The 288,358-nt window shown below is 34.5% G+C and overlaps 1 protein-coding gene across 1 annotated transcript; it reads right to left on the bottom strand.

The window, feature by feature from the left end:
* Positions 1 to 83,117: 83,117 nt before the first annotated feature.
* On the bottom strand, positions 83,118 to 282,385 carry LOC145661731 (chymotrypsinogen B-like). Its single transcript, XM_081727066.1, has 8 exons — positions 282,306 to 282,385; positions 239,936 to 239,969; positions 211,188 to 211,247; positions 185,730 to 185,869; positions 152,882 to 153,018; positions 101,250 to 101,368; positions 92,420 to 92,595; positions 83,118 to 83,288 (listed from the first exon to the last, which is right to left on the bottom strand). Exons 1-8 carry the CDS (start codon positions 282,357 to 282,359, stop codon positions 83,118 to 83,120), a joined length of 891 nt encoding a protein of 296 aa, XP_081583192.1. The 5' UTR covers positions 282,360 to 282,385.
* Positions 282,386 to 288,358: the final 5,973 nt, after the last annotated feature.

Here is a 288,358-nt window from a genome sequence, read left to right as displayed (position 1 = left end):
TGCTGAATTAGTGCTGACGATACCGCATAGAATGAAAATTAGTGGTATGTATAGTATGATAAAAATGAGGATCGATTGTTTTCCTTGATGATGCCGCTATATTATATTTTCGAATATATTTGGCCTACTGATAATGGCACTAATTTTCTTTTTATGAGGAATCGACAGCACTAATTTAACACTCACATTCTGCATAGGATTCATCTCAATCGGTTGAGTGGGTGGGACTATGTTCACGCTAGCCCCACCCACATATACTTGGTTTTTTGACTTTGTGTAACCGCACTAATTTTGAAAACTATGCCAAAAATTAGTGCTGACGATACCGCATGGAAAGAAAATTACTGCTATGTATAGTATGATAAAAATGAGGATCGATTGTCTTCCTTGATGATGCCGCCATATTAGATTTTCGAATATATTTGGCCTACTGATAATGGCACTAATTTTCTTTTTATGCAGTATCTACAGCGCTAATTTAACACTAGCTTTGTGTATAGGTTTAATCTCAATCGGTTGAGTGGGTGGGACTATGTTCACGCTAGCCACACCCCCATATTTTTGTTTTTTTGACGTTTGTCTAACAGCACTAATTTTGAAAACTATGCCAAAAGTTACTGCTGAATTAGTGCTGACGATACCGCCTAGAAAAAAATTATTGCTATGCATGGTATGATAAAGATGAAGATCGATTGTATTCTTTGATGTCACCGCCATATTAGATTTTCGAATATATTTGGCCTACTGATAATGGCACTAATCACTAATGGCCTACTGATACTGATGATGGACGGTAGGTTGGGAGAGTAACAGGTGCGAGTGAGTACACAGTTCGGGTAAGCGGTCGTTCGGTTGACCGACGTTCGGATAATCGACGCTCTACTGTACTCTCAACATCGTCAACTAAAATTTCGGCACTCTGTAATGCTCCGTCTTACAGTTTTTTGTTTCCAGTGATTCAGATATATTATATTCGTTTCTGTAATTTAACGATTTCCTTGCCACCTTGATTTTGCAACATTCAGCCTTTTGCAACAAGCTAGCTACATCTAGCGGAAACCAAGCATACTGCAAAAAATGACGGGCCAAGACTCTATGCCACCAGCGTAGAGGTCTGCACAGCCCATAATTTTTATCCTGGGCCCTACCCAGCACGTTAATTTATAATGTTAGGCCCGACCCGAGTCCGAAATATGATTTCTCCTTTAAACCAAACCCAAATCCGAGCAAAAATTACCGAAATAAGCAAAAATTACAGAAACGTAATAATTAACTTAAAATTGTATTTTTAATTACAACAATTAGAGGTTTAATCTTGCAGTTTAAAAGCTTATATGATTCAGAGAGAATAACGAAATAAAGCTTATCATTTACACTTGCTAAATATACGAATTCTCTAAAGACGATGGTCATTTATATAAATTCCTTCCTTAGCCTCGGTGCATAATCGTCGGATGTTATACTAAATATTTCATTTCATTTATATAAAACGCCCAACTTGAAATTAATACTTCAAATATATAAAACAAATGATCAATGTGTGAAAATTCTTATGCAAATGTATGTGTACTGAAGTAACTCTGATAGTCCTCAAAGCAGTCATTGCCCATTGTCCTGAAGAAAAGAAATGGAATCAACAGTCCATCTGCTAACTTACAGATAAGCTAATATGTGTTTATTTCTGTCACTTTTAGTTTTGCTCCCACTACTACACAGCATTACTCTCAATTACAAAATGATAATCAGACTTTCAGTGTGGGTATCTTAAGTTAAAAACTTCATGTGCTTTTAAAGTTCTCAACAACGAATGGTCCCGTAACTACCGTTGTACAATATACTTACAAATGTAGACCTAATAAAGCCCGAGACATATGGTTATATATTTAAAAATTTACAACCGAGGCCCGGAGAGACCGAAGTGATCTACGCTTCCTAGGCCTGGGCCTGAGGCCGTAGAGACCTCAACACCTGAGTTTAAAAGCTCTATACTTGTGAACCACCTTAAAGAGAATGTCATGAATGAGAACTACCTCTTGACGCCCCTTAACAGAAATAAGTATGAATGACGCCATGTGGCTTTAAGTGTCTCCGGACGAGTTAATACTTCTTCTACTTTTTTGAGAGTTCATTTCCAGTGAAACATAGCATAACCTTGTACTACGTGTTGAAAAATTATTTTGCTGTTAAACAAAAAGTAACAGAAAATTTTTATCTGTACCCTCATGCGGAAGAAAATTGCACGTATACTGTAACTCAAGATTTTCAGCAATTATTTAATTTTCTTTACGTTTATGGGCAAAATTTAGTTATCAGTAAGTGGAGATATTAGAAAGCAATTGATCTAAGGAGATATTTCCAAAAAATATAATAAAATAATAAAAATGTAAGCAAACAATAAAATTATGTTCTGTTTTGTGTCTACTGGCAATAATGTTTTAGAGGGATTTTTTTGCAGTAGCAGAGCATGATTGTAGAGGGAATAACGGGATTGGTAGGGGTAGAGTTGAATCAAGGAACTGGAAAGTGGAGTAAAATATTGCATTTGTTGGCTTAAATCTAAGGTGTAAATTGTCTGCCAAATATAAATTAGCTTCTATAACCAAGATGTTGTACGGAAATATAGAAACAAAGAGAAAAAGTATTGTCTTAAGTTTGGAAGAGACATGCTCTGCATAATAGTAATGAGCATTTATTTCTTAAGAAAAAAACAGACAACAAAATATAGTCAGTTTGGTCAAGTGGGTAGAGTGGCAAACTGATAATTCCTATACTATTTTGATACCACATAGAATCCCATCCGATCAAATCCATATTTTTACAAAACATTAGAGAAAGTGTATAATATTGATGTTAATAAGAACCGAAACAATAAAGTAAGGAATTACATTTTTTCTGATGACTTATTTATACAGAATTAGTTTACTATAAGTAATAGCGACTCCGATTTTACCCAGCAGAAGTAACTTCAACTCACTTCGAGTGTGTATGTGAGTCAGGAACAGAAAAAAAAAACATGCAGCCTTACCCACAGTATGACGAAAGTACAATAGCTCTTTGTCATGAAGAAAAAGAAAAAAGCTGATGTAAAATTACTGTTCTAGTGTTTCTCTCTGTGTGTGTGTGTTTCTTTTTAGAGTATTGACTCTCTCTCTCTCTCCATTTTTTTATATCCACAAGTGCAAGAAATGCAATCATAAGTCTGCGTAAGGAACAAAGAATGCTTTCTCTAATCAAAACTAAATTTTACAGCTGTATTTGTGAGGAACATGAATGCTTCTAAAAGGTGCAATGGGTATTAACTGTAATCATACCATTCTTCCAATTATGCAGTAGCGTGAAAATTGATAATAAAATTATAGAACGTGCATAATTTTTTTCTAGCGTGACAACACCTTAAACAAAACAAATTATATTTTTCGTGTTACAAATTATCACTTTACGTGTCGGTGTAGGCCTATTCGTTTTCACATTCGAGCGACGAAGAAAGAAAGTCTGGTGATAGTTATGAAAATCGAATATGATATTTCAATGAATTCAAGTTACATGGATCCTGCAGATAGAGAAAAATGATTTTCCAATGCCTGTCCATCTACTCGTCTCTCGGTTTGTCACCCTTTTTATGCACTCAAATACAGGGCATACTGTTCACCGTATCTGGACCAATTCTAGACATAACAATTTAATAACAGACTATCGTTTCCAATTTTATATCTTTCGACACCTAAAAGTAATGGTAGTTTACTGAAGGATTAAAATTTCAAATAAGTCATTTTTCTAAAAAAAAAAAAAACAACGGTTGTGACGACTTTATTTACTTTTTATAAATACATATTTTATTAACAAATCTCCACCGTATATGAATATTTCTTTTTTGAAAAATATATATGGTGTCATTTACTGTATGGTATGCGTTCTTTTTGAACAATTTTCTCAAACAAATTTCATAAATAAACCTATTATTAATAACCTAACAATATGACAACTTGCTCGAAGGAGTAGTTTACTCTTAGGGTGTGCTTTCCCCCGATGGTTTTCCCATTAGCGCCTCAGGCAATTTGGTTCGTATTTCGTTAAGAAATGTTTCACTAATAAACTAACATACATCATAAATCGTTTATTCCAATAACATACAGAAGTGGTTTTCTCAAGGGTTGATTTGTTTTGACAATTTTCTCAGTAATAACTGAGACAAATTTATTATAATTTCAGTAAAAATATTTTGTGTAGTAATCTTACAATATGGTATAACTCGCTTCTTCCGAAAAGAAAAATCCAAAAGAGATAGTTTACTTTGACAGTGAAATTTTCCCGACAATTTGCTTAAAAATTACTCGATATAGTGTCAGAATTACAGATAAAAGAGTTTACCTTTGATTATAAGCTTTTCCCGATGACCTTCCAAAAATCAACTCAGGAGATGTTTGTTGTTCATATTTCATAAATAAATGTTGCATAAATAAATAAGCTAGCTATATGGCATAATTCCCTCATCATGAAAATCTAGAAGTGGTATATTAATTTTGACAGTAAGTTTTACCCTGCGATTTTCTCAAGAAAGACTCATGCGATTGTGTTTGTATTTCACAAATAAATTATGTTTTATGAAAACACTAACAATATAGCATAGATCGTTTGTCCTGAAAAGATCAACAAGGGATAATTTATTCTTAGGAGTGACTTTTTCCATGATCTTCTCAGAAATTACTCAGACGCTTTTGCTTATAATTCACACACAGTTATATCGTTAATAATTTTAATATATGACATAAGTTATTTCTAACGGAAATGTGACCAATGCGTACTTTACTTTTGGGCCTAAAGTTTCTGCTAGCAAAGTTTCCGAAAACGTTATTTTATTCGCAATTTCCCAAATAAATGTTTCAATAATACCCGAAGCCTAACATGAGTCAGTGTAAGAAATTCGAGCGAGAAAGTACAGTGCGTTTGCTCCGTAAATTTCTTAAATATATTTTTAAATGTTACACCTAGTCACAATTTTCCGTACAAAATTGAAACTGCCTTTTAAATATGCCATGTTGTGGTCAAATGGTACAACTGCATTGGTTCTGGATTTTATTTCCGGTGAGAGCTAGTGTATTTTCGTCCAAAAGATGTGACACGTCGGTGCAAAGAAAAAAGTGTTTAAATAAGCCTAACCAAGGTAATCAACAAAGAAATAATACAATGTTACGAAATTATGGAAGAAACGTTTTAATATTAGGTAGGTGAGACTGAAATGTCCAAATGATTGTCAATTCCAAAGGTAAAAAGTGAAAAATACCATGCCAGGTTGATCAGTGGCCTGTAGATAAAGGTATCCTTCTAAGAACTGATTGATACCTATAGATGTTGTAATCGCTGGGAGACATGTTAGAAGAATGCAGAGGGTGTGAGAGAGTTTAATACTGCAAATCATGGATAGTCTGCACCTTCGTTTGGGGGTAAATATTGAAGTCCGTAGGCTTACATAGGTTTGCATTGAAATGGATATTAGAACACAATATCTGTTTAATATTGATAGGGGCTTGCTGACTGGTTTGCAGTGGTGTATTTGAAGGGTCTGGATATCGTAGCGATCCTAGCGAACTCCTGAGCCTTCCCCACTGTACTCTCTAAGTTAAATTCATGCTTTATTAAAACTATATTTGTTAAAATTTAAAAATGTTAACCGTTATTGCCTGTGCATCACGGACAGCAAACCGCCAGCTATTCTTTGTTTTCCCCCAGCTGGAGCTCATGTCGTTCGCATTCCATGTGAATCAGTAGGCCGACGTCTCATATAGCTTCGTTGCTGATTGAGACGTTTAACTCAAACTCAATGTCTTTGTTCATAAATATCTGTATTAAGAAGTGATATAGGTCTGTAATGACAAATATTTGAAGGTTGAGCAGTTTTGGGTATAAATACCGTGGTAGCTGTATTAGGGCGCTTTATAGTCTTTGAAGGAGAGAACCTGTCATTGACAATCACTGTTAGTGTATCGCCCATTTTGTACCAAAATTTAACATACAAACGGTCAGAGATACAGTCGCGGCCAGGAGATTTCGCTTGTTTCGCAGCATTAACAGCGCTTTGTACTTCATCTTTAGTAAATGGAGCACATAAAATTTTATTTTCTTCGGCATTTATCACTTTAGGCACACTGTCAAGTAATTTATTGTCGCAGCTGGTAGCAGCCTAAATCCCAAATAACTGGTAGTAATAATCATACAGGGTGTTGCAAAAATTGTCCTGAGTAGTTTGCAAAGAGCCTTGAGTATCTGTTAGGGATGTGATTAGTTTCCTCCTTCCACGTTTGGCTTCTTTTAACACATGTGCAAGAGAGCATTGTTCTTCTTCTGGAAATCCTGGAACTTTACTACGTAACTTTATCCTTTAAATTTTCTCTTTATGGAATTGTAATAATTTTGCTTTGTATTTACGTACAAGGGTGAGGGCGGAGCGATTTGTCATAGCCTCAGTTTGTGCCTCTAAGAGACATCTGTAATAAAAATTATAAAGTTTTCGCTTATCGGCATGAGTGTCCGAGGAATACCACCTACAAAAGCTTCGGATTTTATCCTTACAGTATTGATTGCACCACTCCAAATATGTTTAAACTACTTCTTTCTTTAAGCCAATAATCCCACTTTAGAGAAAAGAGCTGACAAAATGTCTCATCGTTAAGCAGACTTACATTCATCTGATAATACCTGCGTCCTCGAACAAGCTTCTTGTCCTTAATTTTAAGATAATCAGTGAAACACGTTGAAATATCGATATACAGAAACAACTTGAGGTTTTAATGTATCGTTGACATAGAGCTTGTCTATCCTTGAGATTGAATTTTGGGTAATAAATGTGTCCTCCTGTAAGTCTGGGTGTTTAAAGTCCTACACATTACCAGGAACAAATTCTTTACTAATTCATGCAATGTAGGACAATAATTATAAGTCGTTTCTGTTTTCTGAGTTATGATTGAATTATGATCATCTCCAAATATAACATTATTTGTGCCACTAAAATATGGTGCTACCTCATTTGCATAAAAATATTCCTTTCTTTTCTATTATTACTTCCACTGGGAGCATAAACATTGATTGGTGTGGTACCGTTAACTTGGCCTTTTATAATTCTACCATTAGAATGCAATTCTACATGTGAGAGGGGATGCCTTCTTTAATCAAAATTGCAGTGCCAAGGCTATTATATATACACTTATTATATACAATGTATGATGGATGTACCTTTACAATTGTTGGACCAACTTTTTGAAGAAAAGCTGCATCTATTTCAGATTGAAGTAAATAGTCATTGAGAGCTTAAAATTTTACTGGTGATTGGATGCCCTTAATATTTATGGTTGCTAGTTTTAAGATAGTACACATAAGTAGTAGTAAAAAGGTGTCGAATTTTAGTAACGCACTTCATAATAAAGTACCACTATTTGTCTGCAAGAAGTGATCGTCTGAATGTTTAGGTAGGAGTAGAGACTGTTGGTGACTCACCTGAAGTAGGAACTTCGGTATCAGGTATGTATTCCATACTCACTAATTTAACTACATACGACCGGGTGATTCTAGGTGATGCTTCTGAAGTTTTCTGATCCGTATTTTTAGGTTCTTTGACTTGAGATATAGCCGTTCCTGCTTTCTTCCGTTCCTTGTCTTGGGAGACTTCCTCAGAATTCCAGGAACCGGGTCCTTTTTCCTCACTAGGACACCTCACAGGGGATAATATGGGATATTTATCCTTTGACTGAAATGGGAACATGGGACTTCGAGAGAAAACATCTGATACACCTGAGATGCACTCTGGATTCTGATTACCATGAACAAAACTAGGGGAGGAGGAAGCACTTTCTAGCAAGACCTTCTTTATATCCTGCTCAATGATCACGTGAGGTTTCTGTGGAAGATCAGACTCAGCCAGTGGGAAAGTACCATGTAAAGCTGGAGGGGCTGAAGATGAGTCCCTGTTCTGATTGTCACTAAGATCGTGGGCATAATTTTCAAAAATGTCTGACAATTATGGTTGGATAAGTTCACTATCATTGGTTGGTTAGGAACACTATCATTAAGCACTATCGGAACAGTGGCTACAGGATGGCTCTTATCAATGTGGTAGCAAGTTCAGTCATTAACTTTAGCAAGTTCAGTCAGTACACATCTGAAGTCAAAGTAGGCAAATTAGTAGGTTTAACCACAGTAATCTCTGGGTGTGTGAATATCGAGAGCGTTCCTTAGCACTTTCAGTGTGTTCTAAGGTTGTTGTTGAAACTACGGCCCGTTTTTGACGCTGATAACATTAGCCTTGTAAATGATCGCGTGATTGGCAGTAATAATAAGTACGGTCCTGACCGTAATAAGTAACGAGGAACGTTTGGTTACGAATATCAATGAATGACGGTATAGGCTTTAAGTAGTACATAGTCACAATCTTTCGTCCAGATCTAACTTTATAAATATGTGTATCGTCATAAATTTCATCTTTGATACTTTTAAATTCTCGATAGACAGACAAAGCACGGGTGACATCAGTATCACTATATTCCGTGGGATGTACTCACACATGGGTTAAAGACAGATCACCTAATTCTAAGGTTACTGGGTATGTTCCACTATCGTCTTGAAAATTAACACTATCACCATGTGCTCTTAACACACAACAAGTCAGACAATGACTTAAGATATACACATTTACGATAAATATCCAACTCGAGACTTAGTATTTGTTATTCCATTAACTGAAACGTATTTTGAATAATCTCATAGATTTTGATTGTGGAGGGACAGTTAGGAATCGCACGGAATCCTAATTTTAATGTATTGACACGTTTGATATGCATATTGTAATTCTAAATAAATTTCAAAAGGCACCACAAGCTGAAAAATAATAAAACAAGTAAAGCGTAAACTCCAATCAAACACAGAGTACACTAGGCGCATTCAATGCCACTCGCACGGTAAGACACTGGACGGAGCACAAGCGACAGACCTGCAACCTCGTGGGCAGCAAACACGGAAATCCCTTGACCAAACTGACTAACATTTGTTGTCTGTCTTTTTGTTAACAAATAAATGCTCATGGCTATAGAGCATGTCACTTCCAAGCTTAAGTCAACGCTTTTTCTCTTTGTCTCTATGTTTCCGTACAACATCTTGGTTAGAGAAGCTAATTTATATTTGGCAGACAATTTACAAACTAGAGTTAAGCCAATAAATGCAATATCTTACTCCACTTTCCAGTTCCTTGATTCAACTCTCCCCCTATCAATCCTGTTACTCTCACTGCAATCGTGTTCTGCTACTGCAAAAACTCCCTCTAAACATTAATGGCAGTATCCAAAAAACCGAATATAATTTTGTTTTTTTGCTTATATTTGTTACTATTTTATTATACTTTTTATAAATATCTCTTAGATTTATTGCTTTCTATTATTCCAGTTACTAATAATTGAATTTTACCCATAAACGTAAGAAAAATTGAATAATTGCAAAAAATAGTGAGTTACGGTATACGCGCATTTCTTTGCGGATGAGTGTACATTAAAAGATGAAAAATGGAAATAGGAAAAATAAAAGTATCATTGATTTCCAAGAAAATAAGATTTCATGTCCAATATAGAATTTGCATTCGCAAAACAAAAGAAACGTTTCTAAAGTAATGTAATACAAAAATGTATTTTCGTTAAAACATATCTTTTAAAAAAATTGTGTTCTAAAGTTTATTTCCTATGGAGAAAATGTGTTTCCGAATGATTACAAACATTTTCAAATTACAAAATTTAGTGAACGCCACCTTAAAAAAATTAATGAATTAGAAAATATCACTTGAAATGAGTAAGTATACTATATATATATATATAAGGGTGGTTCTTAATTTTCGATTTCCGAATTTCTTTGCTCTTCCCAACACCCTAAATTGGTTTCATGGCGGACCAAAATGAATCTGAAAAAAAATGGGCTGAATCGAAGAATATTTAACCGACCCCCAGGCGACCTAAACATCTGAATGCATTTACAATATAGTGTATGGAAAAAGTTTGTAAAAATAAGCTCTGGTAACATAAAAATGGCTGACGGAAAGGAATCATATCTTGGATCTTGGTTTTAGAAGTAGATCCATACCTGATATTGAGTAGTGACCGAGATGAGGCATATCTTTACGTCCACCATCTTGAATTCGAGCACAAAATTTTAAATAGAAATGACCTCGTATGATATATCATTTTGAGGTAGCATTTGACGACAAACAGACGGCTGCCTTTATTTTCCACTTATCTCTGAACATGTAATATTTATCAACTATGGAAAATAAAAGTTCCGAAGTAATAAAACTTAATATTCTGTGAGTTTATATATCTTTACGGGCTGCATATTTATAAGATTGTTGAATAGTTTAACTTATTTGAATTAAACCATAAAGTAAAGAAAGAAATGCATATTCGTTTCTCTAAAGTGCAAGAAAAAGTAAATATGATTCTTTCTTAATCAATAATTTAAACAATATGTTCCTATTTCTCACTAAAAAAAATATTCAGAATGGTTATTTATCTCTTAGAAAGTGGACTAATAAAATGCATATCTGGCAACAGTGAAACGATAACAGCAATGCATAGCGCAGTCAGTTTATTTGAAGGCTTCGAGAAAGGACGATTGTTTTCCTATGTGATTGTTTGTTTTGGTTTCTTCGCACGCAGTGCTGTTGAATTTTTAGTTTTTTACGAAGTGTAAACAATTTATACAACGCAATAGCATTATCGCCGAAGTCAGCTTCGCTCTGTTTACGCAAAGACTACAAATGCGCCCTCATTGTACCTACTAGGAACCAAATTGTAGGAACAAAACTGCCTTCAAAACGAGAAGTACTTAGTGTTTTATTTTTCAGTGTGCGTGTAGTTAAGTTTGACCATAAAAGAAAGTGCGACTTTAATTGTGAAGGAAGTTCTTGTATTTTGGGAAAAGGCACTAATTCCTATAAACGAAGTGATCACTGTATTGAGAAAGTTCTAGTACTATAGAATGAATGGCAAGATTTACAGAAAAGTTTACACAGAAAAACTGATGTGGAAGAAACTAAAAGAACGACATTTATTTCCCAACTAGATGATTTGTTTGATATTGCCCACGAAAATGCGTTAGATATGATCAAGAAGGAAGAGGATAAACAATTTTTAGTAATGCAGCGCATGAAAGGACGACAAGTTTATATGGGTGGCATTGACCGTAAACTTAAAGAATCTAAAGAAAGAATAAAGGAACGTAGGAAAAAGGAAGAAGATAGTAGAAAACGAACTTACGAAAAAATTTAAGGGAAAGCCACAGTTTCCTCAGCAACATTTTCTGGCAGTGATAATGAAGATACAGATTCCAATTCCTGTGGTTCCGATTCCACTCCACCTACCCAATCATGTTTAGGAGATCCAATGTTGGTGAGTGAACCAAGTACCTCGGGTACAAGAGGTACTCGTGATGTTTTAACTCCACGTCTGTGCGAAATACTGGACAGATGCAAAATTACCGACCGCAATGCAGTTCATCCTTTGGTGGCAGCAGCAGAAGCTTTTCACTGTAATATTGAAAACTTAATTATTAATCGCTTTTCCATTCGACTTCTCAGGAAATAAATGCAGGAGAAAAGGCAAGGAGAAATTAAAGGGAGATGTCCGTGTCAATATGTTGGAATTCATACAACAACAGATACATAGAGATGTCTCCGATTCTGATGCTTTGGTGCTTCACTGGGATGGCAAACTAGTTCCAGCTACAAGTAATATAGGGAAAGTTGACAGACTTGCGATATTTGTAACTTTTAAGGGCAAAGAACGATTATTAAGCATCCCAGAAATATCGTCATCTACAGGAGAAGCACAAGCCACAGCTCGTTACGAAGCGGTGGAGAAATAAACATAGAGCACAAAATACAGGCGTTGTGCTTCGATATAACTGTAAGCAATACCGGCAGAATAAAAGGTGCGTGTGCAAACCTTGAGAAGAAATTTGATCGCAATTTGCTCTACCTATCGTGTCGACCTCACCTGTTTGAATTACTTCTTCAAAGTAGCATTCACGAAGTAATGGATGGTGCTACAGCTTCCAGTACAAACTCCGGGTCTGATGTGATTTTGTTTAAGGGATTTGGGCAATCCTGGTCGTCAACAGATTAAAGCAATTACCGAACTGGGATAGATGATGTCCCGGAAAATGTCCGTGTCAATATGTTGGAATTCATACAACAACAGATACATCAAAAACATCATAGAGATGACTATCGCGAATTATTAGAATTGGCCATGATATTTCTAGGCAGCACCCCTCCACAGGGAGTTTCATTTCGCATGTCTGGAGGTGTGAGCCATGCTCGGTGGATGGCAAAGGCTATATATGCGTTGAAGATATATTTATTCCAAGACCAATTTGAACTGACGAAAAAAGAAAATAATTTAATCAAGAGCCTATGCATTTTCCTCGTCAGAATCTATTTACAAGCTTCGTTCCTTGCAGCATTGGCTATGAAAGCTCCGTATCACGATTATATTTTTTTACAGAAATTAATCGAATACAGGGAAGTAGATCCAGAAATTAGCAATTGTACTGTGAAAAATTCCTAACCACATATGGTATCTGTCACCAGAAACTGCGGCATTTGCATTCTTTGATGATGAAGTGCCACAACATGTGAAAGAAAAAATGGTTCTTAATATAAAAGGGAGTACAGAAGAATGTGATGCACAAAACCAAATAAAGCGATACTCTATAAATAGTGCAGAACTCAACAACTTCAGAGGAAAATAATTCTAAGACTTCGTTTACGCAGATTCGAAGACATGTTTCTCAAGATTTTCGATAAATACCTATTTTCTGCAAACATACCCATCTACTTGGAAAGATGTGAACTTTCAACGTGGGTTGAATATATTGAATAACATTGTGGTGATGAATGATGTTGCAGAGACAGGTGTGAAACTGATACAAGAATACCAGAACATTTTAACAAAGGTCGAAAAAGAGAAATAATACATATTGATGATAGTCACTGAACACAGAAAAAAGTATCCAGATGCTACGAAAATTGACTTAATGATGCAGTAGAATTTGACTAGTTATCCACAGCCTTCAGCTTTCTTTTATTATGATTTCAAACCTTCATTATTTATTATTTATGTAATGTAATTATTTATGTAATTTCATCCCATATAAATACATTCAATATAGGCTAGTGTGTATTTCTACGGGATGTAATTATATAACAACATCTATAACTATTTCCTTGCTACATGTATGTAATATTTATTAACATTTCAGTGACCTATAAAAAAACAATATTGAAAGATAATAAAGTATTATTTCAAAGCTGAAAAGAATTAAATGACCAGAGATAAGTTGAAAATATAGGAAGATATGTTTTTATAATGAAAAGTTACCCAAAAACGATGTCACAAAACATTATTTCCATTTATAATTTTGAGTCCGAATACAAAATTGCGAACTTCAAAATGACCGCCATCATGCTATTTATCAGGGTCAGATGTGGATTACTTCCTATCACTGTATCCAAGATTTAGTCCCTTTCCCTTCAGCCGCTTTAAAGTAAGAAGGGTTTATTCCAGACTTTTCCTATATATTAACATATTGGACAAGCATTCAAATTTTAGGTCGCTTGAGGGTCGGTTAAATAGTCTTCGATTGAGCCCATTTTTTTCATGGATAAATTGGGTCCGACATGGAACCAATTTAGGGGTTGGGAGCAAAGAAATTCAGAAAAAATTCCCCATGAAATTAAGGACCACCCTAATATATATATATATATATATAACACAAAACTAAAATGTGCCATTGATTGCCGGATTTCCTAACTAATCATTGTTCAATAAGTGCCTAAAATTTCAAAAAACTTGCCAGGAAAATTTATCCCCTAAAATTTAATACAAAAGAATTATTGGGTGCAAAAGTTTTGAAATTATTTTGTTTAAAGTGTCATGAATTCATGGAAAAATGTTCCTTGAAACTTAACTACCTTAAAATTTCAGCTCGAGATTTTTCAGGTTGAAGATACCTACACTAATCACGGGGAGGGTTAGTTTCCGTAGTAGCTTATATGAAATATATCTAGAATCTTAAGCATTAAAGTCTACCAGGACGGTAATGTATATGCTATACATAAAGAATGTACAGTTTTTAGTTCCTAGCCGATTTGAGACGATTGACTAACCTTAATACTTATTCCCAGTCATTTGAATTTCAATCGAGAGTCGAGCCCGTGTGTCTCGTTAGAAATATTTTAGAAGGGTGTTTGACGGTTATTTAGTGTTCTATACGAATCCTTCTCTCAAACTTGCGATCTTGTGTGTGAATAACATATCCTAAAAGTCTTATACAAAACTTTTGACCTAAAGATGTGAATGATATTGAACCTTGAAAACAAAAATCATTTACCACACTGGTATTTATAGTACTTTCAGCATAAGAAAAAAAACATAATAATGTATTATGGGCTCATAGCTTTTCATAAATAGATATATCTGTGGTACCTTACCTTTAATCCAGAAAGAAAATTGTCCTATAAATCAAGAAGGATCAGGCTTAGGAATCATGTCTCCCGGGAATGAGGAGAGCAGGGATAAGAGATATATATTTAAGGATTCCCAGTTTAAAAAATTTATATATATATATATATATATATATATATATATATATATATATATATTATCCTTTACTTCAGAACGAACTATTCTACCGCTGTCCTATACATAAGATTATTTCCTTATATTGATCCATACGATCTATGTACTAATAAAGCATCATCTTAAAGCACAAAGCTCCCAATAGCAAGGTAAGTCATCCAACCATAAAGGCGTACGTACTCTGGCCACTATATATATATATATATATTTATATATATAAGGGTGGTCCATAAATATCAATTTTCAGATCGAGCTGGTCTTACCCCCTAAAATGGTTCCGTATGGGACTAAATTAAGCCAAGAGAAAAATTAGCTTCATTGAATAATATTAAATGGTGCCCCAAGTGACCTAAAATTTTGAATCCGATTACAGTACATAGTATATGGGAAAAATCAGAAACAAACTCATGTAATTTAGAAACAGCTAAAGGTAATGCAAAGATACCCCGGATATTAGAAATAGAGGAAAAACATATCTAATTTTGTATAGTAATGCCATTGCGGCCATCTTGAAATCCGCCATCTTGGATTCAGATTAAAATTTTTAAATATAAAGAGGGTCATGTGACATATCGTTTTGAGATATCGTTTTACCAGAAACACAAATATGGCACAATTTTAAAAATAGTCATGAAAGAATTATTACCTGTGAAAAGATTTCTCCTTTTCAGATTAATAATTCTTACACGACTAAAAGTAAAGACATGAGTTTGGCGTGAAAGAACGAAAGGGATATGCACGGCTTCAAACGAAAGAGGAACGCGAAAGAAAATGCACTTTTGAAAATGATTTGTTTGAACTTTATACGCCAAAAGACATGGAGCAGTGCAAGTAATTAAGAGGAAAACAGAGTTGAGAATGTTAAAGAAAATGTAAATACAAATGCGTGTGTGCCCGGATCGTCCAAGAGATGTAAAAGGGGGGGAAACTAATTTTATTACTCAAAGACTGGTGTTGCTCTTAATCGATAAAAGATCACTCATAGAGCAGCAATACATATTGTGACAGCGACGACAGAGGCATTAGACCATAATGTAGAGGAACTAGCAATAAATGGGTCTTCCATTCACCGATGCTGAGAGGAAACCTGTAATGAAGTTGACCAGAACTACAAGAAACAATTTCAGAGTGCATCAAATGCGTTAATTAGACATTGGAACGGAAAACTACTGCTGAATTTGACTGGCAGAGAGAGACTGCCAGCAGGTAATCAACAATTATTACAAGAGATGGTCATGAGAGTCTACTTGGTGTTCTCATTTTGTCGTCATCAAGAGAAGAATATATTGATTCTACTATAGTACATTCGCCTGAAGAATGGAACTTGGTAAAGTTCGTGCCGCCAGTTTATTGTGACACTACTCCTTGCAATATAGATGTTGTCAACGGTGCTTGCATTCTGCTAGAGTAGTAGCTCCAATATAACCTTCTATACTTTCTTTGTAGACACCACATTTATGAATTAGTTTTAAAATGTGTACTTGATAACTGTTGTGTTTCGTTTGCATCTGGACCGGACGTTCTCCTATTGAAGTGTTTTCAGAACGAGTGGTCTAGAATAGAATGCACTAACTTTTTTCCAGGGATTGATGATGATAATATAACAAACAACATTTCCGATGTAAGAAATGAAGTGTTGAATTTTGCTATCAAACTTGTAGAAGCAGGACAGTGCAGAGAAGATTACAGGGAATTTTTAGAACTGAACATCATATTCTTGGGTGGCACACCTCCTTGAGGAGTTTTCCTTCGTTTGCCTGGAGCAATTCACCATGTAAGGTGGATGGGAAAAGCAAGCTACTATTTAAAATATTTCTCTTTCGCCAACAATTTCGCTTAACGAAGCAAATAGAAACGGTCTTCGGAGAGTATGCACTTTCTGATCCGACTATATTTTCACAGTTGGATTAAATGTGATCAAACATCCCATTCACCATTACAAGATCTACAATTTTTGAAAGATTTGTACAGTTAAAGACAAATAGATACTGAATTATCTGAAGTGGTTCTTTCTAAATTTTCACTCTGGTATTTGACGGAGCATTGGGGTTTTCTGATGATAGAGTTACCATAATGCGAAAGCAAAAAATGGTTGAAAGAATTAAAACTATAAGGGAAAACCGTGAAGTAGCAAAGAGGCTTGACGCAAGAGATGATACCATAAAAATTCTTGTGAAAAGAGAAATCAGTGATTTGTTACAACAAATAAACTTTCCTCGAGAGACTTAAAATACCCAAAGGGTTTCTTCAGTGTGATCCGACTTCATGGCCAAATAACAATGACTAACTACAAGGAAAGACAATAGTTTAATTCATCCACGTAACAAACGGTTGCAGAAAGCGAAGTGTAACAAATAGAAGATTACAACAACGTTCTTACGAAAAATGAGGAGCACAAACAGTTTCTTTCGCAGATAATAAAGGCACATAGAAAATCTTTTCCTATATGCGACCAAGTGAACTATGTAGGAAATAAGATTCATAACTTACCAAAAAGATACTAGATAAATAAGGTATATTTCAATTTCTTTCAAGTTATATTTTTTCTTTTTCCTCATAATGGTCTATGAATCATCTTCATGGAAAAAAACTTATTTGTAGTTCAAAGCGAAACAAGCAGTTTGTTTTAGTTTATGTAAAAGACTTCCAAAATTCCTACATATTTGTGTTCCATAACTGCAATAAAATAACATTAAATGAAGCATTTTGTTTTTCACACGTAATAACTCTTATATGAATATAGGTAACTTGATAATAATTCCAGATTTTTGTATCTGGTGAAATGCTACCTCAAAAAGATATGTCACATGACCCTCTTCCTATTTAAAAATTTTGACCTGAATTTAAGATGGCGAACTTCAAGACGGCCGCCATAATAACGTATACAAGATTAGGTTTGCCTCTTTCTCTAGTTACATTATCCAAGTTATCTTTTTATTCCCTTGAGCCGTTTCTAAATTACGAGAGTTTATTCCAGCTTTTCCCCATACCCTATGTATTGTAAACACATTCAAAATTTTAGGTCGTTTGGGGCACCCTTTAAAATTATTCAATGGATCTAATTTTTCTCCTGGCTTAATTTGGTTCCATATGGAACCATTTTAGGGGGTGAGTCCAAAGAAATTACTAAATTTATTTCTCCCCATATAAATTTGGACCACCCTAATATATATATATAAAATTTTGTAATTTCCAAAATCTAAGGCTGGAGTTACACGCCCCTTTCTCAAAATTGAGAAATAAGTCAACATACTCAACTCGAAAATTTAAAACGTTTCTCCAATGCACGAGAGATCAGTGGCTTCTGAAAGAGTGACTCACAAAATAACATCTCGCTCTATGAACACTCTTCCAGGAAGAGTCGTAAATAAACATGAAGACATTACGGACAGTATCCAACAGATACAAAATTAATTTTTTTGTTTTTCCTTATGATAGAGAAATAAAGCAAACATCCTTACATGTTTACTAAAATATATATATAATATTACTCAATCAAAGTTTCCTAAATTTCTATATTAGGATGATATTTTTGCATAAACTTCGAAACCTTTCTTTACTTTTAAAGTGCATTTAGAGATATTAGAAAGAAAAGTTCCATTTTTGTTATACTTCATTTCAAAAGGGTTCTAGTGCATTCTCTTTATTTTGTCAGCAAAACAAACATTTTCCTTTATTATGTGAAAACCTGAATGCATTAAAGTTTCTCACTGCAAAATATGATGCAATTTATATTGATGACGTAATTTTACTAACATCCCCTAATGTCACTAGCATATACACGTAGTAAGAATTAGAACGTATTCCAGAAGGATTCATTTAGATTTTGTAAAAGTCTTGGTTAATGTCTAATTTGAAAGTATTATAACCGTGTCATCAATCAAGAAAAAAGACTTACTAGGGCGTTATTTACAAAGATTTTTTTATAGTAGTTACTAACAAGGTGAGAGAATAAGATTATGCTTAATGCAAAAGAGACCACGTGATTATAAATAATTCCTAAAATGTATATTTTTGTTTAACATTGTTCGTTGATAAGACATACTAATAGATGATCATCATCATAGGTAGGTATTCTGCCTTTATTGGCAGGTCACTTACCGCAGCTGAGAAGCTTCCATGCTCCACGGTCCTCCGCTAAACTTTTCGTCTTCGCGTATGATCTTTCTGTTTTAATATCATCCATTAATTGTAGTCTCCTTCGCCCCCTCCCTCTCTTTCCCGCCACCATACCCTCTAGGACGTCCCCCATGATACAATCTCTTCTTAGGCAATGTCCCAACCAGCTTCTCTTCCTCTTCCTAATAATATCTAAAAGTATTCTTTTCTCACCCACCATTTCTAACACTCTCTCATTCGTTTTCCGCTCGACCCAGCTAACTCTTTCCATTCTTCTCCACACCCACATTTCGAAGGCTTCCAGTCGATTTTCGTCACCCTTACGCAATGTCCACGTTTCCGCCCCATACAGCACAACACTCCACACAAAGCATTTTATGAGTCTTTTTCTCAACTCTTTGTTCAAGGTCCCACAAAACAGACTTTTCTTTCTTTTAAAGGCTTCTTTCGCCATTCCTATCCTTGCTTTTATTTCACGTTCGCATGTCATTACTAAGAACACTATCGAAAACTATTCACTTGTTCTATTTTCTCCCCTCCTACTTTTATATTTGACACAGACCCCTTTGTTCCAATCACCATGGCTTTTGTCTTTCTAACATTTATTTTCATCCCATATTCTTCAAAGCCCGTTCTCATTTTTTCTAACATTTTATTGATTTTCTTTTCAGATTCTGCAACAAGGGCCATATCGTCTGCAAATCTTATGCATCTAATCATTCTACCTCCTACCGAAATGCCATCATCATCATGTAGGCTCTTTTTCACTATCTCTTCTAGGTAGACATTAAATAGTGTTGGCGAGAGGCCAACTAATAGATGAAGAAACAAAAAAAAGTAGTAAAAATTCTGATGCATAATTTTCGACAAAATTGAAAAATATAATGCGGAAACGTATAATGTTGGGACTGCCAATTTCTTGTTTCAAATAAATAACACGCTTTACTGTAATCGTCAGTACTTATTTGACTATGTAATTCTTAAAATAAAATTTTCACCAAATAGCAGACTGAACCTCTTGATGTCTTTTTTACCTTATTATTGATAAACGTACTTCTAAGAATAAGACAGGCACAGCTACTGACAAAAAATTGAAATTTAATAACTAAAATTTTAAAGAGAATTTCAAGATTAGGATTAGTAAATATTCGATTCAACTAAAAGAAAATGTTCAATGTTGGAACCCAATTCTAAATGTTTTAAGATTGTATTAATACATTCCTCAAAACGACTGTGCCAAATATTCGTAAGTAGTAGAAAATGGATCGATCTGGCTCATACTAGACCAACATCGCTCAACTCACGAGCCCCTGTGAAATTGAGCACCTTACAGCGTGAACCCACGGTCTTTTACGACCTGCATTTTAGGGGTGTATTTGTTCCCTTTTATGAGTAATTTTAGGGGGTGTATTCGTTCTCTTTTATGGCCACTTTTTAAGGGGTGAACTCGTTCCCTTTTATGAGCATATTTTCCAACCCCTACGAACACATAACAGAAGATCAGATAACACATAAGAGTACGTAACACACAGCAAAGCAGATAACACATAAGAGTACGTAACATAACAAGGGTGTACTTGTTCTCTTTTATGAGCATATTTTTCAACCCCTATTTTAACATAGCAGATAACACATAAGATTACGAACACATAGAAGAGCAGATAACACATAGCAGAGACTAAGTAACATAGCAAGGGTGGACTCGTTTCCTTTTATGAGCATATTTTTCAACCCCTATTTGAACATAGCAGAAATTACACTGAGACTATGAACACACAGCAGAGCAGATAATACATAGCACAGCTAATAAAAGAGTATTTCTTATTTTCCAACCCTTATTTTAACATAGCAGAGAATACATAATATTCATTCCCTTTTATGATCACTTTTTCAACCCTTATTGGAACATAGCAGATAATAGGGGTGAACTCGTTCCCTTTTATGAGCAATTTTTCAACCCTTATTTTAACATAGTAGATAACACATAAGACTACGTAACATAGCAGGGGTGTACTCGCTCTCTTTTATGAGCACTTTTTAGGGGGTGTACTCGTTCTCTTTTATGAGCACTTTTTCAACCTCTATTTTAACATAACAGAAATGACATAAGAATACGTAACATAGCAGAGCTAATAGAAGACTATGGCTTATTTTCAACCCTTATAAGACTATGTAACATAGCAGGGGCGTACTCATTACAACCCTTATTTTAACATAACAGAAATAGCAGACAATGAGCAAAGATTACAATCGAACACCCACGGTCTATAAATAGTCATTTTAGAGGGTGTATTCATTCATTCTCTTTGATGACCATTTTTTCCACCCCTAATTGAAATTACATAGCAGAGCAGATAATACATAAGATTCGTTTCCTTTTATGAGCACTTTTAGGGGTGTATCCGTTATCTTTTATGATTACTTTTTCAACCCCTATTTGAGCATTTTAACAAAGCAGAAATTTATGAACACATTCTCCACCCCTATTTTAACGTAACACTGATTTCGTTCCCAACCCCTAATTTAACATAACAGAAATGACATAAGCATGTCCCCAAACTACTGACCATCGTGAACAAAGGTCAAACTCAAAAACGAAACAACATATCGAGGTGCTGTTTCCACATTTAGTAATTGGTCATCAACTACTGACCATCGAGGTCAAAGGTCATAGCTCTGAAGATGATGCCGCTGTATGGTAACGAAAACTCAGCACAGCAACACTCACTCTGTCTGCAATCCCGAGAACATTGGATTGATAGTAGACGCCAGCAAAGCTTTAAGATTACATATCACTTATGTTCAGCACGAGAATTGATGCATACTTATCTGATTGTTTATAACACATTTTGTTTTCATTACATGCCGTTTCTTAATTGGTTAAGTTATATGTCTGTTTTATAAACCTGTATTTCTATGAAAATAGAAAATCTGACGAGTGACTCGTTTCTTTCCAGATAAAGTTTGAAGTTAGTGTACTAAATACGGAATTTAATTTATTCCATGATTATTTCTATCTTAAGCAAACATCCCTGTCTGATACCAAAAAAATTAATAGGACTTGAGAACAAATAAGCAACAATCATTATTATGAAGGATTTATATTCGTTTATGTAGAAAATGGACACAAATACACCAAAGTAAAATATTTTACCTCACAAATAACGAAACCTAACACCCGTCTGACGTGGCAATGGAAATCAAAATTGTCGTCCAGTATAGTGCAAGGATGCAGGCAGACTGTAATTTCATTATTGTATTATCATATACTTATACAATTTATTCAGCAGAAGGTGCAACAATGTTCTCAGTGGAAGAGTGAAACGCTAGCGCAGGTAATTTAGAACTGTTTGTCGGGAAATTTGGCACTCTGCAATAGCCTCTAGTGGTTGCGTAAGTTTGTAGAATTCGGCGGTTCAAGACGCTAGGAAATGTGAATTGACGTGGTGGTTTGGATACGGTCTGTCACTGTGCAGTTCCTCCATACATTCAAATACACTGTACCTTGGCCGCATTTTCATCACTACGTCTACTAATGACATGGAGGGATAAAGCCATACTCATGATATGCAACTATTCGCCCGCAAACAAATACTGAAATCTGCTGGAAGGACTGTTGCATTTGATGATGACGTATCTTTTCACCATACGCACACATTCACGTCACAGCAAGCTTCATCCACCACTTAAATATGGCTCTTACTCTGCTTGCAATTGTGTCATTCATGGTATACCTCCTCTTATTGCTTCACAAGGCTGTCGCGATAATAAAGTGTGTGTCTATTTATACGCAACATTTTCTTCAAGTTAAGATATCCTACGATGTTCCCTTTATCATTTTGCATGTTTGATATCGAATGATATATTCCTTTTCCTAAATCGGACTCATGGCGTATATTGAATCAATATAACCCTAGAAAGGCAAACTTCACTATCAACCCATTAAAGGTAAACATACGTAATATTTACGTACACAGTAAATAATGATCTATAAATATACGATTCATATACAAACTATTAGTGTTGCTTTGTTGAAGGTTGCAAAATTGAAGTTTTATTGTCTAGATAGTATTACAGCACAACTATTACCCAGGGCCGTAATTTGTGGGGGCAGGGGGACAACTGCAAACTAGAGAAGCTCCCCGCTGTTCGAGGGGTCCCATTTTAACAGAAATGTTCCTACTCCATATACGATAGGAACATAAAACTATAAATGAAGCATCAAACAGGTTCCCTACATTACATAAACGAAACACTATACAAAATGTAAATAAAACAAAGATGAGTCGTGAGCCCATTTCCGTAAAAAAAAAAATCTACTATTAGGGGCCCTAGAAAAAATATTTATTCGTATGGCTTTGAGATTTGTCATAATTGTTCCCTTAATTAATTTGTCAAGTATGGAACAGGCCCAGGGGCGTCAATAACCGCCTTGCAGAACTTGCCGTGTGGGAGCGCCCACAGGCTTTTGGGGGCTTATAAAGAGTAAGAGAAAAAGGAAAGAGAAGGTGCCCAAGAATTACAAAACTACTTTTTCGAGGGGGCCCAAATACGCGTATGAATGCTCCCCCCAGAAAAAAATCTAAGTTACGGTGCTGCTATTATCTTAAATCTTTTAGAAGTACATAGAAGAAGAGCAAAATAAATATTATTAACACTTAAGAACAAACGTTTGAGAAAGTCTGGATATACACCCTCCATTCCGAAAGAAACCGAACTTTTGAAAACAAATAGTACCACTAGTGCCATCTGTTGTAATATTTTACCGGTAGATAGCGTAGTCCCTCATTGACAACTGGTATAAATGTCATGACATTTGGATGCACGGCAACAAAGTTATTGCGTTTCAACTGTCAGTGTGTTGTGTACATCGGTCGGAAAATGAGTTTCAAACAACGAGCTGCAATTGAGTTTTGTGTTAAACTGGGTAAAACTTTTAGTGAAACGCACCAAATGTTACAAAATGCATATGGTGATGAGTGTCTATCCCGTACGCAAGTTTACGAGTGGTTCAGGCGATTCAAATCGGGTACAGAGACGCTGGATGATGACGAAAGATCAGGCCGTCCCAGAACCGGATTATCGGAAGAAAACATCGAAAAAGTGCGTGAATTCATCAAACATAACAAAAAATCGTCGGTAAAAGTTATTGAAATGGAATTAGGCATTCCTCAAACAACCGCATACCGCATTTTGACCGAAGTTTTGGGCCTTAAGAAGGTTAATTCGCGGTTTGTACCACACAAACTCACCGAACACCAAAAAGTTGATCGAATTGCGCATTGCAAAGACATCGTTAAAAGTGCTCGGCAGGATCGAAACTTCTTGAAATCGATTGTAACTGGTGACGAGACGTGGTGTTTTGAATATGAGCCCGAAACAAAGCGGCAAAGTGCCGAATGGAGAGCGCCGGATGAAGGAACACCCAAAAAAAGTCGCTTGGTGAAGTCAAAAGTTAAGGTGATGCTGATTTGTTTTTACGATTCAAAAGGAATTATCCACAAAGAATTTGTTACGCCCGGCCAGACAGACACTGGAGAGTTTTACTTAGGCGTCATGAAGCGTTTGCTGGCAAGAATTCGTCGTATTCGGCCCGAATATCGCGAAATCGGCAGTTGGACTCTTTTGGACGATAATGCACCATCAAATCGTTCGCGACTTGTAACTGAATTTTTGGTCAAAAATCACATTATTCGGTTGCATCATCCGCCCTATTCACCAGATCTCGCTCCGTGCGATTTCTATCTGTTCCCGAAACTGCATTTGGCGTTGAAAGGAAAGTGGCACGCATCGATTGATGCCATTGAGAAGGCGACGACCGCCGTTTTAAAGACCATTCCAATAAAGGACATGGGGAAGTCGTTTGACAACTTGTTGGAGCGTGCAAATATGTGTATCGATGCAGAAGGGGAAAACATTGATTAATAAAAATGATTTGTTCCAAAATGTACATTGTTTTTTTGTTTTTTTTAAACGTTCGATTTCTTTTGGAATGGAGGGTGTAGCTATATCAATGATTTTTTTTTTTGTTACTAGGAAATATTGAATTCATATTGAATAGTCCTTTCACATTACATGTGATATTGATTCGTAAAATCACACACAGTTATCTCACATTTTGATCTGATGTTCACCACATACTGGCTTATTACAGTCACGGCAATGTTCCTTCTTGGGATCTTCCCACTTGAATTTGTCATTGGATTTGTCTTCCAGGAAAACCCTTCTTTCCTAGCAATTCAGTAACACAATTAACTTTCACTTGCCTTTCGTCAAATGGAATTTCATTTGCTTTCTCATCTCTAAAATATACTGCCCTCTCTGTCTAATGTTATCCAGATTCTTCTCTTGAATGCATGGCGAGACTGCTATTTTTGTTTTTACTACATTTGGAAACTTTCGGCTTCTTTGGTTGGATTTGTGGTTTCACATTCAACAGTTCAAATTACTGACACAAAATGTTGTTCAATATAATTTTTACTGGGATAGTAATCTGGATCTTTGTCAGAGTCATCTCCTTCTTCTTCTGATCTCACATCAAATTCTACGTTATCTTCCTCAATTTCTGAATCTGAGATCTCTAATATTCCTAAAATAGCTTCCTCGCTATTTATTGAACCAAACCCCTTCATTTTTGTAGTAATAATCAATTCTTTACGAATGATAATTGCCCATTAATATTAAACATACGTAAAAAATGCCTGCAAGAAAACTAACGCTAAAGGCAAACACACGCCAAATTTACGTATAAGGTTCTACACTCAATCGTTTGGTACAGAGAACATAGCATCTACACAAGTAATTAACGTCGGAACATCAAGCCAACTAACCAGCGATAGCATATCTTGAAGTTTGTATTCCTACACTCAGTTCCTGCTACGTCACATCAGTGTTTCCAACTGATACACGTAAAATTTACGTAGTTTACCTTTCTCGGGATAAATAAGAGAGATAGAAATCAGGTTCCTTGTTTCGAAATTTTAAAATTTACACCTTTAAAATTATATTATTGCATACCTTAATAAAGGTTCTCCGAGGAAATTTGTTTGATTATGCTAAGTAATTTTCAAATAGGCCCTACACTTTTAAGATTTCGTTTATTTCCAAATAAAATCATACAATGTTAATTTTGTCACTGACTTATGTTTCCAGGTTACATATAATTCATCTTTAACTTTTCAAGACTTTTAGTGTTAATTGAATGATTTCTTTGTATTAAGCTTGTAAGTACTTTATAGTTTTACTCATTTTTCTGATGTATGTAGTAATGGCTTATGTAAATGTGTACTTTATGTTACTTGCTCTTACCTGAAGCAATACGTACGTAGCTTATCAAAGCCTAATTAATAGTTAATTTGTTCATTTAGTTTTAATATGTATTGGATTAAATATTTATTTGATACATTGTAGTTCAAAACGATTTAAATATACTTTATAATACAAATAATATTATTCAGATAATAATGTAATATAATCAAAATATCAAATTCTTCTTACCAGTGTAACTACAAGTAAGAAACACAGGATTCCGAGCATCTTGTAAGTGATATATTTGGCTTCACAATGCTATATTTTTATATTGTATCAGTAATATATATTACATGTAATAATCCAAACATATTATATTCATTTGATTTAATATTTTACTCACACACTTGTGGCACCGTATGTTCTCAAGTGACACAGTATTTGCTATCTTAGAACTATGTAATTTCATAAATGAATAATGTGTTTGCTCTAATTCATTTAGTAAATACATATTTTCTTCTAGAGAAGATATATTCTGACGTTAAAAATAGAATGTTTGTATCAAAATAGTGTAAAGTTCCACATAAATTGTATTTTTTATTATTGTTGTAAACTAAACGGTGGAATATAACTTTGAGATTCTTAGTAAAAATACTTATAATGTGGATCGATATTAAGATTGAAAATCATAGTGTTATTTTATACGTATTGTGATATTGCATTTGGTTCTTCATTTAGTGTTTGTAATTACACTGTTCGTAATTTATCTATTCTTATTAATAAAACGTGAATTTGATAAAAAATTAATGCAATAGGTCTTCCGTAGGGGGTTGAATGAAACTTTCGGATGTTCTACATGTATTATTCATTACGTCACTGTTTAATCTTCATGTTTTAGATGTCTTCTCCGCTTTGATCACAATAGTTTTCCTCTCATAGGTTCAGATATATTGATGATGTTATCAGTAAATATCTTCCTCTTACTGCATTGAACATACCATATTCAGACTTATTTGAACACACGTCGAGGCTTTGTCTATCTTGTCTAGTAAACAATACAAGTAATGGAAATGTAAAACGTTGAATAACCAACTTCTTTGTTTTTGTGGTTGATGAAGTTCAGAAAATGTATGCAATAGCTTGTAAAGATATAGGGAAAATATTAATGGCATCAGATGCTTATTGTTTAGTTTCAAAAATTCAGCTCGCTTCTGACATAATCAATAGCCGTGTTCATTTCCAACTACATATTTGTGTGAATTGTGCTTCTCGACCCTGGCTAAAATTAAAATAGCTAGATGACTGAATTCGATCAACGACGAAAAAAACTGTCAACGATTCTTCCGAAAATCAGCACCTACGTGCAGTTTAACAGACAGAACTATTACATTGAATATATAGCGGGAAGTATTTTCTTTAACAAAAATATATAAGTGTATTGCCTACGGTGGAATAAGTTTTACAACTTAAATTCATTACTTTTATCTGTCACAATATTTATGACAACCAATAATGTGATTTTGCATATCTGTCAAACAAATGAATATTCAGATTTTTTAAATATGTTAGATATCCGCTTTTTTGAATTTCCTTCCTCTTCCGTTGGGATATGCATTAACAAATTTTACATAATCTTTACCTTTTCTAGTATGTAATCTCTTCGTTCAATCTACATAACACTATATCAAGCAGCCGGCTAGAATTAGTATAATAGACCAAGTTTCATTTTTATCCATAAAACTATAATTGTATTTGTTGTTTCTGCTCATAGCATAATTCAATGTATATCTTTGAAAGAATTGACTCTATGAAAAAAATACAATATTTTTATAACCTACAATTCTTCTCTTAACAATTTTCTTCAAATAATTGTAAAATGTGGATATCATTGCACAAAACAAGAACCTCCTTTTAACTTCAGAAAACAAATAAATATACTGGCCACTGAACCAAACGTTCTGACAGCAGTTTTTTTAAAACTAAATAGTGTTGCGCTTCAGATGTTAATGGAATATTTTCTAAAGAAATACAAAAAAAATATTATAATGTGTTTTCTAAGAACTTCAGACAAAAGATACTCATTCCCAGAAAGTAAACCACCTCATGTAAATATTTGTTATAAGAACCAGCTTACATCCATATTTTAGGGTTATTAATAAAGCAATTGTTAACAAAATAACAACAAAATACCATTTGTGGTATTTTATCAAATTATCGAAAAAGAGATAACGCCAAGAGTAAACTGCTCTTTGTTTGCATTTTCGTGAACCGATTTATGGAACAATAATGATATATTTATTTACCATCAACATTGTGACATTGTCAATGTTCAATGTTTTGAAATACTAACACCATTGTTTGAGTCGCTCATGAGAAAGTAGTTTGATAGAACCTCGTCCCTTGTGACTTTCTTAAAAAATAATTTAAACAATATTATAGATTTAACATTAACATATTTACTTAAGAAATACGAAGAAAATCGCGTACGTCGCGATGTTGACAAAATCATCAAAACGAAAACAGACCAGAGACTAAACTACCTCTTCTCGACTGTTCCCAGAGAAATTGCTTATATCACACGATTGAGTTTTTTTTAAAAGAAAATAGCTTTATGAAACAGAAAGGAAACCGTTGGAGCGATTTTTGAGAAATACACTTAAGTAGAAATAACATATGAAAACTCCCCTGCAGGATGACACTGAAACTTTATTTATTTATTTATTTATAATACGTTTCAGATATAGCACTGGGCTATTTTACACAGAAACATTATAACATTTAGATAACATAACAATTGAATAACAATTTGAGCTCAAGATGGTACAGCACAACAGTAACATTACAAAAATAGTTTATTTATAGACGATCTAAAAGTAGATCATTTGTTGTAAATGCATTTCACAACGGTAACTTTGTAAGTAACATATTGATGTTGAAAAATTACCTTTATGGTGTCTATAGACAATAAAACGTATATATCTGTTACAATCTCAAATTCGGTCTTTTTACTACCGGCATGCCTTCTTCTCTAATTTTGTCACTCGAAAGTAAAAACGTGGGACTCACATATGGGTACCTTTCAGTATAGGGAGATGGGATTAAAACAAAAATCGAGCGTGTTCGGATATGTTTTAATCTTCAAGTTATATTTAGAGGACTAAATTTGTATTACATATTTTTAATTCAATATTCAGATATCAGAATATTGCAGGTAATGCCTTAATAATTTCATAATTTTATAAAATTAGAGAAGTCGTGATAAAATATTTCATTCTTGGGTCTAAACCCGTGGTAACTATTCTCTTTGGAGCAAAGTTTAAAGTTTTAGCATCTTTGACCATGGTTTTGTTCTACATGTTTAGGTAAAAGTGTTGAAAATAGAGAAATGCCAGCAAATATGTAAGTTGTTTATTTCTCACTGAATTATTTTATCCTATTCATGTATGAAAATATTGAAAACATAAGTGTTAGTACTGTTTCTTCCTACCTATACCCTCGGGGGGCGCGGTGGCTCAGTGGTAGAGCGTTCACCTCTGGTGCTTGGGGTCCCGGGTTCGATCCCAGCCTCCGCCAAGTGAACTTTGTGGTGGACAAACACCGTGCTCGTGGGTTTTCTCGGGGTTCTCCCGTTTCCTCCCACTTTCTTCATTCCACCATTTGACTCATCTCTCATTATCACCGTCTCCTTTAGCCTGACCGGCATAACCGTGGGACGTAAAACTCAAAGATTTTTCATTTACCTATACCCTCAAACTTGAACATATGAAGAAAATTCAATAGCTCTTCCAAACAACATTGCAAGAGACAATCTCTGTCACATTGAGATTTTAATGTAGCAACGATACAGTAATAGCAGTTACAATTCAATGTAACATCATTTGATATATGGGCATAGTTTGAAACTGAAAAAGTAAATTTAAAGCCTATACATAATCAACATACTTTTTGGGAGATTTCTGTAAACTTGGATTGTTATCACTTACAATGTTGCTCGCCGGAACCATTGAATTTTTCTTATCATCTGACGTTAGCCTTGTCTACATTAGCTCGAATTGCATAGCAAATCTAAAGGTTTGTAAGCACTCACTGTAAGGTTAAATACATTAAGTGAAACTTAGAGGATTCTTATTTATTTTCAAGAACAGTACATCTTACAAATCTCGGAATTAAAAACATAATGCTTGATATACATCATAATTGAAATAAGTTTGCATATCTTTCAGTGTTTTGAAGATTGCACAAATAAAAGTAGAAGCAAACAGATCATATGATATGGATACACTACGCACTTTAAAAATAATATATTCTTAGTTCAAAATATATTTACTGTTGTAAATTTTAATGATCAATAGTTGTAAGTAGTAGGTATTTAAGAATGATTTTCAATGTACCATTTATACAGAAATAAAAAAAAACATAATTTTGGAAATTTAAGTAATAATAAAATTTGGTTAAATACAAAAAGTATTCTATATGCATGAGAAATTAATATTTTGCTTTTATGACAAATATTCTGCGGGTGTGAGTTGTTTCCTTATTTACCTGACATATCTTCAGAGGAAAAGGAAGTTTACATTTCTTGCAATGGTTATTGATTGCAGTCAGTGAAGTCTATTTCTTGTAGTTATCGATGGATCCGATTTGGTTTTCTTTTCACTCACTCAAGTAAATATCTTAAGTATGAAGGAAATATTTTTTTCGTTTTCACATATTTTCACTTTTCCAGCTGTTTCCGTTCTACTTCCACTTTCACCACTTTGTACAAATGGATATTTAACTGACCTTTGACGTTATTCAATTTACATTTGAAAGACAAAAAGTAGTAGTCATCTAAGCAACCACGTGATTATAATTATATAGTGATATAGCTAATAACGTTCATTTGTGAGAATTACATGACCATTCATTATAATCACTGCACAGTATTTACAACAAAGTTACCATGTAAATGGTTTCTTTATGTTGGTCTCCGAAGAAAATATATTTGAAACTTCTTTGTAATAATAGTTGCTAGTCTCGTGATACTAGAATTAGAAGTTCCTAGATACTAGATTAGAATCAATCCAAACACATAATATAATTTCTCAGGATCGTTTGTACATTTCCAAAGTATTTTCAAACATACAGAGTGTCCCAGTCGAAAGAGACCCCACTAACATGAGTAGTAATTCCGCTGAAATCGTATAGTTTGTGCCGTTTGACGTGGCCACACTGCGCTGTGCAATATCGTTTGACGCAGAAGTGTGTTTCCACGCGTCCTGCGGCTGGAGTTCAGTGTTCAGTGTTTAGTGACAATGTATCGCTATTCTGTCAAAGAGCGCGAGATTTTGGGAAAAAATATTGGATTATTGGTTCCATTAAGACGTGTCAGCGAATGCTGTTAGACAGTTTGGTGACCAGCATATACCGTCTAAATGATGCATACAAAATTAGTAAACAAGATAGAGAGCAATTAAACGGTGTTGGATCTTCACGGCCATCATTATCGAAAAATGGTGACTGATGCGAAACGAGTGTTAGCCTCTTCTGCAAAGTCTGTTCCATGTTTATCTCAGGAATCTGCAATGTCATGAAGTACACATCACAGAACTGCGAAGAAATCTTGCAGGCTTATAGTTGTTCAGGATCTGAATGTCAATGACGAAGACATTACAGTTTACCCTTGGTTTCTGCAATTTATTGGTCAGAGGCCAGGAATACTAAAATATACATGGTTCAATGATGAGGCGTGGTTTCACTTCTCAGAATACATGTTTGTGGTGTGAACAAGAACCACATGCACGGATAAAGCAATCCCTGCATTCACAAAAGATTTGCATTTTCTGTGCTATATCACAGCGTCGCATCGTAAGACCAATTTTCTTTCGAGTCTACTATTGCAAATGCAGATTACATCCAAATGTTTCGAGAATGTTTGAACCAGTTGGAAGATGAAGAATTTACCATCGACTGGTACCAACATGATGGTGCCACATACCACACGTCTTGAATGACGATGGCTGAGTTTCTAATCATTTTCCCACTACAAAGGGATGATGGACTGTGATCCCCAAGGTTACCTGATTTAACACCACCTGACTTTTTCCTCTGGACTGGCCTAAAAGTGAAGGTGTACAGAAACAAACCTCACAATTGAAAGATTTACGAGAGAACATCACCCGAGAAATCAAGGCAATGACACCAGATGTAATGATAGCAATATTCGAGAAACTGCTGCGTCCTGTTCAACTGTGTTTACAAGTAGATGGGGATCACCTTCAGCCCATTTTGTGATTCACTTTTTTTTCCCATGAACAACGTATGAAATGTTCATTTCATTTCCTGATTTTTATGAAGAACTTCTGAGTGCAATTCAAGCAAATGTTTGTGCAGTCTTTCTAGAGTGGGATATCCTGTATAACATTGCATATTCACCACATGAAAGAACGTTTGTTAAATCTTTATTTCTTCTAGTGAAACATCAACTGGTTAATGTGACCCAATAATATAACGTTCAATGTTGTCTGTCTTCTATAGTGCATTAGTTCAGCACCGGAATGAAATTCGCCATTCGGATAATAAATAAGCTAAACCTGAATTAGTTATAGTCAATTATTTCTGCGTTGTCATGTAAACCACGTATGTAATTTTCCCTCTGATGTTCACTTTTTCCTTCCTTAGGTCAAGAAATATTTATCCTTTTGTCAGAAACGAGTAGGAAAAATAATTTATTTTATATTAATTAAGGCTTTTGTATAATGTTTTGAATTATATGAAAAATGGTTCTAATATTATTATAATGTTAACCTTCTAAAATTATTTTTCCAAGCCGGTTCCAGAAAATTGCAAACTTCATACATTTATGGTGGTTCAAAAAATTAAGAAATAATAAAGAAAAAACTAATATTTTCAAATTTATTAGAGAAAAATCTTTCAGGATCTTGGCATATTTATATCCTCAACAATCATTTTACCTATGTGTTATATCGTGGATAAGGTTTGAACTTGACTTTACTTCATTGAACATGGAAATTAGAATTATTATTATTGTATACTGATTATAATGAAGATAACGCCTGCTGTCTTGACGCTAATTTCAGCCAGAGGCTATAAAGTAAGTGTCAAGGAACAAAATACATTACATTTCATAAAATAGACAGCTCTTAGCAATGCTTTCAGAAGATATTTATATTTCAAATTATAACTTCCTTATTAGTACCAAGTTTAAATTTCAAGCATAAGAGAAAGTGCAGAGTTCGTAGAAAAAAAATCGGGATGTTACAATAAAATCATAAGAAGATAACTTCGAGACCAAAGTTTTTGCACATACTCACTTTTTATGTGTCTAAGCAGGTCGAATACTGAATCTTACTGCCTGATACTGTGCATGTAACATGAAAATCATCTCTGATCCAACTCAAAACAATGTTCCGTATATAGTTGAATAGCCACGAAATGACTTGTAGCGGAGTTCTACCACGAGACTGATATGTATTGCAGCAGATCTGTACTAGCAACGGATGAAACACATTTCAACAAAGGAGGCCAGCATTAGTTAATGGCAAATATTTGCGATTGCTTGTCATAAAAGGACGATGAATATTCTCAGTGACTTGGATAGCAGATAGTTTGAAATGGAATCTCTAAATTTTACGTCCCAGCATTATGCTAGCTAGGCTAAAGGAGACGAGATAGCAGATACTGTGCTACTTACCATATCGCACGAACCAAACACAAATGGATTACAAGTTACACTATTTCTTGAAAATAAATTTGGTGTGAAGTCCTTCCACAATGCGGCATATGAACGACAGGCACTCGTGAACATCTCTCCGTAGTAGTCCATCCGCGTTTTATAGAAATGAATTTACCCAGCTTCAAGAACATTGGTAGATGTAATCACTAATGAATATTTTATCAGGGCGTAAGCTTTAATACAATTCGGTGTATATCTCTCGGATCTCGAGCATAAGGAAGAGCAAATACTTTTTCCATTTACTTTGTGCAGCAATCTTGAACCTAAAATATCAGTAAAGCAAGAAAATTCTTTGTCAAGTTAGATGGCAACATCTTTTCTTTTAGAAAGATTAATATTTCCCGATGACCTAGCGTAACAGAAGATATTATAAGTTGGTCTGGACTCTTAGAATTATTTCCAGGGAATTGCCTAATCTCTTGCAATTTTAAATGGGACAAGTTTTATTTTCATTTTCACAGTCATATATATCTAATTACTAATAATGGTGATATTCCTACATCTAAGAATATACTGATATTATCAATTAATTTACTAGAAGAAATAATATGAGTGACGTAGAGATAATGTTAGAGGTAAAAATACGCTAAATGTGAAATTATTACCAAAAATTCGAATTCTTAAATTATAAAAAAGGATCTAATAGAAATATAAAGACCAAAATTAAGTCGGCGAAGAAAGGAAAGAATGAAAAATAAGTATGTAATTAATCTTCGATGAAAACATTCTAGGAAAAAAACGTTTTAGCATAGAGTGTATGTTGTTTATTAAAATATATGTACGATATAAGCTAAGGTACAATTTAAGTATAGCAATTACTAAATACTGTTTATAAGTAACGTTGTATTATCTGTACCTCCTCACACCCTCTGCCAAATCAACGTTTTCTTTTCATATCAGGAAAGAGAGTGAGATGTGGTTTTGTTTTATGTTTTGAAATTCACTGAACTACTGCATCCGATTTACAGAAGAATCCCTTGTTGAAAGAAGTATCGTTCACTTAATGAAAATCATAAAATATTACATAGCAAAGACGAAAATACCGAAATAAATTGATTTTCTTAAATATGAAATTATTGTACAGTACTAACAAGGTACATTTGCGAAGCTTCCCCTCTGAATTCGTGTAAAATTTCTTCAAACGCAAAGTTTTCGGTGGCCCAATGTCTCTTGCCCTAATTTTAGTGATTCATACCGGCAACTTGCATATTTATGGGCCTTCATATATACAGAATTCAATAATACATTACTACAAAGCTCGGCTACAAAATTGTCTTTAGTTTCTTTACATGTAACTGGATATGAATGTGGGCATATGCAAAAAAAAAAAAAAAAAAAAAAAAACGAAGTTTTGCTTCTTCGACACATGTTTTCCACACCATCCGCCATGTTGGCTCCTACATATTGGATTTAACTTTCGGTTTTTCAAATGGGAATAAGAGCAAGTGATAAATCAAATTCATGTACATTTTTTTAGGAAATTTAATGGTGTAGTGAATTTTACTGTAGCTTGCGCCTTTAAATGCTATTAACGCACTCCTGCATCATGGTTTTAAACCTTAATTTCTCGACCCCTAATTATGGCATAATGATAATTTTGGTATCAATTGTTCATGAAAGACGAACTGATTCAAGAATATGCATTGTATATATGTGGGGATATCACGGCGTAGGGAGGAAAGAGAAAAATTAATGTTTTTTAACAGTTTTTTTGGATATCCCCCTCTCTCTTTGAAGGGACAGTCATAATAATTGGTATTTGAAAAAATGAAGTACACCATTACATGCTAAAACCACACAAAGGTACTTGCTGGTTATGTGTGTGGAAAAGAACAGGGGCAAAGTTGACCCATTTTATATTCTTCTCTTTTTTCTTTCTTTCTCTTTTTTTTTTTTTTTTTTTTTTTTTTTTTTACGAAAATTACATTTACTTTCTGGGTGGTTTCGTATGAAATAAAATATATTTTCACCGAATTGGTGCAAAGTCATAATGCCGTAAAATCATGATTTGTTCTAAGCACAATACTGAAGAAAATTGTATGCATATAACGTGATATTGGGGTAAGGGGCAATGTAAAATTCAATGAATCCATCTTCTACGAACGCTTTTTTTTTATTTTTGCAACACAAAACTAATTCTTTATTCTTTTCTTCTCAGTTTAACACAATACTTCCATTTTCTTGTATATATATATATATATATATATATATATATATATATATATATATATATATATATATATATACAATAATTTCTAGTACGAAGAAATATGTCACATTATTTATTTCTCCGCAAAATTTATCCCTTCTCCTTCAATTCCAAAACTACCAACTAAGTTGTTTTTATTGGAGTCTGAGTCATTGCTGACAAGTGGAAAACAACAAATGTTACTTTGCCGGCCACGCCTTCTGAATAACTAAGCAGAAAAGTATTGGCTAGCATTTTTGCATATTATTGTAAACAAGTATGTTGCCTACACATGAACTTCATTTTGTTAACGTAAGGGTAATAGTAAGGGTTGCCACTGCCTCCCAAATTATATTTTTCCGGATTGTTTTGTCTTTGACCCGATTTGGTCAAAATCCCTCGCTGGCGTTTAAAGGAAAGGTTTGAAAAGTTTAGTTCCTGCTGTTTAAGACATTCTTGGTCTTTGTTTAATTAAAAAGAGTTTTAGCTAGTAATATAAATCCTTTCTTACAATTCTTCTCGTCTGTAAATCTTAATAAACAGTATGAACTTCCTTTAATTTGTATCAGTAGTATTAAATTCCATACGCATATTAATAGTGAATTTTATTTTTATTTCATATTTTGCACCTCTTTCTTGGTATTTCTATTTAAAGCTCATTTAAAACACTGATATCAATTACTTGTTACAAACATATGCAAACTGTAAATCATTTGATATCGTAGTATTCAGACACCCCTTTGCGTGGCAGATACATTGCACAATTGCATCTTCCACCTGCCTATTTATTATTTAATATTATCTTATTAAATACTATCATACGAACACAGCTTGAACATACACTATGGCTTTTGTAATACAACAGTTTTATCACAGTTAATTAAGTGTACATGGGATCATTGGGTGTTAAATGTAAAATAAATTATCGATAGCATTTCTTAACAGACACAACATGTGACAACTATTCATATAAACTAAAGGAATTCATTCATGAGGGACACAAGGAATATATAACATCCTTGGAAAGTTGTGAAATTTACTTTGGATGTTCCATCGACTACAAGTGTATAATGGAGCGAATATCAATACTGTCCATATTGACAGTAACTTTAATATTACGCCTACTGCAGTATTCTTTACAAGAGGCAAATCTCAATTCCTTTCAATAACATACAAGCATAAAATAGAGTATATTGTTCTTAAACTAAAGTTCTTAACAGGCTGCTTGAAAAATGAAGACTAAGTGAAATCGTTAAGTTTTACGTCCCACGAATATGCCAACTACGCTAAAGGAGACGGTAACGGTGAGAAATAAATGAAATGCTGGAATGAACAAAATGTGAGGAAACGGGAGAACATCAACAAAACAAACGCACACTCCAAACAGTGGACTTGAGTTTCAGATTAACGATATGGTGTTAAATGAATATTCATAGTGTGATTTTAAAGTTTTAAGACAGTTGGAAACACGTTGGAAACACTGCTCAGCAGGAGTAGATATAATCGCCCGTTAGCATTGAAGCGGTGGCTTGGTTTGTCGTTGAGACATGTTGAAACATGCACCGAGACATCTTTATTCAGTGCGGCGTTGCAACCAGTTGCATGCGACCGTGTATGTGTCTTCTCGGATTTTTAAGTATGCAAAATAGATGAAAAATTGGAACAACTCGTTTGTGTGAAATTTTGTTTTAAAACTGGGAAATCTGCTTCGGAGACTTTCGGTAGGTCTTGAGCATCAACAAGTAACGAAAATATTGCGAAACGTGGCGATTTCGTGCACACGAAACGTAGACCTACAATTAGGGAGATGACTGAAGACCTGAATTTAAGTTTCTTGCGGTTCAGTCAATTTTAACTGATTATTTTAACATGCATCACGTGTCCGTGAAATTCATTTCAAAACCGTCGTCACACAAGCAGAAACAACACACACTTGAAGTGTCCCAAGAACTGTTTAATTGCGCTGAAATTGACTCAGATTTCATGAATAGGGTAATAACAGGTGATGAATCATGGGCTTATGGATATAACCCAGAAACAGACCCAAACTTCTTAGTGGAAGATCCCAGATTCACCAAGACCAAAGAAACCGCTACAAACTCGGTCGAATGTGAAGACAATGTTGATGTTTCTTTTCGATTCTAAGGGTTCTGGCATCATGAATTTGCCCCTACGGAGCAGAGTCAATGAGGAATACTACAAAAGTGTTCTTCAGCATCTGGGTAAAAATGTGCGGCCAAAATGGCCAGCCCTCTTAAACAAAAAAGGATTCGGATTCTCCACCACGACAATGCACTAGCGTATTGTGCGTTGTCAATCCAGGAATTTTTGGCCAAATGCAACATTCCTGTGCTTGCGCAACCTCTCAGTTGAGGACATTGAGGACTTAATTGAGGACGTTCAAGCAAATACGTTGAGAGTGCTTCACACCATCACGGAAAGTAATTTTCAGGAATGCTTCGAGAAGTGGAAACACCGTTTGAGTCGGTGTGTTCATTCAGCAGGGGACTATTTTGAATGACATCCGTCACAATAACCTGCAAATACTGTCATTTGTAAATTGCAAGCCCAGTCTTAAAACTTTCCAATCACACCTCGTATATATTTCTATGTAAATAGTATACTGAAATGTTGAAAGTCTAAATTATTATCTTTTCTTATATTCTTATTTATCATAAAGGTTTCAGTTTCATTTCCTTTTACCATCTGGAAGGATGACTCAGTCTGGCTTTAAGATCAGGCATAGATGGTAGTCTTGATAAATGATCTTGTTCAATGATTCTGTTGATAATCGTAGACAAGAATTTATTTTATTATTCTGAGGGACCCGGTGGCTCATTGGTACAGCTGTTGTCGGGGAGGGTGGTGCGGTCGCTGAGTGCTGGAGCGTTCACCTCCGGTGCTTGTGTTCCCTGATACGATCCCAGCTCGCGCCGTGTGGGCTTTGTGGTGAACAAACACCGTGCTCCTGGGTTTTTTCTGAGTTCTACCGTTTTCTCCCACTTTCAGCCTTATTCAGTATTCAAATTCTTGAAGCCTTATTCCATATAAGATTCATTCCGAATCATAAAAAGTAAAATAATCCGGATATAATATGATGATTGTGTACTAAAGAATACATCATATCACGATATCATATATTAATTATCTTAAAAATCTTAAATTAGTGCACCTATCATACATGTATATTTTTCCAAGATAAAGTATGATAGGGAACCGGTCAAAACCCCCACAGCCAAAACACCCACACTCAAGAAATGTCAAAACGCCCACACAAACGGTCATAACCCCCACACAAATGGACAAATCTCCCAAACACACGAACGGTCATAACCCCCACAGCCAAAACCCCCACACTCAAGAAATGTCAAAACGCCCACACGATCGGTCATAACCCCCACACAAATGGACAAATCTCCCAAATACACGAACGGTCATAACCCCCACAGCCAAAACCCCCACACTGGTAATCGGTCATAACCTCCAACGGTCATAACTCCCACACAAATGGACAAAACAGCCACACATAGCAAGGGTCACAATCCCCACATAAATGGACAAAACCCCCACACAAATGGACAAAACTCCCACACAATCGGTCAAATCTCCCACACTCTGAAATGATCCTGGTTGTATGTCTTGCCCTTGTACTTTTTAATAACATTTTTTATTCCACTTAAACCGATGTTGCAACTATTCTTCTTGCACTGTTTTGTAATGACAGAAACACTAAAGTGGGCGTCGTAAAGAGCCGCAACAAAGACGTGTAATCACGATATTTTCAGAGTGTGGGGGATTTGTCCGATTGTGTGGGGGTTTTGTCCATTTGTGTGGGGGTTTTGTCCATTTATGTGGAGATTGTGACCGTTGCTATGTGTGGGAGTTTTGTCCATTTGTGTGGGGGTTATGACCGATCGTGTGGGCGTTTTGACATTTCTTGAGTGTGGGGGTTTTGGCTGTGGGGGTTTTGACCGTTCGTGCGTTTGGGGGATTTGTCCATTTGTGTAGGGGTTATGACCGATCGTGTGGGCGTTTTGACATTTCTTGAGTGTGGGGGTTTTGGCTGTGGGGGAAATTTTAGTGTTAAGTCAAGTTCGAATAATGATTCTTTATACTAATTTTTTTAGACTTCTAAATTTGTGGATGAATTTCCTACAGTCTCTCCTCTTAGAATTGTTATAAAAATATTTTATTTTATTTTGGTACATTTCAGTTTGATATTCACGAAACGTATTTCGCGATAACTGAAAATCTATGATATTTATTGAAATCACATAAATAAGGCTACCCTAGAAAGGATAAAGATTTTTTGCTAAGATTGACAGCATGGTATAAATATAGTATCAATTATGCCTTTGCAAATTTCTAAACATTGGAAGTACACCTATATAATAATGCTCAACTATTAATAATTTCTAGGCTTAACATAGAAAAATATATTAAGTTGTACTCCTATTTCTAATCCTAAAATGCAGAATTTGTTAGTTCTCTTATTATAGATAGATCAAAGTACTGGTTCAAAAAATCAACACCATGAAGTAGGTAGTATGGTATGATATATATTAAAGGTTTTGTGAAAGAAATAACTTCTTAAGATTTCAAAGAGCGGTATGAGCTCTTCTAATCCGATTTCATATCACTATTTCCCAAAAGCCAAATATGTTTCGAAAATCTGATCTGAAAGCTAATATCATCCCATAATTAGTCGCTAAGGTATGATAATATCTAACTAATTTGTTGCATGTCTCGTGTTTTCATCGACCACGCTATTTTTCAAATCAAATTGTAATAAGTAAATTCGCAAATCTCCTCCAATTTCAATTAAATCCCACGAGGTGAAAGAAAACTGATGAATAACGAGCTGAGGGTATTTGTATCACGAAGCAAGGTTCAAATTAAACGTTTTAGTTAAGCAGAACATGTTGCTTTCTGATTGCGGGTCTGCTTTCGTAATTACTTTCATTAATTTAACTATTTAGGCTGCGAGCACATACTAGGTAATATCTATTTCCACTAAACTCGATAGTCAACGGTGTAATATTCTTATCTCATTACAGGGTCATCAAGTCTTATTATATGGATACTATATACTTGTTACTGGCGATGCACTTATTTTTCGATTTTCTGCAGTTGAGATGATAATTTTGTTCCCTCTACCGATGGTAAATAATACATATTATATTAATGGTTCTAAAAAGTCTAAAGCAACTAGATCTTGATTTACTATAAACTTCTTTTTCCCGCTTTTAATGTTTTACATAAACCTTAACTTTATTATGTTCCTGATTTACTTTTCCTTGGCACTTTAATCAATTCTTTTGTTTTTACATTATCTCACTTTAGGATAATTTTTGTGAGAGGCTTTGCCCTTTTATTACGGAACAAACATACTTCGTTCTTACGTTCAAATTCAAATAACTAACATATATTTTAATACTAGTATTAGTAGTAGTATGAATATAATAATAATAATAATAATGATAAATTATTATTAAAGTTTGTATTTGTTTAATAATTTTATCATTAGAAATCTTAATAAATATTCATTCAATATTTGTGACGCTATGTTACTAAATTTATTTGATGCCATAAAAATTGAAATTATTTGAAATATTTGTTCATTATAAATGAATTTTCTCTATTTATATAGCCATGATAATGTTAGATAAACTAGTGTATTCTTAATCATTTAGAAGTTAAAAATATTCTAAATCAAACAATATACCGAGAGGAGTATATTGTTCTGGATTTGGTTGAATTCATATTTCTATGTTAATCTATTCACCCGAATAAAATAAAAATCAATGTCAAAACATTCTTATAGACCAGCTCCTAGAGTACGTTCTTAAGCAATCATGCTGTTCCGGTGAATTGTAATCTGTAGGTCAGTTTCACTTACCGCTAATGCTGACTTTCTAGACTACAGTTTACCATTCTTTCCTAAACCAGTTCGTAAATTTTTCTCGCGAAGTTTACTGGGTGCCGCAGTACCAACACAATCTTAAGAGCGCAAGATCAACAAGAATTTCTCTGAAAGGACTATGTTCACATAAAAGTGTAGATACATATATTTATTGCAAAAAATTAACATTTCAAGTCTAATTTGTACTATTTTTGTTCAAGGCAATATGTTATAATCTATAAGAACGATGGACAAGTGATGTGAATCTTCAGTATAAACAAATATGAATAATATTTCATTAGAGATACAACACTATTTTACTAATTTTACTCTTATTCGAGATTAATTACGAAAGTGTAAAGTGTCTCTAGACTAAAAACTTAGACTGCTGCTGCTTTCGGAATGTCATGCACAGAAAGAGGTTTGAAGAAATAATGAGACTAATAAGGTTTGATCTCAAAACTCCGAGAAACGAAAAAAGGAAAACTGAAAAGTTTTACTTATTTTCTGAGATTTGATACAAGTTTATTGACAATTCCCAATGATATTACAATCTTGATACTTGTCGCACTATTGATGAGCAGCTCTTTCCAATGAAATCCTGTTCATTTAATTAGTTCATGGTTAGCATGCCGGACAAATAAGGGGTCAAATTTTGGATGCTCGTTGCAGTGAAGAACAAATGTATAGTAAATAGTTTCCCATATCTAGAAAAAGTTGAAAAGAGACCAAAAACAACTCTCTTCCTGAACGTGTAGTTGTACTTTGTAAAACCCTTCTTACACAAGGGATTGCATGTAACGTATGAAAAGTTATTTACGTCTCTACATTTTGCAAGTGAACTAAAGAATACCGAAATAAGTTTGATTGATACTATCCGAATAACAGGAGAGAAATTCTAGCTTCAGAACTTTCCCATAATAAAGAATTTTATACCACAGACGTACTCAAAACCAATGACGATAACGCAATCACTGCATAGCAATGTTAGAAGAACAAAAATAACTGATATTGAGCACCCTTTACAGTGATGAACAAGTAATGAGTGGTGGTGATGAAAAGAAGAAACTGAAACGATTTTGTTTTACAACCAGCAGAAAGTCTGTGTAGACATTGTAGACATCGTTTCCGCCCACTTTCTTCATTCCACCATTTAATTCATTACTCATCATCACAGTCTCCTTTAGCCTAACCGGCATATCCGTGGGACGTAAAACTCAAAGATTTCATTTCATTTGAACATACTTGATTAGACCGCCATACACTCTCATGTCATGTACAAATGTACTACCAATAAGAATATTAGTAGACAGAACTTTCTTCTGAAGTTGGCTAAGGAACTTCCTGAGAAAGTAAGACAAAAGCATGTTTCAATGAAAGATTTGCCAGTAGCATCAACAACTTCTACCTGAAAAAAAAAAAGAAGTGCTAAATCGTGAACTGTAGGGGAACCAGAACTGTCGATCAGTGTTTCTGATAGCAGACATTTGCCTGTGGATCATGCACTCATGTGTTTTCAAAGTACATCGTGTGCAGCACATGCCCTGAATGAAGAAAAGCACCACTTCGAGTAAAGCACTAAAGCTGCAAGAATGTCTTTCATGATCTTGATTAAAAATCTTATTTTAGGGACAAATTGGGTGTGTTTGTTTAAATGTTGTATTATTCGCAAACGCATTGAACTTTATACGTATATACTTACAGATTTATGCCTATAGGCGTCAAGATAATACTATGACGAGAACCTTGATTTGCTCTTGTAAATTGTATACGTTTATTTCCTCTTAGCTTGTATATTTAAATAAATATGAAATCCATTGGTATAATAAATATACCGGAACTTATCATTATAAAGAATTCAACTGCACATTTATACACACATAGTTCAACCGCCTTTGTGGGATGGATGTGGGGGGGGTGATATCTGGTTGAAAGCAGTGCCGTGTCTAGAAGAGTAGAAACAAGATATATTATGACTACCTATGTCTGTGACAGATAAGAGGTTACTAAAAAATTGCAAATATAAAATAATAGATTAAATTAGTTTGGAGGGAGCCTAAGCCCTCCACCTTTGGGCTATATCCGCCACTGGTTGAAGCTAATGTGGATTTTAAAGCATATTAATATTTATATCCAGTCACATCAAACCTTAGCTTCCAAATGATCACTAAATTCCAAACTTAAACACCTTTAAATAATAAGGGCTCAAAATGACCCCTTTGGTAGTTCTTGTATAATTAATTTCTGGTAGTTCTAGTGTTAAGAACAATCATTTCAAATATCAGGAATTCACCCTCTAACTTGTAAAAACTTGTTCTAGAAAATTATGTTACTGACACGCAAATTAAATAATAATTAAAAAAGCAACATTTTTTACCTATGTTACTGAAAGTATGTTCTACAAATCTACGGCGCATTGGGAATAGATCTTTTCGAGAAATTGTCACTTTTTGTGACTTTCAAAAAAAAAATTCTGAATAACTGCAACTGCAATTGCTGAATTGCTGAATATTTTCCATTGTTTGTATTTGTGAAACATTGCAAAAATTGATACATCTGTAATTCCCTTAAGACAGTATATATATATAATTGTCATTGAACAGTAAACCCCACAGTGCAATCCTATTTATTAATTTTCCTATTTCTGATACACCTTTAAATGTTGTTAATTTCAGATATTTTAAGACATATAAAGTATTTTTGAATTGTCCTAAATATACCATTTGTCAATAAATACCTCAATAATACATTATAAATATATATTCTAGAAGTTTTGAATTATTTTATACGTGTAAGAATAAATATATTGTTACGAATCCCTTTGGATTACATTGCAATTAATATCTACATAGAGCCTATAAAACCTTCACTAGCCAAATAACGATGTCCAAGTCACATTTTGATGTAGCAAACACGTTACTATACATAATTTTGTGTCTCACGGAGTCTCCTTCTTTTCCGGAAATGTGATGACAGGCGCATATTTACTTCCAAATTGGGGTGATTCATTATTAATACATTTCAGCTTCTAGCAATTAAAAGTTTTCAAAGACAAAGTTAGGAAATGTTTTTTGAATCAAAGCCACATATGTCAAATATAAAAGTACGGTGAGGGAAAATGAAACAGGTGATTATTTTCGAAACATTGCTTCTACTAGTAACAGAGTCATAAAGTGGGGACGATATACAAAAGCAGGGAAAGCAGAGACAGAATACGAAGCAGAGTATATAGAATTAACTTTGCATTCCGGGGCCCATGATATGTAATATGAATCCATTTCTCGTCTAACTTATTATCCTATCATCTCGCTCAACGATTACGAGTTCCTCTATTTTAGCTGGAGCCAATGATTTAGTACCTGGCGCGAGATACTACGGTTTGAATTTCATACTAATCTATAGTGCCTTTGGCAGGCAATAACTTCTCTTATATGTAAGCTCTACAACGCTACCTTAACAATTTCTTTGCATTGTGGACTATAGACGTTTTTCGTCATAGAGTGTAGTAGTAATTCAAAGATGTCTAAGGCCTGTTGAATTAGCCTAATGCTATTGAGTATCGTGATATTGTAGTTTTAACTCTTATTTTTGAAACTACCATAAATCATTGAACATTTTAGTCGCAAGAACACATATAAATAAAACACAGTAGTATAATGGAACCGAACAATACAATAGTACATTCCTACTTTTCTCTTTTAGTGTGACTGATTAGTTTTGTTGGGTTCATTTAGAAACTTTTCTCGCAGATGAGACATTTACACCACCAAACTTGACAAGCATACATAGGTACATTACTTGCCAGCGGGAATCGTATCTACAACCATGCACTTTAATCAGTTGATCTGAAAGAGATACAGGGGATTTTCAGTACCAACCCCCTTAAGAAAATTGCAGAATTGACTAACCATTAAAATTTAATTAAACAAGGACAACGTAGTGACAACGTTCGAAGAAAATAGTTTACAGTATTTATTGAAATATTATTAATGTGTTGCTCTGCATATAGAAACATTTACTTTCGACATTTTTGAAGCGTTCTATTATCAGCATTTACTCGTAACACTGTTATACGTTTCCTGTTTCATACTTATATTATGCTTATGTGTGAGTCACGCACCTAAACACACACACATTTATATATAATTAGTTTCCTCCCTTAACAAAACTTCTGGTTATGATCACACTCTTTTCTTTGTATGATTTTCCGAAAGTTCCTTGAACATGTTGAAAATCATAGAAGCTCAACCTCAGTAATTTTCGGATTGTTTTAAAATGACAAAAAATTATTTGTTTCATTGATTGTATAAATGTTTGGTTATTGAGATTGGAAACTATCTTATATAGTGATTTACGTCTGTGCTTGCAACTGACTATTTCCCCTTCTTTGATTACGTTAATTTGAAATTAGAACAAGAAAAAGGAGAAGGGACTAACTAGCGTTAAAAAGCTGTTTCCGGTAGATACGTAAACGGAAGAAATAATTCAACTAATACTATTTTCATACTATCTTCTTTCAGATTTAATTATTATGAACATCTTACAAGCTTTCTACCTCATCACTAAGGAAAATTAAAAGGAAAGAAAAGGAGAGGAAAGGTTGACAAGAAATTGGGATTCGATAAAGTGTAAAAATGCAGTACAATATTGTGTGAAAATGTAGTATTTCATTCTACTTACTCACCCATTCATTAAGACTCTGATGGATGATGGTTCTATCTTTTACATTAAGGCTTTCTAACCGTAGTACGCGTCTTCGAGCGTCAAGAGAACAGATTTTTCTATTTGTTTCCATACTTAATCAAATAAAAATCTGCCGACCTTTTTTTTATAAATTTGACTTCTGTAATATGTTATAAAATATCATAACCACTCATATGATCAAAACTGTTATTTTTAAACGTAATTAATTTGAAAAGGTTGTATGTAACTTAAAAATAATATTATATATATTTTTATATGGAAAACCACCTGGAAAGGATATATCACATAAATCTCTTTTAATTAAACATTTTGGACTTCTTCGCGTATAGTGGATTTCAAAATGGACAAAATGATGGTACTGTCCAGTAGTAAACACTATTCTAATTCCAATACCTGTATCCCAAAGATAGTCTTACTTTCTTTTTTAGACATTCTCAGCTTAGAAGTTTCGACTAGTCTCGATTAGTTAGAAGTCTCAGCTTACAGACATTTGCTTCATATCATGCAGCGTTAAATAATCAAAATTTAGATCGCTTAAGGTAACATGTACTATCATTAAGATGAGCTAAATTCTCTCACGGTTTATAATTTTAGAGGTGAAGTTCAAAAAACCTCTGAAGCTGATTGCTAAGTACCACACTAGCTCCTAAGACTATAAACTAATACGTAGATAGCAATAAGTTATAGAGTTCATTAAATTACAGTGTATAATATCTTACGCTTTAAATACATTTATTATATGTAGGTTTGACACCTATGTGAAGTATACACTTTTCAATGGAACCCATGCTGACAAGCCAATTCGATTTTCACTATACTGTGAACGATCTAGTTATGATGCATTTCCTTTCTACGATCCAAACAACCTTTGAATAATATTTAGGTTAACTGCTATTTGAAAACAAACAACTCGATTACTGCACTAAAAGAAACAAATATCTAAAAGAAACGTGGGATATAGTATACGTGAAGCCGCGTCAGTTCCCGAAGGAGCTGGACGCTCATACTTTTAGGGATTATTCATTGAGTATCTACGAACTTACCAAGGGGGTAACAAAGAGACTTTGATTTACTTCTCGACTGATACGAAAAAAGAACGTACCTGTTTGTTGTTCTTCTTACATTATTTATGTTGACGAGTACTGATGTTCAAATGTCTGAGGTGTATCGAGTAGTACCAGGTCAAGCGTGATTGCTTAGCGGTGTTTGCAGACAGAATGGGAGGTTTGGGGGTCATTTCGTATAGATTTTCGTGAAGAGAATGCAACGCGAAGTTTGCTTTTTTATGTTTACTTTTAGTTTCTGGTAATTTCCATGCGAACTATAATGCTTAGAATTAAGTATATAAATTGAGGAAAATTCCTCGCTGATCGTATTACCTCTTGTAACTCTAAGTATAGGTGTGTTTTCCGTGCAGATGCCATTCCTAGAGTGCCCTTGTACTTTATCTGTGACTGTGTGTGGGGGAAGGGGGATTTAACGCATATCGCAAGTCTTGTGCACATGAATACTTCATACTATTTCACTACGTAGAAAATTAATGGTATTTCATGTCGACGTGGTAATATAACACAGAAGAAACGCAGATCAGGGTGTATTCACACTTTATATTGGAGTGTGAATACAACATGAGCTCAGTTTCCTCTGTGTTCTGTTACCACTTGCACATGAAATAACATCATTTCCCTAGGTAATGGAAGAGTAAGAAGTATCCTGGAGCACCCAAAACAAGGGCGTTCTCTTGTACACTATTACCGAAACGTGAAATAATATCGTGCTATTTAAAAAGTAAGAAGTTTGGAAACTGTTAGCACAAACCCTTTTAGCATGATGTCAATTTGTGTACTTTAACTTACTTCTACCGTAAGCTACCAAAAACCATTAATTCATCCATATTCTTTGATCTATTTATTCTTAATCTGTGCAGTACTTTCTATTCACCAGGCTCACGTTAGTATCCTAATCATCGTAAAGCGTAGATCTCATTTTAATCATAACTGTTATTGTAATATTCAAATCCTAAAGTATTTCTATTCAAAATTATCATTAATCTATATCTTATTATTCGCACATAATCATAACCATTTCCCTTAGAAACAGCTAGTGTCACATTTTTGAACATTTTTCACCTATGTACACATATATTCCAACAGAAACTAATGATGATTCTCTATATTACATTCCGGTACAGTCCAGTACATGCCATTCTATTCTTTTTTTAGAGAGTTCTATATCAAGTATACATTATATTACTATGTTCTTTTATGCAGCGCACTCTGTTCTAAAAGTGCAATCGAAGCCTAGCACGGAGGTCACACATTGCAAATAAACTAGTAGTTCAACTGCTGTAAAAAAAAAGCGTAAGTACCTGATTCTAACTATAGAGCAAAAGTTCAAAAATCAATCGTCTCGGAAAATAAGAAAACATGAACTTATAGAACCATGATTTAGATATTTGATCTTTGATACTTAATTACATAAAAAAGCATAACATATGCATATCATACAGTTTAGTACTTGTAAGTTCTACATAGGTTCATAGTGTGTTTATGGAAATAGAACACATGTTTTAATCATTTACATTTTTATCTAGATTCATTTATCTTTGATGTTTCGTTAAAATTCTATTCACGTTTTACAATCTAATCTTTTGAAAACTCAGATTTATATCTATCTATCTATCTATCTATCTATCTATCTATCTATATATATATATATATATATATATATAGATAGATAGATAGATAGATAGATATAGATAGATAGATAGATAGATAGATAGATAGATAGATAGATAGATAGATAGATAGATAGATAGATAATATACTTACTGAAAGGAAAAATGTATGACCTAACAATTCATAACCGACTGCAGAACTGGATTCTCCAGGAAACATTCAGGAGAGCAAATGACCCTTAGTTTATTTAGGGAGGTCCTGTTCATACTAATAGGAAATAACTGGATGTTTTTTTCTGAAAATTAGTAATAATAATCATAATGGTTTACTAGTTTAAAATTCGGTTTTCGTATTAAAGAAAAGGCGGTTGAATGTATAGACACATTTGGACCTAAAACTCGTTATCTATAGTTTATAATACATTTTTGTAATATTAACAATTTATTTGAAGATATACTACACAACTCATTTGAAATTTCTTTTGACAGAGCAGTTTACGCACAGATTTTACCGGGTTCTTTAGTCTCATTCCAGTACATTCATTTCAAAGAATATTGTTTCCCTAAGCAACACAACATAAACGAGGTACGTTAAACTAAAAACACTATACGTTTTCTTTAATTAAAATACAAAATTAAATTGGTTTGAATAACGAGCTCATGTAACATCAAATATTTTGTGATTGGTTAACTTAATTAAAACTAGACAACATGTTGTTAGAAGTGTTCCAAACATGTCGCCGAAGGAGTATACTCTCCAAGACGAAGCAGTTGTAGGATAGGAACGAGCCAATGTGTGTTAGTCGTAAAGCTGTTAAAATGCGTTGTTACTCTGTTACTCATATGAACATGGCTCGGAGACAGCTTTTGGGTGACTTTAAATAGAGAATAATTATCGATGAACTAGAAAAATGCCAAGGTGTGATATTGAATGAGGATTTTTTCCAAATTGGTTTCGAAGTAGACGACCGCAACATTTTGCATAACCGACCCAAAGAAAGCATGCAAAAGAAAACATTGAATGCATTACAAAGCTCTAGTCTCACGCCTTATAGTAGCACTTCGACTGCATAAGAAAGATCATTTACCACAACTGATAATACGTTATATTTCGTTAGAACTGAGCATGGATGGAACCTTTCTCGATAGTGCCAAATCATAAGAACTGGACTAAGAAGTAGTGAAATTGCGAAGGAAGGAAAATTTAGTATGAGTAGTGCTTTTAAAGGTACACTCATCTGACGAGAGTTGGGAAAAATTTATGAAGCCAGAAACTTATTGAACATTGTCATTTTGGTTCTTATGGTGCACTTGAGTGGAGAGCTGTTGTGTTCCAAGAGCGTACTAATCTTTACATTTTTGATCAGTAATGTACATTAACTGGTCCACATTATTTTGATATTGCATGTCTTTTCCACGAGTGTCTTTCAGACGTGCAATCATCTGTGACATATCTATGGAAGATGATGCGGAATCATATTGAAAATAAAGCTGGCGAAGATTTTGAATCGAGACTATTCTCAGACAAGTGTCACGTCAAAAGGGACCGGACAGAAGGGTGAGGACATAAAAGCTCAGGTAAAAATGGACCCGTTCCAAGAGAATGCCAGTCATAAGGGCCGGAGTCAAAAAGGCCCCGTGCCAAAAGAACCCCATTGTAAAAGGTCCCAGTTTCACAAGGGCCTCGGCCAACAGGGCCCAACGTCAAAGTGCCTGAGATATAACCTGAGAAGAATCAGAAGTATAATGAAGTAAAATAATTCAATTGAAGTAAAATATTTATGAATTATTTCACCTCATGGCAATTCATTATATTCTTTTGTAACCTTGAAGATTTTAAGCGATGGTTCATCTTTTATTTCATTTTATACAATCATCGTAGTTGATGAGTACAGAATCCAGTTCAGCTTCTACGACTTGAAACATAGCTTAAGAAATTCATTTTCTAATGCTGATACTATTCTGTCATAAACTTGGTAATTTTTCATTGGTTTCCATCACGTATCCTTTCCTTAATGGATTCAACAATTTAAATATAGAGAACAATAGTCAGGATGCTCCGAGCTATCAAACAGTTGATATGCAGTTATAGTTCTATTTATTGAAATAATTATTTGCCAATGCAAATTTTAAAATCGTAGAAGAATCTTCGACTACATATGCTTGATTCATACATTCATACACTGTTACAAAGATATATATAAACTGAGTCATATTGCAACGGTAAATAGCTTTATTTGTTCTTTTAGAAAAAATATTCATATATTTCATTATTATTCAAGTAAGCACCCAAACATAATATTTTCAACACAACAGTTTCCTATCCACTGACAGCCAGATATACCAGCATCTTAGAGTACTAGTTAAACAGTATTTTCCAGTACTAACTAAACACATCTCTGCCTGTCGCTTAGAAAGATTATATTATCAGTTCGAAACAATGATTTTAATGAAGAAGAAGTTAGTGTTGACAAAGGACGAATATTACATACTCTTTTTGTCAATGTTTCATCTAGAATCTTAATCACTAAATGTTTCATGATTTCAAAATTATATAACTTCATAAGAAATTATGCGGAACTGCGCGACTGACAAGTGTGTCGTGACATATAGGTTATGAGTAGTCTGCCTCTGCAGCTAAAATTCCCTCTGATATCGAAGAATCTGAATAAAGTACTGCACAAGACTCGTGATTGCTCAGAAAGTTCAAGAGACTTCTCAGATGTCGTCCCTAGTTTTACGATACTGCGGAAATTTCTAAATACAAAAAAGGACCAAAAGTTTATCTTTGTACTAGATAATTAATGCCATCTACTACTTGTTACGTATTTCTGATTTAAGAGAATGGTCTCCTGCCATAAGTTATTTTAATGTTAGAATAGACTAAAACACTTTTTAGTGTTTCCAAGAAAGTATTTCAAGCAAAGGGACTTAATAATTTTGTATAGATCCCAACCTTATACCGACTGAACTAAGAATTATATTATTTCTGTCCACATTACAATCATTAAAATGGGAGTCACATCTACAGATATGTAATTGAAATGACAGTACTAACAGTACTGACAGTGACAGTATGACAGTACTGACAGTGACAGTACTGAATTATATAAAAAGCAACCAGTATTGTCTTATCCAAACAAGCCATTCGATTAATTCAAGTAACAGTCAATACTCTAGCACTTGAGCACAAAGAATTTTGTGTCCCTCAATATTAGGTGTTCAGTTCTTTGCGTTTGTACAAAATTTAAAGCATATAATGTGCACTTCTAAATTTTTTTTAAAAAAAATCGCAAGTGTGCCGGTGCTGTGCCATCAGTTGTAGCTCAGAATACGTAATAAATAAATGCAACCAAATGGGGATGGAACTGATGCACAACACTGTACTTAATAACTAAATTATGATTGAATTTAAATAAAATTCAAATGCTTCTAATTTTGAAAAATGACTAGTAGGGAAAAGGTGAAAGAGAGAGAAAGGCTATGATTAAAAGATAAAGAATGAGCATTAGCTGATAGATCTAATGGAGCTGGTGTCGTCCTAGTCATCTGAAACGATGAATGTCTTCCCATGGAAGAGCCTGGATAAGCTGGAGACAGTCAACATCTGGATCTCTATCCTGTTGATCTGCAAGGGGCGGCGATAATGCGCCTTACGATGATGTCCTCCTACACCTTCGTTCTACTAGTCTGCTGAAGCTTAATGAGTCTGCGGTGATAAACCAACAGAATGGTACTCTTGACTCAGGAGCTGTTTATTCTCCAATGGTGCGATCCGCTTCTCTCGTCGATCCTGCACCTCTTTTGATCGTGTGTCGAATACCCCTTGTTGTCCTGTTCCTCTTGGTTTTGTGTCGCTGAAGAATGATGACTTTGGAGTTCAATGAATCGGGAAGTATCAGGCTGTGCTTGAAGGTATGCGGAAAGGCAATGAGGAAACTAGTCGTGTTTATTAACAAATATGCGTTTACAAAAGCTGTCTGAGAATGTACAATCTTGATCAAAGTTTCCTTCCGATGAATTTTCAAAAGTTCATGATTCTGTCGTAGATAATGCAATTTAATAAAATAATACAAATTAGCGAATTAAATTCACAGTTACTTCTAATACACAGTCACTTCACACAAGTATTTTTTCCGATGTTCCTTAAGATTGTAACTTTGGCATCAAAACATTCCGAGTACAGAAACGTCTAAAACACACATAATACTCCATCGCAACATTGGATTGCATTACATCAATAACGACCTTCGAAAAGGACCTGCTTCTAGGGTTATACGATTTTATGGACTTATCATTCGTGCGATTTCTATAAATATGAAGTATTTATTCCATCATCGCTTTGAGTGCCAAGTACTATGGGAAACTGAGACGTATGTGCCTGCGATCTGGAAACAGACAAAGGTATCTTAACAAATCAATCTACAAGTCCTTACTCTGGATGAATGATTTGTATCAGCTTGATTGCGATTACACTGTCCTCTGTGTACAATGAGTTTAAAATAACAAACAACAACAGCATGCGGAGTGTTGTCGTACTCGAAGAGCATGAAAATGCAAAAAAAATGTCGAAGGATCGTGTTCAATGATAGATCTCCATTCTCAAATGATATGATAATTTGTTGGTTGTTCACCTGATATATACGAATTAGATGAATACACATGATTTTCGAACAGTGACTATAGATTTAACTAAATAATTTGAACAATGTCTCGCATGGATGCTTAAATTGCTCAATAACAGCATCAGTAGTATCCCAATTAATCCCATAGATTGACCCTAATGTCGCTCCGTTTCGATTATTCATATACTGCCATTTTCCTGCTCTACCTGACACAGTATAACATAATGTTTACTTCCATTCACACATCGTACAAATGCGAAAGATACAACGCAGAGTGCGATATATGCGTATTTATTTAGTTTTCGTAAATACTTTACCATTTATCATCTTAATTTTTACAAAATATCTTCCTTTTAAACGAATATACGCTCCTTAAAAACGGGTATCCCATGTGTTCTAAACTAACTGTATAAAGCATACACATTTATGTCTGGTCAAATTAAATAACATACATAAGCAAATCTGGCCATAAAAGAAAGTGATATCATTCTTTAGGGACCATTGTCCATACTACTGGAAACGTATACATGTTATCGTTAGCTCCAAACGAACGGGAGTTGTTAATTTTACTTATCTCGTACAAATTAACAAAGGATGTTGAACAAAAAAGATTAATATTATTAGTATTATATTGTTATTTAATTGCTATAAAGTTCACTTACTTTGAGAAAAGCTATCATATAACTAACTAACTCTATGACCTTTGGAACCCGAAGGTTCAATGCCGCGTTCACAAGAGCTCTTCACTGACTTCTGTCCTTAGCTAACTGCATCCAGTTTCTACTTTGTATTTCAATCTCTGCGAGATCCATCTTAATATTGTCCTCCCGTCTGCACCTAGGTCTTCCTAATGGTCGTTTTTCGATTGGTCTTCCAGTCAAGACTTTGAAAGCGTTTCTACTTTTTTCCATTCTAGCTACATGACCTGCCCATCTAAGCCTCCTAAACTTGACGACCCTAACAATGTTGGGTAAACCATATAAATTATGTAGTTCCTCGTTATGAAGTTTCCGCCATTCCCCATTCCCGTTCCTCCTGGATCCGAATATTCGTCTCAGGATCTTGTTCTCAAATACTTTCAGTCTATGTTCTTCCCTTAGAGTAAGTGACCATGTTTCGCAACCATACAGAACAACAGGCATGATTATCGTTTTATATATTTTAAGTTTCAAACTCCTCGACAGAATTCGCGACGACAAGAGATTTTGAACCGAATAGTATCACAAATGTCATGCTTTTATTCGACATTTAATTTCTTCGTGAATATGATTTTCCTCTGTTAATATTGATCCTAGATATTTGAAACTATCCACTTAATCAAAAGTATTATTTAATATTTAACGCATCCATAATTTGCTGTATTACGGTCCCGACGCGCTTCAATGTATTCAGTTTTCTCTGCATTTACTTCTAAACCCATGTCCCTGCAGGCGTTTAATAAGATCACCGCATTTCTTTCAATTGACCTATCTCCTATCATTTCCTATTAACTTTACATCATCAGCATATGCTATAACCTGGTGAATACCGTTCAACTCTAGGCCATGTTTGCTATCTTTGGTTTTCCTTATATCGTATTTCAGAACAAAGTTAAATAATAACGGCGACAACGCGTCTCCTTGTTTCAGGCCATTTTCAACGTGAAAGCTCGTGGACAAAACTTTTTCTACCCGGACTTTATTTTGGGATTCATTTAAACATATCTTGATTCATCTAATTAGCTTTCTCGGTATTTCAAGTTCTGTAAGAACTTTGTATAATGTTTCTCTCCTAACTGAGTTGTACGCCTTTCTAAAATCAATAAATAGTTGATGTACCGAGGTATTGTATTCCCACTTTTTTGCGAGTATTTGTTGAATGGTAAATATTTGGTCGATAGCTGATCGATTTCGTCTAAATCCGCACTGATAATATCCAATACTTTCACCTGCGTATGGGGGTCAATCTTGCTAACAGAATATTTGAAAGGATTTTATAGGATGTTTACGGAAGAGAAATACCTCGATAATCATTACAGTCAGTTTTGTCGCCTTTCTTGTGAATAAGAACAATGATTGATTCTTTTCAGTCTTGTGGCAATTCTTGCTTGTTCCAGATAAGGAGAATGAGTTTGTGTATCTTGTTCTACAATTTCTATAAAATTAACTCCGCCGGAATTTCATCTACACCCGGAGATTTGTGTTTCTTTAATTTCTTTATAGCGATTTCTACTTCTATTCGATTGGGCTCTGAAATATACGGTTCTACGGTGTGTATCTCCTTTACTCCAGGCACACTAGTTTTTGCTTGCGTGTTCAGCAAATCTTTCCATCTATTTAAGATGGTATCCGTATCAGTGATAACTGTACCGTCAGATTTCTTTAATATATAAGCAGAATAAAAATATAATTATATAACATGCATATTTCATCTTTCACTTATCTCTTAAACTTATTTATTCATTTTTGTATTTTTATTCATTCATACATTTTTACGTATTTGTACACCTGAGGGCACATTGGGAAATAGGGTGACTGGAGAGGTAGTGGGTATCCTTAAGAATTTTTTTTTGTTTTGATATTTTTGTGGTACTTGTATTTTAATGTTACAGTAATGGTTTCTATTCAGAGGAAGGAAAATTTTTGTTCTCTTTCAATGCAAGCATAGCTTTCATTCATTAAGGGAAGCAGTAAAAAATGTGCCAATTTTTCATTGGTAAGAGCTGTTTTGGCCACTATTTTCTAGTTGTGGTCACTTTTAAATTCATTAGTGGTCATACATTTTATGTAACACTTATACGTTACTCTCTTTATTCGTGTTACATTTTCTTGGTAAAATGAAACTTGGATTGAAATGTTCACTTCTCTAGTGTTATCAAAATAATACTGTAACTAACTAATATCTATTTAGCGACAATATTCAATGAAAATAAATAATTGCATAAACATATAAAAGGAAATTACAACATGATTACCTTTTATGTAAAGTGTTACATTTATAAAAGAAAAAAATTGTAAACATATAGTGAAGAAATGCTTATGTACCTTTACGTTCATACATAAAGATCCAATCTGGCAGAAAAGCATATTTTATGGGTCTTCCATACAAGCAAATTAAATTGCCACTAATTTTACATTTTTTTTGTAATATCTTCGAAACAAACATACAAAAAAATTCGAGAAGTGGGCACACGGTGTGGTATAGAATATTATTTTGTATGTGATATCGTTGCCGTATCTCCCTATCTGCTATCGCTTTGGAGCTCAATATGGATTTGCTATTTATTCGCGGGTGTATAAATATCTGTACAGCAATAGCAGATAAGTAAGTCATGATAACGGTACAATATGCAAAATAGTGAATTCTAGTGCACTGCGTTTCTGCTTTTCGGCTATTTGAAGTTATTTCCGAAAAACTGTAAAATTCGCTGTAGAGCCTAATATGTTTTCACTGTCTGGAAGAAACTCTATGCCGAACATACAATAGGAAGCAACCTTTTTCTACATCGTCTGAACAGGTATCACTTGAGTTTTCATTTAGGTTATTTTATCTCACACAAAAAAGGTTCTTTTTTGTCAGAATCGGATCTGACGTGCTGAGAACTTGCATCACTCTTTTGACACTCACGTCCTTCGATATTTATTTTCGTGTCAATTTCACAAGTTGCTTTGCCTCACGTGAACTGTTTCAACCCTTAGACTTCAATTTCGCTTTATCCTGTTCTTTATATAAGAAGTCACTATTCTGGTTTGAACTTACTACAGTAGGGAATCGAAGCTTCCTCGTTTTGAAATTTTGTGTTTCTCTGTAATTTTTTGGCCACAACATATTTTGTTTTCAATGGACACACAGTTATCCCGTTTAGAATTTACTGTAAACCTGCATTGGCTATGAAATGTCGAATTGGTACTGACAGGATGTGAGGATGGGACTGTTTAGGGAGACGCACTGATTTTTGATTAGTATCCACCATCAGACTTACGAGATCAATCGTTTTGGGTAGTTTGTGTATATTGAGTAGGATCGAATAACAGTTATACAGATTCCATAGACATCGTTCCTATATCCTCCGTTATCTGCTCTGAACGGAATTTCTCCTACACACAAAATAAATCATGAAATCTTCCATCCCCATATTAGGTGTCACCTGCTACCTTGGTACTCGTTGAAGTTTCCTCATCAATTTTGGATTCCAAGTAACGTAAATGATTTTAGGAGCAAACCTTATCAACAGATTCAGTCATCGTTGTACGTAAATAATTACTTTTTTACAATTCATTTCTTTACTTTTGGAAAAATATTTAAAAGGAACATATTGACTAGGAGTACAGTAGAAGAAAGAAAATAAAATAGAAAATGAAGAGAGACCAGGAATACGATAGAAAAAGGAAAAAATAATTTTAAAAATATTGTGTGACCGTTACTAAATAAATATTATTATTAGGGATGGGCAAAACCGGTTTCTATAAACTGGAAACTGGGTTCTACAAAACACGAAATCCGAAAATCCGACATTTCGGTTTTCTTAAAAACCGGTTCGTTTTTTCACCGAAACAGGTTTCGGTTATCTCCAGAAAGCGATTCGCTTCTTTTTACTGAAACCGATCTTTGTTTCCTCCAAAATCTTTTGGAAAACGCATAAAACTGTTTCTGTGGAAACGTAACCGGTTTCTGCAGAACAACGAAACACTGTTACGGTCAGAAATAGAACCACTTTTGGAATAACCGGAACCTATTTCAGTGAAAACCTATTTTTTGAAAATTTTCGAAATTCAAAAACCAAAAACCCAAAAACCTGTTCTTGTGCCTACCACTAACTTTTATTCTGGTTATTTCTATGCCCACTACTGAAATTGTGGTTTCAATTATGGTCACCATATGTAACGTTCTGAAAAAAATAGCCACTTTTTATATTTTAGTAGTGTTCACGCCTGCAACTCACGTTTGAAAGAATGCAAGTGTAAAAAGTAAATATATTTTGAAATTACTGATCATTATTGAAATCTTACATATTAAAAATATTCAAAATACTTATGAAATACACTAGGCATAGTGGAATAATTAGAACAGTTTGCTTACCTCCAAATGTGGAAATTGGAAGAAATCTCCACATACACATTAAAAACCTCTTCTAGACTCGTACTGCAACTAAAACAGCTATCCATTAGGGGTGCAGCATACAGAAAGGGTAATACGCGTTACAGTAAAAATGAACAACTAAGTCTAATACGAGTCTTATTTCAAATTTATTGTCCTAGGTGACCATTACTGAAAGGGTGACCACTACAGGCCCAGTCACCCTAGCAGTAAATTTGATCATTAATTGATCAATTCGTATATTTCCTTTTCCAGTCAATATATTTGTAAGAGTTGTACGTAGTAGCTAATTTATATTACGGAATATTTTTTTTTCGGAATAAGGAAATTAGTTAGTAGTTTTCTTACCTTGTTAGTACTGTGATAATAACTATGTGTTTAAATTAGAGTGACCATAAATTAAAGTAAACGAGAAATACTTTCGTTGAAGTACAATAGTTGTACTACGATATAACAAAATTGATATCAAATAAACAAATAATAATTTACACTATTAGATAGCATTAATTAATAAGTACGAATAAGATTAAATTATTATGTGTCAGCATGGGCTGAAATTTTAGTTTTAGTCTTATTTTCAGTAAAACTGATTGAAGGGTTTAATGGATTATTATAAAATATACACACAATTATTTTTGCGAACAAGGATAAAGGTTACTGGCATGGATTTAATTCGTTCCACGGTAGCCACATCTAATATCTAGTATTGTTATTAAATAGTGGGATTCGTTACATTGCACAGCTCATTCTTGAATTGAATTTCGTATACTATGCCATGCATGATTTTTCTGTACGTTATTTCTTGTGATATTTCTGCTGAATCTAAAATTACTACTAGCATGTTCTTAGCCATTATTTTACATACTGCGACATTCATTAATTTGATGCACTCATTTCCTATATTTCGATTTCTTCTGAAAGGGACACGCAAGCAAAAATTACCTTCTGTAATACAACCAGTGTTTCTTTTGATATCAACATTATGAATAGCAACTGGAGTAGGTCTAGTTTTCTTCTTACAATTTTGCTTTATTATTCGTTTTTAGTAATTCAGAACAACTACCAGCAAATGGTTAAAATTAACACATTGATATGACAATAATATTTGTTGTACCTTAAAGAGTAATTATATTCTTATGAACGCTATTACACACGATTCCTGCTGATAAAAATTCACCAATTTTAGGTCATTGAAGGCGGAAATAACAAAAACAGTCACACTTTTATCGGTATTAGCGTCGATACGTTTATCTGTGATATATGGATCTCTGTTAGCTAGTATAATATCATTTTCAAAATTAGATACTAAACCAATTTAGAAATCTGCATATCCTTGTAATTTAGTCTTTACAGAATCATGCCTATATGAACATGATGGTAGCTAAGTATGTGACATTATTTTCAAAACTTGTGAGCTATGTATAACGATTAAATCACATTTTTTTTCATTTTTTCTAGGAAAGCAGTAGTCAATATATCGTCTGATATACATATTCACTTAGTCACTGACCTAACCTCGCTAAATATAGAATGAGACCTAGAATATCTTCTTTTATTGTATTTTGCATTCGTCGAGTTATTGTTCTGCCCATGATGAGCAGATGCCACATTTTGTATAAATCTTCTTCCTTCATCTTCACTGTACAAAATTAGATATATATACTCTTCATTGGTAAGTACTTAATTTGAATGATAAGGAAAATCTTCATGTCGTTCAGTTTGGGATGCTTCAGGTGGTAAATGTGGTACGTTAACCAATGAAATATGGTTACCTACCAGTATCTTAAGTTTTTCGTTAATACCTGAACATCTTGTAGCTTTCAAATTCGATTGGAATTATCATTGGTTTAATTTCTTACCATGTTAATTGTACTTTGCATAGCCTCAAAACTTTAAAAACTCAACTCAATTTTTGGATCTGCTGTTTATACTTTGGTATATAATTCTTCAATCCAAACATCCACAGCATCCGTGATGTGTGGATGAAAATTATATGATGGATTTCGAATAAATAGGAACTCAGATAAAAGTGATTGAAAATGTTCTTTACAAAAGTCAACATTTCTTTAAACTGCTTACGTAAGTACCTCATGCAATTACGTATATGCTTTTCTATGGATATCAAGATCATAATTCCATTTATAGCTACTTGATACCTCTAACTGTTATGGACATACAGTAGTTATAGACACAGTTTGAAACACTACTTAAATTACTTTGGCGCAGGAAATCCGGGTTCGATTTCCGGGGGGAGTTCAAGTGGTTCTGATTCCACGTCAATCAGTAGGTTCACGTCTCATATAGCCTCGTTGCTGAAAAGGACCTTATACTGAAAGTCAACTCAACTCAATTGCTTAAAATTACGTACGTACTTCCGAGAACATTTTGTAGTTCCACTTACCATAATATATTGTTATAAATTCATGAAAGCAAAATAAATTAAATTGAGTTTCTGAAACATCATCAAATACGACATCTTAACCAATATACCAAATATAATCACTTTTTTCTAGAATGGATTCATTACACTCTACAAATTACTGTAAATGGCATTCTGTTCGCTTTCTAATTTAAATCCTTCTACGTTATTTGATGAGGATTAATTTATGAGGTTGGTGATTTTTCAGAACAAATACTTGAAAAGGCTCAAATTTTAATTGTAAGTATGTTTGTTTCTATATTGTGTTGTGGACGCCGTATTCGACCCGATACAGTAGTTTCGTAATACATTGCCCCACCAATCTTACTTGCAGAATTAGTGTTCTAGAATTCTCCATAATTTCTTGTGCTTGGTGTGTAATAATATGATATCCATTAGTGTGGAATTGCAATTCTTTACTTTATTTATAGTTTTGAAATATGTAATAACCGGATGTCATGTATCAAAAATATAATTTTATATTATGTTGGTAATAATAGTAATCTGGAAATATTGGAAACTGTGTCAAAGAATGTCTTTTTGTCGATATTTTCAAGGTAAAAGTTTCAGCATTATTCTTATATTAGGTTAAAAGCAACCAGAACATAAGATAAATAGTCCTAATTGTCCATTGCACTGAAAGAAGTTGAAGTTCTCACACTTATAGTGTAAAATTTAGCATTCTTATTGAGAAATGTCACAATGTATCAAATTTCTAAAACAAATAAGAGACAATAGCGGTTTTAGCCCACTTTTGGGGGCGTCTATTCGAAAGGTCGACTTCAATATGAGAGATTCAATGTAAAATTTTGGAAGCAGTTCTCTCCAATAATTATTCGTAAAGTTTTCGGGCAAATGAGTTGCATTTGCTACAGAATAAAAAAACATTCATCACATAGCCAGTATAGCCTTTTCGTATATTATTTTGAAGAGGACCCCTCTTGGGCGGCAAGAGGTGTAAATAGGTGGTGAGTGGTATCTTATTAATATCCAAAAAAAATTATACCGGAATGCCAGTCGGTGGCGAAAACAGCAAATGTAGGTGGACAAAACCCAATTTTCACATATATGTAGAATACAATGAGGCAAATGGGATTATCAGGACAACTAACCAAAGATACTGAATCCATAAAAATAAGCATTCATGAGTGAGATAAAAGTGATTACTGACAAGTAAACCTTACGTTTGGGTGAATCGAGTTGCTGACTGAGACACATATGAGAAAGTAGTACTAAATGTGGTCAGTATTTCAGTGAAGTTGTAGGTGCGAAGCTCCAGGGGTTTAGGAGATACAGCTACCAGAACATCACATGGAAGTACAGAATAGTCTTCATACAGTTGGAGGTAAAAGCCCTGTAATACCTCTTGTAACGACAAAATGTGAATAACAAATATATGGGTACATATTAGGACTAGGGAGAAGTCATATAGTAAGGATATACCTAACGGCGGCCATCTTGAAATCCGCCATTTTGAATTAAGGTTAAGTTTTTAAAATAGGAATAGGGTCATGTGATACATGATTTAAGGCGCAAATTTAATCAGAAGAACCATGGTGACGTTAATTTTGATTTACGCGCAATGGGTAAAAAGTTACAGGGAAATTAAATATTGTTGCAGCATATGTATTAGTCCTTTACCCCACCTTGTAAATTTTGTGTTAATGATAATAATTAAATAAAAAGCAGGTGGATAAATATTAGGTCTGGCATATGGTAAATACATGGTAAGAGTTGCCTTGATGGCGGCCATGTTCAAATCCGCCAATTTGAATCAGACAAAAGTTTTAAACAAAACGCATAACATTGACACCTTATTAATAGCAAAGGACAAGAGCGAGCGAGAAATTGATGTGAACAGGATACAAGAAAAACAACGAAATGGCGTGCAAGTACAGCATCAAACAACTAACATTATAAAGCCACCATTGTATTTCTGAATAACTTCTAGCCCAAAGTCATCTATTGCATTACTCTATTTCCATTTAATTTTGTGCTGGTTAATGATAAAGCAAAAGTTGTTATACCGTTGGATTTATGGTAAAATTTGCTATTAATAAGGTGTCACCGTTATGCGTTTTGTTTAAAACTTTTGTCTGATTCAAAATGGCGGATTTGAACATGCCTGCCATCAAGGCAAATCTTACCATAGACCTAATATTTATCCACCTGCTTTTTATTTAATTATTATCATTAACACAAAATTTACAAGGTGGGGTAAAGGACTAATACATATGCTGCAACAATATTTAATTTCCCTGTAACCTTCTACCAATTGCGCGTAAATCAAAATTAACGTCACCATTGTTCTTCTGATTAAATTTGCGCCTTAAATCATGTATCACATGACCCTATTCCTATTTTAAAAACTTAACCTTAATTCAAAATGGCGGATTTCAAGATGGCCGCCGTTAGGTATATCCTTACTGTATGACTTCCCCCTAGTCCTAATATGTACCCATATATTTGTTATTCACCTTTTGTCGTTACAAGAGGTCTTACAGGGCTTTTACCTCCAATTGTATGAAGACTATTCTGTACTTCCATGTGATGTTCTGTTAGCTGTATCTCCTAAACCCCTGGAGCTTCGCACCTACAACTTCACTGAAATACTGACCACATTTAGTACTACTTTCTCATGTGTGTCTCAGTCAGCAACTCGATTCACCCAAACGTAAGGTTTACTTGTGAGATATGCCATAGGTCGGTAGTTTAGTTGACTCTGAAAACAAAGAATATTTCAGAATGTCATTGCTGGAACATGATTTTTTACTACGAAATGAACTTCCATATATGTGCTACAGTTTTTTTGCACATAGAGCGAGGCATTTTGCTACACAATGTTGTTGAAAATTACTAAACAAAAATTTCTTTAAGTGAGACCCTAAAATTTTATGCAATTCCAAATTTCCATAAGCCTATAGTTTAGTTGCCACGGATTGCCCGTTCATTTAACATTTTTTATGTTATATATACATTTGTAATGAGAAAAGCAGTTCCTTACCGCTACTTGCCGCTTATCAATTTACGTTTTTACTTTCACTACTGTGTGCAATTTTTCGTGGAAACCTGTTTGAAATATGGTGGAAAGCAACCGCAACAGATATAAAGACCAGGGAGTTCTTCACACATATCATGAGACATTTTAAGGTAGTAGGTGTTGATGCAACATCAAGAGATGTCGTGATGGTAAAAGTAGCAGATCTTTTTTTTCCTAAACTATCTCTAATATGAACAAAGAGTAATCGAACAAGCAGATAGTTTCTGAAAGGTTACTGCTGAGTTGCTGGAAAACACTATATAGAATTTCGACAATTGCATTTGTATCTAGAAACCATTGCAAATCAACATTCAATATCTTGCCTAACTGGACGTCCTCGAAAATCCTTTGAAGAAGCCAGTGACAAAACGAAATGACGACTTATTCTAACCATAATTATTAAATTGTACAAGGATGAACTAATGTATACTGCATAAGGTAAGTTCCAATCCGATGGACAGCGTGATGCTGGAACACTACAACAGGAAGTGGTATATAAATGTCCGAAAAGTGCAACAGGTCTTATGAAGGTCGTTCACGCTCGACTATCAGAACTACAAAGACTAACTAAAGAGAAAGCTGTAGCAACGTTTCTCGACGGAATGATGAGCTAAGGATCTTAAATTGCCATACAACAGAGTCTGAAAAATGTTGGTGTAAAGATTTCCCCTTCATATACGTTTCCCACAGAAACAAAAAGGGAATATTATCCTGACAACATTGTAATTACTGAAATCTCCGCAAAGGTAAATTTGCAGTCATTGATCGATCACCCAACACTGAGAGTGTAAAGTGTAAGAAATTGTACTTACGGTAGCTAAACACAAGTTAAATAATATGGAAATAATCTTTAAGTTGGTTTGCGACTGAAGTTCCGGATTCAGTTAGTATAACCAAAAATTTATAGATTACACAGCTGAAGGAGAAAAGAACACCCAAACACGCAATCCAATATTCGTTATATCACTTATACTTCTACAGTTATCTACCGTATCTGAAGATAATGGCAAATAAATCCTGTAGTACACCCAACCACAAAAGTATCTCCCCCTTAAGCGCTATAATACCATTACTTGGTGCACAGGTCATTTGCAGTCTTGAGAACGCCTGACAGATGCAATCCAACTTACACGTAACTTTTCTCGGCACTGTAAGCAGTTGCTAGACCTCATCCAGGTGTTTATGCAGGTAAGATTGTAAAGTTGGTGACTAACGAAACCGTTCTCCATTTTAAGATGAATCTCTATGGTTCGGATCGTGTTTTCCAAAGAGCACCATATAATAATCTCAATATAGTTGTGTATGTAATGTACTATTTCTCTTTATGTATTATATCTCTTTATGTGCTATATGTTTAGAGAAATAAAAATACTGACCACGCATTTATCAGGAAATGCTTGAAAGTAGCTGAAAATATAAAATCTAGAACAACTGCTGGAAATAAGTTTGTAAATGATTGAATCCGTTGAGAGACCTTCCCCATTTCTCCTTATTCTAACATCATTTCTTTCTGGAGGAGAGATCTTCCTTGTCACACTAAGTATGTATTGAAATTGAAACTTTTGAAAAAATTTCAACCTGGCTGGGATTCGAATCCGGGACCGCCGAACATAAGTTCAATACGCTAACCACATACCTACCGCGTCACTTAAACTTTTATCTAAAATTTAACTAGTTAAAATCGTTGCATCTCAGACTATAAGAACTGCAAATGCTCGTATGAGAAGACGTTCCTTATGAGTGTCAGAATGACACTCAAGATTTCCTTCTTAACTCAAAAGGCAGTTATTTAGAACTTTGTGAATTAGAAAAATATCACGAAACGTTCTTCAAGTTGAGTTTTAAACTGCCCCCGATTTACATTACTACCATTCTTTCTCATCGTAACTTCTAATTTCCAAATGAAGAGCTGGCAACATTTACGCCGATCCCAAGAGTTTGAGTATTCGCGAGCTACCCTAGCCAGCTGTTGGAAGTTGGTCATGTAAACTATACAAAAAAAATGAGCAAGAGAAAAGAACGTGACCAACCCCTGCAGAACTTCTAACCCATTCCTACCACTACAACTATTGCTACTGCTATTATTATTATTATTATTATTATTATTATTATTATTATTATTATTATTATTATTATTATTATTATTATTATTATTATTATTATCGATCCGTATAGTAAAACTGCAAGCTTATTTCAATGAAAAAAGTGTTATGAAAATTTAAAAAAACACTTTGACATGGTTTCAACCCACGCCAAAAAATATTTTCATTACTAGAACGTTGCAATATAACTATCGGTCAGAAGGACAGACAGCAGTTGGCATTAATTTCCGCTATATGTAGGTAATGACTCTTGATGTCCTATCTATATTCGCAAGTAAGATCAGAGGATATATGAAATTCTTGGGATATCCCGCACACCAAGTTCTGGGGCTAGTTACTTTGGCCTTTATCCCTTTGGGGATCCTATGGTGCAATTTGTACCATACGGGTGTTTGATGGTACATTGCGTTATTTCTCTTCTATTTGAGCTTTTTCGTCCCGTTTTTTTTGTTTGTTTCTTTTTTGTTTCCCAAGTCCAGAGGCATTGTAGAAGACATTACGTATGGTTTCAGACCGTCCTGCGTCCAGACATAGGAGGTGATGACGTCATAATTTTGAAATATATATTTTCTCTTATGAAGCCTATATTCATTATTTTTTGGCGGGCTTATTTTTGCACGTAGACGATTGAAATTTTGCACAAATATTCACTCCACCGAGTAGTATTTACCAATTTTTTCCCGCAGATTTCTACATTAAAACAGGGAGGATCCACAGAGGCAAAGTGTTGAAAAAAGGGATATTTTTACCCCAAAAATCCCGTTTTTAGACATTTTTTCGCCTTAGATACATGATGGAGACACGTGAGTAACACCGTCTAAAAGCCAGTTCTATTCTAAAGAAAACGATGTGCAAAACATGATCATAGGGTAATTAGGGATGTGTCAGGGAATTTTTTACAAAATATCCCTCTGTATACGGAAATATGGTACATTGTCGGTATATATATTTTTTGGTGGGCTTATTTTTGCACCTACAAGATTGAAATTGTGCACAAACATTCAGCCTACCTAGTAGTATTTATCAGATTTTTTCAGATCTCTGCGTTAAAACAGGGGGTGTCCAGAGGGGAAAAAGCTGAAAAAAGGGATATTTAAACCCAAAAAAATCCCGTAATTCGTGATTTTCCCGCCTCACATACATGATGGAGAAACGTGAGTCATACCGACTGAAAATCAGTTCCATTCTGAAGAGAATGACGGTTGGATTATTATCCTAGGGTAATTAGGGATGTCTCAGGGAATTCTTATCAAAATATACTTCTGTATAGGGGGAAATGGGACATGGTCGGTATATTTTTTGCGGGCTTATTTTTGCACCTAGAAGATTGAAATTTTGCACAAACATTCACTCCATGGAGTAGTATTTACCAGATTTTTTCCGTTTTCTGCGTTAAAACAAGGGGGTCCAGGGGGGAAACAATTGAGAAAAGGGAACTATAGACCAAAAAATCCTGTAATTCGGGATTTTCCCGCCTTAGATACATGATGGAGATACTTGAGTCATGCCGTCTGAAAGGCAGTTCTATTCTGAAGAGAATGACGGTCGGATTATTATCCTAGGGTAATTAGGGATGTCTCAGGAAATTTTTTCCCTAAGATTATGGTGTTTTGCGGTAATTTGGGGCATTGCACAGTGGTCCGAGACGCCGCAAAACCTGCGCAAAAATCCAAAATGTCAAGTACTGGAGGATGGAGTATGAGTAGCATACACGTTTAGTCCATACAATAGTGCATTCAAAAACAGCATTAAGTATTTTTTAAATACGAATAGAACGAACATGTAGAGAAGTAAAGTTCGTGTAATGTATAATTAGAAGTTTGCTGTACAGGAACTGGAAGCAATACTACAGCACCACTCAGCGTCTGCGTTTGAGAACACAAGTGAACGAAAAGGGAAACCCCATGAAACGGAAACTGTAGGGAAGTAGCAATGAGAGGAAGTATATAACTGCTCTCCAGAAACGAACCTGGAGGAATAATGTCATATAAAATCTTATCATATAAGTAGTAGGAGAAATGCACTGTAGTGGTGATAAATCATTGAGTTATAAAAAAAGTACCAAGAGGTACCAGTAAGATTCCTGCATGGGTGTGAAGGACAACATGTATAGATAACGTACATAACAAAAATTGTTGCACATGTTTGCACATTTTCAGACTAGTCACCTGTTAACATGTGTCAGTACATAAAACAATGCATAATTTGACCCATACTATATCTGCATTATGTACTGTCTTGACACGTTTCGCTTTTCATTTGGTCTTTATCAGAAGGAAGATATGTGAATTACTAAACCGCACGTCATTCGCTGTACTTTCGAGGGAGACTGGTTTGAGAACAGTATGTATAGGACGTGCAACAATGGAAATCGCAATCTAACGTAGATTTTCTTTTCAGGCCTAATTGCTTTGATGTACACAATAGTCTTTGTGATTATACCCAATGTGCTTGTTAAACTCAGAAAGTGATGTTTATTATCTGCTTTTTTCAGGAATAATGGCGTTTAGGCCTACCAGAAGAGACCTTTTTAACGTAATGCGGGAAATGGCTGGCAATCATCATTCCGAACAAAAAGGACACTTGGAAGAGTACATTATAGGAAAGCAGCGAATTCAGGATAATGAAGAAAAGTGCAAGGAGATAAAGACAGCTATCAAATTGTTCTGCACCAAGATTTTCCAGCGACTAGATAGTTGTTCTAGGATGGTTGATAGGTTTCTTGAACGATATTCTGATTGGTTTAATGCCCATGCAAAGTTAAAATTTCTGGAGGTGGCAACTGAAGCTGAAGAAAGTGCAACTACGTCTGGCAGGGGGAGATCTGTTAAATGTTTTCAAGAAAGTAATGAATCTGTTAAAAGGAGGAAAACCGTTGAACTTCGTGAGTCGTATGGTTCTGACGTTCTCTCTTATGCAACACAAATGAAACTCCGTAAAGAAGGAAAGATCACAGCATCAAACCTGATGAAAGAAATAACACTATCATCGTCAACAAGACCGAAGAAAATAAAGAGGCTTGGAAAACTGCTACGGCTGATCAGCGAATGGTATCGTATACCCCAGTTGAAGCCTTGTCACTAATAATAGAAGCAAAGCTCACCAAACACCAATACAACTTACTTCGGACCCAAGATAAGGCGAAAACTGCTGACCTGTATCCATCCTACCACCAAGTTCTGGAAGCAAAAAAAAAAAAAAAAAAAAAAAAAATGCTATCCTCCGTCGTCTGTCTCTGCAACTGACACTGCAATTGAAGTCAGTCTACAAGATCTTTTAGATCACACAGCTAATCGACTTTTGCAAGTTCAGATGGCTGTTATCACTCAGATAGAAGAGAGTGAAGTAAGAAATCACACCCTTTTCTGTAAACGGGGCAAAATCCCAGGCCATCATCTGTACACTTCTGCAGACCTCTGCGGCTTCAGTTTCTTAAAGAAACTCCTCAAATATGCAACAAAGAAAAGGAGTACATCGAACAGCAAATTTCAAAATCAATGGATGTGACGTGTGCAGATAAACATATTTCTGTCACTCATCATTTGGTATTAACAATGGTTGATGGCAAGGTATGTAACGCTTTAACGGACACATCATCATCTCTGAGATGTTACATTTGTGGTGCTCTCCCGAACGAGATGAATGACATGACTAAGGTACGGAAGAGACATGCTAATCCATTGCACTTCCAATTTGGGCTATCAACACTTCATGCATGGATTCGGTTCTTTGAATGTCTTCTTCATGTCAGTTAGCGTCTTGACATAAAGAAATGGCAGATCCGTGCTCAGGAAATTATCAACAAGGTTGCACAAAGAAAGAAGGACATCCAAGAGCGGTTTAAATTACAAACAGGCTTATTGGTAAACATACCGAAACTTGGTGGAAGTGGGACCACTAACGACGGAAGCACAGCACGTAGATTCTTCGCTGATCCAAAACTGTCAGCAGAAATAACAGGCATAGATGAAGTTCTAATTCATCGCTTTTCTTCCATCCTGCTCGCCATGTCTAGTGGTTATGACATAAATGTGTCATCATTTCAGAAATATGCACAAGAAACTGCAGAAATATTTGTCAACCTTTATCCATGGTACTACATCCCAATATCTGTTCACAAGATTCTTATCCATGGCTCCGATATTATCACATCTGCTCTAGTGGCAATTGGGCAGTTATCAGAGGACGCTCAGGAAGCGCGACACAAAGATGTCAAAAGCTTCAGAGAACACCATACCAGAAAGACATCAAGAACGGAAGGAAATGTGGTCCTCTTTCATCGGTTGCTTTAAACATCAGATCCTAAGCTACCCCATAAGAAGCTTGCTACACTTTCTTCTGATGTTCTTCCGCTACTCATTTCACCTACACAGCAGAAAAGTACAGATGCATGTAGTTCCAGTTCTGTGGACGTAATGGATACACACCTCTCTGCAGACAGTTCTCACAGTAGTGATAGTGAATAAGGTAAAGTAAGTAGGTCCAAACTTCTTAGATACATATATATCTATTTTTGTTTATTTCTATTCATTTCGCCTATATGGGGCCACGTGCCCAGTACCTCCCCAATGGCTACGGACCTGGTTCTCGGACATAATTTACGATTTTTTGTTGGGTTTATGTTATAGTACCATGTTTTCCACATAGGAACAACATACATGATGATTTGAATTTCGCTCACACAATCATGCCTTTCGGACCACTGTGCATTGTGGGGATTCTTGATAAAATTTCTCCAGCCCTTACTATTCAAGATAGAAAGTTGAAATTTGGTACACACATTTAATCTACAAAGTACTATTTATCAGATTTTTGAGATCTCTGCGTTACACAGGGCCGCTCCAGAGAGGCCCAAAGTTTGAAAAAATCCCCCCCTGAAATTTTCCGTTTGACATCAATTTTCCCTCTTCTAGTATACGGTATGGGCATGCACGTCATACCATTTGAAAGCCAGCTCCATTCTGAAGAGAATGAGGTATGAACCATGATCCTAGGATAAATAGTGACGATGCAGTAGATGCTTGACTGAAAGTCTAAAAAGTAGCCCAAAAAGCCAGGATCCCGAAAGGGCTATACCCGTTCCATACACAACAAATTAATAAAGGGGACAATATTGACAAATCTGCCAATAATATCTATTATTTCTAGTGCCACTAATAGTAGACATTTCTTTACAGAAATGGGCCCACGACTCATTGTTGTTTTATTTTCCTTTTATGAGCTTTTCTGTTTATTTAATGCAGTGAACCTGTTTGGTGCTTCACTTATAATTTTATTTTCGTGTCGTATATGGACTAAGACAATTTTTCTTAAAATGAAAACCCCTCATACGGCGTGTTTCCCTGGAGGGGACAGTGGCCCCTTGCCTCCACAAGTTACGGCCTCCATCATTTTTCTTAATTGGAAGGTATTGTTTACGTAATTGATTTTGTAATTCTATTATTCCTTTTTAAAATATTATTATTATTATTATTATTATTATTATTATTATTATTATTATTATTATTATTATTATTTTTATTATTATTATTATTATTTTTATTATAATTTTTATTATTATTAGCAGCAGGAACAGCAGTAACTCTAGTAGTAGCAGTAGTAGCAGTAGTAGTAGTAGTACTGCAAAGTCGAGACTTAGCTACATATTTTATATTTTATGAATTTTCTGATTGAATTTCAGGTCTTTTTCTTGATTAATCAAATATTTTCAATTTCGGGGGTTTAGGGGATAGAAATATTATCCTGTGGCTTTTCATTTGTTTAGCTGCACGCTATACCAAGCCTATATACTACGTTTCACATTTCTATATATACGGGATGTACCCTAAAGGTTGTGATGATCATAAAAGAATAAGTGAATAAGTGATGAGATCAATGAATTTTGCGTATTAACTACATTTAAAGTAACAAGTTGTCAGAAATGTCATGACGTATTTCGGTAAAATATGACAAATGATGGTTTGTAGATATATACGAGTTATTCGGATCATGCAATAGTTCGTCATGAATAGCTCAGATGTTGAGCGTTTTGTGTAGTAGTGTTGCTCTGTGTTTGGTTTGGTTTTACAGGTTTCATCAGAGAGGGCATGGAACAATTAAAACATGCCACACTACCCACCACGACCCACTCCGACCCATGATCCGCCACCCAACTTGTCCCTCTCTGACACACTATCCACCATGATCCACTCCAACCCACCAACCACCATGAACCACTGACCCACAAAAACACACCGTCATCAACTCTGACACATGACCCACGTCCTCTCTTCCACCGGCTAAATAATTTATAATTGTAATAAAACCAGGATATCAAATTCTAACTTACCGGAATTTGAATTTTAGGGTCAATCCCTCAAGCACCGCTCTGTTACGATAATGATGCATCTGACCTTTAGGATTTAAAGTGGTAAAGTGTTTGTCATAGGCAAAATTACGATGAATTTCAATTAACTTATCGTACACTAATTATTTACTTGTTGAATTATCGATACTTTTCAATGGAAAAACGGATTAAATTTGAATGTCCTAAATCTATTTACATAGACCAACACACAGGCGCTTACATTTCAAATTTTACGACTATTTTTCTCACAACTTGATGGGTTGATTAACGTTTGCTCTAAGCGCTCCATATAATAAACAAGCTTCAGCAATTATTATAAAGCGCATGGTAAAAATTTATGGATATATGATGCGAAACACTGTATTTTTTGTTGAGTTAAGTTGATTTTAAGTTTAACGTCTCTTTCAGCAGCAAGGCTATATGGGACATGGACCTACCTCATGCCATAAACGTCGCCAATACCTAGTGGCCCACTTGCGGGTTAACGTCGATCGTCAATATAGCGACGAGTCGAAGGGTTGCCGCTAGTCGAAGGATTGCCCTAGCTGGCGGCAGGGTTTCGTTGAGTAGAAACAGATATCTTGCGTCGGGGTGTTGAAGTTACCACCGCGTAGTATCGTTGACATCGTGTTGGTCCGCGTTCATTCGATTCCTCGACGAGAATCGCGAAAGGACCAACACGAACTATCCCCAGTCATGTGCATGCGGTTATTATTATATATTATTTTTTCCTGACGAATTAGTTCTAAAGTGAGCTCCGGGGGCAAGAATAACCTCTGCCTCAACATAATAAAGTGAAAAATCTTAAGTGCGATAATTGTATGAATTTAGATGACAACTGTCTTCGATCATTAGAAAATGACTATGGGAGAACTATGAAAGAAAGTAGATAGACACACATCATTTTGTTATAAAATTACATGACGAACGCATTTTACTTATCACAAACAGATATCGTCTCACATATACGGTTAAAAGAGCACTCTGATTGACCAAATTAGAAAGATCTCAACGATTTATCCCTTTACAAGCGACTTGTTTTTCATCGCTCCCGTTAGTAAGTCGGAAAAACACCCGCCCAGTAACCATATGGTTCGTGATTGGAGCCCTTTCGGGGTATTATTTTGGTACGTTTTTTAGTGTTTTTTAGACTGACCTTAATGTAATCAAATCACAGCGATTTAACATATTTCGGGGGAGTAATTTTGTGGTTCATTGGCGTTTTGTCGCGTGAGATGATGCTGTCTACAATGCAGGGAGCAGAGAGGGTCATCGATGGGTCAGAGTGCGTCATAGTGAGTGGTGGTCACAGGGGGTGGTGCGTCGCAGTGGGTCACGGTGGATGATGGATCGCAGTTGGTCATATACTGTTGACCCACGACCCACTGACCCGCTCAGAAAATTCGATCCATTTGACACACTCAAACTCAAAAATTGCATGTTCACCATATTTTATTGATTTAATTCAATCAAGGGAAGAACGCGCGAATAATGTTAGTTTTGTTTGTGATTTTACTGTCCTACATGTTTCTGCGCTTTTGTTCCTGTTCTTAAAGAGTTAGTGGAAAAACTGAAAATTGAGTAAAAGGCATAAAAATAGGAAACAAGGTACTGAGGAAGGATCGTTAAATTAGTTAACTTCAAAAAAGATCATCCAGTGCCCAGAAACATCGGATTCCAATCAATATAAGTATCTGTATTATGACGTGATGTGAAAAATCAGGGCCCGAGAAGAAATCATACTGCAGCGCCTCTGTACATATGAGTTGTCAATTTAAAGTTGACTTCTCTGGGCTATTCCTTCTGCATAATAATTTTCTATTTTATCATGACTGAAATTACAAAGTTTCAGGCTTATTACACTGGTATCGTAAAAGTGTGAAATTACTGAATTCACTGCAGCTCCATTTTTCCTTCTTTTAGAAAAGTGATGTCATAAAGTAGTGGCGTAAGCGTAGTTTCATAATATTGGGGACCTGAGTTCGATTCCAGGTTTGGAAATGAGGTAATTTTATAATCTAGAAAACTGATACTTCTGATGTATACTAAATGACAAATATTCAATTTCTCTGGGTCTAATTGTTGAGACAACTTCCTTTATAGGTGAAATGCAAACAACACAAAATTAGGTCATCCGTATTAACCTTCTTAACTGTCTGGCAAGTAACGTGTTTGAACAAGAATTGATGAAAACTTAAGGGCGGAACACGTCCTTACTGCTGTGGGCGAAACATGAATAAAGAATTTGTTCCAAGGAATTGCTGCTAACTGTGCACAAATAACAAATAGTGATCGAACTTACAATAGGGATCACTAGACACAAGAATGATCCTATTTAAGATATCACTTTACCTTTCTACTCAGAACAAGAGCGAAACCAAATGCATAACTATTATCAGCTAACAAATCTTTATATTCCATTTCTTGTTGTCATAAAATGATAATTCTATCTTTAAATCCAAAACGTAATAATGTTATTGTGTTCATCTGTAAACCCAAGAAACATCTGACATACGCTATATCTTTTCTGTTCCTATGAATACCTTCGACTATGTTACTTTTTGTTCCAAGCCTCGACTTTGCAATATTAATAATAATAATAATAATAAAGAAATAACATAATTACCATACCAATTATGTTAACATTATCTTCCCAGTCAGAAGAAATACTAGTTACCATGACGGAATTTGAACCCAAGTGGCTGTAATGGGAGTTTACTTTCACATTTTTTAAACAAATCGCCCTATCCATAGTATTGTTCGCCACTGACATCTCATGTCCTTTAGACGTATTTCAAATTCTACAGGAAAACGAACAAAGAAATATTCAGGACAATTAAAATTTCGACCTTGCTCTTCACAGAAATTCGACCCCTAGTGGATTGCGCCTCATGATTAGAAACCGAACGCGCGAGAACAATCTGCTAGTATCACCTGCTCAATTTTCCACAAACTCCTCATATGAATATAAGAATATAAACTAGTAATTATAGATCATAAACATATAACTGTCCATTTCTACACATGTTGATACAATTCAAAAAATGTGAAAATAATTTATGTCTTTTTTTCCTCTTTGGAAATTATAAGTTATGGTAAGGACGAAATGTAATGCAAATCGAGACGTTTCCTGCAACCGATGACCAGCGCCGTAACTTAGAATTTTTTCTGGCGTTGCAAGCATTAATAAGCTTATTTGGGCGCCCAAGAAAAAGTGTTTTTCTAATTATAGGGCCTCCTCTCTCCAACTTTATCTTAAGCTTTGCGGATTCCCCGGAGCCTGTTGGCCGTCGAGTACGGCAAGGTATGAGGTTTCATTAGTTACTCTTTGTGCCCATTCCATGTATGACAAAATTATTAACCCTTAATACCGCAAGGTGTGTCCAATGGACACATAGCTTTGATTTTTTGGAAGCTATATCTTTATATCTTTATTATTTTATAAATTTTCTTTTCCTTCTAGGTATGCTTCTAACTACTCAATAGCATTATATCACAAAAGTAAATCCGTTCTAGGTGCTGAGTATTGTTGCATATGGCGGAATTAATACTTTTAGTTCGTTAATGCCGCAAGATGTGTCCAATGGACACATACTTAAAATGTATTGAATATTTTTATTTTCAAAATTTTTGAATCAATTATCAGACTTTTATCATCCCCTCGTTTTTACTTGCGTTCTTCTTTCATGTTTCATTCTTTGTTTTTGTCTCTTTTTCGATATTTATTTTGATAAAATTTAGTAAAGTATCTCTTGTATGTAGGTGCTTTCTTGACAGATGTGGCTGGCAATATTATTATGCGCCTTTAGTAATTCATTTGTTTTCCCTCGCTTTTGTGTTGGTGGATGTTGTTCCAGATTATTTATCTTTTGAAATATTTTCCTTTGTGCTTGTGAGTATACTTTATATGTAAATATGGAAAAAAGAAAACTGAATGATACAGAAATCGAACAAATACTTGGTGATGATGAATTGTGTTCAGATTACAGTATAAACTCAGATGAAGAATTGCTTTTCAATGAAACACTTGAAAGTGATTCGAGTGAGACGGACCACGTGAGTAATATAAGTGAACATGAAGATCATGAAAGTACTTCGGATAGTGATAATGACATTCAAGTACCTTCTCGTTCAAGTGTAACTGAATATGTAAGTAAAAATGAGACTCGTTGGAATAAGGACGTTCCAACTTCTACCAAAGTAAAAGTACGAAATATTGTTAGAGGCAGTTACAATAAAGTAGTTCTTTCTGCTAACTGTGAAATAAAGGCACCTGAAGATGTGTTACACTTATTCGTTGGTGAAGATATTATAAGTGATATTGTTACAAACACAAATGCAGGAGCTAATCGGGTCTATAGGGAAAAAAGGGGGAAAAGGTGTGAAAGATGTGTGATTTTGAAGAAGTTTGAGCATTTATTGAACTTCTTATTAGTGCTGGTCATCTGAAATGGAAAAACATAAAGTCCCTATGAAATAAGAAGTACGGTCCACCTTTATTTCGAGCCACTATGAGTTATAATTGATTTATTGATCTACTGTCTTTCATCAGATTTGATGATAAAACTACTAGATCGGAAAGAAGGACAAACTTGTTCCGATTAGAGACATTTGGGAAAAGATTTGCAAAAAGTTAACAAAATATTATCCTCCTGGTAGTTGTCTAACAGTCGACGAACAGCTAGTTCCCTTGAGAGGTCGTTGTCCTTTCAAACGATACATGCCGTCAAAGCCGGATAAGTACGGTATGAAAATTTGGTGAATAGTGATTCCAAAACCCATTATCCTTTGAAAGGTATACCGTATTAGGCAAAGAAGGAAGAGAAAGAGCAAATAAGTTAGCTGCAGAAGTTGTTTTATCCTTAGCGGAACCATATTATCGAACTAACAGAAATATAACTTATGACAATTTTTTTACAGACATGGAACTCGGAAAAACCTTTCTAAGAAACGGTCTAACAATAGTAGGCACTTTGAGAAAAAACAAACCATTTGTTCCTGAAAAATTCAAACCAAGCAATAACAGGGTTGAGCAATCATCTATCTTCGGGTTCACAAGTGATTTCACATTAGTTTCCTATTGCTTGAAACCGAAAATTAGGCTGTTGTTCTTTTGTCAAACATGCACAACACTGACGATATAGTTGTTGATAAAGAAAAAAAGCCAGAAATAATACTGTATTATAATGAAACAAAAGTCAGCGTTGATAGTTTAGTTCAATTAGTACACTGCTACTCCTGCAAAAGGAAAACCAATCGATGACCTCTAGCATTCTTCATGAATCTTCTTGATGTCTCTGCGGTTGCCGCCTATGTTGTGTGGTTGAATATCAATCCTCAGTGGAACATAAGAAAAGCGAACTCGAGACGACATATGTGTCTTGTGGAGTTGGTGGAATCCTTGGTTCTCACTCAAATTCATCGAAGAAGAAAATTAGGACTTCAGAGACCTGTTCATACTGCAATCGACGTAACACGTGATGCTTCGGCAGCTCAGTCAAGTGTATCATTCACAGGTGTTGGCATACTGAAATATACGCCCAAGAGAAGATGTTACATGTGTAACCCCAAAAAGTGCAGAATGCAGAGAGAAGTGTGTGATATTTGCAAGAAGAGTGTCTGCTTTGAGCACTCAAGTGTCAGAAAGTGTCTGAAATGCTCCATGGGTAACTCTTAAGGGGAAATATACAAAAATGTAATGTCAATGATCTATCAAAACATATGTACTAAGAAAATATTAAATATTTTCAAAGTTTTCAAATGAGTCGCTTATCATACATTAGATACTTGAAGATGGAAACCCTGAACAATATATACATATATATATTGTCTTGTATTTGAATGTAGAATGTAGTGATGTTAAATGTGTGAAATGTTGAATGCTTTGTCAACAATACCGAACAAGTCTATGAAGAAAATATTAGTGTTCAGTTTTCCAAACTAGTTGTTTATCTTTGGTAGTACAAAGAGATGGAAACACTGAAAATTATATATTTTTCCTTAGAGTATTTTGATTTTCAATGTACAACTTAATCCATGTTATGTCAATAATATACAAAATATATCTATGAAGAATACATTTGTCTTTGCTTTTACAAATTTGTTGTCGCTTAACTTTCGTAATATAAAGGGGTTGGAAACACTGAATATTATATATTTGGCTTATGTTAGAATGTATTGATTTTAAATACACGTTTTTACAAAATTGCAGTTAAGAAAAAATAAAATATTAAAGTATTGAAAACGAAATGAGGTGAAAAATCGCAATGTATCCATTAGACACAACTTGCGGTTTTGTGTAACTGAAATACCTTGCGGTATTAAGGGTTAAGGGTACAATATTTAAAAATCTCAAAGCCATACGAATAAATATTACTGAAATGGGTTCACGACTTATTTTTGTTGTATTTCCCTTTCGAGTGCTGTTTTGCTTATGTAATGTAGCGATTCTATTTGATGCTTCATTTCTGATTTCTTGTTCGTATCGTATATTGAGTAAGAAAATTTTATCTCAAGATCGGCCCCTGGAACGGCTGGGAGCTTGTCTGGGGCAGTTCCCCTCCAAATTGCGGCTTTACCAATGACGTAGCCTCAACTTGAAGAACATTTCTTGATTTTTTCCTCATTGAGCAACTTCTATATAACTAGTTTCTGAGTTAAACAAAGAAATCTCAAGTAAATCGTTAAGACACTCACACAAGTTGCTTATATTTTCTTATTTACATTTTTATTTATATTTGTTTTTATTTGTTTTTTTCTGCTATATTTCAGTATCTTGTTTATATTTTTTTCATAAAACGATTTTAACTAGATATTTGGTTTGTAGTAAGGTAAAGTGGCGCGGTAGGTGAGTGGTTAGCAAATTCATCTTGTATTCGGTAGACCCGAGTTCGAATCCCGACCGGGCTGAAACTTTTTCAAGTGTTTCTGTTTCAATTTCAATTTCAATGCATACTCAGTGTGATAAACAAGATCGTCTCTTCCCTAGTAAGAAAAAGAAGTTGGAATAAGGAGAATTGGAGAAGGTCTGTCAATGGAGACAGTGATTTACAAACTTATTTCCAGCAGTTGTTCTAGATTTGGTATTTTCATCTACTTTCAATCATTTTCTGATTCATGTGTGATCAGTGTTTTTTATTTTTTTCAATTACAGTATATAATGAAATAATACATCACATACACAGCTAAGTTGAGATTTAGAAATGATTTTCGTTGGACAACATGCTCTGAATCAGAGAGACTGATATTTGAATGGAGAAATATTTCTTGCGTCATCTACTCACAATTTTATTTGCTTACAGACTCTAGTCAGCGCTACCAACTGCTGTCAGTGCCGAGAAAAAATACGTGTAAGTTTGGTTGCATCTGTCTACGCGCTCCCAAACTGCAAATCACCCAGACAACAAGTAATGTAATTAACGCACTGTAGCGGGGAAGATACTTTTGTGGTTGCGTGTACAATAATACTCGCCGTAGTACGAATTGGTGTCGTCCAATTAAACTTTTACAAACGACGGAGTCTATAGAATTAGTGAAGTTTGAGACAGTTCATATAGAACAACTGATAGCTCCTTTATCTTCAGAAGGTCTTCTGTGATGACAAAATTGTTTTTTTATCATGGTATATGGTAAAATTAGAAATTCCCTTATGGATCTTTCATCTCACAAGTGTTCTCCTTGTGGACGTTCTCAAAAGGAAATTAACTATATCTTAACGTTTGTGCCAAAAACAGCCAACCCTGATAGTTATAAATTTAGTTTGTCATCTCTTTACGCTAAGATTCGCTGCTTTGTGTGAAGCCTGAAAATAGTGTACCGCTTAGAAAGCAAGAATGGCAACTTCGTAGGAAAGACAAAGAGAATGCTAACTGCGTAAAGCAGATATTCAAAAGCAGTTTCGCACGCAGATATAGCTGTTAGTGGATGTCGTGAAACAAGGATTTGGTATAAGGAAGGATGTAAATACTGCTTGCCGTTTTTTCAATTATCCTTCACTGTCAACGTCTATTACCGGACTTGATGGACAGTTTATCAAACAGTTTCCTTCATTATTGCAAAGCACATAATGTGGATAGAAATCAATGCTCACACGTTCAAGTGATATGTTTCTCAAACATTGGATAGATTTTTAGAAATATATTTGTCGTCTTTTATGTCAGTACTGTCTATAAACTATTAGTGCATTTGTGTGATATTGTGAAATAACGCGGTTCTTCCATCGGACATTTATCGGAAGATCCACAATAGTCTAGATATAAAGAAAAAAAGAAATATAGTGAAAGTACAATAGAAAATATTAAAGGAACGATCTAATGAAAGATGTCATTCATAGTTTTTTTAGATTCTTTTAATCCTGTCATTAATAGCCACAGATGAAGAATTAGAAAGCCACTCAAATATATTCCATTTGAGGTTCGTTCTCTTTCTGCATGTCCGTCTATTGTACCAGCAGTTCCTCATACATTTGACAAGGGTAGTGACTCATATGATGATAGCGGCGATGACAGTGACATTGTAAGTGTTTTAAAAAGGAACTAATAGCATATTGCGGTTTATGAAATGTTTCTTACTTTCTGTTGATCATGTGGATTGTACTAGAATAGTTTGTCACAAAACACATTTTAATTTGTACATTGAATGTCTCTTCCAGTTGTTATGAGATGCGGTTCTTGACTGAAACAACTTTGAATATTACTGCATAAACGGATGTGATTATAAGTATTCGCTCCATATCTTTTTGATACTTTTTTTTTCCTCTAGAATCACGAAATTGGCCACTGTGTGCCAGTAAGTATCAGATTAATGACGAATATCACAGAATTAAAATTTCGCGTATCCTTACATGTGGGAGTAACTGATATTGTGGCTAAAGTCCTGTTTCAAAAAAATTAAAAATTCACCACAAATATCTTTAGTAGGGACATGCGAGAAGAAGATTTTTTTGTTATAAATTTATGAAATGTGCCGTCATTGTAGCAAAAAGGTTAGCGTTTTTGAAATTTGGATTGCCATTCTGTATACTCTCGCTTTATTTTTCATATTAATAACATTAACTAATAAAAATTAAACGTTTTGAACTTTGAAAGACACAGCCATCTCCGTTTCTTCAGAATTAAATGCATATATTTTTCCATGTATATATATATATATATCCTTTTCAACAAAGTTTTCTTGATCTTAATCATCTCCTTCTTGTTTAACAAAATTGTCTCATGATGTAAAGGATATGTTTATATCGTTAGTGTAAGATAGGTGTTTCATCCGCGGTGCGTTACGCGATCTTATCTCTTATTTCGGAGTCTTAATTCGAATAATTTTCTGACTCACCCATGTTATAATTACATGTTCTTTATATGGTTGATATCAGTGTATGCTATCACGTTCATAAATGTTGTCATCCAGAAATGTTCTAACATGTTCTAACACTACTTATTACTCAAATATTTCAGTATCTAATAATATATTGCACACAAATCATTATACTAGGATCATTGTTGTAGGTGGCAAACTACTATTATTTTTTCGTACATTTTATCAAAACAGATTACCAATGTATGATGTAACTATGAGCATACATGCACTTTCATTGTCAAATTTAGCACTACTATGCAGCATAGCAGGTAAAAATTCTCGCCTTGAATTTTCACTTCTTATATACTAGATACCTATCACAATCCGATTTGTGTTTATATATATTGATTCGTTACATTCTTCCTCTTTGTAACATGAGCTATTTACTCAAATAACAACCGAGTTTTATGGCAGCTGCGTACTAAATGGAATTCAGAATCAATGGAATATCAATAATATCTAGAAGTGCTCCTAGAAGAATATTTTGTCATGTTTCGAGTTAAAATTAGGTAAGATATTTTTCATAGTAAACGAAAATTGTACATTTGTTTACCAATCACTACCGGTACTACGAATAATTTAGTCTTTTCTCGCAAGTGCATTCTATCTTTCACTTTATTGTAAGATTTATTTATATTGGATTGGAAAGAGCTATTGTTGGTTTTCAGTATATCAATCTTTAGATAGTCACAAACGCATTTTTCTTATTCTTAATATGAGAAGGAACTGCAATTCCTTCAAAATGTTTAAATATTTTAACAAATAAATCTTGCGAGAGAAATAACAGGATAAATAATAGAAGTACAAGAATATTTTTAAAAACTCTATTTTAATATACTCAGAATGCAAGTGCATATAATTCATTACATGTCCTTTGATTATAGCATATGTATATAATAAATATAGTATTCATAACTATTTATACTGTTTTCATCATAGTGATGATCCACTCGTTGAATTTAGCAACTCTTGTGTAGATGGCAATGTCTCCTTTTAGCACGATACACTCGTCATGTGCACCTTGAGACGTGATGCCTGATAGGTAAGCGTTTCCATTATAATCACAAGCAATGGGGCCACCAGAATCACCCTATAATTAAGATACATATTAATACTGAAGAATCATTATTCAAAGATACATAAATAAAAAAAACTGCCCAAATCTAATGAAAAATAATATAGTAACTATTTTATTTTACCCATTTGAACAAAAAATAATTTAAGCATAGACCTTGCATATGTAAGTAGTGATTGTTTTTAATGTTGATGACACGGAGTACTATAATTATCGCTAACAATATAAAAACACAAATGTGCTACGGTGTAGTGTTTAATGCATGGATTTCGTATTAGTGTCTCACGAGAGCAAGATTAACAAATAAAGCTTTTGGTGTGTCTGCAAGCATTTATAAACGTGGGTATTATCTATTGTACGAACGAATGACAAAAAATTAACACACCTGACCGACTAGTACATTGTTAGTTGTATCGACGTTTAGAATTGCCGTTTGTTACCACTGCCTTTTACTTAAATAGAACAATGTTTCATTCGATAAATTATATATTGTTCTGCAATTTTAAAATTAACAAGGAGACTTTAAATGCAAATGTTTACTTTCACACCTCGGTTAGTTACCTCTGTCGTTCTTTCTCACTCAGTGTTTGTTTCTTGAATTAGAAACAGATGAGTAACACATAAGTTTTTTGACAATTCTCAACTAAGGAAACTAATGAAACTTACGAATTAGTACATCATATTCGTCATAGTTAAAGACTGGTAGAAGTATAAATTGAAATAGTACCAGCTGGGTTGATTGTGTAATAATGATATTCTTACTGTTTCTCTTCTAATAGAATTAACACCAGATACATTTCAACATACGAACAAGGTGAATATGTATATATGCAAGTTTCTCATAACAGTACAGTAGACAAAAATGAAGAAACAGGAATAATACCGACCATGGCTTAAATTATACAAAAAATATAAAAAATGATTTTATCGGAATCGGATTGTCCATGTGGTTTTAGCGGAATCTCTAAATTTCTATTTTCTCAAAATTACGTAGATGGGAAAGAGTACTGAAGAATTTCTAAGATACCTGAAATTTGGCTTTTCGAAATAAAGCGCCCTTATTATGATACTTAATGTAACCATAGTTTTACAACAAGGAGGGTGTTAAATGATATGAGAAACTTAGACGTATTATTAGAAGGATGTTATCTTTTCCCAAAAAACTGAAAACTAAAGCGCATTACGCATGTAATTTCACTTTATCATAATTAAAACTTCGATCTTCAGTTACAAGATAAATTATTTCGTTATATCTAAAGAAAAATGTTAAGTTTCCATTCCTGAAATTTAAAATAAGTGATAATCATTTATACTTAACAAACATTAACTACATGAATAAGGATATCTATAATTATATCAAATTTTTCAGAAGGTCTCACATAGCTTCTTGTGTCATGTCGCAGCAGTTTTTCGAAGTTTACTAAGGATTGACATAAATTAGATGAGGATAACAATATTGAGTATACAAGTAGAATTTTAAAACGAAATGGAGAAAGATTAAGTATTCACTCGAAATTCACACCCTTCATAAGTTTGTTATTGATGGAAAATGATTACCATCGTAAATCTTTTAACCAGTTGTAAGTGTAAGTTCTATTTGCTTCAGTAGAAAAAGTTTTCAAGACTCTAACTGCGAAGGGAACATAAAAAAATAAACATTGGCACACTGTAGATATAAATTGGAAATTAATGTAACCATCGTAGTTAGTTAACCATGTTATCGATGAATGTGATAGACAATATTAATAGATAAGAATTCTAAAATTAAAATGAAAAACAAAAATGAGAAACTAATTGTGTGACGCTTCATTCGATTCGCTGCCAAATAACAAGCAAATGATACATGGCGTTTGGTGTATATTCAAATGAAAAATAAACCTTCATTAAAATGTATGGAACAAAGAAAACTTTCAATTCAATCTAACTCTGATGGAAAGCTTTAGTTCATTCCATTTGGTAATACTTAACATACACAGCTATTAAGAATACTGAAGAGAAAGCTATACCTTTGTTACGTTTATTAAAATAAACTTATTAGCAACACTAATTTTTCCACAGTTTCCATTGATGGAAACTAAAACTTTCGAAATTACAACTATAATTTCTGGATCAGCTAATACATTAGTTCCTTCAGAATATAGCATTTCGTAACTATCACCACAGATCGAGATTTATGTACAAAATTGCGAGACATATTACAAAGATTTGTTACTCTTTTTCCTCCATGCGTAGTTGCCAAAACTCTTAAGGGACTTAAAAGATTTTTTTCAATTAAGATTTGGAAAAGTATACATTGATCAAAGGATGATAACGGACAACTTGGTTGACCAACAGGATAAAAGGTTTATTGAGGTTTTCATGCAATTCGTAATGACACCTTCCTAAACTTTTTACCATACTTAAATTCTTATTTTATACTACCTAAGGGCATGACGGATGTGATCGTTTATTTGTGGTTGGATCTACTAAGCTAATAAAGATGTGTATTTTTTTTACTTCCAACTAATAATTATTCCATTCCATGACTTGAAGCTCTCGCACCCCATGGATCTATTCTCATATTTACGGGACAGCAAGACACGATTAATGATTTGCTTTGATTACGAAACATAAAGCAATAAAGAATACACGAATGGTTCTTCTGATAGGCTGCTGCTGCTTGTTCTTTGAATCACACATATAAAATCTTCTTCATAATGCATAAAAAACTAGATAATTTCGTTACATTATACTTGGCTACGTACAGTGATTGTATATATTACTTCTGCTAGTACTCGGACATTGGCACAAATCTAAACAGACCTCTGTTTCTTTTAGAATTTTCAGCACACAATGCACCGCACCCATATAAATCAACATTTCTCGGACTATTTTAGCAAACTAAATTCATTGTTCACATAACAAATGGAAATATACTACTCGTATCTCTTCGAGAAAAAATATGGAAGAACTTCATCATAGAGTCGGACCTTAGAATTGATAAGACCTTCAAGCACTTGTTAGATCAATTTATGTAACTTTTCCAAAACTACCCAAGTAGTTTAAACAAGATCTCCTTGCAAACTAAATTTCGAATATTTGACTGCTATTGCATCTGCGTAATAATGTGAACCTCATCTCTAATTTACGCATAACTACAACATAACCTTAAAGCTTTTACCGAAAATTATTCCCGAACATTAGTAGAAAGTGACATGAAATGAAATGAAATCTTCCAGTTTTACGTAACACGGTAATGCCAATTAGGCTAAAGGAGACGGTGAAGATGAGAAATGAGTGAAATGGTGGAATGAAGAAAGTGGGAGGAAACGGGAGAACCCCAAGAAAACACACGCACGCGTTGCTTGTCCACCAAAAAGTTCACTTGGCGGGGTTGGGATCGAACCCGGAACCCCAAGCATGAGAGGTGAACGCTCTACTACTAACCAACCGCGGCCCCATTAGTAGAAAGTGACTATTCAAACACCCCTTCCCAATGGAATTGAATGTCTAACTTCAAGGTCGTGACATACATTTTCATCCGTCATTTTATTGATTTGAAATAAACACCATCCTTGTATGTCTCTAGAACATTCCAAATGCAGAATCACTGGATTTTCTGAAATTTTCTGTAGTCATTACAAAGTCAGAATGAAACCACATCTGGAAGAAGAAGAAAGAAATATCTAACATTGTGAACCGATAAATTTGAAATTAAATTCGTTGGTCAGGAACACTGCCTTCCATCACTCGCCGGGAGAGTCTTTGTTTATTTGTCCAGTAGTATCAGTTTGCAATGGATATTACTGAAAACTCTGGTTCCTTTATTACTACCAGAGCCCGAAGACAAAAAAATATGCACGCTACTAACGAACGTCCTAACTGGTTGGTAATGGCTCTTCCGAAGCAGTAATATATCTAATCCTTTTGTTTGTGTTCGTAATAAATTTCGTCTTATGATATGTATTTATGACCAAAAGTATAGTTGTTTCCACTCAATATTTACAACGGTTTTTGACTGTCTTCCAAGAGTTTGAAGCACTATAGCGACCTATATCTGTAAGTACTCAGCTATTTGTTCTTTCTCAACATAATCACTTGATCACATGTTTAGGCACTTAATTTACAGTTTTTCTTTTGCATTTCGTAGTGTTTGCGTGACCTTAACAATTTTGTACTGGTTCACACGATCAAAAACAGGACGATAAAATGTTACACTTTGGAATTTACGTTCTCCTTAATGCACTAGTACTGCAGATATTACTGTATGTAGTATAAAAGATATAAGTACTGACATGGGTTAGCGGGTTACCCCAGGTATAAGTACTGATATGGGTTAGTGCAAACACTGCTAAAGTCGCTGAAACGGTGCATATGTGTATAAAGCGTGACGTTAGTTTTCTATTCATTAGTTATATGTTAACTGCTGAGCAGTTTTCGAAACTCTGTGACAACGGCTCATGTTTTTTGGTGTACTTATTTAAACAATGATGTATGTTTTACAAAATAATACCTGTGAACAGGTTTATATATATATAGTATACTCTATTTGAATTTTTTTAAAAAAATACTACTGTGTTCATACTTTTCAGAGGAGAAACAGATTGAAAGAAGGATGAACTGAGACAGAGAGACTTGTTATTTGATCTTTTCCTTAACTGGATTATTCTACAACTAATCATAACACATTTTCCATGTTTGTCATAAGTGTCAGATTTGCCATCTTACAACAAGCCCCGAACTGTAATAAAACTACTTAAAGCGTAATAAAACTGCTTGCTTAATTAATAAATATCCCTTACGTGACGAACGAAATACTAACATCAAAGAAGAAAATCAAGAAAAAGGCTGACAGAAATAATGTGGATTTTATTGATAATTTCTAAAAAAAAACTCGTTTGCACAAAAGTAAATAACTGCTAAAGAGATTTTAGTACAAATTGTATGTAACCTTACAAATTACAATTGTTTTTCAGTGGTACTTTTAAGTGAAATCAGACAGTCTATCACGTGCGTCAGTCGCTGTAACTAGCGATGGGAATGTTTCTTTATTTACTACCAAAATCCTCTCTCACAACTCTTGTATGGATGTTACCGATTCGCAGTATACGGTATTTTTTATATATCCCCAAATGTAGAAGTCACAAGATGTTAAATTTGGACTTCGTGCCAGGTAGTGTATCTGACCTTCTCCCCGGACGTTCGATAATACGAGACTTGTTACGCACAGGAATGGTAGCGGTATTTTTCATTATATATTACAAACATTTCACTACCCATAAGAACAGGAACACAATCTTTGATTTGTGTTTCCCTATGTGATGATCCTTATACCCAATTCTATCACCTGTCCGGGTATAATTTCTTGTTAATGGGGTAATTCTATCATTATCAAGTGTCGGTTCGTTACCATTATTCAAGTATTTTAACACATCCCCAGAAATGCATTTCGTCTGCTGACACTCTGTTCCATTTGCAGACCTCGAATTAATGTCCTATAGTTGTATAGTATCTTTACCACTTCTCGTATCTCTACATAACATCCCGTTCTAGCTCATCGTTATGAAAAACTAAAAAGTTAATAATGGAAGCGTATGCAAAATTTTAGAATTCAAACAGTATCAGTAAACAGATATTTAAATTTACCATGCATTCTGTATGGCACTTTTGAAAATATACTTTTAAATATTGCCGAATGCAGTAAACGTATGAAATATATAATTATCTGCATTTCAAAAGCCATTGTATGTCAGTGATAAGAAACTTTTGTGTACATACCCAGCGATCGGATTGAACGTGTTTATGAAGTCCGCTGTATACCTTTAACAAATGCAAATGCATATACTGCTCTTTAATTTATTACTTTTAAAGAAAATAATTTCGAGATATTTTGTCCAAATAAGCACGGTTAGTACAAGAGAAAATTCTCAGGGTTCCACCATCATCATACTTATACAGTTCAATTCAAGCATGCCACGTGTGTTGATTAGTCAATCATGTCCTCGGCTACAAGTATACGATGTGCTAGTGTATGGATTCAAATCTTTTGTTGTTCCATATCGAAGATTGATTTTAGAACGAAAATGCAAAGAAGAATTGAGTATAATTTCGGAATTTATTTTGTATGGTTTCCAACTAAGCATGCTGTATTTTGGAATCAATTAAAAAGATTCACAGTACGAACAATAGACTGGATGTTGTTTATAAACACTACGGTACAACCATTGTCGTAAGAAACAACATAGAATGATAAGAAATTTCGTTATATTTTAAGCATCCCATTGCCTGGTAGCACGAAACACTAGATATTTGATGATGTTGATTTTGAGTTTAACGTCCCGTTCAGCAGCGAGGCTATATGAGACGTGGACCTACTAATTAACGTGGAATCCGAACCACATGAGCTCCCGCCGGGAATCGAACCCAGGCCTCCCACGCACTAGATATTTGAGTTTGTGTGCAAAACACTAGATAAAAGTCATGAATAAGCCTACAGTAGTAGCTTGTCAGATGATATTTGCATCTGACGTTGAATGTGGATCGACGTCTTCGTCAAAAGCATCCAAGCACAGAATGTTGCTTAGAAATGTATTGCAATTTAGCAGAGAACGAATAGGTATTTTTGAAGGTTCTATACAAAATATAAATGTGAAAAGAAATCATGTATATTTACTTCCGAAATTATAACATGCATACGGAAAGAAATGTATAATGGTTTGGTACTAGAAAATAGCTCAAGATTTTAACGAGTCGGATGTTAATCCGATTTGGTTGATATTTATATGTTGCAGCTGAGAATGTCCTGGCCAATTGTTTATTTGGGGCCAAATTCCAATAACCAACACTGTTACCTCCAGAGGTCACGAAAGATCACACAACGGGTTTCGTCTGAATTGTCGCAAACTTGGCATACAAAATGCAGTGGTAATGTAGTGGAAGGTCACAAATCGAAACGTGTTGTGGGAGACTTAGCCACCGAACCAGTCCTAACGTTGCTCGGAGCAGAAAACTTGGACTCTTCTCCCCATGCTGCACTAGTACTTTCCACACATCACTCTCCAAGCCGGCAAGTGACTTTTTCCTTATACGTTTGCGGAAAGAAAAGTAACGATGACTGTGTTCCTTTCGCACATTTGTTAACTAGGATCAGTCGATTGCCCTGTCTTGCTGCCCCTTGATGATGCCGTACTGCTAGTCGCCAAGTTAAAACTCTATACTTTCAAAGCCAGAACTTTCAACCTCGCCTCCTTCAAAAATAACGGAAAAGTCACGTTCTGCAGCATCAAGGAACGTAGACAGAAATCTGATGCTGCGATAACGAATACTTGAAACATGTCAAGTAACTCACATAAAGGAGAACACTAGCAACGTATCCTCAACAATGAATAGTTCTTGCTCACATTTGCAATTAAAGTATCAACTAATATTGGATCCTCGAAAAATTCCTCGGTGTCGTCTTCTGGCTACACCTAGCTAGGTTCCTTAAGCCGAATAAGAAAATTATGATCGCCAGAACCTGAGAACTGAGAGAACATTCGTGCATCAGAATACCAGCCTCCTCTAATTGAACCTCAAAAGTATATTGCGCGTCATGTTATACTTTCTCTTCAAGTGCAACCGCTATTATGAGCTTTACTGACAGGGTCTCAGGGTTTGTAATAGAAAGTTGTCCCCATATGAACAATTACCCGGGGCGTCCTCAGCTACAACATACCCAAAACTCCCTCTAATCGGATAGACGAGGAAATGTAATGGATTAGTACTTCGACCTTTCATTCTTTACATGATTGAATTATTTATTAAACATTAATTTGCTACGTAACAATACTTCGAATTTAAGTATGCCGTAAGAACATAATTGTTATTATAATTATGTTATATACATAAAATTTGGAATAAATGTCGAAATTAGTGCCAGTCCTTTATAAATTGTGTTATTTTTTTTGTGCATAAATATATATATTGCAAGTGAAAAAACTTCAGAAGACCAAAAATACAATGTTTCACTTCGGAACACAAGTAGAAGTTAACTCTTGTTTAAAAGTAACTTTTTCGGAAGTGTGGTATATCTGGAATGTGAGCTCGATAATACAAATAAATTGAAATATTCTCGTAGATAGTAACTTTTACTTTTTTTACAAATGACATTGCAACGCGATCTAAATTTGTTTACGATGATATGTTAATTTGAGATTATGAGTGTGTAATGCGAGCTAAATAGAATAATTCTATTACAAGTTTATATATGTGAAATGGTCGAAATCACTTTCCTAATAGTGTATACTAGTTTTCTGTTACTAATATTTTATTATCTTGCCTTTCAACATGAAATGTTTCTCAATTGTATTATATAAATATACATCTACTATGATTAAATGTTAAAAGAATAACGATAGTAACAGAGTGAGCAACTCTATAGGAGTTCAAAAATTTTCCAATAGTACTTGATAAGAAATAAATGCGAGAAAATCTTAATAAATAATTTAATAATATCGTAAGCAGCTATGGAGTTAAAAACATAATTATGAATATTCTTCATTATCAGCTCTTTAACTTACCGTTTGTCATTACAACTTTCACTAACCTTCAACATATAGGGATCATGTTATGCAATCATTCACTTAAGCTCTAAGCAAAAGTACTGAATTGTTAAGAAATTAAATAATTAGTTAATTGAATGCAGGTGATATAGCTGTTTGATTGTATCCACATTTTTTCAATTCTAACATTTACATTAATTACTTATGAACTAAGTTTCACAATTAATGAATTTCTTCAATTGTATACTATTAAATTTTATAGTCTATATCTACTCAACTTCTATGAATACGTATGCCGATTTTAAATTATATAATTAGGACATTTTATATGTTTTACGATTAAGGACTTTCTATTAACGTACACTAAGATAGAAACAGGATAAGAAATTTATAAAGTTTATACAAGTGAAAAATAATAAATTTGACAAACGGTAACAAATTCGCAAATTCTACGAATAGTGGAAACAGTGGCAATATTGTTTACTACAACCTAATCGATGAAAAGTGATGATTGCGATTGAAGCCACCTGATATGTTAATTTGTTACATTTCCTTATCCTGGAACTTACAGAGTTTGTTGATTTAATATTTCAATTTCTAAACTATAACATTTAATTTTATACATACCTCACAGGTTGCTGTCAGCGTTCTCTCCGGCTTGGACATAATATAATAATCAGATAAATCTTTGCCGTCAAATGTAGTAACCTTCCAGTTCTCGTTAACATCTATTTTGGCTTTTCTTAAGAAATGAGGATAAATATCGCTCTCGGTTTCTCCAAAACCAGAAGCAAGACACTTATCTATTATGAAAAGATTAGAATTGTAAGATTTCCACTATGCATTACTAACACCCACTCAACACCAAATTCTTTATTTACGGGTATATTTTAAGTAAGTAAATAATAAAGTGTAAATAAGCTGAACTTTATGTATGCACAAGAACTGTAACTAAGAAAATGTATTTTGTAATTGCAGTAGAATATAATTTCAACAATAGGGAAGAAAATATATCTATTGAATTGGATAGAAATTTCATATTTTTAGAGATACAAGCTGAAGCAAGTACATGAATGTCTTGCCTTGTTTAAATCAGACGAATTCCAGGCAGCCAAAATTGTTTCAATCATACTAGAATTTATCTTTGCTACAAATAGCCAATAAATGTATCTCAGTTTTCTTTATTTTCATTATTTCAACTTCCGTCTTTTGGTAATGCTTCATATCATCTTTCGGCTGTAGTAGTTTTTCAACTCGATAATTTATTGATGAAACCTCCTTCGCACTAGAGTCTTAAATATGTTGTTGATCTTTTAAACGTTTCAAGACACTGGTGTAAAGTAAAAATTGCAGTTTTTAAGATACATTTATTGGGTATTCAAATTTGCCTAATACATACTACATCTTTCCATTTCTTGTGGTTTCTGTTCAACAATGTATAAAGTGGGACGTTGTGGGATGTATTAGGAAGCTGGGGCAATTTATGAGTTATTTTTAAAATTTATTTGTGGACAATATTGAGTGTACCATTTATTATTAACTATGCGGAAAACGTTGCCCAAGGACGGGAGTATTGCACTGTTTTCACTGTTTGAAGATTATACGGGCATCAGCATCACGAGAAAAATATTTTCTTATGATCATTCTCAACATAATGTGGTACAGGATTCCGTTATTGATGGCTGCTATCTCGTAAGTGATTTTGTCATTCAATTTATTAATGCTAGTATGTATATGGGATTTTGTATGTATATCTTCCTGTTTGGATAACCGAACAGGTTGATACCATCAGTCATAATGAAATAGTGTAAATAACAACCCATGTGATAACGGCCGGCACCGGGCTATCCTCTCTAGAGACCACTTTAGATTGGTTATATAACGTAATATCTGTCTGCACTGTTTAAATTATTTACTTATGTTCACAATAGATAATAAAAGCAAAATTGCAAATAATTTCTTTCGGAAATTCACAATTTCCTGTATCAAGATGTTTTTGCATTCGTTGCATTATAACAATTAGTTAAACACAGTACTAGATTGACTGAGTACTAGACTATGAAAAGACAATTGAAATGATGAAAGTAAAAATCATTCGAGGTAAAATCTTTCGTATTCCTTCATTTGTACAAATTTGAGTGAACATTTAGCCTTCTGAACTAGAAAGGTCATGGCTTATTCACGCAATGATATTGCACTTGGTACTGCCAATTGTACACTTTTGGGCACTAATTTTATTTGGTGTACGCATAGTCTAAGAGCATTTTTCTTGCATAGAGGGTAATATCCACACGAAGAAAATGAAAATGAATGTTATAAGTAGGGCGTGAAATGTAGCGAATAAGATTAGTAAATATAGAGATGATAAAAGGCATAGTACCAAAGATACATGAAAGCGGAAAACTATCATAGAATACGCGGGACCACGAGCAGAAGGCACACAAATATTTGCGGAATTTGAAGCATTTACTTGTGCTTTTTAGAATACATATTCTAAAATATATATTCGAATATAGAGTGAGGGTACTAGATTGGTACAAACTAGAAATATTCCTGCCGAAATTGAACAGAGCGTTCCTATTTGTAAGTAGCCTGTAGTAGCCCAGGTATTAATGTCGTTTCTGAAAAGTATTCTCAAAGAGCTTCTAGGTCTATTCAAAACTATCATATGACTTTCATGCGAACAATGGTTCATTTCTTGCCAGTTTTGGTTCAAGTTAGATATTGCTTTAGTATTTTTTGTTAAGAGTTACTTGACGATTTAAGGAGTAGCGAAGAGAGAGATGCAATTGCTCTTACACGATCTATGAATTGGCAATATACGTGTAAAATATTGTTTCAAAACTTTGTAGGAAATATAAAATATAAATATAAAATTTACACATGACAATCTTTATAAAGTCATGAAACTTAAATTATATTTTGCTGTGTAGACGACTAGTATTCTCAATGTGTTTGGTATTCCTAGAAGGAAACTGTATTGCATTGTGGTGTGCAAGGAAGGGAAATGACAGATTAGAACGTTAATAGTGCCAATGCTATCTCTCAGAAATAAAAAGCAGCTCTTGCATTTTGCTAGGTTATTTGATATTGCTTAAATATTAAAATGTTTTCTTTTTTGGTAAAAAATTTGGCAATCATATAAACCTCGGCATTAATTATTTTGAAGTAAACAGAAAGATTGCTGTTTTGAAATACCATAGATATATTACGTAAAGACGTCTAATTATATTTTACTGACCCGTAAAATATAGAGTAGAATGGACCAAGATGTGAGCTATTTTCATGTATAATTATCCGAATAACTAGGAAAATATGCAGTGCTTGGAAAAACCTACAATATTATTAGCTTTCCGCTCCTCCAAATGGATTTATGTCTCTCATACTTTGCTTTGATTTGCTTTATCTACATAATAAGATATCTAATTCGAGAAAATTTGAATTTTGTTACAGATGACGTATGTATATATTCTGATTATAATATAAGGTATAAAGACATGTTTGAAGTATTTGGAAAACTGAAAGTTTGAGGAATTACAGTATTGCTAAGCAAAATCCATTTTAAGAAAAAAATATCCGTTGTCATAGGTACAAATTTTAAGGAAAAATATAGAGGAAAATCTTGAAAATAAATAGATTATAATTTTTTGCCTATACCTAGAAGTAAACGCGAACTAGCACAGAAAACTAGGATTTTATTCATAGGAATTAAAGTTCCTACCTTATTATTCGGATTTATTAGCTTGGTGATAAATCTTGTAAGCTTGTCTTTAAATGAAGGAAAGTAGAGAATAGTTATTTATAGAGCCTATCAATATGTTGACTTTTCATCTCCTTTTAAAGGCATTCAGGAGGTTTTACAATATAAAATTATGAAGTTCATATGTCATATGTCAAACTTTGGTTCAATTCTTTCTTGAACAATCCCCTCTATAACTTAGAAGGGAAGACATTTATTCAAGTAATGTAATAGATGGACGAGAAAAGTAAGTGGATATTAGTAATTATTTTAGACATGGTAGTATATTATTGGCACAGACTCAAAGAAATTGTGTAGTGCTTGAAGTAGTACCAAAAATATGTACGTAAGTGCTTAAATTTAACTATGATGAAAGTGCAGGTTGTGAACATAATGTTATTACTCGGGCAATGGGAAATATAATTTTTGGTGTACTTAGTCCAATATGTTTCATCATGATTTGAGTATGTAACAGAGTATACTACATGTGAACGTAATCATGCTCCAAAATATGGATAATTTTAAAATTGGAAAACAATGTAACAATTTTACTCGTATTTTATACATGCAATGTAATTGTGCCCTTACAATAAAAATTGTAAGTACATTCTGCTGCTAACATGCTATTACCAGATTTGTGGTTATTGAGATACTGAAACGTCTAGTACTCGGCTGATGTATGACATTTTGTTATAAATATTTTACTTTATGGTTATGTAAACAAACTATTCGTGATGAACTTTTATTGAAATTAGCAGAGGTATACATTAAACGATAACGTTGTACGTTATAAACTGTGATAGTAAGTAGAAAGCAGCGCTCATGCACTTAACACAAAATAGAAGACGAAGAAGAAAGTATAATGTAATGTATATATATATAGAATGGCGCTAAATTCGTTGTACAAAAGCAAAGCAGTGATTCCTGAGAGTAAAACAAACAATAAAGTTCCAATAAACATAGGGCGAAAACGCCATCGTTTACACGTTATAGGCAGCCAAAATCTTGAAAAAATGAATTTTAAAGGTTCATAGCTCTAAAACTATGGGATCTACCTTGGTCGGGTAAAGACTTCACTTAGGAACTAGTATGTGCCCTATCCAAAAAATGCGTGTTTCAGAATCCTGAGGTGCTTCACAACAATTATCCAGAAACTTCAATATGAATGAAAGAAATAATATCAGCTCTTGCTATTGAGTTTATATAGTTAGCGTCGCGCTTTCAGTCTGCGAGACCCAGATTCGATTCCCTCTGGGAACCGATGCTAAACTGTAGTTCCACGCGAAGTTGGCCCTCAATGCTGAAAGGAACTCAGATTCAAGTATGCAACTACGCATTTTTAAATAAACACAGAGCAGAAGCACAAGGAAAAGCACAATGTACTTTATTTAGATCCACTTTTCTATTATAATTCACATCTTAAAAAATTTCCCTATTTACCACGAGGTTTTTCCATAAATGTATTAAAGACATAGGCTTTCATCATACAATTTGCTAATCGTAAAGCAAATGAGCAATTATAACTGCTATGATTAATATTGCACATCAGGATGCAATTAAAAAATTGCGTTGACGAAAATTCTACTGAATACGGTCCAGAGACACAATGAAGGATTTTTTAAAGATCTGAGATTTGTAGCACCTTTATTCTCTTCCATTCTCTATAGAAGCACGGCAGCTCAGTGGTAGAGCGCTTATTTATTTTTAGTTTATACAGAAAATAGTGACATTACAAGCATAGCTGTATTAGAAATGTATTTATAAATCAACGAGATACTAGGATCATTGAGGTAACGGAGGTAGTTTACTTATGAAAATGAAATGTATTCCAATCTTACATATATATATATATATATATATATATATATATATATATATATATATATATATATATATATATATATATATATATATATATATATATTGAAAAATGGGAAACATACTGACAACTCAAATATTATTGTCAGTGAGAAATACTTGTGAAAACGTGTTGTGGCTACTAATAAGCTACACTGTAGTTAAAATTTCACAAACCATAAGAGAACGTCCTTTATCGAAGGTGAACAACTCAAACACACCTAGAAAACATATTCTAGTCAATATCCCGTCAATCTATCGTCCTGTGTAATTTAATTGTTTCTGCAATAAATTGTTATATTTGCTTTGTATTGGACAGAATGTTACAATAGCCGGCAATATAAAACTGATGTTATATATTTTAACTCACACTATTATTGTCATTTCTGGAATTTCAAGAAAAGACACTGATGTACAACATTTAAATTTTAATATCTATTCTATCAGACATCCCAGCTAAAGCTCATCTTTTCTATGATTCAATATCCTTCACAAACTACAACACATCGATCACTTTTTTGAGATGGAGATTGTTGTACGTTGTGCGCAGATTATTGAATTCTACTTTCCAAGTGATACCAGTTACAGTTCTAATTAGATTAGAGATGCAGTGGTGTACCTTCACGTGATACACATACAAAAAATATGGGCTGCGGCATCTAAGTCGAATTAGAGTTTAGTGTCGTTTACTATCCAATCAGTAATTACACAATATTCAATTACATTTGTCCTCGCGGAGAAATGCAATTTTATTGTTTATTCTTCAATTTTGGACACTTTATAAATGTGACTCGTGCATACTCACACAAGGAGGGTGAAACGCGTGTACTGTGCGGCCAAATTGAAGTACTTAGTACTTACCACTTTATCCTAGTGGTCGAATCACCTCTTGAAGAGAGTCAGATGTTTCATGCTAAGCGTGCATGAGACCAAAACGTAAAGGAAAATCTTACAAGTAAAACTACTGAATATTAAGTGTTATGGTTTGACAATATTCACAAAGAGTTTAATATAATACCAGAACTCTAAGGTAATAAAGGGAACTTCATCATATCTGGCACTGCTTTTTAATGGCTACGGCCTTCCACGTAGAGGTACTATGATCAGTAGCCATAATCCCGTATTTTATACCGAATCCAATGGTATGTGATAAGTTGCCATTTGGATTGATGCAAGCGTCTTATTCCTCAAGGATTCCTCCTTCCACTAGGAGTGAAACACTTAAAATAGTCTGAGAAACACCAAGTCTTCATCAGTTTTACACTTGACATTGTTATCATGAAATTCTGAATTTCATTACACATTCGATCTGAATGTGTTTGTTCCAGACTATGGAATATAGGAAATAGGAATTTAGCAATATTTTCCTCGTAGTATAGTGCTCAACTAAAGTTTAATAACCCAAAATGTTATTGAGTATATCTTTTGAACCAAGAACGATGAACAACTGAGTCTTAAAACAAATACAAGTATGTTCTATGTAAATATTATCAAAATTATGACTAATGTTGGCATTTGTAATGTTTTGTGTTATGACAAAATAAATTACCGAAAACGTAAAATAAAGAATGTACAAAATGAACAAAGTCAATATTCAGTTGCAGAAAACTGATTTCCTGTATGTGAATCCATTTGTATATGTCAAGTATGCATCATCTTGGATCCATTGGAGCAAACATGTGCCAAAGCTAATGCAGTGCTACGATGAAAAAGTGTTATTTAGTGCAAGTCCGTAAAATGAGTGCTTTCTTACAGAAACGCGCCCCTGCCAACACTGTCGTTGTAAAATTGTACAATAGGCATCTTTTATAGTAATTAACGATAAGGTATGATAATTTGCTCACAATTGATAACTTCAACTCTTATGCAAAACAAGAGTAAAAACAGTAAAGTATAAAAGTATATAAATATCTTGCACTAAAAGTATATATATATCTGGCAGCCCTGGCAATACTTCCAACAAAACATTAGAAATGTTAAATTATTTTTTTGTTAACCACATCATTTCCAAAAATGCTGGTCCTCCTGTTTTCCGGGTTTAACATTACCTGACCCTTTCTTATGGGGTTGTCTAAAATTGTGGTGTACAAGAATAACACCAGGATCATTGAGGAACTAAAAACGAACTTTGACACAGAAATCCAATCAATCACAATGGATACTATTTTTTATATAAAAAAAGTGTCAGTAAACATGGTCAAGCCTATAAAATTCTGTTTACAAGAAAGCGGAAGCAACTTCAAGCGTTCGCTGTAGAGCGCCCTTACTTTTTCAAGAGGATTCCAGGTTTTTCAGCTAAACGTGAGTAATGTGTTATCGCAATTTTTTGCTTAAAACTCACGTTATCAATTAGGTGCCAATTCTCTTTGTTTATATTTAATTAACCTAAAACACAACTGTTTCATTAATTTTATGACAACAATTTTGGAAATGACCAAGTTTCTCTCAAAAACACTCATTTTACGGACATGTAATTAATATCTTTTTATATAGCGATACTGCATCCACTTTGAAACATTCTCGCACGAATGGATATACGAGGCGCATTTCAAAAGAAAGGGTCGATATTTTGTTATAACCGACTGGCAATAGTGATCGGATCACGCTTGCGCAGTAACATCACTTGCTTCATTGCATATCAAACAACCATAGTTTCGCCAGCCATCTGTTAGTTTTCGTGTGTGCTGGAGCGTGTTAAAATATCTGCGCGCATACACAATCCACCAGGTGCGAGGTCCGCTCTGTGATTAATTTCTTCATGCCAAAAAGCCAACATTCTGCTGAAATTCATAGAGAATTGTGTGCAGTGTACAGCGACAGTGTAAAGAATGAAGAAAAGGTACAGCAATGGTGTCGTGCATTCAAAGAAGGCAGTACAAATATCCACGACGAAGAGAAGAGTGAAAGACCAAGCATTCAGACTCACGACTTGGAGCAGCGAGTGAATGAAAAAATTGAAGAAAATCTTCTCTTCACCATTACCGCTCCACACATTAACTTTCCAGAGGTTTCACAAACAACATTGTTTCGAATTGTTACAGAAACATTAGGATATCAGAAATTGTGTGCCAGATGGGTCCCCTAAATGTTAGCAAACATCCACAAACAGAAACAAATGACTGCAGCATGTGCATTTCTGGATCGCTGCGACAGAGAGGACGATGGATTTTTTACTCACATGGTTGCAGGTGACGAAATATGGATTTCTTATCTTGCACCAAATGACTATCACCTCTTTCTGCACCACGATTTGAAGAATCTGATGCATTGAATTCGGCAGTGTTGAATTTGCTGAAATTACAGGCGGCGAACTTCTATGCAGAGGGTATTTAAAAAACTTGTGCCACGGTACAGAAAGTGCTTGGAAAATAATGGTGACTATTTTGAAAAATAAAGTGGATATGTACTTCTTTTTACTCAATAAAAGAATGTTGCTAAAGTTACTTATTTGCTTCCAATTAAATATCCGCCCTTCCTTTTCAAATGCACCTCGCATATCGATACATGCTGCGCATATACATAGATATTCATCATTAGGAAATCACTTTTCTCCAACTGAATATTGATTTTCATCATTTTGTATAAATTGCACTTTACACTTACGTATTTCCTATCATTACTACAATAAAACGTTACAAATTCTAACATTGGTCACGATCTCAAGAATATCTACACAGAACAAGCTTACATATGCTTCAGGTCTCAGATCCTTATCGTTCTTCGTTCAAAAGATATACTCATTCAAACTATAGGTTGCTCAACTTTAAGGATAGTGTATGAGATTCTCCTTTCTACTTATTATGATTAGAACTAACACACACACATACATATGCATATATATAAAATAGAATGAACGCATACCAGGTAAGTGAAATCCTGATTCTGGTTGCAATGGTATTGGTTTCACGTAGTCATTGAATTCAAAAGGTTCCAACAGCTTCAACAATCCTATATCGTTTATGCCAAGTGCCTTAACTTTACTATAATAACAAGTATAATTTTTAGTACAAGTATAATATCTATACAATAATAATATTATAAAGAAAAATCCAACTAAAATGACAAATCATAATTTTACAAATATATACGTAATCATAACCAGTAACACAATATTTGCAAAATACTGTTAGTATACTGATATACTCTTATTGAAATTATTTTGATTATTGTTACCTCTAGAAGGAAAAGAGGTTCGTTAGCACAATAGTAGAGAGCTTATCTCTGGTGGCATTATGTAAATTTGTGTGGACAACATCATGTCCGTCCGATTTCTCTGGGTACACGCGATTCTTCATACATTCTAAATCCACAGATTTTTCCCTCATTCTTCACGTAACTTAATCATTAATCTCTCTTAGACTAAATTGAAAATGTTGGCAACATACACTAAAAGATTTATTTTTTTTAATAACATAAGAAACAGAATTTTCAGTTTTACATTTTAAACAACTATTTACCTAATGGAGAACATTCACGGAGAACCATTATGGTAAGTTTCGTTATTATCTAAGTTAGTTTTTCAATAACAACCGATATACCCAATGAACTGAAGTCCTTGGTGCTTTTATTTCTTTTTATGAAGTATGAGATTTTAATAATATAAGTTTGATATGAAAGATATATGTGCAATAAAATGAGATTCCCTAAGGTTGACGATGTTAGATGCTTTTATTTAATCAATCGTAAGTTTAAAATATTACATCTACTTAAATTTGATATACACTTTCAATGATAATTCATTTAAAGTGACAAGAATATTAGTATAATAAAATTACCAAGCATCATAACATAGAGTTAGATAAAAAGGAGTAAATTTAACAAATTTTTTTAGTATGTACACCATTAGCGTTTTTATATTCTAAAAGTATAAGAAAAAGCATTGAAATCCAAGGAGAAGATAGGAACGAAATCATGTTTATAACTAAAACAAGATAAAGAAACTCTTCGCTTACAATCAATCTTGTGACATCGTCTCATATATACTTGCTGTCAGAAGGGAGGGCAAACTAAAAATTAAATCAGATCCTTAGTCCTGAAGGATAATTCAGATATGAGTGAACTCACCTTCATATGTTATTGCGCGTAGAGGTTCCTCAGAACATACGTATTAAACATGCACTATTTAAACACCGACATTAACTGACATCCAAGCCCAAACAATAAAATGTTGTTTATATGTCTACAAATATTCTATGTTTACTAATAGTATTTATTTCTCTTTTTTAATAAAGAATGGAAATTCTCCAACATCGTTTTTGTGAATGTGGATTTGATTTTGTACTATAAAGAAAGTTACGTTTAATCTAACATAGGTCATTATTACCCCAGAGAAAATGTTATGCAAATATAAACTTTTTATTGAATCATAATTTAGTTTTCTTGAAATTACATTACTTGACAAACGTTTGGAAGCAAACAAAAAGAGACAGAGAAGTATTTACAGAAAGGGTCACATAAGACGAATCTCCAAATCCAATGATCCCGTAGAGCACAAAATCTACTTTTTTATGTCGCACAAACATTCTATAATCTGTATGTAATTCATAAACATTTACCTATTACGATGGCAGAACTATGAATACATATAGATATATTGATATGTTTCCTGAGCTCCAATCACTGATATATATGTGGAATAATCAAAAATAAGTTAATGCTAATTCAAATATTATTTATATTTTTATAGTCCTCCAAATACTAACATTCTTTAGTTAAAATAACAAAATTGCATCTTGTGTATATTGCCAAGATATTAAGAATGAAATACATTATTTGAAATATGGGTCCCTCTGACAGTCACACACATTTATTCCTGGTTTCAGTAACCACTTAATTCTTTAATTCCAATAATTAAATGCAGTTGATATACTGATGCTTTTCCGAATCTGATTCATATACCTGCATTGGTCTTCCGCCCTATCATTCCAGATAAAATAATTTTAAATATAGTCCCCATGTGTACGTTGATATTAGTTACGAAGTCCAAAATCGTTAAATTTCATTGAGTACAAATCTTGATTATTTACATATTTCTTTTACGTTACACACATCACAAAATATCAGTAATTGAGAAACACGTCTTACATGTAAGGTCGTACTGAAACCTTTTGACCTCAAATTGAAATGATCATAAATAAAAGGAAACGAAATACCAGTGCTAACTAATACTAGACACATCATTATAAGGGTCTAAGGGAAATCAACTTAACAGCGAGTTTGTTATGAGAGTTGAGACAAAAATATACTTAGGAGGAAGACGATGGAGTCACATTAACTGCATGTTATCACAAAACGGACTAAAGTGGGCTTGTTCTTTTTGGCAACCATATGGCATCAACAATAATTAAATCGTAATAGTTAGCTAGCCTTAATAATGGAATATATTCCGGCTAAGTCTGAAGAAATAAGGTCATTTTGAAGGACAACTTCTCCTACTACTGGACCAGAATAAAACTCCAACAGATTTTACTGAAAACTAGTCCTTACCAAACAACACGTTTACTACATTTTAGAGCATGAAGGTAAGAATAATGGACTTATTTATCCAAATGTGTAATTATTATACCCAGATGTTTCATGTGCCTCTAAAATATTAAATCAATTCACGTCTTAGTTCTAACTCACCGAAATCAAATACGATAATTTCTCAAACACCTTCTGAACAACTGCATTTGTAGAAAGTAAAGCACTTGTAGCAATTTTGTTGCAAACTTCTTCCAATTTAGGTCATTGACAGAACATCAACTACATAAGTCATGCATAAAAGCAAACTTGGAAGTGAAGGATTGAACGAAATAAAATCAGAAAATCTTCATTGCATAAGAAGATAAGTTCTCAAGTAGAAAAGAAAATCGTGTTGTGGGTGTAAGCTTTGCTCAAGTTAACAGAACTGATTATACATTGTTACCTCTCCCTTCGAAAGTATTTACTTAATGTATTTTAACATGATCAATTCACTCAGGAAGAAGATTACAACTTCTATTTAGTTCGAAATTGAGCAGACATAGTTTAGGGAGAGTTAAATGTGTGATTTTTTAGAATAATTCTCAGAACCGTAGCATGTTAATGCTACCAAATAGTACAAAAAACTATAACTATGTTTAAGCATTTCAAGTCTAGTATAGATAATTTGAAATAAAAAGGCACTCTAACAAACACATGCCTAAATAGATGCAAATAAAATTAAATTGACAGTACAACAATAATAACCAAACATATACACGTTATGATTAAAGTTGATTCTTTTTGTATTGTTTTATTAGTTTTAAGATACTACCTAATTCTTGTTTTAGAATTAGAAATAAAAGAAGGTCTTATATAATTCATATTTGATTTGAGAGTTATGCTCATAAATTGTACCATATCTGATATGTTTGTTTACAACTAGCATGCAAAGTTTTTCATGTGTAAATATTCGTGTTGAATGTTTGCACAACTTATAAGAATATAACCATTTATGTTTGAAGTATGTTCCTTTTTTGTTTCTTTTACACATTAGTGTACGAGAACTGTGCCAGTATCGTCAAAACGGTATAACGTACAACTAGATTTGGCACATAGACAAATATGGTAGCGTTTGTAGTTTGTTTAATTTAATGACGCGCTGTTTGTTCATTCGCTTGAACAATATATATATATATATATATATATATATATATATATATATATATATATATATTTACTAACTTCACGTAACTTTGTGTAAAGATATGTAAACAATTTGTTTTTAATTTCGTTTCTATATCTGATAAGACTTATTTGATATCTGAGAGAATACCTCTCTCTCTTTACGTTGAATTAATATAGTAATTACGAATAAGTAAATTGTAAGAGCACAAAATGGATTCGAATTGTGTAATCGAGTTCTTTGCGTCTGATTTACACGCACATTATTCCATGAACTTTAAATGTAGGTTGTTAAGTCACTAGCTCTTGGCTTACAACTGGCAATTTAAATACTAGAATCAATTTACTGTTAATTGAACATTCAGCTACTTGCGTGCAATACTATTTTTGCCTTCATATTTTGTACTATCAACGATTCTCACTTACAGAGGTATTTTATTCTTATGTATAAACAATCAGCTTAGCAGATCAACAAAATATTAGTGTTCTAAATTTACTAATTAAATACACAAAAATCTGAAATTTCCTTTTCCTCTTCTTCATGGCTATTATAATTTTACTTCTACTCTCCATCTCGTTTTCAATTAATCAATTTCTTGACATTAACCAAATAGTACTTAAGGTGTTATGGATTTTCATGTATTTGTCAACATAATTGATACGTGTCTTCAAGTTCTTTTTTATTTAAAATAATTGTTTTATTTAATCCCTCTTGTTTTATGTGCTCTTCAGCGTAATTCACAGTGAGCAATATTCTTAGCCCTGAAAAGACACCCTGGAGTCGGCGGCGATTCCACGTATGTTGCCTTACGTACCTGCGCCTGCGCTAATTAACCTAAATAGTTCATGATTTGTCTACCTTTAGTACTTGAGTAGTGGTGCAAGTAGGAACATTTAATTATTGGTTATTCATCATATGCGTGTTTATCTAGCGCAGTTGGGTCGCATACGACCCCAAGGTTTTCTTTGTGATACGAAAATAACATCGCTGGATTTTTTCCCTTCGAACTCTTTGCGGCTGAAGTGCAACATATCGTGGCGTTAATAAATAAGGGACTCACATTTCTTGTTACTGTTAAGATGTGAAGTAATTTTTTTACTAAGACTGTGACCCAATCAGAATTTCAAAACTTTGGTAGCTGTTTCACAATGACTATTCAACTAATATAACTAATGAACACAAAATTCGGTATTTTCTGACTGGTGACCTACCGGGCTATATCTATAACAATAACCTAATCAGTTCCAAAAATGGTTAGGTTAAGTTGCAGTTAAAGATATACGTCGGTAGGTCAGCAGTTCGAAGATCACTGAAAATTCAATAGTAAACCATTAGAACAATATTTGTGTTCAGTAATCACACCAGTTGTCACACCATGAGAAATTTCACATGTGCAGGTGTGACGTACACATGTTGTAGTCTAATCTAAAATAAATTACCACATGGTACCAACTCTTATTCGACTGGTGTTTTCTAAAGGTATACATTTTATGGTGGATCGTATTTGACCCCATGGTGTAATCTGTGCATGTTGATGCTCTGGTGTCCTTCTAGGGTTAAGTATCTTTAGAACATAAACATAAATTACAAACATTATAATAAATTGCATTGGACACACACACAAACACACACACACACATATATATATATATATATACATCCTCAAGGCATTGTCAAGGCTCTATATTTGTATTTTACATTTAAAGTTGCAACCGGGTGTTTCTGCCTGCCGTATTCGGTAGCCCGATCATCACCCCTGCTCTTCACGCGCAGAGTCATTCGAAGAACTGAAAACGTACTCTGTACACAAACAGTTTATGGTTGTGAACTCGGAAAGCCTGGTACTTCTGCTTGTCAAGGTCAAAAAGTGGGAGAAAAATTGATGTGTAGAATGTAAAGAGGGTTCAACAGTGATTGATACTTGTAAGAAACACATTCATTTATAGTTCGTGCACATTCCGCCTGTAGCGCTACTGTGGCACAACATATACGATAACTGTATAACTCTTGTACACCGCTTGTAGGTCTATTGGCGTAAGTGACGACCGAAACTATGTTGTCAGCTCTCACTGCGATAAGCTGCCGTGTCGTGACAAAACGCTCTAACTTTGGCGGAGAAGTTTTGCGAAAATGAGCCGTAAAGTTCATTTGAAATTGTGATCTGTATCGTGTAGAACCAGTGTAACTAGGCAATAATGGTCAACCAATCAATTTTCACCAAATTTAATCACACAACATGCATTTACGTAACATTACATGTAACCACGTGTTTCCAAAGTCAAGATACACTGGTTCTACACGATACAGATCACATTTTCGAATGAAAACTTTACGGCTCATTTTCGCAAAACTTCTCCGCCAAAGTTACAGCGTTTTGTCACGACACGGCAGTAAGGCACTGCTGTGCTACTTTTGCTTTTCTTTTTTGTCCTTTGTCATTTGTGAGACGCCAAGCATCTTGTTTTTGCTTGTTGCACGCGCTGTACGAGTTCGTGCGGAGCGAAGTATTTAAGAAGTTAACTACATATTCTTGTTTTGCGATAAAAATATGATAAGTAGTTTGAATTATAATACGGTTTTAAATTCGTTAACTGTTGAAAAAATACGAAAATAAAGCTGTACTTGTAAATGTATATTAGTCGAGGACGTAGCTACTGACAGTGTTGCAGGCACGTATCCAGGATTTCGTGAAGGGGGGGGGGTCCGTGACATGAAATACTGTGGTCATCATAAGAGGGGCTCGATCACTCTAAACTATTATACTGGAACATATATTGGTTCGTTTAGCCAACATTTCGTAACGGTGAGGGGGAGTGACATGAAATTCTGAAGACCCAGTACCTCGATCAATCTAAACTATTTTACTATCAACATATATTGTTAGGACAATAAAATGAGGATATGTTGGCAAGTATTTTAATAACAAACTATGAAGAAATTTCGAGCAAAATAATAGAAAAAGTATTGAAAAAGATTTTGCAATATTTACGTTCTTCTCCTGTTTATTCAAATATAACGATTTTCATTTCGTTATGACCTCAATTATTATAAAAAGTACATACTGAATACTGTCTTGTAACTATCTTCTAATATAAATAAAATAAAGAGTTTGTTTGTGTGTTTGTCTGTCTGTGTGCGGCCTGGGGACCAGACGAGTGGACCGAGAGTTACCAAATTTTGGTCAGGACCCAGGCCCCAGATCAAGACGCAGCGATTTTTTCAAATTTCGAAGCAGTGGGGTCTCAGGGGCCTTTTACCGGAACCGGCTTGGGAACCAGACAAATTGACCGAGCGTTACCAAATTTTAGTCACGAATACCTTGGTCAAGGCTCCAGACCAGAGTAAACGTTTTTGTTGAAATTCGAATCAGGGGGTCTCAGGGGGCGTTTACCGGGACATGTAAAAGTAGTAGAAAATGACCGATATTTTACTATTTATTTATTTAACAATCACCAGATACAGCTCAGAGGCCATTTTGCATTGAATATCCAAAAACATTAACAATGGAAAGGATTTGGGAAGGTATCGCCCAGGGCCAGTTTAGTAGGTGTTATCCCTGCATTTGCCTGGTAGGATTGAGGTAAACCCTGGAAAACTTCAGTCAGTATGGCAGGCAGCGGGATTCGAAACCACGACGTATCGAATGCCAAGCCAACGCTCTACCACTTGAGCTATTAATGTCGAATTCCTATTTTCGCGGTCGCTGAAATCAATGGTCAAGCTCCAGTCACATTAACTTCCAAATTCACGCTATTCGGCTCCGGGCCGGGGGTCACCGCACCGGAGGGGGTGAGATACCAAGACATATAAAAGTAGTCCAAAATGACCAATATTAGTGTCAAATCCATAGTTTTTGCGGTCGCTGAGATGAATGGTGATACTCCCGCAGGCGTTTGCTTCCAATACAGCCCCTGTGCGAAGCATGTGTATATTCAACTAGTTTTAAAATATATGCGTTCCTTTCTCTGTTGAATCAAATGCTAACGGAACTTTCTTTCAACAGAACTTTTTGTTTTTATTATTCCTCAACTACTGTCGGTTCCAAATGACAGGTTAAAGGAGCAACAGAAAATTGTCCTTGAAATGACATATTTGATACTACAAGGATGCCACGACGAAAAGTTATGATTAAAAATGTCTACGCTGTTACACAACGGCACTTACGTTTTTGAATGCTTGAAATCTCCCTGACTAGTAGCAGGAATTCTGAGAATTCCATAACTTTTCTTGATTTAATTAAGAAAATATTGTGTGAGCCTGCTTAGTGTCTTCATCAGAGTTTATTCAATACCAGCCTTCGTCTTGCTGAAGGCTTTGCCCTCAGACTCGCAAATTTGTTCGGTCTAACGCTTTGCATCTCAAACCTGCAATCATCAGTGTTAGCTAGGCTTACGGCCTCACACCTCACATACCTGCAAGTATACTGAATTTCAGTTGAAATACCTGGGGGCTTTGCTCCCAGGTCACCGTGTTTGTTCGGCCTATGGCCTTGCACCAGGGACGGCGCCAGGAACGCTTGATGGGGTGGGCGGAAAGAGGCGGACCTAGTTGCTGGGTGGGCGGACAACGAAAATGAGAACTGGGCAATGTAGACATTTTTTGACAACAATTAAATTTCAATTTTTATACTCTTTAGTTAGCTAAGGCTCAGACCGAAATAGGGGAGAAACAAGGATGTGGAAAACAGCTGTGTTGGCCTTATAGAAGGTGCCATTCCAGCATTCACCTGGTAAGACTGAAGAAATGCAGGACTTAGGATGGGCTGCGGGAGTTCGTGGCAATATGCTCGACCTACCGAATTCCGCGTGACACACACACTACCTATGCTTTTAGCTTTTTAAACAATAATAACGGTGTGTTCTATGTAGTCGAAGAAGTTCAAGACTACTTTACCTCCTCTCCCTCCAAGAATGCACATGAATGCATAGAAATAAAAGAAGGTTCAAACAACACAGACTAACAGATAATACTCTACTTTTCGTTAATAACATAAAATACACAATAAGTAGGTAAAGTAAAACAAGGATAAAATGGGCTGCTGCAAACATTTTTATCTTTGAAGTATTTATTACAAGAAAGCAAGAGACAAAAAATATAAATGAGTAACTTCAGAAGCAATGCTGTCGTCTTCGCTCTCTCCAACATCTAGTTCATTTTCACTTTCCTCGAAATCGAACACTTCAAATTGCGAATCCTGGTTGTCACATGTATTTGTATTTTTTTTTCTCCATTGAAGAAGAAGGATTATCACTGACATCAACGGATTGAAAATCGTGCTTCTTTGAACACGAGAAAGACACCGAGCCTGAGAAGAAATCGCTAAATTTTTTCGACATATTAGCTGAACAAGCACCGACCGCCAAGACTTCTGAACGCAACAGAGATCAACTCAACAATGCTATAATAAGGGTTTTTACAAATCTGTTTAATGCCACACGGGTAAGACATGTGGTACATTGCTCTAAACAATTGCAAGCTGGAACCCTCTTATAAGAAGCTATCGCGCCAACACAAAGCAAGGGCGCCGATTTCTCTGTAAATTTGGGGGGGGGGCATTCAGATGCAGAAGGCATGCATGAGGATTTTAAGACAAATTTAATTCAAATTATGCCAAATATTGTATATTCATAAATAAAATGCAGGGGCGCACATGGGGATTGGGGGAGCCCGGGCCCCCTTGGGTCCCCAGGATCGGCGCCCTTGACACAAAGCACTACTCTCCTCCCTCTCTTTCTCAAAATGAGACAATAGATAATACTGGCCAGCTCTGTCCATTATTTAGTTGGCTTTTTAAAAAGCCCTTTTTTTTCAGTGCAGCACATACAAACACTGGCGTTTCAATAGCACGATTGTGCGCGTGTCTTAAACTTCAATTCATTAATCACGACTTTTGGCATCATTATATTACTACAAGTATCTGTCTTAAAATCATTGTCCATTGCAGAGTTAAACAGAGTCATAGAACCTATTACATTACAATCGAAAGTAATACCTATTGCTTGGGAAGTAAAGGATGTCACCTTCACTACCGGATTTGCGTATAAGCTAAACAAGCTACAGCTCTCTTGGGGCCCCCAAAAATTGTAAAGAAAAAGTAGCTGTAATGTCATTTCCAAATAATAAGAAAAAGCAAATAAGATAAAACGCACATACAACAACGGTGTTCTGTACTGTTATGTATTAAGCTCTCATGAAGCAAGTAAAAGGGCCCTGTTTTCCAACCCGCCTGCAATGGGATTTCTGTTGCCCAGCCCCGCTTATAATGGAACCCTCGATTCCCAGCTCCGCTTGTAATGGGGATTTTGTTTCAGAGCCCCATTTGTAATTGGGACCCTGTTTTCCAACCATTACACTTATCTACTTTAATAAGACTTCACAGCATAAGTGATACAGTATCTTGTATGCGGATAGAACTCTAGTGCTACCCTTTCTTGTACTAATTGGAATTCGACAAGAAATTGAGTCTGGTAACAGTGGATGCTTAAGAAGAAGGTATGAAAGGACAAGCTCGCGAAATAATAGTAAAATATAAAGGAATTACAGCCCTAAGCGGCAATAATCTTTACATCGCGAAATTATAGCTATTCTATTTCGCTGTACGTAAGTATGAAAAGTAGTTTGCAGAAGTATTTTCATAACTTTCAGAACTTGGCACTGATTTTCATAGTGATCTATAGAGTTGAGTTGATTTTGAGTTTAACGTCCCTTTCAGCAGCGAGGCTACATGAGACAGGACCTACTGATTAACGTGGAATCCGAACCACATGAGCTCCCACCGGGAATCGAACCCGGGTCTCCCACGCCAAAGGTGCGTACGCTAACCGCTTAGCCACGGATGAGCTCATATAGTGATCTATAGAGTGCAATAATGGATCACTAAAGGCAGGGGCGGATCCAGGGGGCGATCGCCCCCCAGAATTGAATATGTTTTTATTTTAAAAATAAAACCAATCCTAAGAATTTTCACCTTTGTATTATAAACGTAAAATAAAACCTATTGACTTCGAACGACTGCCCTCCCTAAACATTCAGAATGGATCCGCCCCTGACTAAAGGAAAGAATAGGAGCACGAATCGTAATGATTTCATCCATTCGTTCTAGGCATATGAGTCGTTCGTTTGTATATATTAACAGTATTTTATGTATTGTTACGTTCAGAACTGTCCGAATTTACCTTGCGTAAGTCAGTATGCAACAGACTGAATCCATTAGGTTATCGGCACTAGTTACTACCAGTGGCCTATGTACGATTTTGTTTCGGGAGGGGTTTTGCTAACTTTCGGGGGGACTTTGCCTGGAAATGTGAAAATTCTGCAAGATATTTCATTTACTTTACTATACTAAGTGATTTCGGGGAAGGGGGCTTAAGCCCGAAAGCCACCCCCCTAAATACGCCACTGGTTACTACATAGCAAGGCAAGGTACCAGCATCTTTTCACGTCGCAGTAAAAAGATGCTACCTACATTTATAGGTCTTATAATAATTTTAGAGCAACAGTTAGGTTTTTTAACGATGTTTTTATGATTTTCAGCCAGAGACCGGAGAGGTCTACGATCCCAGTTTTTTGAGTGACAAAAATAATTGAAGCCATTACTTACATATTTTTGAAAGTTTAGAGTAAACTCACGATATATCGGGTTTTAGTTGCCCCTTCTCCAGTTTTAACCTTCTAAGTTCGCCTCTGGTTCCAGCGAATTTGTGTCGTATTACACCTTGTGTAATCTTCGAGGGTTGCATTCCATTTTGAGTTACTCCAGTAACCTGACCTGGAAAAATCTCACACGATTAGTTGAGCTTCAGGCAGTAATTACCAACCCTGGATGATATTTAGACTGTATTTACTTACACGGATCTCTGGAAACGTTTCAAACTTTACCCAACTGAATAGAAACAACTTGAAATGAGAAATGATGCGGTCTCCACATATTGTAGAAGCATGGCGTGGAGCGTTGATCATAGTTGGTGCAAAAAGATCGGCAAGGGACTTTATTGGTACCAAATTAAACTACCGCTAATTTTACAAATTTTACAGTTTTTCTGTAACGTATTCAAAACAGTAAGTTAAGTTAACGAAATATACACGAAAACGTATTTACTTAATAGATATGTATTAGGTCCATAAATTACCATATAGCATATATTCAAACAGAAAAGGTGAAATTTTGTCGCTGAAAAAGAATGCTAGAAATAAGTTGGCCCCATTATCTTCAATAGCTTCGGGCCCCATCAAACCTAAATCCGGCACTGGTCACCTTCATTATTCTACTTCTGTTGCACGGGTGTCATTTTAGACTTTGCTTGAGGGGGCAAGAACATCAACAACATAAGACTTTCACAGTTTGCACTAGTATATTAGTAGACAATCGATAAAGTATATGTATTCCTCAAAATCTTGCGGGGGGCAATTGCCCCCTCCTGTCCCCCCTTAATGAAACCCCTGTTCTGTTGGGGTTGCCCACCCCCGCCCACCCTTAGCGCCGACCCTGCCTTGCACTTTATATATCAGGAAGCATACCAATTTCAGTTCAAATACCACGTTTCATGTCTTCAACTTTACGGAATCCCGAGATATAAACATCTTAGTATAATAATAATTGTAATATCCACCTCTATTCTCTTCCAAACCCTTTTCTTTCTTTCTAGATCACAATCAAAAACGCAGAAATATGTATCTAATTATTGGGATTATAGAGTAAGATTTATAATAATATTGTACAGTTAGTACTTTGGTCCATCCCGTCCGTTACTCCGCATGAAACTCTTGAACGAAACTGAATTTGACTTCTGTTTTTTGCAATTGATAGCTAAAGTAATAATCTCGAAAGAGTTCGTTAGTAGGGGATCATAAACCAGGAGGTTGTGGATCAGAAACCAGGAGTGGTAGAAATCAACCATTTTTGCTTTTAACGTTGATCCTGTAAACCAAAAAGGGTAATAGATAGCAAGAAATGGTTTCCGGCAGTCGATTTAGCATCCCAAGAATACCTTTCCACTCCATCCTTAATACTGTATTGAAATAGAAAGTGGCAGAAATAAACAAGTTCCCGGTTTAACATTGAATGGGGAAAAACTATAATATATATAGAGAAGCAGTTTTGGAAAATCGACCAAAAGATTCCAAGAACACCTTTCATTTCTATCCTTAACACTTTGATAAAACTAGAAGCGGTAGAAATCAACAATTTTCGGTTTACTTTTCATTACTGTGGAGCAAAAGCTGTAATAGATAGCGAGAAGCGGTTTTCGACAATCGACGGAGCATCCCAAGAATACATTTTGTCCTTCCATAACACTCTAATAAAATCAGAAATGACAGGGTGTCTACTAAAATTCCAAAATGAAATTTCATGACCTTTTCTTTAACAAACCATTAAATTTAGTAACATTCTCAAAAGCGAATTTTAGTGCGACTTGGGCCAATTTTCACGTACGTGATAGCGTGCTTTACTTGTGATTTGGTAACGTCTAAAGCTATATGCGTTTTTGGTGGTGAATTTTGACACTTTATAGAACAACATTTACAAGTATGTACTTATATTTGTACAGATAAAATGAATCGTGAACCAAAACAAAATTTCTTGACTTTCATGACCATTTTCTGATTTCCTGACTTTCTTTAATCCTTTTCGTGACCGATAGACACTCTGGTAATCCAGTATGACTTCCAGGTTCAATGTAATATACATAGAACATGACCTATAAGAGACAGCGAGAAGAGTTTTTTTTTTCTTTTTTTTAATGAGTTAGCGTTCTTAAAGTAGGTAGCATTCTTAAAATACCATCTCTTCTTTTACCCTGTAATCAAACGTAATTATTAGAAATCAACCAATTCCGGTTTTAACGTTCATCGTTGTACAGTCTTGTTCAAGAATCTTGACCACACATCCTGCTATGAAAGATGATATTCTTGCAACCGCAAAAGGAAATTATAATGCTGTGGCTCTAAATAAACTTCTTAATCGACCAAACAAAATTCACATCTATTTGCTTTAATTCTAACTATAGGTAAGACAACAGGCCTTTTCAAAAAGAGATGAATGGCAAAGCTTTCTTGAACAAGACTGTACATGATAAACGGCAAGAGATAGGCACGGTTTTTGTATTCGATTAAGCGCCCCTAGAATATATTCCATCTCCACTATAATCACTAGTAAATAACACTAAGTGGTAGATATCTACTACAACTTCTGGTTTCAATTTTAATTGAAAAATATTGGGTGGTCCTGTTTACTGTCTTTAAGTGATTTTGTTTTAAATGAGAAGTCCTAAAGCCAAATTTCATGTTTGTAACTTTCAGAGATTCTGAGATACCGATATGCTATTATATGAGTAATAATTCCTATTCTCACCTTTTCCAAGATATAAAAGAAATGGTGAAACACGTGTTAAATTATTTTAAATTGGAAATCGAAATACCAAATTTTAAGTTCACAGTCCTATACGTTTCGGAGATGAGGGTATCTTATTAAAATAACTCTCACCACAATTCCTCCTCTTTTCGTGAATTTTCAAAAATTTTTCTTACTGGTACCCCACGTCACAAATCCTATGTAGGTGTAAATTCAAAGTTTCTAGGTAGTCCCTAGAGCAGTGGCTCCTAATCTAGGGGTGCGAGTCTCTGACAAAACTAAATATAAAATTACAAATATTACGAATGTTCTAAAAAAAACATTAAATTAAATATTTAAACACGAAATAACTATTCTGTAAAAACTGTGGTTTCATTGACAAAACTGGTAAAATATAATATTCCACTGCACTACGATGCTATGCAGGAATCTTGCTGGAAATAAATATAAATTTGTGAGAATATGGCTATTATTATTTACTATTATTATATGCAAGCCCGTTCTTCGTACGGGTAGAATAGGTTTATGGGAAATATTTGAAAGTTATATTTGATCACTCTTTCCCCATTACGTAACTTATTTGAACAAAAGTGAAATAAAACCCCTAGCTCGACCATGTTCAAAAATGTGTTTCATACGATGCAGTATTTATTATTTGCAAGAAATCTAAATTCTCTTCTGCTTTTACGATTCTTTTATTTCGAAGTGAGTTGATAAAATAGAAATGTCCCAAATGCTAAATATGTTTAAAAATTCATTTCAGACGTTTCAAACACTTTGCCACACTGTAACCTCTTTTGGAAGCAGAATTTTCGAAACCGCTGGGGCATGTCCACATAATGACCTCGTTAAGTAAAAAGTTATATACCTAGTTTCATCTCCTTGGCTTGGAAGATATTTAATTTTCGCCGTATATATTAACTCCTCCACCCTCTTAGGATACGAATTTTAATGAAACTGACATGGTTAAGAAATGTCTTCAGCCAAGTGCTAACTATGTTCTAAAATTCTCAATCATTTTTCATGAGATGAGACGGAAGTGGAATTTCCTAGAACGCTGGGTTGCGTGTCTACTTGGTTTTTATATTAAATTTCATCTTCATATATGAGAGATTTGAAAGATACTGTATTTTTGGCAAATATTTTAGACCTTGACCCCTCTCCTTAGGATACGCATTTCAGTGAAAGCGATATGATGAAACCATGCTCTAGAGAATTTCTAAATATGTTCAGTAATTCTCCTCGAACATTCTATGATGATGAGACAGCGAACGCCGATTTGAATGTCGAGAAATAAATAAATTAATTCCTCCCTCCTTCTGCTTACAAGGAGAATTTCGAAAACTCTGAAATACGTATTCCATTCTTTTTAGTTCAGAGTTGGTTTACGAAATTTCACATTACGAATTTAAGCGAATTTCACATTTCATGACATTTTCTGAATAAATAGTGGTAAATTTTAATATTATAGAAATCGTTTCTTTTCTCCATCTTTAAGAAGGGAATTTCCGGAAACATACGTTCAATTATTTATAGTTAAGAAATCAAAGCCAAATTTCACACCTCAAACGTAAGCAAATGCAGAAATTTTAATAGGTAGACACTATCCTCCATTCTCATCTTAGGACAGAATTTTCGGAAAACCTAAACATGTATTGGTTCGTTTCTAATTGAGTTTAATTTTGAAATTTCACGTCTCCAATATAAAGAATTCTTACATTTATCAAGAGGGTGTTATGATGGCAGTAGAAAATAAGAATGGGAAGGTAGTCAGCGAGAGAAATGAGGTCATAGGAAGGTGGAAAGAATACGTTGAAGACTTATATGAGAGTAGGAATAGACCGTGTAGCCTAAATGCTGAAGTAGAAAATGAAGTAGGCGAGGATGATAAAGGATTTAGTATTCTTAGGGATGAGTTTGAAAAGGCTATATCCGAGATTAGAAATGGAAACTCAACAGGAATATATAACATACCAATCGAATTCATTAAAAATATAGGAGACAAGGGAAAGACCCAGGTAACACAAACCGGACCATGAACGTCTTTTTTTGGGGTTCGAATTCAAAATGACGTCTTTTGAAAATTTGGAACGTCTTTATCACGTACCAAAATGGTAGTAAAATGACGTGTCAAACATGACCGAAATTGTACGTGTTTATCACGTGCCAGAATGGTTGAAAGAACTGACGTCTCAAACATCACCTAAAAAGGACGTCTTTTTGAAGTGCTAAAAGCGCGGGCGTTCTTAGAACAGTGCATGCTGGGAGTCGTGCTTGATAGAATCACATGATAGAATAGCGCGCGTCCATCATTTAAAAAGTTGCGTAGTGTTAATTTAATTTACAGCAAGATTGTCATAGCAGACCACTGTGCTACTATACCGGAAGAGAAGGTAAATTATCTCATCTTATCTTTTAGAACATTGCATTTAATTAGTGTGAAGAAGAACCATGTATTGTGTCATTGAGGAAGAACCGGAGATACAGTTGCCTGAAGGCAATCCAGTTATTAATACCAACGAAATTTGGCTCACTCCAAGAAAATGTGAAGTTCTATGGCCTCCATATAAAGTGTCTACTCGTTTCGAACGCGCGCTTAAAACAGGGGAACAACCACAAGAAAATTGGCTTCCTGTGAAAATAAAAAACATCAGATTTAAGAGAAGTGAGTATTTGCATTGAATTTCCCGTACAGGTTTACTTTTGGCACATGACTTGAAATAATTGTTGATAAATTATAAATCTTTCATTAATTTCTTTCTTATTGTTTCCTAAAAGCTTTCCACTTTCGCATAGATACAATTCAAGGGTGCCACCGGAGTTGTTTTAAAAATTACAATTAGATATATGTCTAGCAGAAGAGGTACAGCAATTTTTTCTAAGAATGGTGATTTCTTTTCACATTAGCTTAGGTTAGATTAGTTCGTTAGATTGTTACTTTAGGGTCCAGCATAATTTTCGAATAAATCATAGAATTTCACTTATTTCTGTTAAAAATAGGTTTGGTTAGGGTTATGTGAGGCCTAAGTACTTGCATCAACCCATTTCTATAAATTTTATATTTTTTACGTGCCTCTGGAACCCTTCTGCTAAACATACCCCAACGATTGTTTTACGATTTACTTATTAATGCGGCTTCTAGATGTGTAGCATAAAACTTTAAAACTAAACTAACCTTTGCTATGTTGCCACTAAGAAGCACGAATACTATCTAATCAAGTCAGGGCAGTGCGAACGGACGGGAATGCGTCCGAAGGGAGCAGGCACGTCAGCGATTATGGGTATACACGCTAGGAAGCGTAGTGGAAAGAAGTGGGTTTTTGGCAGTGATACGAGTTTTACTAGCACTGGTCATGGTTTCATAGGAACGCTCCAATTGTAAACTTAAAAACACAAGTGGCATTACTTGAACACGCGGTTCTACCAAATTTTGACATCTCTCTTACATGATTACCAATGGGTACCAGGATAACCAAAAGGGTACCTCAAGTAGGTACCAGGATGACGTGATTGAGGTTAAAAAGATGACGTACCATGATGGTACCATATAGGTAATCAGTAGACGTCTACGGACGACGAAATCGAGGTGAAAGAAATGACGGTGCACAAATCGTCCTCTGTAGACGTCTACTGCACCTTACAGAAGACGTCGCAGATCACGTGATATTTGATGACATTATCACCAAAAAAATGACGTCATGTGATACCCTTTAAGAAACGTCTTTGTTCCAATTTGTGTTACCTGGGGAAAGAATTGTCCGGATTATGCAATGAAATATATGAAACAGGAGAATTGCCAAAATACTTTCTGAAAACGATCATGGCTAAGAAATCGAACACAAAGAGATGTGAGGATTATAGAACTATTAGTCTCATATCTCATGCAGCTAAAATTCTGCTCCGAATACTGAGCAGAAGGTTATGTGAAACAACAAATAAAGAAGTTGAGGAGGAGCAGTTCTGGTTCAGAAGAGGCAAGGGCACAAGAGATGCAATTGGATTATTAAGGGCGATCGGTGAAAGATTTATAGAAAAAGGGAAAAAGGTGTATGTTATATGTATTGATCTAGAAAAGGCTTTTGACCGCGTGAATTGGGAATTGTTGTTGGGAGTTCTAACGAAGATAGGGTTGGAATGGAAAGATAGAAGACTAATAAGAAACTTATACATGAACCATCAAGTAAATGTTAGGATAGGGGAAGGACTGACGGAAGAGAGTGCAATTGGAAGGGGAGTTTGACAAGGTTACTGCCTCTCGTCAACACTATTTAATGTCTATCTAGAAGGGATAGTGAAAAAGAGTTTACATGATGATGATAGCATTTCGGTAGCAGGTAGAATGATTAAATGCATAAGATTTGCAGACGATATGGCGCTTGTTGCAGAATCTGAAAAGAAAATCATTAAAATGTTAGAAAAAATGAGAAAGGGCTTTCAAGAATATGGGATGAAAATAAATGTTAGAAAGACAAAAGCCATGGTGATTGGAACGAAGAAGTCTGTGTCAAATATAAAAGTAGGAGGGGAGAAAATAGAACAAGTGAATAGTTTTCGATATCTGGGTAGTATTCTTAGTAATAACATGAAGTGCGAACTTGAAATAAAAGCAAGAATAGGAATGGCGAAAGAAGCGTTTAGGAGGAACAAAAGTCTATTTTGTGGGACCTTGAATAAAGAGTTGAGAAAAAGACTCATAAAATGCTTCGTGTGGAGTGTTGTACTGTATGGGGCGGAAACGTGGACATTACGTAAAGGTGATGAAAATCGACTGTGTAACGGTTAGAGATTTATTTCTCTATTCCGTAGTAAAAAAAAAAGAAAGGTCTCTCGAGAGTCCGGATAATTTGGTTTAGTTTCCTACCCTGTAGTGCTTTCAGCTACTGTCGAGAGGAAGCTTAGTATCGTTCTTCGTATGTTTGATTGTCAGCGCCAACGGTCATTTTTGGAACTACTCGTTCTACGTTTGAAAGCTCGGGGTTGGACTAAATATAATAGTTCGGAGTGGGGTAGGTGAAACATCACCTAATAAGTGAAGTAAAAATCGGCGGAGAAAATGCCTTTACAATGTTTGAGAAATCCAAGTGTAATTAATCGTGAAGTTATTACCAGAATTGTTATATAGAGCAAATCCTTATATGAAAGTTAAAATATATCTTATTATTGTGAAGTGTGTTTGAGTAAGATAAAGGATTTCGACGTAAGTTTCATTATTAAATAGCCATTTTGATTGTGATTCAACATGTGATAAACGGTCATTTAAGATAGTGTATTTCGTTATTGAATTTTGGAAGATCTCCTATTATTCAATTTATACAGTAAATTGGTAAGTCTTTAAAAATATATATATATATTTAAGGTTAATATTTTTTGTATCTATTTTGAAGTTTGTTGTAATTCAATTTCTATCAGTTGTATCGAAAAGTCACTTGCTTAGATTTTTGTATTCAACTTGATTTGACCATATATAAATCATACAGTAAGAATTACCTTCTATTCTTATTACATAATTAATTACTAAATAAACCTTACTTAGCGCATTTGTATTTGACATTTTGAACTTTAGATGAGTAATTATTTAATTTTTTCGATGTGATATAAATTCACGACATTTTTCTTGAAATAATAATACTAAAAATAATTCCCCCCGATTTAGCAGAGCTAGATTCCTATTCTGAACAATTATCCTGATTTAAAGGATCTGAAGCTAATATTCTATTCTGTGCAACTGCACTTTTGTTTAGATTTTTTTATTTTCTAATGTGCGTTACAACTGGAAGCCTTCGAAATGTGGGTGTGGAGAAGAATGGAAAGAATTAGTTGGGTCGAGCGGATAAGGAATGAGAGAGTGTTAGAAATGGTGGGAGAGAAAGGAATACTTTTAGATATTATTAGGAAGAGGAAGAGAAACTGGTTGGGACATTGCCTAAGAAGAGATTGTATCATGAGGGACGTCCTAGAAGGTATGTAGGCAGGAAAGAGAGGGAGGGGGCGAAGGAGACTTCAATTAATGGATTATATAAGAACAGAAGGATCATACGCGAAGATGAAGAGGTTAGCGGAGGAGCGTGGAGCATGGAAGCTTCTCAGCTGCGGCAAGTGACCTGCCAATAAAGCAGAATACCTATGATGATGACATTTATCATTTTCTAAAAATTAATGAAATAAAATACAGTTGAAAAATTAATGTTATACGAATTACTCCTTTCTTGTTTAGGAGCGGAATTTACAGAAACTGTGAGAAACATGTTCAGTTATTTTTAATAGTTAGTTTATATGCCTAGTTTCATCTTCCTTACCTCAGGGATTAGCAAGATACACTATCCTATTTACGCCCCTAAGGATACATATTTCCAAAAATCCTTCTTTATCCCTTCCTTTCGTCAAAAAGAGTATTCTTGCTAATTATAGCATTATGGCTTGGTCGATAATGAGTAACTCACTTATGTTGTCTTATATACAGTATGGGTTATTATTATTGTTATTATTTTTGTGGCTATTACTGATGATTTGAGAATACAATGCTGCAACTAAAATTGCAGAAACGGTCAAAGACATCGCGAATGATGTAGGCGTGAAGTATGTAGGGTTTAAGAATGTGAGCGCTTGTTAAAAATGTTGCAACAATTGCCCTAGAAGAACCCAAAACTTTAATTTAGAAAACAAAGCGTCTTGTACCATTTCCTACTTTATAACACTACAACGAATACTCTATAAGAACATTGTACTTCTGTTAAATTACCTCGCTGAACAGTACTAAATGATCACCGAAGGCTAACATGAAATGGAGGATTCACACAACTAGATCCGCTTTTTCTTGAGTTAAGTAAACATTAAATATAATACCGAAGTAGCATTATAGATAAAGTGAGACTGTAGAAAAAATGAACCTTTCCTCTAACAGTTAAAAGAATAACAGAACATAGACGCGATAATAAATAATAATAATAATAATAATAATAATAATAATAATAATAATAATAATAATAATAATAATAATAATAATAATAATAATAATAATAATAATAACAGAGCACGATAGCTGCTGCGACTAAGTTACTGCGCACGATAGCTCTTGAAAGAAACAAATTTTTATTTTATTTTATTTATCTATTTACTTTTTTGCAAACTATGGGTAGAGTAATTATTTCGGAGGAGGTAGTTAATTGAAGTGATCCATAAACCGAAAGTGGTAGAAATCAATCTTTTCCAAGTTTTAACGTTGACCATTATAAAACAAAAACGGTTTTCGGCAACCGATTAAGCATTTCAAGAATATTTTTTATCTCCTTTCGTTACCAACCGAAAGTGGTAGAAATAAAGCATTTCCGGTTTTACGTTGAACACTATAAAGCAAAATCTATAAATAGTTACGAGCGGCTTTCTGTAATGGCAAATCCTTCAGATTGGATCTGACAAGAGTTTACCGAGAAATAAATTACCACACGCAAATCAAGCCCAAAACTTGGCCAAACTCGACCACAAATGTAGAGATCTTAATTAGGTTGAGGACTGCCCACCACCGAATTTTGTTCCGATTCGGCCAATAGTTATCAAGAAAATGCTGCTGGCTAATTAAGTAATTATCGAGAAATAAGGTATGAAATGCAACCCGCGTCCACCCTGTTCTTGGCCGAGTTTGACCACACAATATGCCAGTACTTATTCCCTAGGGAATGGGCTGGTAGCTCACAAAATTTAGTGAACATCCGGCTAGTATTTAATTTTAAAATAAACTCTAGTAAAAACCGTAAAGAGGATTTTATGTAATATGTTCTCAAATAATATGGATACCGGAATTTGTATCGTATTTCTTTCAGTTCTGGTATTAATATAGAGATTACTGTCGAGATGGAATACACTCTTGCGGTACTCAATGAATTACATAAAATCCCTTCTAGCTCTCCAATCTATAACACTCAATTTATAACCGGAGGTGATTGATATATGCCGCTTCTGCTTTTAGTATAAAGGTTAGAGTCGAGATAGAACATATTCTTGGGACACTAAATGATTATAGAAAACCGCTTCTCTTATCTGTTATCTTTTCTAATCTATTGCGATCAACACTAAAACCGGAAGTAGTTGGATTTTGCTACTTACGGTTTAGAGTTTAAGAGAGATAATAACTTACCTGTTCCCACAACGTTAAATTGATTCCATAAAACTGCTTCTCCCTATATCTTATAGTTTACTTTGTATGTAAATTAAATTGAAACCGTAAGTTATAGGTGATTTCTACACTTCCTTTTTACTAGGGTGTTAAGTACAAAGATGAAAGTTACTCCTGGAACGCTTTATCGATTGCCGAAAACTGCTTCTTACTATCTATTATCGTTTTCGCTCTATAGTGATCAACGTTGAAACACGAAATGGCTCAATTCTGTTATTTTCAGAATTTACTAGCTTGTTAAATCTGAAGAAAGTTATTCTTGAAAACTTTAATTGATTACAAAAAACATCTTCTCGTTATCTATTATCGTTTTTGCTCTATAGTAATGAGTGTTAAAACCGGAAATGTCTCATTTCTACCATTTCCAGTTCTACTAGAATGTTAAGAATAAGAATAGAGATTCCCTTGAAACGTATAATCGATTGCCCAGAACCGCTTTTCGCTATCCATTATCGTTTTTGTTTTCTTATTGATAAACGTTAAAACCTGAAAAAAATCATTTCTACCATTTTGTTTGTCGAATCACCTCTATTAATGAACTCTCTCGAGAAAATCACACTATCTACTTATTGAAAATAATAATAATAATAATAATAATAATAATAATAATAATAATAATAATAATAATAATAATAATAATAATAATAATAATAATAGAAAATTCGCATCCTTTCAAATGTTATCTTTCGAAGTAACGGACGTATGTATGTATGTACGTACTAACATTACGATATTACAAATTCCACTACGTGATCCTAATAATAATAAAATCTAAAAGAGGATCATGTTATATTTTGTGTAGTGGTTTGGGAACCAGAAGCTCTAGTATATTTATTTCACTTCCGATTTGAGTAAAGGGATCACTGCCGAGATGGAATATACTCTTGGAGCATTTAATGAATTACCAAAAAAAGCCTTCTCGCTATCCATTCTATAACGCTCAATGTTATAACCGGAAGCGATTGATTTCTACCACTTCAAGTTTTAGTAGAAAGATTAGTGTCGAGATAGAACATATTCTTAGGACACTTAATTCATTACAGAAAACAGCTTATCTCTAGTTAGTTTCTAATCTATAGCAATCAACACTAAAACCGGAAGTAGTTGGTTTTTGCTACTTCCGGTTCGATTAGAAGTTTAATAGAGATGATACCTGTTCCTACAACGCTAAATTAGTTCCCAAAAACAGTTTCTATAACTTTTAGTTTTTGCACTATATAGATTAAATTGAAACCGGAAGTTATAGGTAATTTCTGCCACATCTTTTTCACTAAGGTGTTAATTATGAAGAAGAAAGTTATTCTTGAAACTATTTATCGATTGCCGAAAACTACCTCTTACTATCTATTACCCTTTTCTCTCTATAGTGATCAACGTTAAAACCAGAAATGGTTCATTTGTACCAGTTCATGTTTTACTAGAGTGCTAAGGGTGAAGACGTAGATTAATCTTGAAACGCTTTTCCTATTGTCCATTCTCGATGGCTCATTCGTACCTCTTCCGATTTTATTAGACTATTAAGAATGAAGATGAGAGTTGGCTATGAAACGTGTAATCGATTCCCAAGAACCGCTTTTCCCTATCTATTGCCGTTTTTGTTCTATAATGATCAACATTAAAACCGGAAATGACATATTTCTACCACTTCCGGTTGGTGAATCTTCTCTATTAAAGAACTCCCTCGAGATAATCATTGTATCTTTCTATTGCAAAAACAATTTAAAAATTCGCATCCGTCCAAATGTCATCGTACGGAGTAACGGATGGACGTATGTACAAACATTAAGATGTTACAAGTTTCACTACGTAATCCTAATAGTAAAAACAGTAAAGATTTACGTAATATTTTCTCAATTGATTTGGAAATCAGAAGTTGTAGTATATTTTTTTTTCACTTCGTAGTTGAGTAGAGTGATTACTGTCGAGATGGAATACACACTTGGGCACTTAATAAATTTTTCATTCTATTCCCTTTTCGCTATATATTCTATACCACTCAATGCTTAAACTGGAAGGGATTGATTTCTGTCACTTCCGGTTTGAGTAGAAAGATTAAAGTTGAATTAGAAAATTCTTGGAACACTTAATTGATTACTGAAAACCGCTTCTCGCTATTTATTACGGTTTCTAATCTATTGTGATCAACACTAAAACCGGAAGTAGTTGGGTTTTGCCACTCCCGGTTTATTTAGAAGTTTAAGAGAGGAAACGATACTTATTCCTACAACGCTAAACTGATTTTCCAAAACAGCTTCTCCCTATCTCCCTATGTAGATTAATTTGAAGTCGGAAATTATAGTTAATTTCTACTGCTTCCGGTTTTACTAGGATGTTAATGATGAAGATGAAAGTTATCCTTGACACGCTTTATCGATTGCCGAAAATTGCTTCTTGCTATCTTTTACCGTTTTTGCTCTATAGGGATCAACAATAAAACTGGAAATGACTCATTTATACCACTTCCGGTTTTACTATAGTGTTAAGAATGAATATGGGACTTGTCCTTAATACGTTTAAGCGATTGCCGAAATCCGTTTGTCGCTATCTATTACAGTATGTACTCTACAGTGATCAACGTTGAAACCGGAAATGGCTCATTTGCACCACTTTCTGTTGACTAAATAATCTCCTTTAATAAACTTCCTCGAGATAATTACTCTATTTATCTATTTCAAAAAACAGAATTAAAAAATTCGCATTCGTTGAAAAGTTATCGTGCGGAATGTTACGGTAAGTTCCACTAAGTGATCGTAATAAATAATTCATACCCCCGACCCCGCTACACACACACACACTAACTTATGTACACACGAAAGTATATCTGGTAGTTCCCATATGCCTATGCCGGTAGCTGGAAACAAAGAGAGAGAGAGAGAGAGAGAGAGAGAGAGAATCTTATTGCACCTTTACACAGAACGCGCAATTACTCAGAACATCAATTAAAAAAAGAAGAAAAAGAATAGTTGTTAATGAAACTTTCAAAGATTGGTACCACTGCTGCAACATACACATGCAATTCTTCCATAATGATTGATTCGTAAGATGATGTATATGGGTTTCTTAATGGCAGTGAAATAAAATGCCTTCAAATTGACCACAAAATAAAATGTTAAATTTCTCTCTTAAATTTTATAAAATCGAAGTCGATGGCCATTATGAGAACAGTCTACAATAACAATATATGCAAACAAATATTAATATACTCCAAGCTTTCCACTGGATGCCAAAAAGCTTCGGATCATATTTGATGTCATAAGCATTAGCAGATGTAAATATATATATATATATATATATATATATATATATATATATATATATATATAGATAGATAGATAGATAGATAGATAGATAGATAGATAGATAGATTCAAGACATACTCCTCGTGGTTGAATACCCTAGATTTAAAATTACATTTAAGATGGCATCCACCTTTTCATGACGACCGTACAGGTCAACGTATCATTTTCTATTCTTTTCCTAGTCTGCGTTCTATAACTGTAGCCACCGTTTCTCTAAAGTGTACTTACATGGTCGTCAATTTATATTCTGCTCATCATTCTCTTCATGCTCTAAATTGTCAAAAAAATATATACTTAAAAAATTGAACTTGTAGCCATAAAACGTAATGACAATTTGTAGTCGAAATATGGAAAACGTATAACTGTTTACTTCGCGTACTTTCAGCGTGTGGCGTTTCATCGGAAAATGTAGAATGCGAATCCATGTTTCGGTATTACGGTAACCAGTGGTACGGTTGGTAAGCCTTACTCGGCTGAGTGAAATGCCTTTTTAATCCTTTTATAGGAGTGAACAGCGATAGACAGTTAATTCTTTAATTAGCAAAGCATAAATGAGTTGTGCTAAAAATTTCAAATTTCGGTGACTTGCACATTTTAGGTACTAAATTCAAAATTTAGGATGGAAATGAATTTATTGTTTGTATAAATTAAATATGGTACTTTGCCAACAAGTAACAAAGCCTACTTGAGGTATATTTTTTGCCGTGAACATCTTTCACATTTTATGTATATTTTTTCTTTCATGGCTATGATATACTTAAATATCCAGCGATTACATTCTGGTTTCGTTCCTCTACAAAGATATATGTGGAAAATACAAATTATTATATTCTTGGAGGAAACTTTTTAATAATGTCACTTATCAAAAAGTATATTAGTCTTTTGGAGCTCAAGAATTACTGTGGTCAATCCTATTCTCCTGCTTTACTTAATTTCGGAAGAATAATCATTTTCCTTTATTAATGGAAACGCAAACATACCAAGTTATTTCTTTACTGATTATCTTAAGCGAAATACGAAAGTTTACTGCGGTCTGCCCTTCCATCAATGTGCGTTACTAGCATGAGTGTTCCGTTCATGAATACTCAGTTGTGGAAGACGATTTACTGGATGATTACTTGTTTGTTGACCTCATAAATTTGCAAGCGAAAAATGGGCACTTATCTACTTGACATTAATGATACATGAACTTTTTTTGGGTAGAGGAAAGGTAGATTATGATGATGAATGCAAATTTGTGAAGAACCTGTGTAATAGTTACAACGGTCTTCATACTAAGCTTCATAATGTAATCAAACTTATAATACGTATCCAATTAGTAAAACATACATTATTTATGCATCCGATTTCACGAAAGAATGGTAGAAAGCAGTTTGTTAAATTCTGTAAGTTTGAACTAGATATTCAAGAAATTTGAAATATAGTTAAATTACGTTGATAGTAAAGACCATTTCATCGTTAATTATGATGCAAATATTGTTCGATTTAAGTTACAACGTACTATCTTCGATAACAGGGTAATTAATATATTCATGCTTTTAGTACTAATATGTAACAATTTCATCTATGACCGAAGGAACTAGTGTGCTTATCATAAATTATTTCTTAATATAACTATACGAATAAATTCTAGTATAACTTATGAAAACTACTTAAATAATTAATATTAATTAGTCTTATGAGAGGATAAAACAGAAAATGATTTGTATAATCTTAATTTAGACATCCATTTGCAGTTTTCTTATACCAGACAAAATGATTAAATGTTTATTAGATATCAGTAGATCAGTTAGGTAAGTACTTTAGCTGCATTTTATAAGAACTGACTAACAACTTGAAGTTCCATTGTATGCGTCATCTCTATGAACATAAACGAATAATGTAGAATGGAATGTTGAAATTTACGTGTACTGCTAAATTTAGCGCTATTGTGTCCGACCATGGTCTTTGCGACCTTTCCACTGTTATATGCTTATTTACACATAAATATAAATCATTACAAAAATCTACAGAATGACTTTGGTGAAGGACCGTTGAAAATACATTATTTGGAGGTATAGTCATAGTCCCTAACAGGTTGGAATTGCCAAAGCCTGCTGAGCGATCCAAAACGTTGTGTTAAGTGAGAAAGGGACACATTAAACAGATAACATTCCCTCCGTCGGTGAGATATCTGTATCGTCGTTTGAGGTTTATTTGATAAATGAATTCGAAATAGCTGGAAATGAACTAAAATATTCCTCACTTTATAAACCCCCGGGGTATTTGGCAGGTTACTACTAGTATTGGTAATATGAATATCAGCATTTTAGACACTTGTATCTCTAAAAACTATATGAAGTAAGACGTCTAAGTTTTCAAAAATCCAAACCAATTTAATAAATATTAATGTATGTTTACGTCTGATTTCTTGCTCTTGTAAAATTGAAGAGTTTCCTTAAGTAATAAATAGATTTTACTTTTATTCTGTTCATTGAGTTACTGTTATTCAGTATTTTACATGCAATCAATTCTGTTATCTATGCATATAATTGTTATGTTATTCCCTATGTTTGATCCAAAATGTATTATAAGTTTTTCCATTGATAACGTTTTATTTATATTAGGAGTGAAGTGAGGTGGTCATTAGCTTCTCGTGATATTCACAAAGTGTTTCGCAGGCAGTGTTAGGTTAGGGACTCGTTTTCTCCACCTAGGTACAGGTACAGCTACTCACCAAAAAATATCTCCCTCCTAAGCGCTCTAATTCCATTACTTGGGGTCTAGGTCATTTCCAGTTGAGAGAACGCCTTGAGAGATGCAACCCAACGTACAAGTAACTTTTCTCGGCGATGACAGCAGTTGGTAGCACTGAGTAAATTTTTATGCAAGTAAAATTGTGAGTAGATGACGCACGAAAAATTTCTCCATTCTCAGATCAATCTCTCTAGTTCAGAGTGCGTTGTCCAATGAACATCATATATTAACCTCCATATTGCTGCCTATGTAATGTATGATTTCATTATTTATTGTAATTCAAAGAAATAAAAACACTGATGAGTTAGAAAAGGCTTGAAAGTAGCTGAAAATATCAAATCTAAAACAACTCTGGAAATAAGTTTGTAAATCACTGTCTCCATTGACAGACCTTCTCCAATTCTCCTTATTGCAACATCTTTTTCTTTGTAGAGAGGAGAAGTTCTTGCTTATCACACTGAGTATGCATTGAAATTGAAATTAAAACAGGAACACTTGAAAAAGTTTCAGCCTGGTCGCGGTTCGACCCCGGGTCTACCGAATAGAAGTTGGATATTCTAACCACTCACCTACCGCGCCACTTGACCTTACGCCAAACTAATACCAAGATAAAATCGTTTCCTGGAACAATATAAACAAGATACTCAAATATAACAGATACATAAACAAAATATAAAAAAATATAAGCAACTTGTGTAAGTGTCTTAATGAATTATTCGAGATTTCCTTGTTTAACTCAAAAACAAGTTATATACACATTGATCAAGGAGGAAAATATCACGAAATATTCTTCAAGTTGAGCTTACGTCATTGGCAAAGCCGTAACTTGTGGGGAAACTGCCCGCCAGAGAACTACTCGCCGTTCGAAAGGCACATTTTCAGACAAAATTTTCTTACTCCATATACGATATGAACATGAAATAAGAAATGAAGCATCAAATAGGGTCGTAAAATTCCATAAACAAAACAGCACACAAAAGGTAAATACAACAAAAATTAGTCATAGACCCACTTCAGTAATATTTATTAGTATGGCTCTGAGATTTATCAATATTATCCCCTTAATAATTTTGTTATGTATATAAAATGAAATGAAATCCTTAAGTTTTACGGCCCACGGTTATGCCGCTTAAGCTAAAAGAGACGGTTATGATGAGAGATGAGTGAAATGGTGGAATGAAGAAAGTGGGAGGAAATGGAAGAAACACGAGAAAACCCACGAACACGGTGTCTGTCCACCAAAAAGTCCACACGGCGCGAGCTGGGATCGACCCAGGGACTGCAAGCACCGGAGCCACCGTGCGCCCTGTTATGCATATAATGTCCCAGGGAGTAACTAACGGAACCGTAGACCTTGCTCTCCGGGAGGGCCCACAGGTTCTGGGAGACCATAAAGATTAAGAGGAAGTTGGAGAGAATGGGCCCAATAATTAGAGAATCAACTGTTTCTAGGGGGCCAAAATTAGCTTTAACACTACACTGCTCGCGCGGATTACTATTGTAGTCCAGTGGGTTTCAGTTTTCTGGTATCTTAGTGTTGGCAACACTTGTGACCTTTGGCGGTCGCCTATCTTCCTCCCCCATTTCTAGAACACCATTAGTCGAGTGATAGCACCCAAAGTCAACGCATTGATTATACGGATTGTTATTTTCTCATGGACTACTATTGTAATCCGTGCGAGTACTGACGTGATGGTTTGTTTTCTGTCTAACGTTTTAACTGTTCTTGTTTTGAATGTATTATTTCACATTATTCGCGCAAATATATGTGATATATGTTAGTTTAAAATGTCAGAGCAAGGACAGATACGACAGCGTCTAACAGAAACTGAAAGTGACAACGAAAGTATTTGAGTATAGAAGACTAAGATGAAATAGAAGATGTTGTCGAGTAGTGACTCTGAAGAAAATGGTAGTGACGATTGGGAAGAAATAGAAGACGAGGAAAGGAACGGTGTTATCCAGTAAGGTAGGTTTCACGGAGAATTTTACATTGGAAAGGACAGAATTACCAGATGGTATATTGATCTAGTGTACCCAAGAAATACGCGAACACAGCGTCATAACATCATAGCTACACTGCATAGTTATTAAGATAGAACAACACTAAATTTGGATTTGACATATTGGACAAATTGTGTCGACAGTGTGATACAACCAGGAATTTGCAAAGATGGCCAATCACTCTCTTCTTCCACGTGTTAAACGTTTGTGGAGCAGACGCTCTCATTATTTTCAAAGCAAATAACAATGATGCTATGATCAACCGTAGAGATTTCCTGCAATCTGTGACTATAGAACTTATCAAACCTTTTTGTAGAAGATGAAGAAACAAGGGTAACCGGAAAAGGTGTTTCAGGTGCAGTAAGTGGATCTGCTCTGACCACAAGCACACGCTTTGCACTGACTCTTATGACTGACACACCCAAAATTTTGCCTACTTTTGACCTTGTTTTCAAGTGTAAAAGTTAAACTTTCAAACAATTTAACAATTTCTTTTTACTTTTATAACAGTTTTTAACACTTTAAATCCATATTTCCTCTTTTATTTCAATTTTTAATCAAATAGTAAGAAAATAAACGAACATTTACAAAAATATAGTAAATTGCATACGCATTCTAAAGTTTTGTCTTCTAATTCTTTTTGAGCATTAAAAAACAAAATGTTTGCACTGAAATGTGTTCTTTATTGCTTGTGAAAACCCACAAAAACAATGTATAAAATACCGATTGGATAACAACTAAGATATATGTATTTATCAAATGGACTACAATCGTAATCCGCGCGAGCATTCATGTTTCAACAATTTCATGCGAGTACTGTAGTGTTAATGCTTGCCCCCCTTCCAGAATACAATCTAAGTTACGGTGCTGGTCATCGTTTGCAGGGATGGTCCCGATTTACATTGCATTTCGTCTTTACCAAAACTTCTAATTTCCAAACAAGGAAAGACGACAAAACTTATTTTCACATGCTTTTAATTCCATCAACAAGTATAGAAATAGGCAGTTCTATGTTTATGTTCCATAACTACTAGTTTATTTTCTTATATTCATATGAGGAGTTTGTGGCAAATTGGAAAGGTGACACAAACCGAGTGATCACGGGCGCTCGGCTTCTGATCATGAGGCGCAATCCACTAGGGCTTCGAATTTCTCTGAAGAGCAAGGTCAGTTTTTTAACTGTCCTCAGAAGTTCTATGTTCGTGTTCTTGTAGAGTTTGGAAAACGTCGAAAGTACATGAGGTGCTAGTGGTGAACAATATTCAGGTTGGGGAGATTTCTTTTAAAAAATTGTGAAAGCAGGAAACTCCCATTGCAGCTACTAGGGTTGAAATACCGGGAGATGAGGTGACATCTTAAATAGGATCATTCTCGTGACTAGAGATCAATATTGTAAGTTCGAAAACTATTTGTGCACAGCTAGGAACAATTGCTTGGAACTCATTTTTGGCCCATACTATAGCAGAAAGGACGTGTGATCCTTATGGGGTCATCAATTCTTGTCCAAACCCGTTATTTGTTAGACAGTTACGAAGGCTGATACGGATGACGCAATTTAATGTGGTTGGCATTTCACCTATAAAGGAAGTTGTCTCAACTCTTAGATCCAGTAAAATTTAATGTTTTTCATGTTAATATACATAAGAAGTATCAGCTTTGCAGAAAAAAATCCTGAAATGCTACATACGGAATCGGACATACGTCTACAACATTATGAAACAAACGCTTAAGCCACTATTCTGAGATATCACTGTTCCGGGAGAAGGAAAAATGGAGCTGCACTGAGGCCAGTAATTGCACACCTTTAATATTCCAGTGTAATAAAGCTGAAACTTTCTGATTTCAATCGTGATAATAGCCCAGAGAAGTCAACTTAAAATTGACAACTCATATGTACGGAGGAGCTGCCATATCCACTCGCCTAGAGCCCTGATTTTTAAGGCACGGCATTGGACAGATATTTATATTGATTGGAATCTGGTGTTTCAGGGCACTGGGATATTTTTTAAGTTAATTAATTTAACGAACCTTCCTCACTACCTTGTTTCCTATTTTGACACGTTTTACTCAATTTTCAGTTTTTCCACTAACAGAGACAGAGAGAGTACAGAGACAAAACCACACAAAGATGAAGAACAGTAAAAATCCAATCACTATTTGCGTGTTCTTCCCTTCAGTGAAGCAATGCAATAAAATATAGTGAACATGCAATTTTTGGTCTTCCATTTTCTATATGGTGTCAAATCGAGAGTTCGAGTGGTTCACTGCGTCAAATTGATCGAGTATTCTGAGTGGGTCAGTGGATCAACGGCATGTGACGCACTGCGACCCATCATCCACCGTGACTCACTGCGTGCACCACAAACCGTGACCCATCATTGACTATGACGCACTCTGACCCACCGACCCTCTCTGCTCACTGTATTCTAGACACCATCTTCTGACGCTACAAATCGCCAATGAACCACAAAATTACTCCCCCAAAATATGTTAAATCCCCTGTATGTGTGATTTGTTTACATTACGGTGAGTGTAAAAACACTAAAACTGTACCAAAAAAGTACCCCGGAGGGGCTCGAAGCACCAATCTTATGATTACTTGGAAGGTGTTCTTCCGATTCGGCCACGGAGGCGATGATTGTGACATCGCTTGTAAAGGGATAAATTGTTGAGATCTTTTAATTTGGTCAATCAGAGTGCTCTTTTAACCGTATATATGAGACGATAACTCTTTGGGATAAGATAAAATGCGTTCGCCATGTAATTTTATAATAACATGACACGTGTCTATTTACTTTATTTCACAGTTCTCCCATACTCATTTTCTAATGATCGACGACAATTACCATCTAAATTCATACAATTATCGCCCTCAAGATTTTTTACTTCATGATGTTGAGGCAGAGGGTGGAAATTTCAACACCCCGACGCAAGATATCTGTTTCGACTCGACGAAACCTTGCCGGCAGTATGACACTGCCGGCAATCCTTCCACTCGTCTCTATATTGACGATCGACATTTACCCGCAAGTAGGCGAATAGGTGTTGGCGACGTTTACGGCATGAGGTAGGTCCATGTTTCATAAAGCCTCACTGCTAAAAGGGACGTCAAACTCAAAAACAACTCAACTCAACAAAAAATACAATGCTCCGCATTATATATCCAAATATGCTTACCATGCGCTTTTAATAGTTGCTGAAGCTTGTTTATTATATACAGCGCTTAGAGCACAGGGTAATCAACCCATCAAGTTGTGAGAAAAATATACATAAAATTTGCAATGTAAGCTTCTGTATGTTGGTCTACGTACCTTCATTTGAGACTTTCGAATTTCATCCGTTTTTCCATGGAAAGTTATCGATAATTCAACATGGAAATAATTTGACCTTGATAATTTAATCGAAATTCATCGTAATTTCGCCCATGAAAAACAATTGACCATTTTATATCGTAAAGGTCAGATCCAGCATTATTGTAACAGAGCGGTGCTTGAGGGATTGACCGTAGAAATTAATACTCCGATTAGTTAGAATTTGACAACCTGGTTTTATTAGAAGTATAAACTTTTTAGTCGCTAGAAAAGAGGACGTCGCTCATGTGTCAGAGTTGGGACGTTGCGTCTTGGTGGGTCAGTGGTTCACGGTGGTTGGTGGTTCGAAGTGGGTCATGGTTGGTGGTGGATCAGAGTGGGCCAAGGTGAGTGGTGGATCATGAGTCAGAGTGGATCGCGGGGGGGGTGTCAAGTTTTCATTGGCCCACGCAACTTCTGATCAAATATGTAAAACCAAACCAAACAAAGAGCAATATTACTACAAAAAAGCTCAACATGTTAGCTATTCATGCCAAACTATTGCATGACCGGAATAACTCTAGTATATCCACAAACCATGATTTGTCATATTTTACCGAAATACGTAATGACGTTTCTGACAACATGAACTTTAAATGTTGTTAATACACAAAGTTCATTGATCTCATCACTTATTCACTTATTCTCTTATGATCATCACAACCTTTAGAGTACTTCCCGAAGATATAGAAAGGTGAAATGTAGTATCCAGGCTTGGTGTAGCGTGAAGTAAACAAAAGAAAAGCACCATGATAATATTTCCTTCCTCGAAACCCCCTAAAGTGATTTTGGTTGATTATTCAAGAAAAAGAATTGAAACTCTATCAGAAAATTCATGAAATATAAAATATGTAGCCAAGTTTCAATTTTGCAATAATAATAATAATAATAATAATAATAATAATAATAATAATAATAATAATAATAATAATAATAATAATAATAATAATAACAGAATTACAAGATCAATTACGTAAACAATACCTTCCAATTAAGAAAAATGATTCCCACGACGCAGTGCCTTAACTTCTGCGGAAAGGGGGCCACTCCCCCACCAGAGAAGCTCCTTTCCTTTTGAGGGTTTCCCATTTTAAAACAAAATTATCTTACTCCATCTACGATACGAAAATGAAATTATAAGTGAAGCATCAAACAGGTTCACTACCTTACATAAACAGAACAGCACACAAACGGTAAATAAAACAATAAGGAGTCGTGGGACCATTTAAGTAAAAAATGTCTACTATTAGGGGCACTAGAAATAATAGATACTCGTATATTATTGTCAGATTTATCAATATTGTCCCCTTGATTACGGGACCAGAGGCGTAACTAGCGACCCAGCAGACCTTGGTGTACGGGGGATTCCAAGAATTTCAGATATCCTCTGATCTTATTGTCTGATACAGATAGGACATCAAGAGTCATGACCTATCTATAGCGGATATTAAAGCCAACTGATGTCGGCCCTCGTTGCGAGTGTTCTAAGGCAACGTTCTAGTAATGAATATAGTTTTTGGCGTGGGTTCAAACCTCGCCAAAGGATTTTTTAAATTTTCATAACAGTTTTTCATTAAAATAAGCTTGCAGCTTTACTATTCTGATCCATAGTAAAAGTAATAATAATAATAATAATAATAATAATAATAATAATAATAATAATAATTTACTAACTTATTTCCAGCAGTTGTTCTAGATTTGACCTTTTCAGCTACATTCAAGCATTTTCTGATTCATGCGTGATCATTATTTTTATTTCTCTAAACATACAGTATATAAAGAAATAATACATTACATACACAACAATATTAAGATAAATATATGGTATTTTTGGAAAACACGATTCAAACCATAGAAATTCTTCTTAGAATGGAGAACGGTTTCGTTAGTCACCTACTTTACAATTTTATCTGGATAAACAACTGGATCAGGGCTATCAACTGCGGTCAGTGCCAAGAAAAGTTACGTGTAAGATGGTTTGCATTTGTCTAGGCGTTCTCACAACTGCAAATTACCTGGATCTCAAGTAATGGAATTTGAGCATTTATGCGGAGATACTTTTGCGGTTAAGTGTACAAGGCACTGACCAAAATGTTACCTAGGTAATGGTATTAGGTACTAGCTGGCGAATGTAGCTACGTACAGCTACAGGTACTGATCAAAGTACCTACATTCTTTCCTAGGTATCAAATTTCTCAAAATTAAATCCCCACGTTCAGCGGGTTTGCATGTCCAGGCTCCTAACTATGAAAACATTTACGATCACTCCAACCCCAATCATTTCACAGAGGCAACCTGTTGTATATAATTTATTAGGACGTAAAATTGAATACAATTTATACGAAAAAGACTTTTATGCATTGCAAGACCTGTAACTGCCAAATATTCAGCACAAATTTATAGTCGTATTGACATAAACAAAAAGAAGTGCGGAACAGGAAACTACTTTACCCAAAAGTCAAAAGAGACTCACTGAAGATATACGAACTGGTAGAGCGGTTTGGGTCACTAGTCTATCAATTAGAAGTTTATGTGTTCAAACCTTGAAGGGAGTATTCGTTTTTTTTTTGTTTTTTCTAAAATGTGTTCCTATTTTCATCAGAGGACTGACAAAATTTCTTTAAATAAATCTTTGGCAACTACTTTTCTCTCAAATTCCATTAGAAGGGAACATTATATGAATTGCAAATCTAAAATCCACATCCGAGAACAAAATATTATGTTCAATATTTCATTATTATCCTTTGATTTGTAATGAAAAACTAATTATAAGCATTGACGATTTCAGAAGATTCTCCCCCGGTAATGGTATATACATGAAAGAGAGAAAACTAATAAAACGTTATTAGTCTACTTTGAGCATGATCGAAGATAACTTATGGCCACGAAGGGGGAAATTTATGTCGACAGAGTCTCAGACTCTCCCACAGGTCATGCCCTGAAATCATCAGTTTGAAAGGTTTCCTTAACAAATAGAATATTACATTTATTTCTCGTTCTACGTTATGAAATGGAAAAATCAATTTTAAAGTGAATTATAATACGATAAGCATAAAGATTTATAGAGCTAATGAAGTAAATATTCTTGTGTAAGTTATCGATTTCTAATCAGATAAAAACTCGAATATTCGTTTGCATCGCACTTTAAAGTAAATCCTCTCTCTATATAATTCTTACTGGAAAGGATGTTTAACTCCAATTACATTATCAATATTTTTAATAATATATTTTTATTGTAATACTTTTACCATTCAATGGTGTATACACTACATTTCCCAAAGCAAAACCTCGCAAATGTATAGTGGACTAGTGAATATTATCAAATAAATTATCATTGTGTTTACGTAAATACTCCATCGCCTCATTTGAAACTTCGTACTTTAAATAATAATAATAATAATAATAATAATAATAATAATAATAATAATAATAATAATAATAATAATAATAGTAATAATAATAGGTAATAATAATAATAATAATAATAAAATAATAACAAAAATCATAACCATACCTTTATCAGAATTTCAGGCTTAGTCAATAAATGAATTCAACGTGGTCTCTATACGAAGTTCTATTTAATCGAATCCGATAGAAATACAAAGAATAGCTTCGAAAACAAGTTAAAGAAAAATGCTACCTTGGTGGGACTGGAACTAACCTTTAAGAGTTCCTTTCAATTTACAGACAAATGCCTTATTCACCTTGTTTCTTTTCTTTAAGTTAACTGATTCACCGAACATATCTGAATAACTTGTCTCTATTTTCTACTCGGTTTTACAATCATTTCCGTTAATCTTGAACGACAGGAACACAAATACATAAACATCAAAGAGAATTAAAATTTCAAACTCCCCCACCGGGAATTGAACCCGGGACCCCATATACCATAGGCACACGTGCTAGCCACTAGACCAGCGGTGAAAGCAAGTGAAGTGCATTTTGTAGTATCTAAGTTTACACCTATTTCATCCTGCTGTAATAATGTTTACCGTATTCGTTACTTTGAGGAATGATATATGTCATTCATATAGGTTCTACTACATATCCGTTCATAAATATTATATAAATTATCAGAATTATTCTTGATCTTCCATGGAAATTCACTGGTTCATGCGCAGTAGAAACAGAAGAATGCAGTTTACTGATATTAGTCAGAATGCAAATTTCTAAGAGGCTATCAGAATTCCTTAATGGAAAGTAGTGGTTCCCAACCTGGGGACACGCAGCTTCCTCCTGAGTAAGCATGAAGTGGGAGTAAGGGGGGCGAAAGCTACTGGCAGAAATGAATTGTGAAATAAATTACTATTATTATTATTATTATTATTAGTCATATTCATAAATCAATTTCTTCACTGCTTTCTCGTCACAGCCCGAAACCCAAGCTATCTGAATGAGAGTTTGTTCCACTTTTACTCGACTATAATTTCTCCTCGCAGACTAACAAATAGTTCTATACAGCCTTTAGAGCTAGGCATTTTGACAACTTGTAGAAATTTCCATTGTGATTCGTATTAGCAATGACAGTAAAGTGGATCTTTCTGTTTCTACTGTGCATCATCAGCATCATTATATCAGAAGTATTCCGCCATTACCAGCGGGTCACTTACCGCAGTTGAGAAGCTGCCATGCTCCACAATCTTCTGTTAACCTCTCCATCTTCACATACGATTTTTCTGTTTTGACATCGCCAATAGCCTAATTATGTTTCTATATAGTCTAATTCGTACCCTCCCACTCTTTCCTGAAAGCATACCCTCCAGCACATCCCTAATGATACAGTTCCTTCTTATCCAATATTCCAACCAGTTTCTCTTCCTCTTCTTAATAATATTTTTCTCCTTCCATTTCCAACCCTCTCATTTGTTTTCCTCTCGACCCAGCTATTTCTCTCCATTCTTCTCCACGCACATATTTCGAAAGCCTCCAATTGTTTCTCACCATTTCTGCGTAATGTCCATGTTTCTGTCCTATAAATACAGTAAAATACAGTACACGAAGCATTTGATGAGTCTTTTTTCAACTCTAAGGCCCCACAAAATAGTATTTTCTTAATGGCTTCTTTCGCCATTTCTGTCCTTGCTTTTATTTCACGTTCGCATGTCATATCACTAATAATACTACTCAGACATCAAAAACTAGTCACCTGCTTTTTCCCGCTCCTACTTATATAGTTGGCACCGATCGCTTCGTTTCAATCACCATGGATTTTGTCTTTCTATCATTTATTTTCATCCCATATTCTTCAGAAGCCTTTCTCAATTTTTCTACATCTTATTAATTTTCTTTTTAGATTCTTCAACAACAATCATATCAACACCAAACCGTATACACCTCATCATTCTATCTCCTACCGAAATTCCGTCTTCATTATGAAAACTCATTTTTGCTATCTCTTCTACATAGCTATTAAAAAATGTCGGCGAAATATATAATATATGTTGAACTCACCTTTCAATTACACTGTCTGTCTACTGTGCATGCGCCAGTGAATTTCCATGGTAGATCATGAATAATTCTGATAATTTATATAATATTTATGAACGAATATGTAATAGAACCTATATGAATAACATATATCATTCCTCAAAGTAACGAATACGGTAAGCATTATTACAGCAGGATGAAATAGGTGTAAACTTCAGATACTACAAAATGCATTTCACTTGCTTTCCCCGCTGGTCTAGTGGCTAGCACGTGTGCCTCAGGTATATGGGGTCCCGGATTCGATTCCCGGTGAAGGAGTTTGAAATTTTAATTCTCTTTGATGTTTATGTATTCGTGTTCCTGTCGTTCAAGAATAACGGAAGTGAGTGTAAAACGTATATAACCGAGTAGAAAATAGAGACAAGTTACTCAGATACGTTCGGTGAATCAGTAAACTTAAAGAAAAGAAACAAGGTGCCTAAGGCATTTGTCTGTAAATCGAAAGGAACTCTTCAAGGTTAGTTCTAGTCCCACCAAGGTAGCATTTTTCTTTTACCTGTTTTCGAAGTTTCTCTTTGTATTTCTATCGGATTCGATTAAATAGAACTTCGAATAGAGACCACGTTGAATTCATTTATTGACTAAGCCTGAAATTCTGATAAAGGTATGGTTATATTTATTATTATTATTATTAATAATAATAATAATAATAATAATATTATTATTATTATTATTATTTATCATTACTATTATTTAAACTACGAAGTTTCGAATGAGGCGATGGAGTATTTACTTAAACACAATGATAATTTATTTGATAATATTCGCTAGTCCACTATACATTTGCGAGGTTTTGCTTTGGGAAATGTAGTGTATACAATATTGAATAGTAAAAGTTATACAATAAAAATATATTATTAAAAATATTGATTAAGTAATTGGAGTTAAACATACATTTCAGTAAGAATTATATAGAGAGAGGATTTACTTTAAAGTGCGATGCAAACGAATATTCGAGTTTTAATCTGATTAGAAATCGATAACTTAAACAAGAATATTTACTTCATTAGCTCTATAAATCTTTATGCTTATCGTATTATAATTCACTTTAAAATTGATTTTTCCATTTCAAAACGTAGAACGAGAAATAAATGTAATATTCTATTTGTTAAGGAAACCTTTCAAACTGATGATTTCAGGGCATGACCTGTGGGAGAATTTGAGACTCTGTCGACATAAATTTCCCCCTTCGTGGCCATAAGTTATCTTCGATCATGCTCAAAGTAGACTAATAATGTTTTATTAGTTTTCTCTCATTCATATATTGACCATTACCGGAGGAGAATCTTCTGAAATCGTCAATGCTTATAATTAGTTTTTCATTACAAATCAAAGGATAATAATGAAATATTGAACATAATATTTTGTTCTCGGATGTGGATTTTAGATTTGCAATTCATATAATGTTCCCTTCTAATGGAATTTGAGAGAAAGGTAGTTCCCAAAGATTTATTTAAGGAAATGTTGTCAGTCCTCCGATGAAAATAGGAACACACTTTAGACAAAAAACGAATACTCCCTTCAGGGTTTGAACACATAAACTTCTAATTGATAGACTAGTGACCCAAACCGCTCTACCAGTTCGTATGTCTTCAGTGAGTCTCTTTTGACTTTTGGGTAAAGTAGTTTCCTGTTCCGCACTTCTTTTTGTTTATGTCGATACGAGTATAAATTTGTGGTGAATATTTGGCAGTTACAGGTCTTGCAATGCATAAAAGTCTTTTTCGTATAAATTATATTCAATTTTACGTCCTAATAACTTATATACAACAGGTTGAATCTGTGAAATGATTGGGGTTGGAGTGCTCGTAAATGTTTTCATAGTTAGAAGCCTGAATATGCAAACCCACTCAACGTGGGTATTTACTTCTGAGAAATTTGGTACATTAGATAAGGACGGTTGAGTTTTGTACATTAAGAGTGCATATCCATTTTGGCGCTCAGTGAATACATTTGAATTTTCTGGTTCATTACTAAAACATCTTTCGATATATAACATATTTTCTTTGGAAAATGTCTGTTTAGGTTTGTAACAAACCTTCTCCAAGTAACTGATATACGAGCATTTAATGGATAAAATTTTTTGCAGAGTACTTACCAGCTAGTCCAGAAATGACGAAGTATCTAGAATTAAAGTCCAGATGATCACAGACTACACAATTTTCTCGAGAGCTCAATGCGTTTCCTTAACAGAAATTGTATTCCAGAATTTCGCATGCGCTTGAAACCTCAAGTACAACGTCGACACCGAACAATAAACACAAATAATTTGCACTAGGCAACTGTTTAAGACGTGATCTATTTTATATTATTTGAAAATGACTACAATAAATGCAATTTACATTAATAAAAGTGAGCAGGTTTTTTTCTCGTGGTTCAAAAACAAACACTTATCACCCTTGTCCCACACTGCGGCTTTCACTAGTATACTGCGTGGCTGAATGAAGCGGTTCGAGTTTCACCAGTAGCAACATTTCAGATTTTTCATTTCTCCTCTTTGTGTAACTTGATTTTAAAAGTAGTAAATTTTCAAATATATCGTCAGATAGACGGTTTCTTCTTGCAGTCAACCTTTGTCCTGTGGTGCTGAAAAGCCGCTCGACTGGGGTAGATGCCGTCAAAAATGTATTTAGAAAGATCTGTATCATAATTGTGAACGAATGCAATACTCACAGATCTTTGCTTTCGTTCTCCAAATAGGACAGTACTTGCATTCTGGCTGTATTAACTGGCAATGAAAGCGTGTCTAAGGTAGGCTTTTGTTTCAGAAAATCATAAAACGTTATCAGAATCGCAGTGAAAAGGCTCTGGAACTGCTCCTAAATCAAAGTTGTAATTTCTGACAACTTTTCAGCTTTCCTAAACAATAATTGCTTGCACATGTTGAGCTTCTCTAAACAAGATTCGATCCATTTTAGTTTCAACTTCGGGATTATGAAAGTTGCGAGAACGTACGTCCTGTTCGAGGAACAACTTACATCAATCATTGAACGAAGTTAGTTAGCTATTCTGCAGTTAGCCGAGAATTCACATTAATAATTCCCATCAATCACTACGTCTTTGATTAACCGAATATCATACTTACCCTAACATGCTTATAAAAATTCCCCGTTCAATTTGCTGTAGTTTTATTTACGAGATTCCTGCTCAAAATTTTCACTCGACAATTACTAGGTCTCATTTTCTTTCAGCAACTTCATAAAAAAACGCGCAATCGTAAATATGACTTTCTTTCTTAACGTCCTTTGGCATTTGAAGGACAAAAATTGAGTGGTTTGAAGACAAGCAATCGTGAGCAAAAGAAATCAGTGATGCCAGATCTTACCAAATATGACAAACCAAAACAAGTTAAATTACAGCAAGTCTCGACTCATTTGTGCTTTAGATTTGATACTATCTAATACCTAAACAAAGAATTACATGAGCTAACAAATAATGGTATGGCTGAACTTTGATCATTTGTGAAGCAGGTAACAAGTTATGATTCGCTGAAAACCAGTGTGTGTGAGAGGGATCAAGAAAATATTTCAGAAAACATGAAAATCTGCAATATTTGATTTGTGTGCGACCTACCAAAACATGTACCTAAGAAATATACCTAAAAATATGTACTAGGTAAAGGAAAATCGTACCTAGGTACAGGTACTAGGTATTAAATACTAAATGTACCTAGGTACGGGCCTCAGGTACGCGTTTGGATCTAGGTACTTCCCAACACTGTTAGCAGAACATCTCAGTTTAATAGAATTGAGTTTAACGAATTGTATCAAATATTTTCCCATTATTTTACTTCATAATATAGATAAATGTATGGTATATAATGAAATGTACTTCCAGTATGTTTCCAAGTTACATGTATTTTGTACATCGAAATTAGTCATCTATTAACATAATCCATTATACTACTGAACTTCGTGTTTTTAGATTTAAAAAAAAAAAAACACTCGCTAATAGTGATGAGTAAATTCCCGGGAAGATATTTTTCGGGAATATTCGCTGGGAATATTCCCGGAAAGATTCCCTAAACTGGGAATTTATCCGGGAATTTATGTTCAATCAGAAAGAAAATTGCATTCTATTACTATATTATGATTTCAAAGTTGAATTAATTTTTATATCACAGCATATGATTACAGTTGTCCACAAAGGATTCTTTAAAATGTATATTCTGAACGGTACTATGTTACTTTATTAACACTTTATTATATTTAGAGAGTACGCATACATGTATATTTATTTACAATATGTTCTATCAATTAAATATGTGTGAAAAATTATATAGTAACAGTTTAAATTTATATGTAAGCGGATTTGCTCAACTTGACTCTATTAATGATATTACAAACACATTAAATTTATAAATGTTATAAACCAATTAGATTGGGTAAATGCTTGAAGATACATGTCTCACCAGTTTATCAACATTTGCGCATACATATTTATGTTCACAAAATTTGTAAGATACTTACTTATCTTTATATTTTAGCACGTAACATTGCAATACACGACCTTTCATTCTACCTATTTATCAAAATTCCATACGTTAATCGACATGTAAAAGAAGTCCGAGTAGCCTACTTCTTTTCAGAAATTCGAGTCAGAGAGAGGAGACAGAAAGACGTCTATTACTAATGGTGGTTCAGGGTTTATTAATAGTACTTCATCTCTATTTCTACATAATTCTAAATTGCTTTAGAAAATGGTTCCTTTTCGCCATTTGTAAATTAGTACTTTGCTAATTTTGGATGTTCTTTAGCATTGGCGGCCAGCTTTTCACCTACCTTTTTGCGATATTCTATTCCGATGCGGTTGTTTTATGGTTTCATACGTTAAATTACATTACTAACATTAAATTCAGACAGCGTTGCAGAGCCAGCGTTAGCGAATGAAGTTGGGTTAGAGCCCCGCATGGCACGTTGTTTTCTATCTTCGTTACCAACAATTCACTTTCTTTTCTCACATAAATCACTTCCACTTACCTTTCCGTTTTGTATAAATCGCCTACTGCTCTAAAAAAATGTGTTCGATACTTTCTTGACTACTTGAACATCACTATCAACTCATTTCTTCCGTAAATCATCCTACGTTTTGCTAGTTTCTGGCCCCCCAATTCTAAACAATTACCTTACTCTTTAGTGCAAATGGAAATGGAACTTAAAAATCATATTATTAGTTATATAAAATATCGCCAAATAATTTTAAATTTTTTAACCTCAAAATTCTTTAAAACCTAGAAGTAAATCATAATATATTAAAATAAAGTAACTAGTCATATGGTTCTTATAATTTAGAAGATAAAGTAAAGAAATGGAAATAAATTCCTTCCCGGGAATTTATAGGCCAGGGAAAAAACCCGGGAATATTCCCATTTTTAAATTCCTTCCCACCGGGAATATTCCCACTGCCCATCACTACTCGCTAATGCTCGCTGGGGGCTCCGCCCCCAGACCACCGGTCATGGCTTTGCCATGAACTTTCTCAAATTCTGGAAAACTATTCTGGAAGAAATTACTTCTCTTTAAAGAATACACTTATCACCAACACATACGTCAATTCAACGGGTATTATTTCCTGAATTTCACTTTGAACAGCAAATGTACAATTCATTAAAAAGAACTATATCACTACATGTACACTGACAATCATGCAAATGCTTATTATGCGCGCTTTGCGCATATCTATACCTATTAGAGACAACAACCGTACTTATTTTCTGCCACATAATAGCGGAAAATGTCTTGCAATCTCCTTCTTGATAAACCTTAAATTTACCACGAACACTCATGGTTTACAAAAATAAATTTTGTTGCAGGAATTTTAAACATTTATTCATAGCATTTTCGAAAACACTACGTATTGCAGTGCAATATATTACAATGTATTATAATTGTGTACTTGGGGGTAATTGTACAAACATATTTCCTGCAGCAAAAGTACTTGATATCTGTTATATAAAACTGGGAAAATATTTGCAGTCTTCGACATATTTATTTTTCATCATCGAAGACTACAATTTAATACATAATCATTTCTCAATAACTCAAAATCATGTTTCTTATTACAATCAGCTAACAAAACATGAATTCCATAATAATATGCTGTAACAAAGCGCATACACAATGTAATTCCATAGATGCTGACCCCTTATATACCATATAAGCACTAAGTAGAAACTTGAATGTGTAAAATTCTAAACAGTTCAGTAGTTCAGTTGGCAGAAACGTGTTTCGTTGCTGGAGTGTGTGAACGTGTGCTTCACGCTTTCTGCGATTGACTCACTTCCTAGTTCTTGGTTGTCAAATTCCTCGCTTTCCATGTGTGAGTGTTTGTTTTTGCCTTGTTTCATATAGTAAAGTTTCTATTTATTGCTTTTCAAGGGCTTTTTTTTAAAAAAAAAGGTCCTGTTTTTTTTCCTTCATTATAATGTATATTAAAATAGCTACTATCAACCTGCTGTCACCTACGAAACAATTTTCGTTACTAGATTTTCTAATTCAGTCGCATATAGATGTCGCGCTACTACAGGAAGTTGGCTTAGAAAGGCTAAATCTCGGTGCAGCTTATACAGTTTATAATAAATACACAACAAATGGCACAGGTACTGCAATAGTGGTCAAGAGTGACGTCAACTTCACACCTGGAAAATTTCACCCAACCGGCAGAATCATGACTGGAACGTTAGGAAGCATACAGATCGTAAATCTGTATTCACCATCCGGATCACATCATCGTGTAGAAAGGAATGAATTTTATGTGCATGATGTTCCATCTGCCTTCTCCTCAAACATTAGCATCTTTTACTGGTTGGGGATTTCAACGCCGTACTCCGTCCTGAAGACCAATCTCCTGGTTTTAACTACTGCCCTACCTTAAATGAACTGGTTAAAGGGTTTCACTTACAAGACAGCTGACCATTGAAACGTCCCCATGAACGTGGATATACTTACGTTCGGAATAATTCCGCTTCGAGAATTGACCGTATGTATTTGTCTCCCAGCCTTGCTAAAAAGATTATAGACGTAGAAGTTACTCCTACGATCTTTTCTGATCATCACGCATACGCCATATCCTTGAAAATTCATGATGTTAAAATTGAACGTGGTAGAGGATACTGGCACCTCAACACTTCCCTTCTCGCTGACACCAATTACCATTAACATTTTTACAGCTAAATGGCACTATTGGTTGACACAACGACGACATTTTCGAACGTTCAGCGAATGATGGCATCAATATCTGAAACCTCGGGCCTCTAATTTCTCCAGATGGTTTTCGTCAGAGAAGAGTAGAGATAATCGTAACCTGTACAATTTTTATTACAAATGTTTATGTGATGCTCAACATTCAGCATTTTCTGATCGTACGCTCCTATGTAGTGTTAATAAATATAAAGGAAAACTTTTAACCATGAAAAGGAACAGAATGAAAGGTGTACTTATCAGAAGTAAATCTCCTATATTCGACCTCGAGGAAGAGCCATCACTACATCATGTTATACAGGAGTATAAGCGTGGTGCAAGTAAATTAGTAGCACGCATTCAAGATGACGAACGGAACACATTTTGTTCTTTCCCTGAAATCAAAACTGCGTTTTACACCTACTATAGTTCCCTATTTGGTGACTGCGGCGAAGCAAACATCCAACAGCAGTTTTTCCAAAACCTTTCTCCGGTGCTCGATTATGATTCAGCTAGAGCGATGGACATCCCGATTACGAAAGAAGAAGTAGAATCTGCTGTGATGAATGTACCTTCTAATAAATCTTCTGGTCTAGATAGACTTCCAGCAGAATGGTACCAACGCTTCTTCCCCTTGATAGGAGATACATTAACAGCCATAGTCAATGAATATTTCAGTGATGCGCCTGTGCAAAATTATAAATCTCCAGGAGTGACAGTACTTATTCCCAAAGTAAATACTGCAAGTTTAGTTACTGATTACCGACCCATCACACTAATGAACTCCTATAAAATTCTGGCCGGCGCTTGAATAACAGACTACAACCATATTTGGAATCCTTGGCAGGGCCATACCAATTTGCAAGTGTAGGAAATAGGAAAATCTATCATCTTCTGCAAACGATTCGGGATGTAATTGCTAGTTGCCAAGCTTCCTCTAGCACTACTGCGGTTTTATCTATTGATTTCCATCAGGCATTTGATAGAGTAAATCATGCCTATTTATGGGCGCTTCTACAAACGTTTAACATAGGGGATAAATTCATCAGATGGATCCGTGTCCTCTATGATGAAGCACAAACAAAGCTTAATATAAACGGATTTTTGATTGAGCTCATAAAAATCAAACGCAGTGTCCGACAAGACTGTCCTCTGAGCATGACCCTTTTCATTATTTCCCTTAGTCCTTTACTCAGGCACATTGCAGCACGTATACAAGGGATTTCTTTTCATAATAATGGATTAAAAGTTTGCAGTTATGCGTATGATGTGACGGTGTTCTTACGTGACCAAGAGGATCTTCATTCTGTAGAAACATGCATTGAAGATTATGTGAATATCTCTGGCACTCTGGTAAATCGTGCAAAGACTAAAATACTTCCACTTGTACAGAACTCTTTTATCACACAAATACGAACGGTCGACCAACTGAAAATCCTTGGGATAACCTTCATGCCTCTCCTTGCTGAAACCATCCAGTTAAATTATAACCAGTTAGTTAATACTGCGCGACATGATCTCCCACTTTACAGATCCCGTCAAATCAGCTTACAGTTGAGAGTGTATTTTCTAAATGTCTTCGCATTTTCCAAACTATGGTATCTAGCCCAGATCCTACCTATGCCCTCCCACATTGCGAAACGTCTTACCAGTGTTGGGAATTGGTTTCTTTAGCACGGTCTCGTCTTCAGAGTAAATGCCCATATACCTGTCTCCCCACCGGACATGGAAGTTTGGGTCTTGTTCATATTGAATGTAAAGCTACTGCTTTATTCAAGTTTCGATCATTTGAAAATATTCAACATAATGTAAATGGGTCAGCCATGGTATCTTAGCTGATTTATTGAACGTATAGGTTCAAACTTGCCTCTACACATTAGTTCAATCCCTTGTTGCTATTGGTATTTCAGAGACGTGGTTGCTGATTATATGAGTGCTGAACAACAAGCATCAATAACTTCAGTGAAGTGCTTTTATATATTGCTCCTCAACCAGCTGAACCTTGAGCCTCCTTGTATGGAACTGAAACATCGAAATATAAATTAGTCTCAGATTTGGGGCAATGTGTTTGCTCGTCACATTCCACGATCTGTTCAATCGACTTGGTACACTGTTGTCAATGAGCTTCTTCCCACGAATGCCAAAAAGCACCGTCTCACATTTTGTGACACTACTAGTTGTGTCACATGTGGTAATGAAGATGATATTGTGCATCGCTTAATTCAATGTGGATCTGCAGCGACAATATGGCTCAAATTCCAAACAGCTGTCAGCAAAATATGCCGTACAGTTCCTACTCTTACCACAGTTCGCATATTCGTTCTACCGGACTTTTACTTTTATCCAACCACTAAACTCAATTCAATTACCTGGTTAGCAACTCATACGATTGAATACATACTACAATTCTCAAAACTATGCTTTGTAACAGACTATCAAGATTTCTTGTGCACTCAATACAGACACTTTCCGCCCGCTAGAAAGAAAAAGCTATTTGCGAACTACCTGGACATTGTACTTTCTGAAAATATTTGAAGTTCAAAAATAACATGGTAAAATTCTACTTCTTTCCATCAAATCACAATGTTAGCACTATTGCCATACTACTTGTTGATATCTGTGTGACACTTCTATACTGTATAAATCCTTTAAACTCTTTTGATATATTAATCCTGTAATCATGTAATACTCCTGCTGTTATAGTAATATTGTATTTCATATGTAATTACTCTGTAATATTTAAAGAACAATAAAAAAAGTGTAAAAAAAGTGGAAGCATGTCAGACTACTGCGGGCGAGACCTGGGTTCGATTACCGTAACCTTTTTTCTTAACTTTTTTTTTTCTTGAAAATTATATTTCGTTAACATATATTGATTTTCCATAAGGTTGAGTCTATTATACACGGCATTTCATTTGCACCTTGGCTGCTAGAGAAACTATTGAATCGAAAGGAGCACTTTTCCACGTGTCTCATATATTATAGCTGTTTATACTAACGACCACACAACTGCCAAAAGGCGTTTGTGTATATGTGGTTAAAAATTAAAATATTACGCTTCTTGAACATCTATTATGACTATTTTCCAAACCGTTGTTCCGATTCTAACGTACTTCCGGTTTTGGAGGGTAGATGTGTGGTATACATTCTAAACTTGTTATACGAGGATCAACTACGAGAACAAACGGGGAGATTTTGTGTCATTTTTTTCGATTTCTTGCATCGTTTCGGGGATATCAGCTAATTTCCGGTTAGAAGAACATACTTTTATCGCGAGACATAATATCGTACAAGTGATGCCCAGTGTTTCTTCCAGACCTGTATTTCTTTGGGGGGAGACACCGCCAGGAGCTTTGAGAGTGCCTCTCGGAGCACATCCAAATAACACCTCTTATAATACAAAACGTGGAACTTCTGAACAGGAGATCTAAGTTCGATCCCCATCCAATTCTTTTCTAATACTTTTCTTTCTTCGAATATTTATTTCTATAGCATAGGTGATTGTCAATAAGCTCAACTCTATTATTCACGGCATTTCATTCCAACCGTTCCCGCCACACAAACTATTAAACCGAAAGGGCCACTTTTCCACGTATCTTATATAACTATCGATACTGCCGACGAGACAATTATCAAGAGGTGCCCATTTGTGTGTGTGTGTATTTCCATAAAATTAATATTTTAAACTTTCCAGTTGTGGTATTGACTTCAAACTTGGTATACGCATGTATCTTAACGAGGGACATAAAGGGGAAGGGAGATATTTTGCAATGATTTCCGGTTTGAAGCAGACACTGTATTGTATTGTTGTCTTGTATGAACATTGTCTTGTATCGTGAAAATGATGTCCAATGTTTCTTTCAGACTCTCGATGGGGGACACTGCCTCCTCAGAGCTGCCCTGAAGGAGACCAAGATAATACTTTATAATACAATAACAAATAGAATATTATCAGCAGTGCCCCCGTTCTAATAATTCCTCCCCCGGAACACTGCTTCCGAAAGATACATTTGTGACTCTCCGTTTTCAAAGCTACATGTTTCATTTTTAATATTTTAGTATCGTCTCGAAACTTCACACGAACATACTGCCTCGTTTCAGGACCATCTCAAAAGTTGCCGTATAAATATAAATATTTTCCCTTCACGTATGTAATAATGAAAATAATTTGTTCCCGCAATACGAACAGAAAGTACTCTGCTAATACGAAGAAATGGAGATAAGAGAAAAATACCAAACAAAAAACCGCTTAGTCGGGAATAAAACCCAGAGCTGCTACTTACAAAGTCCACACGTTTCCTCTGAGCCATGCTCGTACGTTGATTTATGTTTGTTATATTATGCTTAACATAGCTCATAACAAGGCAGATCAAGTCAATTCAAAAACATGGCAACTTTGCATGAAGAATGCGACTTCTCGAATCATTTGTTTCTTCATGGAAACTGCACTTCTTCCTTAAGAGTATAGCAGAACATGACTGTCCTACTGTGGGAACAACTTACAATTTTCATGGTTACAAACCTTTTAACTGCTATCTTGAATCGAAGATGACGACTTTTCCAACATGTCCGATTTTCCCCCTTACTTACGCTGTAATCTACAAACTTGAACGCAATTTCGTGATTCTACCATATCCACAAGTTGTCTAGAATTAAACGCCCCCTTATAACATTCCTAGCACTTTCTTACACCAAAGGTGTCTATTTTTTTAAGTTTAAGGGCGAATTCGCAAACTACGCATCAGAATAAACATCACTTCGAAATTTTAACGTCCTAGACACAGCCATTACAAATTTCACATTTTTTCGATTTGCGCATTTAAACCAAAACGAATTTTATTGCCCTTTTTTCTAGCACAAACTATGTTCCTAGCTTCACTGCCTGACCAAATATGACGTTTCTATTATGTCTGCCACTACTATAAAACCAGCATTTCGAAACCACGAGAAATTTCGACACTTCGTTTACATGGAAAATGTTACCGTTTTCAAGATATCGGAATTTTCCCGTTACTCTCATCACACGATGAACATGTATGCGAAATTTGGTGTTTCTATGTTTTGTGGAAGTATGCGAACAATTAACTGTGATTGCGACTTTAGAGGTATATAGTTCATACTTCTTTTTAATTGTCTTCCAGTACTGTTTTAAGTAATTTCTGTAGATAAAAAAAGTAAGGAGAGTTAAGTTGTAACAGATAATCATTGGAGAAATTGCGAAGTATACGATGTTTCTGTTATCAGAAACTGTACTCTAAGTAATTAATTAACAAAATAAATTATTATCTTACGGGCAATGCGTTCCTGGAACAGAAATGAAAGCACATTTAGCACAGTATCCAGGATGCATCCACACATTATTCATGGGTACTGTTCTTCGCTGCGCATATTCACCTACTCCGTCAGAGGTAACAACACCTGCTACCACCTGTGAACATAGTAATAATCTAGTGTTAGTTATATTATAGCATGTGGGTGTAGTGCATATAGAGACTATCTATTTAATTTCCGTTTTACTTAAAGTGGTTCAGAATTCTCATCACAAATACACTTGAAAACATCACAATATGATCTAAAACTGTGTTCAGGCGTTTGTGAGTGACAAATTGAGAGTTGCACAATGACACATTTGCTTCTTCTTAATATAGAAAGTGTTCATGTAGGATAGTTTTCTTCTCTGTAGCCCCATGAGTTAAAGTAAGAAGAAATAGATCGGCCAAATTCGTTTGTAATGTCCGACTATTAGCTGATTTTTCGAGTTTGAAAATATATATTTCAATACTTCAATTGGCTTGCGGTATTAAATCTTACATAAAAACCAAAAAACATAAATTGAGTTACTTCACTTTCAGACAAGCATTGTCATAAGTGATCAAGTGGGTAGTTGTGCTACCATCAACTCAGAACTTGATGAAAAAGCCTCAGCATTGAAGGAGAATATCATCAGAGAGGATGTATTGTGATTGCAGGGTAACTAAGAAGATATGGTAATTTTGATCCAAATTAAGCCACCTAGGTTCCCTTGACACGGACATACGAGTTAAGTCCAATGCAGAGTAAACGCTTAAGTAATTATTCTTTTTATGTATTCGGCATTCTTATTCCAAGTGGGTGAACTCTCAAGAAGAAGCTATTTACAGATGTACAGAAACGAACATTACAAAGTGGAGTTTGGATATATAAGAAATGAAAGCTTTTTCCAGTAGCAGCATAGTTTCACTGTGTGTCTGATAGTTGGACAGCCAACGTGACTGCAAATACATTCCCGAAAACATAACATGCCAGGATATTCCTCCACTTGGAGGAAAAAGTATTACTATCTGAGAGTATCACTTAGAGAAACAACAACGAGATAAATCTACAGAAATTCCATTCACGTTAAGTTCAAAGAGACAGGAAGTAATGCAAAGGAAACGAAAATGATAATACGCATCATGCAGAGACCGAAAAAGTATGGAAAGCTAATCAAAATGAGAAAAGAAGGAAAGTGGGGAAGCAAAGAGCAAAAGACATGGGAATAAATTAAATCTTAACACTTAAGGATAAAAAGTCTCCATCCTTCCCCCTGTCTCCTGTATTATCTTGTTTCTTCTACCATCATAGGATAAATCTCTTTCACTATCAAACGCGAATATCATTTATAGTGTTAAATTCCTTAAAAAAAGAAACTCAGTCTGGGCTGAGTCTCGAACACAAAATCCTTAGAATGACAGCCAGACAAGGTATCCACTTATATACACAGGCTCTATTAACTGCGTTTATAAATCAACCATTACACGCGCTGTTATCAAACGTGTTAAATCAGCCATTGTCAGCGAATTACCACAGTTACACTTGAAGTTATATATATAATCGGTTTGATTAAGGATTAAATGAGTTATTTCGTAAATTTACGAAACGGGTCTTGAAGGAGGTCGTCGCAACAGTAATGACATCTCGTAGTTTTGCTACGTAACACCCGTAATATAAATAATGCTTCAAAACCAGATGTTACAAGTTGTGGTGTTGATAACTCGGTAAGGAGTCTGCCTCTTGAGTGGACAGCGCGGGTTCGAGTCTCGAGTACACGGATTACTTTTTCTTTCAAAATACATTTCTATATTTTTTTATGTTATTAATAATTGGTTTCTTGCATTTTTTTTAAATTATCTTAAATTAGTGGAGGTTAAGTAAAGCCAGGAAAGTTGAAACACATATATATATAATTGCTTTATCTGTATGTGCCGTCCAGAGATGGAGCGGGTCAGTGGTTCACAGGTCAACAGAACGTGACCCACTGCGACCCACTACCCGCCGGTACCCACGCTGACCCACCGATCCACTCTGACTTAACAACGCATTACGACCCACCGAACCATTCTGCTCAGTGCATTGCAGAAAGCTTCTGGACACTAGTGAATTTGTCTACGTTTTACTTTCAAGGCATCCTTTCTTCTTTTTCATTTGTTTCTATAGAAAAAAAGAACTTCAGACAATTTTAGACATTGATGTTTGCAATTGTAATAGTAGCAATAGGAATTACTAGTTAGCTTTGAGACGCAGCCTGTGACTTTTTAGAGGAGGTAACTCTGGGACAAAAAGTTTGAATCATGTATAACATATGCATTGTTATAAAAAAAACTAAATGTAACTATGTGTGTGTGTGATCATCACATCCAAATTGCAAAGTCAAATGAAATGATTTTTGGTATATAGTTAGGCGCCAATCCCAACTGGGAAGTTATCAAACGCGTATCGGTTTCATTATATTATTTATTCTAAGGGGTCCGAATTTTTGTGAAAAATTTGTTATCTCACAAGTCGTTCAACTTGTAGAGCTGAAATCCAGTATATTAATTCTTTATAATAAATAAACATAACATGTCCTAGCATTTTTTAAAATTCTATTTATTGAGGGGGCCATTTTCTGTATAGTGCCGGACAGAAGTCTTTGATCAGGTAATAGCGACCGCTTTGAAACAAATGCAGAGTATGATAATTAAGTATGTAGTTTCGTGTGCAGAAGAAACAAACTTGTGAATCAAAGGTTTAAGAACAACTTATGTTACTTGATCAGGTAGACAATCGCGATATCTGACATATTCACCACGTATTTGGAACTTGCCACCTCTCCCCTTCAAAGCTGAAACTTTAAGCACATGGAAGACGAGCTCACATTCTAAAACAATATATTTATATACCAAGTTTCACCTTCCTCTTACAGCACACATGTTAATGAATGTAACATTATAAAAGTCCGACTGGAGACAAATGCTACATACCGTATAGTAAAAAACAAATCATTTCAAGCAGATGATCCGTTTTAATGTGAACACAATATACAAGCTCGATGTCATCATTGTTAAATGAACAAAAGTTATAGAAATTGATCCTCTTCCTCACTACATACCGAAATTTATCAAAATGATTGGATACGTGCTTAATCGTTTTTAATAAGGGTTTTATATGCCGTATACGGGGTTTGCACATCAGGGGTTACTTTGCACAAAATATGAAAAGAGATTCACAGTCCTCTGTCGGCAGAACCATGAACAGAAAAGAGGAAGTTTCAACTGGCACCGTAAGATAGAACATCTAACTGTATTTTGGCTATAATATTGGCGGTTAACATCAGTTATAATTACCGAGAGAGTTCATTGTTGTAGAGGTATGGAAAGCAATCACTGTAAAGGCCGCCAAAATTTATTAAAGACATCGCGTACGAGATTTTCCGTCAAAGTTAAGTAAGTTTCGTAGAATACCATTGTGTATAATGCAACTACGATGCAATAGTTAAAATTGCAATGTGAAACGTTTTAAAGTCATAAAAAAGTAAACCTGGCAAAAGGCAGTTTCAGTCTCTAGTCGGGGTTACTTTGCACCGGTCCAAAATACCGGTTATAAGGAAATTATTAATACTTTAACCTCTTGCATTCAAAATTTAGGTAAATTTCCTATTTAGAAAGATGCTGGAATGAATTTCTTGTTAAATATAAATTATGAACAGTGGCGGATGCAGTTTGAGAAACGCTTCACTCACAAATACTTCGTTTATTTTTTAGAAATGACTAGACTTTTGGGCGGGGGGCTTCAGCTTACACGCATAGGAATGACAAACATTAGATTTTAAAAACAAAGAAATCGTGTAATTTGTGTGGGTTTCAGCCTGAAAGTCCCAAACCCCGTAAATCTCCCAGTAAATACGGTTGGGATGATATTCTTGAACATAAGGAACAACCAAGGAAAATCAGTAAGGGGGAATTATTCTGTTTCTTAATTGGCATTTTTGTGGGACATATTCTAAACTATTAGAATGTTGTGCCTGTGCCGGTAGCAGAAAATACATAATTTTCTTTACAAACATCGATAATTCAAACTAAGTACTAATACCTGTAGCATCATTCTAATATCAATATTTGTAGACTGCATGCAGTTTTGTGTAGCAACTAAAATGTATAAATGCTGAAGGGAAAACATTGCACAGAAACGTTATGTTCGTATGTCGAAGATACTTTTTTGTATGTTGTGCAAAGTAAACCCCACCTATGGGGTTACTTTGCACCAAAGTTTATATTTCAATACCTATGGTTATATGAATGTTTACTAATAAACTTGCACTAATGTTTTCCTTATATATCTAGCTATTATATGTTTAAAATACAGTGTTTTAAATCATTACGTTTGCAGGTCACATACGATTGTGCAAAGTAATATTGTGAAAAGTAACCGCGTCTTACGGTACTAAGTTTCATCTCACTAACGCGAAGTGCTCTATTTGTTATGTATTCTTAACTCTCTCTCCTCTATTAGGATACGCATTTTAATAAATATGACGTGAGAACAACCCAGTTTGAAGTAGGTGTTAACTATGTTAAAAACTTCACACCGAACGGTTCAACCATTTCCTTTACGTTAATCAATGTCGTTTTCATTTGTATAATACAGACGTACCATCATGCACAAAAAAGGGCGTATACTGAAACCCACGATTTTTCGCAATTATTCCACTTTCCTTACGCTTATGGGTAAAATTCAGTTATTAGTAAGTGGAAATAATAAAAGCAATCTATCCAAGAAGATATTTCCAAAAATAATAAAATAATAAAAATATCAGCAAAAAACAAAATTATGCTCGGTTTTGTGTATACTGTCAATAATGCTTTCGAGAGAATTTTGCAGTAGGAGAGCACGACTGCAGAGCGAATTTGACGATTGGTAGTATCGTAGTATCCAGAAGTTGAATCAAGGAACTAGAAAGTGGAGTAAAATATTGCATTTATTGGTTTAAACCTAGGGTGTAACTTCTCTGCTAATTATAAATAGCTTTTGAAACCAAGATGTTGTAGGGAAATATAGAAACAAAGAGGAAAACTGTTTTCTTAAATATGGAAGAGGCATGCTCTATAGCCATGAGCATTTATTTGTTAAGAAAAAGACAGGCAACAAAACGTAGTCTTTGTGCCTAAGTGGATAGAGTGGCGGACTGGTAGTTTTTTATACTGTTTTGACACCAGATCGAATCCCATCCGAGGCCATCCATTTTACTTTTTTTTACAAAACATTATAGAAAGTGTATAATTTTAATGTTAATAGGAACCAAAACAATATAATAAGGAACTAACCTTTTGTTTCCTCTAATGATATATTTATTCAGAATTAGTGTACTATTAGTACGTAGTGTCATAGATACCGGTTTCAGCACACCCCCTAACCCACGAATTAGGCTAAATCTGCAAAAAATTTAGTTTAAGCACACTTTTTGACCATCGTTTCCTCTCCAATTGTCATCAATATCAGTTTGAGCACACACCCCCTCCCAGTACTTTTGGCAAATATTATTTAACACAGAACGTTAGTATAAATATAATTCTAAAGTGAGATTGGGCAGGGTGCTTTGCGCACAGGCTTTTATGACATATACAACCATAAACTTATAACTTATAGTGTTTTCTTTGGTTGAAAAGATCCAAATCGTTCGTTTGTTCCATATCGGTCCACAGATGGCTGAATGATGAGAAGGTAAAGTTTAGTATGTTGAAGACAGTCAATTGTATATATTATCTCTCATCTGATTCGCATAACAAAAATGAAATAACTATGTTGGATATTTTATATTTAATAAATCATGAAAAAGTGTGTAATTTCTGGAGAATTAAAACAATACCAAGAATTTGCTCGAAATGGAAATACAAGACGAGACGAGTATAAAGCATGCTGGAATAAAATGAACAAACAAAATGATGAAACAGAAAAAATGTGCGCGTATTCTTATAATCTTGTAAATCATGAACAATTATCTGAAGAAGAATTTACAGACTTACAAAACGAACTGAATTATATCAAAGTAACGTTTTGAATTTTACATCGACTATAAGAATGGAAGAGTTCAACTTGATGAAAGAGCAAAATATCATCTTCATAAAATAAGCGAGCTGTGGAATAGTGCTTTTTCCTACAAGAATTTAAAGTACAATTTAAGTTTTAAGAAACATCATATCTTTATCAATTATATTAATAATAACAAGTGGCATGATTATATAAACGCATTTTTGAAATGGAGGGTACGGATGATGCCTTATTCACATTGAGAGTAAAGATAAATAAACTACTGTTTTATGAAATTATAGATAAAACCCTTATATCTAAAATTATTTAAATCTAATGTAGCTCTTCTATTCGTTGTGTCTCTCTTTCTCGTGTACTCTTAGTATATTGATCATATAACTCTTTTAACTTGGGAATCAAATTTTCTTTCCTTAATCCTATCTTATAATGACCCCAATCTAGAGTATGTATACCGTCATTCAATATATACCTCTTGTCGTCATAAGCACTTAAAGCTAACTTGTTTTCTTCTACTGAGAATATTATGCTTTTTACTAGGAATATGATTTTGTATTTTGTATAACCCTTTCTTTTCTGAAACACAGTTCTCAGAATCCTCAAATGATAGACCTGTTATAACTACACTTTTCTTTATGCCCTTTGCTTTTCTAATCGGATCATCCTGATCTCCCCCTTTCTTTTTAGTAGCATACATTTTTGATTTTAGACCGACAACCTTCTCTATTACAACACCTTTCAGTTCGTCTTTAAATTTTTCTAATTCCTTTTATTATCTAATTTCAATCCATATTCATTGTCTTCTTTATAATCAGAGGTATCTAAATATTCATATATATCTTTCATATCTTCCTAGAAGTCTTATGTTTCTATATGTGCTATAACAGAATCAGTCATTGACAATTTTACATTGTTCCTATATCTCTTTTTTAAAACATTGTAGTAAAAGTCATGCAAACATATTTTAGAGATATCTAATACTGCCATCCCTATATAGTTAGGTTTGTTAAATACAATTTTAGTTTTAGACATATGAATAGCTGCTAAATTCTCAGAGAATTAATATCGTTCTATATTTGAAGCTTGGTTTAGCTACTAAATCCTGTAACAAATTTTCATTATGCACTAATTTTATATTTATTCTTTTTCTTATATTTTCTATAGTTTTACCAAAAACAGCATTATTAGCCAAATTATAAAAATCCTTCTCAAATGCATTCTTTGCTTGTGACCGTATATTAATATTTAGATCTATATATTTCTTTAACCAGGCTGATTGTTTAAATGTTATTACCTTTCGTATTCTTTAAGCTTCATTTCTCGTGACAAATAGAATTTAAGGTTTTGATAGTGTAGTATATAATGCTCTTTATAATATAGAGTTGTCAGTAACTTTGGAATCTTTTTGTTATTAATGTAGTTTTCTGGAGCTAAGGGAAAATCTGAATGTTTATTATGGAGTTCCTTTGGATATTCTAAGTCTACTTCTAAAATATAACCATCTTCAGAATCATCTTTTGTTTTTAGTATTGTTTTTGCTAAGTGTTTCTCATTACACTTATTAAGATATATCCATTGAAAACCTCCATAAGGCATGTGATGATTCATCGCCCAACCATACTCATTATTTGCATTAATGTAAATTATATAAGAGCTGTTTTCTTCTTGTCAAAGTTATCTAAGTATTGATTATTAGCAACTGCATATCGATTTGAACATTGAGATTCAACCTCTTATACCTTTCTCTATAAAGAGTAATTTGTCATAGTCAATAATTCTAATTTTTGTTTTGTCATCTTTAATATTGCATCTCAGAAAAAAAAAAACAGGACTTGTATGATACCACGCTGGATCTAATTTATATATTTTAAGAGCTGTATCTCTCAAATTTTCAATAATATCTGTTAATTGAAGAACATCTGTCTTATTATAAAATTGAGTATATTCACTTAATGTTTTAAATTAAATTCTTTACAGACTTTTACAGGATGGTCATAACGTTCAATACTCATTTCCTCCCCAGTTAGTATGTTTCTAAATTTGTCTCTATATAATGGAACTGGCTCTTCTAACTTTTCTTTAGAATCAACAAAATATCATATGGATAATCCCCTTTAGTACGAACTAATTCAAGCTGGTTCTTTGGAAAAAACTTAGATGTATCTCGAAATTGTTTGAGCTTTAAATTCTTTGCTACCTCTGCTAAGCCTTTCACTAAAAATCTGAATGAATCAATGAATCTTAACTTGATGGATCTATCTTCTCCTTTTGCATCCTTATACCGAATGGTTTTTGAGAATTTAATGTAGTTTTCTTCAGTTTTAGCTATTACATCTATTTTTTCTTTCTCATTCTCACTTCCTAAACTTTTTATAAATAAATGCGCATCATACCTAGAGAGTTTGTGGAAATGTACAGGAATAGATTTGGATTTGTATATTTTATATTGCAATAACAATGAGCAGCACCTCTAAATTTGCCTGTTAAATGGTCATGATCACATACTTTTGATTTACATGCATCTCTACTATTTTTAAGCTTTTTATATTATTTCTTACATTCTACTAGGACTTCTTTTATCTCTTTTCTCTGCTCTTTTATCCCTGTTGTGCTATCATCCTCCTTGTCCTCTATTTTGAAATGATGTTCTTCTTCCAAGTGTATAGCTCCTTCTTTTATCTTTTTCTTTAAATACTGAATTTTAATCTTTAAGCTTTCTATTTTCTTCACTAATAAGTGTGGCAGAGCTTCAAAACTTCTTTTCACAAATATGACATATTATTGCTGATTCATATCTCTTCTCCTTCAGATAATGGAGTCATAGGTGTATAAGTATCATATACTTTTGCTATTTTGATTGCTTCTTCTGTTAACCTTTTTATAAGCTCATCTGCTACATTATCCCCTATGTATTCTACTGGTTCACTTGTACAGGAATCCAAAGTGCTTTTCACATATTAAGTAAAACTATTAGGTTCATGAAGTTGATAAGCGTTTGAGTAGGATCTCTCAGGATCAGGTTCACATGCACTTATTCTTAGCATTGATTCTAAGTCTGCTATTATTGTGAATGGTATTCTTAAAGAACGCTTATCATTTACAAATTCTAATATCTTATTCCACTCTCTAGGCAAAATGATCTTAGCAGCAGAATGTAAACCACAGTATTCTTCATGCCGTTTTAATGATTCTTCTAATTCAAAATGCTTAGCTAAACATACCTGAAATAAAAATCTCTTATGTTCATATTTTGTTATTTGACTTCCAACAAACTTCCATAAATCTTTAATCAAACAGTAATGTGTTTTATCCCTTTTCTTTAAATATAAAAGACGAATATGATTTTGCTTTCTTTCTTTGGGTATTTTAAGTGGGTAGATTTTTCATTATCATCAATTTAAAAGACACTGATAGATATATTAGCTCTATTTTCAAATTTCGCTATATCAGTAATTTGTACAGGAAAGGGAATATCTTTAAGATATTTTTCCAATTCTTGCTCATATTGTCTAGGAACTCTTTGTGGATTTTTAACAACAGGATGTAATGCTCTTAGAAGAGACCATAAGTAGCATTTTTGATCTTTGTTTTTAATATTAATGCATGCTCTTCATCTTTGAATTGTTTCTGGAAGCTCTATATATCCATTAATTACTACGTATTTATAATTCTTAGCTCAAGATAGTCAACAGAATGCAAAGTCCAACATGAACCCTTTCCTTGAAACTCTTCCATCGCTGCCCTAATTTTTCTAGTTGAATTTTTATAATACTCATTTGGATCAGTGAATTGAAGTAGAATTTCATTTGATGTTTTAACATTATGTTCTCGAATCTGTTTATCTTTTTTGAAGCTGCATGTAAATGACATATTTACCTTAAGTGCATTAAAATATTTAAATCCATTTTCAATCATACTTTTAACTGGTTTGCTAATTCAATGTAGGAATTTGGAAGGATCTCTATATCCATTTGTGTGTTTTATTTTGAAAGTATGTAATATATATGTAAATGATGTTTCTTTTAGTTCAACATTTATATTTGCTCTTTTAGGCTTCGGTTCTACAAAAATCTCTGTTTAAATGGAAACAGTTTTAAAGCTCTCTTTCTACCTAATCTCTTAGGTTTTGGTTTTTCAAAGATGTCTTCTTGAAACGGAAATTTTGCCTAAAATTTAATCTGTTTTGCTCATCTTCATGTTCTTTAATACGGTCAATAAGTTTTGCTTTTCTTAATCGGGAGAAACCTTTTATCCCCTTTCCTTTACATGAGTTTTTTAATTCTACTCCTGTATGTTTAGCTAATTTATTCATTATTATTCTCTCGTTTTTTATTCTATAAAAAATAATTTTAATCATTTTCATTACCTAATACAACAGCTAATATTCATGTGACGTAGGAAATCTCGATGTCTATTAGCATATTGCATTAGGACATGGCTTCCATGTTAATATCCTTCAAAGTTATTAGTGGTATAATAAAAGTTATTTCATTTTCGTTTCAATAATATAAATTTCTTGGTATTTCTACATCTGTGAACACTTCCCAATCAACTTTGTTTTTAAATTCTATCACGAATGATTCGGATAGTTGATTAGTTTTATTATCACAATATTCTGCTATTATTCCCCAATCTATCTTTTCAGCATATTCCCTCATAATAGTCTCTGGTAACTCTTGATGATAAAACGTAAAAGTCAAATCTATCATAATAATCTCTTATAAAATCATCTGAGAAGCATCGATACTCTGATATTAGATCAATGTTAATTTCATCATTGTATCTTCTCATCCAATCTTCAGACAAATTACCTGTACAAATTGTATCCCACTGTTCTTCAGTTAACGTTTCTAGTATATTAGAAGGAAGATCGATAGCATCAGACTGTAATATAAAACACTCAAGTTCTTTATTGTTTTCTGTTGTTAATTTTTTTAATAAATGATCTAGCATGTCTAATGATCTACTAAAATTAATTTTGTCTTCGACGTTTAAATGATTACACACATTGTCAAGTATAGGCTTAACAGCAAGTATCGACACCATCCCTTTGATTATAGAATACATAAAAAAATAAATCATTTTCTTTATCTAATACCTACAACAGCTAATACTCATTGTGATATGTAAATTATGATGTTTATTAGCATATTGTACAGGGTGCGGCACGTAGAACCGGCCCATAAAGTGAACACATAAAATGAAATGTAATGTATTGAATATGATTAACTACAACACATAAATGAAATGTAATGTATTGAATATGACTACTCACCTTCACAGCAACCTTCACAGCAGGTGCTGAAAGTGTCCTCCGCCCACTTCAACACACATGTGAGCACGATTGAGGAGATTCATATTTACCCTTGTCAGTTCTTGTGTTGTAATGCTATTGGTGACATCCTGGATCCTGGTCTTGAGTTCTTCAATTGTGTGTGGATTTGTTTCGTATACTCTTCCCTTTAACAGTCCGCATAAGTAAAAGTCACACGTGGACAAGTCTGGTGACCGAGGAGGCCACAAGCCTTTGCTGACTGTCATCTCTGGTGTAAAAATCTCATGCACAAGGGACAATGATGCAGCTGATGTGTTTCATGTTGCACCGTCCTGCTGAAAGTAACATAACTGACGCTCCTCTTCGGTCAAGTGTGTATAAAACTCCTCCAGGATTCCCATATACACGTCACTGTTCACTGTCGTCTTAAAGAATATGGGCCCAATAACGTCTGTTCCTGGGAGCATTTTGAACCGATCTTGTACGCCGCCATTTTTCAATCAATTCCTGAATGGTGCTTTTTCCTGGCACAGAAAGTCCTGGAAATTTCTCCCGAAACAAATTCTTTGATTTCACAAAATATCCAATGAGAATGAACCCTTCAACAATGGCAACACGATCGGGTATGGAATACGGCATTATCACACACTGACACTCACCCGGCTTAACAAAACGAGGCCTTTTTCTCAAATGGTTTCGACAAGTTTCACTGGCTGCGGCTGCACGTGACTGCTGCAGGCCACGTAAGTCGACCCGACCTCGACACGCCATCTCTTGGTAGGAAGGTAGATTATTTAAGTGTTGCCAAAAACACAATATACCAGAATATTACGACGGGGCGGTTTTACGTGCCGCACCCTGTATTAGGACAGGGCTTTAATGGAAATAACCCATCAAAGTTACTAATGCTCTAATGAAAACTAATTCGTTTTTGTTATTCTTTCTTGAAATTTACCTAGTCAACAACACTTGTAGTTTCAAGTTCTTCATCACTATCCCAATTTGATTCTGGTGTAAATCTTTCTAGTACTGCATTCTCTTGTTCCTTTAGTAACATTTCTTTTTCTTTTAACAATATCAATTTTTTAATAATGCTTCTATTAGTTTAAGATCACTATGAAGAAGTTTATATTGGCGGTTAATTAAATCGCAATACTTTTCCATCTTTATTACATACATTTTTTTACCCATTGTTATGAGGCTACCTTTTATAACTAATTACCATCAAAGACAAAACATATTAAACTACAACTCTAACCATTTGTTGTCTTAATCAGATGTTAACCGATCATATAAACAATCAATTTCTTTAACCGAAATCTTCTTCTGATAAGAATGTCCAAAAGTCATTACCCTTACCTTTACGAATATCTAGTTCTAAACACAAAACTCATTATTAGTTGTCTCTTACACTTAAAAACAAATCAATAAAAAACTCATCATTTTCTTCATCGATATTCTTTAAGTCTACATGACAACTATGCGAAATAATACAATCATACATTTCTTTTACTTTATTTAGAAGGTTGATTGAGTTTGGGTCTTTGGATTTAGACAATATAGTCATGTTGGGATATTTTTCTTGGAGGCATTGTAATCTTCTCTTTATATTACACTCTTGAATTCTTCCAACCCAATATCAGTAATTTTCGTATCTCTGAACTTGTTCTGTTTTTTCTGTTTCGTACTTGTCTAATAACTTTCGTAGTTGAATAGGAGATAGGATAGGAGAATAGGGATTCTTTCTAATGATAATCAGTTTGTGTACTTTTCTTGGATCTTCTGTATGTTCTGCAGCTATTGACTTGAGTTTTGCTATTTCTTGTGTTTGTTCTTCGTTTTGAATTTTCAACCTCTCCATTACTTGTTCTATCTCTTCTATTGTTATTTGTAACTGTTGTTGGTTTTCTTGAATCTGTTTAAAACTGGAAACTAAATAGTCTTCGACGATATCATAACACTTGTCATAGACGTCTTGTGTTATCCATAAAGCAATAGCAAGAAATATTTTCTTATATACATATATCCCGGAAATTAATAAATCTTTTTCGTTTGTACCTTTTGGTTCTAACTAATACGTTAAATTTAGCTTCCTACAATTAGAGGAAGCAGATTTTTCATTGTAGTATTCTAATAATTCTTTAGAATCTTTATTTTTCAGCCAGTTATCAAACCTCTTACCGCCACTCTCACATAAGTTAGTAGCATTGAAGTAGCCTGTGGTCTTATCTAAAACCAGTTTAAAATCCCCGAAAATAACATACCAATAATTGTCTTTAATCTGTTCATAACAAATAGCGTTTAAACTAATAGAACTATCCATAGTACTCATATTTATACATTATAAATAATTTTTAACTTATTTTCGTCGCTATCTGTAAGTTTTATTTCGTAAGTTGCTCCTTTAATAATTTCATTTGTCGGAATTCCGCTTCTGGAAATGTATGCTATGAGTTCTTTTAAATGTTTATTTTTTAACCACCGACCAATCCTTTTAGAGCGACTCCTATGATTAAAAGAATCGCTCATTTCTAGATCGTAGTAACTTTCCATACCAATAGTTATCTTTAATCTGTTCGTGACATATCCCATTCAAACTTTGGTCCATGCTAACCTTCTATGGGTATTATTCCATAAAAGACATTCAAATTTACATTACAACATTACTTTTATCTATCCAGCTATTATGTGAATAATCAAATGCTAACCATTTAACGTATACTTTGTTACATTTCTTTCTCAACACCTTTTCCACTAAGTATTCATCTTTATGTTTCGTCTTAAATAGTTCTGGTTCATAAAATTTACCTTGCACATCTTCTCAATCTTTAATTCTACACGTAGGTGGATCAGATGGAATAACTTCGTTAATAACAAACACTTCTGTTGACCAATTAGGTGTATATCCTTTTTCAAATAACCCTTTCGATTTACTTATACGAACATAATCACCAATGTTATACTTCGGCTTAACATTCTTATATTCTTTCTTATGCACTTTATCCAATATTGTTTGCTCATTTTTCTTCTTAACTTCTATAGGCTTTAAACCAATTGTTCTATCCACACGATTATTATACTTCGTAACTAGTGTTGGTAATATCTCTATCCATTTATAATTTCCTTGTGCTGTAAACATCTTCGACATTTTGTTAAGTGTTCTATTGAATCTCTCAACAACAGAAGCTTTCCTACCACTATAGGTTGAGTAATGATTAATCTTATGTTTTTCCATCAACTTAAAGTTTTTATTCTAAAACTCTTTAGCTTGATCAGTTTGTAAATTACTAGGTTTTCTCGTTCTTAATATGGATTCAAAAGCTTCTGAAACATTCTTACTGCTCTTATCTTTGACAGGAACAGCAAATGCATATTTCGAAAATACATTTATAATTGTTAGCAAATACTTATAGCCTTTGTTTAACTTGGAAACACCTTTTAATACGCCAGTATACATTTCCATAAGATCGGCTTGCCATAAATCATCTATACAATGAACAATAACACTTAACCTAGGATAGTTCTTTCTGGAAGGTTTGTGAATTTCTTCTATAATGTCTTCTCTAATACCTTTACCTTCTTCTAGTCAATCTTTCATTCTAACGAATTGAGATTTAGTAACACCACATACAGAACAAATACCTTTCTTAATATATTTTCCATTCTTTGTTTGTTCTATTCTAATGGTATTTTTCTTCGTATTTGTTGATTTCTTACACTTAACACAATACATCATGTTTATTATACAGAAATTTAAAATTCATCATTACCTAATACTACACTCCTAACATTATCATTATCACTTGATTCGTTTTCATGTTCTCTTTCTATATACATAATAAGCATTAACAATATGCCTTGTTTCAAATCAGAATCTTTGGATGGTCTAATTGTTAACTGATCATTTATATTAAAGTGTAATTAAAAACTTTCAACTAGAATCTCATTTAAAAATATGTCTATAAGATATGAATTGGGACTTGATTCTATATGCATTAACCTACCTCTATAAAGAAATTTGTAGGCAGCAGCTAAATTATATACAAAAAAGACTGGTTCCTCAACATCATTTTCTACCAATCGATATGGTAATTTACAATTTTTTTCCTGTAAACTCTTCTTTCGCTGATTCAAGCTGTTTTAATGTTACAACATATTTTTATCGATAGCATTAGATATATTAACCAATCTTTTATTCTTAAAATCAACCCACGATGTATAATTGCATGTAAAAACTTCTATTTTTATTTTATATTCTCTAAGCTCTTCTTTCCTAATAAACGTTTGTAATAGCATATTACTGCTTTCCTCACTTTTAATGTTACCAAAAATATCCATATTTATTCTATACAAAATGTTTTTTACGAAAGGACTCTTTTCATCTACATTACAACAAACAATAATTGTCCTTCTTCCATAGCAGAATATTTATTTGGTTTAATCGTGATTATATCGTCCTTGTTAAAGCTAAAAGGTAACTCTGCAATCAAAGTATCACCCAAATATATATCTAGAAAGCATTTATCAAAGCTTAATTCCATGTGCATTATTTTACCATTATAGAGAAATTTGTAGCCCTTAGGGAGATTAAATATTCAAAAGATTGGCTCCTTAACGTTTTTAGCTCTCAATCGACATAATAGGGGTATAGTTTCTTCCTGCATTATTAATTTTTCGGTGTCTTTCTTTAACATTTGAAAGTCTTCTTGTGTAGCATACATCTTAGAATTAATCGCATCTTTCGTGATATATGTGTCTTGCAACGTTTTTAACACATATTCAAATCGTTTTCTATCCTTCTCTAATTGACTATTAATACCGGCTTCTAATGATTCAAGTTGATTTACGTTAACAACATTATTTAAAATCTCTAATATTTTCAATTTATCTTCACTAATATTAATATCACTTATCCTACTTTTAACATTGCCAAAGATATCCATATTTTTATATACTAAAATTTATATCTGTTGAACAGCGAGAAGAACAGTTACACGAGCTCCACCAAAATCAATCAAATCACCATTCTCATCTCGAATTGTAACTTTGAAATTATTGATGTGATGATGATTATTATTGTTGTGATGTATTGGGGAAACATCTTTTCTTTAGGCTGGTATATAATTGCTTCTCTAAATTATGCATTTTTCTAAACGTTGCAATTAAATCTGTTTCGTTATGTGTTGTATCATTATGTTTTAAAATCGTACCTTCTGCTAAATCACGGTGAGTATTTGTAGTATCAAATGGATGAAACTATGGCACCTTAATTCCAACATGTTCTATTTCACCAGCCACGTTCTTCTCGCTAAAACCTAATACAGTGTTAATGCTATCTAAGGTTATATTACAAAGCTTACCAAATATTTTAACTCTATATTTTCTCTGTCCTCGGTAAATTTAATATTTTTAAAAGTATCGAAGGTGTATGGAAGATTTGATTTAATATATTCTTCTAATTCTTTTAAAATATATTGGCCAGGTTAAACTATGAGTTGCTCTAAAACTATATCATCATCGCCACAAAATGATAGTTTATTATCTCTTTCTATAATGTTTGGAGTTAAGTATGTTGTGTAAAATCTCTGCTATGCGTTATCTGCTCTTCTATGTGTTCGTAATCTTATGTGTTACTGCTATGTTAAAATAGGGGTTGGAAAATATGCTCATAAAAGGGAACGAGTTCACCCCTAAAAATGTGCTCATAAAAGGGAATGAATCTTATGTATTATCTGCTCTGCTGTGTGTTCGTATTCTTATGTGATTTCTGCTATGGTCAAATAGGGGTTGATAAAGGGATCATAAAAGAGAACGAATACACCCCTGCTATGTTTCGTAGTCTTATGTATTGTCTGCTCTGTTATACAGGGTTTGTCCGGGAAGTAATAGGACTAATTTTATTCCGCCATGACTGTCCTTTGGAGCATGCGCGCACCGATTGGATCCGGTAGAGGTTGTTCCTAGCTAACGAACGAGCAGCTGGTCAGTTGTCTCTGAGCACACGGAGAGTCAGGACAAGCTTTTTCGCGCGACGTGTTTCTGTGAGTGGTGCAAGCCGAAAATGCAGAGTTCGTTGGAGCAGAAGTGCGCGAATAAATTCTGTGTTAAATTCGGTAAATCTTCGACAGAGACGTTTGATGTGATCAAGCAGGCTTACGCAGGTGATGCTTTAGCAAGAAGTGGTGTATTTCGGTGGCACAAGGCCTTATCGGAGGCAAGGGAAGAGGTCACCGATGAAGACCGTGCTGGAAGACCTTCGACTTCGACAAACACCGACAATGTGACTCGTGTGCGCGAAGTTTTGAACTCAGACCGTCGACTAAGTATTCGTTTAATTGCCCAGATGTTACATTTACCAATATCTGTGGTTCATGAAATTGGGACGGAGCATTTGAACATGCGCAAGGTGTGCGCGAAGATTGTCCCAAAAGTGGAAGATTGACCAGAAATTGCGGCGAGTGGAATTGTGCCAAAAAAATTTGAACATGTGTGAAAGGAGCCCCAATTTTTTAATAACGTAATCACCGGTGACGAATCATGTATCTTTGAGTATGATCCCGAGACAAAGAGGCAATCTTCCGAGTGGCACACGCCGGCGTCTCCTCGCCCAAAAAAGGGAAGAATGAGCAAATCTAAAGTGAAAACGATGCTCGTTGTCTTTTTTGACATCAAAGGCATCGCCCATCATGAATTAGTTCCTCCTGGACAAACCGTCAACGTCATGTTTTACGTGGAATTGCTAAAGACACTCAAACGAAGGGTCAATCGGGTCCGACCAGACATCGGAGCCGACCGGAACCTGCACCACAACGCCAGAGCTCACACTGCCTTTCTTGTGAGCAGCTACCTGACCAAGGCCGGCATCCCAACGCTTCCGCCCTACAGCCCAGATGTGGCCCCCCGGACTTTTTGTTTCCTCGCCTGAAACGCCCGATGAAAGGCAAGCATTTTGAGACGACAGAGGGGATCCAAGCTGCTTGCACCGCGGCTCTCAAGGCTATTCCGGAGAATGACTTGCGTGACGCCTTCAATGCTTGAAAATCGCGCTGGTAGCGCTGCATCGACGCAGTAGGAGCCTATTTTGAAAGATTTTAAAGAATTGTAACGATTGGCTCAATAAAATCGACTCAGTCCTATTACTTTCCGGACAAACCCTGTATGTTCGTAGTCTTATGTAATCTATGCTATGTTCAAATAGAGGTTGAAAAATATGCTCATAAAAGGGAAAGAGTTCACCCCTTAAAATGTACTCATAAAAGAGAATGAATACACCCCCTAAAATGTGCTCATAAAAGGGAACAAATACACCTCTAAAATGGAGGTCGTAAAAGACCATGGGTGGGCGGTACGTGGGTCATAGCGTATCGTGAGACACTGGAAAATTGAGTCCTTGATCTCAGGAGACCCTGGAAAAAAGGCGATTTATCAGCTACCGGGGGTCAGGTGCCCCCATACTACTCACATTTGTCAATATGATCTCCTTAATTTGTCGGGAATGGAACGGGCCCAGAGGGGTAACTAACGACCCCGCAGACCTTGGTGTGCGGGAGATTCCAAGAATTTCAGATATCCTCTGATCTTATTGACCGATACAGTTAGGACATCAAGAGAAATGACCTATATATAGTTGAAATTAAGGCAAACTGCTGTTGGTGTCGTGACCGAGTTTTCTAGGGCAACGTTCTAGTAATGAAAATACTTTCTGGCGTGAGTTCAAACCTTGCCCAAGGATTTTCTAAATGTTCATAACACTTTTTTTATTAAAATAAACTTGCAGTTTTACTATACGGATCCACAGTAAAAGTAATAATAATAATCATAAGTAGAAGTAGTAGTAGTGGTAGTAGTAGTAGCATCATTGATTATAATTATATAGTTTATGTAGGTTACTTGAAAAAAAGTACTTGAAAATACAACACAGCATTTGGTTCGAATTACTTCGTTTTGACGGGACTCGAAGGGAAACTCGAGTCAAATTCGAGTCAAGTTGGAGAAATTTTTTCGTGTTGAGTTCTCGAGTGGATGTGTGTTTTCAGACTAGTCGCGTTTGAGTGAAAACTCGCTCGAACTCACTCCTGCCCATCCCTAAAATTCATTTTTACCTTCTAGTTTCTAAAGAAGAAAAGTCGAAAGAAATTATTTTCACATTCTCCGAATTATATCAACACGTGTAGAAATAATGTGTGTTATGATTATCTAACATAACTACTAGTGTATTATCATATCTTTGTCTGAGGAATTGATGGCAAAGTGTGAAAGCAGAGACGTGCCATTACAGTCACCCGAGTTCGATCTCAGTGTGGCATTTATTATTTTTTTTGATTGGTAGGTATTGTTTACGTAATTGATATTGTAATTCTGTTTTTCCTTTATTATTATTATTATTATTATTATTATTATTATTATTATTATTATTATTATTATTATTAATTTTATTATTATTGCAAAGTAGAAACCTGGCTATATATATAATATTTTATGAATTTTTGATTGAATTTCACACCTTTTTGTTGAATAAAGAACACACCCCATTGAAGGGGACGTTTCAGAGGGAAATATCATCCTGTTTCTTTTTATTTGTTTACTTGCATGCTACAACAAGCCTGGATACTACATTTCACCTCTCAATATCTAACGGAAGTACCCTAAAGGTTGTGATGATCATAAGAAAGTAAGTGAATAAGTGCTGAGATCAATGAAATTTGCATATTAACAACATTTAAAGTATCAGGTTGTCAAAAAAGTCATGACGTATTTCAGTAAAATATGAAAAATGATGATTTATGGATATACTGGAGATATTCGGATCATGCAATAGTTATGTCATGAATAGCTTACATGTTGAGCGTTTTATGTAGTACTATTGCTATTCGTTTCGTTTGGTTTTAGAGATTTGACAACACATAGAAGTTGGAAGACTAAAAATTGCATATTCTCCATATTTTATTGTTTTACTTCAGGCAAGGGATGAACGCGGTAATAGTGTTTGTGATTTTTACTGTCCTCAATGTTTCTGTGTATCTCTTCTCTTCATAAAGAGTTTGTGGAAAAACTGCAAAAGTGAGTTAAACGTGTAAAAATATGAAACAAGGTACTGAGGAAGGATCGCTAAATAAAATAACTTAAAAGAATAATCCAGAGCCCTGAAACACCAGATTCCAATTAGTATAAGTATCTGTCCAATGCCGTGCCGTGAAAAATAAAAGCCCAAAGTTAGCACATATGGCAGCGCCTCCGTACATGAGTTGTCAATTTAAAGTTGACTTCTCTGGACTATTCTTTCTGTATAATACTTTACTATTTTATCATGACTGAAATCAGAAAGTTTCAGCATTATTACACTGGAAACGTAAATGTGTGTAATTAATGAATTCACTAAAGCTCCATATTTTCCTTCTCCTAGGACAGTGTTGTCCTAGAGTAGTTGCTTAAGCGTCAGTTTCGTAATGTTGGGGACGTGAGATCGATTCCGGTTGTGGCAATTCAGTAAACTTCTACAATTTACAAAACTGATACTTCTGCTGTATAATAAGATGAAAAGTATTCAATTTCTCTGGGTCTAAGAGTTGAGACGATCTACTTCAAAGGTGAAATGCCAAAAACACAAAATTACATCATTCGTATCAAATTCATTTGTAACCGTGTGGCAAGTAACGTGTTTGGACAAGAATTAATGAATACATAAGTGCTAAAAACGTCCTTACTGCTGTAGTATGGGCAAACACTGAGTCCCTAAAAATTGCTCGTAGCTGTGCACAAATTACTAATAGTGATCGAACATACAACAGGGATCGCTAGTCACGAGAATGATCCTATTTCAGATGTCACCTCACCTTTCCACGTAGAAGGGCGAAAGAAAATGCATTACTGTTATCAGCTAACAAATCTTTATGTTCCATTTCTAGTTGTCATAAAATGATAATTCTATCTGTAAATTTATAAACGTAATAATATGATTGCGTTCATGTGTAAACCTGAGAAACATCTGACACAGTATATATTTTCTGTTCCTATGAATACCTTCGATTTTATTACTTTTTCTTTCGTACTGCGGTAATAATAATAATAATAATAATAATAATAATAATAATAATAATAATAATAATAATAATAATAAAAGAATGACTTAATTACAACACCAGTTACATAAACATTATCTTCCCATTAAAAAAAAGTAATAATTGGTACGACGGAATTTGAACCCAGGTAGTTGCAATGGGAATTTCCCGCTTTCACAATTGATCTTAAACAAATCGCCCCAATCGGAGTATTATTCGCCACTGGCACTTAATGTCCTTTCGACGTATTCCAAACACTACCGCAACACGAAAACCGAAATACTGAGGGGAGTTAAAATTCCCACCCTACTCTTCAGAGAAATTCGAACTCCTTGTGGATTGAGCCTCATGATCATGTGGCCTTAATTTGCGACAAATTCCTCATGTGAACATAAGAAAATCAAGTAGTAGTTATGAAAATTAATATAGAACTGTCTATTTCTACACGTGTCGATGCAATTTGAAGAATGTGAAAATAATTTCTGTCTTTTTTTCTTTGGAAATTAGAAGTTAATGTAATTGGTCGAAATGTAATGTAAATCGGGACATTCTCTGCAACCGATGACCAGTGCCGTAACGTAGATTTTTTCTGAGGTAGGGCAAGCATTCATAAGCTTATTTGCGGCCCCTAGATAAAGTTGTTCGTCTGATTCTTCTGTCTCCTCTTTCCAACTTTCTCTTAATCTGTATGGGCCTTCCAGAGCTTGTGGACCTTCCCGCACGGCAAGGTCTGCGGTTCCGTTAGTTACTCCCTGGGCCCATTCCATACATCACAAAATTATTAGGGGCACAATATTGATAAATCTCAAAGCCATACGAATAAATATTATTTCTGCAGCTCTTAATAGTAGACATTTTTTACTGAAATGGGTCCAAGACTCATTTTTGTTGAATTTATTTTTGTGTTGTTTTGTTTATGTAATGTAGCGACACTATTTGATGCTTCATTTCTAATTTCATGTTCGTATCGTATATGGAGTAAGAAAATTATGTCTGAAAATGGTCCCCTCGAACGGCGGTGAGCTTCTCTGGGGGAAGCAGTTCCCCATGACCGCACAAGTTATGGCTCTGCCAATGGTGTAGCCTCAACTTGAAGAACGTTTCTTAATATTTTCCTCATTGAGGAACGTCTATAAAACTTGTTTTTCAGTTAAACAAGGAGGAAGTAAGTTATTAAGACACTCAAACAAGCTGCTTATATTTTCTTATTTATATTTTTATTTATATTTTGTTTACATATTTTTGTTACATTTGACTTTATTGTTTATATTTTTCAATGATACGAATTTAACTAGGTATTAGTTTGGGTAGAAATTTAAAGGGCACGCTGGGTGAGTGTTTAGCGCATTGAACTTCTATTTGGTGGGCCCAAGTTCGTGTCCCGCCCAGGCTGTTGCTTATTCAAGTTTTCGTGTTCTAATTTAAATTTCAATGCATACTCAGTGTGATAAGCAACATCTTCTCTTCTCCAGAAAGAAGAAGATGTTGTAATGAGGAGAATTAGAGAAGGTTCCTCAATGGAGGCAATCATTTACAAAGTTATTTCCAGCAGTTGCTCTAGATGTGATATTTTTAGCTACTTTCGAACATTTTCTAATTCATATGTGATCAGTGTTTTTGTTTCTTTGATTATACAGTATATCATGAAAAATACTTACATACACAGCAATAGTGAGATTAGCATATGATGATCATTGGACAACACGCTCTGAACCAGAGAGATTGACCTCAGAATGGAGAAATTTTTCGTGCGTCATCTACTCACAATTTTACTTCCATACTGACTTGACTCAGTGCTACCAACTGCTGTCAGTCACGAGAAAAGTTACGTGTAAGTTGGGTTACATCTGTCTAGGCGTTCTCACAACTGCAAAAGACCTGGAACTCAAGTAATGGAATTTGAACATTTAGGGGGCGAATACTTTTCTGGCTAGCTGTACCTCATTTCAAATCTATGCAATCGCTAATTTTCGCAATTATGTGTACAAATTAAGGTGCTGGATAGTGGTGACTTATCTTATTATTCGAACTGCGGGCAATAAGTGTAACATAAACAAAAAAATAACGGTAAATTGAAATATTGAACGTTACATTTATTAGATGGTGTTTCCGCCCAAGATTATCTAGGGAGATTTGTTTGAAGTAAAGTAAGCAATCTCATAAATAACCAACACGGAGTATACTTTATTAAGGAGTAATAGGAAAGTTTATCGAAACCTTAATATTGATATACGCAGAGTTGAAAATATTAATGATGAGGTTGGTGATGATGAAACACCAGAATGGAGTACAACAACGAATGTGTCTGACCTTATAAAACAGCTAGATCAATCCTTGTCACAGCAAATAAATACTAAATTGAGCAACTGACACTTCAAACAGCAAATGTACACTAAATTTGAACACAATTGTAAGAAATAGATACTCAGTTTCAACAGATGGATTCTAGGTTTCAGAAAATGCATAGCAAATTTCAACAAACTAAAGTCCATGGCACAGCAAATCGATAATACATTAAAGCAAATAACACAGCTAATAAACCCTAAACTAGAACGAACAGACTGTAGGATGGAACAAATCTTACACAAATTTCACAATTGTACAAAGTTCGTGGGAGTGGTTGAAACTCATGTTAATGAGCATGGTAATCAGATTAAAGAATTACAGGAAGAGACAAATACCATCAATGAAAAATTATCAACGTAAATGATAATCCTGATCCGATCATCAACAGAGACTATATGCCGAATGAACCCACAATAGCTGTAGAAGAAAGTGATAGAACCTGAAAACTATTCGGAGAAGGATGATAGTACCTCTGGCATCGGGAAAGAAGAGAGAACACCAAATTAATCACATCGCAGGAAAACCAAATACGCGAAGCGTAATATTTGACAGCCTTATAAAAATCATTATTTCAGATTTAATGAAATAAGACCTTTAACCAAATTTAGTGGAATGTCAGAAGACATATTCTTTTCTGCAAGTTCATTTTGAAAAAATTCGAAGAAGAATGCGACATAATTGGTGTAGATAAATTCAAATCTTAACACTTTGACACATGTTTTACTACCACCTTGCTCTGTTTGGTTGTAAGCGATCAGGGGGAGTTTACGTAATTATTCACATCTCAAGACACACGGCTTTCAAATTTTGCAAATAATTTTATGTTGGCAAACCGAGACACTTGGGCTCGAAACAGACGCCATGATCCAAAAATGTATAAAGATCTTACTGATTTTGTAATTTCCGTCTATAACGAGTTGAAATTAATTAATTCATACCGACAGGAATCACCAGTTATAGCATCGATCCGGATATTCTTACCTTTTAGGTTGCAGCAAATACTGATTTATGCACAATATATTAATTTCAATCATCTAATTATGATATGCAAAATTTTGAAAATCAATATATGGTACAAAGCAATACTAATCGAAACCAAATTAATAATAACCGAAATCAAGCCAATCATATTCTGATTCGAAACATCAATGTGAAGGAAGAGTGTAGGCCTAATGGAAGAAGTAATGATACATCCAATTATATCGGCGAAGGACCGAACACAATTTTAGAAGAAACTGAAATAGTAATGGTACATTTAGAAATCAGGCAAAAATTTTATGTATTTTTTCTCGAACTGGATTTGGTAGTAACTTCATAGGTGGCAGAAAATCTCAAAATAGAAACCAAAAAACTTTGGTAACTCATAATATCCAGAACGTTAATCAAGATTGTGCCATTCAGTGCAACGTAACCAAATCATTTGGTAATGTCAATATAAACTAGATGTGGCTGACGTGGGACTGGTTCAAGCCACGTCACCAACTTATTCAAAAGAATGTTTTTATGTAAATGAAACTAACTTTAAAACTTTGAACCTTAGTAATAATAACCAATATATTCCCATTAGTAATTGTCACTGGATGTTTAATGATAGAAGATGTATGCACGCACGATAACGATTTTGTTTCCTTGGAAACATGTAGTACAGCCAAAATACAAGTGAAAGTTAACGATATTTCCCTTCGTGCTCTGATTGATACTGGAGCTATCGTATCACTTCTGTCATATTCCTTTTGTTGTCAACTTACAAAAGACTATTCCAACCCTAGAGTGCAGAAAATAGATAATTTAATTATGGTTGATTATACTGATAAGCATAAAAAAGTGTTATGGAAAAAACACAAGTGGTAACATCAATACAGGGTTAACTAACTAACTAACTCTATGGCCTATGGAACCCGGAGGTTCGAATATTCGTCTCAGGATCTTGTTCTCAAATATTTTCAGTCTATGTTCCTCCCTCAGAGTAAGTGACCATGTTTTGCAGCCATACAGAAGAACAGGCATCAATACAGGATTATGAAATTCAAATTCCAATTTTGGTTATTAATAAATGAAACGAAATTGATAGGATTAGATTTTCTCATTCAATTACCTGCAGTTTTAGATTTTAAAAGTAAGACATTCTCAATACACACCTTTAATGATAAAATTGTTCCAAAATTAAATCCTGTTAGTGATAACTTTGCTTGCCAGTGTCAGCCTTTTATAAATAATATTCTTAATGCAAATGAATGCAATAGTAAGGGAAAATATATTATGGATCATGGAAATGAAAAGCTTACTGCAGATAACAATGACCATTCATTATATAAGTGTGTGGCTGAAATTGTTAACACCATAAATAATAGTGATGAAGAATTTGTAGCACAAAGAATATTCTTTATAAACATAGAAAAGTATTTTCCCAGAGACCGGAATGTTGCAAAAATTTCATGTACGATATTAAAGTCGACACAGAAACACCAATGATAACAAAGCAATATATAATACCTTGTAGGAGATAAGAAAACAAATTGCTGAAATATTGCAAAACTGAATAATAAGTCCTTCTCAAAGTGTTCATTTAAACCCATTGCATGTAATGCCTATAAAGGATGGCAAACGGCTGAAAATAGTGTTAAATCTGAGACAGTTGAATAAACACATAAAATTACAACAAGCAAGATATCCCCCGGTTGAAGAAATCCTTAGTTCCTTACAAGGAAATACCATATTTGGAAATGTGGAATTTGTAATAGCGTATAATCAAATTCTGTTATAAAAAGCTCAATTCCCTATACAGCTTTTTCATTTGAAGGTCAGTTATATGAATATAATCGAGTGGTCTTTGGTTTGATTAATTGCAGTGCTGCCTTAGCATTATGTTTAAGTAATGTGAGAGGACAAGATCTTCGTACAAATGTGGTTCTCTTACTGATGATAATTTAATTATGGGTAAAACCCCTAAAGATTATTTGCAGAACTTGGATGCTGTTCTGGAACGTTTGGAAAAGGCAAGCTTAACCGTTAATATAGAAAAATACAAAATTTTCAGGGAGTGCATTGAATTTCTAGGTTATTCGATAGACGCTCAAGAAATGTATTTTATTGAATCCAAGATACAAGCCATAAGAGTTAGTCGGCTCCCACAAACTTAAAAGAAACACGTCAAACTATGGTACTGTTCAACTAGTTTAGAAAATCAATACCTGGATTTGCAGAAATCGCTCAACCTCTATTCCCTATAACCAAAAAGGAATCCCGTGGCAATTAGATAATATACAAGAAAATAGTTTTAACAAATTAAAAATAGTATTATGGAAAATATTCGTTTCAATCATCCTAGATATGATCGTGCTTTTTATGTGCAGTGTGATGATTCCTTATCAGGGATTTCTACCATATAGCAGCAAACAAATCCTACTACTGATGCACCAGCTGTTATACACTGTATTAGTCGAACATTCAAGATCGCAAAAAAGAGATAAACGACTACAGAAATCAAATTAATTGCTGCACGCTTTGCACTCTAAAAGGTCGCTCTGTACATCAGTGGATGCCATTTCATAGTCTTAAGAGATCATAACTCTTTGCGTCACCTTAGGAAAGTACGGGGATACAATAATCGTTTGTTAAGATGGTCTTGAGAACTTCAATCCTTTGATTTCGAAGTACAGCACATTCACACTAGAAGGACGAAGCCGTCATTTTGACGGTATCACTTAAAACGATTATATATATCTGATATATTTGTTTGAGTTACACAACCAAACTTTACGACTTTTATTATTTTAAGGACGTTTGATATAGCATACAAACACTGTTTTTATGGTAAATAGATACCTATTTTTGTTGTATACACCCAGAATGACCAGACCGTCAATTTCACTTCCTCGTTAACTAATCTGTGTTTTGTTCTTCATGTGGAAAGTTTAATAGGTTGTATGCTATATTGTATTACCTCTCATTTAAACAAATTTCGAAATATTTTACATTATTTTTGCAACGAGTTTGCTATTTTATATATTATTGGTTTCTGTTTTCCATTGCTATTAAGGAAAAGTATATTGCTCTTCCTTGAATGATGTTTTTCTTCAATAATGTTTTATCTCTTTGGTAATACTGTTCTCTGTAGAGATAAAGGTTTTCTTGAAGGTTCATACCGATAACTAATAAATAACATGATACCTGATAAAATGTCACGTGATTTCTGAGTGAATTAATTTCACTTGGAAGAACAGTGATATTACTTAGCTGAAGGCAGCGGTAGTAATGATAATGCAGTGTCAAAGCTGCTTCTTCGGATAAAAGGAAGGAAACAGATATAGAAGTTTCCATAAATAATCGATGAAATATCTTTATAGCAGCTCATAGGACATGCTGGTTAAAAATGAAAAGACAGAACAATGGCGTATTGCCTCATACGACATCCTTCGCGATAAGCTTTTTTTATATATATATTATGCCCTACATCATATTAAAATGGTGATTTTGTTAGTGATTTTCGCTTGTTCATAGACGAAACAATGTTGAAAAACATTCTGAAATGCACCGTTATTGAGGCTCATAGACAGTGTCAAGATTCACTTTGGCTTCTGTCAATTGCTGAACCCGTGTCATTTCTCGCAATATTGATATTTCATGTAGCTTCAGATATACCCGTAAAGGAACTGTAAACCGAAAGCTTTCCAGTGTTTTACAGAAAGATTATGGGAAGAACAAGGTATCTTGAAATAATGAAGTACCTTCGATTTGGGGAAATGTGCCCTAGCAATTCAACGCTGAAAACCGACGAGTTCTCTTCATCTGGCAGTATCTGGCAGTATAAAACCCACAGAAGTATTTCTGTAGATCAACAGTTACTTTCTACTAAGATGTGATGCAAATTAAAATAATATATTGGTGACACAATTGTACTGAAATTTGGCTTCTTGCAGATGTACAGTCAAGATATGTACTAAATAGCATTCTCCACCTGGGAAAGGAACAAGGACGACGTCGGAACTTACAGTTATGCGAATATATAGCTCTGAAGACAATGGATTATTTTCTCAACACAAGAGTGAATGTTACTTGTTTTCTTCCAAGTTAAAAATTAGCCAGATATTTGAAAAAGAAACAGACGACTTTGATTTGTTGTATGCGTCCAAATAGAAGAGAACTTCACAAAATGTCCTTGAATCAGAAAGAAGAAGGATATGTTCACTACAAACGTATATGAAATGAATGAGGAAATCTACTCACAGTGCATAAGTGTAAGCGCGAGAAAAGTGTTGCTGTCTTGAGTTCAGTGCATACAAGTTGAAATAAAAATGTATTCAAAATGTAAATTCAATTTTATGTAATAAAATATTTGAAATTAAAGTATTTTTTGTATATTATACACAAGGTCTACTATAAAGAAAAGTAAGCCAGTAGGGTGATCGCTGTTGGTAGGTATGGAATGAGGCCACAGGCTGTTAAGTGTTTGAGGTAATGACACATGCATATGAATTGGTTGCTAGAGAATAAACTGTGTAAACAGTTAGTTTATATAATGGAAATAGATTCGAATGGATTGAGTGAAATCTAGATGTATGTGGAATATTATGAAGATAATTATCAGAGTTGCGGTTGATACAGATTAAGAATAAAGGTATAGAATAATTCAGTAATAGTCGTGTGTATATTTTCTAATAGTTTTAACATTGGCGCAGTCGATTTCGAACAACGCTATTTAACTCAGATATTATGGCATCTTTTTCGTTTTCAGAGCAAGATCAGAGACAGGATATTTTGGTGAGCAACTTAGAAATCACGTACAGCAAATGGGCGCATCGCTTTAAATTTCATTCTATGAAACAGAAAGAGAACCAGAATGTCATGCAGTTTGCAACGGAGCTCCAGAAGGCTGTTTCCGCGTGTGCATTGGAAAATTTTCAAGAGCTTGCGTTATGTAATCAATTGATTTTTGGATTATCAAGCAACCGAATCCGAAGTTTGTTACTTTGTAAGGACAATTTAACGTTTCAGGAAGCAGTACAAATGGCTTGTGATTTGGAGCTTTCTAATGCGCAAGTTTTGTTTAAGCAAGTGCAGAATAATCAACAGGGGGTAACAACTGTTTGTCAACGGTGTTTACAAGTAAATACAAATCAAAGAAGGAAGTTTCCATGCAGAAAGTGCAACAAATTTCATGCTTTCCGTAACTGTCCTGCATATGGAAAACAATGTTTTTCATGTCACGGAAATAATCATTTCTCGTACGCCTGTAGATACAAACCTTTTTCGAATAGTGCACAGCAGATACAGCAGTTTCAAACAAACATAGTGCAAGGGAGTGACGATAATACTGGTCAAGTTAGTGATACCGACATCACTTCTAAAATTTTTTTGCCAGAAAACAAGAATGATGTACGTTTACAACAAAGAACGGAGCATTCTATTTTTGGTTTGGATGTCAAGGAAACAGAAGTAAAAAACGATGTTAAAAGTTTTGAACAGGACAGTTCAGTAATCAGCCACAAAGAAGGCAATCAAGAAATAATTAATCCAGAGGTAATTGAAGAATTACAGTCTAAAGAAGAGGGCGAAGTACAAGACAAGGATGGAGATATTGCAAAGTATGAGAAGAAAATTAGAAAGAAAGGAAAGAAGAGTAAGAAATTACAGGAAAACCAAAAGACACCAAATAATCCTGAAAGCAAGTATAGTTCGGTGGAGGTGATTAACAAGCAGGATACGGTAGACGAGATTTTCAAAGGAACAAACGAAATGGCAAAGGAGGGGGAAAGGAAAGAAGAAAGAGAAGAAAACATAGGGCTAGTAAGTTGTAACTGTAAATTCGAATTGATGCGATGTTTGGCAGATGAATTGAAAAAGAGAGATGACGTTTTGGAACAAGTTAAAAAACGAAATGGAACAATAGAGCAATTGGTTATTGGTGAATTAAAGAAACGTGGAGAAGGACTAGATCAGTTGCGTGCTGATATGGTAAAAATAAAGAAACAGCTGGATGTACATGCAATGAAGATTGAGAATTTGGAACACAAGGTTGACTCGTGGTACATGCATTTAGACAATAGATTGAAAGAAGCGAATGTACGGGGAAAAGAGTTATGGAACAGAAATGAACTCATTAGTTTTGTTAAGTTTATCTGTGATGCAGAATGTAATTATTAATGTAATTGGAATTAGGTGCTGTTAGATTATCTATTCTATGACATATTGAAGGAATATTAAATGAGTGCCTAGAAGATAAAGTCTATTTACGTAAAGAGGGGAGAGTGTTGGTAGGTATGGAATGAGGCCACAGGCTGTTAAGTGTTTGAGGTAATGACACATGCATATGAATTGGTTGCTAGAGAATAAACTGTGTAAACAGTTAGTTTATATAATGGAAATAGATTCGAATGGATTGAGTGAAATCTAGATGTATGTGGAATATTATGAAGATAATTATCAGAGTTGCGGTTGATACAGATTAAGAATAAAGGTATAGAATAATTCAGTAATAGTCGTGTGTATATTTTCTAATAGTTTTAACAATCGCTTGACTGGTAAAAAAAATATTTCATCCGTAGAATATACGTATTATTTCTTTATTTTAAATCTTCTTGTCCTTGTTCTGAAAGAGAACATACTATATTAATATTTTATTTAATATTTTGATGGAGTTTAGTGGCTCAACCTGTATTGAATCACGAGAACAACTTACTTGATACATAAACTAGTCGAATAAACAAATTAAATTAAAAATAAAATAACAGACATATAAAGAACAAAGATATATATCTCTTGCAATTAAATAAGCTTCAGAACGACGGCTCGGTACTTCTAGGAAGGTAAAAAGTTTGGTCCTTCGAGTGTTAAAGGAATCAGTAATGTCCCAGTGGATACTTTATTGAGGTTATTTCCGAATGATAATCATAGAACGTTGTCCATAAACGTTTTTTTTTAATTTACAAGATGTAATAGCTAAAATATCCATAAAGGAGTTGAAAGAGCAACAAAGGAAGTATGAGTTTTATGCTAAAATCATACATCATTTATCATCTTGCCCTAAGAGCTGTGATTGTCCTCATAATTGGAATACAATGTATCAGATGTCTAAGACGTATTACTGATTAAAGACTTCAGATATAAAAACAGAAAGAAAATTTGTATTCCACCGATATTGGTACCTCGTGTATTAAAAGCGTATTATGATGATATCGGTCATTTTGGATATTTGAATGTATACTCATTAGTTAGTAAATTCTTATATTAGAAATCACTACGAACACAAATCATAAACTAGAGCTCCTCCGTGGCTAAGCGGTTAGCGTACGCGCCTTTGGCGTGGGATACCCGGGTTCGATTCCCGGCGGGAGCTCATGTGGTTCGGATTCCACGTTAATCAGTAGGTCCACGTCTCATATGGCCTCGCTGCTGAAAGGGACGCTAAACTAAAATCAACTCAACAAATCATAAACTATATCAATCATTTGAGCAATGTACGAGAATTAAGCATAACTATCAATATATATATAAACGTATGATTTCATTCCTCCCTAAAAGACCCCATTCTTTTATTTCTGTTGATTTATATGGATCTCTTCCTCGAGCATCTACAGGTGACACTTTTCTTTTTACTATCATGGATATCTTTCAGAGATATTTAGTCGCATATCCTCTACAAAGAGCAACTTCGTCTGAAATTGTGAATCGAATTTTGAATTTATATATACCTCATAGTGGGCCAATTGAACATATCGTTTGTTATAATAGTGGACAGTTTCGCAGTAATGTGTTTATCCATGCAGTCCATTTATGCTTATAAAAATTAGTGTTTATACAGAGAGAAAAACATGTATGTTCGTCTGGAAAATGGCCAAAATAATTAAAAGAAAGTACAATTCAGAATTATTGAATTACATATATATTCAACAAGACATTTTGAATTATTGATAGTATTGGATTACTATATATATAAGTCAATGTCTAAATTATACGATAACTATCATATTAGTTCAAGCGACACTGCAGTAAATATAGTCATGGCACGAAATGTGAATATTACTAAATATGAATAATTACATATTCTTGTCAACCTTAAAACCCACACTTTAAAGATAATATCTCTCTCTTACTTTATATGATCCTACAACCCTAAGCATATACCAACTATGTACTTACATTTACTCCTCTCGTTGTTAGATTTTTAATACAATGTGCTGCTGTTAGGACGAAGGATTCGTTAATAATGCTCCCACCACAATTAAAATAATCTGTGGAATTTACATAAACTTGCAGCTTCACATAGTATGGTACATCGCCTTAGAAAAATATGGAAAGAAAAACATTTTTGTATTTGTAATATGATTAAATTTTATCGTCAGAATAAAAGCATATTAAGATTTCCATTCTAATAAATAGTTTCTTAATTCAACATTTTCTTTGCGTACTTTAAATTAATTTTATATCTAGAAGAGTTATCGCAAGCAATAAGCAATAACGTTACTCAGTATATGAAGTTATTTTACAATTAAAATAAGTTGATATTTTTTGAAAATAATTTATGTAATTTGTCATTTTACACTTAAAAAATACGACAATTATTCAAAATTAACGAACGTTTGTTATATTATAGTCGTTCAAATTACTCTGGTCCGTGAGGATAGTAATTTTGACACAGTATTTGTTAACGTAAATATATATACTCATTTAACTCATTTATTCTAATGAAAATTTTTCATGAACAGAAGTAAAATATTAAAAGTAATAACTAGAGTAATTTATCATGGAATTGAAGCTTAATTAGATTTATGTTATTTACTAACTTGATACAAATTATTTATGTTGTAACTTTTAACCTCATCTAACAGTATAAACAATTCTTCCCTAAGGTTGATATAAATATATCTGTTTTCTCCTTGTTTATTACGTTTAAAATTTACCTTAATTACTTGAGTGTTGTCTCTGGACTTAGCATACAGTCATGCTGATTGACTGCTTTCAACACATAACATTTTTTCCTAACCTCTGCACTTCAGTCTTTGTCTGTTGATTCCTTTGCAGTGTCTCGTGTAACACTTTCATTTTCCTTAGCGAATCATAAGCTACTGACAGTATCTTAATATTGTAGAAAAGTTTTGTGTTATTTCTCCACAGAAAATAATGTACACTTTCTGCTTTCCTAATTCTCTACCCACCTTTTGCTACAAATGGCTTATCAGATTATGTGAACATTTAGTCTCATCTATCTTCGGCTGAAAAATCGTATATTTTTTCCTTTTTTGGATGATTTTTATATGTATGATCTCTATGTGAAGTTTTTCTCAGATTTAAATGTTTTACGTACAAATCTTGTAAATAATCTTTATGCTTTGTGAAGGTGGTTTAATTATTCCGGTTACTTAAATGTACGTACAAATATTACATTTTATCACAATCACTCAATTTTGATAATTTCAATTGATTACCTGGTGGTGAAAACTACTCAATAAATGGAAAGTACAATTTCTTGAAGTTCATGTGATGAACTGAAGAAAAAACATTTTTCTGTAAATTGTACGATGAAACTGATTTCACAATTTGTACTGAACCAGGAAATTGACATTAATCTCTCCCTCAGTAAGTGCTAATACCAAGGTAATGGTAAGACAGCACTACATAGTACATTTTAACATATATAGACCTAAATAACTATAAAAGTAGAAGATATAATTGATGTAGAACCTTCATTTCACCAAGATATAACACATGTATCAGTGTAAGGTGGTATTCAGCTAATCGAGCAAATGTCCTGTAAATGCTAATGTCCTGTGTAATTTTAAGAAGAGTCTACACATAAGCTAATTTCTGTGGCTGTGCAAAGTATATAATTCCTTTCTAATATAAACTTTTCTTTTAATCTGGATTGAAGAAATGTTTATTTATATATGTATGTGTATAGAACAAAATGTTTTTGTATCTTCCTAGCGGTGTATCACTAGCCATATACTACTTGTAATTATGTAATTAAATTACAACAATACAGTTTATGTTCCATTTAAATCATCACAAGAGTTTTAAATTATAAATAGGCTGCAAGTTAACGACAGATTTTATCATCAGGAAAACAAACGTTGCTCCATATGCGGATATCCATTAGAATGATAGTTTCGTATTGAGAAGCAGTGCGACGCAGAGAAATGTTTGAAATTTGAAAATAGTATAACTTGTTATATGTCAGTAAAGCCTTATAAGGTAAATAATAAAGTACACAAAAACTCTGAATTGAATTAGGAGTCTTTTCCGAAGACGGATGTCAAGCTTATTGCGTAAATTAAGCAGGGCAAAGAAGATATTGAAAATATTTTTGAGTCAAAGTAGAGTTCAGTCAGTTTTACTTATCATCACCGTTTCTACACTATAAAAGTAAAAGAATTGCATGTCAACTAAATTTCTAAATACAAAATACAAATTTATTTACCTGCGGTATAAAATCGTCAATTGAGCACTATGTTACACGGAGCAGTAAATGGAATATTCAGAATTTAATGACTGTAGCCAACTCATTGAGAACATTGTTAATCTTCTTTTAAACTACATCTAACATGCGTTTATAAGTCTCATTTACGAATAGGCATCTCATAGCTCACTGACTGTTGGCCTTTCCTTAAAAGGAAGGCTTGAAGCGGGAAAGAATTCTGTCAAGCATATTTTTTATAAGTATATTATACAATGTTTATTGCAAAAAATTAGCTATTACTACAGTTGCAGATTATTTTTCAATACCCGATTTTGAACAATCTGGTAAATAGATTATGACACAATAACACATAACATATGACACAATAATGTATTGTGTGAATCACCTCTAAAATTCAATATTCAGTGAGAAGAATGCCAGTCGATGCTCGAAGATTCTAAAAAAGCAACATGAGAATTGATTGTACCATTGGACACTACTTAAGCCAATTTTGAATTCGGAGGGATCAGAAGTGAAATTAATAGCATTACCAAGAAGTCTTTGAGCAAAATGCCTGAATATTGTGATGACAAATGAAGATTATATAGCCATATATTGATAAATAGTGCAAATGCATATGTAAGAAAAATATAACAGGAATCAATCTTAAATGGTAATCTTGAGGAGAGGAGGGGCAGGAAGAAGTTTAAATCCATAATTTAACGCCAGATAGGAGAGAGGTATTAACTAGTGATATGGAAGTAAACGGAATATCAAAATATACAGTAAATGTTGGTATGTAATAAAAATAATGAAATACTAAATGCATTGATTTAAAAAATAGTTTGCCATATTTTTCATAACAATGGATATGTACATCCCTTTATGATTAACATGTTCAGAGTATTAGTAGCTCTGAATCATTAATTGGGAGTTACCGTGATTCTAAAAGTTTGGTCACCATTGCTGATCCATTCTCTAGCTCATATACACAGATAATAGAAAAGGACCAAATTGGTCTTTCAGTATATCAAGAGTTATGACGTTTTAACAGGGCAGCTCTATAATTTCGAATATAATTTTTGAACTCGTATAATTCCCACAACGAATAGTGGTAAGTCCGTCCTTTCTGTCCCTAACCGCAAATAATCCACAATTAGTTGCAGTATATACATATGATCCCATGCTTGAGGTATTTTAAAGCAACCTTGATAAAAGTATTTCTCTTGTTACAAGTTTTTAATTTTAAATACGAATATCTCTGTAATTATTATGAATTCTAAATAAATTGTAGTAACGAATATTGTAGATATTATAACAGTCTATAAAACTTTACCGATGTATTTTCTGTATCATTGCATATGAGTTAATTTTGTGGTTTTATATAAGACATGGTGTAGTGGCTTCACAGCTGTAATTTTGAGTTGTTAAAGACCCTTACTTGTGACAATTAATAAAAGTTGGGGATGCTCTTAGTCTTTAGGTCACCTAGTTAATAACGTCCTAATTAGAATGTCTCAATAGATACCTATGACTGAATCTTATGGCTTCATCAGTATGACCACTTGCGATTAAGGAAATCATTATCCAGCCACAAAACAAAAACTCCCGAAATGTATATTCTGCGCAAAATGCTTTTCTGTATCAATGCAGGCACCCTATTAATAAGCAAGTATTTATGATTTTGCAACATGGCCGAGTATTTGTGATTTTCCAGATCCTTGTAAATATGAGTGTAAGAAGGTATAAAATAGACTCCAACAAATATGGATCAATGTTCCCACTGCTGCTAATACCTGCGAAAACATGGTCGTGTGTAGTTGCGAGAAGAAGTGTCCAAAATCATGCGGCTGCATGAAAAAATTATTAAGTTGTAGTTTACTTTGCAAGTGTTCTTGTAAACATAAATGATAGACCTTACCTCACAAACTGTAAGAGTTATTACTTATTTTACCATTGCAGTAGTTTGCAAATGTTGTAACGGGAAAGCATAACTAAACTTAGATTTTCCCCAAATGAAAAAAAAAAATGTTTCCATAATTTGCAAATGATAACAATACAAAAACGTATTGCTAATGGAATATTATGAAACTTCATTCTGGAAACATAAACTTTTGTCAACATTCGCATTTCTTGTATAATCATTAACTCCATAAACAGTCTCAAAAATTATAGATAACGACATTCTAGACATTATAAATTATTGTATAAATGCATTTAACTCGTTCTACTTTGGTGCAAAGTACAAAAATCTATCTTTTTCCTATGTGTAGTTATATTGTCATAAACCATTTATGTTGCGTTTTTCCTGATTCCCATACGGATTTATAAAAAAAACAGTTCATCAGATTTGAATTCGGGTGCGTTACAATGCAAGAGAATGAAAGAGTTATACATCATATTTACCAATGCTTTAGTTCGTGACTCAGAATTTTTCCATGCTTTAAGTACTCGACTATTCTACTTTCTTCTCATTGAAGAGGTTTAGTCACGTCGAGTGAATGCGTACCATAGTGGCAGAACACGACTTCAAAGGGTTGCAAGGTCTGCAGCGATCTTCTCTACGTCAATTATTTTTTACTAATTTCCCGCCCCGAAATGTATCAACAGTTGACGACCTTCTGGAATTTCTAAGAAGCTGTTAAAAATGAAATCTCTGAGATTTACGTCTCACGGTTAGGCTAAAGCTGACGGTGATGAGTAATGAATGAAATGGTGAAATGAAGAATGTGGGAGGAAACGGGAGAACCCCGAGGAAACCCACGCAAACGGTATTTGTCCATCACAAAGTTTACTTGGTGGAGACTGGGATCGAACCCGTGACCCCAAGTACCAGAGGTGAACGCTATACCACTTATTCATAGCGAAGAAGCTGTTAAAATGATACATGAAACAACATCGGAATACATGGTTTGCACTAGTGTAGTCCTTGCTTCTTCACTCAATGAATACAACGAATGTAATAAAATCATCTTTATGTTTGCATCTCTCTGTCATGTTATTTCCATTCCCAATATTAAAAACTGTATCGTCTGCAGTTATGAAAAATCACTTTGTACATTTTCAAAGTTTGAAACAGATTCGTCTCTTAGATATTTCAATATTTCCTGTTTCTCTTGGAATGAACAAAAACATTGGCCAATCTTTGGGTATCCTCACATTGGGCCTACCTTCTCTCTAATTCCATGATCTCGATTATCGCAGGTTTTGCTTTTTTAAGGATATTTCATAGTAAGTGTGACACACAACATGTAATGCCAATGCTTTCCTCATTTCAATTTCAATTTGCATCAAGAAACACATATAAATAGTCTTCAGATATTATAAAACCGTTATGGAAATATTCACTTTGTCAAGGTACATGTTAAATAAGGACGGTATTCTTCAAATTCATGAGCAAAAATATCGTCCATATTATATTTTCTTCATTGTGTAGTTATATATATTTGGCCCAAAAGAGAAACATTTCCACTTAATATTCTCCCTTGTTTTTATTGTACCCGCTTACGCTTTATTGATTCAAACAGCAAAAGATATTTTTGTGTGTTGGGTGTCAAACAGTTTTCTTCTTCTATCGATAAGTTCATTGACGGAGGCGTCATATATTGTTAACACTTAACCAAAATGTTTGAAACTGATTCTTTGTCTTCCACAACGTCTCTTTGGAGATCATTAGTTCATTACCGAACTCGATAAATAGGTTTCCATTCTAATGTACTTCACATCAGATAAAAATTCTTCTTGTCTTTTTGCCATTTCATCATGATGAAAATACTCACACCCATAAAAATTCATTGTTTTCATACCTGGAAGAAATTTAAATGTCCTCAAGTCGCTTATTTACTTCAGCAGCAAACATAGACCAGTTCACGAGAACAATTAGATCTTGAGTTAAGATAATTACTTCCCCTGTCCCCTTTAGTATTTTGTCTAGCTCTTCATTCCCTTGATCGATTGCAATGGAAGAGAAAATTTTCTTAGATCTATTGGCAAAGAATCTCCCTACCTTCAACTCATTAAGGACCAATTTTGGTGTTTGTTTCATTTCTTTCATGTCGATATGAGCCTATCTGGGATAATAATTGTGGTCACACACAAAGAAAGAGAATGTCCGATACGTTCCACGGCTGCAAGAGAAAAGTTCAAAATTTGTGAGCACATACAAAGTTCAGCAACAGGACATCTAATGCCATTACAAGATTCCAATACGCATAGTAAAATACATACTGTTGTTGGTAAAGCAAGAATTAAATTAAGTTTCCGGTGATACTTCTTCGTAAACTTCATTGAGGAGTTTCTGACTTGCTACGTATGTTATCTGATGTACGTATCAAGCCATTATGACATGTATGGCTTTTTGAATACAAGCTGCATCTGGAAATTCCAGAGAGTCTAACAAATCTTCGACAAAAGCCTCAATCCATCCTGATCCCTGAAACGTGTCTCCAATCGTCCATTCACTGTATTTCTCTCTATGAAATTCCAGTATGATCACTTTATCTTTCAGTGAATCATAGTTCCACTGAAGTCTCTTGAATATACCAGTATCACGGGTGCGTGATACTGCATTGCGTGAAGAATCAATAAAAGATCACTAGATGACTATTTACATAAAAGAAACAATCCAATAATGTTTGTCTGCACTTTCGTTACAAATTTCTTACGATAGGCTGACCAGGATTTAATTGTTCGAGAGAGTTGTAACGGGAAAGTAACACTAAACTTAGTTTCTGACAAAATGAAATATAATGTTTCCATAATAAGTTTGTCAGAGATTTTAGATGCAAATTATTACAATGCAAAACAGTATTGCTAACCGAAGTATTATGAAACTTCATTCTGTAGAAATACAATTATTCCAACACTCGCATTTCTTATATAATTATTAATTCGGAAAATAGATTCTAAAAAATATATATATAAGTATATAAAGGGATTCTGGACATTACAAATTCATTTTGTATAAATGCAATAAACTGTTTTACTTTGATGCAAAGAATACGATTTTATCTTCATTCTGTGGGACGTAATATGGTCTTATTATGAGTTTAATTATGAGTTAAGTTGGTTTTGAGTTTAATGTATTTTTCAGTAGGGAGGCTATATGAGATGGGACCTACTGATTAACGTGGAATGCGAAAATCATGAACTCAAGCCAGGAATCGAACCCCGGTCTCCCACGTCAAAGGCGCTTACACTTAGCGCTTAGTCACGAGTGAGTTCTATATTCATGACGTCCTAACTTTCATTCTATTAGAATGCCACTTGTATCCTACAGTATTAACTAGGTGACCTAAACACTAAATCTGCCTTAGTGGAGTATCTTCAACTTTTATGTAATGACACAGGTAGTGGGTCTGTAACATACCTTCAAAGGACAGCTACGAAATCACCACACCATGTTTTGTATAAAACCATATAACTACCCCATATAAAATAGTACAGATAATATACTGCTCGCGTTTTATAGATCATGATAACATCTACATTTCTTTTAACTACAATGTTGTTAGAATGATTGATAATAACGGAGTTATTCATATTTAAAATTGAAAACGAGTGTCAACTTTTTAAGTTTGCTTTAATGTATCTCACACGTGGCACTATATTCATATACTGCAACTAATTATGTATCATTTCCTGTTAATTTATTTTTCTTTGGGACAAAATCGATGATTTCCATCTATTCTGTGGGAATGTATACGCGAATAAAAATACTGTTTGAAATTTCACGGGCGACCGTGTTGATCACGTCATAACTATTGATCTATTGGAACGCCAATTCGACGCTCCTTTTAATGTTTGTTTATATGACCCAAAAAATGAATCTGCAGTAGTCACTAAACGTTTACATTCAAGGTAACTTCTAACTCTATTTAGCATTGATATTCAATCCTACCATATAGCGATCTCTATGGCCGGGTATACGACGTATTATACCAGCGAATATGATATGCTATATTATAAGAAACATTATAGCCTAACGTAAATGTAAGTGACTATAGAAGCTAAGGTCCTGGAGATCCTGAATTTATTTATATTATTGTGATTTACCTAATTTTCGAACTACAGTTTACCGTAACATTGAGTACTGCATAAATATATTAAAAAGCAATCCTGTCTGTTTTAGGAAGATACTGCAGATTGTGTACCAAAACTATACTCTTGGTGCTTGTAGAACAGTTAAAATCTTCAAGGGAGCTTTGCTACATAATGATAACCCACGAACCGAACCGAATCTCTACTTCTCAAATAAGTAGAGAGTAACATTGTAAATACGAGTATCTCATACCTAGACGTCATTTTGTTTAAAGATAGTTATTACTGATAATGCTATAATAATTTGAACGAAAGATTTTGAAATTGCGGTAAGTATGTATTTATGGACACATACTCATTGATTACTGATGCTATTATTAAAGTCTTTTGCTTAAGTTCATTAATTGCATTTGTTAATTAGAAGGTACTAAAACGTATGGTTACATGATTGAATATAAGATCAATTTTCCTTTCATAGGGAAAAATTGTATTTATACACTCTTCTTAAATTTTGGAAATCGGTTGTTGGCCTATTCTTTAATTTATTAATAGTCTGAAAATAAAATTTACTAATGTTCTTTTTAACTACAATATATATAACTCTTATAACATAGGAATTATACTGGAATAATTCTATAAAAATGTCAATAGAAATATATAATTAAAACTTTATATTTTTTCAGCAATATGTAATTAACGGAGTTTTAGTTTAAACTTTGAATTAACATGTGTGAGCTTTAGATTATAGAGCCAAAAATTAAAATGTTATGATCTTTTACTATAATAAATGATTACAAGAATGTGCACAATTGTTTCTTTTCTTGAATAAGTCATTGATACAATAGCACACGCCTTGAAATTTTGGGAAGCGATTTGCTTAGATTCTACAAATCGTCAAACTAAAAATTTAGAAATCGTATTTAGGAGTTAGGTATATATTTCTGAATATTCTGATTGTCAATCTATTTGTAAAAATGGCCAATCATTCAAATTAGGAAATTTGTTTCCCATGTATCATAAAAAATATTATTCAAATGGAACATTTGATTTTATTAACACTTAGACTGCCGCCATAAGATTTATTTTTTAGATTCTCTCATTCCATGGGCAGTGTAGTATATATCACACGATGTACAATCAAAGAGTACTGGTTTCGTTGACCAAAATGTTGTTTTTGGTGATTTTATAAACAAAACCTACTATTTGCTCACATATGGACTACCCGGCTTTTTGGTAAAATTTTGTTACTGACCACCGTGTGTACATTATATAATCCTTAGTTTTAGTCTAATAATAAATATTTGGAAGGTGGTAAAGTTGCTATTTTGTATCACAGTATACATTGTTATAAAATATTATTTTATTTTACATATACATGTCCATTGTTGTCCACTTGTCGAAGTGTACCCATGTTGTTGGCACCCCGGCGTCTGAGGCTAACGGTTTACTAAGGAAAACAAAGAGAGTAAAATGTTTCAGTTTACTGCCACTAATCACAGTGCGCCACCGCACTAGAGTATAGTAAACATAGTTCGCTTGCCGGAGTTTGGTGATTGTTGTTAGTTGTGCAATTTTTCAACAATGTCTATAAAACGCCTCAGTGAATATGACATTCAAAAACATTTACATAATATTGAAGCGAGTGTGACTTATGTTTCAGATTTCTCATCAGATGATTAAATAGTAGATCCTAAATATCAGGAAAGTAGCAACACAAGTGATAGCTCTTCAACAGACACATACTACCGTCCAATACGTAAACGTCCAAGTGTAGACCAATTTACTGCTAACGTAGGTCAGTTGAAACTCGCCAACCAACAGGCAGCAGGCAGTGCTTCATGAACAGATCCTAAAGGTAATCGTGTGCCTCTTACATTTACAGAGATGGGAGGGTTTGATCTGACTGTAATTCTGGAGTTGAAAAATAATCGAATTAGTTATGTGTATCTACCTTTTGTTACAAATGACATTACTTATTGTCACCGAGACTAATTGTTAGGCAAATCTATTACTTTCAAATCCTCGCGATGTTCCCAAGTGCTCTAGATTACGTGAATGGAAGGACACAAATATTTGTGAAATAAAGAAATTCTTTGCTATTGTCATATGGATGGGTCTAGATCGTAGGCCCTCTATGTCTGATATTGGTCCTCGGACATTCTCTATTGTAATGAATTTGCTGGAAGTGTAATGTCCAGGAATAGGTTTGAACTGTTTTTGCGTACCATTCATTTTTCTGACAACACAAGGGTCCCTAGAGGTGATAGATTGTATAAGCTGAAGGAATTCCTAGATGTGTTGCTGCAACGTTTTCAGTTGACGTACACGTACACCCCAGGCAAGAACATTGGTATTAATAGATGGGTATGGTTGCATTCCGTGGTAAATTAAGCTTCAAGCAGTATATAAAAAATAAGCGGATCGGTACGGTGTAAAATTGTTCAAGTTGTGTTCTTCACGATACATATGGAATCTGAATGTGTTCTCTGGAAAAGAGCACAACGTAGATGGTACAGGGCTGACAGAGAGAGTAGTAATGTCTCTTTCTAAACCCCTGCTTGACTGTGGCCGCACGGTAGTAGCTGATAATTTCTTCAACTCCGTAACGTTAGCACATTCTCTCCTGGCTCGAAAAACGAATCTTCTTATCACTTTACGGTTCAACAGGAAAGGACTACCTTCAGAGGTAGAGATGCAAGGACTCGGAAAAAAACGGCTTTTTTGGAAAAAAAAAACTCGGTTTTTTCTGCTTCGCTTTTTTGCTTGGGAAATTTTGGGCTTTTTTTCAAAATTCTGCTTTAAATTGATAAACCAGATTTTGTTTTGCTTCTCTATAACACAAAAAGTAATTTAATTAGTGGTTGATGCCGATAATAATAGAAAACTTCGAAAATAAACCATGAATTTCGAAAAGATATTTCACACAGTTTTACTTCTCAACATATTTACATTATGAATTCCAAAGGATTAACCAATTTATATAAAAAGATTTTTTTAACCTCTTACATACAAAAGTAAGCAGGGTTGGCAAGAACCATGGTTGTTTCTGAAAATGCCAAAAAACCCGTTTTGGGGGGGGGGCAGTTTAAACCAGGCTTTTTTGGGGTTTAAACCAGGTTTTTTGATTTAGATATTTTGCTTTATGTATTTATATTACATATTGACAGAAATAAGTTTGTTTCGCCTTGGTGTTATTATGCAACAACGGGGTTATGCTAGAAGAGGTCACATAGGCTTAAAAGAGTCCGGTCAGTAAATTTCTTAAATTGGGAAACTCCTGTCCTAGCCATCGGGAAAATCCCATCATTACTCTAAATGTAAAACAATAAGGGAAAAATCCTGTTATTGCTTTGCATGTAAAATTTAAAGGTCAAATTCATAATCAGTATACTAAAACTGAGGTTTTAAATTACAAATTTAGTACGTACATATCATTGAAAGTCCAATCCAAGCTAATGTTGGAAGCTACGTAGGCAATCGATAAATTTTGCCAATTTCTATCAATATATTTAAGCAACCTTGGCTTCTTTATAAAACAACAAGCATTCAGAAATATACAATTTGGTTTCGTTCCGTATGTTCAGGCGTAACATCATTACGTAATACCGAGGTTATCAAGGAGAATACTTTCGCTTACATCCGAATCGCTACTTTGTTTACGTATGAAAGATGGGTTGTGGTTCGACCGAGAATTGAACATGGGACACCTTGATTAAAAGGTGAAAAGGAAATAAATCTAATGCAGATGGTTTGATGTTCGGAAACGTCAGCATGAAGTTCACACGATTCGCATTTTTCGTTCTTTTTATTTATTTTTTGGTTTAAACCAGTTGTTTATTTAAAAAAAGAAAAAACAGCTGGTGTAAACCAGCCAATCCTAAAAGTAAATACTTCTTTTAAAAAATACACAAATAACTAGCAAAATTCTATGTAGTATTTTTCAAAATATTCCATACCCTCTTTTTGGAACAAAATAAAATTAAAATAAAACATAAGAAAAATACTTAGATTTATATGATACACTTAAAGGCTGCACATCTAGAGCTTTTGGTTTTGTATATTCTTGAAATTCTAGAGTTTTATATAACCACCATCACGGTTTACTCAGTCCTCAAGGTTTCTGAATTTTTAACAAGAGGGATTCAACATATGAACGGTGTGAGGCAAGAACATGGTAACCCACAATTTTATTATTTTAAGAAATTAGAGATTTTATGCTGCACAATCAATTTTGAAAGTCGGAAAGCTGATTTTTCACATAAGACTATACATGAATAATTAAACTAAGGGGAATGCGTTGCTGTCTATCTGGTGCTGCATAACTCAGCAATTGAAAATTTGTTAGTTACCATGTTCTTGGCTCATACCCTTCATATCATTATGGAACTCTCCCCACCCCACCACCACAAAAAAAAAGACTATGGAATATATTTAAGTAAAGATAAATACAACTGCACAACAAACATGACCGAGTGGAGCTTTTGCGCTTCTATCGGGAAATCCGTGATTCAACTCAGCATTCGACCATTCTGACAAAGCTTTTCTTCATTCCATCTGTGAAGTAGAAATAGTGCATGTACTGTGAGTTGACCGACTTCATTCTTTATTGTTTTAAAATCGTTATTACTAATTACCAGCAGTGACGATTTTGCGAAGGTTAGGGGGGCGGTCTTTCGGACTGAAGCCTGTTCTCCAAAATTACGGAATGTCTAAAACAAACGAAATATCTATTAGTCATCCCTAATTACGAATGTTTAGAAAAACTAAACATTAGTAAGAAAAAAACTCCCAAAATACTTTTCTAAATCCGCCACTGATTCTCAGTATAAAATGATCTTCAAGGTTGTGACCGGAAGTTTATTGATAATATATAAACGAAACGAAATATTAGTTACGCTTGTACTCATAAACTTCAAGCTCCTCCCAAATAAAATTAGGACATTTTAGAAAACGAAACAATCAGAGAAACCCCTCCCAAATTACTTTTCTAAATCCGCTACTGATTATTTGTATAAATTAGTATTCAAGGTTGTATCCGGAAAATTATTGCTAAATCGTTGCACAGCTACAGCATAACAGAAATGTAGAAGTACGCTTTGACGGATATATAGAGAAACGTAAGTTTAACTTTTGCGCTAGAAGCTAGAGTTCTAAGCTCTTAGAAATGAAACATGGATGACAAACTGAAATGATCCCGAGAAGAAAAAAATGTCGATAACTCAAAAGTTAAAATAAAGTTAAATAGCCTCTAAAATTGCCCTCAAATACTACATTCTTCATGTTAGCTTTAATTCGTAAAACACGTGCTCCATCCATCTTGATGGTGAATTTTAGAGCTAAATATGGCATTCAGGTCATGAAATTCTTATGTAACTATAGAATATACTATAAGAAAGCTATTTAGATGGAAAAATCATGAAAATGAAAAAAGCCAAAATTTCCAAAATTCTCGTTTTTTTCCCTAAAAAGCCGGCTTTTTATGTGAAAAAAACCATCGATTCAAAAAAGCCGGCTTTTTTGCATCTCTATTCAGAGGTGAAATCTGCTGTCTTGAAGAAAGGATAGATGGCAGCAAAAGAAGACAACCACGGTGTACTTGTTCTGCAATGAAAGATGTCAAAGATGCTCTGTTGATAACAACAGAGGATTTAGTGGACAGGTGGAGATTTCATCTTCTAGAAATCAGAAAAATTGAAACCTCAAGACGTCGCAGAATACAACTCCAGTAAATTGGGGATAGATTATTCTGACCAACTCTCGTCATACATTTCTCCAGTACGCAAAGGTGTCAAGTGGTAGAGGAAAGTCGCATTTGAAATACTACTTGGAACTGCAGTTGTCAATGCTTTTATTCTGTACAGCAGCTTAACTAACAAGATGTATATCACAAAGTTTCCGGAGGTACTGGTGGAAAAATTGGTAGCAGCGGATGCTGACGTGCCCTCCACACCTCGCGCGTTGCACATCATGGGAAAAATTGAAGGTAAAAGCATGAAAAATCTACGAGCTTGCACTTTGTGCTATAAGAGATAGTTACAAGGACATGAGAAACTTTCGCCCGTAACCATCAAAAGCAGGTTGTTAATTTCTGTCGTACATGTCCTGGTAAAGCTTTAATGTGTCTTCACTGTTTCAATGCTCATTTGTAAACTGGGGCAGTACGTCAATATACTGCACAAATGAAACACAATGAAACTTTTTGTGCGTTCCAGGGATTACTATTGTCGCGTTTTTCTGGTTTTATAAATTGCCTTGTTTTAGTCAATTTTATATTTTGGTTTTAGGGTTTTGTGGAAAAGTACTATTTCACCAGCTTAGAAATAAAAAGTGTTTGATATACAATTTGCAAGAATATATTACAAAACTTTCCCTACCAGCACCTCAAAATATTATAGAGCCCTTATGAAACCAATGACACATATAGTATATTACTGGTTTTATAAAGGTAAATAAGATATACCGGGATGCTGCCAAAGAAAATTGTTATCGAGGACATACATACATCACACTATATGTGCCTTTATTACATAAAATTTTCAAGGAATTATCATTCATTGTGAAAGGAAACCAGCAGTAATATGGCATACCGATGTCTTATATCTGTAACAAGAGCAAAATATACATACTCTTCAATTTGAATGTGATTTTTTCTTATAAACCAATGTTTCCCCAGGCCGGTTGGGCTTATTACACTACCAGGCCGTCTAAATGAAACTACCATAAGAAACTAGGTATCTGTGCACTAACACGGAGGGCAGCTCGGCCTGAACACCAAGATCTCTTTCTGCTCACTTGGTGGGCTGCTCGTCGTCCTAGTAAAACAGAGTGGTAGCTCATGGAGTGGGCAAATCGTCAATCTAAGTATTAATAATGCTGGGTTTGATCTGGATAAATGAACATGAGAAGCTGAAGAGAATCTTATGAATCTTGGTATCTTCTTAAAATTGGGGCATTCGTCATCCCTCAAATTTATAATTTGGGAAAAGATTGATAATTCTACTATCTGACTTGAGTTATATATTTGTAAATTATGCTAGTACATGTTGGTCACCTTATTACATCACATGATCCTGTGAATGATTTTGGTCATAGATTAATGCCAGTCATGGAAATCTATCTTCTGTTAAAGCTGATAGTTTACTCCTACCGATAACTCTAAATTTAGGGTTTTAAAAACTTTATAGGTAATTACTTTTATCTACTCATATACATGAAAAATTGCACGCTTTGAACCTTAGATTTGAAGCTAAGGCTCAGAGTCCAAGTCCATTATTGTATTAAGGTACGACTTCCTATTCTATTAGTAACTATTAAAGTCGATACGTATACATAAAAAGAATTTAAGTCTTTAAAGTTTAGTATCAACTCGCAGTCTGTCATTAAAATAAAATTAACCTTGATGCTAAATTATTAGGTCATCATATTTAAATGATTTCTTAAGAGTATTTTTCAAATGTTTTGTGTAAATATCTAGTTCGAAAAATTTCTATCAATCTTCGATTTTTTACAACTGTTAGCTTAAACGTTAGAACACTACTATTGTCTTTATGACACATAGTCTAATGTCGTTGTGGATACAATTAAGGATATGTGACGATATTTTGTTGTTAAAAACGATTGATATGTGCCAATAGAAACTTTACGCTTTGAATTTTAGCGAGAAATCATAGTCTAAATTTAAAATGATCTCTGATTGGCTTATTACACTGGTCAAAATCGAAAGTGCTTCAGATACAAAAGTAACCAGTTCTAACTAATTTTAGGGTGCTGAATACGAATATGAAATTAGTTTCTGAAGATTGGTTTGGGTTCCAAAAAATAAGATATAACCAGGTGTACTCCAACGCCCAAATCAAAGGTTCGTGGAAAAATGAGCAATCTGTTTATTTCAATAAACTTTCATTCCTTTGCGGTTAGGTTTATTGCTATCCTTATCGCTTATTATTCATCATTCACAAAGAAATAGCAACCACATCACAGTTTAGTTTCACATAGTTTTACAGAGAAAACGTGTCGTGTGAGGTTGTTTGGTAGTTAAAATTTGTCATTCTGTACGTGTAAAGTTTAGATATTAGAATGAGTGTGTGTTAGGGACCTGTTATTATTAATTTTTTATCGTTCTATGACTGTACTGTTCAGAATATTTTCCGTAAATACGTTAATTATGTAGAACAAATTGTTTTATTTTTAAAAAAGTGAGATTGTCAATGAAAATAATAAATTCCAAGATGATAAAGGACCTGTACCACAAATTGAGTCTTGATAATAGAATTGCCGGAGGTGGTCGTGGTGATATTCTATGTTACATCGTAGTATTATTTATTTTAATTTTTATTGAACTCTTAACCAGAAAATATTTCGCGTAAATATCTTAAGAACGTGAACTATTTTTGTTACGTTTCCTACGAAATGACTCTTGCCAATTGAAAGCGAAATTTCTAAAGTATCACAAAGGAAGACTATCATTTGTACTTTTTCCGTAAAGTGGGGAATATGCGCAAGAAGTAGGCACCACACATATATGTTGTAAAACTTTTTTCTACAAACTTGTAGGACTGGCTACATGATAAAGGACACGCATGTTGTTTGCAGTTCAAATGATATGGATAAATCGAACAGATCACACTTTAAGCTTATATTTTTGGATGGCTCCTTCAAAAAAATGCATCAAAAAAGACGACCAAAACGTATCCCAATATTCCGTCAGCTATTCGTCCTGTGGCACATTCACAAGAACTAAAATTTCCACAACCTTCCGTGTCCTACTCCAATGTTTCATCCGAACAAAGACCAAAAGGCAGACAAAATCAAACCAGGGTTGTTTAATCGTGTTGCAGACTCCTCGTCATTCACCGATCTTGACTTCACAACAAATATATCATCTACTTTTAGGTATATGATCACTCATCATGAATTAAGTGATCTTGTAAAGGACTTGGGATTGTCAAAATGTGAAGGGGAAGTACTGGCATTCAGACTCAATGAGTAGGGAGCTCTTTCTGAAGAAGCTAAAGTGTCCATGTATCGGAAATGTCAGAAGCCAGTAGAAGAGTACTTTCCAGTGCAAAATGTCATAGTGTGTCGTAAACATGTAACTCAGGAGTATACTTAAGATAAAACATAATTTCGATGAATTGTGACTGTTCAAAGATGAATCAAAAGTAAGTTTGAAAGGTATGTTAGTGTACAATGGAAATGTATTGTCATCAGTCCCAATCCGTTATGCACTGCACCGAAAGGAAACATGTGTTAACATAGAAATACTAGTGAAATCCAAGAAAGTATAACGAATGTAAATTTAATGCTTGTTGCGAATTCAAAATGCTAGAAATATTTCTTGGTTTGTAGCTTGGACGGAAACTGGTCCTTATGAAAATGGGAAAGCCGTGATAAAGCTTTCCACTATGTAAAAAAGGCAAGCCAATCCGCAAATCTTTGAAGCTAGAAGTAAAGAACGTTCAATATTCCGTTGATGCATTCTAGTAAAGTTTTACTTCCTTCTTCAGCAGATGCATGCACATATATTCTGTGAAAACGTCCACAAATTACTGAAACTAAAATCAGTACTTATTGGCAATATTTAATGGCCCTCCAATTCGAGAACTTCTCATTGATCCTGAATTTCATGCAGTGTTACAAGATAGGCAGAAAATTGCCTTGTGTTCTTTCCAAAACGTGGTAACGAGTTCTTTGGGAAACGCGTTGTCTCTGAACTAAAATGAACTGGTTAAGTACCTAATATCTACATACAATCAAAGGGGTGCAATATGTAACTAAAATGCATATATTGTACCCCTATATAGATTTCGTCAACGTGAACTAAGGAGAAGTAAGCGGTGAACATGGGAAACATTTACACCAAGTTATATCTGCGACGATGAAACGATATCAAGGCCACTGGTAGAAATCTGTGCTTGCTCATTTTTGTGTTAAAGAACTACAATACAGGCAATAAACAAAGAGAAGCCATTTGTAATATCCATGTAAGTCATTTTTTGTGACTTGCACTTTATATGGTTTAAATTGTTTATTAACCCGTTAAAATTCAGTTAGAAAAACGCTGCGCCACGTACACATACACTAAATTATCATACAATAGAACAAATTTGCTTCAGTGAGTTTTGTCACATGTCAAGGGTCTAACGCTGTAATAAAATGCCTTTTCCGCTCTTTAAGTATATATATATATATATATATATATATATATATATATATATATATATATATATATATATATATATATATATATATATATATATATATATATATATATATATATATCCCTATACGAAATGTGGTATATGCAAGCAGGATTCAGAAAAAAATCCATCATAAATATTGCAGATATTAGAATGAAATTGGCACACGTAATACGTGTGAAAATCAGTAGTTTCAAAGGTAGTATATTATATCTTGGTACTTGTAGCCGGGGCTGCACCAGGGTCGCAACATGTCTTCTTTGGAATCTTCCTAAACACCAGATCCGTTTATTTATTTCACAGAACATTAATTAAAAATAGGCGTAAAACCGGACTTGGTACACAATTCGATGAAATGTTATCATATTGTAGTGTTGAAAATTATATATAGTTGGGTTATTTCTCTCTTCATTCGCAACGTTCGTTTATACGTTCGCATGACAAGATAAATATTGCGATCGAATGGTAACCACGGTATTTTGTTTGTAACCATAATATTGCTAACATTCAAGAAATAAAACCTCGAAGTGATGAAACTATTGAAGCAAGAGCTATCTAGATCGAGAAATTTGGACTGTCAATGTTAAAGATTGTGAAGAATTTGTCTTTGAAAACTAACATTCAGTGAATACATTGAAAACGGAGACATGCTTCGGGGTATAACTGCTACATTGTTTAAACATGGAATAAGAATGAACCAAAACTTTAATGTTTGACTTAGAATGGGACATTGAGGGATAGAAAACATCGTTTTCTGTAGTTGATAATATTATTGATATTTATATGGCAAACGGATATGGCAACTTAGATTATTATACACAAACAATGAACTTGAACTGGTGATTGAATGCAAGAATATGTTTTGCATGTACTCGCAGTATTATGTATCAGTTAAAAAACTGAGAGGAATAAACTTACTAGTTCATTGGAGTAGATGTAACTTTCTTGTCGAATGAGGATGCAAAATAAACATATTTTTGAAACCTTACTCTTTGAAAATGTCTGCTGAGTGTTGAAGAAAACATTTTTTATTATTTATCGAAGCTTGGATACACATTATTTGCAATTACGTAAATGTAACGATAGCCAAGTAACTTAAAAATATGTCTTGGAGTTTTAGCGATATATATTGTCATACGCGTTAGACAGATCATTAAAAGAAAGTATTTTAAGATAAATTTTCTAAACTGCCTTAGAAAACTAAAGAAAATATTCTATTTAAAACATTTAATATATCTATTTTAAAGAAAATAAGGCAAAATTTCAAAAAGATGATGAAGTGTAATTGCAAATTAGTGATGAAAATAATAAAAAATATGTTTTAAACATTTAAAAGTTAAATTTGCATTTAGTACTGTTAATTATTGTTTAAAAGCGTGCTCAACTATTGTAAATAAGTTTTGGGATTAAAATATAAAGGTAACCTAGAAATTCGCTTTCTGTATAGGCAAGTCTTTAATTGGTCCTCAAACTGTGTTTTGAATCTGAATGGAGATAAGACGAACATCAATTGTTGTTTTTGGTATATCCACTAAAATACCTGGCTGTGGCAGTTCAGTTAAACCGTGAATGTGAGTAAGGACAGAATGAATATGAGACCTCCACAGAGCGTTATAAGTGCGTGTATGCTGTACGAGTTCAAACGGGTTTCAAACGTCGCTCTAGTGGGGCGGAAGATATGCCAGGTCTATGGAGAGTTTGTCATGACTGCGTTGAGAGTGCATTGCTGATTTGTAAAGTTTAAGAACAGTGACGAAACACTCGAAGACACACCAGTCTGCCGGTAGACCAATACATGTACAAAATTAAGATCTTAACGTTGGAATTGAGGCAGACAGTGGTTACACGTGTGACGGAATTGGACTACAATTCAGTTTGAGTGTGGTAACCATTCGGCAGCACCTCCATCAACTTGGGAAACACTAAATGTTTAATCGATCGGTCCCACATGATTTGACGCCGGGCCACAAGGCAATTTGAGCAACTGTGATTTTTGCTGTCTCGTCTGAAGAAGGAGACATTTCTGGAGAGATTCTTTACTTGTGATAAGAATTGGGTCCTGTACGAAGCTGCACTTCGCAGACATCATTAGTTATCATTTTATGAACTGGTCCCAAAACAGCCAAAAATAGCACTGTGTCAGAAGACGATCCTCCTGTGTATTTGTTGGAATGTTCGCGACATCGTGCATCGGAAATTGCTACCAGCTGGTGAGAGCATAAATTCAACTGTTTACTGTTAACAGTTCAGCCATGTTTAAGAAACAGTCAAAACTCATTTGTCAGAACTTCTGAATCGCAAGCGGGTCCTCCTGTTACAGGATAACGCTAAGCTCCACGTGGCTAGGATGACCCGTGACTGGGAAACAATATTGAATTCGCTATACATCCCGGACATTACACCATGAGATTATCACCTCTTCTATTTCTTGCAATATTAACTTAGAGCATGTCTGTTCAAATTCCTAGTAGAGACACAAAATTTACTTGTAGCTTCACGTCCCACCAATTTCTACTGCGATGGAATGCATGGAATTGCTGAACGTTGGCAGAAGGCCATCAAGGCTGATAGGGAATACTTATTATCTTCAAGGTATGTTTTAGTTGGCATATCGATGTTTTAGAGTGGAAGGTGTAAAAGAGACAGAACTTTCTTGCTTACCTTCCTACAAACTAAAATTTAGAAAAAAATGTGAGTTCAAATTTTTCAAATCTGAAAGACGTTAAAAAAATTATAAATTGGAACATTCTCAACCAATCAATTAGTACAAAAAAATAACATTTCATTAGTACCCATAGTCTATGTATTTCTACTGAACCAGAAAGTGTCAAATTGTTCTTTACAAATTAAGAGATTCGAATAATTATCTACTATGATCCTAATTTCTTTCCAAGTATAGCCTTTAACACCCGAAATTTTAATATAGAATCTGCATCATTAAACTATATTTCAAATCTATAAACTTTCATCGGCCGCTTATAGGATACCCTGTACTCAATCATATAATATATGGTGTAATAAGGTTATTCATCGTTATAATTCGATTAATTTAAATTTTAGCAACAATTTCACCAAGGAATCCATCAAAAACATGCATATTACGAACGTTTATACTCAATTGCTATAAAGCAGTTACCATTGCTTACTTTCTTACAGTTTCTAAATTTGGGAACGGGCCACTTTTCTATTGAAATTAAAGAAAAGACACACAAGGTTCGCATGTTCAAATAATCAATGTCATTATGCATCTGCACATAAGATCATCCGTTACAATAAAATCACATCACATCACATAATTCATTCATAAAACTGTTAAACTTTGAATTTTTCCATTACCTTACACATACGGGAAGTAATATGGATATTCCAAATTTACATAAAGATACAAATCTACAGACATTTTCTTTACTTTTCACAGTTTATTAAATTTAGCGGTTAATCTTAAAAATTTCAATGATTATATCGTTGTATCAATGTTCTTTTCAAGTAGAAAAAAAAATGAATTGCATTAGAAGATAATCTTACTGGACACTGTGGCTCTAATCTTAATTACAGTCTCGTCCTAGTTAAAGGTTCCAAGCATAATTCGACAGTACAGCCACATTATAAAAAGTTGCTTCCGTCTGCTTTTTTATGTGTCCTTTTATCATAGACTGAGACAAGGTTAACCATACAAATTTAATATGATCTATTAATTCGAACCACCTGGCGTATCGTACCATATCAGGAAAGAGTGAGTCAAGTGAAGACCATACTGCTATCAGTGTTTTTATGTGAAAAATAAGTTTTGTTAGCGAACTACTTCCAACAATGTTCAAACTTAATTGCAACCTGTACAATTTATGTTGCTGAAGTTGAAAGATAACATTGAAGATAAACGTCAGAGAAAGTTCTTTACATGTGTCATCTTAAATTTCAATGCATCACAAAGCAGCAGGCAAATCAGTAGCGAAATTTACTTACTTAGACTTTACAATGTTAATGAAACCACCATATTTCCATAATCTAGGGCCCAAAGAAAAATACTTATTTTCCAATGTCAGATACATGGTTACTATTAAAGAAACAACTATGCTTCAAAAAAGTGGCTACATCACGAGTCGCAGGATATTTAATTAGAGGAAACTCGCAAGTTGTAGGATAAATATACCAAATGCATTCGTCCACTTGAAAACATGTACAATAATGTGGTGGTTGCAGCCTTTGACTTCAATTGCTTTTAAAATGAAGATTCTTATCTATCCACAGTAATGTATATCCTGACTGTAGTTCTTTCAATCAAATCATAACCATATTCACTCAATTATTGATAAATAAACCACAGCCATGTGCATACTCTACTAGAAGCTGGGGCCCTAGATTAGTCAAATTTTCTTCAATGATGCCAATCAAGTGTAATAACGTAATTTCTCAAGAAAAATGCTGATTACGTACTTTCATGGAATAAGGTGGATAATACTGTGTTATAATTATGTTATATATTCGGTGTTTAGAATTGGAGTTAATAACATTCAGGTACTATTACATGAATTAACATTTGCAGCAGTACTAATCGTCCACTCGATAACAAATTGTAGGTAAATATCTAAAGTTTCTGTAATATACAGTATATTAACAATTGATTATTTTCCTTAATTTTTTAATTATATAACTAATTTTCAGACACACATTTCGTAATAATTTTAATTCAGCATTACTTAACTCTTAATGATAGCTTTCTTACACAATTTACTATCTAGTTAACTATTGGAGTTTTAATACCAAGTACTTATCACTCAAGTCATACATAGTAGATTATAATTTAGTAAGCATGTTTCTTAACACTCTTTGCAAAAAAAAAAATATTTTACTCTAAGTACTATATATATATATATATATATATATATATATATATATATATATATATATATATGTGCGTGTGTGTGTGATATTTAGATTCCATTGCCCAAAGATATTAAAGGAAATTCTACATAATTTGTTGACATTGATATAGTCAATAGAATTAACAAATATTACAGAGACACAAAACTTCAAGTTCCATAAGATACTTCTATTGCAGAAAATATCTAAAGAACCTTCTAATAATTGATTATTTTACAAACCTAATTGTGAAGCGAATTTACATTTGACTGTGTTTTATAATAATCCTACAAGTGTAAAATTTTACTTTTTACTAGATCTGATTTTGTTATCAATTTATACTACATAATGCTTTTTCATGACTTTAGGATGAATTGCACTTAAACAAGTGTTTTCTTAAAATGTACCCATGTCTAAACTGCGAAATGTGTACTATAGGAAAAGTTACTCTACCACTCTAAGAAAAATGTGCTATGATGAAGGCGAGAGAAAACGGGAGAATACCAATAAAACCATTGCACACGGTGTCTGAACTCTGAAAATTCTATTCAGTGAGTGCCGATATTGAATAAAGGATGAATAAATAAAAGCTCAAAGCACTGTAAACATAGACTCCCTAACTAAAATTAGTGTGAAATGTATAACATGGCAAGATCAAATGATAACGAGGGTCAGTTTAAGCAACAACCGATATGTTTACGAATTTTGAATGACCCAATAAATAAATTTCTTAAGATAGGTATTTGATATATTTTTCCATTAAGAATTTATGTATTTGGTCAGAAAAATTAACCATACTGTATAAGTTACGTTCGTCAAGCAACGAGTCTTGCGCTTTAACTTTCTTCTCAAGTCATTACTTTCCTCCTACGTCATTATAAATATTTTTATTTTCAATTTTTTCTTGGAAATCCAAACTATTAAATGACTTTTCCTTACAAAAGTTGCCAAAACTAGAAAATCTCCTTTTAGCGTACCATTCACAGGAAAAACTACATGATGCCGTGCTGTGTTTATCCATCATCTCTCATCTACCTTCAATAATACTGGAGATCATGAAGAAAAATAAGTTTTCCGAATACTACGACTGATACAATTTTTACTGGACACGTGTAAAACGTCTCCTATTCTGATTATGATACCAGGGCACAGGATACGATTCCGGAAAGCATGTTTGTTGTGCTGAAAGTAACAATGGAAATGATCTTTCATCTCAAAGGCTAAGGATTAATTTATACCTATTTCAGCTAATACACAATTTCAACTTATAACCATACACAGGAATCAGTATGATCCTACTTTTGTGACGAAGAAATGTATACCCAAATGTATTATACCAGGGACTTATGATAATACTTCAACAACTGAACTGTAACACCGTATTACATAGGATAACGTAGTTAAATAATACTGGATTTAAGTATTTTATCCTTCCCAATGCAATGAGAGATGGAAACAATATGAAGATTAGCAAATTTAGCTGACAATATATACACCATTATAAATATATAATTTTCGTAAGAAATTTATTTCCAGAAATTATTTCTTGAATCACATAAAGATAATTCGCAAAAGTAGTTATGAGTGCACTCAATGCTAAAGTATTGGATTTCACATTTAGTTTATGTCAGAATTGTCATTCATCTGACAGTTTGATCAAGAACACGGCTCTTAATAGGATAGGCCTATTGTAGAATAAAGCGCGATATTATATTATATTTCGGAATGATCATACAAACAAACGCAACCTTGAATATTAAATATTTTATATGACAATATAATAAAAGAGGTTACGTTCTTAACTGATCTAGATTCAGTAATCCTTATGTAGTATTTAAGTTTATGTGATTATTAGACTAAGAATCAAATAGATATAGAAATATTAAAAAATCCATTAATTTCTGTTACAATTCAAAGTTTATGAATATGAAACTTGATGATAAATTAATTACGCCTAGTAGTATGCAATGTAATTTCATTTCTTCCAAACCAATAAGTCTGCATTTTTCTTCGTCAATTAAATACTACTTAGAAACCGAATTTCCCTTAACGATAGAAATCGTGTAAGAGTTTTAATTAATAATAGTTTTTTGTGCAACTTACCTAATGCTGCACAATCTCCATTGAATATACGATTACCACTGCGCTCCTTAATAGATGAAGCTATAAAGAAAAGGTAATATATTTCTATAAAATTGGATTATTTCCTGAATATATGCAAAAAATACATATTCTGTACTACTAAGTGTCATAAATGAAGCATGCTGAAAATTAATTGGTCTATACTTACTACTATAACCATTTATATTTATTCAATATTAGACATATGTTCCATATAAATGAATAATATTAAGCTATTAACATATTTTGGTCGTAAAGCGCTGTTTGCAGCTACTGATATTGATGTGATTTACTTTTAAAATGCGTGTTATATCTTAGGCGAATTAATCGAAAATACAGAGCAGCATTACATAATGACGTTATGTAAAATGGAAACTGATGTTTAAGTTAAACCTAAGTAAAACAAACAGTTTGATGACAATTCTGAATTTAAACATAGTCATTCTAGTTATACAACCAGTAATATATTAAAAATATTTAAGGACAAATACCATTTTCCGCACCTTTGAAGCGCATGGAAATAAACTATGGTGACAATCATTTCGGAAACGAATAATTGGGTATAGAAAAACAATGATAAAGATCTAAAATGCGCTGAAATGTAAAAGTAGATCAATATTAAAATACGTCTTCTTTAACATTGTGTTTTCTAAACATTAAACTCTTTCCATAGTTCAGATTACGTAAACGTTGAATTGTTCACTAAAACAGGTTTGTTTTTTTTAATTCAAGCTGATTACATTTTTTTCATATATTTCCTAACATAAGATCACAGGATTAATAGAGAAATATCATCTGCCGGATTATCGATTTGTGACAGCATAACGCGAAATAGTGTGCTGCTCATTTATCTAGTCTGGCTCATATGTAAATAACTCGAAAAGTGTATAACCTATGTTTTTTGGATCGTAATGAAAGGTAAGACTCCCGACTACCCAATCAGTGAAACCAATTCCATTACTCTAATAGGGAGTATCAGTTTCTAAAATGTGCATACAAAGTATTAACGTTGTAATCAGTATATTTCTAAGATTAAATTGGTGATCAGCGAAATAAATCTTCCAACACATTTACTCATAAAACTCATATTTATTTTGATATTACATATATATTTCATATTTATTTTTATCAACCAATTTATAGTTAAGTATGTAGATATTTATTTGACAAGTTTCAAAGTTGTATTGCTCTAGTACATCTCATCTTATTTTCACTCATGGTTGATATTTTTGCACTATAGAGTGTTTCAGATGTAAATCATCACGGGTACACTGTAAAAAATGAGGAATTGAAACAACACAAAATGACTACCACTTTAGCGTGTTACTTGTGTGTTAATTCAGCACCAAGACATCGCCTCCCGACCATATCATAAATAACTAGTTATTACCTGAGAGAATTTGCATTGGTATTAATTGTTTAATATGAGCAAAATTTTGCAAAATATCTTTGGCACGTATGCCAAGAAACGAATAATGTTCTGCTTTCTGTAATCGGTCATAATAATATTATTGTAAACCTGTGAGTTGTCTGCCAACCGTTACATAGGCAACATTTCTGCCATCCTTATGTTTATATATGCTAAGACACAACAATAACAGATAAAGAAAACAGATGGAAGCACAGCTATCTGTCTAACTGTTGTCAGATGATTCACATTTTTACAACAATATTATTATGGCCGATTACAGAAAACATAGAATATTATTAGTTACTTGCCATAAATCGAAATTTGTTTCGCAAAGCTTTGCTCATACCAAACAATAAAAAGCAATGCAAATACTTACAGCCAGTAACGAGGTATTTTTGATGTGCTCTGGAGTGGGTGTGGCTGGTGTTTAATTGAAACACAAGTAACACGCTAAAGTGGTAGTTATTTTGCCTTATTTCAATACCTCAGTTTTTGGTGCGCAGTAGCCAATGGTGCGCGATATTTTGGCGTTGTTCCGGATTGTGGACTCCCCTTTCCCTTCTCGCTCTTCCTCCAGTTGAGATTATAACATACATTGGCAACATTAATCACAATAAAAATATACTATTTCAGCTAACTCAAGAATTTTGACTGTGCATCCTAGAAGTATATATAGCAACCAAATTACTTACCTGTTAACTTTTCCAGTTTAAATACTAAACACCCGTCTTCAGCACTACTTTCACTATCGTCTATGTCAGTTAATATTTCGTCATTTTTTTAAACCTGAGTTTGTAACTCTATTACGGGTTCCAAAAATTGTAAACGCAAAAAATAATTCTTCGATCTTGACTTCGTAGCACTTTAAAAAAAAAGAAAGAAAAGAAGACTCCGTACTTGTACTTGGTTTACTTAAAGACATTGTCAGCTATAATTTTGCAGAACAAACGAACTACCAGGAAGGAAAGCAAACGAAACACTGATGAGTTATGTTTATGCTAAAAGAGAAGTTACGTTCCTACACAACTACCCCTTTTGTTTTCTTATCAGTTTTCATAACAAATAACACTCTTAAGCTTGGTGAAGTTGTCACAAAAAGGCAATCCGTCTGATTTTTAAGCAACTCGATATGCTCGAGTTTGTTTTGGGTTACGATCATTTATGACACCATTCAGACGCCTGATGCTTTTGAATCTCCTTTAGAGGAGAAAAGAGGAAATAAAAGTATCATGTAATAAGGTAGTGAAACGTGAAAGAAAAAGAAGCAGAAAATATACTGCGTTTCTTCTGACGAATAAGAAAGAATCAATCTTGAAGTAAATTTCAAACCAATATTACGAACTTCTAGACTTTGTTCTTACCATGTTAGGCATATATATATATATATATATATATATATATATATATATATATATATATATTGGCTATAATATGAAGCAGAATGCATGGGAGAAAAGGAGACCCTGTCTTTTCGAACTATTTTAAGCTCCAAAATGTACGTCTGCTATATGTTTACTTAACGTATTTAATCGTTAATACAATTGAGGGACGTTTATGATAAAATTTTGATTTTTAAAAAAAATCAAACCTGATCAATACGGCTTCTGTACCTAAGGAAAACACCTAAAATTAATCATATGATTTATATTCTTATTTCCCTAACTAAGCGCATACCATATGTACACACTCCTATATTATTGCTTAATAATATCTGAGTTGGTATTTTTTCGAGTTTTTTTTTACTATTATAACCCACATTAACAAATTCAGATAAACTGGCTGCTGTAATCAGCATTTGTTTTCTTATGAATAGCTTTTTGATTCATTTCTTACAATCCGGTTTTCAAAACTTCAGTACTGTCAAGATCCGTCTATTGATAAGGTAGCATCGTGATAATATATTTGTATTGTATGTATGGTGAGTTAAAATGCTCTCATATTCTGAAAGAATTCATTTGTTCTGTTTTTAATGTGTGAAAAGTTTTCCTCCCCTGAAAGTAATGTTCTCCTAGAACAACCTGCTGGTCACACCTCTGATTATCCTGTAATAAAAGTTGAGCTCTATTTTCCAATTGAAGAAAAATCCACTAGAAATTAGACGTGGGACAACGCTGGCTTTACTAATTGTATTACATGGAAACCTTTAAACCTTTGCATCATGGCAACCAGTTGACATAAAGAGATGTATTTTTCACGTATGTTTTCGTAATTCCTTCCTCTACTTTGTAAGAGTACATTTCAGTTGGTGTGCTAATACAATATTTCTAATAAGCGCCTCTGGTATTGTCAAGATTCGCAGTGGCGCGAGAAGTCAGCGTGCAGAACTGCTTGTCGTGAATTGTGAACACCGCTCAAAGCTAATTGGACACCACGTGAAGCCCACTCAAGGCTACGTCGCTTATCATTTGAAACACGCAATAAGGGACCTTCTGTAACTATTCAAAGTCAAATATTTTTGACAATTCTCTAGTAACTGTTAATTCCTATTCGCAGCATTACCAACACCTACTGCTTCATTTATTTCACTATTGCATTTTTAACATGAAAATATTTTAATATAATTTTTAGAGTTATTTCCACATAATAAACTTTCCTTCATTGGCAGAGAATTTTGTTGCATTTTTTGACTGAACATCCACCATGAACATCAAATATACGAAGATCAGCGATAGGCTTCAAATATGGTATATATTGCTGTCATATTTTAGAAATCTCGCTAGACATTCCTACAAATCACAGTGGACAAACTCACCATTGGCTGTCCCTTATCAGCTCACACCCCAAGGCTTTTTTTCAAAGAAAAATAAAGTCACTAAGGACAAATCTAAATGAAAGAGTTCTACAGTGGGACACTATTTTCTTAAAGGACATTTTAATCCAAATTTTTTACCTATACTATTTATCATTCATTCGGAAGAGAGTAAATTCAAGTGGAATTCTCCCTGATTATTCAAGTGGAATTCATGAAAATCAGATGTGCATAGACAAACCGATAGAGTGACACTAAGACTAATACATTGTGCTGGGAATACAAGTTAGTAAAGTGTTATGTCGGATAGTGGAAAGCAACATCGAAGATCATTGATTTCTAAGACATTCTTCACTTTCCCTCTCGCTGCTGCTCACACTACTGTTTAAGAATACGCAGTTATGCTTAAACGTTTTATCACACTGCCAAAGGTATGGATGCATCTGAAGGGATGTTGAAGATGTAGAGGACACGAAACAAACATTTGCCAGACCTTTCACATAAAATACACGAATTCCTTTGAAGGAATAATTTAAACCTATTATTAATATTTGAAATTTAGATGTTTTGAAATTTTTGATATGTTAATTTTAACATATTGTGTAAAAAGTGTAATAATAACACGGATATGTCAATAAAGTATATTTATTTAGGTTTGTAAAAGCTTATTACAATCATACTGACAGAAATATTAAAATTTAAAATTGAAGGAGACGTATATATATATATTTGGTCTAGGAATTAATTCGTGCGGGTGGACAAGAGATGGCGCAACGAACGGAGCGTCCCACAGTTCCGTGTATCCACACATGTGTTGCAAACCCCTGTCATCGCGTATCGTTCGTAGTATAGGGCAGTGGATTAAAGCGTCAACAACACCAGTTTGTAGTTAAGTGAACATGGCGCAATTTGTGCCTGATAAAGTGTTTTTGCGGGGTGTCCTGCTGCATTACTTTAACATGCAGAAAAGTGCGACTGAAAGTCATCGTATTTTGGTGGAAGTGTATGGTGACCATGCTCTAGCTGAGCGAACGTGTGAGAAGTGATTTGCACGGTTTAGAAGTAGTGATTTCGGCTTGGCAGACCAAGAGCGAGCTGGACAGCCAAAAAAATTTCAAGACGAAGAATTGACAGCATTGCTCGAGCAGGATTCGTGTCAAACGCAGGAACAACTTGCAGCAGCATTAGGCGTTGATCAAACAACAGTCTCCAAACGCTTGAAAGCCATGGGAATGATTCAAAAGATGTCACATTGGGTTCCACATGAATTGAAAAATAGAGACGTTGAAAGACGAAAAACCATTTGCGAATTGCTGCTTCAACGACAGAGCAGAAAGGGGTTTCTGCATCGAATTATTACGGGTGATGAGAAGTGGATCCATTACGAGAATCCTAAACGAAAAAAGGCCTGGGTGAAACCAGGTGAACCAGGTCCATCACAACCAAAACGAGATATTCACTGTGCAAAGGTTATGCTGTGCATATGATGGGATATGAAAGGTGTGGTGTACTATGAGCTGCTGCAACCGGGTGAAACTATGAATGGAGAACGTTATCGACGACAATTAATGCGTTTGAAGCAAGCTCTGGCCAGAACACGACCAGAATGGGAGAACAGACATGATAAACTTATTGTTCAACATGATAACGCTCGCCCACATGTCGCAAAACCGGTCAAAACCTCTTTAGAAAATGTCGGATGGGAAGTTTTACCCCACCCGCCGTATTCACCAGACGTTGCTCCTTCGGACTACTACTTGTTCGATTGCATGAACAACGATTTGATTGGACAGCGGTTTACTTCTTCAGAAGATATCGAAACATGGGTCTCTGACTGGATCGCTTCCAAGGATGAGGACTTCTTTCGCCACGGAATCCGTACATTACCTGACAGATGGGCGAAAGTGGTGGCTAGCGATGGACAATATTTTTCTTAAGGTATTTATGTATTTTGTGTTTGTACTACAGCTTCAATATGTGCGTACCAACCGCACGAATTAATTCCTAGACCAAATATATATATATATATATATATATATATATATATATATATTTACATCAGCTAATGCTTCTGGCAACAAATACTATTCGAAGCTTTCTTGCACCCACTGGAAAACGTGAAGTATATTAATATTTATTTGCATATATTGTTATTGTAGACTGTTCCCATAATGCCCACCGACTTCGATTTTACAAAATTTGAGAAATAAATTTCACTTTTTATTTAGTGGTCAATTTGAAGGCATTTTATTATACTGCCATTAAGAAACCCATATACATCATATTACGAATCAATCATTATGGAACAATCTTATGTGTGACACGCAGCAGTTGTACCAATCTTTGAAAGTTTCATTTACAACTTTTTTCTTTTTTCTTTTTTAACTGATTTTGTGAGTAATGGTGCATTCAGTATAAAGGTACAACAAGATATTCTCTTTCTCTCTCTCTGTCCCTGTGTGTGTATGTGTGTGTGTGTGTGTGTTTGTTTCTAGTTTCCGGCGTAAGCGTGTGGATACTACCAGGTATACTTTCGTGTGTACAAATGCTAGTGTGTGTGTGTGTGGCGCGGGTATATGAACTATTAATTGGGATCGCGTAGTGGAACTTATCAATATTAGTACGTACATACAAACGGCTGTTACTTCACACGATAACTTTGGACGAATGAGAATTTTTAAATTCTGCTTTTTGCAATAAATAAGTAGAGTGATTCCTCTCGAGGGAGTTCCCCTAAATGGTAGCCCCTACTATGTCCAATTAAATCACAAATTGCCGCAATCGTTTGTACATTGTTTGTACAGAAATGTACAGGCCAAATTTTCGTTTGTACACTAGGCGCCGCCAGAACGAAAACAAATTGGGGCTGTTTAACTGGTACCCCCCCCCCACCAACATGTTCTATTCAATCACTAATTATCGCAATCGTTTGTACTTCGTTTGTACAGAAATGTGCACCCGAAATTTTCGTTTGTACATAATTAAGGGCGCCGCCAGAACAGAAAAAATGGGGGCTGTCTAAGTTGTAGCCCCCCCAAAAAATAATTCAATCACAAGTTGTCGCATTCGTTTGTGCATAGTTTGTACAGAAATGTGCAGGCGAAATGTTTGTTTGAACAAACTTAGGGGAGTCGCCAGAACGAAAACAAAGTGGGGAGCTGTCTGAGTGGTAGCTCCCCCCACGATGTCCAATTGAATCACAAAGTATCGCAATCGTTTGTACATTGTTTGTACAGAAATGTGAAGGCCAAATTTTCGTTTGTACACTATTAGGGGCGACGCCAGAACGAAAACAAATTGGGGGCTGTCTAGCTGGTAGCCCCCCCCCCCACCATGTCCTATTCAATCACAAATTATAGCAATCGTTTGTACTTCGTTTGTACAGAAACGTGCAGGGGAAATTTTTGTTTGTACACAATTAGGGGCGCCGCCAGAACAGAAAAAAATGGGGGCTGTCTAAGTGGTAGCCCCCCCCCACCATGTCCAATTGAATCACAAATTGTCGCAATTGTTTGTACTTCATTTGTACAGAAATGTGCAGGCGAAATGTATGTTCGCACGCAATTAGGGGCGCCGCCAGAACGAAAAAAATTGGGGGCTGTCTAAGTGGTAGCCCCCGACCATGTCCTATTCAATCACAAATTGTCGCAATCGTTTGTACTTCGTTTGTACAGAAATGTGCACGCGAAATTTTCGTTTGTACATAATTAAGGGCGCCGCCAGAACAGAAAAAAATGGGGGCTGTCTAAGTGGTAGCCCCCCCACCATGTCCAATTCAATCACAAGTTGTCGCATTCGTTTGTGCATCGTTTGTACAGAAATGTGCAGGCGAAATGTTTGTTTGAACAAACTTAGGGGCGCCGCCAGAACGAAAACAAAGTGGGGGCTGTCTAAGTGGTAGCCCCCCCCATCATGTCCAATTGAATCACAAATTGTCACAATCGTTTGTACTTCGTGTGTACAGAAATGTGCAGGCAAAATGTATGTTCGTACACAATTAGGGGCGCCGCTAGAACGAAAACAAAGTGGGGGACTGTCTAACTGGTAGCCCCCCACCAACATGTTCTATTCTATCACAAATTATCGCAATCGTTTCTACTTCGTGTGTACAGAAATGTGCAGGCAAAAGTTTCGTTTGTACACAATTAGGGGCGCCGACAGAACAGAAAAAGGGGGGCTGTCTAAGTGGTAGCCCCCCCCACCATGTCCAATTCAATCGCAAATTATCGCAATCGTTTGTACTTCGTTTGTACAGAAACGGGCAGGCGAAATGTTTGTTTGTTCACAATTAGGGGCGCCGCCAGAACGAAAACTAAGTGGGGTGCTTTCTAAGTAATACCTCCCCACCATGTCCAATTGAATCACAAATTGTCGGAATCGTTTGTACTTCGTTTGTACAGAAACGAGCAGGCGAAATGTTTGTTTGTACGCAATTAGGGGCGCCGCCAGAACGAAAACTAGGTGGGGCTGTCTAAGTGGTGGCCCCCGACCATGTCCAATTCAATCACAAATTGTCGCAATCGTTTGTACTTCATGTGTACAGAAATGTGCAGGCAAAATGTATGTTCGTACACAATTAGGGGCGCCGCTAGAACGAAAACAAAGTGGGGGACTGTCTAACTGGTAGCTTCCCACCAACATGTCCAATTGAATCACAAATTTTCGTAATCGTTTGTACATCGTTTGTACAGAAATATGCATGCGTAATTTTCGTTTGTACACAATTAATGGCGCCGCCAGAACGAAAACAAAGTGGGGCTGTCTAAATGGTAGCCCCCACCATATCCAATTCAATCACAAATTATATCAATCGCTTGTACATCATTTGCACAGAAATGTGCAGGCGAAATTTTCGTTTGTACTCTATTAGGGGCGCCGCCAGAACGAAAACAATGTGAGGGTTTGTATAAATGGTAGAAGAATTAAAAAAAATGTGTCACATTTATGGAGTATTTTTCTAACAGGACTTTGTTCACACTATTGTGTGGTTTGGTTTGTTCACACTATCGTGTGATTCACTATATTGATCTTATCCTAACGATGATGGAATTAAATGTTTTTTTTTTTGTTTTTTTATATTTATATTTATGCTTACAATCATTATTGCTGAGTTAGTTTTTCACTCCTCGGCTCTTATTATTAAACTTATTCATTATTTCTTACGTGAACTGAATCCTTATGAGAAAAATGTATTTTTTTCTTTCTATCTTGCGCAGAAACCGTTATTCTCATCTCGTACAGGAAATTGATAAGTGGAAGATATAACAAATCCACAAAGTAGACTGTTAAAGGGAAAATTATAACACAGTATTTTGTTTTATATGATCATCTTCATTAAACTCATTTTGCAGAAACTATAGAATACATGGTGAAGTATTTTGGTGCATTCAGCATTCTGATTTACGAGTAGAGTTGCTAACTGGCCGGTATTTGCTGTAATTTTGATTAAGGCCGGTGACCGGTACAAACTTCTTATTAGACCCCTTCTGACCGGTATTTTGGAATCTGCAATCCAGAATATAACATTGAACATCGAAATTTTTCAACAGTGCCTTTACAAACACAAATTTCCGTTGTATTATACATTATCGATATTTTTTTAACGTATGGCAGTTTTTTTTTTATTTATTTAACATAACAAATTTGATAACACTTATATTTTATTGTAAAAGAATTTTATTCATTTATTGAGAGTAGAAAATGACTTTTTAAAGCAATTTCCTTTGTTTGAAGTGAAGTTTATAGAATAAATTTCATTTTATGAATCAACTATTGTTACATAAAGATTAATATCCAGTATTATTCATCTGTTTCGATAATTTTAAACAAGTGGCAATTGCTGGTAAATATAATAACGATCAATACAGTCTTCAGTTTCTCATTTGTACAGAGAATTTTGAGGGTGTGCCGGTAATTTTGTTTTCCTGAGTTGGCAACCTATTTACGAGGTTTTGTTTCAACTCTGCTACGTAGTGGCTCCGTACTGACACTCCGCATGCAAATAAGTATGTAAGGCTACCATACGCCCCGGTTTCTTAAAATTTGTCCCGGTGTGCAGAAATTTTCCTTCTTGTCCTGTATTTTTCTTTATTATTATTATTAATTACATATCAAAATTTCTGAAAAGATAATAAAATCGACTTATTCCTTTTGCTTTCAATTCCGACAATACTATAGGAACAATTTCATTCTAATCTTTATTATTATTGCAATCGCTGCTTCCCCGGATATAACATTCAATGTTTAAATCCTCCTAAGTAGCACTCTTATCACTAAAAGTAAGAATGTATACCCCGAGGTGGCAACAAATTCTTGTGACGTTGCAGACCAGCCCCGAAAACACATTTTTTTTCTGCTTCAGAAAAACAATTATGCAAATTGCTTTCTTTTAGTTCGCATTTTAGGTTAACAACAATAAATTAGCCTATTGAAATTTTGAAACAACTTCATAAATCTGGATATTTTTCTTTATAGACATGTAGAGCATGTAAAGGTGGTATGCGTAATAATATTGAAAATATAATTTTTGCCTAAATATTGTATGTTCACTGATTGCGTTTATATTGTATAACAGCTTCTAGCTTCTATAATAATTTTTAGCACTGTTGATTAAGTATGGACAGTGGCGTATTTACGATTTTGTTTCGGGAGGGGCTTTGCTAACTTCCGGGGGTGCTTTGCCTGAAAATACGAAAATTCTGCAAGATATTTCATATACTTTACTATAGTAAGTAAGATTTCGGTGGGGGGCTTGAGCCCGGAAGCCCTCCCCCTAAATACGCCACTGAGTATGGACTATATTAATACATTATTTTAAGTTGTATAACTAGTGCGATACTGTAGTAAAATTCGAAAGATAAAATTAATAAAAATGCAATATTTATTACTAATTTGTAAGATGTCCCGTTTTTTCTGTTTTCAAAAAGTATGGTAGCTTTAAAGTATGCTAAACCATACAAAATAAATTGTACTGTAAATAGTACCCCTCTGATAGTGCTCTCAAACGGGTCGGGTTGTCGGGTCGGGTCAGTCGGGTTAGCTCGTGTCGGGTCACTCGGGTCGGGTCGTCACATTCTTCACTTATTTTCTATACGGAATACTATAAAGAGCTTTGTTGTGGAATTCAATTCGAAGTTGGTGAATGAATGATAAATGTGACTAATTGAAGGTGAAATAGTAATAAAATTTTAATTTTACCCTATGTTAACTAATTGGTATTGTAATTGTAATTAATATTACTACTGACTTTTTTCCTTTCTGCGTTTCTATGTCAAGTTAAATGTCACATTAAGTGAAATTGAAAGAAATATCTAGTTAACGTCCCACGTTATGCACCAACGCTAAGAGAGACAGTGATGATGAGAAATAATTGAAGTGGTTGAATGAAGAAAGTGGGAGGAAATGGGAGAACACCGAGAAAACCCATGCACATGGGGTTTGTCCACCAGAAAACTTACTTGGTACGAGCTGGAATCAATACCCATGGACCTTCGGATCAAACATCTGCCTTTGGGCAGGACACATTATTATTATTATTATTATTATTATTATTATTATTATTATTATTATTATTATTATTATTATTATTATTATTATTATTATTATAACTTTAAGAGTGCCCAAGAAAGTTCCGCCGCCTTTTCACCAACACCTTCGAACATTGGTATGTAACCTAAGACGTATCTGGAATATCAAAAATCGTCTCCATCAGCCTCGACGACCTTCTGAAAACGTTCTGGAAGACGTTCTGAAAACGTTCTGCGGATTCCATCGCAGTCGAACTTGGTGGGACGTGAAGTGAAGAAGATATCAAGTGCATATTGAACCTCTACTAGCTGTTTGAATTGGCGTTCTCTAAGGTGATTGTCCAAGGAATGGAACAGGTGGTAATCGGACGGTACAATGTCCGTGGAGTATGGCGGATCCAATAGTGTTTTCCATCCAAGGCGTAGAATGATGTACTGGGTCATTTTAGCCACGTGGGGCTTAGCGTTGCCTTGTAACAAGAGGACCCCTTTGCGATTCAGAACTGCTGGATCCAGACAGTACAAAGTGACAGTACACAGTTGCATTGATGATCTGACCAGCTGGTAGCAGTTCCCGATGGACGATACCTCGAGCAGTCCACAAAATGCACAGGAGAACCTTATTCTGGCGTGGTGCTGGCTTGGGCTGTTTTTGAACCGGTTCATGGGATGCTAACCAACAATGACGGCGCCGTGGAGCTTCGTACAGGACCCACTTCCCATCACATGTCAACACCCTGTTCAGAAATTGCTCCTTCCTCAGACGAGACACCAAAGAAACACAGGTGTCTGCTCGCGTTGCTTTCTGGCTCCAAGTCAAATCATGTAGGACCTATCAACCCAACTTGCAGTGCTTCCCAAGTTGATGGTGGTGGTGCAGAATGGTTTCTCCACTTACACTGAAAGGTAGTACCAGTTCCTCACATGTCTGTCTTCGCCTCAATTGCTGCCCGAAGATCTTTATTTTGAACATATGTTTGTCTTCCGGCACGTGGTGCGTCTTCGAGTGTTTCGTCACCGTCCTTAAACCGTCATACCACTGCACTCTCCGCGTAGTCACGACACCCTCACCAAAGGCCTGTCATATCTTCCGCTCCGCGGAGCAGCAATTTGAACTCGTACAGCAAACAAGCCCTTATGACGCTCTGTGAAGGCCCCATGTTCACTCAGTCCTTACGCACGTTCACAGTGCATCTGAACAGCCACAACCAAGTAGTATGTTGGATATACTCACTAGTGTTGCTCACGAGACCTGGTTTGGGGCATTCTCATTTCGAAAATGTGTCGTGAAGGTAGTCTCGTCTGGAAAAGTGCATATGTTTCTATTGAAAGAGCTCTGTCTCATCTCGTACCCTTTCATGAAAATTCTGTCTCGTCTCGTCTCGTCTCGTCTCGTCTCGTCCAACAACTGACCTTCACCTTATATCCATTCGCATTCAACTCACGGTGTGAGGGCCAATTGAACACAGACCTCCACAAAGAGACAGAACTTTCTTGGTCACCTTCAGATTATTATTATTATTATTGCTGGAGTAGTGATTTGACTTTCTCCGCAATAAAATACTTGCTAATTTTATATAACGTTGCAAATATCTTCTAGATAAATTAATCAAGAAAAAATAAAAGGTAATTCCCTACAGAATGATATTTCAGTGCAATTAGTTCCTTATGATTCTATCAGACAGCAACGCTGTTTTTAAATAGAAAAATCGGAATGTTAACGTGATGAAATTGTTGTTTGTTACACAGCAAAAATATTAAAAGAAGTTCTATATACATTCCTTACTAGAAAATAATGTTGTCTTCAGAACTTTTATTCTTTTAGCCTTCAGAACTTGTCTTCAGAACTCAGTCAAATTTTATTTTGACTTTTGAACTTGATTGCCTAAATTTTAACCTTGGAAATTTGGATGTGGAGTAAAATAAAGAAGGTTAGCAGGGTAGAGAGGAAAACGAATAAGGAAATGCTGAAAAAATGCAAGAGACGAGAGCAATATTAGACGATATAAGGAAGCGAAAAATGGACGGATCACAAGTTTTGATCTTGCTAAGGGATTGCATTCTGAGGGATGTAGTAAAGGGGGTGATATCAGGAGAGCGAGAGTGTGTAAGAAGGTTGGAATTGATAGATTGTAATAAGGAGGGTGGTACTTTATGTTGGGTTGCGAGGCAGATATTAGCGGGAAATCGCAAAAATGGAAGCTTCTTACCTAATTCACGGAAACTGGCCTGTTTATTAATGGGAGAACACTGAGGAGGAGGAGGAGGATAATTATACTACAAGTAAAAAAAGCCGAAACAATGATTTATGCATAAGAATTGGTCAGCATTTTTTTTCTGGTGGCAGTTTTGTAAAGTTCTAGCTCTCTCAAACTGGTTAGATTGTAAGTTCAAGTCACTCGGGTCGGTTGTCGGGTTAAGTCACCTCGGGTTGGTTCACTCGGGTTACTTTGGGTCGGGCCAATCGGGTCATCTCGGGTCGGGTTGTCGGGTCGGGTCAGTCAATTTGGGTCACGGGTGGGGTCGGGTCGGTCTTCAACACATATAATTTCCACGAAAATTACAATATACCACGGTTTATACCTCATTGGACTTCCAATAAAACGTTTTCAATGATGTGTACACCATGTCACCATTTTTGTATGAGGGAATGTCTAGAGGGATTTTGTGGGAATTTGATGGAGTGTAGATTCCTGTGTGTGTGTGTGTGTGTGTGTGTGTGTGTGTGTGTGTGATACCTTACAGGATACAAGATGTCGAGGAAGTGTGTAAATAAACCGGACAATTTCTGTTATGTATGTGGGGAGCTGATATTTAAATCACAACGTCGATGTTTTACTCCACTTGTGAGGAAGTGTTATCAGTTATATTTTGGTTGCTGTGTAGGAGACCAGGATAAGAACTGGGTTCCTCACTACATTTGTTGTACTTGCGTGAAACGTCTGACTGGGTGGGCAAATGGTGGACGAAACATGAACTTCGCAGTACCGATGATCTGGAGGGAACCAAAAGATCATTCTTCAGACTGCTACTTTTGTATGACACAGATAAAAGAAATAAGCAATAAATCTAACCACGCAGTACAGTACCCTAATTTGCATCAGCAATTAGGCCAGTTCCACACAGTGCAGAATTACCTGTACCGGTACCTCCTCCTTATCTTACGGTAAATGAGGATTTCGTACTTGAGGCAACTATTGAAGTTCCAAATGAAGATGATGATCCTACTTATGTAGGAAGCACATCTACATTGGATTCCCATCTGATAACTCCGGGTGAACTAAATGACCTCATACTGGATTTAAAACTCTCCAATACACAGACAGAACTTCTTGATTCTAAACTTAAGGCTGGAATCTGCTCCATCGTGACACTAAAGTGTGTATTTTTCGAAACCTTCATACAGAGTTTCAAAACTACTATTCTCAAGAAAATGATTTAGTGTATTGTAATAATGTCTGTGCTGTGATGGATAGACTTGGACATGCACATATAAGTACAGAGTGGAGATTGCTTATTGACTCTTTGAAAACTAGTTTTAAGGCTGTCCTTTTGCACAATAGCAACAAATTTCCTTCAGTGCCTTTGGCTTATGCAACTAATATGAAGGAAACCTATGAAAACATCGAAATAGTGTTAGAAAAAAATCAGTATGAGAAATACAAGTGGACCGTTTGCTGTGATTTACAAGTCATTTCTTTGTTAATGGGTTTGCAGCTTGGTTATACGAAATATTGTTGTTTCCTCTGCGAATGGGACAGCAGGAACAAAGCGGAACATTACATCAAGAAGGAATGGCCAACGCATGTATTAACTCCTGGACAGAAGAATGCTGTTTATTCCTCACTGGTGAGCCCTGATTAGATAATTCTACCTCCTCTTCACATAAAGTTGGGGCTCTTCAAAAACTTTGTTAGGACAATGGACAAAAGTAATGCAGGATCTTGTTACCTCAAGGAAAAAATTCCTCGGGTTAGTGACGCTAGGGATTTTTGTAGACCCCCAAATAAGATGTTTGATTCGTGACCAAAAATTTGAGGATCTCTTAACTCTGGTTGAGAAAGCAGCTTGGTGTCCATTTAAATGTTTAACAGAGATTTTTTTAGGAAACAAGAAAGCCCCAAATTACCGTGAAATTGTGAGTGATTTCCGGCAATCATTCAATGAAATGGGTTGCAACATGTCCCTTAAAGTTCACTTTCTAGACTCCCACCTGCATTTCTTTCCTGAAAAGCTTGGTGCTGTTAGTGATGAGTATGGGGAACATTTTCATCAGGACATTTCCTCCACTCACTTCTTTTGTATTATTTATTAAGTAGATATAAAATGGTGACACGGTGTATACATCATTGAAAATATGTTTTATTTCAAATCCAATAAGATATAAACCGTGCTTATATTGTAATTTTCGTGGAAGTTATATGTGATTTTATCTGCACTAATGAATATTGTAAAATGAACAGTACACATAGCATATTTTTTATATAAATATGTTTATTTCTCTAGATAGAATAATGCTATTCTTATGAAACTTAGAGGGCTTACTAAGTATAAATCAGGCTAACATACAATATAATTTGTGCGTTTATATACCTAAGGTACCCAAGCTACAAGTATGAAAATGGTTTTAAAAAAAGAAAAAAAGAAAAAGAACAGAAATTTGAGGGGAAATTTTCCGAAAACACCTCTGTCACGGGAAAACTGAGGGTGATGGAGAAAAACTGATTGCAGATTCGAATTCTACGTGAAAAGTTCTATTAGAATCAGATATTTTCTTCCGTGTGCCAGAGAAAAAGAATTTTTTTTCAACTAGTGCAATAGGAACCATTTTCAAACTCATCAACCGTTATCCAAACCGGTTAATGTTGATCGCAGATATTAAAAATACTCACATCCGTATATTATTTAATACAAACGAAAATTTTACCTGCACATTTCTGCACAAACGATGTATAAACGATCGCGACAATTTGTGGTTCAATCGAACACAACTGGTGGGGCTAGCACTTAGACAACTCCCCTTTTTTTTCGTTCTGTCCGCGCATCTGATAGCTTAGAAAAAAATTTCGCCTGCGCATTACTGCTCAAACGATGTGCAAACAATTGAGATGATTTTCTTTTGAATGGGACGTAGGGGGTGCTACCAATTAGGTAGCCTATACTTTGTTATCGTTTTGGCGCGCCCGCAATTGTGTACAAACGAAAATTTCGCCTGCAAATTTCTGTACAAAACCGTAACAAACAAGTGCGACAGTTTGTGGTTGAATTCGACATGGTGGGAGGCCTATCAATTAGAGAGCCCATAGTTTGTTATCGTTTTGGCGGGGCCACATTTATGTGCAAACGAAAATTTCAGCTGCACATTTATGTACAAAGGCGTACAAACAAGTGCGACAGTTTGTGGTTGAATTGAACACGGTGGGAGGGCTAACATTTAGACAGCCCCCCACTTTGTTTTCGTTCTGGCGGCGCCCCTAATTGTGAACAAATGAAAATCTCGCCTGCACATTTCTTTATAGCTATATTCAAACGATTGCGACAATTTGTGATTCAATTGCACATGGTGGGAGCGCTACCATTTAGACAGACCTCCCCCCTTTGTTTTCGTTCTGAGGTCGCCCCTAATTGTGTACAAACGAAAATTTTGCCTGCATATTTCTGTACAAATGATGTACAAACGATTGCGACAATTTGTAATTGAATTGAACATGGTGATTGGGCTATCACTTAGAAAGCCCCCCACTTTGTTTTCGCCCTGGCGGCGCCCCTAATTATGTACAAACGAAAATTTTGCATGCACATTTCTGTACAAACGATGTAGAAACGATTGCGACAATTTGTGACTGAATTGGACATGGTGGGGGGCTATCACTTAAACAGCCCCCACTTTGTTTTCGTTCTGGCGGCGCCCTTAATTATGTACAAACAATAATTTATCCTGCACATTTCTGTACAAACGATATAGTAACGATTGTGACAATTTGTGATTGAATTGGACATGGTGGGGGGCTACCACTTAGACAGCCCCCCCCCTTTGTTTTCGTTCTGAGCTCGCCCCTAATTGTATACAAACAAAAATTTTGCCTGCATATTTCTGTACAAACGATGTACAAACGATTGCGACAATTTGTGATTGAATTGAACATGGTGATTGGGCTATCACTTAGAAAGCCCCCCACTTTGTTTTCGCCCTGGCGGCGCCCCTAATTATGTACAAACGAAAATTTTGCATGCACATTTCTGTACAAACGATGTAGAAACGATTGCGACAATTTGTGACTGAATTGGACATGGTGGGGGGCTATCACTTAAACAGCCCCCACTTTGTTTTCGTTCTGGCGGCGCCCTTAATTATGTACAAACAATAATTTAGCCTGCACATTTCTGTACAAACGATATAGTAACGATTGTGACAATTTGTGATTGAATTGGACATGGTGGGGGGCTACCACTTAGACAGCCCCCCCCCTTTGTTTTCGTTCTGAGCTCGCCCCTAATTGTATACAAACAAAAATTTTGCCTGCATATTTCTGTACAAACGATGTACAAACGATTGCGACAATTTGTGATTGAATTGAACATGGTGATTGGGCTATCACTTAGAAAGCCCCCCACTTTGTTTTCGCCCTGGCGGCGCCCCTAATAGTGTACAATCGAAAATGTGGCCTGCACATATCTGTACAAACAATGTACAAACGATTGCGATACTTTGTGATTCAATTGGACATCGTGTCGGGAGCTACCACTCAGACAGCTCCCCACTTTGTTTTCGTTCTGGCGGCGCCCCTAAGTTTGTTCAAACAAACATTTCGCCTGCACATTTCTGTACAAACGATGCACAAACGAATGCGACAACTTGTGATTGAATTGGACATGGTGGGGGGCTACCACTTAGACAGCCCCATTTTTTTCTGTTCTGGCGGCGCCCTTAATTATGTACAAACGAAAATTTCGCGTGCACATTTCTGTACAAACGAAGTACAAACTATTGCGACAATTTGTGATTGAATAGGACATGGTCGGGGGCTACCACTTAGACAGCCCCCAATTTTTTTCGTTCTGGCGGCGCCCCTAATTGCGTGCGAACATACATTTCGCCTGCACATTTCTGTACAAACGAAGTACAAACTATTGCGACAATTTGTGATTGAATAGGACATGGTCGGGGGCTACCACTTAGACAGCCCCCATTTTTTCTGTTCTGGCGGCGCCCCTAATTGTGTTCAAACGAAAATTTCGCCTGCACATTTCTGTACAAACGAAGTACACACGATTGCGACAATTTGTGATTCAACTGGACATAGTGGGAGGGGCTACCATTTGGACAGCCCCCACTTTGGTTAAGTTCTGACGGCGCCCCTGATTGTGTACGAACGAAAATTTCGCCTTCACATTTCTGTAGAAACGATGTACAAATGATTGCGACAATTTGTGCTTGAATAGGACTTGTTGGTGGGGGGCTACCATTTAGACAGCCCCCAGTTTGTTTTCGTTCTGACGGCGCCCCTAATTGTGTACAAACGAAAATTTCGCCTTCACATTTCTGTAGAAACTATGTACAAATGATTGCGACAATTTGTGCTTGAATAGAGCATGTTGTTGGGGGGCTACCATTTAGACAGCCCCCACTTTGTTTTCGTTCTGACGGCGCCCTTAATTGTGTACAAACGAAAATTTCGCCTGCACATTTGTGTGCAAACGATTGAGACCATTTCCGATTGAGTCTGATAAGGGGGGGGGCTGTCTAAATGGACGTCTTCTTTTCACCTCTACTGTAATTAAATTCTTCCTCGAGAAAATCTGTAATCAACACTGTCAGTAGCTACGTCCTCGACTAATATACCTTAACAAGTACAGCTTTATTTTCGTATATTTTTCAACAGTTAACCAATTTAAAACTATCGCAAACAAGAATATGTAGTCAACTTCTTAAATACTTCGCTCGCCGAAACCCGTTCAGCGCGTGCAACAAGCAAAAACAACATGTTTGGCGTCTCACAAATGGAAAAGGGGGAAAAAAGAGAAGGAAAAGCAGCACGGCAGTGCCTTATCGCAGTCAGAGCTGACAACATAGTTTCGGTCGTCACTAACGCGAATAGACCTACTAGCGGTGTACAAGAGTTATACAATTACAATATACGTTGTGCCACAGTAGCGCTACAGGCGGAATGTGCACGAACTACAAATGAATATGTTCCCTTACAAGCATCAGTCACTGTTGCACCCTCTTTACATTCTACACATCCTTTTTTCTCCTACTTTTTGACCTTGACAAGCAGAAGTACCAGGCTTTCCGAGTTCACAACCATAAACTGTTTGTGTACAGAGTACGTTTTCAGTTCTTCGAATGACTGTGCGCGCGAAGAACAAGGGTGATGATCGGGCTACCGTATACGGAAGTCTGTAACACCCGGTTGCAATAATAAATGTAAAATACAAATATAGAGCCTTGACAATGCCGTGAGGATGAATATATATATATATATATATATATATATATATATATATACATTTTCACGGCATTGCCAAAGCTATATATTTGTATTTTACATTTAAAATTGCAACCGGGTGTTTCTGGCTGCTGTATACAGCTGTCAGATCATCAGCCTTGTTCTTCGCGCGCACAGTCATTCGAAGAACCGAAAACGTACTCTGTTCACAAATAGTTTATGGTTGTGAACTCCGAAAGCGTGGTACTTCTGCTTGTCAAGGTTAAAAAGTGGAAGAAAAAAGGATGTGTAGAATGTAAAGAGGATGCAAGAGTGACTGATACTTGTAAGAAACATTTCGTGCATTTTCCGCCTGTAGCGCTACTGCGGCACAACGTATATTGTAACTGTATAACTCTTGTACACTGCTTGTAGGTCTATTGGCGTAAGTGACGACCGAAACTATGTTGTCAGCTCTGAGTGCGATAAAGCACTGCTGTGCTGCTTTTGCTTTTCTTTTTTCTCCTTTGTCATTTGTGAGACGCCAAACATATTGTTTTGCTTCTTGCACGAGCTGAACGAGTTCCTGCGGAGCGAAGTATTTAAGAAGTTGACTACATATTCTTGTTTACGATAGAAATATGATAAGTACTTTGAATTATAATACGGTTTTAAATTGGTTAACTGTTGAAAAAAATACGACAATAAAGTTGTACTTGTAAACGAATATTACTCGAGGACGTAGCAAACTGACAGTGTTCATTACAGATTTTCTCGTGGAAGAATTTCATTTCACTAGAGGTGAAAAGCAGACGTCCATTTAGACAGCCTCCCCTACCTTTACAGACTCAATCGGAAATAGTCTCAATCGTTTGTACATTGTTTGTACAGAAATGTGCAAGCCAAATATGTCGTTTGTACACAATTAATGGCGCCGCCAGAACGAAAAAAATTGGGGACTTTCTAAATGGTAGCCCCTCACCATGTCCAATTCAATCACAAATTGTCGAAATTGATTGTATATCGTTTGTACAGAAATTACAGGCGCAATTTTCGTTTTTACACAATTAGGGGCGCCGCCAGAACGAAAACAAAGTGTGGGCTGTCGAAATGGTAGCCCCCACCATGTCCAATTCAATCGCAAATTGTCTCAATGGTTTGTACATCGTTTGTACAGAAATGTGCAGGCGAAATTGTCGTTTGTACACAATTAGGGGCGCCGCCAGAAAGGAAAGAATGTAGGGGACTGTCTAAATGGAACAAACATTAAAAAAATGTGTCACATACTACGGAGTATTTACTAACAAGACTTTGTACACACCATTGTGTCGATTGCTATGTTCACACTATGGTGTGATTAACTACATTGATTTTATTCCAACGGTGATGGGATTAAATGTTTTTTGTTTTTATATTTATATTTATACTTACAATCCATATTGCTGAGTTAGTTTATCACTCCTTGGGTCTTATTATTAAACTTATTCATTATTTCTTACGTGAGCTGAATCCTTATGGGAAAAATGGATTTTTTTCTTTCTAACTTGCGCAAAAACCGTTATTCTCATCTCGTACAAGAAATTGATAAGTGGAAGATACAACAAATTCACAAACTAGACTGTTAAAAGGAAAATTATAACACAGTATCTTGTTTTATTTGAACATCTTCATTAAACTCATTTTGCAGAAACTATAGAATGCATTGTGAAGTAGTTTGATGCATTCAGCATTCTGATTTACGAGTAGGGTTGCTAACTGGCCGGTATTTCACCGCCCTGGCCGGGAATGTTGCTGTGATTTTGATTAAGGCCGGTTACCGGTACAAACTTCTTATTAGCCCCCTTTTGACCGGTATTTTGGAATCTGCAATCCAAAATATAACATTGAACATCGAAATTTTTCAACGGTGCTTTACAAACACAAATTTCCGTTGTATTATACATTGTCGATATTTTTTAATCTGTGGCAGCTCTTTTATTTATTTAACATAAGAAATTTCATAACACTTAGATTCCATTGTAAAAGAATTTTATACATTTATTGAGAGTAGAAAATGACTTTCTAAAGCAACTCCCTTTGTTTGAAGTGGAAGTTTATAGAGTAGATTTCATTTTATGAATCAACAATTGTTACGTAAATATTAATATCCAATATTATTCATCTGTTTCGATAATTTTAAAGAAGTGCCAATTGCTGGTAAATACAATAACGATCAATACAGTCTTCAGTTTCTCATTTGTACAGAGAATTTTGAGGGTTTGCCGGTAATTTTTTCCTGAGTTGGTAACCTATTTACGAGGTTTTGTTTCAACTCTGCTAAGTACTGACACTCCGCATGCGAATAAACATGTAAGGCTATGATACGTCCCGGTTTCTTAAAATTTGTCGCGGTGTGCAGAAAGTTTCCTTCTTGTCCTGTTTTTTTTTTATTATTAATTACGTATCAAAAGTTCTGAAAAGATAATAAAATCGACTTATTCCTTTTGCTTTCGATTCCGACAATACTATAGGAACAATTTCATTCTAATCTTTAGTATTATTCCAATCGCTGCTTCCCCGGATATAACATGCAATATTTAAATCCTCCTGACTGGCACTCTTATCACCAAAAGTAAGAATGTATACCCCGAGGTGGCAACAAATTCTTGTGACGTTTCACACCAGCCCCAGAAACACATTTTTTTTCTGCTTCAGAAAAACAATTATGCAAATGGCTTTCTTTTAGTTCGCATTTTAGGTTAACAAAAATAAATCAGTCCATTGAAATTTGGAAACAACTTCATAAATCTGGATTTTTTCCCTTATAGACATGTAGAGTATGTGAGGTGGTATGTGTAATAATATAATTTTTATAATATAATTGAAAATGTAATTTTTGCCTAAATATTGTATTTTCACTGATTGCGTTTATATTGTATATCAGCTTCTAGCTTCTATAATAATTTTTAGCACTGTTGATTAACCCTACAACGGTAGGGCTGAAAAAAGTATCATAAACGGTCCGGCTGGGTCTGAGACATCCAAGAAAATAAAACTGCGTAATTAATTAGTAATCAATATTTGTTTAAAACTAGAAACATGCTTTTATGTAATTACATGTACTTCTAAAGCAGAAGAAAGCATTTCTGTTCAGACATGGTGTTTTCGCTTGTTTTTAAAAAACATATTTCTAATCGTTTACACATTTTTGTTAGTAAATTATATGAGCTGTTTTAGAAAATTATATAAAAAGGAATACTTGTTTAGATGTTGCTATAGATAAGTAATATTATAAAAGAAACTTATAAGTTTATTTAGCATAACCTAACACACAGCCTATGTTGAAATTTACTAAATGTCAGATGGTAAAGTTTTTTAGTTTTCATTGTTGGCAAAATTGTTATCTAATGCCTGAGTGGGTGGAGTTTTCTCAACAGCGGCAGTAGGTAAATATTCTTAACTTTTATTCTCTTCTTCACAACACTCACTGTTACTATCATAGTCGCTAAATAATCCATAATCAGGATCAGCATGGGATCATCCAGTTCACCTTCATCATCATATAAAATTCTATGTATTTTACTCACAGAAACTGTTTCTCGCTCGACTATGTTCTAAAGTTGCTCAAAATACCAACTGAAACGTTGTTCGTATATACATACTCAAAAATGTCGAATAGGAAGTATTAATAAAAAAGTGAACTTTCTACAAGATTCTTAACACTGGCAAAAAAGTTACGTGAACGGTCGGGCTGGGTTTGACAGACTCACGCGAGGTTTAGAGCTCTACTAAAAGCAAACTAACAATAAATCAAACTGGTTTTCAACACTAGCGTCTCTTATCGGTCGTTTAAGGAAGGTATAGGAAGTCACAATTCAAACCGCTAATTTTAAGTTGAAAATTTTATTTAAAATATAAGTAGATGGGTCTCACAGACCCAGCCCGATCGTTCTAGGGTTAAGTATGGACTATATTAATACATTATTTTAAGTTGTGTAATTAGTGCGATGCTGTAGAAAAATTCGAAAGATAAAATTAATACAAAATGCAATATTTACTACTAATTTGTAAAAATTTCCGTTTTTCCTGTTTTTTTTTTTTAAAAAATATGGTAGCCTTAAAGTATGCTAAACCATACAAAATAAATTGTACTGTAAATTGTACCCCTATGATAGTGCTCTCAAACGGGTCGGGTTGTCGGGTCAACTCGGATCGGGTCACTCGAGTCGGGTCGTCACATTCTTCACTTATTTTGAAATACTATAAGGAGCTTTGTTGTAGAATTCAATTCGAAGCTGGTGAATGAATGATAATTGTGACTAATTGTAGCTGAAATAGTAATAAAATTTTAATTTAACCCTATATTAACAACTTGGTATGGTAATTGTAATTAATATTACGACTGAATTTTTCCTCTCTGCCTTTTTATGTCAAGTTAAATGTCACATTAAATGAAATTGAAAGGCAATGTTTAGTTAACGTCCCACGTTATGCACCAACGCTGAGAGAGACAGTGATGATGAGAAATAATTGAAGTGGTTGAATGAAAAAAATGGGATAAAATGGGAGAACACCGAGAAAACCCATGCACACGGTGTTTGTCCACCAGAAAATTTCCTTGGTACGAGCTGGAATCAATACCCACGGACCTTCCGGCCAAATAGCTGCCTTTGGGCAGGACACATTATTATTATTATTATTATTATTATTATTATTATTATTATTATTATTATTATTATTATTATTATTATTATTATTATTATTATTTTAAGAGTGACGAAGAAAGTTCCGCCACCTTTTCACCCACCACCTCCCCAACCTCCCACCACCTAAGACGTACCTGGAATATCAAAAATAGTCTCCATCAGCATCGACGACCTTCTGCCAACGTTCTGGAAGGCTATGGATTCCATCGCAGTAGAACTTGGTGGGACGTGAAGCGAAGAAGGTATCAAGTCCATATCGAACCTTTACTAGCGATTTGAACTGGCGTTCTCTAAGGTGATTGTCCAAGAAATGGAACAGGTGATAATCAGACGGTACAATGTCCGTGGAGTATGGCGGATCCAATAGTGTTTCCCATCCAAGGCGTAGAATGGTGTTTTGGGTCATCTTAGCCACGTGGGGCTTAGCGTTGCCTTCTAACAGGATGACCCCTTTGCGATTCAGAAGTGCTGGATCCAGAGAGTGACAGTACACAGTTGCTCTGATGCTCTGACCAGCTGGTTGAGTTCCCGATGGACAATGTTGCGAGCAGTCCACAAAATGAACAGGAGAACCTTATTCTGGTATAGTGCTGGCTTGGGCTGTTTTTGAACCGGTTCATGGGATCCTAACCAACGATGACGGCGCTGTGGAGCTTTGTACAGAACCCACTTCCCACCACATGTCAACACCCTGTCCAGAAATTGCTCCTTCCTCAGAAGAGACACCAAAGAAACAAAGGTGTCTGCTCGCGTTGCTTTCTGGCCCCAAGTCAAATCATGTAGGACCCATCAACCCAAATTTGCAGTGCTTCGCAAGTTGATGCTGGTGGTGCCGAATGGTTTCTCCACTCACACTGAATTGAAGTACCAGTTCCTCACATGTCTGTCTTCGCCTCAATTACTGCCTGAATATTTTTATTTTGAACATCTCTTTGTCTTCCGGCACGTGGTGCGTCTTCGAGTGTTTCGTCGCCGTCCTTAAACAGTCCTACCGCTGCATTCTCCTCGTAGTCACGACACCCTCAACAAACGCATGTCATATCTTCCGCCCCGCGGAGCAGCGTTTTACTCCAATTTGAACTCGTACAGCAAACAAGCCCTTATGACGCTCTGTGAAGGTCACATGTTCACTCTGTCCTTACGCACGTTCACGGTGTATTTGAACAGCCACAACCAGGTAGTATGTTGGATATACTTACTATTGTTGCTCAAGAGACCCGGTTTAGGGCATTTTCGTCTCGAAAATGTGTCGTGAAGGTAGTCTCGTCTCGAAAAGTACAAATGTTTCTATTGAAAGAGCTCTGTCTCATCTCGTACCACTTTATGAAAATTCTGTCTCGTCTCGTCTCGTCTCGTCCAACAACTGACCTTCGCCTTATCTCCATTCGCATTCAACTCACGGTGTGAGGGCCAATTGAACAGAGACCTTCACAAAAAGGGCAGAACTTTCTTGGTCACCTTTAGATTATTATTATTATTATTATTATTATTATTATTATTATTATTATTATTATTATTATTATTGCTGCGGTAGTGATTTGACTTTCTCGGCACTAAATTACTCGCTGATTTTATATAACGTTGCAAATATCTTCTAGATAAATTAATCAAGAAAAATTAAAAGGTAATTCCCTACGGAATGATATTTCAGTGCAATTAGTTCCTTATGATTCTATCAGACACTAACGCTATTTTTAAATAGAAAAATCGGAATGTTAACGTGATGAAAGTTTTTTTTATTACACAGCAAAAAATATTAGAAGAAGTTCTACATACATTCCTTACTAGAAAATCATGTTTTCCGAACTTCAAATTTTATTTTGGCTTTCTAAGTTGATTGCCTAAATTTTAACCTTGGAAATTTGGATGTGGAGAAAAATAGAGAAGGTTAGCAAGGTAGAGAGGAAAACGAATTAGGAAATGCTGAAAAAATGCAAGAGACGAGAGCAATATTGCACGATATAAGGAAGCGAAAAATGGACGGATCACAAGTTTCGATCTTGCTAAGGGATTGCATTCTGAGAGATGTAGTAAAGGGGATGAAGTGTTATCAGTTATATTTTGGTTGCTGTGTAGGAAACCAAGATAAGAATTTCACTCCTCATTACATTTGTTGTACTTGCGTGAAACGTCTGACTGGGTGGGCAAATGGTGAACGAAACACGAACTTTAAAGTACCGATGCTCTGGAGGGAACCAAAAAATCATTCTTCAGACTCCTACTTTTGTATGACACAGATAAAAGAAATAACCAGTAAATCTAAACACACAGTACAGTACCCTAACATAGCCAAATACTATAAACTTTCAAAGGATTTTAATACCAGACAGAACTATTTTCTTTTCTGCACTATTATACTTCTCCACTATTTTTTTTTTATTTTTTCTTTATAGTAACCATGTAACGTGTTTTGTAACTAATTAAAGAGTACCGAAACAAGAAAGCAATTTCCGTTATTGTTTCTTTTTATCTAGGTATGTACCCAAAAGCAGAATATTTTCTATGGTATCTCTTGTGTACTTGCTCTTGTTACAACTTCGTTACAAAGTAAGCAGATCTGCAGTATTTCGAACTCGACTAACCAGAACAAGACAAAAAGTGTACACAGAAACAGCATGGCATAATGGTTTTGAATCTGGTTAGCATGAATGAATAGGAGAAGGGTATTGCTATTAAACTAACAGATGCCAAATCATTGTATCTGAGTTTTCGAACTTCTCAACATGTTAAACAATATATTATCTTCGTGATGAGGCATTAAGCAGGGACTGCGGTTGTACCTCCAAGTTTGAAGATTATTTTACTTTAAGACTATTTGATTCATTTCTTTGTAGTAGACCATCTCGTACGCGATATCGATTAAAAAAGTAACAAATATACCCATAAATCTTCAAAATGGATTATTGAAACATTAATCTTGTAACTCACACGGAAAGGTCACCCAATTTGTCACCTAAATCTGCTACATAAGACATTTGGTACAGCATCATTAGAAATGAAAAAGAGCCAAATCTAATATGCTATGGACCAGAAGGATAAGGGTCCATAGCAGTAAACATGTACAACCCAACGCCGTGAAAACTCTCATGCATACGTTTCGTAGGCAACCTAAATACGTACTTAGAACTCACTCCGAACTACATCCACCAAACGAGGAATGTATCACATCTGTGTTTAACTACAGTTAGACCCTTGTTGTATTTCTTAGATAGTATTAATTCAAAAGCATGTAATTTATTTTTTGTTCTTCGACTACTTATAGTGGAGTTTGTTGAAAAATAACTCGTAATAATAAAACATAATAACCAATCTCTTAAGGGAATGCCGAGTTATAACATAAGTATGAGCTACATAAGAAGCTCTTTTTTGAGATTATGTCTTGTTTCCTTAGCCTAAAAGAGAGAACCTTGGGACTTAATATTTCATTTTTAGTGATTTCGTAGGACTTTTTACAAATTGGTAGATATGTGTGAGTAAAGGCAATGTCTTCTAAATTTAAAAAAATAAATATTTTATTTTACATATCTTGGGAAAATAAACAAGTTATTGACATTATATTCCTTCTTCATTTAACATACATTAATTAGATCAGAAATAATTAGAATAAGAAAACTTAATTCATATGGGCGAAAATTGTAATTTAGAATAATTATACCTAAGAATATATAAGTTATCTCTTACTGAAATAAAAATCTTTAAATTGAAAAAGTGGCCAGCTAGAAACACTGTGCTTTATATTAAAGAAAGAATTATGTTAGAATATAATAATCGTTTTAAAATTTGCTTTCCTTAATATTATACACATAACTTTTAACAAACTGATTGAAAGCATAAACTTGGATGCATCTTATATTGTGTCGTTAAATGAATATTAAAACTTGTATACGCATTTATTTTAATATATATATATATATATATAATTATATTTACCTGTATCAGGAGGTAGAGCAACGCCAGTCCTTGTCTAGAAGAAAGTAAACGTATATGTAGATATAAAAATAAGTAAATAAATATCTACATGTATCTATCTGTCTAACCATATATATATAGAAGTGGAGAAAAGGTTGCAGTCACAGGCAGCAGCTTTTCTATGACAACGAACATTCTCACTTGTTCATCACTTTGATAAGTACCTACACTTCTACAGTGTCAAAGTAATTTAAGAGTATCGCTTCAAAACTCACTCTTATGTACATTTTTATTTGTCTTCTTTTCATTCCAATACGTGAGTTGCTTTCTGGATATTACTCACATGTATCACCCCCATATATATATATATATATATATATATATATATATATATATATATATATATATATATATAATTTATAGAAATTGTGCCTTTTCATGGTTGTTCAATAATGTATATGTCATGTACGCAGATGGTAAGATGAAGCATTGGAGATTAAGTCATGGCCTAATTGAGTTCCTTGACATTGAAACTGGCATTGACAAATTCCCACAATTCGCATATTCCCACATTGAAACACTATCTTTGTAAAAAAAAAAATGCTTCCGTATCATTAGATCATCATCTACGTAAAATGTCTACATAATTAATAAAGTAATCTGACCTTTAGTAATAATTGTAATTATACGAATGGAATATCATAGAAACAAACTTAATAAGTGGCAGTGCCCCTGTGACGTCTAACGGAGGGTATGGGATGCTGCATAAGTTACAAAACACTAAGTTTTATTGGAAAGTGTAGAATGATAAATCGTTGCAAAAATTAAAATATTCAAATAATAATGCTCTTTTGGGTACTTCATATCATTATTTTAAAGGATGCACAGATAGATGAAAAAGTTATCGAAATCAAAGGAAATCACATTTTGTTGTTATTATTCTCTGCACAATTGCGAATGTTGGCTCTGCAAACAAATCATTGGAGATTATGATTAAGAATTATGATGAGTTATACTGTACTACAGTACAGTTACTTTTAACAAATCTACAAAATATTCAGCGATTCATGTCACCTTCTCTTCCTTCTTTCACCATTCGTATCCCATAACGATATTTTGTCACAAAATATCGTTATACTTGAGCTGCGTCTGCCGATGCACCTAATTAAATATGAGTTTTCAGTTAAATAGACCAAAATAACTGAAGAATGATACTTGTACTACTGGAAAATTGGAAATTCCGATCATTTCCACTACCAACGCTTCGTTTATTGAACAGGCAAATCTATATTAAATTATGCCGTGCACTACTCACTCTTACGTAACTAGGTACTAAAACAAGGATATTAACAAATTTTCACTGAATTGTTTGTAGAGTGATCGTTAAGTAGAAAATATGTTATGTCTTTCGCGTGAAAGTATACTCAAGGTAATTGTTGCCTATAAAAAACATTGAAAAGTACATGTGTGAAGAGGAACGTTGATCCGCAGAAGTTCTATGAAAAGCAGCTAATACAGAGCAGCAGAACGGATTGTTACACAGAAACGATGTGTAACTGAAGGTCAAATGCCGACTGAAATAAAAAAAAAGTCACGAACAACATGCATCGGCGATCGCAGGGGAGGATGATATTCCATACCATGTGGTTGATAGATACATGGTATGGAAATGCGGATTGCTCGATTAAAACTGCTGATAAAGGACCGTTACGGTTTCGGATGACACTAACGATCAGCATGAACCAATGAAGTTAGAAAATGTATGATATGGTCGAAAGAGTCATATTTCACCTTATTGCGAATCAAGAAGCACGTTTTAATTGACAAGTACCCATTTTCGGTTCAAGTAGAATCAGCAAAGTCTTCCCGAAACAGCGAAACATAGTGCGGAATTTCTGGAGCTAAGACACAAATTTCTGGTTTCTAGTGTTCTATGCTGGAACATACTGCTCGCGACAGTCCGCCTTATTATGTCGCTAATTTAGGAGGTAATGTGCAGCCTTTTGGCCTGATGTTCTTTCCCAGGAATTCTGATATATACTACAATTATAAGTCTAATCTTAAAGTTGGAGGTGTTGAGACGTGCTTCGAAAAACTGTGGGATGAAGTTCTATAACGTCCATGTTCCCGCTCGATGTAACTGAATATAATTGAACATCTATATTAGTTTTGGTTATGCAAACTTGCAGTAGGTCTCCAAATTCACAGTTTCTCATGGAACTAGTGTTGAATAGTATACAGACTAATGTAATATTCAATTTATTGCAATTAACGACTTCTATGATTGATCCTACTTTCCGCCACATCACAGCTGTTCTAAGCAGAAAGGTGGTCGAATATCATATTAATATTTACTGTGCTGATTACTGCTGTTTTCATTAAAATACAATAGCTTGTGATATATATGCTGTCATATGTGTAGGAATCAATGTGTAAATCCACATGGCTATAATTTTAATCCAAGAAACACAGATTCCAAATCTGCAAACATTACATTCCACATTGTGATTGAGATTTCCAATGTGTTTTATCGTACTCGAGCAAGGTTATTTGTTTCATCTATTAAATATTGAACAATTCCTTCCACCTACTCTTAGCTTCTGTTCAACATTCCTTTCGTATAACGATGTGTTCTTCACGAAAAATCATCATCTTGGTCTGATATAGGCAATGAACTTAACGCAATAAACGTTTTGAGTGAAATGGACCAAAATAGCTGTCGAAAAAAGTTTCTCTCTTGAAAATCGGCAAATTGTATCATTTCCATTGGAAACACCTGGTTTTGTGAGCACACAATTCCATAGTAGATTATCTCATAGACTATTTACTGTTACTAGTCAGCTAGCTACTAGTATAAAAGAATCATACACATTTTCATTTTCAGTAAGTACTAAGGGTGTTAATGATGTATACCAAGAAACTGAAAGAGGTGATTTATCACATCGAAATATGGTGTCTAGTTTCATAGCAAGGACTGTCCAAAATCATAGAAAAGGTTAATTTTAACACGCCGTAGCTCTTTTTCAACAAACCGAGGAATGGTGTTCGATATCAGTGTAAATGAAGTTGTACTTACACAATCGATAAATGAATATTTCACAAATGTACAATTCATGTGCACGAGATTGTCTACAGAGTATAATTCACAGACATATCCTCAATATAATTCTGAGACATGATTTGATTTCAAGATGATACATGCTTTGACTTGAATGTGCATCAAATGTACAAAACGCTGGTCATGACAGAAGTGAATACGGAATGATTCATAGGGTAGTCAATAGTGGTAAGTACGTATAGCAGAACGCTAACTTTTGTTCAGAATAAAGCCTGCTGGAGTGTTTTGTTTCTTGCTTAGATTAAAGAAAAACTTAATATACCGTGACAAAATATATTACAGCTTTGTTATTCCGGGAACATAAGAAATTGTTTAGCTTGCGATCCCTATCAGTTTCCACTTCCCGTCAAAGCATTAATTGTTCGTTTTTTTCCCGCTTGCATCTGGCCCACGCTGTACAAATAAGACAGCATTTCAATACTTTTATCACAGATGTTGAGCGGGAGGATATATTAAGTATGTTCAGAAAATGTTGATTCGCGCGTCCAAAAGCGTTCATTCTTCAAAAACAGTGTCTAGTATGACGTATGTAATACCCTTTTTCTAGGCAAAGAGTTCGAAAACAAAGGGTTACCATACGTTTTGCACATTTCGTACATGTATCTGAACAAAGTTGGAGAATAGAGTATCTAAAAGGGATGAACAAGTTTCATAATGAGGTGTTTAAAAAGTGTCAGTAATAAGTTCTGTGCCCTACTGTGTCTAAATGTAGTGTCTGTATTTTTTGCAGCACATATTGGACCCACCTCATAAACAGAGCATATCTGAGAATTCTGTTGAGAGTATAAATTGGAATTATACCCTATTGAAAATCCCTTGCGTACAAGTAACACATTTATGAAATATGCATTTTTGGATTGCGTATATACCATCCCCTTTTCGCTGATAAGTGGTGTCGGTCCACTGTTACTTCAGTTCTAAATAGAACTATTGAAAATTTAGCTTTCCTATGGTTGTAGACAAACTTAGCTTTCAAAATCTGTACTTTTCCGCTAGTCCATATAAAATTGTCCCTACATTTGATGTGAAGAATAACCTCTTTTAGTTTAGCAAGAAGTGAGCTCATGCAGTTGGTACCTATTAAGCCGTAAATCCTATAAACAATTAATTTTGAACATGGATTAAATTTTTAAAAAATATTACAAGCAAACATTGTGTCCACAAATATTTAATTTCCGTTTAAGTCTAATGACTATATTAGTCCATTCATAAACTGTATTTTTGTATTAGCAATATTAAATAGGACGTGTATCAATAAAGACATAGAAGGGTTATTTATTTGTAAGTATGGTACCTAGAGATGCAAGGGCTCGGAAAAAACCGGCTTTTTTTGGAAAAAACTCGGTTTTTCTGCTTCGCTTTTTTGCTTGGGAAATTTTGGGCTTTTTTGAAAATTCTGCTTTAAATTGATAAACCAGATTTTGTTTCGCTTCTCTACAACACAAAAAGTCATTTAATTAGTGGTTGATGCCGATAATAATATAAAACCTTGAAAAAAAACCACGAATTTTGAAAAGATATTTTAAACAGTTTTACTTCTCAACATATTTACATTATGAATTTCAAAGGATTAAGCAATGTATATAATAAGTTTTTTTAACCTCCTACATACAAAAGTAAGCAGGGAACAGAAATAAGTTCGTTTCGCCTTGGTGTTATTATGCAACAACGGGGTTATGCTGGAAGAGGTCACATAAGCTTAAAGAAGTCCGGTCAGTAAATTTCTTAAAATGAGAAACTCCCGCCCTATCCATCGGGAAAATCCCGTCATTACTCTAAATGTAAAACAATAACGGAAAAAATCCTGTTATTGCTTTGCATGTAAAATTTAAAGGTCAACGTATCATAATCAGTACGCTAAAACTAAGGTATTAAATTACAAATTTAGTGCGTACATATCATTGAAAGTACAATCCAAGTTAATGTTCGAAGCTACGTAAGCAATCGATAAATTTTGTCAATTTATATCAGTATATTTAAGCAACCTTGGCTTTTTTATAAAACAACAGGCATTCAGGCATGCAGAAATATACAATTTAGTTTCGTTTCGTATGTTCAGGGTTAACATCCTTACGTAATACCGAGGTTATCAAGAAGAAGACTTTCGCTTAAAGTGACATCCGAACCGCTACTTTGTTTACGCATGAAAGAAGGGTTGTGGTTCGACCGAGAATTGAACATGGGACACCTTGATTAAAAGGTGAAAAGGAAATAAAACTGATGCAGATGGTTTGATGTGTGGAAACGTCACCATGAAGTTTACACGATTCGCATTTTTCGTACCTTTTATTTTTTTTTTGGTTTAAACCAGTTGTTTATTTAAAAAAAAGAAGAAAAACAGCTGGTGTAAACCAGCCACCCCTAAAAGTAAATACTTCTTTTAAAAAAATACTCAATAAGTAGCAAAATTCTATGTAGAATTTTTACTTCAAAATATTCCATACCCTCTTTTTGGAACAAAATAAAATTAAAATAAAACATAAGAAAAATACTTAGATTTATATGATACACTTAAAGGCTGCACACCTAGAGCTTTTGGTTTTGTATATTCTTGAAATTCTACAGTTTTATATAAGCACCATCACGGTTTATTCAGTCCTCAAGTTTTCTGTATTTTTAACAAGAGGGATTGAACATGAAGGGTGTGAGATAAGAACATGGTAACCCATAATTTTACTATTTTAAGAAATTAGAAATTTTCTGCTGCACAATCCATTTTGAAAGTCGGAAAGCTGATTTTTCACATAAGTCTATACATGAGGGATTAAACGAAGCGGTATGCGTTGCTGCCTATCTGATGCTGCGTAACTCAGCAATTGAAAATTTGTTAGTTACCATGTTCTTGGCTCACACCCTTCATATCATTATGGAACTCTCCCCACCCCACAAACACACACAAAAAAAGACTACGGAATATGTTTAAGTTAAGATAAATACAACTGCACAACAAACATGATTGACTGGAGCTTTTGCGCTTCTATCGAGAAGTCCGGAATTCAACTCAGCATTCGACCATTCTGACAAAACTTTTCTTCATTCCATCTATGAAGTAGAAATAGTGCGTGTACTGTGAGTTGGCTGACTTCATTTCTTATTGTTTTTAAATCCTTATTATTACTAATTACCAGCAGTGACGGTTTTCTATTAGTTATGCCTTTACTCATAAACTTTAAGCTGCAGTCAAATAAAAATTACGAATGTTTAGAAAAACTAAACACTAGTAAGAAAAAACCCTCCCAAAATACTTTTCTAAATCCGCCATTGATTGATTCTCAGTATAAAATGATCTTCAAGGTTGTATCCGGAAGATTATCGCTAAATATATAAACGAAACGAAATAGAGTATTAGTTATGCCTGTACTCATAAACTTCAAGCTCCTCCCAAATAAAATTAGGAGATTTTAGAAAATGAAACAATCATAGAAACCCGTCCCAAAGTACGTTTCTAAATCCGCTACTGATTATTTGTATAAATTAGTATTCAAGGTTGTATCCGGAAAATCATTGCTAAATCGTTGCACAGCTACAGTATAACAGAAATGTGGAAGTACGGTTAGACAGATATATTGAAAAACGTACGCTTTGACGGATATATAGAAAAACGTAAGTTTAACTTCTGCGTTAGAAGCTAGAGTACTAAGCTATTAGAAATGAAACAGACGACAAACTGAAATGATATCGAGAAGAAAAAATATCGATAACTCAAAAGTTAAAATAAAGTTAAATAGCCTCTAAAATTGCCCTCAAATACTACATTCTTCTGGTTAGCTTTAATTCGTAAAACATGTGCTCCATCCATTTTGATGGTGAATTTTAGAGCGAAATATGGCATTTAGGTCATGGAATTCTTATCTAAGTATAGAATATACTATAAGAAAGCTATTTAGATAGAAAAATCATGAAATTGAAAAAAGCCAAAATTTCCAAAATTCTCGTTTTTTTCCCAAAAAAGCCGGCTTTCTATGTGAAAAAAACCATCGATTCAAAAAAGCCGGCTTTTTTGCATCTCTAATGGTACCTTCTGGGAAGTAATTAACCAACGCTTTATATATCACCTGTTACAATGCCCTGGCAGCACTCATATACTAACATCAACGAAGAGAAGCAATCTGTGTCTGGTCAGAGTCAGGACAGGTGTTCGCTTGTACTCGGCAGATTGTGTTGTCATACAGGATCCACACAGTGTTGTGAAGGAAATACAAATGTAACAATATGAAGTATAACAGTCGAAAATATTATGTAAGGAAATATGTTTCTGAAAGTAAGTTGTATTGAATATCAAGGAAATATCGATTAGCAGATTAAATAATTATACACATTTTACAACTTTTGATTTATTAAAACTAAAACAGATGTATGGAAATGTGATTCTAATTAGTCCCATCTCTACGAGGATTTGATTTTATCTGTCTTTCCATACATACTTATATAGATTACGAAGCATTGTTTATATTGTTTGTTTATTGAATAATTTTGTGTATGTGTGGACTACAGGATCCTGCATTAATAAGACCACAAAAATAATTGCAATATTTGTACAAATGCACTTAGGTTTTGTAATTTTATACATAATATATCAAATTGTGTTTGTTTAGAGGTGTATCTACTCGTCAAATAGCAATCAGTTTTCCTAAAACAAATGAGGATGTACAAGTAGCAAACTCACACATCTGTGAATGGTAATGAGAGTGTATAGAGATTTACAAAGATAAGTGAAACGATGTTTATAACTAAAGGTGCAATCAAATAAAAAAGGATATCTAGAACGAATGCGTTTCAATGTAATGATATATTTACTTATATCCTTCACAATATTTAATTCTTTTATCCATTTCTATACAAGCTATTAGCACCTACACTATTGTGACAAGTGTAACAATCTCGTTACTATAGGATCGGAAGAATATATAAAATAAAAAAAAGAAAGAAAAAATAAAGTATAAATTTCTATGATGTAAAATATGTTCGGTTCTCTGAAAGAAGGACTTGTAATTGTATGTAAAACTTCCTTGATTTTGCTTATAAAAAAGTAAGAAGATTAAGATTGGGTTTGTTGTTTGTAGATAAGGAGAGAGAGAGAAAGAATTCTTATGTTTGATTGCCACAAGGTCGCTTGCGCGTTGAGTGCCTCACCTGACACGATCGTAGCGCCGTTTGGCTTCGTGAGTTCGCTCGGCCTTTTCGGCAGCGAACTGATCGATTTGTGCCCAAGGAGGGAGGATATCCCTGGTCTATCCGTGTATACCGTAATCTAACGAATACGTATGTTAATGGGTCGTGTTGGATTCAATCTTGACTTGATTTATAGTTTTCTACGTTCTTCAGTGAGAATCTGTGTGAAATTAACATTGGAAGCAAGAATAAGGAGTTTGTGCTGTGTATTTGTTTCGTGTGTTTTTTCTAAAAAGAAATACTGTGAGAAGTTGAGCGTCACGTTGACGGGGAATCGAAACTGTATAAGTGAGCCCAGTTAAAGTATTCTTAAAGATTGAAGTTTGTTCAGTAGCGTCTCTTTATATTTTAACCAGTTTTGAAGGTTCTTGTTAACCTGCTGAATTTGGGAATTACCTTTTATGTCATAAGATTGAAATCATCTTGCATTTGACAAGGCAAAGAAATGTTTTGTGAATGACATACATAAGAAAGTCATATGAGACAGTCATGCCTAAGTTTGGCGCAATCTTTGGATTTCCCTAATAAAAAAAAACTTAGTTTATTTAGCTTAAATTTCCTGAATGGTGGAATGTGGATGGGGAGATTCAAGAAAGAATTGTCTTGGATAACCTGCCTTATACGGCTTAATACTTGCTGAGTGATTGTCTTCTAATGCATTATCCTCATTGCACACGTTGTGTGTGTTCTTTGTCAATCTGACTAAAATGGTGGAATGCCGATGCAGGATATGCTAGTTTGAGCTGAAGTTAATATGTTTTTTGCTAAAATAGACTTGGTCATTCTTTCGTGCCAAAGCTCTCTTTGCTCTTTGTTATTCTGTGAGTTATGCTGACCAAGTGGTGAAATGCAAAGGTGGGATATCGCAGGACTGCAAATTTGCTCGAACATACAAAGTGAAAAGAATTGGGCCTGAGTACAATTCCTGTTGATCTGGTTTATTTATTGTGCAACGAGTCTAGTTGTTCTTGTTGAAAGAGAGAGTTAATTGGTCTAGTGGTTGCATGACAAAAAAATAATTTTACTTCGCTTGTTCAAATTGACCTAAGTCTTGGTCGGAAATTGGAAACAATTTATCACAGCTATAACAAATTATTGTTTTTTTTTTTTCAAATTCTGAATAAGTCAAAATGCTGCCCAAACCAAGGATATATACAGAGGTAACTATGATAATGGAGTCTGTGTGAGGTGAGTGTCATTTAAATTAAATTTCTAGTTGGTTGTCCTTTGTGTGTGTTGTATGTTTGTGGTTTGTTTGATTGTCTCCATTCGAGTTACGATTAAGATCTAGTTCCTTAGTAAATTTTTGAATGAAATTTCGATCGCGTTTGATAATTCAGCATTTATTGAAATGGGCTGTAGGCCATTTAGTGGAGTTTATTGAATGCCTTTGTTTGTTGTTAGGTTAATTTCAGCTTGAATGACGTCGAGATAAGATTACATTTTTTTGAAGAGGTTCAATGTGATGCCGATTACGAAAAACCTTTGTGGTGAGGCACGCCTGCCGAATTATCTTAGTTGGATTCTAATTAGAAGTAACTATTTGAATGATAGTTAATCCCAGATTATTCCTTTGGATGTAGTTGAGTTTGAAAGTTCCCCCCTTCCCGATTTTGGCTCATTTGAATTTCACGAAGTAGTATTTGAGTACTAATATTTGAGAAATTGAGGCTAAGCAAAAATATTTTTTTCTCTCTTCTTCTTTGGAATGTTAGAATTGGTCAGATCTCGTATAGGGTTCAAATAAATTCGAGATTACAAATTACAAGCGAATTATGATATTTGATATTTTTATTAGTTCACATAAATTAATTCGATATTGAAAATTTCTACCAATTAGACACAAACCGTCGGAGAATATTGTATTACCGTTGGATATCTGATCGTGCAGATATCATTTGTGTATATATTATTGTAAATAAAATTGTTAAGTTGAATTGTTGTTTATATTATTTAATGGATATAAGTGTATTTATGGTAAGATTAGGGTAAAATTTGGATAATATGGTAAGATTATCCAAATTTCTTCTTTCAACTAACGTCAGACATGGTCGTTTTTTTATAAAGTGATGTGAGATGTTCTCTGTAAGTTAAATTGAAAAAAATCTAATGCAGGCTCTTTGCAAGCGCTTTGATTAATTTTCGGTTAGATCAGAATAGACTGAGTCCCAATAGTCAGGATGTGGAAACACCAGTACCTTGACAAGTTTGGTCTTCGGAGATGTTGGTAAGAAATTTCTTAGTCGATTTAACGTATGCAGGGCACCAAATGCTGTCTTGCAAACTCCATTTATTTGATCTGACCAGGAGAGATTTTGATTTAGTATGACTCCCAAATTTTTGACAATTGTAGAGAATGGAATAACAACATTGGACAATTTTATATTTGGGAGCTGATAGATATTAATAGAAGAGAGAATTCTTGGGGACCCAATTAAGATGCACTGCGATTTTGTTGCATTTAATTTTAACCGTACACCAGTCGCTGATTTTTTAAACTCGATGTTTATTTTCTCAATCGTATTATTAATATCTTGTTGGGGATAAGAAGCATATAACTGAAAATCATCAGCGTAAATATGGTATTTACAATTTGTGAGAATTTTAGGGTGATCAATAATGTAAAGGGCAAAGAAAAGGGGACCTAGTACGCTACTCTGCGGAACTACACTGTTGATACAATGTCATGTCGATATGTGATCCTTATTGATCACTACATTTCGTTTACGTTCGTGAAGGAAGAATGAAACCATTTAACCACTGATTCAGAAATATTTAACAGTAATGATAATTTCTGAAGTAGTATGTCAAAATCTATTGTTTGAAATGCCTTACTATAGTGAAGTAGAGTAAGGAGCGTCAGTTTTCTGTTATCAATAGTATATCTAATATCATCCGTTACGTTTACTAGTACAGTGCATGTGCTATGATTATTTCGAAAACCAATTTGAAAGGTATCCAATAAATGATTTGTTGTTAAGTGTTCCCGAAATTGATCATTTACAATATATTCAAAAACCCTTGAAAGCACGGGAAGACACTGATAGGACGATAGTCTGCGATATTACCAGCGTTGTTCTTTTCTGGAAGTGGGCGGACCTTAGCTAATTTCCATACTGTGGGAAAAGTACCTGTGGCATGAGAGTAATTAATTATGGCAGTGATAGGATTAAGTATATGCGGTAGGAGTTTCCTGATCATGGTTATTGAAATATCATATGTACCAGTGGGTTGAGATTTAAGTCTTTGGATCGCTTTTAATACATGTGCAGGCTGTACGTGAGAAAATGAGAACAGAGAGTTAACTTCCAAAGCTACAATATTATTCATTGTTTGAAATTTCATGGAGGCTGGTATCATCCGGCTTTGAAAGAACAAAAACTGTTCAATTCATCTGGCGTGTAGTTAACTGCGTTATTGGCTATGTTTCACCTAACACCTAACACTTTTAGCCGTTTCCAAAGAACTGCTCCATTATTTTCGAATTCAAGTATTTCATAGGCAAAGCTCCGTTTTGCCTTCCTTATTTTTGCGTGCAACGGTTTCTTAATATTCTATAGTTTTCGAATTTTCTATTGGGATTTATTATGCTATCACTAGAAGGATCACTATTTTTAACATATCTCCTGTATGTTCTATAATATTTACCTCTCCGTGCCATTAACGAACGTAATGCATCGGTTAATCATGATGATGGAGGTCGCAAAACGCGTTTCTTAACTACAGGGGCGTGTCTATCGTACAAATTTATTATTAAAGAATTTAGAGTATTTACCTGCTCGTCAACTGTACGGAGGCAGTTTATTGAGTGCCACGGCAAGTAGTCAGCGGCTATGATCAGGTCCATTTCAATCATGTACCTAAAGTCTATGCATGATGTGAATTTAGTTTTATATTGCGGAACTCGAAGTTTGTAGGATATATAAAACATATCACGGTACGAGATGCGTGGATTTCAAGACAATGTAATGATAGTATCTCCTAGTCCTAAGCCGGGTCTAGGTCAAAACTCCCACAGCCAAAACCCCCACACTCAAGAAATGTCAAAACGCCCACACGATCGGTCATAACTCCCACACAAATGGACAAATCCCCCAAACGCACGAACGGTCAAAACCCCCACAGCCAAAACCCCCACACTCAAGAAATGTCAAAACCCCCACACGATCGGTCAAAACTCCCACACAAATGGACAAAACTCCCACACATAGCAACGGTCACAATCCCCACATAAATGGACAAAACCCCCACACAAATGGACATAACTCCCACATGCAGAAATTGTCACAACTGCCACACGAATGGACAAAACCCCCACACAATCGGACAAATCCCCCACACTGAAAATATCGTGATTGCACCTTTTAGTGTTTCTGTCATTACAAAACAGTGCAAGAAGAATAGTTGCAACATCAGTTTAAGTGGAATAAAAAATGTTATAAAAAGTACAAGGGACATACAACCAGGATCATTTCAGAGTGTGGGAGATTTGACCGATTGTGTGGGTTTTTTTCCATTTGTGTGGCAGTTGTGACAATTTCTGCATGTGGGAGTTTTGTCCATTTGTGTGGTGGTTTTGTCCATTTATGTGGGGATTGTGACCGTTGCTATGTGTGGCTGTTTTGTCCATTTGTGTGAGAGTTATGACCGTTGGAGGTTATGACCGATTACCAGTGTGGGGGTTTTGGCTGTGGGGGTTATGACCGTTCGTGTATTTGGGAGATTTGTCCATTTGTGTGGGGGTTATGACCGATGGTGTGGGCGTTTTGACATTTCTTGAGTGTGGGGGTTTTGACTGTGGGGGTTATGACCGTTCGTGTGTTTGGGAGATTTGTCCATTTGTGTGGGGGTCATGACCGTTTGTGTGGGCGTTTTGACATTTCTTGAGTGTGGGTGTTTTGGCTGTGGGGGTTTTGACCGGTTCCCTACAAGAAAATGGCCCATGACCATATTCTACGCTATCCTAGATGTAAGAGCACTGAATCCTTATATATTAGGGACTTTCCTTCACTTGCGTGCCTTCAAAAAACTACTAAAAAAATAATAGAACTTGAAAAGAGGAGGCGTTCAATATGAGTACATTTTTGACATTCCAACTACTCCTAGGGATACAGCCAAGGATGATCGTGAACCAGCTCAAAAGGCTATATGTGACATTGGAAAGGACAGAAAAATATACAAACTTGCACAAGGTACAAAAACTACGTATGGAGTGAAAAGTGGTGTGTGACATGTGACTAAGCTCTATATATTGAACGTTACGTTATTGGCTAAAAATATTGCATCAACGTGTTTAACAATTTATGTGCTGTAAGTTATAAAGGAGTTAAAATGATATGTTTATGCAAAATAATATAGTGAGTATTACAATGAAATTAGTATGTTTCAAAAACTATATGTATTTGTAAACATAAAATTAGAAACAAAATGAAGAAAGAATTGGAAAGTGGTAAAATGAAAACAAATATTTTAAATAGCCTAATTCAAATATTATATTTTAAGTATGCGAAATAACAAAATTAATTATAAAAAACAATTTTGGAAATAATAAAATAATATTCTTATCAGGATGCATAATGATAAATTTGAAATATATGAACATTAGAAGAACTCTAACTAAACCACTGGTTTACTCTGATGAGCATAGAATCTAAAGATTGTTGTTAACTATTTCATTATTCATTTACAAAGAAGAAAATTTCATTTAAATAATGGATTTCAATCTTGGGGTCCAATGGACCCCACCGGTATTTAACATCAGTATTATTTTCCGGAAATCTAAGGGTTAGTTTTATAATGAACACTATGTGCTCCTACAATTTGTATAGTGCTATAATTTTACAATTACACAGACAACTTTAAGATGTTTTACTGTGCTAATGAAACTTTTCAGGCACAAAATACTTAACACTTTCAGCCCCATGTGTATCTTTTTGATACACAGTGAGGGTTTACTGATGGACCACGTGTATCAAATAGATACACATTGGCTGACAGTGTTCATAGCAAACTGTAGTCTGGTCCCGGGATGAAATTTACTCAAACAGGGTTGGGGCTGAAAGTGTTAATTATTCCAGATATATTACAGTATATTCCAAACATTAAAAAACTATAATAATGTCAAGTCAAATTTGTTAACAGTGATATATGCGTCCGCTTTAAACTTATATTTCATGAATATAATTAGAATCATAGATACTACAATTACTCCAGCATATTTCAGTTTACACTATGCATAAAATGTACAAGACATAGCATTTCACTTTTATTCTTCACATTTCAAGTTCAAAGTGTATGTAAATTTCACACCCTAAGTTCTTACAGAGTCAACGTAATTATCGAATTTTACAAAAATATATGTGCTCATAAATAGATAATACTACATTTGTTATTCGGAAACTTGAAAGAGTTGGAATCTTTTAGATTCATGTACCACTATTCTGAACACAAAGCTAAACGAGACGCTTTGATGAGAATTAATAAAATGGTAGAATGAAGGAAGTGTGAGGAAACTAAAAAATTCACAATGTTTGTAAAACGCAAACTTCACTTGGCGGGAACTGAGACGACCACGCACCATGAGATGAATCCTATAACTGAGTCACAACCGTTTCCTAAAGATATTTGAAACAAATATGATCGGTTAGCTATTAAAATTAATAACATGCACTTGAGATTGTCTTTGAAGAAGTTCCTCAAATTTGTGATAAATTATTATAACTATTCCTTATAGTGTAGTCTTTCCAACTTCAGTATTGAATTCGAGTTGTTTGGAAGTGTACCGTACGTTTATAGCGTGAAACGAAACATATTTTAATTGCTTACCGAACGTTTCTCAGTAATTTTCTTTCTAAAGCTCATTAGCTTAAGCAAACTTCATAACTATATCAAAATATGAGATAAAAAAACATTTTTCAAAATTTCCGACTTTATTTTAAAATTTAGGAATGATAATCCAACCCCTTCTGAAATATGTTACCGAGAGTGCCAGTGAATGTGTACATTGTTTGCTATTACTTTTGCAGACTTCTACTATATATTTAAAATAAGCTCATACAAATTTAAACATTAGTTTCTCTACTGCAATCGGTGCATGTTTTTAATTACTATAGGTAAGGAGATTAATGTAGTGCTTCAGACTCTACTCCTGGCGCATTGACTTTCAAATTAGGTGAGATCTATAACCTCAGATATATGCTCATTCTTGTGATAAAAATATCGACTATGCTTTGTTCGTTCTCACAGTCTCTAAGTCTAAATATACATTTTCACCTGGAATAGTTTCTAATATAGCTCTACAAGTATATTATTTGTTGAATTAAATCTTAAGTGAAACTGAAGTTTGAATTGAACAAAATCACAAATTGAAATAACGGAAAATCAATTAAGCAAAATTAATTCATTATTAAATGTTGAAATAATTAATATGAAAGTAAAAAAGCTCAAATTTATGTTTATACTATTAAATATTGAATATGTTACACTGTTTCTACTACGAAATATGGAATGCTTTGCAATCAGAAAGTGATTCTAACTTCAAGAATTTTTACCAGGGTGATATACGTAATGACCGGTGTTCTTTTTACTTACACGTTTAATGTTTTATGAGGCCTGTATTGATTGTATTGAAGTACTGTATAAATTATACAGGCCTTCAATATAATCTCTCCTTTGACAATGACGGAATTCCAACTTTTGGCTACCTTCTGATTTCAATCAAAGACGTAATTTTTGTGAAACTGTGGAATGATTCGGATAACGTCTGCAGAAAACTATTTAAGGCATGGAAACCGACATCCACGAATATGTTCTTACAACTTTGAAAACAGGTCGTATTCCATTGGACTCATGTCCAGACTGTAGAGAACTTGAGGTAACATTTCACAACTGTTTTTGCTAAGCATTTTAGGCGCGTGTGGCGATGTGTGGCGATCATTCTCCTGGTGAATCAGCGGTCTGTTCTGAGCAACTGCCGTCGGAAAATTAGCTTATTTCTGAGCATTTTCAGCATTAACTCACAATAATATGCTGATGCGATAGTTCTTTCACATCGACATCTGTCCGTTATGATAATGTCTTGATGATCTAAGCAGAAAATAATCTTTTTATACGTTGAATCTTTTTTTCAAAACAGTTATACTCCCCAGACGTATCCGCGTCTGTTCATAAGTCAAGAGTGGTGCACCCACTGTCTGTCAAGAGTGGCAGAAAATTATCATTTGTGCAAATTATTTGTCATAAGTCGGTGCAATGACGCAAATAGAATCCCTGTGATGTAAAAGAATTCCACACAAGTCACATTGCGATTTTATTCATGTGCATCTGGCACACGTTGCACACTTCTTTGATCGGTTGATGATTTCAACTTTCCTGGTTTTGCAACTTCAGAAACTGCACTACAAGAAGCTGCATTTGATACGACTGGTACGAAAACATGTGGCCCAACGAGAAATTGTACTACCGTTCTATTTTATCACCACCAAGTTCACGTATTGTTCTATGTAACATGTCACTCTTTCAGTTACTTTGCCCCCAAAAAGAGGATGTAACTGTTTATTATTTATATTATTATTATTATCTAAATTCATTCTATTTTGAGTCTTCGTTAAAGCAGTTTCGTATGTCCACATTTTAATATAGCGCCTCTAGGGGCGACTCCTGTTACTTCACTCACCACTTGAGTTATGCAGATTAGATGTGAGCTAGAAATGTACTCGGTAAAATATTATAATAGTAAGCTCTATCTTTTGCAAATTGGTAATTTATTATATTATAGAATCGTATGTATATAACAAGTGAATTCAACTTGATATTCTAAAGTGTGGACTGTTATTTAATTAATATTCTGGTGAGTTATTTAATAATTTTCTTAAATTTAAATCGGATTCATATATGTTCAAATGGAGACTTAACTGTGTGATTAAATGGGATACAGGCTTTTTGTAATAACCATACTTATAACATCCTATATTTTAATATATATGTTTGAGAATTCGGTACAAATATTCAAATCATTTTAGGTCATCGTGGTACACGATTAAGTTGAGATTTATAAAGACTAATATTATTTCACTTGCATTTGATTTAATGTGTCCAATTAGTAGCAGCGAGTTTAATGATTTGTAAGAAAATTTGTAATGTCGATTCATTTATTTATAAAGATTTGATTACTAAATCAGTAACTTATTATTTAACGAAGCTAATATTAAATTATTAACCAATTTTTGGAATTTGCTTTTGGCCTAATTTCTAGGAATGTTGTATTTTATCCATATTTAAGCTGAACATGTGGTGGCCCTTATGATTACTGGCAACTACACTTAAAGTAAAAATATATGTATTGTTTCTCAAAGTGGAGAAAGTAAGAGGCCAGTACCGAGTAACGACCTCCTATCTTAATTGGGAATGTTACACAATTTCCCAGCACACATCTCTGTCTCCATTGTTTAGATTAGGAGAAAAATTACCGTTTCAAATTATACCTTATTGACGATACGTTATAATATTGGCAGTAAAATAAATTATTTTGGTTGGAGTGTATATTGGACTACTCTTTAATGAAGGTTGTGAGGTGTTAATAATTATGTATTTGTAATATCCTTTCTTTAAATTGTGTGTTAAATTTTGGAAATTACAGCAAAATGCAGCGTGTTGGAGATAGCCCAATTAGGCCTCAGTTAGTTCTGAACTCGTTTCTAAATGGATACCGGAATCTTGAAACATCCTGTAGATTATTCTATGTTGGATTTGTCATTTTTAGAGTAGCCCTGTTCATGATATAAATGTTGAATCCACAATGTTAAAAACAAACAACCGGTTTGTGGATACTACTGAATATCGTGATATAGGTAATTCAAGATCTTGATCTACCAAGGTCGTAGGAGCAGGTGGCAGCGAAGGCGATAAAGAAACGCATGTAAAATCAACTTGTTCTCTATTTGTACACAACGAGTACACCTGACGAGGTCATTAGTTTTGAAGAAAAAGTAACAAATGGGGGGAACACTTCAGCCAACGAAACGCTGATTTCCGTAAGCCATTCTTTTGCGATCTCGGCAAAATAACTGTGAATGTGGCTATTACTGGTTTCAATGAAGCCTTGAAACGGATACCATTTTGTGATGAAAACAATCATTAAGTTTGTTTAAATTTCTGTGAGCGGTTATAGATCAGGATGTGTACCCGATCCATACAGTAATCATTGGGGTTTTGGGTAAACGTTACCTCGATTGCATGCTAAAATAATGGAATTGTACGAGTTAAGTTAAGATGGGTATTCATTAGTAATAATATTATAGAGGAATTGATGTCAGATTTAGGAAAAATGGATATTGAGAACAGGTTTATTAATAGATTACAACAGCCACATGAAAATACTTTGCAATATATACATAGGGTAAGGAAAGCATATTTATTGCTGTTTGCGACGTTCGATCATGATAGGAAGGTGCTGCGGGTTATGCTCGGAGGGATGGTGCCTCAGGTTCGTTACGAAGTTTCTCGTGGGAACTTACCTAATAATTTAGATGAGTTGTTGTCTGTTGTGGAACAATATGAACTACATTGCCGGAATTTATTAGTGCACGCTGGACTTAACGTCAGTAAATGTTGTAGACAAGAAACGCAAACAGTGTTATGGTTGCTTTGGAAATCATCTTTATAAACAGTGTCCATTAAAATATGAAGTAAAAAGAGTTTCGACAGCAAGTGAACCTACTTCGAGCCGGGCTTGGAATAAACCTAACTCCGGGATTCGGCGCTCTCAGCCAGATGTGCAGTCAACGCAACCAGTGATAGCGTCAGAGATTAATGTAAATAAACAGACTGATAGTGTGTTACTTAATACCGCCTTAAGCGATAAAAATATCTTTGCTGTTTTTGTGTGTGATTTATTATGGGGAAAAGACAATTTGGGGCTATAGATTCTTTTGCCACTATTTCAATGTTGCATAAACAGAGTTTTGTTGAGTGGAATGGAACTTTACCTTGTCCATTCCAGATTATGAAGGAACATTTCAGTGGAGTTGGTGTTCATAATAGAACCAATGAGTTTAGACGGTAGTAGTGCCTATTAATTTTCGCTTTTTATTTCTAGTTAAAAATTCAAACCAATGTTTATAATGGGAATACGTGAACTTCATAAGATGAAAGCCAATTTGGATCTAGTTGCTCATAAATTATTTTTGACTTAAGAAGGAAGACAGTTCTTATACTCTAACTTATACTCCTCCCACCTCCCCCCAAAATGAAGAAAGTGATCCTGCTTCCAGTTTTGTTTTTCTTAGTGGTCAAAAGGAAGGAAATGAGGCGGTGGAGCGGAGTAACGTTCTTCAACTTACCAGTAACGCAACGTAAACATACCCGAAATGGACAACAATATGACGGCGGCTCTGAGGCACGTCAGCCAGCGCAAAAATCGACTGACGGGAGTTTGGAGAGTACAGGGAAGGCGGCAATTACTTTTGTTAACCTACTTATGGTGGATCCCATGTTTTTGGAGCAAAGTGCTTCCTTATAAAGGTATGTAGACACTTTAGTGGCTGAGTATTCTGACGTATCTACTAATAAAATAGGTTGTATTAAAAGTGACATCCAGAAGTCTTAAACGGCAGAAGTACTAAAAATATAGGCATTAGTCCGAAATTTTAGGACTTCTGCAGTTTAGGACTTCTGCCGTTTAGGACTTGTGCCGCGATATGACTTTTAGGACTTGTGGCGTTTAGGACTTCTGCCTTTTAAGACTTGTGCCGTTTAGGACTTGTGCCTGTTTCATTTACTTGCTTTAGTTCTGAAGTTCGCCACCACCACAGGAAATTGCGACGATGCAGCAACTAGTTGGCAATAATGTTACGAATGTAGCTAATTCCAACAGTAACAGCTATATTTGTACTACTAAGATTATTATTATCACAATCTGTTCTGCACTTATACACGAGTTACATAATACAACCTATTTCATTCTAAGAATTAATTACATAATTAGTTAAGAAATTAGTTTCTTTCGAATGGAGATACGAGAATCCCAAGACAAATTCCTAAAACAAAAATAAATAAATAAAAAATAAAAAACGTTTAAAAAGCCTATTTTACCAGACTTCTGAAAGCAAGCAAACATTCAGAATTGCAATATATACTATGCGGAGCGTATTTTATTAAGAGTAGGAAAAAATCCACCAAAGTTTACTTAATTAGGACAAAAGCTCACTAGATATTTCACGAGTGAACATTAAATACCAACTGTATACATAAAGAACGCAGTAAATTTAAAATTGAACAAAGAACATTTATTATGCAATACAGTGGGTGAAATTCATAAGTCCTAAACGGCACAAGTCCTACAAATATAGGCACTAGACCTAAATTTTAGGTCCTGTGCCATTTTTGCAGAAATTACTATATAGCCATTTAGGGGTGTGGCCTGCAAATTTTTCTAGGGGAGCAGGCTTTTTGTATATTGAAAGCAAATCAAAAGTTTATTTACAGATTACGAAAGCTTCAATAAGACAATAAATTTATATATAATACACCTGGACATAAATACATAATATTATTATATTTTCAGTTAGTTCCTTTTTGAAACCTGGACCTTGACAGAGCGTAATTTTCAAACCACAGCTTGCGAGAAATGCATGAATAAGTTAGTTATAAGAAATCGGAAACTGCTCATGGAAGTCCATTTGTTTGACTGTATTTATCTTCTGTTCTCTTATATAAAAGAGTACAGATGAGTGATTTTTGGGGCATACTACTACAAGTAGAGTCGTTAAATTTTAATTATAAAATATAATTTTCTTATGAAAGCAGGACATAAGAAAGAATTTTTGGAAATAAGTATCGTAAAAAGGGTGGTGAAAGATTTTTTTAAAGGGTAGTGTATCTCGCAAGTTTCTGAAGCTAGTAAAATGAAACTTGGCATATAAACTTTCCTGTTAAAAAAAAAACTGAAAATTGAACACTTAAAAGGGAAAACGCATAGGGAACACTTCTTTAATGTTCGAATTCCCTATTACTTACGAAGAAAATATGTAAATAAATTAAGGAAGGATTGTTTAAGTTAGATGCGTGAAACTCGGTATTTGAACTTTTAACTAAAAGTAATAAAATACTATATGTTTCAGCGTCTTGAAAATTAAACTTCTAAGAGGAAGGAGGGTCAATTTCTATAATATTAGAATATCCCACTGCTTATGGGATTTGAACATAAAGCTCTTTTCTTTAGGCATCGGTTCATCCAGTTAAGCAAACGAGAGTACAAAGTGGCTGATTAATTAGGTTCTTTTAATTAATTTAACATGTTGACGTAGCTTAATTCTTTTAAAACTGTATTCTTTCACATTCTATTATAAACATCCAGCATTTGCTGTAATTATTAAACACGTTTAATAAACATAAAACAGACTAACCCCGGTCCCGGCCAGGAATGTGTTTTTGGTGTTAAGCCATCCTTTGCCGTTCGTAATATAACCTTTGATTTTAACTTCACGTACTATCAAGACTCAAGTCTCAGAAATGTAGAATATATGAAATATACTACTACTACTTCTACTACTACTACTACTACTACTACAACAACTAATAATAATAATAATTATAATAATTATAATAATAATATGTACTTCTGAAATACGTATGTATCTATGTGTTATAAATTCTTTCATAATCTTAAAAGAAACTTTTTATTTGTTTTTAGTTTGTAAAAATCAAGGCCCTCTAGAATGACTTGCTGGCTACTCCCTGAACGACTATGTATTGGTTTCTGTACACGTATTGTGTTATCACTTGCTAGTCTAGTGTTATTTGTAGAACAAGACAATGGTTCTTGTCTTGGAATATTACTGGTGTGGTAGTACAGTAATAGAGTGTGACCGATAATTTAATTTCCCTGTAGGGTATGCTATCTGCAATGCAATAAACTGTATATGCTTCTTCTTCCTAACAAGGCTGGGCGATAAGCCCCTACAATTCCATTACAAATAAGGACGAAATTATTTTATAAACTACTTGGTGAACCTTTGTTAATATAACCTATTAGTTCTTACAACCTTTTGTTAATCTTATTTAACAATTGCAAAATGGAATAAGAGAGAAAATATATAATGATGATGATTGTTTATTTACATAAGGTATACATACAGCAAAAGGGAATCTGTTGGTCACTTCTGCGTATCTGCTAAATCAGGGTCAAACTCTGTGTGTCACAAAAGTTAGTTTAACAGAGTTTAAAATAATATATATTTTGTTTATATATATTTTGTTTGACCTACAAAGATTATCATATTAGCAAATGATTTGAAATAACGCTTAGAACTGTTTTAAGAGTGAATCTATCATTTATGCATTAAATTTCATTACTGGCTACTTACACGTTTCAGCCTCGTATTGGAAGTCAGCTGCTCGTGTTCTTTTCATATCCCACGATAACTGTTTTAATTGCACAATTATGGGCACTACACTTCACTAGATGCATCACGTCTTCCTCTTCCAAGCCTAGAGTAGCGATCAGGTTTGAGACCACTACAAACCTCTTTGTGTGGCTACGTATTCGCGATCGAACTTTTGACCTCTAAAGACAGCATCAGTGGTAGCCCACAGCAAACCTCCTTGCGTGGTTATATAGAACGGTATGGATCTCAGGACCTCTGAGGTAGGCAACCGTCACAGCCCACAGCAAACCTCTTTGCGTGGCTTATGTAGCTGAATAAAACTGAATTGAACTCTGGGCCTCTTTCATCCGAAATCGAGGCAGCTTGTTAATCAAGAACTAATCGGCAAACGTGCAGCACCTTGGCCTACCTTCCGAGAAGGACATCCGTGACCTCAAAACCCAAAGTTTAAATACTCCTTACTGTTCATGGTTTTTCAGGTGACGAACTACTTTCTGGAACTAAATTTTACTTGGGAAGTTAATTTTAAGTTTGTGTTCCGTGTCTTAATGCAGCCACGGAAACTTTTCCAACGGTTTCTTGTTAACTTGTAAGAAAACACAGCTTTATTTTGTTTAATATTAGATTTTTTTTCATTCTCACAGTGTATACAGTCCTGGTCGTTGGTGATCGTTACATTTATTTATTTTTTCCGCTTCTACATGGGGCTTCGGCGGCTCAGTGATAAAGAGTTCACCTCTGGTGCATAGGGCCCGGGTTCTATCTCGACTCCTGCCATGTGAACTTTGTGGTGGACAAACACCGTATGCGTGGGTTTCCTCGGGGTTCTTCTGTTTCCCCCCACTTACTTCATTTCCTTAATTTCTCATCATCACCGTCTCCTTTAGCCTATTCAGCATAACATTGGGACGTAAAACTCAAAGATTTCATTTCATTTTTACGCTTTTACTCGTACATAGAGTGTGTATTTAATGTTTAATCATAAAATATGTATCTCTACATGAAAGCTTTTGGATGGGTTTTGTCTGCGACCGAATGTATTGCCAGGTGACCATCAAAGTGTAATTTTCTCTATCTTGCTGGCCGCCTATCAAAGTTTATCATCAAGAGTCTTACACTGAGAAAAAATGTATGTGGCGTACTTAAAAAGGTAGCTTACATGCATAATTCCTGTAGTTTTTAGACTTAACGTACAGCGGACGTATAACTGAAAACGCATGTTTTATAATACTTTCCGTATAAGTGTTCCATCTATACGTACTTTCCGTATGAAACAATATAGGCGGTCAGGATCTCACACACAAATGGACGTATATAACATATAGCTGACGAATGTAACATACATAGATGTATGTAATATAAGGAAAACTGTTAGATGTCAGACATCGTGGAATGGAATGATGTAACATCTAAGGACAGTGCGTATGTAGCCTATGAAAAACGTTTGCTCCGCACTGATTTCTTTAGTAAGCAAGAGGATTCCGTATATTTGTACAATATACCGCTGTCCGGAGAATGTTTTTTTCTCAATGTAAGAGTGAAGACTTTCATATGAGACAAAGATTGTTTCGAGACGAGATGGCATTTGCATCATACCACAGGAGACAGCCTACAATCTTCTCTCGCCTCATCTCGTGGCAACATTATTAAATTAAATAACTTTATCTTAGGAAGACTTTAAATGTCAATAACAGTCGAAAACGTTAAAATAAATGAACAAGTAGTGAATTCCTGACACCTATCGCATTTCGAGCACTGAATGTAGCTATTCACCACCAACATTACATAAATGTTGCCACTAAGATGGAAATGGGAGTACTTTTTTTTTAATTCCATGAGTACCAGTAGCGAAAAATGTGACATTTATTATATAGTGTATATGAAGAAATAAAAATGTGTTTATAATCTGCAAAACGATGTTCCTAAGAACGCAAAGAAAAGAAATTATTTTTTAAACAATTACAGTAGTTGCCCACACTCTGCTTGAATCGAATGTATTACTGAACTTCACATCAAGCAATGGAAAGTGTTGTTTTCGAAGCTCGTTTGGTGCAAGACTGCCGTCATGAAATAACCACGTGTTTCGTTTTACCTTCGTATTCTATCACCTCCGATACTTTTGCTGATTTTGCGTTATATCAATGAATAATTCGTAAGTTGTAGAAAATTGCTCCATTATATAAAGAAAAGGAGAGTTTCTACCGTAATAGGGACTCGAATCTACGTTCGTAAAATTGCAAGCATTATGCCTTCAACCCTTTCGCTACTCTGTTAACCTAGTAATGGTTCACAAAAGCCGTTAAATATTAGACAGTCCTTTTACTTGTTATGAGAAATCATTTAATAAAATGAATAATTTACTCTCGTTGCTATCAATACTTCAATTCAATGTGAAATGTATTCGTACAGTATGAATAGTTTCCTAACAAGTAAATAATGCTTCTGTGTTTAAATTGATGTTTCTATGTTTTCTATTTCTTCCTTTCTTTTCCAAAGAACATCGAATGTACACGTAACAGAAGCAGAGAATCTAGTGAACAATATTCTAAATAAAAGCTATTCACTTTGGAAAGCTATTTACAATTTGGAATCCCCTCATAATACGCAGTATATTCTTACGTTACTCGTCTGTCAATTTCTCCGAAGAGGAAAGCGAGAGGTCTTTTCCTTATGAACTCGGTGTCTTTCTGTTCTGCCTAAGGGCCCTCTAGCACTTTGTAAAAACTATTATAAATATTCTTATCTTTAGGCAGAACGGGAATTCCCGTTCTGCTTAATCTTTGAAGGTGCGAAAACTGTACAGGGAGAGATTTCTCCTAGGAATGTTTTTCTTCTTAATTGTAAGAGATTCTGTAAGAAGAATAACTATTTTTTTCAGATTTCGTCATAAATTTTAAATCTTATTCTACTTCTTCTTCTCGGAAAAATGAGTAGATACAGTTTTGCTATTAGCAGTATTATTCACATCTATTGTACTAAAAATGAATGTGATTTCTTTAAATATCTGCAGAGAAATGGAAAATTGATTGACTCAGTTGCAAGAAAGTCGTTTGACATTGTAACTGAAACAAGCATAAATCAACCTTAATTCGGCCTAATATAAAGTCATTTCAAAACAAAATTTTTCTCAGCTTTCCAGTAATTCATGCCCAACATGCAAAGGTTAGCAGTAAATAAAATGTATCACATTTCACATCCCCAAGATATGTTTGGTCATACATTAAACAAATAATCCAAGAGGGTGCATAAGACGGCTCTTATCCCCGATTATCTGACCTTTTGATTTGGTTGGAACTCTATAAAAACATACAAGTATTTGAAAGTGTTATATTGATGTTTGGAATTTGTGCTATTTACAAGCTTGTACATTGACAATATAAATATGAGAATAGAAGTGTTATTGCATATGGTATAGATTTATGTATAGAAGACAAATAAGCTGATAAGGTGATGCCGAAAATGAAGTCGTAATGTACAGGAGTGAGACTCTTTCTTAAGGTACTCCTTATGGTTCTCTTGCATTGCTTACTTAATATGTGGCCAAACATCTCTTGAGGATGTGAACTTTTACACATTTTGTGTACTGAGAGCCTTAGCATGTTGGAAATGAACTTCTGGAAAATTGAATAAAATTTTGATGTGAAATGACTTGATATTAGGTCGCATTAGGTATATTTGGTGTTCGCTTAAGTCACAATGTCAGACGGCTTTCCTGCAACTGAATCAATCGATTTTCCATTTCCCTGCAGGTGTTAAAAATTACATTCATTTGTACTAAAGTGATGTGAATAACACTGCTAATGACAGAACTGTATCCTAGTCATTTTTCCGAAAAGAACAAGCAGAATAACATCTAAAATGTATGATGAAACTTGAGGATATGGTTATTCGTCTAACAGACTTCCTTAGAATTACTAAACAGATGATTATGAATGCAAGACAAAATCCAAGAGGATAAGACCTTGAAAATTCTTACAAAATGAACTAAAATCAAGAGACAGAATCATAGGCGCAGCCTAATAGAAGGATGATTATTCTTTTCTACAACTATCACACATCTTTGACAGAGGGAGGGGCGAAGAAGACTACAATTGATGGACGATATCAAAACAGAAAAATAATCGTACGTGAAGAGAAAGAGGCTAGCAGAAGACCGGGGAGCATGGAAGCTTCTCAGTTGTAACATCTATGATGATGATTATATCATGCACCTAAAATGTTATCTGTAATTCTTCACTTTATAAGTAACCTGTTTAAAATACTGAAAACTCAATAAAACAAGTAAGAAAGTTGTATAGACGTGTTCAAATTATTAGACTCACTCTCGAAAAATGCGAAATTGATGTTGCAGTCCTAATTTCGGAGTTTTTGAACATGTAATTTAATTGTTTAAACCACCAATATAGGATTCTTCATTTGTTTACTGTAGACTTGAAGTGGTGATATCACCGTTGAACAGCAGATGGCATTAGTAGAGGGGAGAGAGTTCTGAAAGTGGTATTTCAGCTTAGACAGCTGTTGTGATTTCGAACAACAAGTTATAATCTGAAGTATTGTGTCGTAAGCGGTTACGACATTCAAAGCGTTCAACAGTTCGTAAGGGTCAGTTCGAAGGGATCTTGATGTGTTTTGTGTATTAATCTTTTATTCTATGAAGTCCTGTAATCGCGGCATAATTTGAAAAGCCAGAGACCTTTCTTCCCGTAAAGTGGAAGTTGTCAAAACACTTCTGGTGAAAGGAAGATATACACGACAAATTGCTATTAGAGTTGGGGTAGGGCAAAAATCTGTTAGTAAAATCTCCGTTGCGATGAGCAAGAAGCAAATGTGTCAGCAAAATAGGCTTTGGAAGTGTGGGTGAGATCTAAAGCTATCGCTAAGAGGTATGAAAAAAATAAAAAAAAATGGCTCTGGGAAACAGAAACGCAACTTCTAGAGACTTAAGCATAAAAATGGCTGAGAATGGTGTAGACATTTCGCCTGAAAATGTTCGAAGGGTTCTTTGTATTAAGGGAATAAAAGCACTCAGGTCAAGAAAGAAAGCAAAAATTACTCCAATCATTGCAAAGAAGCGCCTCGAATGGGCACGAGGCAAAGAACATTGGACTGCTGATGATTGGAGAATATGAGTTTTAGTGATGAATTATGTGTCTTCGTGTCTGATGAATGTTCACAATATGTGCGACTTGTGTTGCAAAGGTCTAGAAAAAAAACGGAAATTTTGGGTAAAAAAACAGTTTTTACCGTTTTTCCCGAACCTGAAAAAAACGAAAAGATTGGGGAAAATTGAAATTTTCGAATGTTGCACACATTATAGCTTTAAAATGAAAACTATTTTATATTTACTACTTTACAGTTAAGATCATTGAGTAGTTATGTTTCATGTATTAGAATAGGGAAATTTTATGGTAATAAATATATTTATACCATTCCTTTAAAGTTAGCACCGTGATAGAATGGGGTTATGGCTACAAAAAATACTGAAATATAATCGAAGTTAGATTAAATAATATAGACGCATTTAAATTATCTTAAGTAATCTTATAAAGTTACCGTTTTATGGCAGGGAAGTGCTAAAATATCAGGATGGGGTCACGTATCTTCCTTATCCTGTGTAAATTTTTGTAAATTTTGAACCCATTAGAAAAAATCTATTGTTCGGAAATATTGGCAAAACCCGGATACTTTAAAAACTATTTATTTGCCTGATGCTAATCTTATTTGCTGTAACGTGTCTGCAGCATCTATACATACAACGTATTTCGCTAGCAGGAAAAATAGTTATAGCAACATCTTTTAATTTTACTTTTTAGTTTTCTGATATAAATACCTCTTTATTATTTGTATATTTTTCGAAGAACTCAAAAAGAGAGAGAATTTTCTTTACATATACACACATACACCGCTTAAATGCGTAAATTTGAGCAGCGACAAATATATTAAAGAATTTAACATGTGAAACTTATGTTCGTTATTCTTAAAGACTAGCAAAATAACCGTTCTTTACACGGGGAGAATAGTTTCATTTTCGGTATAAGGAGCATCAAAACTTTCACCACTGAACTTAGATACCCCAAAACTATGAGTTTGACACTAGTATCAGTCATTTTCACTTACAATTACATGTCATCCTCTCCCTTTAGGAGTAATAATGGGGGCTGAATTTGGATTTAAATGGCATCGGAAGTGTCACTGTTCATCTCAGCCACCCAGAAAAGTATGGATTCGACACTGATATCGACCATTTTCGACCATTTTTATATACCCACATCTTCTTCCCCCACAAGTTGCGGTGCTGAATTTGGATTTAAATGTAATCGGAAGTGTCACTGTTAATCTCAGGACCCCAAAAACCATGAATTCAACACTAGTATCGGTATTTTGGATCATATATATATATATATCCGCCTCCAAGTTGCGGGGATGCATTTGGATTTAAACTGCATCGGAAGTGTTACTGTTGATTTCAGCGACTGCGAAAACTATTGATTTGACACTAATATCGATGTGGATGTATTCGAGCATCATGGTTTTTCATGTATGGATGTTCATCAAAGCAACCCCAAAAACGATGTATTCGACTATAATATCGGTCATATATATATATATATATATATATATATATATATATATATATATATATATATATATATATATATATATATATATATATATATATATATATATATATATAAATCCCCCTCTCCTCCTCTGTCCCCAGGTCACGGCGCTGAATTTGGATTTAAATGGCATTAGAAGCGTCACTGCTCATCTCAGCAACCGCAAAAAGTATTGATTCAACGCTAATATCAGTCATTTTCGATCATTTTTTATATATCCCCCCTTCCCCCTCCCCAAGGTTTCGGCGTTGAATTTGGATTTAAACTGCATCGGAAATGTTACTGTTCATCTCAGTGGCCCTGAAAACTATGGATTTGCACTGATATCGATTATTTTCCATCATTTTAATATACCTCCCCCTCCCTCAATTTGCGGGAATAAATTTATTTTTTTTAAACGGCATCGAAAGTATCACTGTTCACATTAGCGACCTCGAAAACTGTGCATCCACACTAATATCGATTATTTTTCATCATTTTATATACCTCCCTCAATTTGCGGGAGTTATTTTGAATTTAAACGCAATCAAAAGTGTCACTGTTTACGTCAGCTACCCCAAAAACCATGGATTCACAATAATATCAATTATTTTGCATCATTTTTATGTACCTTCCTAAATTTGCGGGAGTAAATTTGAATTTAAACGGCATCGAAAGTGTAACTGTTCACCTCAGCGACCGCAAAAACGATGAATTCGTCACTTATAGCGGTCATTTTCGATCATTTTATACATCTTCCTCTCTTTCCCCCAATTTGCAGTGCTGAATTAGAATTTAAGCTTCATCGGAAATGTCAGTGTTCATCTCAGCAACCCCGAAAACTATGGGTTCGACACTAAGATCGATAATTTTTAATATATATCCGCACTTCCTTCCTCCAAGTTGCACCTTCAAAGTGAAATGATAAAACCATTTCAGGCCCGAACCTCATCTATGTTGAAAGTTTTTGTCGAGATCAGTCTGGTGGTTTAAGTGTTGTTAAGTTACAAATATAGTTACTTTCATATATATATATATATATATATATATATATATATATATATATATATATATATATATATATATATATTGTTACATTCTTTCATTTCTAGTCTAGTTAGTTACATTCTAGTATACTTTCATTTATATAATATATTTATAAAAACTCAGCTATTGATTCTGCACTATTTCAATGGTTCGTTCTTTAATACATCCCTTCCTCAACAATGGTTGCGGAATTGATTAAACGTAATGTTATTGTATTAAATAAATTTATTTTAAATAAATCTTTCTCATTAATTGCAATTAAGTTGCTTTTCAAAGATCCTCTAAAATTTCAGTGACGCACTATGGGCTATAAGCCATTAACTTCTATGGCCACCCTGCTACAAACTACAGACTTAAATATTCCATAAAGCATTTCAGTAGTTAGTAGCTGCACAATACCAATATGGACGTATTTAATTCCAACGGTAACAACTATGTTAGTAACACTAAAATTATTATTAATAATGATAACGAGTAAGAGTAGTTAATTACAAGTATGACAAATATTTGCTACAGAAAGACTTCTGTACAAGAAATATATATGTAAAAATAATTTACTTCAAAACAACACAAGGAAAACAAACTTTATGACGTACATGACTAATACACAATATTATGAGGTCAATGGTGTGGAAATAGAAAAAAAAAACAGACATTATGAAAGATCTGGGAATCACATTTGGTAGGAAGTTAAAATTTTGTCAACATAGAAATATATCATGGAAAGAGCAAGAAAGGACAATAGGCTTCATTTGTTTATTTATTGATTATTTCAGAACGATAGAATATGTATTTATACAAATAACTTGTAAGAACTAAGGTTCTGTAATTTGAAACAGTATATCTAAAACTTTGACTAACAGATTGACAGTATTCTTCTTACGGACGCGATGGTAGCGCCACAAGAGATTTTTAGGACTTCTACCTTTTAGGACTTCTGCCTTTTAGGACATCTGCAGTTTAGGACTTCTGCCGTTTAGGACTTCTGCCGCGAAATGATTTTTAGGACTTCTGCCTTTTAGGACTTGTGCCGCGAAATAATTTTCAGGACTTGTGCATTTGGAACTAAATGCCGTTTAGCTCTTGTGCCTTTTAGGACTTCTGCCGCGTCCCCGTATTAAAAATGTAACGTATGATATAGAGTTAAGTGATGAAGCTCTGATTAAGCAAAACACATATACTCTTTCTAGGAGTCATCAAATTAAAATGGATGCTATTTTAGATGATTATCTTAAGAAGGGTATTATACGGCCTAGTACGTCAGCTTGGGCATCACCTTATTTTCTGGTGAACAATAAATCGGGAGATAAGTGCTTGATTATTAATTTCCAAAAAAAATAAATAAATGAAAAATTATATGTTAAAACACAAGTAAATCTCACTGATAGGTCATCTAAATTCACTGCCTTCCTTATTCACCTTATTATGGATTGTTTGAGTTTTCTATTTTACCATTTGGTTTAGCTAGTGATAGGGTAAACCATGCAGTGATTGGCACCCAGATATTAATTGGCACTTTTCCAGCTAATAGTCAAATAATAAGAAAACAAATAAGTTTTTTTAATGTATTCACTAACGGACGTCAGCACTAGTCTTTGCTTCTATATTCTGTAAAGTTTCTTTCCTGATATTTTGGTATTAGAGTGAAGTGGTTTATGGAATAGATGGATATATTTTCCTAAAATTAAATGTGGTCTTATTCCTTATGAATTTGTTAAAGATGTTTAAAGAATATTTACCATCGTTCCGACTTATTAAATTTTACTTAAGTTTTGGTTTATTCGCATTGCAGATTAGGAACTATCAAAATGTGTTTTCCCTTCAAGAAACCTTGTAATCAATCTCTCCATTGTTGAAAAAATGGGGAAGCCTATCACTGTATGAAGAAATATGTGCCTAGATAGTAATTGGCATAACCCTGCCAATAACTATGAAATTAATATTTTGTATATGATTATGATATGAGGCTATTAAAAGCATTCAATTATGGAAAATACAAATGTACTAAATTCTCGTGTTCCTACGTTAACTCTTTCTAGTGAATGGCACCCCTGCCAATCACTATATATTGTGGTGCCAATCACTGTAATTCAAAAATAATCAAATTGAAAAAAGGTGATCACTTTAGCTCTTAGTTTCGATCGCGCGAATCAGAAGTCACGGCTAATTAGTATAGTGTTATTCAATACTAGACCAAGCGCCAGAATCTCATTATGACATAATTAAGTCTAAAGTTTTTAACGCGAATCCCATATAAGTAAACTTTTGCTTATTCTTTAAAACTATTTGTGGCAAACGCTGCTAAGAATTGGTAGGGATTTTCCAATTGATGTAAAACACTGTCCGTTATTATTGTTTTTTCAATTGAATCATTGAGTTTCAACAGCTGTCATCCTCATCGAAACAAGTCTTTCCAGGATATGGAATGTTTTTAAACTAAATAAAAATTTCAATGCTCAATATTTTCTACAACCGGTTGGAGGAGATGACTTGTTTTCAGCCTGAATGGTGTTCCCACATCAGCTGAGCTGGAACGTGCTAAAATCTCAATTTTGTCAAAAAGTGGAGATGACTGGTATTCGAACTTATCGATTCAATTTATATTTATGGCGGTACGTTGTGGTAATGTTATTTTTTATATTTTGTACTGGAGTAGTTTCTGTTGGTTAGAGACCTAGACCAATATTGCAATCTGCCAAGATTTCTAACTCTCAAATATTATAAGCAAAGGCTTGGAGATGCTCTCCAAGCAGTTTCAGAAGGCATGGGAATCAAAACAGTCTCAAAGATGTACGGTGTACCAAGATCTACACTGTAATTCCGTTAAAAAATCCTAATTGCAGAGATGACTTTGGTCCTACTCCAATTTTGCAAAAATAAGAACCTATATAAGTGAAAAAGATACAGGGAGTGTTCTAGCTGAAAAGAGTACCAAAATGTGTATAAAGTTATTGTTAAGGATTCAATAACAGTAATGTTTTTATTTAACGCTAACGGTGATACAACTCCACCAATGATAGTGTACCCGTATTCCAAAAGATGTGGCAAAGTCTGTTTCAAAGAGATGGGGTGATCGACATAGTAACAACGGTTGGATGAAAGGTGATCTATTCTACGAATGCGTTGCTAATGTGGTGTACAAACAACAAAATGTTATTTCCAATCATTTATTTTGTTGATGGACATAAGACCCACCTAATGTACCAATTGAGTCAGCTATGCTGTGAGTTAAAAATATAACTTAATGCTTTGTTTCCAAATGCAACTCCAATACTTGAAACAGCAAATGTTGCAGCATTTCGGCCAATAAAGAAGGGGTGGAGAATAGTGGTTCGGAATTGGAGGCATAACCATCCCGATGAAATGTGAACGAGCTGAATTTTGTTCCTCTTCTTAAAGAAGTAGTGGATAATTGTATTTCCCCATCAACTATTAAGAATGGCTTTCCCCCCTTTGACTTGTTTCCCTTTGACCCAAATAGTATGGAGTATAGTAAATGCATTGGGAACACATCTACGTCCTCACCAATTTCTGCTCAACATTCTTGTGCGGAAACAAACGAAACTATTCTCTTGACAGCTGAGCAGTTCTCACACATCGTGCGAGAAGATGGATTGCAATAGCTGGAAAGCACTAAAGTGGATAAGGACTCGGAAAAGAACCATAATGTGAAAATGTCAGTCTTATATTGTTTGTGGAGGCATTTCAAAACATCTATACGAAGCAGTAACTCAGATTCGTTAAGGAAAGGAATTGATGCAAATGTTCTTCAACATTCTCTAGCAGAGGGCTCATCAGTCAATTAAACAGAAGGAATATCAGGTGCCGCCATATACGAACAAGAAACAAACCTAAATACTCGTGATTAAAATAACTCCAACAATGTTAGACCATCATTATTTTTCTGAGAGTGCAAATATAGATACATTTGAGAATGAAGTCAGTGCATCGTGTTCAGAAAGTGCTGAGATGGGTAAAGGCTGAAGCAGATAGTTGAAAACTGGCGGTTTAAATTATACGTCATTTGCCGATCATCTTCATTGGCCAGATACAGCTAAGCGCAAGAGAAAACGCAATATAGAGCGCCTACCATTTATTGTCACTTGAGAGAAATACCAAGAAATGATAAGAGAAGGAAACCCGGAAGAAGCAAATTGGTGATGAAAAAGCTCAGTGGAAAGTAATGAGAGAGGAATACAAGGCAAGAAAGGGAAGGAAAATGCCAGCAGAAATAGGATATAAAGATAGTACAGCCAGAAATGAATCGAAAGAATGTACAGCCAGAGAGGAACCAGAAATAGCTGAGAGTAGTTCCACAATAGGAGGCATTTCACCTCAGAATTCAAAACAGGAACATACTTTAAAGAGAAATTTGTTCGGTGCCTAAATAGACGTCAGTGAGAACTCCAATAAATCATGTCGAAAATGTACACTACCGTTAAACGCTTACTTGATAACGCGTTCTTTGTGTATGAATAGTTTTCATTTATATAGCATTCCTAGAGATCACAAGATTCATATTCCGGAAGAGCTGCAAAATGATGATTTTGTGTACCATATTCAGGAGGGTATCCAAGGGGGGCTATAGCCCCCCTTGACGCTCAGGTATACAGTGTATACACTGGATAAAATGAGTTTCAATCCTGTTTTACCCTGACAAAAGTGGCAAACTATGGTTTGGCCTTTCCCTTAATCATATCCTGGATCCGCCACTGACCATATTTGCTACGTTCTGGACGATGACAGTGAAGATATAGATATACTAAGTTATGATGATAGTGAGTAATATCATACAGTCTCTGTAATGCAAATCGTGTTACCCTTGTTCCTCGTTTCCTTTTTTCATAATCAAAGATTTATGAAGATAGAGTTAAAAGCATTTGTCATTTTGCCTGAATTTAAATGTTATTATTTGTAGAACGTTATATTGAATTTTAAGCCATTTCTTGTAATTATTGGCCAAAGAGTAGCTTGATAGTATTATATATCGGCACATAACGTAAGACTATGTTGTCCTTTATAAGTAAATACTGTAATAAGTGCCAACTACTGTATTTTCAGTGCCAATCTCTATAGTTTTATACTTGTGTTTACTATAAGCTCTACAAACATTTCCTGCTTCTGAAATACATAAAAAAATACATGTTCTCCGTAATCAATATGTGTTAAGGTATATTTAGAGAAAAAATCAAAAGAATATATATAAAAAGATAAAAGATGTAGACATATATATATTTTTAAGAAACCTTAAAGTGCCAATCACTGAATGGTTTACCCTACTCATGTATTATCTAAGGTAATGACTAATATTTTTTATCCGTTAAAATCAGAAGGGGTAAAATATTTTTGAATGGTGTCGCCTTGTCTACGCCGACAAATAAACAGGATAAATTTCTTTTAGAAAAGGTGTTAAGTAGATTTCGTGATGCTGCTATAACTTTATCTATTAGTAAGTCTAGATTATTTCAAACTAAATTATCTTACCTCGGCAATATCATTGAAGTGAATGATATGTATATGGATCGTAGTCGTTTGGAAATAATCCGCCGGTTACCTCCACCGAAGTCTAGAAAGGGAGTGTTATCTCCGTTTTCAGTTTTAAATTATTATTCTCGATTTGTTCCAAATTTCGAAGAAATTGTTGAGCCTATTAGTCGATTAAGGTCTTCTAAGGTAAATTTTGAATGGAATGTAAAATAAGAGGTGGCTCTTAAGAAAATTTAAAAAATATTCAAGACTCATATAGTTCTTCGTTTGCCAGATTTAAATAAAAAAGTTCATTGTGTGATCTGATTCCTGTACCCGAAGTTTAGAGGGATTTTAGAACAATATGATGATACAGGGGTTCTCACACCTTTTATGTATTTCTCAAGTAAGCTTAGAAATCATGATTTTTAATAAACCAATATACGTTCTCGAACTTCATGCGGCGGAAGAATCGGTGGAAAGATCTAATCCATTTTTGCATATGAAATTTGAGTTGGGAATTGATAATCAAGGTATCGCTTATGCGATTAGAAATATTAGAAACATAAATTAATATGGTAGATTCTTATATTGATTTTTTGGATTTAATATCGAGGTAAAACATGTACCTGGAATTTTGAATCTTCCTTCGGATTTTATTTCTAGAATCCATGATACAGAAAAATTTGAACCAGTAGAACTGGAACAATCTTGGTCAGAGCAGGTAACAAATTATTGTAATTTTAATTTATGGAGTATTCCATTTGCTATTATTTCTGTGTATGAACATGAAAGAAAGAACTAAGTAAAATGATACAGCAACTTGAATAAAGAGTAAATTTACCAGGATATAAATTAGTTAAAGGTGTTTTGTGTAAACATCGGAGGGCAGTTGGAAATCCCTATAAAGTATGTTTGCCGAAATTATTACCAAACTCAATTATTGAATACTATCATTCTTATTTACTTCCCGGAAGCCATGTCGGCGTGTTCAAGACTACCAGTAAGATTTGTTCAAGGTATCATTGGAATGGTATGTGGAAAGATATTCAAAATGTCGTTTCTACCGGTAAGGACTGTCAATTAAGTAAGAGTTTCAATGTTAAACAGATGGGACAACTAGTTTCTCAATATGAAAAGGTAATTAATGCTGTGTGGCTTACTGATTTGGCTGGTCCTCTTAGTCCTACACGCTCTGGTAAATATTGCCTTATAGTAGTAGATTCGTGCTGCAAGCGATTATTTTTAGAACCTATAAGGGTGTTAAATAGCAAGACTATAATTGATAAACTGTACAAATTAACGTGTATATTCTGATTTCCACATTACTTATCGAGAGACAACCACAGTGTATTTGTGTCTAAAGCTTTTAGGCATTTCTTTAATAGCCAGTGTATTAGGGATATAAGAATTAGTCCTTATCACAGTGTCTGAAATAATTCTGAAAGGTATTGGCGTTTGGTGAAGGATGCCCTTAAAATATATTTCCATGATAAGCAAACCCGTTGCGATGAAGGACTACCTGAATTAGAATTATCTATTAATTGTGTAGACATGAGGAATTAAAATGTTCAGCGATGGAATTAATATTAGCTTATCATGTTTGTGACCCATTGGACATGGAACGAAAAATTGATGAACTAAACTTGCGTAAGCGTGATCCCAATGTTATGGCCAATGCCATGGATGCTATTATGAAGTTGGAGATAAAATACTAATTAAATTCCAGTATAAATCTTCACTAGTTGAAAGGCTTAACAAATTATCAATGTATTGGTGGGAGGGACCATTTCAGATCTTACGGTTTTTGAACGCAAATTGTATTCAAGTAAAATCTCTAACCAATGAAAATGACATTCGTAAAACCCATGTTGCTCTAACGAAACCTTATAGAGGGAGACGAGAACAGCATGTAAATAAGATGTTGAGTAAGCAATTAAAAAGTTTAAAGATTTATGCTTAATTACAATCCATGGTTTAAAGTATACTTAAGGATAAATTTATATTTTGGGTATATTTCACTTTTCAAACGAAACTATCGTCACTTTAGTCATTCAAAAATTTTAATTTAACAGAAGATACATATATGTGTGAAAATGGACAAGTTTTAATTTTTGTTTGTATCTATTAAATGTGAATGTTAGTATTTGTTTGTTTCCAGGCCTGAAATTGTAGTTCGTCCGTATATGTATGTTTAATATTGCGATCGGTTGGACTTCACTCTCTGTATGTAAAGCATCCTGTATCGAAGAATAGATCTGCTGGAAGGAGTCTATTCCTATATAGGTATTACTAAACGAATTGTGAAACTGTAAGTGTTACAACTGTCAAATAATATTTATTTAAGAGGAAAAAAATATTTCCCATTTGTAAAATATAGTCGAATTTAAATTATCACACGAACTACCAAAGAGGTTATTTTGACTCTTCACCGTCATTCATCATCCTTTAATTTGAACATTACTTAAAATATGCAATACATATGGCACCACTTTTTTCTCCCTAACCAATGTGATTATATCCCAAATTCCGTATTTCAATTATTTTCTGTTTTCTTTAAAAATAGTGATTTACCTAGAACTACCACCGGGGGCATTTTGATACCTATCTATTTAATTTGAAAAAGAAAATGAAATATTTGAGTCTTTCGTCTCAAGGTTATGCCGGCTAGACTAAAGGAGACGCAGATGATGAGAAACGAATTGAATTGTGGAACGAACAAAGTAGCAGGAAATGGATGAACTTCTAGAAAACCCACGCAGACTGTTTATCCACCACAAAGTTCTCTTCCATTTTTTTATTCTGGATAAAAATATGCCTTTTTGATTCTGGTTTATACTTTTTACCAAGGTGTACTATTGATGTACCAGAAACAATTGTCAACAACTATTGATTTGTGGTGGTTTTTCGAAAAGCGTGTTTCACTGTTTGAGAATGATGGAGTCTTCCAGTAGTTAAATACCTACAGCAGCAGAGTTTCTAGTACAGCTACAGAATATTGACGAAAGTGCTTCTGGTAATAAGGACAGTAACAACTGGATTGAAAAGGAAGATGTTACAAACCTTGAAAAATAAGATCTTTCCACTAGTGATGACAAAAGAAATCAAATATACTGATTCTGATTCAAGTGAAGAATCTCAGCAAGGGAATTCTATTGCAATTACTGGTAGGCCAAGTGAACTCCGGATCAGACTGTGTGGACGGATGGATGAAAACAACAAAACATGCGGAAGATTACAAAAACATAATATAGTTCGTATCAAACCGTAACCCACATCTCTCAGTACGCATAATATGGATGATGCTTGTGCATTTGCATTCAGACTGATTATAAACAATACTCTACCGAGAAATATAAAGAAGTGTCAGAAGTAGAGGCCCGTCGAGTTTTAGATGATCCTAATTGGTCGGTTTCTCTCGATGAGTTTGATACAATTATTGTCTTGCTTTATTTCCGTGGAGCAATGAGGATGAAGAGCGTTAGGTGTAAAGTGCCTATGGTCTCAAAAGCTTGGGCTGCAGCTTGTTTCGGAATGTCTTGCCCAGAAACATGTTTGAAAAAATAATGAGATTTATAAGGTTTATCTCAAATCTAAGAGGAGCGAAAGACGTAAAACTAACAGGGTTTGCTTATTTTCTGATATTTGGTATCACTTGATTGAAAATTCCCGAAGGTACTACAATCCCCATACTTATTGCGCTATTGGTGAGTGGCTTTTTCCAATGAAATCTACCGGTCCATTTATTGAGTTCATAGATAGCAAGCCGGATAAGTATGGCGACGAATTTGGGATGCTTGTTGAAGGGAAGAACAAATATATATAGTAAATAGTTTTCCATATCTAGGAGAAGATAAAAAGAGGCCTACAAACATCCCTCTTACTGAACCTGTAGTTTTTTGTCTTTTGAAACCCTTCATGTACTCGGGATTGCATGTAACGTGAGACACCATTTTTGTGTCTCTACATCTTGCAAAGAAACTAAAAATTAACGGAATAAACTTGCTTGGTACTATCCGAAACAACCGGAGAAAAGTTCCAGCTTCCGAACGTTTTCATAATAAAGATTTGTGTACCACAGACTACTCAACACCGAGAACAATATCAGACTCACCTAATATCAATGCAAGAAATACAAAAGAGTACTGATATTGAGCACCGTTCACACTAACGTACACGTCACGTAATGAGTTGTCACGAAAATAAGAAAACTTAAAGTTTTGTTTTACAACAAACAGAATTTTTTTGTTGATATTGTAGGCCAGATGGATAGTAAATATTCTGTTAAGCTTGTTAGAATAAAATGGCCGGTATAGCTCTTTTATAACCTACTTGGTTTTGCCAACCATAATCTATCATATCTTATACAAGTGTATTACAAATAAGCATATTAGTAAACGGAAAATTAGAAAAGTTTTGTTTTCTCTAGTTGGCAAAGGAACATTTCGAGAAAGTGAGACAAAACCGTGTTTCAAAAGATTTGCCAGCAGCATCATCAACTTTTACCGGGAAAAGGAAGAAGTGACAAATCGGAACATGTAGAGGAAGCAGTGCATTGAAATGTATACCTGTATGATTCAATATAATAAAGTACAATTATCAAAATTTTGTTTACTCTTGGACCTTGTACTCATTTATATGCTCACATCTTATATTTTAAAATAAATGAGTAATCTATTGGAATAATAAATGTTCCTGATTTTATTTTTAAACACACATAAATTGTACACTTATTCACATATTGTCCAATATTTTGGGCGTGGGAGACCATGGTTTGATACCTGGTTAAAGCTAGTAATTTTTATATGAAATCACATCAAGTCTTGGTATACATAGGAAAGCTAAATTTCAACCTAAAAACCTCTAAAACACAAGGGGTCAAAATGACCCCTTTGGTAGTTCTTGTATAATTAACTTCCTGGTAGTTCTAGTGTTATCCTCGTATTCACAGTTTCAATATAAGAGATTGTAAATTTATAAATGATTTTGGATATGGACTGCAGACTTTAGATCTACTAACTGTGGTTTTAGATGAGGTGAATGAGATGAATGAGTGATGGTGAAAGCATTATTTCGGGGATTTTTTTTAAATTTTAGTTTAGTATTGTTTGGTTGAAATGAGTCTTGTGTGCAAGGTTATTAGTAGAAGGTTAGATTAGCTTATGGCTGGACAAGTTTTGAAAATAATTCATAATTCAAAAATAAAAATAATTAGCATTATTTTTATTTTTCCTGGCTAGGACGAGTGTGTAACATGTCACTCTGTTAGTTACTTTCGCAAAAAAGAGGTTGTAACTGTTATTATTATTATTATTATTATTATTATTATTATTATTATTATTATTATTATTATTATTATTATTATTATTATTTTCTAAATTCATTCTGTTTTGAGTCTTCGATAAAGCAGTTTCGTATGTCCAAATTCTGAATATAGCGCCTCTAGTGGCGACTGCTTTTACTTCACCCAGCACTTGACTTGTGTAGATTAGAAGTGTGCTGGAAATGTACTCGGTAAAACATTGTAATAGTAAGCTCTATCTATCGCAAATTGGTAATTCATTCTATTATAGAGTTGTGTGTGTATAACAAGTGAATGTAATTTGATATTCTAAAGTGTGAACTGTTATTTACTTAATATTCTGGCGAGTTGTTTAATAGTTTTCTTAAATTTAAATCGAATCCATATATGTTCAAATGGAGACTTAACTGTGTGATTAAATGGGATATAGACATTTTGTATTAACTATACTTATAACTTCCTATATTTGATATATATGTTTGAGAATTCGGTACAATTATTCAAATTATTTTAGGTCGTCGTGGTACACGATTAAGTTAAGATGTATAAAGACTAATATTATTTCACTTGCATTTCATTTAATGTGTCCATTAAGTAGTAACGAGTGTAATGACTTGTAAGGAAATTTGTAATGTCGATTGTTTTTTTTTTGTTATAAATATGAGATTACTAAACCATTAACTTATTATTTAACGAAACTAATATTAAATCCTTGACATATTTATGGGTTTTGCTATTGGCCTAATTTCTAGGAATGTTGTAATGTATCCATATTTAAGCTGAACATATGGTGGCTCATAGGATTACTGGCAACTACACTTTATATATATATATATATATATATATATATATATATATATATATATATATATATATATATATATATATATATATATATATATATATATATATATATTGTTTCTCAAATGAGGCGGGTCTTCACAGGTGGGAGGCCCGTACTGAGTAACGAGCTTCTATCTAAATAGGAACGTTACATATGTAAATTTTTGTGGATTTTTAGGGCGTAAAGTTTTAATATTTATATACTACCTTCAATAGACAAGTTACCCCAGACTCTTACCGCTTCCATTTCCAATACTTGCCACACGAACACCTTGCATAATAAAGAGTGCACAAACACGAGGAAATGTTTACCTTGATTTCATCATCCACAACGCAGTGTTGCCAATATAGTGCATTTTTTATGAAATGTTTGTTGTATTTTTGCGGATATAAATCACACACAAGTATATATATATATATATATATATATATATGTATATACAAACAGTAATGTACATACCCAAAACGTGCTGCAAATGTTTAGGAACAAATAGGTAAGACAGTTGAACTTCATTACTGTATGTATTTAGCGATCGTCTTGTGAACCAAAAATAAGTATCAGTATATACTGCTCGGCATTATATATACTGAATGTGCAGTCTTTCGCAATAACGAATTGTCAGAACAGAATTACAGTCTATCGAGTTAGACGCTATATCTGTCACAAATATAAGATAGTAATACGTAAGTCGTGTGTTGTCTAACTGGGAATAATGATTTATATCGAGTGTTACATTTAGGTTATTACAGATAATAAAGTTTTGGGAAGATATATTTCTTTCTTTTGAGAATATAGAATGACCTGAGGGATGTTACTTTCACTTTTTTACTTTTCATGTAACTTACGATTGACTTAGTAATTTTAATGTGATCATCGAAAGCGTTTAGAAGATTATTTTGCTGTGTTAAAAATATATAAGTTATATGGACATGCAACTGTCGACTAAAATTATCAGTCAATAAATTACTAATGGTTGAAAATAAGTATGAATGGACAGATATTACACAAAGACGTGATCGTTATGAGATACTAGAGTCAGGATACATTTATTAGATAATAACAGATGATTTACAGAAAAGATGCAATAATATATCATGACGAGTACTTAGATCTAGAGCAGGAAAAAGGACATAAGCATGCATCTTCCATACAAAAAATGTATACAGAACAGAAAGTCTAATAAGAAACGGGGATGTCTCTCAAGGAAAATATGTTACAGAGAAATAAACTTGCCTTTAATTTCGATGATCATGGGGTCTACAACGAGAGATTTTATTGCTTGTAATATAATTTTCAGAAAATAAATTTGACCATTTTAATTCTTTCTTAAAAAGCTCAATTATAGAACTTTCAGCAGTTTAGAGTAACCATGGTAGCTAAATTTGTAAAACTATCTTCATTCTAAAGACGAAATAGCATCTGAACATTAATTGCTAATCCACTGATACATTGTCTGATATATATAGCTCATGCATTAACAGTCGACTTATCTAGTTCATTAGTTTGTCACTTTTTTCATTGTTTATTCATTGAGCTTCCTTCCGTTTCATTATTATTGGTATATTCTCCCTTTCTATCCCATGTACATATTTCCAATCTATTACATGCAATGTTCCTTTATTTCTTGACCAGTTTCATGGTCATGTACATGGGATAGAAAGGGAGAATATACCAATAATAATAAAACGGAAGGAAGCTCAATGGATAAACAATGAAAAAAGTGACAAACTAATGAACTAGATAAGTCGACTGTTAATGCATGAGCTGTGGGATAACTTACTAAAACAAATTGAAGACAAAGGGCAAAACTGGACAGATTTGCATCAAATTTATATCCGTATATTTAATATTATATATAGTTTCATATTATATACTGCATGTCTATACATAATTTAGTATTGTTATATTTATAATCAGTTATATAGTTTGTTCTATAGTCTGTTAGTTATATACTATGTCTAATAGGCATCAAAGGAAGATTTAAAAAGTTTTTAAGGCAATTGTTCAAATATAAAAAATACGTGTGTTACAGATATTTGAAAAAGTTAAACACAGGTGGGAGGGTAATCAAGTCAAGGCAGATGGCCGGCAGATGACACCCTGGGAAGTACGACTCAGATGGCTTCCCATGTAAACAACGAACTTTTGTACTTTCACTTTTCGTTTAAATTTCTATGCTCTGGAGATACCTCTTTCAGTTAGTGTCTGATGAAGATAACGGTAAGAAGTCGAAACCCTTACACTGTATTCTAGATTTTAATACATAAGTTTATATCCTCTGGTCAGAAATGTTAATTATTCTGTCAGATAGCGAGAAAGAGAGCTACCAAGGTACCGCCATATTATAAAACATGTAACTTCCATGTTACAAAGCATATCAGAATATTGAACTGTAACCCTATGTGAAGGTTTTTCCATTCTAAGAACAATTTCGGACACCACGTGACTTTGCTGCTTGGGAAACTTCTATGAGCGTCTTGGTGCTATTAAGTTGTTTGTCTAGAATAACCCCGGTTGTCCCCGGTTGTCTAGAATAAAAAATAATTCAACTAATACTATTTTCGTACTAGCTTCTTTTAGTTTTAATTATTATGAACATCTTACAAGCTTTATACCTCTTTACTAAGGAAAATTAAAAGAAGGCAATTAGAGGAAAGGTTGACAAGAAATTGGGATTCGATAAAGTGTAAAAATGCAGTACAATGTAGTGTGAAAATGTACTCTTTCATTCTACTTACTCATCCCTCGATTAAGACTGTGATGGATGATGGTTCTATATTTTACATTAAGGTTTCCTAACCGTAGTACGTCTCTTCAAGCGTCAAGGGAACAGATTCTTGTGTTTGTTGCCATATTTAATCAAATAAAAATCTGCCGACTTTTTTATATTAATTTTCCTTCCGTAATATGTCATAAAATATAATAACCACTCATATGATCGAAACAGTTATTTTTAGAGATAATACACTTCAAACGTTTATATGTAACTTAAAAATAATATTAGATATATTTTTATATGGAAAACTACCTGGAAAGGATATATCACATAAATATCTTTTAATTGAACATTTTGGACTTCTTCGCGTATAGTGAATTTCAAAATGAACCAAATGATGGTACTGTCCAGTAGTAAACACTATTCTAATTCCAATACCTGTATCCCAAAGATAGTCTTACTTTCTTTTTTAGACATTCTCAGCTTAGAAGTTTCGACTAGTCTCGATTAGTTAGAAGTCTCAGCTTACAGACATTTGCTTCATATCATGCAGCGTTAAATAATGAAAATTTAGATCGCTTAAGGTAACATGTACTATCATTAAGATGAGCTAATTTCTCTCACGGTTCATAATTTTAGAGGTGAGGTTCAAAAAACCTCTGTAGCTGATTGTTAAGTACCGCACTAGCTCCTAAGATTATAAACTAATACGTAGATAGCAATAAGTTTTAGAGTTCATTAAATTAGAGTTCATTAATTATTAATATATTACGCTTTAAATACACTTATTATATGTAAGTTTGACACCTATGTAAAGTATACACTTTTCAATGGAACCGATGCTGACAAGCCAACTCGTTTTCACTATACTGTAAAAGATCTAGTTATGATGCAATTCCTTTCTCCGATCAAAACGACTTTTGAATAATATTTAGGTTAAGTGCTATTTGATAACAAACAACTCGATTATTGCACTAATAGAAACACATATCTAAAAGAAACGTGGGATATAGTATACGTAAAGCAGCGTCAGTTCCCGAAGGAGCTGGACGCTCGTACTTTTAGGGATTATTCATTGAGTATCTACGAACTTACCAAGGGGGTAACAAAGAGACTGATTTACTTCTCGACTGATACGAAAATAAAAAAGAACGTACCTGTTTTTTGTTCTTCTGACTTTATTTATGTTGATGAGTACTGATGTTGAAATGTCTGAGGTGTATCGAGTAGTACCAGGTCAAGCGTGATTGCTTAGCGGTGTTTGCAGACAGAATTGGAGGTTTGGGGGTCATTTCGTACAGGTTTTCGTGAAGAGAATGCAGTGCGAAATTTGCTTTTTTATGTTTACTTTTAGTTTTTGGTAATTTCCATGCGAACTATAATGTTTAGAATTACGTGTATAAATTGAGGAAAATTCCTCACTGATCGTATTACATCTTGTAACTCTAAGTATAGGTGTGTTCTCCGTGCAGATGCCATTCCTAGTTATGGGTCTGCGCACATTGACTGTAGGTGTTCTTCCAGTAGGTGGTAGCACGGTGTAGTAGTATGAGAAATGACAGAAGAAGGAAGATGGAGGGAGGAAAACTTATGTAACTTCGTGTTGTTAACAATGTTGGTTATAGGTGCATCGTCTACTGGAAATAAGTACAAAATTAAAAACTAGTGAACCGCGCTGCTTCGGATGGATAAGTTGTGTTCTGGATGTGGTAGGGATGCGGTTTTTGGGAACAAAAGACATCATTTCGTCGGACATGTGGCTTCCTTTCTTTTGAAGAAAAAGCATCCCCTAGAAACGAGTTTTCACAACTTTCTCTTGGAAGTAGCTCGAATATATCCTCCTAGTATTTGATTGTGATTCGATATGAATGCTTTCTGCTCCTTATTGTCTTTTTACTTTCATTCCTCACATTTGCCCATGTACTTTATAATATCTGCATGTGTAGTGCCCTTGTACTTTATCTATGACTGTGTGTGGGGGGTGCACATGGATACTTCTTGCTATTTCACTACGTAGAAAATTGATGGTATTTCATGTCGAAGTGGTAATAGAACACAGAAGAAAATCAAATCTGGGTGTATTCACACTTTATATTGGAGTGTGAATACAACATTATCTGGGTTTCCTCTGTGTTCTGTTACCACTTGCACATGAAATAACATCATTTTCCTACGTAATGGAAGAGTAAGAAGTATTCTGGAGCCCCGAAAACAAGGGCGTCCTCATGTATACTATTACCGAAACGTGAAACAATATCGTGCTATTTAAAAAAGTAAGAAGTTTGGAAACTGTTAGCACAAACCTTTTTAGCATGATGTCAATTTGTGTACTTTAACTTACTTCTGCCGTAAGCTACCAAAAACCATTAATTCATTTATCTTCTTTGATCTGTTTATTCCTTATCTGTGCACTACTTTGTATTCACCAAGCTCACGTCAGTATCCTAATCATCGTAAACCGTAGATCTCATTATAATTATAACTGTTATTGTAATCTTCAAATCCTAAAGCATTTCTATTCAAAATTATCATTAATCTATATCTTATTATTCGTACATAACCATAACCATTTCCCTTAAAAACAGCTAGAGTCACATTTTTAAAAAGTCCTCACCTATGTACACGTATCTTCCAACAGAAACTAATGATGATTCTCTATATTACATTCCGGTACAGTCCAGTACATGCCATTCTATTCTTTTCTAGAGAGTTCTATATCAAGTATACAGTATATTACTATGCTCTTTTATGCAGCGCACTCTGCTCTAAAAGTGTAATCGAAGCCTAGCACAGAGGTCACACATTGCAAATAAACTAGTAGTTCAACTGCTGTAGAAAAAGTGTAAGTACCTGACTCTAACTATAGAGCAAAAGTACAAAAATCAATTGTCTCGGAAAATAACAAAACATGAACTTTAAGAACCATGATTTAAATATTTGATATTTGATACTTAATTACATTAAAGAGTATAACATATGCATATCATACAGTTCAGTACTTGTAAGTTCTACATAGGTTCATAGTGTGTTTATGGTAATAGAACACATGTTCTAATTATTTACATTTTTATCTAGATTCATTTATCTTTGATGTTTCGTTAAAATTCTATTCACGTTTTACAATCTAACAGTTTGAAAACCCAGATATATATATATATATATATATATATATATATATATATATATATATATATTGATAGATAGATAGATAATATACTTACTGAAAGGAAAAAATGTATGACCGAACATTACATAACCGACTGCAGAACTGGATTCACCAAGAAACATTCAGGAGAGCAACTGCCCCTTAGTATATGTAGGGAGGTCCTGTTCATACTGATAGAAAATAACTGGATGTTTTTTTCTGAAAATTAGTAATAATAATCATAATGGCTTACTAGTTTAAAATTCGGTTTTCGTAATAAAGGAAAGGCGGTTAAATGTATAGACATTTTGGACCGAAAACTCGTTATCTATAGTTTATAATACATTTTTGTTATATTAACAATTTATTTGAAGATATACTACACAACACACTTGAAATTTCTTTTGACAGAGCACTTTACGCACTGATTTTACCGGGTTCTTTAGTCTCATTCCAGTACATTCATTTCACACATTACTGTTTCCCTTAGCAACACAACATAAATGAGGGACGTTAAACTAAAAAAAACTATAAGTTTTCTTTAATTAAAATACAAAATTAAATTGGTTTGAATAACGAGCTCATGTAACATTAAATATTTTGTGATTGGTGAACTTAATTAAAACTAGACAACATTTTGTTAGAAGTGTC

The sequence above is a fragment of the Thermobia domestica genome, chromosome 10, assembly GCF_964235325.1.
Source record: "Thermobia domestica chromosome 10, izTheDome1.hap1.1, whole genome shotgun sequence".
Lineage (NCBI taxonomy): Eukaryota > Metazoa > Arthropoda > Insecta > Zygentoma > Lepismatidae > Thermobia > Thermobia domestica.
Note: the sequence above shows the minus strand (reverse complement) of the source record. Positions and strands in the feature narration are given on the sequence as shown.

What these genes read in the sequence shown, in the direction of transcription:
- LOC145661731 (XM_081727066.1), bottom strand. Translation starts at nt 282,359, where the DNA reads ATGAAGTTCAACTGTCTTACCTATTTGTTCCTAAACATTTGCAGCACG. An exon ending in ACATTTGCAGCACGTTTTGG is followed by an intron (nt 239,970 to 282,305) that starts GTATGTACATTA and finishes ACTTTCTTCTAG; the next exon opens with ACAAGGACTGGCGTTGCTCT. An exon ending in CGCTGACAGCAACCTGTGAG is followed by an intron (nt 83,289 to 92,419) that starts GTATGTATAAAA and finishes TCTTAATTATAG; the next exon opens with GGTGATTCTGGTGGCCCCAT.